We start from the raw sequence: 256,121 nt of genomic DNA on the forward strand, positions 1-256,121 counted from the left end.
GCTGACATGATGATTCGAGCAGTGTTAGTACATAATACATGTGTGTATGACAGATTATCAACAATCAAGCAGTTTAAGTATGTAATACGTGTTTGAATGACAGACAACATCTATAAAGTACGGACTCGAGAGAGAAATTAACACTCACACGACACTCATACTTGAGGAAGACACCAAGAGGTGGCAAGAGGATGGCGAGAATGATCTCGAGGAAGGTTGCTCTACCCATACTTACCAAGTCTGATAAGAGAAAGAAAACTACAAGGGGCAGAGAGAGAGCTTATACAACAAAAACTAAGAAGTATCCGATTGCTTTGACAGAAACTGCAAAGGGTATATATAGAGTAGCAACTTCTACTGCTGAAGGAACCACGTGGAGGCTAACCATTGGGTCGACTACAATATAATTATTTTTGTTTCCGAATAAAGGAAAATGGATTATACAGCTACGTTTTAAAAATGGGTAAGATGACACGTGTTGGTCTCATATGCACGTTTGGTGCGTTGTATGTGCCGACATGTTTTTAAACTTTTTTCTTAACAAGGATCCTCCACGATGCATAATAAAATATCTAAGAACATCTCCAACCAAAAGGTTCAAAAGATCAGAGGGCTGAAAATAACTTGAAAATCGTCTCCAATCAAGGGTTAGGCCAAAAGGTTCGTGAGCCCCACTAGACAAAAAAAGGCCAACTAGTTGGCCATTTTCAGCCAGCCAGCCCGTCAGTTAGCTCTTTTTTTTTTCTTTTTTTTTTGGGAAACTAACGAAAAGCTTCTGGTACTATTCATTTTAACGAAAAATCATATTTTTACACTAAAAAGTCAATCATGATACTATTTACTTTTACCTTTATTTTGTCCTTATCATTAAAACTCAAAGTTTTCAAACCTTTTTCATTAGTTTTTTTTTTTTTTTTTGTTGGGACTTTTTTTTTTTTTTTTTTTTAAATTGCTAATTTTTTTCTTACACAATTTCTCACAAATTTTTCATCATTCCATACTATCTTACCTTATTTTATTTCAATTCTTTACATTCCATACTATAGCCCCTTGGTTATCAGTTGGAGATGGTTTTTTGTGACAAGACTAAAACGAGTCATTTGGCCCTCGATTGGAGATGGTAAGAAATATGATCATGCACTGTTCATTAAAATATTAATTTCTTTGAGGCCCAGAGGGCTAAGACGAGCCATAGCCAGCCTTTGGTTGAAGATAGCCTTAGTATTGAGTCCTCCAAAATGAAGATAAATATTTCAACCAGACTGTCGATCTCTATGTATTTATATCGCGAAAAAATTGAAGTTTAAATTTGCAACATAAAACATAATTTAAATGTTTATAAGTTATTGCAAAGCTTTTTAATTTTTCAACTTGAAAATTCTTTGAATTGTAATCTTATGTTTGTTTCGTTTTTTAATTTTCACATTTGAATTACGGATGCATTTTTAGTTTGAAAAATTAAGTACTTTATAAAAGTATAAAACAGGAAACTTATGACTAGCTCTGCTATGGAATTGCGACTATTGGTTGATATTTTGCACGATTCTCAAACTAACGTCATAGCTGTTATAATGTTACGTGATCAAATTTTGGTTTCTCTAGCATTATTTCAAAACTTATATTAGTGGTCTAAAAAGCCATATTGAGTAAGTGACAGCAAACTCGTTGCACCTAACCTTACTTATAATGGTATGACACATATATGATGGTGTATCCACACATTCTTTTTTACCTTTCCTACACCTTTTCTAATTTTCGGCTATTAAATCAAATGAATCGAGAGTATCAAAGAACAACAATTAACAAATGATGTATGAGAAATAAAAATGAGAGATTTTTTAATGTGCCGTGGAGCACGTCCCAATATATCAAGTGTCACAATACAAGACTAAAAGTGATTAGATACTTGAAAAAAATAAAATGCAACCATTTATATTATGACGCTTGATATATCAAACTGTAATCTTGATGTATTAAAATTTTCTCGTAAATAGGGATGTGTTGATAACATCATCCTATATTATAATATAGGAAGCTTGTCACGGCCTGGGACGGATCACTTCGCGGACCCTCTCCACCACCGTAGCACGATATTGTCCGCTTTGGGCTTACCATTCCCACACGGTTTTGTTTTTGGGAACTAACGAGCAACTTCCCAGTGGGTCACCCATCATGGGATTGCTCTAGCCCATTCTCGCTTAACTTCGGAGTTCCTACGGAACCCGAAGCCAGTGAGCTCCCAAAAGGCCTCGTGCTAGGTAGGGATGGAAATATACATTTAAAGATCACTCCCCTGGGTGATGTGGGATGTTACAAAGCTCACATCATCACATGTGTTGCAATAAGAGCTTCCCCAACGGGGGCTTTATCCTCCATGAAGCTATCACATTTCTAGCCTTAGCGAGAAATTTCATCCCAAATGAGCTAGAAAATAGGGTTAGATCCACCACTAGAGCTAGCAACTTCCTTTCTTGGGTAGCATAAAATTAGGTTACATCTAGCCCCAAAAAATAGTGGGTCCCACAAAAAAGTAGCAACTCATGTGAGCAAAATTTCATCACTTTCCTTCCACTTGCGAATACACTTATACTCTCATTTTATTATTTTTTAAATTCTTTTTTCTTACTTATTTTTCTTGCAATTTGGCTAATTAATGATTGCTTGAAATTCCATAAGAATTAAAATTTCAAATTGATTTAAAGTTCATGGGCATTGATGGGTGAAATTTTCAAATATTTTTTTTTTCAAAAATGGTATGAAACTAATTTACCAATTGGTGCTAAGTAAATTGTTGTGTTATACGAGAAAATCAAATTATTTCAAAGGACGAAGTGGAGATTTGCTTTTTTTCAACGGATGAGATTAAGATAAGGGAATCTAATCCAACGAACAATTCATAAGTGATGAAATCTAACTTTGTCACAATAGCTTGAAGGGTTCACAAAAAAAATTTAAGATAGCACGTCCAAAAATCAACTTAAGAAAAGCTAACAAAAAAAAAAAAAAAATCATCGCTTAATCAAATTAAAACATAAATAAATATATAAAGCCCCATATGGAGCCCGAAAGATATAGCGCCTCATTGTGAGAGATTCTTTTATAAAGGCCCAAAGATTCCTTGAAACTCTAAAATGGGCTATATCCGCCACATTTTTAGCCCCATATAGAGTCTTTCACTAGGGATGCTCTAATAACATGCATCCACTTGATTGGGTGGGGGGCCTTGTTTCCCATAAGCACGAAATGGCGGGTAAAGGTTAATTAAGAGCAACAGGCTGTCAGGAAAATCTAACCGTTCGTAAGTTGCCATTGCACTACATGTGCTGAAGCAATGGCGGCAATGGTGGCTTAAAGTATATAGCCCACAAATTACAAGGAGTTATCCAAATGCACGTGCTAGGCACGTGAGACAGCCGTCCTTAATTTTGAAGTCGAAACTCCGAACCATACATGTGGAAGACTTGACCGTCTTCCCATATGCGACAAATAATGATGGCTTATGGGTTTGAGTAAAAGGCAATCCCAATCCCAAGACAATCGATTGGTATTAGATTATGGTTTTAGACTTTTGATTCACATTTTACCCAATGAGGTAATCCCATTTGTTCGTTTGATTAGATGGTCAAATTAGGGGTGGGCAAACTGGTCCTAAACCCTCAGGTTTGAGCAGGTTTATGCAGTTCGGACCGAGTGCGGGACGGGTCCAAAATATCAAAACTTAAAATGGACTAGGGCGGGGCGGGTCCATATAATTACCGAGGCAAGGCAGGTAATAGATTTTGAGGAACCCAGACTGTTTCCTAAGTCCCAACTTGTTTCTTCTAATTCCATCCTGAACAAGGAGGCAGATTGTCTGCCCCTCCTATTTGGGTGTTCTTCCCATCCTCTTCTATTTGTGCGGTCACGATTAAGTCACGTCAACATTTTATATTCCTATTGCTTTTTGTCTTATTATCTCTATAAAAAAAAATTAACATAAAATGTTTGACGTGGCTTAACTGTGACCGCACAAAATAGAAAGGGATAGGAATGGCACAACAGGAGGGCAGACAATCTGCCTCCCTTGAACAATGCACAACTCTTGCACATCGAAAAGTGTAGATAAGATTGTAAAGTTATAATATTAATATAATATAAAATCATCAAGATAGATGCTTGGTGTATAAAAGTAGGGAGATTATATTTACACCCCAAATTACTTTCCCCATATCCTGTTAATTTTTTTAATATTTTTCTATCAAGTGTTAGTGGTATGTAGAAAAAATTAAAAAAAAATTAAAAGGTGTGAGAGAAGTAAATTGGGGTGTGTGAATATAATCTCTTTAAAAGTATCTCCAGAGGATATGTCAAATATAATATGTCAAAATTTTATTTGATAGTTGATGTGGCAAATTGAATACAAGTGCTAAATCTTCTTCTCTTCTAATGGATGTGTCAAATATTTATTTTATTATTTTATTGGGTTTAGAGTTACATTAACTATTAAAACATAATCAAAATTAATTTTAGTTTGTATTCTATTGGTTGTTAATGAGACTCACACATTAAAAAATTAAATAAAATGTATTTGACTTATTTTTTGTTTGCTATCAAAAAACGCAGATAGAAAGTAAGAATTCAAATGACTCACATGCCACATCATATATGATATATTTATTGAAGAACACTTGAATGACTTTTAATCCTATTTAACATCTCCTTTGAAAATGATCGAAAAAGCCACATCTGCTATTTTTGGTTGGAAAGTGAGAGAGTTGATGTCCTTTCACATCTGCTAGCTTGAGTTGGGAGAAGAGAAAGTTAATCTCTCCACAAGAGCCATTGGTTGAAGAGAAGTGCTTGATAACTTGATAATATCTTCAACCCGAAGAAGAGACATGGTTATTGGCACCTGTGGCAGAGGCTCCGAAATTAGCGAACCACCAGAAATTGGCGCTGTGGACCTTGGTGTCGCAGTTCCAGCATGACATCGCTCGGTCCGATTCGCAGAATATCCTAGTGGAAAGTTGGCAGAGCTCGCATATCTTTCTCACTCTTGATTGCAAATGGCGGAGAGTTGGCCTTCAGATGCTGTGGAAGACGACCTCAACAAGGTCATCCCATGGCTCCCATATGTGCTTGCTGACCCAAAAAAAAATAAATTGTACTTGGACATGTGGAACCGGCTTGAATCGAACCGTTTGAAACAGGCGAGGCTATGTCCGGTTCTAAATTTAGAAATCTCAAAATCCGGCTCGGCCCGCCCTGTTTCATTTTTAACCGGTTTCAGTCTGGTTCCTTCAAATTTAGGCCCGGGCTGAGAGGCCAAATGTGTTTTTGGTTTAAGGGATGGACCCATATAAAAACGTAGAAGCAAAAGGGTTGCCCCTTTTTAGGACATGGAATTGGAGAAGTTAAAATTTTAATAAAGTTGTTTGCATATGGTAGTATCATATTCAAGATTCTAAAAGAAGCTAAGCGCTAGTCGGGCGGTGAGTTAGGGCCTAGTGCCTAGGCGGTTAGGCGGGGTCTAGGCAAGCGTCTAGACGGACTAGGCGGGTTTAACTAAATCCATTATATTTCATGTAAATAAGTGTATGTTTATACTTAAAATACATATAATTTCATCATAAACTACAAAATAGAATGACACATATATTATAAAGTATTGAAACATAATGAAAACATGAGGAACAAACATATAATGTGTGCTCATTTAAGTATTCGACAAGTCTCTTACAATTTATTGAAAAAAAAATAAAATGCAAAATGAAAGTTATCTATTTTCTGCCTAAGTGAGTCGATGCCTAGGCGGGTCTGGGCAGGTGCCTAGGCAGTCTAGACGGGCACCTTAGTAGGTCTACGGGTCTTTTCTTAATTTTCAAACGTCTAGGAATTAATCGGGATGGTGACAACCGCCTAGACGGGGCCTAGACGGGGATTTTTAGAACAGTGATCATGTTAAGTGTATTGTAATGTGGAGGTGAGTAGGACAAAATTTTAGTCGCGGTTGTAGAATTGTGACCTAAAGACAACGTGATCGTCCCCTTTTAAGTGTTACTCCAAATTAGAAAATATAGCATAACATTGATTGTAAATAACTTTAGAGCCTTGCAAATGCAATAAGCACGAGTTCTATGCACAATCAATATCACGTAATTTTTACTCCACTAGTTTATAATTTATTCATTAAGTTAATTGTTTGAAAGATGTCACATGTAATAGTACGTAGCGGAGCTACACTGAGGGCAATGTATACGCACCACCCCAATAACCCAGTGCTGCCAGTGCTCCTCGTTGTATTTTGCTGGCAATAGTCAAATATGAGGCATTTATTCAAATCAAAATGAAAGGGAAAAAAAAAGAAAAAAAAAAGGAAAAAAACAATCAACAATGACAGTAGATACACACTACATAAATGAAGTGTCAACCATCCATTTGGCTACACCAGATAAGTACAATCCATCAAACGGTTGAAAACAAACCCTTGATACCTAAACAAAGAGACATAGCTGCCCTTCGAACACATCCTTTATCACCTGCTCAATAAGAAAGATAAAAAGGATCAGAAAGTAAAATGAGTCATTAATCACCAATCAGGCAGTTTTATTCCTTTAAAAAGATTAGAATATTTTATTTTATGAAATATCTATGTTCAAAACAAATCTGGTTGAAATCTTTAACAATATTATTCTCGATGCTCTATTTTAAAGCATTTTATCCTCTTTCTACGTATTCTTTCATTTTCATATTCAAATTCAAAACAGAGCCGGTTGAAATTTCTAACGAGGTTATTATTGAGGCTCCAATTCAAGGCACTCTATCCTATTTCTACTATATCACCCTTTTACAACAAAAAAATAAACAAGAAATATTTGAGCGATAGAGAAGTTGGAGCTTACCTAAATTGAAAGGATCACTTGGTGAGGATATAGATGGCATATATAATACCAGGGAGGTAACCAAACAGTGTCAGCACCAAACAGATCCAAAATTCCGCCTGAAAATCGCAACGATGTTATACAAATTCGGTTCCAAAACACACATAAACACAGATCATATACAAATTAGGGCAACGATGTTATACGAGTACTGTATGACTGTTACATCTATAGAATTTCGCTGACATGATGATTCAAGCAGTGTTAGTACGTAATATGTGTTTATATGACAGATTATCAACAATCAAGCAGTTTTAGTATGTAATACGTGTTTGTATGACAGACAACATCTATAAAGTACGGACTCGAAAGAGAAATTAACACTTACACGACACTCATACTTGAGGAAGACACCAAGAGGTGGCAAGAGGATGGCGATGATGATGTCGATGAAGGTTGCGGTACCCATACTTATCAAGTTTGATAAGAGACAGAAAACTACAAGGGGTAGAGAGAGGTTATACAACAAGAACTAGGAAGTATCCGACTGCTTTTACAGGAAACTGCGAAGGGTACATATATATAGAGTTGCAACTTCTGCTGCTGAAGGAACCACGTGGAGGTTAACCATTGGGTGCACATACAACATAATTATTTTTGCTTCCGAATAAAGGAAAAAGGATTATACAGCTGCGTTTTAAAAATGGGCAAGATGACACGTGTTGGTTTCGTATGTGCGTCTGGTGCGTTGTATGTGCCGACGTGTTTTTAAACTTTGTTCTTAACTAGGACCCTCCACGATGCATAATAAAATATCCAAGTTTTGAGTCCTTCAAAATGAAGATAGATATTTCAGCCAGATTTTCAATTTCTACGTATTTATGCTGTGAAAAAAATTGAGGTTTAAGTTTGCAACAGAAAGAGTGATCTAAATGTTTACAATTTATTGCAAAGTTTCTTAAGTTTTCAACTTGGAAATTCTTTGAATTGTCAAAATTTTATGGTTGTTTCCGTTTTTAATTTTCACATTTGAATTACAGATGCGTTTTTAGTTTGAAAAAGTATAGTAAATTCTAAAATGATAAAACGGGAAACTTATACTAGCTCTGCTGTGGTATTGTGACCATGGTTTGATTTTTGCATGACTCTCGAACTCATGTCATGGCTGTTATTATGTTAGGTATACCAAATTTTGAAATTAAAGTTACAATTTAAATTATGTATCACAAATAATCAATAAGCACGTTAATCAACACGTAAATAATAATCTAATCATCAACAACCAGATCATTTAGTTTATAAATTTGGTTTAAAATTTTAGTCTCCCTATCATTATTTTAAAACTTATATTAGTGGTCTAGAACGCCATAGTGAGTAAGTGACAACAAACCCGTTGCACCTAACTTTAACTATAATGGTATAATGCATATATGCTGGTGTATCCACACACTTTTTTTTACCTTTCTGACAACCTTCTCAGTTTTCAGCCCTTGGAACGAATAAATTGGAGAGTATCAAAAAACAACAATTAACAAAAGATGCGTAGAAGGTAAAGAGGGAGAGATTAGATACTTGGAAAAAAAAAATCAAATGTTTATATTATGACACTTGCTATACCAAAGTATAATCCCGATACATTAAATTTTTTTACGTAAATAAGAATGTGTAGATAGCATCACCCTTAGGGGAAGCTAACATCATCACATGTGTTGCAATAATAACATTCATCAACTTGATTGAGTGGGGGGTCTTGTTTCCCACGAGCATGCATGAAATGGCGGGTAAAAGTTAAGAGCAACATGCTGTCAGGAAAATCTAACCGCTCGTAAGTTGCCACTGCACTACATAAAGCTGAAGCAACGGCAGCGATGGGGCCTTGAAGTATACAGCCCACAAATTATAAGGATTTATCCAAATGCACGTACTAGGCACGTGAGGCAACCGTCCCTCTCAATTTTGAAGTCGGAACACCAAACCATACATGCGGAATATGCGACAGATAATGTGGGTGGGTTTGAGTAAAAGCCAATCCCAAGACAATAAATTAGTATTAGATTATGGTTTTGGACTTTTGATTCACATTTTACCCATTGAGATAATGCCATTTGTTCATTTGATTAGCGGCCAAATGTGTTTTGGTTTAAGGGATGGACTCGAAAGAAGAATATATAAAAACATAGAAACAAAGGGGTTGCCCCCTTTTAGGACATGGAATTGGAGAAGTTAAATTTTAGTAACGTCGTCTGACTATGGTAGTATCAGATTAAGTGTGTTACAGTGTAGAGGTGAGTAGGACAAAATTTTAGAGTCATGGTTATTGAATTGGTCCAAGTACAACGTGATCGTCCCCCCTCTTTTTTAAGTTTTCCTTCAAATTAGAAAATATAGCATAACATTGCTTGTAAGTAACTTTATAGCCCTGCAAATGCTACAAAGCACGAGTTTTATGTGCAATAAAAGGCATGCAAGTTCTACTCCACTATAGTTGATAATTTATTCATTAAGTAAATTGTTTGAAAGATGTCACATGTTATGCATGTGTAAAAGTTAAATTATATCAGGATGAATGAATTGATTTGAAACAAAAAATACAAATGGACCAATTAGAAAGATAAATTTTATAAAATCACCGTGCTACATATCTAGGTTGATAGTAAGAGTTCTCCTAATAATAGTACAAGTTATTAGCATAAAAAACAAGTACAAGTTACAATTAAATTAATTGGGAAATAAACAATGTTTGAATTGCAATTGTTACAATTTGATTGGCCTCAATCCAATGGTGCACCAAATATGGGCCCGTTGGTAAAATGGGTTCCAAAAAACGTAGTTTTTGTGGGCCGTGTATTGGTTGATTTGGAAAACATATCTTCTATTGCTGGAAAATATAGTTTTTGTGGGCCTCCTATTTGGAAAACATAGTTTTTTTGGGCCGTGTATGGGTTCCTAAAATATATCTTCTTGCTTAGAATTATACACTGGTAGCTAGGGTTTTGCAAAACATTTTCCATTTATCATTATGTGTTAAGAAGAACGTGAAGAATTCATAAGCAGGTGATTAAAAGGTATATATGATACACCTTATTACTCTTGTTTTCTTGATACATGTTCATGCTAGTCTTGCAGAATCAGCTCCGATTATTCCATGATTAGGTAATTAGAGACGTATATGTGGAGATATTTAGAGTCGGTTTGATAATCATTTTGTTTTTGTTTTTTGGTTTGAGATACGAGAAAATATATACGGGAGGGATGAAGAAGTGGGTGAGAGAGATGTAGAAAAAAATAGGGAAAATAAAAAATTTGAAAACGAAATAGTTATAAAATGGGCACTTAATGTGTCGTAAGTTCATTGTTTATAATGGATCTAAATGTGGAGCATGATTGATATTAGCAGGTTGCTTTATTTTTAATCTCAACTTAGAATTGGGTTTAGTGCCTGGAACATTCCAACCTATATGTCTAACTTTTGTTTTCCGAATGTTTCCAAGCTAAACACACACACACACACACACACACACACACGCATATTCCAAGCTACACACACGCAGACACACACACGCATATATTTTAGAGCTTAGTAGATGTTGGAAGACTATAAATAAATTCGAAAGGACGTGTGTACCTTTTATGCAGAAACTTGAATCTCAACACGCTCCTACAAACATGAACAACTACTTTGACCCTCCGTGCACGTCTAGAACCTCGTAGGTTGTTGGGTTGGCTATGATATGTCAAGTTGCCCCTTGGTTTTTGCCTCCCAAGACCTAGAGCCGAAAGTGATAGCTCTAAATACCTAACTAGAATATTTGAACTATGGAAAAGCTTGTGTTTCTTATGTTTCCTCTCTTCCCCAAAGCCTCCTTATATAGTGGTTGGGAAGAGTGTACAAAGACTGAAAAGCCCATGAAAATCCCAAGTATATTCTAACATGAATATCTCTTGATTTTCATCTAATTATCACATAGATAATTAGGAGGTTAATATCCTCATGTGAGTGGAATATTCTTTGATATTTATTTATCCCATAAGATAAATCCTACAGTAAACTTTTCTCCTGTTTTTGCATCATGTTCTTCTTCTCTGGTGGACGATTTAGTTTCCAGCTAACTTCTGCAAAACTATTATATATGATGGTGGAATATTCGGATATATTTCAGATCAGAAATACTAATCTGAGTGATGTTGAGCCAGCTTTCAGAATACAGACAAATACAATGCAGCCTGGGTTTCAACACTATTATGTAATAAGCTTTCATTGGAATTTGATGATTTCTTGGTAAAGGCATATCTTTTTACAGAAAGTCAAGAACTACTGCTGAAATTTTTTATTACTAGAAAAAAGAACTGATAATCTGCAATACCTAATTCCTTATTAATATTAAGGTAGCCAATTGTTTATCGTTTATTCACATTCTAAAAAATGCAATGATATGTCCATAAAACTCTCCTAGTCTCCTTGTACTTTTTACAGTAATATTACTATGGTGATATCTTAAGGCAATATGCATGCGATACAAATGTGTAATTTAACTTTCTCACACGCAATGCACAATTAGTTTGAAATACTACAGCGTGGTATATTCCATAGGGTTTATGTAATGATGGGACAGGCTTAAGTTTGGAGTCTTGGACCTAGGTACTTGGGGCTATATGCACGGATGAAATCTTCCATGCCAGTACCAAATTTGCAATGTCCTATGCTGAATTGCTGATTGTTGTGGAATCTTCACCAAGCTGTCTCACTGAATTCCATTTTGTCCTATCATTTCCTCATGGGCCAATTGTGCCAGAATGCTAAAGAATCGAGGAAACCGTCTCTCCAGTCAAAGACAAGATGCACAAATTAGGAGGTAAATTTCGTTGACAATCACCTACTGTAAATTTTATTTTATTTTACAGTATTTTAGAACTTATTTTATCTTTACTATTTAGCGTACATTTATATGCATTCTGCGTGCCATACAGTGAGAAGCCACATAAAGGCCAACATAGGTCCGGGTCCAACCCGCATTTCCACCGTTTAATTATGTATTACCCAATACACCTGTAATCTCATAAAACCAACCTATATTAGCTAGTCAATTAACCATGTGACCCTTAGCACGCCATGGTGTTTGAGACTTAATGGTATGGCCTTATCATTCAGTTTTTTTCAAACAAAAAAAAATTATCTGTTTCAAGGGGTTTATTTTTTGGTAGTTCATATAAAACAAGGCCTATACAATTTAGAGGAAAATTCAATTAGTTGTAGAATAATCTCATAGTAACAATTTTGAGCCATGATTCTAAATTTTTGTTCGAATATAATGTTTTAATTCTTTTTCCATTAAAGATTTGATACTCTAATATCTTTTATCTGTATAGGATCTTGCATTAGATCATTTGATGGTCAAGTTGCATTTGCATACCAACTATTCTAGCATATATCTAAGATTGAAACCCTATTTACTCTATCATATAAAAGCAGCAAACAGCCTACCAACAAATGTCAATATTTATGTTGATCGTTAGATCTCTATCACCGACTAAAGTTTTATCGTTTGCTTTTGGATGAGAATTTTATATATCATCCGTTGTATCTATTTGTATGAAATATTTCTATCATCACGTGTAGTTACATTGATATATACACTCAGTCGATCGGTGAAGGGGAAGAATGTCTCATGCATTAGCCGACTGTACGGTAATAAGCAATTCCTCCCCACACGCTCATGGGCGGAAGAGCAGTTTGGGCTCAGCTAGATATATTATAATAAAAGAGGTAGCTAGGCCCTAGGCAAACCTGAAAAATGATTGCTCTCATCACACTAAAAGGAAAGAAAAAGAAAGGCTGCCCTCCACGACTCTCTTTATTTATGCTTGTTTCCCACTAAAGTGTTTTGAACATATATGTGCCTTGTGTGTGCAACTAAAAAGTTAAATAAGAGGATATATATAATTAGATATGGTTTTGTTCCCACATTTGCTAAACATTATTAATTTTGTCAGGCTACTCCTTATTGATTAATTTGATTAAACTATATTACTAAGTAATTACTAACAATAATCTTATCCACTTGCATAGTTGGAACAATGCATGAATGCTATTTTAGTATTTCTTTGGTTGTGCGCTCTATGAAGGCTTATTTAAGAAGAAATACTTACCTATGATGATAATATATCTATTTTCTCTTTTTTTTCGAATAACGAGTCAAAAATAAAGAAATGATATGTCTTCGTTACATGAGATTATCAAGTAAGTGAGAAGGAGAGAGGCAATATATTTTTGTTGCATGCGTGTTTTTCTTATTTTCTAGGAGTAGCATAAGCAATTTGCATAAATTTTAGGGCATGTTTGATAACTATTTTATTGTTTGTTTTTAGTGTTTACCTTTTGTGTTAGGTGTAAAGAGGAAGTCAATAGACAAAATGAGGAATATGAAAAATTGAAAATGACTGGATGAAGTTTGATGGGAGAGATGTAAACTAAAGTTCTATCAGCACCAAGGAGAGATAAATATAAGCAAAAATGCACAAAAAATGAAGAAAAAAAAATCGAAAACTAAAAGCTATATATGTACTAGCTATTCTGACTTTTGAGATTTTGTTGAGATTTTGTTGAGGTTTTATCATGAAAAAAATTGAGGTTATACTATAAAGTCGATAATTTGAGGAGTAACCAACTTACTCATCATACAAGGTCCCCTCCTCTCGTATCAATGTGGGATTCATTCTCAACACTCGTTATTCCATATTTCTTTCAAATCTCTTACCCAACCTTCTTTATCCTTCATTTTCTTCATACACTTTCTTTATCTCAAGTATAAAAAGTAAAAATAAAAAACAAAATACGAAATCACGGACCTTAAATAAAACTAAAATCCTAAAACACAGGAGAAAAAAAATAAAATAAAAGCATGCAGGTGGTGATTGTTGTTTACAACGTTACAGTACCCTGCAGAATCACAGTGCCTCTGCAATTCTTTCAGTCATAAATATTTATAGAAATCAAATATTTTTCAGTCATATAATATATAATAAAAACATAAATGATATATCTGCAGAAATGGTTATCAGATCGGTCTGGCGGTCATGTGCAGATTGCAGAGAGAAGGCAGAGAGACAATGGCCAGCAGAAACTGCTAGTGTTGATAAACCACGATCCATGTTTTGGGTCCATTTTAATTAAACAAAAATGGCTACGCAGCCAAGAACGCATGCATTAAAGGGTCATTGACTCAGTACTCCAATCTCTTCCTCTATCATCCCAGTCCCATGAAGGGTCATTATTTTCAATTATTATATTATCCTTCTGTTCTTCCCAGATCTTTGCACTCTTGTATCACGCTGTATTTTCCTTACAATCTTAGTATCTGCGTCTTTTTTTCTTAAATTTACTTGGGATCTTCATGCCATTTCCAACATGTTTAGGCAACACAAATTTGTCATTTTCTCTCCCACAAATCATTGTCTGCATGAGTCTAATTACGGTATTAGTTTGTTTAATCCCTGCTTTAAATTAATAGTAATAGCTCCATTCAGTGTTTGAAGGTTGTTCACTGTGATGCAAAATAGTTTCTGGATATGCATGTCACTTTGCTAACACTAGGGCTTGAATAATACATCCTTGTATGTGGGACACGTAGAGGAAATTAGAGAGCAAGACACGCACCTAGTCGGCTTATGCAATGCAAACGCACACACTAGATGTTGTCGGATGCCAAATTCCATGGACAGTAGTCACGTGAAGTTCATACGTGCACGTGAATTCCCACACCCTCCAAATCTTTTTGTGGATATAAATCCCGCAACTTAAATCTCTTTGCTGATCCGTCATTTTGGAGGGCCTAAAAATCTTTCGTGTCTGGAAAGTAAAAAACGCTAGCTTGCTATCACAGGAGCTCTGTTTCTGTCTGATAATAATGGCTTGTACCAACCAGAAGATGAGAAAAGATGCTCCATCAAATTTGGGTCCACCCACTATGGCGCTAAATCCAATTGTTGGTTCAGGAAGGGTCCACGTGGCCTTAACCTATTACGTACCCATGCTTGAGGCCACTGTGGTGGTCCCCGACACCACATGCAATCCAAACCCTAATTTTGTGAATTTGATTTGGCATTTGGCTTCTCACATTTCAATTCAGATAGTCATATGTAATTGGTAGCACATGTTTGATGAACGATTTCATGTCATCTACGGAAAAAAGAAGCATAAATTAAAGGACAAATCGTCCTCTTCATTGAAGACATACAAACACATCCAATCAATTGGCCCCTACTGATTATCTCATTGACCGTGAGTTCACTAAGTTATTCATTTGCTTTACCTTGCATGTTACATCATATCTTATCACTATTGAATTTCTCATTGAACAATAAAATACTAGCAACTTTCTTATTCAACAATCTTTTACAAAGTATACAAGCATTTCATTTCAAAATGTGAGCAAGTGAGTTCTTTTTTATAAGAAACGGTAGAATGTTATTATATTAATCATTATAACCAAATATAAGGATCTTCAATGTTCAATAAATTCCGGTGAATGAATTTGCACAATTAAACAAACAAGAGTAAGCCCCTAAAATCTTCCACAAGCACAAACACACAATCGCCAAGTGCAGAATTACCACCAGTACTAATCTATAACAATAAATGACAGACGCAACAAAGTTATACTGACAACCACATTGGTCATCATTGAATAACAAGATCGTGTAAATTCATCGTAGCGGAGTAAGACCACATCAAGTCATCATTGACATACGTGACCACATAACTCATCACTAAAAAGTGAAGACCAATCTAGCCATCACAAGAGCACAACCACTACACTCACAAGGCAAGGCAAATACATAACTACATTACTATGAAAAGGGAACCTGCAACTTCACCATTCTAACGAGATTCTGGCTTCCACACATTAAGGTCATCTCCAACCGATTTGGCTAGAGGCCTATAGGGTTAAAAATAGCCTGAAATGATACGAAAATCGTCACCAATTGAGGGCTAAGCCAAAGGGCTCGTGGGCCCCATCGGGCCAAAAATACCAAATTAGGCCAACCGGCTAGCCTAATCCAGCCAGCCAGCCCGGGCCGTCCTAAACAATTCAAATCCAACAGCTACCTGGTGTTAGCTAGCACGCCAGGTAGCCGCTGGATTTTATTTTTATTTTTATTTTTTGGGACAAATTAAAAAAAAAAAATTCTAATTTTTTTTCCTATAACTACCTAAACCATTAAACAACATTAAAGAACACAATCTCCACCATAGTACTACTTGGGGAAGTTATTCAAACTTAAACAACATTAAAAAAAAAACATTTAATAATATAAAACTTAAACGCCTACTTCATGCTTCTTTTGGCCTAAAGATATGCAACAAGATCCTGTTGTAAGTACTTGTTTGTGGCATGCGAATGTATCATCCTATGACACCTCATGTACTCATTTAAAGAGATATTACCAGTTCTTAGATCCAAAGGCAAATTAGGCCCATCATATATTTTTGCACGAGCCCTCCTTGACCTATTTGGATCATTTTGATTGTCATCAAACTCTCCATCAATATAGTCATCTCGCTCACCCTCCACAATCATGTTGTGTAATATGATGCACGACATCATGATTGAGTTTAATTTATCTCGACTCCACCCTCTTGTTGGTTCCTTAATGACCTTCCACTATGCCTGAAGAATACCGAAAGCTTTCTCAACGTCTTTCCGGTATGCCTTTTGGTGTAAGGTAAACCACATTTGGGCGTCATCCACAGGGTTTGCAATTACTTGGACAAGTGTCGCCCACTTTGGGTAGATGCCATCTGCCAAGTAATACCCCATATTGTACTGATGCATGTTGATGTAGTAATCAAGTTGGCGTGATTTACCCTCCGTCAGGTTATTGTAAAGAGGTAAACGCCCAAGAACTGTAATGTCATTTTGGGATCCTGAGATTCCAATGAAAGCATGCCAAATCCATGTGTCAAACGAGTCAACCGCCTCTAACACAATACTTAACTTTCTTGATCTTCTGCTAAAGCCTCATTGCCATCAAGTGAGACAATTCTTCCACTGTCAATGCATGCAATCTAGTGATTCTCTCATGCCCGAAAAGCCACAATCTTCAGCTTTGCGAAGGAGCTGATCCATATCTGCTTGATTTGGTTCACGAAGGTACTCCTCTTTGTAAAGCTGAACAACTGTGTAATAGAATTCAACAAGATTATCAAGGCATGTAGACTCAGACATACCATATGTATCATCCATCACATCAGTTGGGGAGGCATAAACAAGCATTCAGAATGCAATATTAACCTTTTAATGAGGTGACAATCCAGGGCAGCCTCTCTGTCCAGTTTCTGTTAAAAGTATGGATTGACATGTTGGACATCATGAAGTAAACGCTTAAAGACATGATGCCTAATCCGGAAGCGACTTCTGAAATCTTCTTCGATGTACACCGAGTTGGGGTTGAAGTAGTTGTTCATCAGAGTGTCATGCACTATCTCTCTATTTCATGGCTTGTAACCGCGACCAACAACAGAGCCACCCCATTGAGGTTGTTCTTCAGTTGCCTCACATGCCATGACCCTAGCCATGGCTGCCATATATGATGTGTTGTGCCATGCTTCATCTTCTTCATCGTACTCCTTAACTTCTTGTCTCATCTGCACCTATTTATCTTCCAATTTGGAATTGGATGAAGACCCCCAGTTGGAATCCGAAAAGGATCCAAAGTTGGAATTCATTGTAAACTTGAATTGAAAGAGATATTGGAGAGGGTAAAGCTGAAGGTGTGTGAATTATAGCCCAATATCCACCCTATTTGTGGACATTGGAAGCTGAAGATAAGGAGTGCCACGCAGATAAAAACCCTATCTAAAATTCCCACAATCAATTACATATCGACACGTTGCACTCGAAATCCTATTTGAAAAATTATTGAGATTACATATCAACATGAAATATGGAAAGTTACTCATAAATTGACACGTGGCACTCGAAATTCGAGACGTAAAATTATTGAGATTCCATATCGACAAGAAATCTGCAAAGTTACTCACATATTGACACGTGACACTCGAAATCCGAGACGTAAAATTATTGAGATTCCATATCAACAAGAAATATGCAAAGTTACTCATATATCGACATGTGACACTCGAAATCTGAGATGAAAAATTATTGAGATTCTATCTCGAAAAATTGTTAACATTCCATCTCGAAAAATTATTGAGGTAGTTTAATTTAAGTAACCATATTAATTCAATTAAAATAATAAATTATGTTTGGTCTATGGCCCTTTGGCCCCCTCAGTTGGACATGGTTTTTTGTCCTAGGGCTATGTTTGGCTTATGGCCATTTGGCCCCTTAGTTGGATATGATAATAAATATGGGATGACACTATTCATTAAAATATTAATTTCTTGGAAGGCATAGGGCTAAAATGAGCCATCTGACCCTCATTCGGTTAGGGATGGCCTAAGTACCCTAAGATCTGGTTGCATAAAGCAGCAGAGCTACCAAATCCGATAGCATCAAGCGGCAGAGCTGACTAGATTTGAAATGCACAAGGCGGCGGAGGCACCAAAATATAACGCACAACGTAGTGAAGCCGCATGGATCTGCACACTAGTCGGCACAACAACAAATTAGTCGAGGAAAATGTCATCACCATGGAACAACGACCTGATGATAGTGGATCCGACCCACTTGCAACCACAAATCCAACCCCACACTATGAAATTGAGTGCCAACTCAAAGAAGAAACTATTTGGGTATGAGACCTAAATCCATGGAAAAATAGCTCACAATTTGGTGGGAGAGAAATACGGAAGGGAAAATAAGGTACGTGAAGGTTGAGAAAGGGTGGGCGAAATGGGTTCAAGGTGCAAAGTCACACATGGGAAGGGAGGGGAGAGAAGGCTGGGATGAGGGAGAGAGGGAAGAGAGGAAGGGAAGAAGGGCTAGAAAGACAAAAGGAGAAGCTACCACAAGCCCCCATCCATAGCTAAAGACCGACAACAATGGCGGTAGCAAGCTAGGGTTTTCTTGGAAAGGGAGAGAAAGATGGCTCGAGGGAGGGAAAATTGTTCTTCTTCGTTGTTTTCTAAACTTTTAATTTTCAAGTTTTCCTTTTTGTTGAGGAAGTGAGTTGATTATTACTTTCATGTTGCTTGTGAAATCCATAAAGTGAACAATATACGTGATTGTTTCTAACACTCTTCTTTTAAAATGGCGTAGACTCACTAATTTCATAGATTTTAGTAACTTTACTTCTAGATTGTCCATCATTTTGTTAAACTTCTATTATATGTTTTTAACTTTGCAATTTGGCCAGGTCCTACCAATATCCAAAAGAGTATAAAGTTTGAGATTTGGATGTCCCCTAATTGCTGGCTATCATACACCATGCATCAGCATAAAATGGCTATCATGTCCTTGGTATAAATCCTCATGCTTCAATAGATTACAGGGCAGCTTCGTCATTTTGTTTGCCTTAATCAAGGGAAGCACAATAAAATTGTATCTTTCGATTGTGATGGATCTACTCGATGGGACTGCAAGGTGATTTTTTGAATTCGACTCTTTGCTTTGGATAATGCGCTCTAAAGCTCAACCCTGTTTGTTTTTTCTCTTTCCCTAGTTAACTTTTTTATATCATAGATCGATGTATTGGCTTTTTTTTTTTTTTAGCCTGCACAGTACAAATTTTTCAATATTCTCAAAACACAAAATTGTATATTACATGTTATTATATAATTAGAAGAAGTTTGATATAGATAAAAAATTACATATCATTATACAATTAAAGAGAAAAAACTTTCATCTAATTATATAATAAAATATAATTTACAACTCTGTATTTCAAATATACTAAAAAATCTCTCCCTAAACATAATGACTCAAACGATGATGAATGTAAACTGTAAATTACTTTTTGCGTGGTTCCCAAGCCCCATTCTCCTCTTTCATAATATCATCAAATCTTACACAATAGTATGAGGATTGAAACAAACAAAAAGTCTAAAATATCTTATTCAAGTAAACTTTAATTAATCATCGAAAAGGCTGCTTATTTATGTAATTAATAAAGCTTGTAAATTAAAGGAATAAAAGTCTCTCCAAAAATGAAGGGGTAGAAGATTTTTATAAGCTCGTTAATCGCAGGCAAGTCAATGGATTATTTGTGCCTTAATCTATAACTTTCAAATCTAATGTGATTATTTAAGTTGAAATTTGAAAAAGGGACACCAGCCAACAAAATCTAATGATGAAATACCAAGGAGTTGGTTAAGTGGTTAGAAATGAATTTCAGATTCGTATTCTACACGACATGTCCTAAGTTCAATTGTTAGTATTAGTGAATTACATGATAGTTGTCAGGAAAATGCTGATACACCTATGTGAGTTTTCACGATCCTTAAAAACATGTAGTGACGAAATCACCCGCTAATCTCATTTTGCCAAAAAGAAAAGAAAAACAAAATATAATGATCGATGTATATTAGTGTATATATACACGATAATGATGTTGTCGTTTTGCATTATAAAATCCAAACATAAAGTCCACAACTACAACCCAAATCCAAATCCACATCCAAATTTATAAGATAAGGTATACAAATACCAAAGGATAATATGCTCTATTCGAATACAGAGCATAATGACATCAAATGCATCTATCTTATTAGAGAAAACAACCTACCAACTGTGGCCCTAGTTTTATGATCAAGGCACATCAACAAATGGATTCAATGCATAGGGAAAGGGCTTACCAAGTAGATACAAATCATATACTAAGTGGGTGGGGCGTTTTTAGTATGCTTTTAAAATGATTAAAAAATGACTAAAAGAGCTTTTAGAAAAATTTTGGGTTTCAAAAGCACTTGAAGTGCTTTATGCAAGAAACAAATAACTTGAAAGTACTTCAGTGTTTTTTTTTAGATTCACTTGCATTCTTACTAAAGATTGGTTTTAAAACTATTTCCATCAAAAGCATTTTGAATTATTTTAAAAACTACTTTCAAACAGGTACTTCTAATTCAAGTGATGGAATACTAAAAGTGAGTCAAAGAGCTTGATTTAACTAAAGTATGGGCACAATAAGATCGTTTGATGTACGACTCTCTAGTTTACCTCTTTGTCCTCCCATCTCTAAAACCTTATGTCTCCTTAAAACAAAAAAATCAATAAATGCATACCAAGTACAAACAACACTTGAGTCACTAACCATAGAGTTATCATGATGTTTCATCTTTTTATTAACACCTTGTTTTACCTCACCTTGTCGAGAATATTTTTTTTTCTTTACCTGCAACATTAGACAAGTGTATCACATTCATAATCATGTATTGCTTACCTGCCATAGCAAATGCGAGACACATAATTTATATAACGGGTGAGTGAAAATTTTTCTTTGCCAAATCACCCGCACCTTCTATAATTCTATTAATAATATAGTTTATAGTGACAAATTTTAAGCATCCCCTCTAATTAATTACATTGTGTCATGGACCATAAAATAAAATGTTTAGGTTCATGCGTTTTCGTAGTAAATGTGTCTATGTTTATGTAAACAAGACATTATAAAAACTAAATACTTGGTTTTGATCATCTAAGTTAAAGCAGCACCATGTTTTGGTTGCAACTATTGAGATCATGATCAGATTTGGTAAAAGCAAGTTGAAAACAAGAGTATGGCTTAGTGGTGGCAGCTATCATCATCATCAACTGTGACTAAAAAAATAAAGATATTTAAGGCTAGGATGAGAGTTTGGTGAATTGATTAATAAGGAAATTACAGACTACTTCATGCACAAGTCTCTTCTGTTAAACATCACATTGAATAAGTTTAACGGAAACAATGAACATGCTTAAATAAGGATGTGTGTGAAAATCACTTTTTATGTCTGAATCTGTAATTTACAAGTAAAGATGAATAACGTAGACTAAAAAGAGCCAAACAATGTTCATTTTTTCATTATAAATGTGGCAAAATTGCTTTAACTAGTCTCTTTAACTTTTCATGTCAACACCTAATTCAGCAAACTTCGAGCATTTCATTGTCAATCATTATAAAAAGAAAAACTCACCCATTCATTTCCAAAAATGGAAAATAATCCTCTCCCGATCCTCTTTATGGATATTTGGAAAATCAATCAATCATGTTCGTGTATCGTACATCGTGCGATCAGAAATCATTTAAAATTTAAAATTTAAATTGAATATAAATAGTACTTAACGAAAACTAACCGCATGATATACGATAAACGAACATGATTGATTGATCATTCGGATCCCCATAAAAGGATCCGGAGAGGATCCTTTTCTTCCAAAAACCACCTTCTCGTCCTTTTTTCCGTGGCTTACAGGTCCAACTTGAGTTTTTTTAATTTTTTAATGTTTAACTTCTGAGCAGTTGATCTATAAATTTAAAAATTTATTTTGTTATAATAGAGACTTTTATAGAGTTTGTTGGAGATATTCTAAGTATTATGTTCTGACTCTTCTCAGTGAGATCCTTACCGGATCCTCTGTGAAATTTCCTGAAATTTTCAAATTATATTCGTTTATCGTACATTGTATGTTAAAAAATTATTGTAAATTTTTTTATTTAAAATTGAATTTAAACAGTACTGACGAAAACTGACTGCACAATATACGATGAAACATATATGATTAGAGGATACCCAATATCCTCATAAAGATGATCCGACGATGACACTTCTTTTTTATTCTAAATAGTATCATCGTGATATATTAAAAATACAAAAAAAACATTCACACCTCTTTTTATATTTGACTTTTATTTGAATTAATAAGAAAAAAAAATTAAGAAACAGAACTGACGCGTGTAAGAAAATCTGAATATGAGTGTACGGTAGTCGTTTTATAAAATTCAAAGGTAAATAGTTTAAGCTTTTTAAGGCATGAAAAGAAGATTTTATTTTTTTTTTGTTAAAAAACATGATAAGAAGATTGACCATGTGCATTTTAAGGGTAATAAATTCAAAGGGGACATGGCTTCAAGCTTTAACATTTGGTAGTTGAAAGCTGGAACTTTTACCCCTCTCTCTCTCTGTCTCACTCGCTCTGCATTGGTCCCCCTGTAACTCTGCTGGCCTTTCGCCGTCTTCTACGTCCACTTGGATTCTCTCTCCCTCTCTGTGAAATCATGGGTTCTCTTCGTTCGAGCTCAGTTACTAATTCTTGAGGCTCTATCTGATTTACCATCTGGATTGGTGTAATTTGACTAATCCAAGAAACTTTGGTTTCCCCAAAACCACGTTTCTTGCTTTCCTTTTGGGAATGCTCTGTCCATGATTGTTTCTATCTGGGTTTTGGGTAGGTGAGGATTTTGCAAAGATTGCTGATTTGTTTAAGGGAATTTAAACTGTTTTCTGGGTTCTTCGTTGAATGATAAAAAATTGAAAAGAATCAATCTTTTAACCCAAAGCAGCTTAATTTAGAGAGTTTTTAGGGATCTTTGGAACCCATTAAAGAATTACTTTGACTGCTCACTTTTTATGTTATTTTTTAAATCTAAAGTTCGCATATTTTATTTTACTTGCCGATTGAGACTTCAGTAATTAAAGTAAGATTTTATTCTGTAAAATATCTAACTCTGAGGAATGTATAAATTTATTTATTTTTCACTATAAGTTGAACTGGGCTTGTTTTATAGTGGGGTTTTTGGTTGGGAGTTGACGTCTTCAATCACTCCTGTCTCTGGCATTCTATATATACACCTATGTATCCATTTCTGGTGCTTTGAACTCAGCACTAATGGCTCGTTTACTAATCCGTTGTCGAAATGTTTAAGATCAATATGTTTGTGTTCATGAAGCTTTGTGCCATTTCAGAATAACAGTGATTTTCCGGCTCTTCACAATGCCTTTGTCCGAGCTTTATCGGATGGCCGGAAGGGTTGATTCAAGTCAAGATTTTGAGTAAGTTTCTGTTCCTAAATTTTACATCTTTGCAGTTTTGCTCCTTTTGATTCATGCCATTGACTTGTGTTGTGTTTGGAGTGTTTTCCCATTTAACATTTGAACATTTTGTGGATTTGTTGTGGGATTTTAATGCAGAAATGATTTTCTTGAGTTGGTATGGGAAAATGGTCAGGTTATGATGCAGGGTCAGTCCAGTAGAACTAGGAAGAATCCGTCTTTTAATAGCTTACCGTCTTTTAGCAACCCGAAAAATCGAGATAGAGATGTAGGAAATGGCAACATTGGGAAGACAGGAAAATTTGGGTCTGTGGTGGATTCTGGATTGGATGAAATTCCGTTGTCAGTGCCATCTTCTGAGATGGGTTTGAGTGAGGATGATGACATGTTGCCTTGGTTGAATTATTCCATTGATGAGCCTTTACATCATGAGTACTGCCATGATTTTTTGCCTGAATTTTCTAGTGCAACCGCAAATGAGGCTTCCACCAATCACAATCTTGCCTCGATCGATAAGAGGAGTAGTTCTAGTCAGGTGTTTAGGGATTCCAATTCCAATTCTGCACATGAAGGTGCTTGTTTGCAACAAAGGAATGTGGGAAAGGTTCCTTTGAACGGTGGTGCTGATGTTAGCAGACCTAGATCTGGTGCTACTCAGTTGTATTCGTTATCATCGCAGCGATCCCAAGCGTCGTTTCCATCTCTTAGATCAAGGGTTTCGGATACTGCTGGTGATAATACGAGTAGTGCCACTCATCGCGGTGTTGGCAAGAATTCAACTCAGATTTCATCTGCAGGCGGGTCTCCTGGAATAAAGATACCGAGGCCAGATCCAGTAAAGCCTAGCAATAATAATCCATCCATAGTGAACTTTTCCCATTTTTCACGACCAGCTGCTCTTGCGAAAGCTAATGTTCAGACCAACGGTGTGATGGCTGGTTCAGGTTCATCAAGCATGATAAGGATTGCAAATAAGGACAAGTTTTCAGCTGCAACTAGTAACAATCGGCCCGAGTCAATGCTAATTGATTCAAGCATTAGTGCACCAAAGGAGTCAAATTCACAATGCCAACAGATTCTAGTGAGATCCAGTGTTGAATTGAAACCAACAGAAGCTAAGCCTCTTGAGGAACCATGTACTGCTAAGCGGTCTGAGGGAACATGCCAAGAGGAAACCTCTAAGAATGACATAAATTCCAATCATATTCCTTGTGAAAGTGCAGTTAGGGTATCTCCAAATGGTGAAAAAACTTTGGAGCCAGTTGTTGCTTCTTCTGTTTGCTCAGGCAATAGTGTGGAGAGAGGTTCAGATGACCCAACACAAGCTTTGAAGAGAAAATTTCGTGAGACTGATGAGTCTGAATGCCATAGTGATGTAAGTTGAAACCTTGGTATTCAATATTTCTTAGAGTTCCCTTTCCTGCATAAATTAAGGATTCCTCCTCCTGTGCAGGATGTAGAGGAAGAATACATGGGTGTGAAGAAAGGAGCTCATGCTCGAGGCATGGGTTCCAAGAGAAGCAGAGCAGCAGAAGTGCATAATTTATCAGAAAGGGTGAGCAAAACCAATCATTGATAGTATTTATAACAAGGAATGTGTTAGTTCCTTTGCAATATGCTGTTTGTAAACTCTTAAGATCATTAAACTGTGCTCATTCTGGATTTCTCTGAACAGAAGCGAAGGGACAGAATCAATGAGAAGATGCGTGCGCTACAGGAACTCATACCCAATTGCAATAAGGTTGGTTTTTATTCTTTTAAATGTTAACTTTTTTCGTCTTTCTGGACAGTTGCTTGTGATGTTTGGTGGACTTCAGAAGTTTTACAATTTAGTGTTAAATCAAAGATCTAAAGTAAATACTTCTGGAGTGAAAGCAATTTCGTAAAACAGTATTCATGTCTAGGGAAGTCTATTGATTAAATCTGAAATGTATCTCCACAATCTTTCGAACTTAACTTCTGTTTGAAACTTGGTTGCTTATTATAATAGATGTATCTGATAATTATGGAAGTTTAAACATGACCTACCATTGGTTGATATCTTCTGTAATTTGGCTATCCTGACATTTTCGTTATGACATATAAGGTGGACAAAGCTTCAATGCTGGATGAGGCTATTGAGTATTTGAAGACGCTTCAACTCCAATTACAGGTAAACATAATCTTTATCACTCCTTAACTCAGTCAACTTTCGATTTAATGTCCAACAAACTGAATGTTCTAGTATAACACAGTATTATTTCAATACCTATGCAGATGATGTCAATGGGAGCTGGTATGTATATGCCACCAATGATGTTACCACCAGGAATGCAACACATGCATGGACCCTGTATGGCTCATTTCTCGCCCATGGGTGTTGGAATGGGAATGGGATTAGGCATGGGTTTTGGGATGGGTATGCCCGACATGATTGGTGCATCTTCTAGTTACCCTATGCTTCAGGTGCCCCCCATGCAAGGAGCACATTTCCCTGGTTCACATATGGCAGGGCACACCACCTTCAATGGGATGATGGGATCTAACCTTCAGATGTTTGGGCTTCCTAGTCAAGGAGTTCCAGTGCCGATGCAACGTGCCCCTTTAGCTCCCTCATCGGCAGGTCCCTTTGTGAAGTCATCTGCAGGACCAAATGCAGGCAGTTCAGGCGGACCTGTGGAAAATGTGGAATCAGCTCCAGTTTCTGGTTCAAAGGATTCGGTTCAGAACATGAACTCACAAGCGATGCAAAACAGCAATGCCAATAGCTCTATGAATCAAACATCTAGTCAGGTTTGTGTATTTACTTTGAAGTTGATTTTTGTTGAAAGAATATATGAATATTAGTTGTGGAGTTTGGTTGTTTAATTGATGCTTTATATCCTGGGGTTCTTTGTTAGTGTTTACATTAGAGCATCCAACCCAAACCGATTAACAGTGGGTGAAAAACCCCAGGATGTTGTGTAAGTGTGTGCATCTCAACAGCTAAACAATTATGATATTGCAAGATGATATGATAATTCTCTAGAACCTTGGATTGTTGCGTTATCTTTGTGCCTAAATCAAGTGTTGTTCTTTCACCAGGGCCAAGCAACTAATGAGGGATTTGCACAGTCTGCATTGGTGCGAAATAATGTTCAAGCGACTGATGTTAACAACAACAGAGCTGACGGATAACAGAAACGATGTTGTGTTTAGCCGAGCAGCTAGTGAGTGTATAAAGGCATTCTCCACAAATTTATATATTCACATACACAACAAAGTAATATTTCAATTTTGAAAGAAATTTGAACTTTATCTCCGCTTGTATGTTCAGGTTTCGATTAACAAGCAGTTCTATCCGTCGTTGGAGGAGAGAAATCCATGTTGCAGCATCCTGAGATTGGACCTTTTTTGCTTGCTTCTGATCTGGGTAGATGCATTTTACAAGTACACAAAAAAGTATGACCGAGTCGAAGAGTTTGATTGAACCATGGTAATAACCATCTGAATTCAAATTTCAGGAGAGTGCAATTACATGTTGCACAGAATTAGGTACCTTGAGAAGACTTTGAAGTCCCTTCTAGCATTTGTACATTCACTTTGTAGCCGGTGAGGTAGCGCGATGCAAACGAGTTGAGAATATACCGGGCTATGTATTAAATGTGTGTTTTTGGACATATTATAACAATTCTTTGAATTAATGAAATGATAGTAATGTCTGAATACATCTGTTGTACTCTCCATCTTTCTCTGAAGCAATGCGTTAAAAGCGTGGGGCGTGGGCGAGGCGTCTGATGGATAGCCCAGACTAGACGTGAGGTGAAGCCTCAAAGGACCTAAATTTTTTAATGTATACATTGAGCGTACACATATATTATATTAAAAAGAAAAGATTATTAATCAATAATTATCCTGAGCGTACACATGTTATAAATATATATACATATATTATATTATATATATATATATATATATAATAGAGGATGAAAAGCAGAATGAGCACACATATAATAATGCAAGCACACAACACACACATCCATTATATAAAAAAAAAAAATCAGAAAAAAAAAGGCAGAGAGACGATAGTTAAAACCTACCCAAAATTTGGGTTTGGGAGTATTATAAAAAAAAAAAAAAAAAAAAAAAAAATCCCCTGAGGCGTGCCTAGGCGGCTCTGACAACGCCTTCCACCCACTCCCTCAAAACAAAGACGGCAACCCTCATGCCCAGCCTCAGGGGATGCCTAGGCGAGCCTTTTAAAACATTGCTATGAAGCCATTTTGATGAAATATGGTACGATCGGTTTCTTTTATGTCCTGAATTTCCTTATTAATGAGAAATGTAAATACTTCGAAAGATAACATGAAGAATGTTTATCGAAAATCTCGGGTTTCAAGTTTCCATGTTCAGTTATCTTGTTCCCAGTGGTTATTTGCAAACCTGCTGTTTTGCTGTTTTCAGCTCTCAAGCAATTCTTCATAAAACTTGATCTCTTGGTATGCAATCCTACTTTCCTTTCAACCGAAATGCACAACGATCGAAAAAATTAAGTGGTCTGATGAAAAAACTGATGCTTGCAACCTTAACATAAATCTGCATTTCATATTCACACTAAAATAACGTCTTTTCCGACGAAAACTGACAACAATCAAGCCCCAAAACACAAACAGTAACTACTAATTACAAATGAAATCACCAGCATCAGAAGGGCAATAAAACTAACAATATACACACCACATCACGCTATTGAGTATGACAGAGCTTATAAATCTTCTATATGCACACATCCTTTTAACATCAAACACAAGCCAAGATTGCAAACTAATAATCCATCTCGTTATTTAACTTTGATATCCTCCTTAGTTCCGATAGCAGGATTTTTCGAGCTTGGAGATTTCCCACCAATGATAGCCTTCTTCGCCTTCACCAGCGAATGTTTTACCTTTGACAGAAGGTTATTCGACTGTTTCTGAGAGGACTTAGCTGGAACTTCCTTTGGCAGGTCCTCGGGGGGTTTTGCTTGATCACCATCCTTGGTGGGAGGAGGCTCTACGTTCTGGTCAGGTTTCGCATCTTCGTCCATAATTTTCTCCAATCTATCAGCATCTGTTTTAACAGTTTCCTCTCCTTTCACTTCTGATTCATCAACTTCAACAGCTGTACTGACTTCGTCCGGCTTCTCCTCCGCACTCTTATCTGTCTTGGTTTCAACATCAGATGGAGTCGCATTTTGTATCTTTTCTGCTGCTTCAGTTTCCACAGCAGGTTCAGCATCCTTTGCAGCTCCCTCAAATGATTTTTCTATAAATTCAGTGGGAAAAGTAATAGAGTTTTTGACATCCTCTTCAAGTACAGTTTTGTTTTTGTCATCTTCAAATTTCACATTCTTTGTTTCATTCTCTTCTGCAGGCTTTTCTGTTTCCACCACTGCCTCTTCTGTTACCTTCTCAACCACATCGATCGGTTGAGTTGAATCCTCAACTTTTTCATTTATCTTTTCATTCTCTTCAATTCCGCCATTCTTTGCCACCATCTCTTCTCCTCCACTTTCCACCTTCACTACCGCCTCCTCTGCTAGCTTCTCAGCCACATCAGAGCCGCCTAATTCTTTCTTTTTACTCTCCTCAATTGGCAGAGCTGGATCCTCAGATATCACATTCCTCTCTTCATTATCTTCAGTTATGACATCCTTTGCCACATTCTCTTCTCCAAAATTTTCCAACTTCACTACATCCTCGTCTACTAGCTTCTCAATCAAATCACCTCCATTTAATTCTTTCCTTTGTTCCTCTATGAATGGTTGAATTGAATCCTTAGTTACCAAATCTCTCTTTCCATCCGCTGCAGTCTCCACCTTCTTTTCTCCAACCTTTTCCAGTTCCACAGCTTCCTCGTCCCCTAGCTTCTCAACCACATCAACCCCACTTGATTCCTTATTTTCGTCTTCCTTAATTATTTGAGTTGAATCCAAAGGAATCACATTGCTCTTCTCATTCTCTTTGGTTTCCACACTTTCTTCCCTGACCTTTTCAGTCTCCACAGCTGGCTCTTCTGCTAGCTTTTCAACCACATCGACTGCACTTATTTCTTTCTTTTCGTCCTCAGTGGCTAACTTTTCTGTGACATCAGGTAGAGAAGCATCCCCTTCCTCTTGTACTTCAATTTGAGCTTCTCGACTAAGCGAAGCCTCCTCAAGATTGTCAATTAGACTAGGCTTGTTATCTTCATCATTTTTCGCTTCTTCAACGACCGTTGAATCTTCGACCTTATCAACAGAAGATCCTTCCTCTTTCACTTTTTCAACCTCCACACTTTCCTCAGGCCCAACTTCATCATGTTTCTTTTCTTGTTCCACAAGTATGGGCTGTTCTGTTTTTTCCTCCACAGCTAGACTAGGTGCGTCCTTTGTTTCAGTTTTCCCTTCCTCCAAGACTCTGGTAGGCTCAGCCTTTACAGCTATCGAGCCTTCATCTTTCACCGTCTCATCCTGCACAATCTCTTCAGGCTCTACTTGCTCAGGTTCTTCTAGTTTGTCCTTCACTTCAAAAAACTCCGGTTCTGAGTCTTTAATCTTTTCTAGGACTGGTGCTATGGATCCTTCGTCCGAAGTGACCTCCAATGGCTCCTCTGGTTTCTCAATGGCTTCAACTGATGATGGAGGAGCATCAACTATCGTCTGTTCTTCTAGTTTGTCCTTCACGTCAAAAAACTTCGGTTTTGAGTCTTTAATCTTTTCTAGGACTGGTGCTATGGATCCTTCGTCTGAAGTGACCTCCAATGGCTCCTCTGGTTTCTCAATGGCTTCAACTGATGATAGAGGAGCATCAACTATATTTGGTTCCTCTAGTTTGTCCTTCACTTCAAAAAACTCTAGTTTTGAGTCTTTAATCTTTTCTAGGACTGGTGCTATGGATCCTTCGTCCGAAGTGACCTCCAATGGCTCCTCTGGTTTCTCAATGGCTTCAACTGATGATAGAGGAGCATCAACTATCTTCGGTTCCTCCACTTGCCCTACTTCAATGCTATCTATGGATGGTTCTTTCGGTGCTTCTCTCACTGCAGACTCAACTACACTTTGAACCTCTGCCGGGATCTCAACAGCATCAGCCACTTGCTTTGGAATATTGAGTGTTTCTGAATCAGGAATGGATTCATTTTCCGCCTTTGTTTCTTCTACGAGTGGAACATCTGGCACAGGAGCACCAACAATCTTTGGTTGCTCCACCTGACCTACTTCAATGCTATCTGTGGCCACTTCTTTGGGCAGTTCTCTTTCTACAGAATCAATTGCAGTCTGAACCTCTATCGGGCTCTCAACAGCATCAACCACATGCTTTGGGATATCGAGTGTTTGTGAATCAGGAACGGCTTCATTTTCCAATTTTGTTTCTTCTACAAGCGGAACATCTTGCGCGGGAGCATCAGCAGCCTTCTCAGCCTCAACTGCCGGAGGCTTGGATGGTGTTGCTAGACTCTCTAAATCCTCAGTTTTGTGCACTTCTCCTCCATTTTCCTTGGTTAAAGAAACACCATCTTGTTCGATAGCCTTTTCTCCTTCAATGGTCTTCTTCTCAACTTGCTGCAATGGTTAAGAATGATCAGAGGGAAAATAAATACACAGAGAAATAAACTAGCTTTCAATCTAGCTTTCAATCTCTTTTATTTTAAAAATTATGTAACTGACATGTAAATTCATTATTGCATTAATGTTAGGGACCTTGATCAAAATCTGAATACTAATAAGATTTCAATCAAAGAACATTAGTAACTAAGGACTGGATACTAATTTTTCCTTTAAAATATCTTAGATCCCTTGATGTCCAATTCAAATCAGAAAACACCAGATATGTGTACAACTTCAAAACAACCAATATGTAACATATATATATATGTGTGTGTGTGTGTGTCTATATCACGTGTTGAAGATCGTACACAGACACCACCCTTCATCTGCATCATCAGATTATTCATGATACGGATATATTTTCAAAACCCTATATCGAAAGTTACATACAGTACATCCCTATATATTCTAACTATATTATCTGATAATTAAGTTTTTGATAAATTAAACAGAAAAAAGAATTACAATCAATTTAAGCATAATATCACAAGTTAAAACAACACGTAAACTTTGGACCATCTGAATAAACTAAACTAATTAATTAATTATCACAGTAAAAAACTGAAGAAACTAACCTCATCAGTGGTAGGAATTTGAAGTGAGGCAACAGTTTCAGCAGCCATGAGAGTGATCAGATTCAGCAGCAAAAGCTAACACTTGTTCTTAGCAGTAGTAAGCGAAGATTTCGTCAAGTTCAAGTAAAAAAAGCAGAAGCAGAAGAAAAAGAAGAAAAGGAAGAAGGGGTTGGAAAGAACCCCAAAAAGAAAGCAGAAACACGCTTTAGGGAAGCAGAAGAAGATGATGAACAGCTACCACAAACTGATGAAAAACAGGTTGTCAAATGGCAGGCCACACCACATGGTCTCCCACAGCAGCAATGATTAGGTTAGAAAACCACTTTGGTAATTTTTTGTTTATCCACACAAATATTGTTAGATAAATGGTGAGTGTGACAACAACTATAGGTTTTTTTCTTCTTTTATATAATGATATTGGAGAAAGTAAATCAGATTGAAAATCTCGACTTCAAAATAAATATTTTAAACGAAATAGAGCTGTAAATTCTTTGCGTGTGATAGGGGTCATGAGATGTGAAAGGCACCAAAACCTTTTGATATTTAACGGTCTAAAAATTATTGAGTTAATGTCGTTGGGGTCATGCCGACCATGCACAATACAAATTAAAAAAAGATCCAAAGATCCACTTGGTGTACTTGTTTATATATATTTTCTGTGAAAAATATTATATATTTTTATTATTAATATTTTAGTAATTAAGACGTAATTTATGTTTAAACGTTTTTTTAATCATGGAAAAGGACCTAGAGAGATGTTCGACTATGTACGAAGTTCTACATGTTTTATACAAAATCTAACCGTTGTAAAAATCATGAGATTTTTATATGCAAGGTTTAATCGTTGATTTTTGGATCACTTAGTACTTAGTAGTACATTCTTGAAAAAAAAAAAAAAAATTATTTAGATAGACAAGGATTGAAAAGTCATAGAATTTTGAACGAAAGTGATTGCAAAGTCATGAAATTTGTACCCTTAGTCACATATGAATGGTCTGAAGATTAAGGTCTCTTGGTTTGCTCCTGAATGTTGAGTTTTTAGGTTGAGAATCAAGTGTCGAGATTTTAGATTTAGACACCATTTTAGAGTCCAAGTTGCGAAAATCAAATTGCCAAGCGTTACTTCGATTCTATGACACATCTAAGTCCCATGTAAACCCCAAATCTCATCTCGAATTCCCTCACCCGAAGTTCCGAACACACCTTTAGAAATGTGTGATTACTATGTGGATGGATGTGGTGGAAATTAACTGAACATGTTATCATTACTTGTTGGTAAAGTTTCATACCCTAAAGAAAAGGGTAAGTGTAGCATGTGATGTGACTGACAATTTGAGCCCACCAAATTGACCAAAGGCAAAAAGAAAAAGCCCAAAAGCTACTTGAGGGCATCAAATCATATGGCTAAGCTTCATGTAGGTGAGTCATTTTATTCTTTTCAAAAAACTATGGGCCTTGTTGAATAAAAGCCCATGATGGTTACAGTTGGCTTTGGGCCTTCTTGTTTTCATCTTGGCTTCTGGGTTTGAGAAGCTTTATATCCAGTATTACCAAGTACCCGCAAAGCCTAACCGGCCAAGAAAACAAAATTGCAGACCCAGGCATTCTAGTCGCTAAAATAACGTGTATTTATATTAAGGTTTTAAAAAGTGCTATACGCTAATTGATTCTTATCAAAGGCGAATTTGAACCATATTATTATTAGTTCATTATAAGATTAAGTTCACCCCCTCCCGTTAGTATAGATAATACCGTTTGTTAAAAAAAAAAAAAAAACGCTAAACACTAGTCGGGTAGTGGCCTAAATAGAAGCATAGGCGATTTTTTTTTTTTAAAATTTTGATTAACTTTATTATATAACAATAAAAACATATAAATACATGACTGTATAAGTAGTTATATTTATAAAAAAAAAAATTATATGTTTACACTTGTATTTGGACACATAAATGCAAAATGAAGGATAATTAAATTATTAAGCACTACAATTGATTGAATACATAAAATGAAATGTGCATTCAGAGTTATTTTACAAGAAAGAAAGTTTAGAGTTCTTTTACATGAAAATTATCTTCAAACTATTAACTAAAAAAAATAAAAAAATTGAACCGCCTGCCCAGATCGCTTAAGCGGCCACCTAATTGCCACCTGGAGGCTTCATTGTTTTTCTAAACGCCTAGTCCCTAATCAGAATGCCTGCTTTCCGCTTCGACCGCTTTTTCGAATAGTGATTTATATTACCAATAACTGAGATCTTATCTGTAATGTATATGATAAGAATTGTTGTGTGTTACTTAAATACCATCAGGTTGTAATGTTTCAATGTTCAAACAGTCAATTAATTATAGGATCGCTAGTTTGAAAGTGTCATCTTGTAAACCATTGAATCTTGACTGAATGTGTATGTTGGATAACTAGATTCAATCTCTAGGCTCAAACTAGGAAGATTTAGGTACAACGGTCACACTTTATGTAATTTTATTGATCTACGTCTAAGTGTTATGATTTGAGTGACCGACATAACTAATATTTTTTATGAATTATGTATAATATAAATGAATTAGTAACACCACGTGACAGTTCGATAGTTGCATTAAAAAGTTTCTCATTAATATACTTTACAATGGTTTCCACCTATACGAAGTTTCCAGTAAAGTTGCATTTACAAAAATGCTGATGCTGTTCAAAATTCTAAGTTTAAACCACCCAGAAAAGCATGATGTGATGTACAAACTCTAATCAAGTGTCAAGTTCTAAGTAGTCTTTGCTGAGAAAGGATCCTCGTCAGATTTTTTTTGGAAGGATTATGAAGATTTTTCAATCATATTCGTTCATCGTACATTATGCGGTCAATTTTTATCAAGTACTATTTATATTCAATTTTAAATACAAATTTATAATGATTTATGATCACATGTTATACGATGAATGGATGTAATTGAATGATCCTAAAGATCCTCACAAAGAGAATCCGGAAAGGATCCTCCTGGGTCTTTGCTTATATCGGTATCTGACAATTGTAGTTCACAATTATTGATATACGAACGTGTCCATTTCACAATAAAATTTGCACATTAACGGCTAGAAGTTCAAATACGTGTGGTGGTGGTCGCAATCGAGATTTGAGGAAGGGATGGATTTAAATTCGGCCTAATTATACTGGGATGGATTAGAGATTGAAGTGTCTGCCATGTACCTCCTATTTCTTTTTTATAAATTTGATTAGACACCTCTGAAAGAGAGTCTTGGCTAGGGATAAGCAACGGTTATGGTAGACGAGTAATCGTGATTATTTACCTATAACCGTTTATGTTCATACTCGCATAACTCATTAGGTAATTGCATAAACGATTATATATATATATCCATAATCGTTTAAAAATGGTTAATCATATCCATAACCGTGTACCCTTTTAACAATAATTGTTTACCCATTTAACCACAACCATTATCCGTTTACCCGTTTATTCTTTTTTTTTACCCATTTTTTCTAGACTTGGCAATTTCTTACACGACCTGTTAACACGACACGTAACCAACACGAAAATAACGGGTTTCGGGTTAACACGATAACTAATCGAATCATTATCAGGTCACACGATAATAACCCGTTAATAACAGGTCCTTAATAGGTTTACACAAGAATGACACGCAGGTAACTTGTTTCGACGCGATAAGAAAAAAAGTTATTTTGATGATTTTAATTTTTTAAACCACTAAAAAAAACTTACTATAAAATACAATATATATAATGAATATGTATATATTGTTTATTAATTATTATTCTATTATTATTTTAAAATTTAAGTTTTATTTATTTATTTATTTTTATAGTATATTATAGGCAAAGATTGAGATTAAAAATCATAAAACACATTAAAAATAAAAATATCAAGTAATTTAAAAATACCAAACACATAAAAAAAATTAGAATAATTAATTTATATGTGCTAAAAATATGAAAAAATATACAAACGCTCATAGTCGCATCCTCTATGCTTTGAGAATGGGTATACGATCATTTGAATTTTTTAAACCATACAAACTCTCATGAATAGTATTTTAAGGGAGTTCAAAATAAACAACATTCATAATCATTAATGTATAAGTCTGAAAGATGTGAAAGTATAATAAACGTTCATAATTGCATCCTCAAACACTTAGACGATGGTTACACGGTCGTTTAGATTTTTATAACCCTCCAAATCTCATGAACGATGTTATTTATTTGAGTGCAAAATTAATAATAATAATTATTGTAGAAGTGTGAAAAATATAATCACTCGTAATGAATTTTCATGAAGGGGTCAACTCCAAAATTTAGTATGTATATACTAATTTAGTATTATGTTTTACATTTTTTTTGGGTCAAATTATGTTTTTCATTTTCATTTTTATTGATTTACAAATATATTTTTCTTAACGGTTAACGGGTCGGGTCATATTATCTGATAATATTAACAGGTTAATTTCGGGTTGGGTCATACTACCCGTTTACTTTAATAGGTATTACACGACACGACCCGTTAAACTATCGGATATGATACAAAAACGACACGAACACGAGAAACACGACACGAATGCCAAGTCTAATTTTTTCACCCGTCTACATGTTTTTATTTTTTAACAACTTGAAAATTACAAAAGAAAAATTTGTCATAATTTTCGTTTTCTGACAATTAAACATGTACATTTTAGCAATAAGATCACACACACACACACACACACCTCTCTAATGGATTCATTTGCATAGAGGCAAAAACGAAGGAAACTATCTTATAACCATTCATAAACAAATAAATCAATAATTAATCAGATAAGTATGAAATCGGAAAAGTAAAACGCACCTTGAGGGGCGAGGAGAGAGAGATGAGCGGCGGATATGAGAGAGATGATCAGCGAGGAGAGAGAGATGAGCAGCGTAGATGAGAGAGAGGGTGGCGAGGAGAGATAGATAAGCGGCGAAGATGAGAGAGGCGGCAGCGTTGAGGGAGAGATGAGTGGGGGACAGGGCGTTTGAAACTCTGAATTTAGAGGGGAGATTGAAAATTTAGGGTTTTTAATTTTAATTTTATTTTTAATTTTACACATTAAATTAAATGGGTAAATGGATACCCGTTATAACCGCAGGTAATACTCATAACCGATGGATACCCGTTATAACCACGTGTAATATCCATAACCGTCCATTTAAATTTCTCGGATAAACGGTTATACCCATAACCGTTTGTTTGTCTAAACGGTTGCCCATAACAGTAACTGTGAATTTTAAATGGGCAGCTAACCGCGGTTACCCAAATCCATGGGTATTTTGCCCATCCCTAGTCTTGGCGCATTGAAAATGTTGTTTTTTTTTCCTTGTGATCAAAAGGTCACAGATTCAAGTTGTGAAAACAACCTCTTTACAAAGTAAGAGTAAGGCTACGTATGGTAGACATTTCCCTCCAAACCCTCGTAAAGCAGAAAACCTTGTTGGCTTGGGGTCGCCATTTTTTGTTAGACACCTCTAATCAAAATCTATTAAGGAAAAGCCCCAATGAGAATTTGACACCACAAATGAGAATCTTCTCCGGATCCTCTTAAAGAGGATCCTAGAGATCCTCAAATCGTATCCGTTCATCGTACATCGTACGACAAAAAGTCATTTTAAATACTTTTATTTAAAATTAAATATGAATAGTATCTGATAAAAACTGACTGCATGATGTACAATAAATGGACGCGATTTGAAAATCTCCAAGATCCTCACAAAGAGAATCCGAAGAAAATCCTTATTCTAACACCAGTTCTTAAAAGCACACTGATTGAGAAGGCAATTTCTGAGATTATTCCCATTAGAATCTCAAATTAGGGGCAGAGGCATTCCCCCAAAATTATAAGTAATCATGTAAATGAGGCAAGAAAGTTGACTATCATTTCCCACCATAAAACAAAAGCAATTATGTAATTATTCACAGATGGGGTACAGAGGGAGCATTTCAACCAGACAAAGCTTTCTATAATTGATGGGATTAATTAATTTAAATAACAACCCTCAAACCCTTCTTATTATTAGTCTTTGCCTTCTTACTAAAGTCATCTATTTCCAGGATAATTTTTACATGATCAGTTGGTCTAGCAGTATTCGGTCTTTATTTAATTGGAGGAGGTGTTGGTTCTAGCATAAATAAATGTGAAAACATTTTATATAAAAAAAAAATCGATAATAAGTTATGATAAATCGTTATTCGTTGTAGGAGAGTTAACTGTGGAATGAATAGTGGCATGTTTCACTTGCCACTGTAATTTGCACCTCCCCTCTCTCTTTTCAACTTGATTACATGTTGCTAAACCTTATTAAAATAACTAGTACATGCGGATCACTGTGGAATGGATAGTGGCATATAATACCTAATGATGGTTAATGAGATCTTAAGCTTCCACATATGGTACTTAGCGAACGTCACGATTCATGATGCTGATGTTCTCGTGTTTTTCCTGTCATCATCACTCTCTTTCGGACAAGATAATTAAGTTTTAGTTGTGGTTTAACTTAAATCTCATGAGAAAGCCATGTGCTTGTGTTTCCAACTGGCGCTAATGGGCCAATTGAGTAGATCACATTAAGGTCATCTCAAATGTAACCTTTCTGTCTCCATTCGATCCATCTCTCCAGCAACACAATGTGGAGTGTTTCCCGCAAATTTCCTTTTTCTTTCCCTACATTCCACACCTGTATTTTGCAGCACTTTCTAGCCATAAAATTTGGGTAGTTTGTGAAAAGGTTATCTATCTCATTCACAATCTTAATGCACAAACATGCATAATCACATAAAACCCAACCAAAATCCAAAAAAATCAGGGATATTATTGTTTGACTGCTATGATGGTTTGCAAACTTGGGGGTTTAATTAGATTATGGGCAACTCAAGAGTAGCTCTACTCTTGGAAAGAAAATGCAGGCAGAAGATCGAGGGAGAGACTACATGCATGCGTGCTCATATTGAGAAAGACTTTGCTAGCTGTCACAATGTTCATGTAACCCTGATCATATAAGTTATCAGGTCACCCGATGAGTGCTACAGGTCACATGATGCGTGCTATAGGAACACAAGGACATATTTCGATTGTTTGTGAATCTTCCCTCTCATATTTGAGGGATTTTAATATATAACCGGTTGTATCGCGTGATGAGATGAATTTTTCCTGCTTTTTGTCTTAATTTCAGTGGATTGAAATAACTGTTTGCAATTTAAAGGAATTTTAGTTAGCAAAAGAAGTGTCATTTCTTTGATTTTGGAGTAATAGTTGTTTTTTCTGTCAACTAGTTGTCTCTTTTTTTTGAATTAGCTCATGAAAATATGGCTTTAAGGATAATGCAAATGAGGCATCTTTCAAGGGGCATATGGAGTGTGTCTCCCTCTATTTCAATGACTTTTTTTAATTACTATGACCTTCTACAACTCTCCTTTCGCTTCATGAATTTCATTTTACAAATTTCTCATCAACTAAGGCCTTTAGCATCGTGCCTTTTCTTTAGTAATTAGATGTTGTAATTTTACACTTGCTTAAATGATGAGTTTTTTTAAAGTAGTACTAATAGTTATCTGAACCTGCCGCTTGATGACTCACACTTTGCCTAAAATCTGATAAGACTGCCTTGTTTCCACAGAATACGTAAACCTGAGTGGAAGATTTCTGTAAAGTGAACTCACACATTTATCTTTTGTAGACGAAGGAATGAACGGAAGAAGATAACCAAGTTCTGCATGCAATACATGCATGATTTGTTCATGTGATTGGTCATGGGTAGTTTGGCTAGATCACAATACTCGATCCATCGGAGTGCTACCAGATTAGGGTTGATCCTCCTCTTACACCTTATGTCACAACCCGGACGCTTGCTGATACTTATCTCCGACGCAGCTGTAACCCTAGCTAAGATCAGACCCATTAATTCTTATCTGCTGCAAAACATGCTGTTTGACACGATATGCTGATGTATAATAAGCTCTTCATAGATCTTTTTACTTGGTCAACATTTTGACTGGAATGCTAATGACTTCAAATCCATAGCGAAACCATGACACAGTTAAAGAGGTAGTTTAATTATATAGAAGCAGAAACATGCAAAAAGAAGAAGAAGGAAAAGGAAAAATGCACGGCCTTGATTTTAAGGGAAAGCCCCCAGCACAATGATGGTGTTGTGATGACTGTTTGAATTGAAAATTTCAGCCTCCCCTTAAAGAAAAATTTACACTATTTTACATGGGAAGTAATTTTCACACAGCTTTTTTTAGTTTCTCACATATTTTCTTTATTTCTAATTGTTGGATTGAATAAATCAAACGTTATTAGGGGTTCAGATTAAACATAGTTGTGTAAGAAGCTAAAAAAGTGCTTATCATTTCCCTTTTACATAGCTGAGACTCGACTACAAAAGAAACAAGTCATTCAAAGTAGTAGAAAGGTATTTATCTGGCATGGGTTCAAATTATCGTGATGTCTCGTAGACTCTCTCTCTCTCTATGACCTTTTATTGGTGACCAAGGGCACTATGGTGACAGTAAACTCTTTCAATAAAAGTTTCTCTCCCATATATTTTTTTTTTTTTAACAAACGATATTACTTACATTAAAGGAGAGTGGGTGGACTTAGCCTCACAATGGGCTAGCAATCATGTAGTTCAAATTCGCATTTGGCGAAAATTGAATCTAAGACCTTTCACTTACAAGTGAAGAAAAATACCACTAGACCGTAATATTAAATGGTAGTTTCTCTCTCATATTTGGTCTTTTTCATTCCAAAATTAGTTATGTTATCATAGAATAGATATATGATTGTATACAACTAGTAGCGCAAATATTAAATGTTATCCTACTCCTATTCAAACGGTTATAATCTCTCCATTATGTCAACGAACATTATGGACCATTATAATTAGCTAAGTTAATAATTAAGGCAATATATGGGCCTAAATATTTTGCTAATTGGTGATTAACAAAACCCCACAAACCCTTTTTTTATGCAATTTCAATTCGAAGCGTTCTTCCTTGAAGCTGTTAAACTTGGGGGACCAATATTTTTGCCTTCTTAAAGTGTATGTTCTCGAGTATGGAATTGGATCCTCTCCGAGGCAAAGCCTCGAGATCCTTCTGACCCACTAACACGAGCCGTTGGATTTTGATCCAACGACTACAATTATTATAACTTTAGAGGGACCCCCTGTTTGTAGCCGTTGAATTTTAATCCAACGGTCCGTGTTATTAGGTCAGGAGGATCCCGAGGATTTGCCTCGGAGAGGATCCAATTCCCTCGAGTATATAGTCATTCATTCAATTCTACCTTTTTCTGTAGCTAAAGTCCAGCTCAGCAATTCGTACTATACAAATACACATTAATTTCAAGAAGTGATTATGGATTAGATCTGTCCCAAGCTTTGTCTGGCCATGATTACTCAAGTGTTTAAGAACTACGACCTTATGCTTTTGTCCTTGTGACGGTTGTACAGTAATATGAACATTATCCTCACTAATATCAGCTTGGCCTGTTTATGTGTTTCTTGAAGCATAATTTAGACTAAATGCATGCACCAAGAATCTGCAGGTAATTGCAGTTACTAATTTACCATGCCTAAGGTAAATGAACATTGAGTGAAGAATAATAGCTACCTTCTCTTATATCGTTTTCATCTGCCAATAGTTTAATGATCAAAATGGTCTACCTTCAAGGCCATCCTTCAAAGATCTTCCAAGCAAAATCCAACCAGAATGTAAAACTAAATAGAAGAACCCCATGTCTTGATTAAGCACTGAATATCACACTAGTATTAATCAAGCATTTAATAGATTTATAATGGATTTTCCATTGTTGATTAAGCAATGAATATCAAACTATTAATCAAACAACTAACAAATTTCAATTTAATTAATTTGATTCATTTTTTTCATGAATTATCTGGATGTAATAGTCTTGAGAATGAACAATTTCAATCGTCATGAAACATTAGACAGCATACATATGAATGGAGAAGATAAAAGAGAAGATAGATAATATTTCGTCGAAATAAGAGTAATGCTAGTTAGATTAAATTTTCATATCAAATTTTTACAAATTATGTGGTGTGTCAAAAAATTGGAATAAACATGTTAATCAACACTTCAGTAATAATCCAATCATCAACCACCACATCACATAGTTTACAAAATTTGGTCTAAATAGTTGATTTCCTTAACAATATCCGAAAATAATTGAAATTACATGTGATGAACTATGATTTTTTTTTAAACCCTTCAATCATTTGATGGCAGAAGACAGAGATTCATTCCCTCGAATGGCGGGTCAAAAAGATAAAACAAACCGACCACAATATTATATTATATAAACATAGAAGTAAACATAGTTAACAACGGATTTGAATTCTATCCCGATTCAAATTGTGGAAATTTTAAGAATTCTCACATCTTAGTCATTCATCATGCATCATACGGTTAAAAATTATTTGATTTTTTTTAGTTAAAATTAAATAAAAATAATATTTGATGAAAACTGACCGTACGATGTACGATAAACAGTTAGAATGTTGAAATTCTTAAGATCCCTACAAAGTAGATTAAGAGAGAATCCTCTTCCGTTAAAAACCAGTTTCAATACGCAGAAATATTGATTAAACAAAAGTAAAAATACAAAAATGACAGCAAAGCCAACAGATTATTATTATTAAAACATATGATTTTATCAAGCTAAAAAGAACAAGAGAATAAGCATGCAGCAATGGTTGACTTCATAAGAACAGCTCATCTGGTTCATATATATGATTGAGGCATGGAGATTTCAAGCATCTTCTCCAAGGGTTTTAATATTCAATTTCCCAGCAGGATGTTCTGAATTCAGACATTGGTAAGGTCAAGGGAAGCTTCATAATACAAGAACAAGTTGACAGGATCACACAAAAAAAAAAAAAAAAATCATTATTATAATTTTTAAAATGTGATTAATTAAGGAAATTATTTATTTATTTTTTTGGTAAACCATAAACATTCACCAGTTTTGGATGTTTGTATGCCAATCATGGACTCTGTAATGTAGAATAACAGTGTGTTCTCCCATCCATAACTATAGGAGATGATACATTGTGTTTAAACTGTTTTTCAAATGACTGCAAGCCCTTTTAGGAAAATGATTTTGGAACCAATTCATAGTAAAAATACAAGTAAATCTTAGAAAAATACTCCAAATGCTTTATGCAAGAAGCACATAATTAGTGTTTATTTCAAAAAAACACTTCAAGTGCTTTTGAAACCTAAAACCATTTTCACCAAAAACGTTTTCAGTCATTTTAAAATCACTTTCCTAATTTTTACATTATTTAGCTTATCTACTTACTAGTATAAATAAGAACATTAATTTATTCATACCATATATTAAGGCCTTTGCTTATAACATTTGCCACTGCATATTTTGATAAACAGCCATTAGGATTCCATTAACGATAAAATAACGAGTTAGAAAAGTTTGAGTATAATTGGCCTCTTTAAAATCTTGCTCAGAAGAAAAAAAAAAGTACCACCCGAACATTACATATTACCAAAAAGAGTACCATGATTAAATCCGATCGTTCCTAAAGCATGTAACCGGCCCCTAATACCAATATCCAATAAAAATTGCGCAAAGTGTTGATCAGCACAGTTAGCTTGACAACAAAGATGGGTTCGCAACCACTAATTACCTCTTCGCGTCCTCAATCACTAATAACCCTTTGAGAGAGGTGTATCCAAGACTTGGACGAAGAATAACTGAAACGATCTGGAGGGATTCACTCTCAAACCTCCATAACCTCAACCTGTAGAGCTGTGATGGCCCCCTTTAAAACCGTTAACCATGGCAGCCAAATGCCCTTGTATATGGACTCGTTTGGAAATGCTTTTAAAATGACTAAAAGTAACAGATATGTGCTTCTCGCAATAAGCACTTCAAGTACTTTTCCAAGATCGACTAGGATTTTTACTAAGGATCATTTCCAAACTAGCCATATTTTGCTTCAATTCAATAATTATACTTTATCATGATATCAATACTGTCCAATTAGTAGACGCTTCTGCCAACAAAAGTTTAGGGTCTTTTCCTTAATTATGTTTTTTCCATATAGACAAACTAATACAGAATGGTGAAAACACATTGTCTTTATTGAACTCATCTTGCAATTAATTTCAATAATTCATTCCATTTGTCCTCATTAAGCTTTCAAAATACATAATCAACCAAGAAAAGGATAGCTATGCTAATTGTCAAATTTATATTAAAGAAATTTTCCTTTAATTACTGATTACTTCTTTCATTTTTCATACCTTTAATTAGCATCTCATACAGTAATACAACTTGCTGCATGCAGCAAGAAGATCAAATGAAATGGGAAAAATATTAAGGCAGACCTTAGCCATGAGCAGCGTGATATGCCATATGCATTCGAGTTCGAATCTTCCTCCACATAGTTTAGATAAATTTTTAGTGTGGAATATCGCTTATATTGAAGACAAAATGGGGAAAAAGGAGGCATGACAGAGGAGTTGGCAGAATTTGAGTTATTTTTCTTTGAAATTTCTCAGCTATCTTGGAAATATTTCATTCTTTTGCAATCAATTATGAAACTTTTCAAAGTAATCATGATTTGGGAAAAGAGAAATGTTAAGGAGATTTTTTTAAAGTGAGATTCTTTATGAACTCTCTGTCACCTCACATTTTAACGCTAATTCTCGTGCCAACATTATAAAATATTATGTAAAAAATATGAAATGACAGAGAATTCTACTTTTGAAAGAATCTCCTTGACATTTCTTAGAAAAAAAGATTACCCAAAAAGCAAATGGAAAATAAAGGGGGTTCCAATATAATACCAGAAGTATGTGACAGGAAAGTTAGTCAATAAAGGAGTGTATCAAAGGAGTATTCAGTATTTAAACATTTATATAATTAGAAAAAATTTAATCGACATAATTATTTCTATAAATATTAATTTAGTAGTTTGCTCGCAATTTAGACAATATATTTTATTGAGAACTTGATTAATTTTTTTGATAAACGGTGTGATTACATAACATATCAAACTGTAAAAACTGTAACAATTTGAACTAACGAATACGTAAAGCTTATTTATCAATAATTTATTACAAAATCCTATATGAGCAAACATTACTAGTCCTAGGGATTTCTTTTCATCAGAAAATTTCTCCCTTCCAATACACGTGGCTGCCTCAGAGTTTAGAATCTTAGGATAAGAGTTTGATGAAATAGGGTATTACTTAAAATTCAATACAAACTTCAAAGTTGTCATTTTTCATTTTCACAAATGTGTTTATGGGCTGATATTCATTTACATCACCTAAATCCTTAATTAGCACGCGTTTCTTTTTTTTATTGAAAACGATAGCGGTCAAATATATCTGAACTTGGATGTAGAGTACATTTTTTTTACATTCAAATTTTACAAGTAACATGCGCTTTCTGAAACTGAATTTTCTCCGGAAAATGGTTATATATTTCTTGAGAAATGCTGAAGAAGTAGTGCTGCCAAATTGTGATATACTCTCAACATTGATGAGACATATCAAAGTCAAGTAATTGGAGCTCCATCTCCCCGAGCTAGTAGTACTCCTCCTATGATCCTATCCATTGACCAGGGTTTATCCGAACGTATCTGGACCGTCGGATAGCGTCGGACCCCCGTATGAAGGGTCAAGAGGCTGAGTTGAACCCTGCAGTGGAAAGTAGAGGAACCAAACTCAGGAAAATTAAATACTAATTCAAAAGAACAATCTCCAATCACCCTCAAGAATGTGACTTTTCTCTTTAAACCTCCTATTAATTTGATTCCCTACCAGACTGCCATTTCATTTTCTTAACCCCCTTATCTCTCTCTCTCTCTCTCTCCCGTCAAATTCCACCACTTCCTCACTTCCTAGAAAGAATACATATGAGAGGCTTCCTCTCTTCCTGTTGCTGACAATTCACATCAAAACAGCCACTTTTTTTTTTTTTTTTTTTTTTTTTTTGTGTTGTAAAGTTTTGTGTCAGCATTGCAGGTGTAGTGTTGAACTCAACATGGGGAGGCACTCTTGTTGCTACAAGCAGAAGCTAAGGAAAGGCCTCTGGTCACCTGAAGAGGATGAGAAGCTTCTCAATTACATCACCAAGCATGGCCATGGCTGCTGGAGCTCAGTCCCTAAATTAGCAGGTATTTCCCTAATTCTCCAATCAAATTGTTCATCACTTTCCAAAAGAGGGAGAGAAAACCACAGGACTAAAGTATTGTCGGTCAGCCATCTCAGAGAGTAGTTAGAATATTGTCCTGTTCAGAAAGAGTTGTGTCTTTCTTCATGTGACATATAGTGTGATGTATTGGCAGGTCTGCAGAGGTGTGGGAAGAGCTGCAGGTTAAGGTGGATAAATTACCTGAGGCCTGATTTGAAGAGAGGACCATTCTCACCGCAAGAAGAGAATTTGATAGTAGAACTCCATGCAGTTCTTGGCAACAGGTAATATATATTTATAGTTTTTATAACTTGGGCTTTTATTTCCTTAAAAATTAAGATTATAATTTCCTATGGGCATGAATTAATAAAAATCATATCTTTTTGCTGCTGCAATATCAGATGGTCTCAGATTGCAGCCCAGTTACCAGGAAGAACAGACAACGAGATTAAAAATCTATGGAATTCCTGCATTAAGAAGAAGCTGAGGCAAAGAGGCATTGACCCCAACACTCACAAACTACTCTCAGAAGTGCTTGATCAAAATATTGACACAGAAACTAACAACAATAATAACATTAAGCTCTCCCCAACTTACAAGAGTAATGAGAAGGCCTCTGAGGGATCCAATGAGCTGAGCTTGGTTGAGGCAGTGAGTTCAAAGCACCCACCTTCAGCGTCCGAAAACCGGTTCAACCCTGTTGAAGTTTCCTCCACCTCCAAACTCATCAGCAGCAAAAGTTTGACACATGAAGGCTCCATCAGTAGTTGCAGGCCTTGTGATTTTGTGGGGTACTTTTCTTTTCCTCACCAAAATAACCAGAACAATTATGGGTCGTCGTCAGATATGGGGCTGCAGGCAGTAAATCAAAACACCACTTTCAGCTTCCTCAATCAAAATCCAGAGTTCCTGCAACCGTCCATGTCATCAAGCTCCGCCATTTTCACCGCCTCTCCTCCTCCTCCTCCCACACGTGTGAAGCCTTCGATCAGCCTCCCATCTGATAACTCCTCCACCTGGGACTCCAATGCCAACAACAGCAACAGCAGCGGCGGCGGCTATTTCGACAACTCTGCAGCCTTTTCTTGGTGGCCTCCGGAGGCGGTAAAATCCAACGACCTGGAAGAGATCAAATGGTCTGAATATCTCCACAACACCTCATGTCTGATGGGAACCCACCAAGCCTCTCAGCCTGCTAGTTACTCAGAAATGAAACCAGAATCCCAGTCACACATTTTATCAAACAGTTGGAGTGCAACATCTTGGCACCCCCAAAACCAACAGCACCAGCACCAGCACCAGCACCAGCAAGCTTTACAAGCTTCAGAGATGTACACAAAGGATCTTCAGAGACTTGCCGTAGCTTTTGGACAAACCCTTTAGAACCAAAAACAAAAATACAAAAAAATCAGGTGCAGGACAACCCGCTCTAAGCTAACTTTTCAGAAAAGCATTTCAAACTTTTATCAGAAGAGTTGTTAGTTTGTGACAGAGAAGGGTTTGCAAGTTGAAAGAGTTCTTCTGCGTTTTACAATTTACTGGTGTGTGTTATAGGGTTTTTTTCTTCTTCTGATTTTTCATTTTTATTTTTATTTTTTGTAAATTTCCAACACCAAATTTTAATTTTTCAGCCTTTTTTTTTTCTTCTAATTATTGTTGTTAGTAATATATTTGTGCATGAATTAATACGGTTTAAGAATTACAGAAATAAGGGCCTTTGTTACATTTTAATTCTGTAGCTTATGTATCATGTTGTTGTTCTTGATTCAATTATTGTAGATTTAATTGAAAAATATCAAAATACATTATTGATTCACCCGTGTGCACGAGTTGTGTGGCCGGTTCGTGTGGTTGTATTTGCTTCCTTCCCCTCTAGTGTATATTATTCTCGGAATTTCTCGAGAGAGAGCAGAGTAATAGAGATGATTTATTCTCGATATTAAAATAACACAAAATTATGGTGTTTTTATAAATTTTTAGAAAAATATTCTAATGACGTGGAATCACATGTGACTCTTGCCGCACCAAGACACGTCATATGGTAAAAAAACTATACACATATACATGTATATATATATATATATATATATTTGTGTGTGTTTAAATATGATCAAGTTCCCATACATATGGACTATTTAGAATTGATTTTAAAATGACTGTAAACGTTTTCGGAGAAAATGTTTCGAGTCCAAAAGCACTTAAATTTTCATTTTTTACTAAGAATTGATTTTAAAAATATTTTTACTAAAAACATTTTTAACTATTTTAAAAATTCCAAACGAGCAACAAGATCATCACTTTGTTTAGCCTTCACCTTTTTCAAATCTGGAGTCGAGAGTGATTGTGTGACTCCATCTGCAAGATATCCAAAAATATATTTGATTTCATGGGATCCATTTTTATTTTTAAATTTGATATACATCACTTTCTGTCTTGATCCTTTTCACGTTGAAAAAAAAAAAAACAGAAAATTATATTTTTTCTAAAGTTCAAAAATTCAAGAGGCCATTTTTCCCAAATGAGTGTCTGTCACTGTCTCCTATAGATAGAGATGTTTTCACCCTTAAGTTTTTAACAGTCTCTATGTCCCTTCCTCTGCTTTCCAAACTCATAACAAAACTTAGGTAAGGATGGATGTCCAACAATTCGTCTCTTTGACACTTCTCACAAAAGATTATAATTTTTGTATTGCAAATTTCAATGCGTTTTTATGTGGGTCATATTCAATGTAAGAGTTGACCTAATCAGACAGCCTTATCAAAATTTTCCCATCAAGGGTCTTTTTTTTGTTTTTCTTTTGTCAAAAGACTAAATGGTTGAAGACATTAAATGAAATTACAGTCTTTCTTTTATGCTGGTCATACTCATAGCGAAAGTTGCTCTAATCAAATAGTCCTAATGAAGTTTACCTCCTCTTCTAAGAGTCGATGTTTGAAAACATGAATTTCCGGCCTTTCTTTTACTACATCAATATCATATAGAAAACAACAAAAAGATAAGAAATAATTAGACGAATTAAAATGAAAAATAGATAAGAAGGGAGGCAGGATTCCAACACTATATTGATGAGAATCCAGCTACTAGCTAGAACAAGTCAGAAAATAGGAAATGACTTGTAATACAATTAAAGCTATAAGTTCTTGTTTTCTTGGTGGCAATAGGCAAAAGACTACGTAGCGTAGAGACGAAGGTGACATTATGAGAAATCTATCTAATTTCGTATTATATATATATATTAAGCTTTTTAGTCACAATAATATGTAAGATTGACATATTTTATTATTTTGGTCATTGAAGATGAAAATCGATAGAAGTAGTTTATGAGTTTGTCCACCGTAAATTATTTTGGTTATTATAAAAAAAATCTGTTAATATTCTTGTTAAGTGGAGGGGTTAAATTGACAAAAAGACCCTTAAAAATGTGATCATGTGGTTGTTCACGTAACAATTTAACGAAGATATTGACATATTTTCACGAAAAAACCAAAATGATTTAAGAGAACAAACTCAATAGTCACTTCTATTGATTTTTCTTATCAAAATCAAAAGAAAGGGTTATATCAATTTCAAAAATTATTTTAAATAAAAACCTGATATTATCTTCCAAAAACTAGCACACCGTGTCCCAAGGGTGGGGCCTAAACCTTTTCCTACTTCTGTGAGGAATCGAGAATTGGGTCCCTGCAAGATGCTGAAACTTCATGAAAAAGGGAAAGACTTTACATGGCACACTATAACGTGATATCTTGTGTTAATAAAATAAAAATATATGAACAAAATTTTGGCATTTTATTTTATTGACATGTGTAGAAGAGTAGAATTGACCTTGCAGAGTCATAGAGAAAAATTCTGTGGGAGTATAATTTTCTTCCCTTCAAATCTTCTGCCGTCCTATCCCTACCTTCATTTTAGGCCGTTGAAAGCATTTTGCATGTCAAGATTATGCCACGGAAGCATGAGATGAATTGCTTGCAAGCATCTTTACCTTACGCAGCAAGACATAGGGTAAATCTTTGCTATAGGAAATGAAAAGCAATAAAGTAAATATAGTACAATTATATGTGCATAAATATAACCTTTTTACATGGCTAAAACTAGGAGTAGGATTCTATGTGGGTTAACCTCATTTCTGTTATTGCTAATGTGGCATAATTGTGAGCGTGCAAAATGTTTTCAACGATTTAAAATAAAGTAGGGTATAGGAGGGTAGAGAGATTTAGAAGGAAGAAAATCATACTTCCTAAATCCAACATGAAACCGAGATATATTTAATCTGTGATTTGTCTCTCTCCTCACGTGATGTGTTTGGTAAGGAGAGAGATAGATACATAAGGTTATAGACAACTAAAACGCAAAAAAAAAAAAGAAGATGTCAATTGTCATTGATATATTATTACGACTCTTTATCACACATTACGTGACATTTAATTATGTACAATCCATGACATAAAAAAATCTCTCATGTAGAAAATAAAAGAACTGACTCTGCCAGTCTGCCCTATGCAAACTCATAAAACGAAAATTCACAAGAGGCGTGGGTATATTTCAAGTGCAAAAGGCCACGTCTTTCCTCCTCTCAAATACACGAAAGACTCCATTTTGTTTGTCCATGCACACAGACATCGTTGTATGGTTTCCCTCGTCGAATCTGCCAGAGTTTTCTTTATATCGTTTGCACATTAATATATATATATATGCGCTTAAAGGTTTGATAATTTTTTGAACGATTTGTTAACTCGATACGAAACAACATGAAAATAAATAACAGGTTTCGGATTAATATGTTAACAAGTTGTGTTGTATCGGGTCACTCATTAATGAGTCAGGTCATTATCAGGTCACCAGTTAAAAATCCGATAAGATATGTCAGATCTAGACATTAGGCATGACAATTTGTTGCATGACCTGTTAACCCGACACGAAATGACACGACCCGTTAATGAATCAGGTCGTTATTGAGTCACTTATCCATTAAGATAACAGGTTTCACACGATACGACCCATTAAAATAAAGAGTATGACACGAAAACAACACGAGCACACCAAACACAACCCGTTTGCCAGACTTATTTGTTTATATAATATATGGAGATGCATGTGAACCAAATTATTGGGTCTTCCCTGTTAGGGACCTACAATTTAAAGGGTGCTGGTGAAGAACAAAAAGCATTGCAATATTGGCCGGACTGAGAGAGGAGAAGATGGGATTACAGTAATGCAGTTGCCAATTTTGATTTCTTTGGTATTTTATAATCTTGTGCTTTAGAGAAACTCAAATGGTGTAATTTAATTAGTTGGAATCTTTACTTCTTTTTTTATTCTAATACATTATATTAATATTTCTATCAACCGCTGAGATGAATGGAATCTGATTAAATGATTAACCTAATCATGATCGTCTATGTAAAATATTATAATCGAAGATTTTTTGTGGTGCAAATATACAGGAAATATCAAGATGATCAAGAATTTAGATAGAATGAGAAGTTTTTAGTGTGTTTGAAAAATATTACATTAATTGTACGTGACTGTATCTCCAACACACTAAAAAATTCGTGAGATAAAAGGAAATTAATTGTTCAATTTCCAGGTTGACAAAAACAGTTACCTTTCTAGATAGCCGCGTTTAGACAGAGTATAATTAAAATAATGTTAATGTTTCTTGTATTAGAATCAATATTCGTAGAATGTTCTTTTTCACCTAAACACTTTGAGGTTCAGAGGAGATTTTAAAAAAATTGAGACTTTGGATGCGGTTTCTAACTATTCATGTTTTATGATTGAAATCTAGTTAGTTTTCAGTTTTTTTATCGAAGTCTCTAACATTAATATAATAATGTATTTTTATGTAGGTTTTCATATTTTTTTTAAATTAAAAAAAAAGAAATTTGTAGTTGTTTAGATTAATGAGATTTAAAATAAAACCCATAATTGTTGGAATAAAAAATATTAAATGATAAATTATATTCTCCAATATATTGTATGAATAAATAAACTTGCATTCATCAAAATTAACCAAAAAAATTATTGTACATTTTCCAAAACCACAAAAAAAAAAAAAAAAAAAAATTTAAGCTTGATAACATTATTAAATTTCTTCAATTAAACTTGACATGATACATTCTCAAATCAACAAAATAGAATGTACCTATATAAATTTAAAAAATAGATTAAAAAAATTGAATGGATTTATATAAAAAAGGGGTACATTTTTATTAAAATGATACATATTACATATAACAATTTTATATATATTTAAGAATGGGTACATTTAAAATTTTAAAAAATTATATGAATGGTTACATTTTTTTTAATCAAAATATGAACATTTAAGATTTAAAAATTAAAGTCCTTTTATTAAAAAAAAAATTTAATGGGTGCAAACTTATTATATTTATTTTTTTATTATAGAAATATTTTGAATTGAAAATTAATTAGGAGTTTAATAAGGATGTGAGTATTAAAATGCTAAATCAATTACTAATTTTTATTTTGAAATTATGTAACTGACATATAAATTCATTAACACATTAATACTAGGAACTTTGATCAAAATATAAAAACTAATAAAGTCTCAATCAATGAATATTAATAACTAGATACCAGATACTAATTTTTCCTTAAAAAAAATGATCGGAGTATTAGTTGTTCTTTGTTGGCAGAGATTCCATCAATGAATCTGCAGCACAGAAAAACCAGCAATCTCTCATTTGTGATAATATAAGTGCATGGCCGTCATGCACAATTAGAATTACCCGATGACGTCATTTATAGGGCATCACTTATGAAAATATTTAATCTCTCTTTCATTTTGTCATACCATCCTTACACGATACCATCAAAATGTGAGAAACTATCACAATCAAGTAACAGAAGTCTTTCCAAATAATTCGAGAGCAAGTCTCATATCTTGCCACAATCATTGAAAGATTGGTAATTTCAACTCTCCAAAATGTGAACTGAGAGGGGGAGAAAGAGACTGGAAAGTTGATTCCTGCACACAAACACAAGACCTTTCTGTAGCAAATATTAAAATATGTTGCAAATTATGAAGAGTAACATGGGGGTAGGATCATTAATGGCACATAATACACAAATTAAACTCAACTCTCTTTGTCTGGTTTCGAACTTTGGATCTTATTTTAATCGGAACAGAGACGCAAGTAAAGCAACTAGCAATTAATTAATTAATTAACAAAGCAGAAAAGGGTTTATATATAAAAAAAGATTTAGAGATAGAGGAGAATAAAAAGATACAAACAAAGGATACATACAAAGAGAAGTCTCGAAGAACTTGGTTGTTCAGGGAAGACGCCAATCTATACCTACTTTGTCAACGTATGGAATTAAGATTAAAACTATCATATCGTGATAGTTTACTTCATAGGAATGGACAGGTTTTGCAGGGTTCTACGTGCGATGCTAATGGCAGTAAATTTTGTGTGTGCTTCATTTCTGATGGCGAAAGGGGAAGAATGTTTTAATCTGTGATTGATTATCCCCAAAAAAAAAAAAAAAAAAAAAAAAGAGATCTGATTGGTGAAGTGATGGTATTTTTATTTTAAGGAAAAACAATTGAGATTGAGTTTGAGTTCTACAGGTATAGGTAGGGATGGTCATTTTGAACTTGTTTAATTTTGTGTTGTTTTCGTTGATTTATTCAATCTAACGGTAAAAAATAAAAACAAATATGGAAGAAACTAAAAAAGATGGGTTGAAATCGTTTTCGTTTCGCATAATATCAAGCTTTAGCATTTTGACAAATGTCTTGTAAATGGCCACACTGATTTTCCCAATTCCGTTTTCGGTATTGTAAGCATCTCCAACAAATTTCACAAAACTTAATTTCATTTGGTTTAATTTTAATTCAAATGACACAAAAGGTTACTTGTAAGTTGTAACTAGCTATTTTAATTATGATACTCCAGCATTGTTCTCTAGCTTTGATTAAGATTGAATATTTATTTATCTTTTAATGAGATTAAATCATTTAAGGGAAAAAAAGGAACTAGATTTGACTCATGGCTTGTACTCCTTGGAGAATTTTAGTCAAAGACTTCAGGCTATGTTTGGGTAAGGGATTTGCAATAATGCTCACGCTGTCTTAACACAGCCACCCTTCTCAATAGCCATATATTTTACTGTCTTCTTACAATTCTTTCTTTTGTATTTTGGTATTTGATAGTATAATTCTATTGATTTCAACTGCATTACGAAGTTATTTCATTAAGCTCGAGGGATATTAGTCGTAGTATTATGGTGCAGAACCAATTGATCAAACAGTAATGCTCATTTGAGAGCCAGACGGTGGCAAGATTCATTGACAACCTTAACTTCCGCCCGATCGAAATACCAATCTCCAACCGCTTCTGCGATTGTCTGCGATAGTCCACACGAGATAACATTAAACATGATCTTGAAACTCTTTCTCTATATGTATAAATTTTTGTGTGTTAATAGAGATTTTATCACACACGCAAACGGGTTAAAAACTCCTATATTACTTGCAAAAATGACAAAGTTGTTGTAGTATAAACGGTTTTAGGAAGGTCGTTCTCCACAGGGATTATTAAATAATTCAAAACAAACCAAATTTCAATTAATTATTGTAAAGCAGAAAGTTGAGATGATTGGTTTTATACCCTACTTAAATTAAAACGAATTTAATTAATAAAAATAAACTAATCTGCAATATTAAAGATGAAGGGGAAACAAAACTGTTTTGGAAAAATCAAATTAAGAAAGCCCTAGGGTTCCACCATCACCTAGCAATCTTATGTATTTTTACCAATTACTTATGATCTACACATGCCACTTTGAAGGTTAGGTTTTCCTAATTTATATTCTACTTGGAACCTCCAACATAGAACGTATATCTAACATGCAACCCGTTCGGACTTTCGGATCAAATCTGAACATGAAAGACTCATTATGCTTCATGAAAACCTTTTGAAAAACCATGCAACCCTTAAGACGTGGTGTTCATCTTAAGTGAAATTACAATTATTAATCACAAGAAGCCATCGTCAATTTCAGGAAACCTTCCGACCAAAACTGCATTAAATTACTTTTCTAAAGATCCTAATGGTGATCATGCATTAAGACAATTAGATAGTTTTAATTACGGTGATCAATAATTCAAAGTATGCATGCAATCAATCACAAGCAATTAAATAAAAATTACATATTCATGCTAAGGTTTAAGGCTTCGCCCTAGTAAAAGGAATTAGTTACGCATATTCATAATTAAAATCATTGAAAATATTATTAAAAATAAAAGGAATGAAAACACCTTAAAAGTAGAAAATTTCCAAGAACCCTAGCAAAGTTCTCTATCTCCAAAGTTTCATAAAAGAAAAACATCCCCCAAAACTAGAACCCGCCAAAGCCTTTTAATATCTTCCTAAAGCCAGTGCACAAACCCTAACAATCAAGTATTTTATTCCCACTAAGAAACTAAATAATAATAAAATAAAATAGAAAATAAAGTTCTAATTAAACTAGGAAAAGCTGCACAGAAACTGTTCAGCCACGTTTTAGCCTCAAATCTCCTCCAAATCCGGCCCAAGATAGCTCGTTTTAAAGATAAGAACGTTTTGAACACATCTTCAGAAGGCCACGAACCCATCCGAGGTCATCTTGAGCTCCAAAAACTCAAGTTAAGCCCAAAACGTCACTATTCCTGCACTGCGCATTGCTCCTTTATTTATTGCCAGAAAATCATTGCTTAGTAGAAAAATCTGATATTTTGATATGATCAAGCCAAGTGACTCACGAACGTTCTTTAATTGGAATTACTCCAAAATTCATCAATTTGACCATGTTTTGCTCTAGAAGAAGTCGAAAGTCCTATATTAAAAATACAATACAATTCAAAGTATCAAAATTCTTCTAAAATATTAACCAAAGTATACTAAGAATAGGGTAAAATATATAATATGAAATTGACTCATCATGTGTTTCTGTGTTGGAACATGCTCTCACCTTGTTTCCAACAGTTGGAGAATTACGAGCAAACCATGTGCCTTGCAACGTTAGCAAGTGCGTGAAACACGAATTTATGAACATCCCCTTTTTTTAGACACCGAGATTTGTTTTACTGCATTCAGAAATTGATTCCTAAACCCTGTTCCAAAAAAGTTAAGATAATGTCATAATATTTTCATGTTAATTTAGTTGCTTTGTTTCTGAAGCAGCTACAAGATTTAACAATTCATCTGATATGTGGGATTTCACCTTGCAGAATTTCCATCTGTGATGCAGAACAACCTGAAAGGTTTAATCTGCAAGTCTTCCATTCGCCACGGGGATCTGCTGATGGTGGAGCTAAACTGTATGGGATCTGATTTTAAGTGGGAAAATACAGCTTAATGCATTCTTTCATTTAACTCCATTTAGTAATTGTGAAATTAGACATTAAAAATAATGAACAATTACCTGCCATGAATCATATGCTGAATTGAGTATAAATAGCGGGGTTGTAACGTTCGCAATGAAGTTTTCAGGGAAGAAGCACTGTAAAGCAAGAAGTAGTGCACAACTTAGTTTATGCTATCACTATTTTTAGATCAATTACTGCAAGAGAAAAAAAAAAATTGATTACCGAAGTAGGATCAAGGTGACTAGTACAGAATCGCGGCAGATTTACTTGCAAACCCTGCAAGCCTACAACACCACTATAGTGATCCTTGAGTGCGCGTGCACCGGAAACATCAACCCTAAAATTTCAAACAGGATATCTTCAATAAATTTTGAAGTATTAATGATTATCTAGGAACATGCCTGCATATTAATAATGCTGCTAAGAGAAAGGGCATAACGGAGAGTAGTACTCACGCGTCGAGAAAAAAATCCACCATCACTCAGGCACTTCACTCTTGTAGCTGTGGGAAATAAGCTCCGAAACTCATCACAGTGCAAGATGGATCACAGACCGCCGGCAGAGACACCAGAAAGAAGAGCCTAATGTATGATGAAGGAAGATGTTGCAAGAAGTATCATAACATGGGAACAAGAAATGATCTACGATCAAGAAGAAATTTTATACCTCATTTGCATCGCGCATGCCCTTGGACATCAAATCTTCCATTGCAGACAACAATATTCGCTGTCCTCTAAATTGCAGTTTTCTTTCCTACAAGCAGAATCGTTATATTTTAGCTTCACATTTACGTATATAAACAGATACGTAACGTACCTTCCTATACAAGTAAGTCAATTTTGATTCCGGTAGCCGGATGTGAGATCCTAAGTTTTTATCTTTATTGCTCACCTTTGGTCTTGCAACAGAACTATAATCACTACCACTATATTCTGAAGAAATGTAAATGGCAAGAATCGAATACCCACCTGATTTTTGCTGTCCCCAAGAAAAGAAGCGCCATCACAATAGCGAAGCAATACTCTATTCCAGTTGAAAAAATCTGCAATCCCATTCCTAAGCATGATAAGGATCAAGACAGAAAAAAGGAGATGCAAGCATCGATTAAACAACTGAGTATTATGTTTGAGGAGAAAACCTGGATTCATTTCTTCTGCGTTGCTTAGTATTCCCGTAAATGCTATCTCTGTTTCCATGCGTGTTGATGATCCATACGCTGAATACTTACGGTTAGTGCAACTTCTGATGTCGTTACACCACGCTCCTCCCTGCCACAAAAAAAACTTGAGATGCTTGCTTGGTGATCAATCAACTAAAAGGACTATGCAGTAGAGAGAGAGAGAGAGAGAGAGAGAGAGAGAGAATATAACTAAAGGGAAAGATGAACTTGTTATCTGATCATTTCAGTCACAACATGCTCTGAAGTGTAAGTTTCTTCTCACAAACCTGAAGGTGAATGAGCCAACTATTCGCCCCCAATCCATATCCACGATGCAAATGATAAGCAGGTACTGTTCCATCCAAGCAGCTCCTTCGATGAGGGTTAGCCCTACCATCAGTATGCCATTTGCAGCCTTGGAGGTTCCTCCATAGGTCTTCAACAAAGGTGGTACCGCCTCATTGAGACTTTTCTCCGCACACCCATTGGCCCAAATTATGAAAACGAGTACTGTCACAATGCCTACACACAAGAACTTCACCATGGCTCTCCTCTGCCTCAATCTCTCCGCCACTCAAACCTTCGTAATCATAGCTATAAAAACGAAGCTCAAATCCTAAACCGGAAAGGATTAGAATGTACGTTAATCCTTGATTGAATCTTACACATCTTTTAATAGGAATCAGTTTTTTTCACTCAGCACCAGACGACCCAACAACAAAATTATACCAAATCAGAGTTTTTTCAAATTGTTACTCCATTCTACTTATCATAACATGGAAACAAACTTCAAAACAGGAAATGAATTGTTGTGGGAGTAAATCAACTAAAGCTACCCATAAATGGGAAAAGTAAGATGCAATGGCAGAATGGATTGATTTCTTAAATCTAACAAAAGCTTGGAGTTTTCGGAACGAACAATTCAAGGCCTTTCCAATCCACACAACTACGGGTTTTAGTAGTTTATAAGGGACACAGTGTTTGCCAAGTCATGTATGTAACAATCACACTGATTTTGATAAACAAGACAATCAAATTCCTATCAATCTTCAGATGTTTTTCAGGGTTAATTTTCTCTATGGCGGGATCCCGCTGAATTGTAGCTGGATTGGTATCAACGTGGACAACATATCGTCAACGATAAGCATAGTAATACAGTAGTTGCACAGATGTTATCGACATGGATCCCGTTTAATTAGGAAGAGACACTTAACTGGGATAATGGAGATTTGATTGTGCCTACTTTACTGGGGTACGTCTCTAGATGTTGCGAGAGCGGATCCTGCTAGAGCTACAGATGAACGGATTCTGCTCAAGAATTGGCCCAATTTTCTCTATACATTTGGTATATAAAATACATACATACATACATACATACATACATACATACATACATACATACATACATACATATATATATATTATGATTATGTCAAAATACAAATTACTCCCGAAACATGTTCATGAATTAGATGACAAAGGCCATGTATACGCATCCAACAATAAATATCATCATACTTCCAAGTACACTGCTTGAATTTGTGTCTGGAGGGTAGAGGGAAATCAGGTCCAGAGTCCAGACCATGACCAGAGGTTGACTGTGTTGGAGACAAGGACCCAGTTCATCGTCCAGACAAGGAATCCGGCTTCACCAAACTACTCACCATTGTCACCATGGAAGAAAGAGAATATTCTTCAGTCATCTGCAGGCATATTCTTCAATCGTCTGCAGGCACTCGTTGTACAATGCGTTGGCATTCTCATTAGCCATATGTTTTACCGTTTTCTCCAATTCTTTCATTTGTTTTTTTGTTCTTTGTAGAATTCTATTGACTCCAATTATTACAAAGTTATTTCATTAACCAGAAGGGCTAGCATTATAGTACCTACAACTCAATACAATGACCATGTAAATAATCGATCAAACAATGCTCACTCGATAGCCAGATGGCGGCAGGTTTCATCAACAACCTTAACCTCTGCTCTATCAAAATACCAATCTCCGACAGCTTCTGCAATTGTCTGCAATAATCCGTCACATTATTAACTTTAGATATCTTCAAACTCTTATCCCTTCATATAATGCATGTGTTTCTGATTCTATTTTTGTGTGTTGGTAGTTAAAACAGGCTCACCTTGTTTCCAACAGCTGGAGAATCATGAGCAGACCATGCACTTTGCCCCGTTTGACAGTGCGCGAAACACGAATTTATGAACATCCCAGTTTGATTAGACACCGAGAATTGTTTTACTGCATTCAGCATTTGATTCCTGAATCCTGTTCCATTCCAGAAAAATAATGTCACAATAGTTACACAGTTTGTTTCTGAAATTCTGATGCTTCTGCAAGATTTAGGAGTCGAAAAAATTCCTCGTTAGTGGGATTTCACCTTGCAGAATTTGCATCTGTGATGCCGAACAACTTGGAAGGTTTAATCTGCAACTGTTCCACTCACCGCCGGGATCTGCTGATGGTGGAGCTAAACTGTTATAGATCTGATTTCAAGTGGGAAAATACAATGCAATGAATTTTTTTTCAGTAAAAGTCCTTTCAGTAACTCTCAATTAAGACATTAAAATGAATAATGAACAATTACCTGCCATGAGTCATATGCTGCATTGAGTATAAAAAGCGGGGTTGTAATGTTCGCGATTAAGTTCTCAGGAAAGAAGCACTGCAAAGCAAGAAGTAGTGTACAACCTATTATGCTATCACCTATTTTCAAATTGAAAAGTGCAAAGGAAAAAAAATTGATTACCGAAGTAGGGTCGAGGTGACTAGTACAGAATCGCGGCAGATTTTCTTGCGCCCCCTGCAAGCTTACAACACCACTATAATAATCCCTGAGTGTGCGTCCACCAGATATATCAACCCTACAATTCCATACAGGATCACCAATAAAATTTCAAGTGTTGATAATTAGATAGGAATATTGACAAAGGGAAAGGACGTTGCGGATATAGTACTCACGCGTCGAGAAAAAATCCAGCATCACTCAGGCACTTCACTTTTGTAGTTGTGGGAAACAAGCTCCGAAACTCATCACAGTGCAAAATGGATGACAGACCGCCGGCAGAGCAACCAGAAAGAAGAGCCTAATGTACGATGGATTAATATTCTTTGAGAAGTGGCTTAACACGGGAACAGGATTATATCTTTAGCATGAATAAATGTTGCACCTGATTCGCGTTGCGCATTCCCTTTGACATCAAATCGTCCATTGCAGATAACCATATACGCTGTCCTCGAAATTGCAGTTGTGCTTCCTAACAGAAGAATCACTATATTTTAGCTTCTGATTTGCACTTACGGATAGAAATACATGAGGTACCTTCTGATACAAGGAAGTCAATTTTTTATTCCAAAAGCTGCAGCACTACTACTAATCACTATCATAATTTTGTGGAAAAAAGGTAAATGGCAAGAACATTCCACCAACCTGATTTTCACTGTCCCCAGAAAATGAAGCGCCATCACAATAGCGAAGTTCTACTCTATTCCAGTTGAAAAACTCTGCAGTCCCTTACATGATAATGGTTAAGACGGCTGAACCAAAAAACAGAAAAAGAAAAAAGCAGATGTAGGTATCTGCCTTAAACAATGGAGCATTAAGTATGAGGAGAAAACCGGGATTTTCTTCAGATTTATTGCTTAGTATTCCAGAAAATGCTCTCTCCTTTTCCATGTGTGCTGATGAACCATATGCTGAAAATTTGCGGTTAGAACAACTTTTGGTGTCATTACACCATGCTCCTCCCTGCATCAAAAAGGACTTGAGAGGGTAGCTTGGCAATCAATCAAGTAAAAGGAATCAAGCAGTCCATAAGACAATAACTAAATGAAAACATGAACTTTTTGATTTTCCTCAAACTATCTCACCAACCTGAAGGTGAATGAGCCAACTGTTCACCCCCGATCCATATCCACGATGCAAATGATAAGCAGGTACTGTTCCATCCAGGCAGACTGCAAAGTAGGTGAATTAAAACAAATAAAGGAATAATTAAGAACTGTAAATTTTGGAGTACGTCAATGTATGTCATACCTGCTCCTTTGGCAGCAGCTCCTTCGACGAGTGTTATCTCTACCATGAGTATGTCATTTGCAGACTTGGAGTTCCCATAGGTCTCCAACAAAGAAGGCACCGTCGCATCAAGGCTCTTCTCTTCCACAAACCCATCAACCCAAGTTCTGAAAACAAGTGCTGTTCCAATGCCAACCCAAAAGAAGTTCACCATGGCTCTGCTCTCCTTCAATCTATCCGCCACCCAAGTCCTCGAAAACTTAGCTATACCAAAATGAAACTCGAATCCTAATGAAACGGATAGGATTCAAATGTATGTACGTTACTCCTTAGTTAAATCTGATACATATTTTCCCAGGAATCATTTTTTCATAGCTCCAGACGTGCATGAACATTAGTTTACCAAAATGAGATTTTTTAAATTCTTACTCCATTCTACCCAACTTATCATATCATAAAAAGGAAATAGATTGAAAAAAGAGGAAGTAAATTCTTGTGGGAATAACTCAACTAAATATATGACTTCATATTTTCCTAAATTTAACAGAAGTATGGAGTGTTTGATTTCGAAAGGAAAAATCTAATTCCATTCTCCAGCACCATGGTAAACCATCAGACTCCTGGACTGGAGACTTCGATCTTCTTCTTTTTATTGCTGCAAAATACAACACTGTTAGGGGATGTGAATAATGCTTTAAAGCAAAGATTACTTCCAAAAAACGTCCCCTCTTTCTTTGGCCTCAAAGTTTACGCAACTTACTCCGCAAGTCCAATATATAGATCAGTGCTTCCCAAGTCAGTAGGCAGTCTTTTTGGTGAACACAAAAACCATCTGAACAATCAAATTATTTTGAAAAGTATCAATCAAAAGTTCAACAATGAAGATTGTTTGTAATTTGATTGTGGATGGAAATCCGACATCGGGAATTTGACAAAACAATTTACAATTTAATATTACATACATGGTTCTATTCCTAATTACACTGATACGTACCTTTTAGAATAAAATCTTATTCCTACTGGGCTAGCAGTTAAGTTGGGGACAACATATATCAGTGTTGGACGATTGACCTTATCTGTGAAACTTTGACAATTAGTAAACTCTGATGCCAAATCACTACAAGAAAAAGCGGCAACTACCACGGTTTGCTTGGTCAGTAAAGTCTCTGAATTGTATATCATCGGTCTTCATCCTTAGTGGTAATCTAAGAGCGCTCTGAGCCATCTTTATGAAATGCTTTTCTTCCATGGGAATTTGACATTTCAATTTTAGCTTTCTGAAACTGGCAAGAAAATCCTCTGCAGCTTTGCACCCTTGTACTTTAAGGCGTCTCACAATTTGATTTAAAAATTTGCAAGAACTGTTGCACCATTTTTTCTCCCCGGCGGTCAAACTATCAAGTTTATTAATTCATGTTTTTTTTAATAGGGCACTAATTGGGCCTATGTTTTTTGTTTTCATGGGTGCCAAATCGATACCACCTAGTCCATTTTTTATATATAAACACGAGAGTTTCATTCTTTACACGAACACGAGAGTTGTGTTCTCAATATAAGTACGAGAGTTTTATTTCTAACATGAGCATAAGAGTTGCGTTCCTAACATAAACACGAGAATTTCATTCCTAACATAAGTAGGAGAGTCTCGTTCTTCGAACCAAACAAAACCTATCATTTACTTGTCCTATAAGTAAATACAATTTATTCTACATGATGTTATATTAAATATATTGTGGAAAAAGTTGGGGGATGGGGTGGGGAGTGCGTTTGTAACATAAACACGAGAATTTCATTCCTAACATAAGTAGGAGAGTCTCGTTCTTCGAACCAAACAAAACCTATCATTTACTTGTCCTATAAATACAGTTTATTCTACATGATGTTATTTTAAATATGTTGTGGAAAAAGTGTTTTTGTGGTGGGGGGGGGGGGGGGGGGACTCTTAGTTAACCTACGCAATGAAGCTAATTTTAACTTGTTCAATTGTAGAGAGGTCACATTAATACTGGTGGCTAGCTAGTAGCAGTCATCACAAAAATAGTAACAAATTATGTGCAATAATTAGTAACAATTGAATCATATAATTAAGTAGAAAGATGACTCCAATTATTGCCACCCTTTGTTGTTCTGTTTTGTTTTTCTCTCTGTCATTTGCAGGTCTTTATTTAACCTTAAAACAAAGTATAAATCCCAAGCTAAGTTCGGCCCAATTAATGAAAAAAAAAAAAGAATAGTAGTGACTTGAAGTAGGGAAAGTGACAAGAAGTAAGGTGAAGGAACAAGACAATTTGAAAACCCACTCGCTCAATTGCAAAGAATAAGAATCTAGACGGTGGGAAGGTAGAGTTGAATTAATTAAAAAGAAATATAATATAATTAAATAAATAACCCAATGTAACTGTGTGACAGTTATAAAAAAAAGTTGCAGGTACGTTGAAAAGTTTGAACAATAAAAATGTTATACATTGAATATTGCCATTTGTGGCATATTTATTGACGATCTCTCTAGACCATACCCATATAAGTGAGACTTACATGAATTGTGGATCATTATTAATACATGTATCTAATATAATTATCACCTCGATGGTTGGATGATGATTTAAGGCATGTTTGAATTTGATTTAAAATTTTGCAAAAATTGTTACACTATGTAAGCAAAAAAAGAGCCAATTGAGTGCTAGGTTTGAAAAATATATGTATACCCAGCAACAGACTAGCCGGACGGACCAACGGTTAAAAAATATGTAATAAGATTTCTTTTTGGCAATTTTTAAACGACATGGATTAATATATTTTTTTCTTTTATACAAGCGATATGTGTGAAGAAGACTCAAACATGGAACCTCATGCAAAAGTGAATGTTCTTAACCATCTGAGTTAAAAACTTTTTAAGCATAGATAAACATTTTAGGTGCCCTAAACTACACATCGTGTAATTAACCATTTTTCAACGAATAAAATTTATTGTTAATTAAGCAAATATTTTTCTTGCATATTGTGTTAGATGGATATAACATAACACCAAATATTCCCTTCTCATTAGCCATATGTTTTACTGTCTTCTGTCCAATTTTGTTCTTTGCAGTTCTATTGAGATATCAATTGCACTACAAATTATTTCATAAAGCAGTAGTAGGGTTAGCAGTGGCGGAGCCAATGCGGGGGCATTGGGCTCCCTTGACCCCAATAGATTTATAAGTTATCCCTTTAAAAAAATATTTGACCATTTTAATAAACTTTCAATTTTCCAGTCCTACCCTCTTATGTCAGCAAAGTGACTTTTCCCATTCTATCAGAAAAGTGACTTTTCCCAGAACCCAGTCCACACCAGAACCAAGTGCACACCAGAACCCAGTGATCTCTCTTGTTCTCCAGGTTGCATTCTTCCGGCTCGACGTCCTTCCTCTAGTAAGTTTCTCTAATATGAAATTTCATTATTTATTTGTTTGAGTTTTTAAATTTGGAGAGGGGAGAATCTGAGTGAAAGAGGGGTGGGAAATTTAAAACCATCATAAGAAAAATTGAATCAATTCACTCATGTTAATTAATTCCTGTATTGTAATTCTAAACCAAAATGAATGATAACAATATAAGATTTTAACATACGATGATGAAGTTGTAGCAGGAAAAAAAATAAGGCAATCAAATGGAAAATAAAGGAATAAGACAAATTCAATCACATGTAAAATGAAATCTGAATTGCATAATAGAATGGATTGGGGAAGGAGGAGGTCTGGGTATTAGACTTAATATATTTCATAAACAACTAAAAACACTAACCTGAAAGAATCCATAAATTATGCTCAATTGATATAATACTTGAAGTCAACATGGCATGTAGGAAACTGATTATGCAGAGTGATGTTGCAAACTGATTCTGCATAGTGATGCGGCAAACTGATTCTACAGAGTGATGCTGCAAACTAATGCTGCAGATTGATATTGCAAACTGATTCTGCAGATTAATTGTTGGGTTTATCTTAAGGTTTGTGGGGTTTGTATTGGTCTGTGATTATGTGAACTCTGCTTCTATTAATTTGATCAAATTTATATTATTTTGTTGACTCTTTTTGGTATTATTTAAAACAGTTATGGAGAGGTATTTTAAGAGAAAATCAACCGAAGATAACCTCTCACCCTCTACAACGGATATTCATGAAAGTTCAAATGAAAATAACATAGAAAGTATAGTGGCAAATCTTCCAGGAGATCCTGGGCTTCGACTCCGGATATTAGAAAATGATCCAAATATTAAAGATCAAGTCCGAAGAGCTTATTTACAAAGGGAATTGGTTCAACCTCGAAGCCATCAATTTCCATATACGTCATTTGCAGGAGTACAACGCCGTTTTAATCCGAAATGGTTCGATGACTTTCCTACTTGGTTGGAGTATAACATATCCAAAAATGCTGTTTTTTGTCGAAACTGTTATCTCTTCAAGCTAGAGATTCTGGAGTAAGCAGGCAATGACAATTTTACTAGCAAGGGGTTTCATAATTGGAAGAAAAAATGTCAACTTCGAGTTCATGTTGGAGGTCCTAATAATACTCACAACCAAGCTTTACTTCATTGTGAAGCTTTAATGAATTAGAATCAACATATTAAAACAATTGTCCACAAGCAGTCAGATCAAGCACGTGTTGATTATCGCACTTGTTTGAATGCATCACTTGATTCCATTCGCTTTTTATTGCGATAAGGTCTTGCTTTTCGCGGTCATGATGAAAGTGCAGATTCAACTTGCTCTTATAGCCGTGGCAAAAAATCATATTCAAATCTTTTTTCTGCTTGGTTAATAATGTTGTTACTATTGTTAGAGCATCATGTAAATGTCAAGACATGGTTAGAGAAAGACAACAAGCCAAATTTATGGAAGCTATTCAAAATTATGAGCTTCCAAGTGGGCAAGGCTTGAACCAAGAAACTAGTCTTAAACGTGCAAGTGATGCACATTAGGGCTCACACTATGGTACCTTGGTAAGCTTGATTAATATGTTCTCTTCTGTAATTAAGGTGCTTGAGATAATTGTAGATGATGGTGTAAGTCTTGATCAAAGAGGTGAAGCGGATATTTTATTAAATGTTTTGCAATCCTTTGATTTTGTCTCTAGTCTTTTTCTGATGAAAGAAATATTGGGAATCACAAATGTGTTGTCACATGCATTGCAAAAGAAAGATCTCGATATATTGAGTGTTATGGCTTTAGTCAAATCATGTAAGCAACAACTACAAGCAATGGGGGATAATGGATGAGATGCTTGGCTTGATAAAGTTTCTTCTTTTTGTGGCAAGCATGATATTCATATTCCTAATATGAATGATATCTTTGTAGTTCGAGGGAGATCACGGCGTAGGACAAACCTTCATCACTAACATGTTGATCTCTTTATTGATGTTATTGATAAGCAACTTTAAGAGTTGAACAATCGTTTTAATGAGACAAGTACAAAGTTGTTTCTTTGTGTAGCATGCTTAAGCCCAGATGACTTATTCTTAGCTTTTGACATTGAAAAGTTAGTTCAACTTGCTTAATTTTATCCAAAAGATTTTTCTGATATAGAGCTCACACTTCTTGAAGATGAACTGAAGAATTATATTTTTGATATGCGTTTGCATTATGAATTTTTTTGCGTTGAAGGGAATTAATAGCCTTGCACAAAAGTTGGTGGAGACAAGGAGGGATAGACAGTATCCCTTGATGTACTTGTTAGTGAAATTAGCATTGATTTTACCTGTTGCGACTGCTTCAATTGAAAGAGCTTTTTCGGTGATGAAAACTATGAAGAATCCACATCGTAATAGGATGGGTGATCAATGGTTGAATTATAGTTTGGTTGTGTACATTGAGAAAGAGGTATATGATTCTATTAATAATGATGTTGTAATACGACGTTTCCAAAATATGAGAACACGTCGTGGACAATTGTAAATGAAAGTATATCGATTTTTGAAAGCTATTTTTTGACCTCATTGTCTTAAATTCCTGGATCCGTCGCTGAGGGTTAGTACTATAGTATATATTATGCTCATTCGAGGGCCAGATGGCGGCAAGTTTTATCGACAAGCCTAACCTCTGCTCGGTTGAAAAACTAATCTCCAACAGCTTCTGCTATTGTCTGCAATAATCCAGCACACAAAATAACATTGGATTCAAACTATATGTGTGTCTTTCTTCTGTGCTGGAACATGCTCACCTTGTTTCCAACAGCTGGAGAGTCACGAGATTTAAGAGTTCATCTGATATGTGGGATTTCACCTTTCAGAATTTCCATTTGCGATGCAGAACAACTTGAAAGGTTTAATCTACAACTCTTCCATTCGCAACGGGGATCTGCTGATGGTGGAGCTAAACTGTATGTGATCTGGTTTTAAGTGGGAAAATACAGCTCAATGAATTATTTCATTAAACTTCATTTAGTAATTGTGAAGTTAGACCTTATTAAAAACAATGAACAATTACGTGCCATGAATCATATGCTGAATTGAGTATAAATAGCAGGGTTGTAATGTTCGCGATAAAATTTTCAGGGAAGAAGCACTATCAAGCAAGAAGTAGTGCACAACTTATTTTATGCTACCACTATTTTCAAATCAATTACTGCAAGAGGAAAAAAATCTTGATTACCGAAGTAGGATCAAGGTGACTAGCTACAGAATTATGGAGCCAAAAATAATTAAGAAGAATACATAGGTGACATGTGGATTCTAGAGTAAAAAGACAAAATTACCCTCTAAGAACACCGGAATTCCTACGCGCTCAGTGGACAATCATCCTACAATCAAGTCAAGAGTGCCTAAAATAGATATTTATTCAAAACCTATTTCATCCATCCTCATCAAATCTTCTCCACAAGGTAACCCCCAAAACATTCATTTCAAATTATATTAATTAGCTAATTAATTGATTTATTACCTAATTAATCTATTAAGTGGCTAATTAACTACCAATTACACCCAAAAATGCCACAAAGGGCCGGTTACCATCTCTCCAAAGGGGGTTGGCCATGCCCTATATATATTACCTCATTTTCTCTAAAAACCTAAGTTTTACACTCTTATTAAATTCTCCAAACACTTTTCCCTCAAAATTTTAACTTTGGTATCGAAGGTTCTTCGGCCAAAGCCCTCCCATTCATCATGGGCGTGTGAGGCTCTTAGCCTTGACCAAAGATGTTATTTGTTTTGTAGGTGCAATTTTGTCCAAAAACAAGGAAGAAGAAATTTGCATCCACAAATTGGTGCTTTCATTGAGAGTTGAGTTACATGCTTGTAGAAGACTCTTGCATCTAAGGTTTTTTGTTTCTTTGCTTATTTGTAGATTTTTCGTATGTTCTTATTCTTGGAATCTTTATTTCTAAAAATTCTTTGATAAAACGTAAAAGAAAAGTACAATGGCAAAAGATTCGGAAACCTCGACAAATGGAAATTCCAACGTTCAAGGATTAAGACTGTGGTGATCTATAAGGCTTAACGTAACGGTAAGCGGAATGACACCCCCACGAGGCATCACCGTGGTAGCCACCTTTCGCAAAACCCATGGCTCCAAGGTCACGACCCAAGCCGTGTTACTTCAACCTTCAAGGGCCTAAGCTATAGCCGAGCATGCCTGTGCCGTCCAAACCCAACGCGTTGTCAAGTCGAGCCCAAGCCTCGCACCCGTGTGCGCTACACGTCGAGCGGCCCACTTTCGTGGCCCAACCTGATCTCGCGGCCCAGCCTGCTCCCGCTGAGCAACCCACTTCCGTGGCCTAGCCTACTCATGTGGCTTAGCCTGCTCCCGCGGCCCAGCTTTCTCCTATGGTTTTCCAGGCATCCAAATTGGTCCAAGATTGGTTCAACCGTCCTGGCTTCAAATTTCTAAGCCCACGATCAAACTGGGGGCATTTTTACCACATTTCTCCGCGGATTTGACATTTTCCAACTCAAATTTCGCACTCCGGAGTCTGCCACACTTCCATTGCTCAAGGAGACACATTCCTTCCAAGCTCTTCCAACCCAAATGGAGAACAACACTTGTCTCAACAAGTCATAGAGTTGACGAGTGCCCTTGCACAACATACAACCTTGGTGAACCAGCTCTTGCAGTGCACTAAGATGCAACGTGTTCCAAACGAGGTGTTCCGAAGTAGGACAAGTGCAGACGAAGAACCTCTTCAGCAACGTCCCGGCAAATAACCACTTGACCAGCCACGAACCAAGTGTTCAGGCAATGTACACTCCTGACTGGGCCATCGAGATAGCGTGTACTCCCGTCTTAGCATGCGAAGGAGTGTGCACTTTCAACTAAGCCTACGAATGAGCATACATTCACTGCTGGGGCCACACTCTGAAAGTCAACATGAGCAACCTTCCAGGCGAAGTGTTCATTCGCGGCTAAGCTCACAAAGAGCATCTTCCACCTTACATCGGAGTAGGCAGCACGACGAACGGAGAAAATCAGTCACTTAATTCCGGCTCAAGTTCAATCGGCAGCCTGCGAAGAATTCGCTTGCCTGCTAGGAACGCATCACATGCACCATATCTATGGCATAGGCGAGTCAAACACATGGAAGAGTAGCCTAGACCAGCAAGTCACAACTGAGGGTAGTCCAGAGCTCCGCTACCCCAATAAAGACAAATTCAAGAAGAAGTAAAAAGATTCTTGACCAAGTGATTGCGCGATTTCGAACGTAACGAGGTTACCGACGAGGCACTACGACGGGACATAACGAACATAAGCAGGTCACCTTTCATGGAGGAGATCGAGCAGGCAAAGCCTCCATGTGAGTTCAGCATGCCATATTTCACATTTTTCAAAGGGGATAAAAACCTGGAGAAACATCTAAAGCACTACCCAAGCATAATGATCCGCTATTGAAACAACGATGATTTTATGTGCAAGATATTCGCCATCACTCTACAAAGAAAGGCATAAGATTGGTTCTACACCCTACCACCACAATCCATCCGGAGTTTCGACGAACTTTCTTTGGTTTTCACCAAAGAATATTCATCCTATTGCTCGATTAAGAAGAAGTCCGACCACTTGTTCAACGTCAAGAAGAATCCAAATGAGTCGCTTCGCGACTATGTGAAGATGTTCAAAGCAGAGAAAGCAAGGATATTTGGATGCAGTGACTCGATAGCTAGAACAACTTTCCAAAAAGGACTTTCAGCAAACCACCCGCTGTTTGGAAACTTGATCATGAAAGAAAGTCTAACTCTGGCAGACTTTTTCGCTCTAGCAAAGAAGCATGCACTTTGGGATGAGGCTTGCCGATGCACATTCAAGGACTTGAAGAAGTACCCGACATCACCTCCGTCTATCCAAACCGGAAGCAGCGGATGACTTATTCGCATGTTTGATGGTATCTAAAGCAGCAATAAGCGTTACCATCATACGAAAACAGTTGAGGGCTCGATTACCTGTATTCCACAGTTCAAAAGCTCTCCTCGATGCTGCCAGAAATTCAAAAGTTAACTTTGACGACAGTTGTTGCAACTTAGAAGCTCAAATTTTACCTTCAGATGCACATAGTCATCCTCATGACGCATTATTCCGCCTAATCCAGATGCACGATGATAAAAGCGTAGACACTGACAGATGCAAAATTTTCTGACGAACGCAACAACTTGGCCCAAAATGAGCTCTAAGGGTAGACACACATTAGAAGAACACACTCAGAAGCAAGTTTTGTCCTCGTCGCCCCAAAAGATCCTACATAGAAGCAACATTTATCGATAGTTGAGCATCTCATGTTGTGTGTAAAAGGACAACCCAACGATGGCTCCATAGCTCCCTACTGCGCCTTCACGCCTAGCCTAGAAGACGTAACAGAATGACCCAATAACACCTCGGGGGTAGCCTAGCATGCCCTAGCCACGCCTGCTTCAACTGATAGAGACTTCTGACATTTGTATGTCGATGACGCATCTAACTACAAAGGTTCGGGAGCAGGCATAGTCCTTGTCACCCTAGACGGCTTGATGCCCGAGAAGTCGATCACTCTAGGCTTCAAAGCATCCAACAAGATGATCCTCGACTACCTCAAGAAATCCCTCACCGATAAAAAGGGAAAATAGCCAGACGAACTCCTCGATCTATGGGCATATCGCACCACCAAAAGACGAGCAATCGATGTGACTTTTTTTTCTTTAGCATTTGGCTCAGAAGAAATCATTCATCCCAATGTCATCAAACCGAGTATCAGCACTCTACTGCCAAGCATTGAGCAGAACAGTAAGGAGATGGCCATAAGCTTATATCTGGCAGAGGAAAAACGCGAACATATCATTACCTGCATCGTAGTCTACCAGCAACAGCTCCTCTCCAGCCATAACAAAAGGGCCAAGATCTGACAGTTCCAGCCCGGAGATCTAGTCTTAAAAGCCTTCATCACTATTCGCATAGAAGGCTCCAAAAAGATAGATCCTATCTGAGAAGGTCCGTACAAGATCAGTAAAGTAGACAGTAATAGTAGCTACATCCTTGCCACCATGAATGACAAAGAAATCGAAACGTAGTGGAATGCCTACAATTTGAGGAAGTCCCATACGTGACCTCCTACTACATCAAAGCCTGAAGACTTAAGCAGCTCAATGGGCACTACTTCATAAATCGATAACTATCCAGTTGTTATGCAGTTCTTACCTTACAACTAAGTTCTTGTTCGTTTCACTCATTTTTTCAATGAGGAATTCAGAAGTAGTTTACAACTTGGTTTGGCTACATGCTTACAACAACGGATCACTTCTGCACTTCAAAAGAAGATCGTGCCCTTCTTAGGGACTTATCGCAGAAATTGCGCCCCCTGAGGGACCAACCATGCTCTCGAGTGCGATAGGGTAAACCAATTCCCTGACACCCATTTGGGTCTGCTCTCTAGTGCGAGAGGATAAACTAATTGCTCTCCAGTGCGAGATGGTAAATCAATTCCCCGACACTCACATGGGTCTGCTCTCCAAGGTGAGAGGATAAACTTACACTCTGAATATCTAGACGTGGATAAGTCGGGCTGCCCTGGTATAAGTAAGTGCATGATGGCTTGTGCCTGGATTCCTAGAAGTAGCCACAATGGCCTTTTTCAAGGCTTAGCTAGCTAAAGGATTTTGGGTCTTTTGGCCTAATTCGTAGGCAATCGGGCCCCAGAGATGAAGGGGGCACATTACGTAGTATGCCCTACAGACGACTGCCCTAGAACCCTAAAGCTGTTACTGAGTGCACTAAGGTAGCCTACGGTTTCCAGAAAATTGCCTACGGCTTGCCCTTCGAGTAGTAAAGCCATGCTGGGCTTATACAACAATACATTTTTGTGAAAGGTTAACAAGCTAGCGTGTATATACGAAGCTTTATTTATTGCCGACATGCTACGTAGTCGATAAGTTTCACCTTTGCCAAGCTACACAACCTATGGAATTGGAGAAAGCCAAGGTTAACAGCCTAGTGGTCACGCATACTTGTCTACTTCTGTAAGTAAGGTGTTCGGCTGCTGACCCTATGGCTAACAACTTTGTAAAGTTCTACACCAACACCTACGACTGCATAGGCTACGCGGCATGTCTGCTTATAGTTCTCTCTCTCTTGTAGGGTAGAATAAATCGTTTTCCAAAGTTGATTTAATAATCCACTTAAGGTGGACTTAAATATTCTTTGAGAGAAATTTATTTCCCTTTCCTAAAAGGATCTAATTTCTAATTAAAGAGGGAATCTACATCAAAATAGGAAATAATCTTATGTTTCCTAAAGCAAGAAGATCTCTATACCTACTGCCTTTTCCTACGAGCAGCCCAACATGTGTAGGGGCATTTGTGGTGCCAAAAATAATCAAGAAGAATATGGAGCCTCATTTGCATTGCGCATGCCATTGGACATCAAATCTTCCATTATAGACAACCCTATTCGCTGTCCTCTAAATGGCAGTTTTCTTTCCTACAAGCAACAACAACAACAAAGCCTTTTCCCACTAAGTGACAGTTTTCTTTCCTACAAGCAGAATCGTTATATTTTAGCTTCACATTTACATATATAAACAGATACGTAAGTTACCTTCCTATACAAGTAAGTCAATTTTGATTCCGGTAGCTGGATGTGAGATCCTAAGCTTGTATCTTTATTGCTCACCCTTTTGTCTTTCAGCACAACTGTAATCACTACCACTATATTCTGGAGGAGTGTAAATGGCAAGAATGGAATACCCACCTGATTTTCGCTGTCCCTAAGAAAAGAAGTGCCGTCACAATAGTGAAGCAATACTCTATTCCAGTTGAAAAAAAAATGCAATCCCATTCCTAAACATGATAAGGATCAAGACAGAAAAAAAGGAGACGCAGGTATCGGTTTAACAATTGAGTATTATGTTTGAGGAGAAAACCTGGATTTTTTTTCAGCTGCGTTGCTTAGTATTCCCGTAAATGCTATCTCTGTTTCCATGCGTGCTGATGATCCATACGCTGAATACTTTCGGTTAGAACAACTTCTGATGTCGTTTCACCAACCTCCTCCCTGCCACAAAAAGAACGAGAGAGAGAGAGAGTATAACTAAAAGGAAAGATGAACTTGTTGTTGTGCGGAAGCTTCAAATATGAAACCAAAGCTAACACGGCAAAATATGACAAGACAAATAATCCAAAATAACACAAGGATTTATACTGGTTCGACGTAAGCCTACATCCAGTTCCGAGACGGCGAGGAAATTCCACTAATGTCAAAAGGAGATTACAAATAGAGTTTTAACTCTCAAACCCAATAGCCCACATATACCCAATAGCTCTCACTCTCTCAAAGAACAATTGGAGAAGATGGAAACATATACCAAATTCCTTCTCTCGCAAAAGCCACAAAATGTAGCACAAATATCTTTGATTGAGTGATCACTAACAAAAGGGAATTACAAACAAATGGGAAGGAGCAGCACTATTTCAAATGGGAGAGCCGAATGCTCTCTCCTCTGCTCTCTGAAGAAAAGCTCTTTCTTCTCTCTTCTTTCTTCTCAACCGAAAACAAAATGAGCTCTATCTTTCTCTCTACTTCTTCAAAACCAACTTATCCTTTTTTATTGAAACAACACTCACGGGTGTTGAAGAAGAGAACAAAACTTTTTCAAAAGCAAAGGTCTTTTCCCTTTTTTCCTCCCCAAAACAAGGAAGGTGTTTCCCACCTTCTTTTGTTTATAATTTTTATAGCCAAAGTTATATTGTCTTGTTGTCCACTTGGTCACAAATCCAACAATCTCCACCTTGACCAAGTTCCGAAAGCATCACAGAGAATCGAATCAACAATCACCATAAGCACCCAAAGTACACACTAAAGACAACGGGAACTAAATCAAATTCCCCAAACTTACCAGTGCTCATAACAATTTCCACCTCGACTCAAACTGTACCAAAGCCAACAAAAGTAGACCATTTCTCTACCGTCTTCTCCAAATTTGCAAACCATAAGTGCCTTGATCAAAACAAAAGGTGATTCAAACGAAGAACTGAAATTCTTCAATATCACCAACAAAAGATCAAGTACACCATACCAAAGTTGGACACACAATGAACTCCACCTGCTCACAAACACCATGGTCTTAAACTGCACCAATAGACTCATTCACATAGCATGGCACATTCTCCAAGTCAAAACTGATTACAAATTTGGCAACAAAGTCTCACATACCACATACGAAAATATGCCTTTCACTCAAGTTTAGCATCATCACATGAGCACCAACAGGACAACCAAAATTTCAAATTCAAATAATCAGTAGGAGATCCAAAACCATACCTCAACTGGAGTCTTCAAGAAAACTAATTGCAGATGATGGAGACCAACAGACCAAATAGCAGTGGCAAACAAATCCAACCAAATGTCCATAGCCCAAACAAAGTTAGAAAGCATATAACTTGCCTTCTACACAAGGGTTCCCCACAAATGTTCTGCAGTGCATGTGGTGTATCCAAAATAGTGTGGTGCCTCACTATCCAAACTTGCAGAACTCAACAAATTGGCCCTCACTGAATTCAACTTTACCAAAAAAGCAAAACCATACCAATATCCAAAACAATAAAAAAACACCGATGAAGAGCAATTGACATAACACAAACATACATAGAGGCTACTAAGCAACTTTCTCAAATCATAACAAGGAATCCTTACAAACTCTTAAATCTCCATATGTAGTGGAGAGATTTAAGAGTACCCACAACACCAGATTCTTTTTTTTTTTTTTTTTTTTTTTTTTTTTTTTTTTTTTTTTTTTTTTTTTTTTACAAATTTCAAATCTGGTGTAGCCAACTGTCATCATAGAACAAAGTCGAAGTCGTCATCGACGACATTCGCACTCGCACCAGCATTATCTTTCAGTTTTGGGCAATCAACTTTCCAATGCCCTTCCTTGCGACAATAGTTGCATGTGTTGTTTCTGGTCTTAGACTTCGATCTCAAATTTCCTTTATTACTACCTGAACCATATTCCCTATCTCTGCCTCTTGCTATCAAAGCCTCAGAATGAGAATCATTCAAATTTCCAAATACTTTGTTCTTTAACTCTCTTGAATTCAAAGCGGCTTTTACATTCTCCATACAAATAGAATCTCTCCCATATAACAAAGTTTCGACAAAATTTGCATACGAAGGAGGTAAAGAACACAACAAAATCAAAGATTGATCCTCATTATCAATTTTATTATCCATACTTTTCAAATCCATAATAACCTTATTAAACTCATCAAGATGATTTTGAATAGGCGTACCTTCAGTCATACGGAGAGTGTACAAACGTTGCTTCAAATATAAACGATTGGTGAGGGATTTGGTCATATATCTACCCTCCAACTTAAGCCACAAACCAGCTGCAGTAGTTTCATTATCCACCTCACGAAGAACTTCATCAGATAGTGATAACATAATTGCACTATGTGCTCGATTCAAAGCGTCTTCTTTTTCTTCAGCAGACCAATCTTGTGGCAAGGCTTCCACACCCTGTAGCGCCTTAAGCAACCCTTGTTGAACTAGCACAGCTCGCATCTTAACCCGCCAAAGGCTAAAATCATTCCTCCCATTGAATTTTTCAATATCATATTTCACCGACATATTCGATGGTTTCATAGACATACTTGTACAAAGCCCCAAGTCGAAACCCAGAGCTCTGATACCACTTGTTGTGCGGAAGCTTTAAATATGAAACCAAAGCTAACACGGCAAAATATGACAAGACAAATAATCCAAAATAACACAAGGATTTATACTGGTTCGGCGTAAGCCTACATCCAGTTCCGAGACGGCGAGGAAATTCCACTAATGTCAAAAGGAGATTACAAATAGAGTTTTAACTCTCAAACCCAATAGCCCACATACACCCAATAGCTCTCACTCTCTCAAAGAACAATTGGAGAAGATGGAAACATATACCAAATTCCTTCTCTCGCAAAAGCCACAAAATGTAGCACAAATATCTTTGATTGAGTGATCACTAACAAAAGGGAATTACAAACAAATGGGAAAGAGCAGCACTATTTCAAATGGGAGAGCCGAATGCTCTCTCCTCTGCTCTTTGAAGAAAAGCTCTTTCTTCTCTCTTCTTTCTTCTCAACCGAAAACAAAATGAGCTCTATCTTTCTCTCTACTTCTTCAAAACCAACTTATCCTTTTTTATTGAAACAACACTCACCGGTGTTGAAGAAGAGAACAAAACTTTTTCAAAAGCAAAGGTCTTTTCCCTTTTTTCCTCCCCAAAACAAGGAAGGTGTTTCCCACCTTCTTTTGTTTATAATTTTTATAGCCAAAGTTATATTGTCTTGTTGTCCACTTGGTCACAAATCCAACACTTGTAATCTGATAACTAAAACAAAAAGAACGAGAGAGAGAGAGAGAGAGAGAGAGAGAGAGAGAGAGAGAGAGAGAGAGAGAGAGAGAGAGAGAGAGTACAACATGCTCTGAAGTGTGAGTTTCTTCTCACAAACCTGAAGGTGAATGAGCCAACTATTCGCCCCCAATCCATATCCACGATGCAAATGATAAGCAGGTACTGTTCCATCCAAGCAGACTGCAAGAGCGAAATTTACCATAATAAAATTGGGACATTACTCAAACTAACAAGAATTAACTATCATTAAGGACAAGGACTAAGAACTGTGAAAATTCTTTATATATCGTTGTATAACAAAACTTCAAAAAAAATAAAAAAAAGAACTGCGAATTTTCTTGAATGCATCAGTGCATGCATACCTGCTCCTTTGGCAGCAGCTCCTTCGATGAGGGTTAGCCCTACCATCAGTATGCCATTTGCAGCCTTGGAGGTTCCTCCATAGGTCTTCAACAAAGGCGGTGCTGCCTCATGAAAACAAGTGCTGTCACAATGCCTACACACAAGAACTTCTCCATGGATCTCCTCTGCCTCAATTTCTACCCCACTCAAACCTTTGAAATCATGGCTATGAAAACGAAGCTCAAAACCTAAATCGGAAAGGTTGGGAATGTACGTTAATCCTTGATTAAATCTTACACATCTTTTAATAGGATTCAGCTTTTTCACACAACTAAAGGTGTAAGTAGTTCGTAAAGGACAGAGTGTTTGCCAAGTCATGTATGTAACAATCACACTGATTTTGATAAACAAGACAATCAAATTCCTAGCAATCTTCAGATATTTTTCAGGGTCAATTTTCTCTATGGCGGGATCCCGCTGAATTGTAGCTGGATTGGCTACAACATGGACTACATATCGTCAACGATATGCATACTAATATTGTGGAGATTTATCGCCATGTTTCCACTTAATTAGGAAGAGACACTTAACTGGGATAATGGAGATTTGATTGTGCCTACTTTACTGAGATACGTCTCTTCTTAATTTTGCAAGAGCAGATCCTACTCCAGCTACTGATGAACGGATTCTGCTTAAAAATTGGCTCCATTTTCTCTATACATTGGTATACAAAATACATATATAGATTATGGTTATGTAAAAATACAAATCATCCCTGAAACATGTACATGAACTACATGACAATGGCCAAGTATACGCATCCAACGCTAAATATCATCATACTTCCAGGTACACTGCTTGAATTTTGTGCCCGGTAGAGTAGGGGGAAATTGTGTCCAGACCATGAACGGAGATTGACTGTATTGGAGACAAGGAATCAGGTATCACCACACTAATCATTATTCTCACCATGGAAGAATGAGAATATTCTTCAATCATCTGCAGGCGCTCGTTGAACAATGCGTTGGCATTCTCCTTAGTCATATGTTTTACTGTTTTTTATCCAATTCATTCATTTGTTTTTTGGTCTTTGAACTTTGATAACAGAATTCTATTGATTTCAGTTTAGTTATTTCATTAAGCAGAAGGGATAGTATTATAGTGCAGACAACACAATACAATTACCATGCAAATAATCGATCAAACAATGCTCATTTGAGAGCCAAATGGCGGCAAGTTTCATCAACAACCTTAACCTCCGCTCGATCAAAATACCAATCTCCAACAGCTTCTGCAATTGTCTGCAATAATCCGTCACATTTGTAACTTTAGATATCTCTGAGCCCTACATATAATGCGTGTGTTTCTGTTTCTGTTTGTGTGTGTTGGTAGTTAATACAGGCTCACCTTGTTTCCAACAGCTGGAGAATCATGTGAAAACCATTCACTTTGCCCCGTTTGACAGTGCGCGAAACATGAATTTATGAAAATCCCAGTTTGATTAGACACCGAGAATTGTTTTACTGCATTCAGCATTTGATTCCTGAATCCTGTTCCATTCCAGCAATATAATGTCACAATAGTTACACGGTTTGTTTCTGAAATTCTGAAGCTTCTGCAAGATTTAAGAGTTGAAAAAAATTCCTTGTTTGTGGGATTTCACCTTGCAGAATTTGCATCTGTGATGCCGAACAACTTGCAAGGTTTAATCTGCAACTGTTCCACTCACCGCGGGGATCTGCTGATGGTGGAGCTAAACTGTTATAGATCTGATTTCAAGTGGGAAAATACAATGAAATGAATTTTTTTTCATTAAAAGTCCTTTAAGTAACTCTCAATCAAGACATTAAAATAAATAATGAACAATTACCTGCCATGAATCATATGCTGAATTGAGTATAAAGAGTGGAGTTGTAATGTTCGCGATTAAGTTCTCAGGAAAGAAGCACTGCAAAGAAAGAAGTAGTGCACAACTTATTATGCTACCACCTATCTTCAAATTGAAAACTGAAAGTGGAAAAAAATTGATTACCGAAGTAGGGTCAAGGTGACTAGTACAGAATTGCGGTAGATTTTCTCGCACCCCCTGTAATAATCAAAGGAATTTACATAAGCGCAAATTAGAATTCCTTAAAATGTTGCCAGGATTTCAGGACAACAAATTTCAAGTTAATAAGATATTTACCTGCAAGCTTACAACACCAGTATAAATATCCCTTAGTGTGCGTCCACCGGAGATGTCAACTCTACAATTCCATACAGGGTCACCGAACAAAATCAAAGTGTTTATAACTAGCTAGTAAGTACATGTCTGCGACTCTGCATGTAAATAATGCAGCAAAAGAGTAAAGGCATTATAGATAGTACTACTCACGCGTCAATAAAAAATCCGCCATCACTCAAGCACTTCACTTTTGTGGTTGTGGGAAATAAGCCCCGAAATTCATCACAGTGCAGAATAGATGACAGGCCGCCGGAAGAGCAACCAAAAAGAAGAGCCTAATGTATGATTGATTAATATGTTGCAAGAAGAGCCATAACATGGGAACAGGAATAGATCTTGAGGATGATAAAGTATGTTGTACCTGATTGGCGTCGCACATGCCCTTTGACATCAAATCGTCCATTGCAGACAACCATATCCGCTGTCCTCTATATTGCAGATGTTCTTTCTAAAATGCAGAATCACTATATGTTAGCATCTGATGTACACGAAATGTATAGAAATATTTAGGGTCCCTTCCATATTATGGTCACGATCACTATTTTGTGCAAAAAATGCAAATGGCAAGAACTTCCACCAGACCTTATTTTCGCTATCCCCAGAAAATGAAGCGCCATCACAATAGCGAAGCAGTACTCTATTCCAGTTGAAAAACTCTACAATCCCAGATATGACAAGATAAGGATCAAAACAGCTAAACTAGAAAGAAAAAAAAAAAAAAATCAGATCCATTAAGTTTGTGATCGAAAACCAGGATTTTGTTCAGCTTGATTGCTTAGTATTCCAGAAAATGGCATCTCCGTTTCCATGCGCGTTGATGATCCAAATGGTGTAAACTTGCGGTCAGAACAGCTTCTGGTATCGTTACACCATGCTCCTCCCTGCATCAACAAGGAATCAAGCAGGCTACTTGGCTACCAATCAACTAAAAGAAAACGTGTCATCTGAAAACTTCAGCCTCACAACATGCTCTGAAGTGTGAGTTTCCTGGAACCATCTATATGATGTAATTATCCCTATAGCGATAATTTTCTGATTAGTCTCACAAACCTGAAACTTAATGAGCCAACTATTCACCACCGATCCATATCCGCGGTGCAAATGATACGCTGGAACTGTTCCATCCAAGCATACTGCAAGAGCCAATTTCACAAGGATGTAATGTAGCCCAAAAAAAGGAGACAGAACTTAGATAACAAGCATTAGAACGAATAAGAATTTATGAACTGTGAAAGTTTTAGAGTACATCAATGTATGACATACCTGCTCCTTTAGCAGCAGCTCCTTCGACGAGGGTTAGCCCTACCATCAATATCTCACTTGCAGCCTTAGAGCTTCCATAGGTCTCCTCCCACAAAGGCGGCACCGCCTCATTGATACTGTTCTCCACAAACCCATCAGCCCAAACTCTGGAAACAAGTGCTGCCACAATGCCAACCCACAAGAACTTCACCATGGCTCTCCCCTGCCTCAATCCCTCTGCCACCCAAACCTTCGAAATACGGCTATAAAAACGGAACTCAAATTCTAACCTGATAAAAGATTCGAATGCACGTTGGCCCTTGCTTAAATCAGAAAACTTATTGAATTATTACTTCACTGTGGCCAGCTTATCACAACACAAAAGGAAATAAAATTTAAAAGAGAAAATGAATTCTTTGGGAGTTATTCAACTAAAGTTGCCCAGAAATGGGAAAAACAAAGAGATCTAACTAAAAATCGGACTTTTCGAAACGAACACTTTAAGTCCTCTTCCAATCCACCATGGTAAAAACTAGTAGAGGATGAGATTGTTGGCTGTCCCACATCGCTGAGGGGAAGTAAAAAGAAAGAGTTAGCAGAAGACAGATTCATTCCCTCGAATGGCAACCAAAATATTATATTATATAAACACAGAAGTAAACATAGTTAAAAACCAGTTTCAATATGCAGAAACATTGATTAAACAAAAGTGAAAATACAAAAATGACAGCATAGCCGACAGGGAGAATAAGCATGCAACAATAGTTGAATTCATAACAACAGCTCATATGGTTTATACGTTGGATTTATTCTAATATAAATCAACCTTAAATGGCCTACAACATATAATAAGAATTTAATATTGGATATTAATGTAGATATTGTGATTTGATCTCTTAATAAGATATCAATATTATATTAGGTGTCTTGTAGTACAAATAAGATTGATAGAGTCCTTGATTATACCTGCAAACCCTAGACACACAACAAACGCTTCTCATAAAGTAGTTGTATCCAACCAGGTGCTTTGTAGAAGATTTTGGTGTTGCCGCAACCTACATACTCTTCGCTTGGTCTCCAATGGCTATCGCTTCATGATCAGGTTAGCTAACTCCTTGTTTTGTGTTTTAATTATATAACCATACAAGATTTATATATAGTATCAGAGCCATTTATCATATGATTAAAACCTATTAAGAAGTATCAGAGCCATTTGTCATATGATTAAAACCTATTAAGAAAAGTTAATTTTAGAGACTGAAAACAGACAGCTTAATCAGTAATTGATATTTCGATTATAAACGTTGAAAGTCTACTAATCACACATGTCCCGCTGATGTTCTTAAATTTTTGTGAGCATGTTATATTTTTTCTTACCTTACATTGGAAAACCAAAGAGAGGTCCCTGTCATCTACCAAAGCAATATGGTTTGTCCCATTGAATTCGATCTTCGTGACGGTCTATGATATTGTACTTTGATTGGTATATATATTTAGTTGAATCCCTTGAAGCTTAAATTAATTATATAATATACATGCATAGTGATGTATACTGCAGGGCATATCCATACATTGCATATCATGCTTTAGTCAAGTATGTCATGAATATGAATCCTAATTTTATATGTTTTGGCAACATGCATCAAAACGGGCAATGATTTATGTGTTCGACTAAGAAGTGAGATTATCACTGTTTAATGTTGTATACGTTAATATACTTCAATTCGATCAGGATGAGCAATGATAAATTTAGGGTTTTGCAATTCATCTGAATTATTGACTCTAGTCAAGGTACCGTTTGGAGACACAAAAAGATTTTCACAGCTGCTCGTGTTAGCACATATGTTTGTGATATTACCATTGATGATCTAAGCAAGCAGATTTCTTCATCGTCCATGAATATGGTAACCATGGTATATGATTGAACATTTTGAAGCATCGAATCTATATATAATTTTTATAGAATTGAAGCATGAATTTTAAAAAATCATATAGGAATTGGGATCCTATAATCACATAGGAATGCTGAGAAGCGTATATATAAAACATGGTATCATATAAGTGTTTTACAGATTCTTTTAACTAGCAGCAAATTGTTAAGTATTTTTGGCCCAAACGTTAAAGTTTTAGATAGGAGGGGTTCTTCAACTCCAGCCACAGCTTCAGGAGGGTTCTTTACTGCCACGGGCGAGAACACCTGTGTGAGGTACGTTCATGGTGGACATGCGACAAGGGGACACTAATCACCTCTCAAATGCCCACGGATTGCCGCAGGTTTTCTGATTCCATTTGAATGGGTAAAATAATGTATAGGAAATTATATATAACCATGTCATGCTGTGGGAAATAATTTTGCAAATATGTAGCAAAATTGACAAATGGCGTGTCGTTCTTCTAAAGGGTTGGATTGTCCTATGTTGCGTGAAATGATTTCTATGCAAAGACACAAATATATGTATAAAGCTGGTGGATGAGCATTAATAATGCCGTAGGATTATTGGTTATGTTTGAATTATTATGCCCTGGATATATGCATTATATATGTACCAGTACTCAAGTATGACTTGGGAATATTAACTCAAGTAATGTTTATAATGATTTTAACTCCATAAGGAATCTGCGTGACTAATCAATTAGTTTTGTCTACAATTTTGCTTTCTTATCTCTGTAGTCATTTAATTATACAAGACTAGTCAATTGTGAAAATTGATTCATGACTTATGGATTGAATGAGAATGATAGAAAGCATCCTATGGCAAGAACAAGGACATCATACAAGTGAACGAGGTTTGTAGTAAGTAAGCGACAATTTTCATTTGTATTTTATCTATTCTATGTAGAATTAAGATTGGTCATGTGATTACATATATGTTTATAAAGAAGTGGTGACCATATGAAGGCATGAGGTATGTATTTCATTCAAAGCATGTGACTTAGTTGATAAGCACAAGTTTTCAAACTTGTACATAGTTTGTTAGTTTTTCCTATGCCTAAAGAATTTTAAAAATGTTTTGATCAGTTAATTTTTATGTGCCATAAGAGGAGAAGAAAAGAAATTATTCAAGGCTAATGTATGACATGCACTAGAGATGTTTATTTTGGAAGAAAAGAATTTTGTTTGTACCTTTGTTTAATTTGGTAATTACAAGGCTAATTCATGATTTTGATGCTAATTTTTTAGTAGTCTTGTACTACGGAAAGAAAGGTACAAAAGACAAGGAACCAGTTTGACTTAAGGAAGCATTTCGGTGATATCATAATTTGACTTTTAAATTAAAGCGGCTGTATTGTTGATATAAAGTGTTTCTATTTTGAATCAATTAGTTCCATCATGTTCTCTCATACATATTGACATCCTTGTGGTGGAAGTTTGATATTACAACTTATACAACTTGTTCTATATGTGATTAATCTCTTTCAAGTATGATGTCAGGTTTCTTGAGATTAATTGAATATCGAAAGGGAGTCATGAAGGAGATTATTAAATTAATGTGAAATTAGTACTAGGTGGAATGAACTGTTTATAAAAATCTTAATCTGCTGGCCTAACTAGTTAAATCCGCTAGTCAACTAAGATAGGTTTGTTAGTCAATAAATCTAAAATTCAAATACCAATTTCAGTTTCCAAAAACTATCCTAGCCTGCAAGGCTGTGGTTCGTTACATGTTATCACTGTGTCAAGTGAGTATAACAGTAAACACATACCATTTAGATGTTCAACATATATATGTACCATGTATGTATGTGAGATGTGTGACACAATAAGCATAACTTGAACTCAATAAATGTAACTTGAACACAAGATATTTTTGGCCGAAAAAATCCACCACTGGGTTAAAAAACCGGGGACTCTCCACTAAGTCCAATCCACTAGTGTAAACAAAGGTTCATACAAAGATCACACAAGCTCAATTTCTAGATCCCTATCTAAGGAGTAGTTTTACCTTTGTGCAACCTTACCTTACACGAGATGAGCTCATTCGGTCTTCATAAAGTGGCAACTCCTCCTGACCTTGTGGCACCGAGATTAACACGATCAATGATGAGATATGATTTTATGATATGCACAACATATTTGGATTCAACTGACCAATTAGGTTCTTCAATCAAACTGTTGAAGGAAGAATCTAACTTAAATCCAAAAGCTTAGTCTAAAAATGAATTTAAAGCTTAAAATCAAACTAAGACATAAATGCAAAACCTTAAAACAATGCAACCCTAACAAACAATATTTGAGTGTTTAATGCATGAGGAAGATTTGGCAGTTAGGGTTCATAAATGGAGAAGATGCAAGCTTCAAGCCTTTAAAGCAACTCTCACTCTAAAACTGAGTTCTAAACCCCCCGGAACAAATTTGAAACCCTAGGGAACAAATATACCCAATGAGATCAGAATTTTCGTCAGCTAACTTGTCCCAATGACAGTCATATATTTTAACGCATTAACCCGGCAATCTCTGCCACTCTAAGCTTGTTGGCTGCAAAAGAGATCTAGCCAAATCAATAGCCATAAATTGACCACCATTAGAAAGGTGTCAGAAAGCCCATGTGAGCTGTCTTAATTTGTGTGCCTAGATAACTGATTGGAGCATATTTAGGCGACTTACTTAGCTTGTTTTCGTGCATCTATGTTGTTAATTCATAATTGTTTTAGTAGTTTAAGCCATTTTCGTGTGTTTTTAGGTTCATATGGCTAAAGAAGCAAAAAGATGCATTTTGGAGCATTTTGGAGCAAAATTGGGCTTGGAATGGATAGCATATGCTTGGAGCCAAAGTGTTGGACGAATTTGAAAGCCTTGTATGCACTTTGGACATAAAACAAAGGGCCTAGCCCAATCAAACAATCCTTTGAGCCATGCAAAACCTCTAGCCCAATCAACAACCCTTAGCCACATGCATTCACATGCATCACAACCCCAAAACCATCAAGAAACACCATTCACACACACATGCACTTAATCCTTCATCATTACACCACCTTCTCCATCTTTATTCCACATGCATTCATCATAATTCACCCTAGCTACCACCATTCACACACACATGCACTTACTCTTTCATCATTGCACCACCATTCACACACACATGCACTTACTCTTTCATCATTGCACCACCAATTCAACACATGCATTTCCACCTTCCTACTTCATCATTTCATCCACATGTACTCTCAATCATAACAACCACATTCACTCTTAAACAATCACCCACATATTCTCCCATTCCCCCTATAAAAACCCATGCATTCATACACAAAAATCACATCTCATTTTCATACACAACACATCACAAACACATCCAATCTTCCCTCATTGCCGTGAGCTACCATTCCCTTATAATCCAAACACCACTCCTCGTCCATTTCCATAATTCCCCAATCCATTCAACACACCAACAACATCCCTTAGACCTTGTGCTACGACGAAGAGGAAGATAAGAGGGCCTAAACGTTCATACAATTCAAGTTTGAGTTGTTGGAATGTTTAGGTGTTTCTTTGATTCTCTTTGTTTTGTACCATGAGGAACTTCCTCTCGGCTTCATTCCATTAGATACACTCTCCCATTTCTTAAAGGATTTCGACATCAGTTTTGCTTCAAGGGTTCTTTCTTCTTAATCCTATGTTCACTCATGTTATATATTTTTATGTCAAACCTTTTGTAAACATGAAGTGTAACTAATCTCTCTCTAGGGATTCGATGTAGCCTTGCAAGATTGTCATGTAGTTAATTCGGAATTCTCATTTAATCTATCTATTTCTTGTTTCATTCTCCGATTTAATTGTGACTTAGTGTGTTGATTTTAATGCTTGATCATCATTTGAATTAACCACAGGTTGTTTAGCCAAGATTAAAGCACACATCATGCATAATCTTGGTAGATATGTGAATGAATGAAGGGAATGTTTTGCAAACATCCTGCCGAGTGTTCCCTTTGGTTTTGCAAAAGTTTCTTGTGCACTACATAGTCTTGATTAGGAACCAAAGTTGCACATCACAATTAGGCTCATGATTAGAGACATTTGATCAAATCCACACATCATATGGCTGATCATATCTAAGTGAAACAAACCCAAGAAATAAGTAGAGGGATGAGTATAATCTGACTTAACAAGCATGGACTTAACTTAGCAATGGTGAAATCGAATCTCTAGCTTCATCTCCATTTGTGCTATCTTTTTTTATTAGCTGTTGATTCATTCATTTTGTGTTTACTTCATTTCCTTATGCTTTAATTTACAATCTGTCATTTAGTTTAATCAAAACCTAAATCCCCCTTTACCTTATTGTTCAATTTAGTTAGAAATCAATTTAGTTTATGCTTTAAAGCATTTTGAGTCTTTGGTTTGTCTTAGTGTTTTAAAGTTTAGTTTTGCATTCTTTGAGTCTAGTATAGTGTTTTAGATTGTGTTTTTAGCGTTTTTGAGTCAAATCCAAGTGATTAACAATCCCTCCTAATCTCCGGTCCAGAACGATCCCTACTTACATACTTACTACAATTGTCAAAAAGAGGGTTTAATTTGTGTGCGTATAATTCTCGCATCAAATTTTGGCGCCGTTGCCGGGGATTAGAAAATTTGCTAATCCCTTGGATTGTTTTATTTTCGTTTGATCTTTTTATTTTATTCCAGATTCTTAATCTTGTTTTGTTTCTTGTTTTAGGTACTAGTTTATGACTCGGAGTTTTCATCCGATTCGTGAACATATCCTGGAGTGATTGGGTTCTTCGTCCGGCTGCAAGACGTAAAAGAAAGCGCTACTTGGGAGGCAACCCAATGCACTGAATAAAGCAAAGCATGTTCATAATAAAAAAAAAATAAAAAATAAAAAAATATATATAGAATAAAAATAAACATGGCAAAAAGATAGGAGCATTCACAAAGGATGTTTACGTGAAGCCCCACTACGAGGCGTCGGAGCGGAAGGCATAGAAGCGGGAGGCATAGAAGCGGGAGGCATCGGAGCGGAAGCCATCGGAGCAGAAGGCATCGGAGCTAGAGCATTCCAGGCCTCAATACTTGGCCAAGGGCTGGATGACCCAGGAAAAAGGTGCCTCTGGAGATAAGCCGCAAGCCTTTGACGGTCACTGTGAATTCGACCCTCAGATTCTTGCAGCTCATCAAGCTTCCTCTTCATGCCCGACGAATAGTTATTTGCAAGCACATGCAAACTTCTATTCTCGTACTTAAGCTGCTGGATCTCTTGTTTAAGACTTTCCACCTCTGCCATCAATGATTCCACCTGACGGGAGCGGGCAATCAGGCGTTGGCCCATGTTGGACACAGAACTCGCACACTGAACACTAAGTGCGAGGGACTCTTGAACGGCCAACTCATCGGACCGTCCTGACAGCAGCCTACTATCTTTTGGAGTGAGGAGGTTCCTAGCTACTATTGTAGCTGTTGTGGCGTCCTGCATCACAGAGTCTTCACCTGTAAGAAGACCGTTAGAAGATAAGAAAGAAGGGCGCCATACGTTACCTTGACGCGGCGCGCCCGTATCACTGCTAAGGCTCAATTCCAAGCTAAGGTTCGATGGGTTTGCCATTTTTCAAAAGTGTTCAAAGAGAAATGATGGAGTTAAATTTCAAAGGGCCGGAGTCGATTTTCAAGAATGGGAAATCTTCAGTGTGTGTTTGTTGGCGGTGATCGATACCTCTATAAAAAGCCAAGGCGACGCGTCCACCGATTCAAAAAACCGGAATTTCCGGCGTAATTTTGGCGACGTTTTCTCGGCTTTTCAGAAGACGTGTTCAACTTTGTCAAAAGATTTCTTCTTTTCAGAAAACACGTGGAGGCCATCATCACAACTACACATCTTTAGCCGACAGGCGCAAAGTCCGGCGACGCTTTCTCTGCTTTTCAGAAGACGCGTGCAGCTTTTTCAAAAGGAGCCGCATCTGCACTACCACGTGTCTTTCAGAAAGCGAAGGGGCGTCGTTCAGAAATCGAAGGGGCGCCTGCTCAGAAATCGAAGAGGCGCCAATATTTCAAAAAGCCGGATTTGCGGGATCAAAATGTCTGTCGACAAAGGTAAAAGAATGGTACCACCACTTGTTATTATCTCTATATATGTCGACCTTCATCTTTTATGGCAAGGAAAACCTGAAGAAAATGCCCAACTCTCCCTCACCTCTGAGGGCGCACTCCCAGCAAAGCCTTTCGAAATACTCAATTCTTTCTTCTTCCCCAAAGATGATACCAGATGCCTGGAGTACAGATGACCCAGGAGGAAACGGCGGATTGAAGTGTGCTGATTCATTCACCGCTTCTTCAAAAGCAAAGGTATCTCATATCATCAAGGTCAAAAGCAAAAGTATCTCATATCATGCTCTTTCCCTGTCTTTTTCTTTGTCCTTGTTCTTACTTGCATGGCAAAGTGAAAGAAGCAATCAGCCGGCACTTGGAGTCAGCCTTCTGTTTTGGAGCCAACTGCCTGGAATCTATTCCTGATTGCTTACCTAGCATTGCTCTCGAGTAGTCATCTTCAACGGTTGATACACTTCCAGAGGAGGGACCACTCCTACAAAGATTGAACAAAGAAACAGATAAAAGGGGTAAGCTCAGACCTTCGGGGAAGACCAAAAGAATCCTGCTGCCCAGTTCAAGATTATGTAGCACAAAGGAAAATCAACGATGGGCGGAAACCAGTTCAAGAGAAAGCCTGTGGAATCACCAAGATCAATGCCTCAATGCAATCACCAAGGAGAAGAGGGAATTTACACTCCATAACCAGATTTGCGTCCCTAAACTCTTCTCTTTGTTAATTACATTTTGCCATGTTTAGTATGTTTAAGTGCTTTTTGTGTGTTTACTTATGTTTTGTGTGAATCTATGCTTAAAACATTGAGGACAATGTTTGATTTAAGTGTGGGGGGGGGTAACTAATGTTGTTAATGCAAATTCGTGGGATTTTATCACCCATAACTTCAAATGTTGTTCCTCGCTGTTTTAAGGTGTTTTTAAATTGTTTTAGAGTGTTTTAGTGTGTTTTGTTTTATAACTCCGAAAATCACATAAAAATTTGAAAAAAATGTTTTGAAAAGCCTAAAAAGAGTGTTTTGAGTCGTTTTTGTGTGTTTGTGTCTTAGGGTACCTTCCAACACAATGATAAGGATTTGGTTTGTAATTGCATGACGGTTAAAAAGAGTTATAAACATGGATGAAAGTTTGATTTACTCTTGGTATATGCTTGGTTATGGTTATAATGTATGACTTCACATGCAATCATAAAAGAAAAATTCGTTTTTGTAACATGCTTGAAGGAAGGAACTCAAACAAACGCTACAACGTTGTGAGACTTGAGCCTAAACATTCTTTGGAGAGTTATTTTCTGTGATTCTTTGTTTTCTAAAGTTGTTGCATGATCTCATTATTCCTTGCTTGGTTGCTACTTAGAATGCAATTGTATCATGCTAGAACTAAATGCTAGAACTTATATCCATTTCATTCAAAGCATTGAATTGCATAACATATATCAAGATAAAGTTGTGTAGTTGCCACCATAGCCAAATAGCCTTACTTCCCATATTTCATATTTGTTGTAAGTTTTAACCCCTTTGAGCCTTGTTTAGCCTATGTTCTTTGTTAACCCATGTTATCCTTACCTAGCCTAGAATAGGACCATCCATGCCTTTGTTCTTAAAGCATAGTAAGCATGACGGAAAATGAATTCCTTTTTGATTAATATGTTGCAGAAAATAAGTGTGGGGGAAGGATTATTGATGAGAGTTGTTGTGCCATAGGCACGGCTAAAAAAAAAAAAAAAAAAAAGAAGAAAAAAAAAAATTTGAAAAAAGGAAAAAGAAAAATAAGAGTTGTTTGAATTTCCCCTATTAGTCTAAAAGTTGTTTTCCGCGCTCTAAAGGGAATTCTAAGTGCCTAATTCAATACTTTGCTCACTATTGCTTTAAGAATGTTTGTTTATCCTTCACCTTTCATTGTTAACCAGTACCCTAGCCCCGTTACACCCCTTTGACTTCTATCTTGATCGTTATGTGTTCAATAATGTGGAGTTTGGATTTGATATGAGCTTATGGAATCACTGGTTCTCATTCTAAGTAGTAGCATTCCATTCATGAGATCATATTCATGTCATTATCGTAAATCCAGAAAATGCTTTCTTTGTTATAACATATGTGAGATACTAGTCTTTCATGTTTACATCAATCTCTCACATATAACTAGTGTAGGGTGTGTAGTCAGAAAATCTGTGTGAAAATAGAGTGCATTCTAGTAAGGAATTGAGTAAATTCTCTAAAGCATGTTACTACATTTGAAATGTGTTTTAATTGCTTAATTGTGAACTAGTATGTGGTGACTATGATTAAGAATGTACTTAAGTGTAAAGATGGCTAAAATCTGTGAGAATAATGATTTTTAACTTGTCATGTGCATTGGAAATCCCTAAGACGGTTGTTGGAAGGTTTAGGTTGTGTTTTACTTGTTTAGTGTCGTTTTGTTTATTTGTTATTATTTTGTTTTGCTCGAGGACTAGCAAAAGCTAAGTGTGGGGGAATTTGATAGGAGCATATTTAGGCGACTTACTTAGCTTGTTTTCGTGCATCTATGTTGTTAATTCATAATTGTTTTAGTAGTTTAAGCCATTTTCGTGTGTTTTTAGGTTCATATGGCTAAGGAAGCAAAAAGATGCATTTTGGAGCATTTTGGAGCAAAATTGGGCTTGGAATGGATAGCATATGCTTGGAGCCAAAGTGTTGGACGAATTTGAAAGCCTTGTATGCACTTTGGACATAAAACAAAGGGCCTAGCCCAATCAAACAATCCTTTGAGCCATGCAAAACCTCGAGCCCAATCAACAACCCTTAGCCACATGCATTCACATGCATCACAACCCCAAAACCATCAAGAAACACCATTCACACACACATGCACTTAATCCTTCATCATTACACCACCTTCTCCATCTTTATTCCACATGCATTCATCATAATTCACCCTAGCTACCACCATTCACACACACATGCACTTACTCTTTCATCATTGCACCACCATTCACACACACATGCACTTACTCTTTCATCATTGCACCACCAATTCAACACATGCATTTCCACCTTCCTACTTCATCATTTCATCCACATGTACTCTCAATCATAACAACCACATTCACTCTTAAACAATCACCCACATATTCTCCCATTCCCCCTATAAAAACCCATGCATTCATACACAAAAATCACATCTCATTTTCATACACAACACATCACAAACACATCCAATCTTCCCTCATTGCCGTGAGCTACCATTCCCTTATAATCCAAACACCACTCCTCGTCCATTTCCATAATTCCCCAATCCATTCAACACACCAACAACATCCCTTAGACCTTGTGCTACGACGAAGAGGAAGATAAGAGGGCCTAAACGTTCATACAATTCAAGTTTGAGTTGTTGGAATGTTTAGGTGTTTCTTTGATTCTCTTTGTTTTGTACCATGAGGAACTTCCTCTCGGCTTCATTCCATTAGATACACTCTCCCATTTCTTAAAGGATTTCGACATCAGTTTTGCTTCAAGGGTTCTTTCTTCTTAATCCTATGTTCACTCATGTTATATATTTTTATGTCAAACCTTTTGTAAACATGAAGTGTAACTAATCTCTCTCTAGGGATTCGATGTAGCCTTGCAAGATTGCCATGTAGTTAATTCGGAATTCTCATTTAATCTATCTATTTCTTGTTTCATTCTCCGATTTAATTGTGACTTAGTGTGTTGATTTTAATGCTTCATCATCATTTGAATTAACCACAGGTTGTTTAGCCAAGATTAAAGCACACATCATGCATAATCTTGGTAGATATGTGAATGAATGAAGGGAATGTTTTGCAAACATCCTACCGAGTGTTCCCTTTGGTTTTGCGGAAGTTTCTTGTGCACTACATAGTCTTGATTAGGAACCAAAGTTGCACATCACAATTAGGCTCATGATTAGAGACATTTGATCAAATCCACACATCATATGGCTGATCATATCTAAGTGAAACAAACCCAAGAAATAAGTAGAGGGATGAGTATAATCTGACTTAACAAGCATGGACTTAACTTAGCAATGGTGAAATCGAATCTCTAGCTTCATCTCCATTTGTGCTATCTTTTTTTATTAGCTGTTGATTCATTCATTTTGTGTTTACTTCATTTCCTTATGCTTTAATTTACAATCTGTCATTTAGTTTAATCAAAACCTAAATCCCCCTTTACCTTATTGTTCAATTTAGTTAGAAATCAATTTAGTTTATGCTTTAAAGCATTTTGAGTCTTTGGTTTGTCTTAGTGTTTTAAAGTTTAGTTTTGCATTCTTTGAGTCTAGTATAGTGTTTTAGATTGTGTTTTTAGCGTTTTTGAGTCAAATCCAAGTGATTAACAATCCCTCCTAATCCCCGGTCCAGAACGATCCCTACTTACATACTTACTACAATTGTCAAAAAGAGGGTTTAATTTGTGTGCGTATAATTCTCGCATCAATAACTCAAAGTCAGCGCTCTAAACTGGCTAGACAATCAAACTAGTCATAATGCAACACAAATAAAGATATGAAATGCACATGCATGAACAAACCTTTGAGTTGAAATGTGCCACTTCTCGAACATTTACTCCAGCAGCAACATCCCATAATCTGAGCATATTCTAAAGCTAGATTGAGTATGTGTGATGGTTCAATAATAGTATTTGACAAGGAAAGCCAAACACTTAAAGCTAGACTTTGCATAATGCCATTTGTTCGCAAGACTCGAAGCTTGAATCATGTTGTCATAATTTTGTCACTTACAGCTAACTAATCCATGTGACATTTGTATTGTTTCAGGCTGTAATTGATCAATGTCTTGTCAACTCAGCAAGCTGTAGCGGCTTAGTTGATGTTGGGACAATGATTTTAAGTTAATTTGATCAACATTGCATCTTAATTAGAATACAAGGGATAATCTTATTGCCCATAGATGTGGATTGTTTCTTTTGTTTTAATTAAGATGACATAGTATGAATTTTATTTCATAGGAGTTTGTGGAAGCTTCATCTTGCCCGTAGGTGTTGAAGTTTTTTTCATGAAGTTAACTCTTGTGACATATAATCCAGCACTAGAATAATTTGCTTGCTTGTACGTGTAAATTAACCTAGTTTCATGAAGTTTTATTGGTGATTAAGTTTCATGTCTTCAGTTACAAATATTTCCACTATGAGCCCCATTATAGGTTGTGGTTTAAGGCATGAAATTAGTTGCATCATGATGTATTTTTGTCTCTTCATGAGACTTGTTGATGCAAAGTATTGGGCCCATGAAGGTTAATCAAGAATTGCTAAGGTACGCATTGTTTAAGTATTATGCTGTAAATCTTTTCAATTTGAACTATGATATCAGTTTAGAGGATCAAATTTGACTACTACAGCTTCCTTTGAACATCAAAATTGAAATGATATGAAATTGAATTTGTTATGGATGCATAGATTCATGATAGATGCACATAACTATTTCTGGCAGATTGTATGTCTTGACTAAAATTGGATGAATGACAAGTCTAATGGTCACCAAATGACCTGAATTTTTTATATGTTCTACATATGCATGTCTACTAAGTTTCTGAAAATTTTCGTAATTTTTTGCCATGTATTGTTATTATGGTGAATTTACTAGTAACCCATGCTCGTATTGACAGTTTTGCTGACAGATTGTGTTGGTCTTTTGAGAAGTCACTTTAGACTACTATTTTGATCTAAAACGACTTTATATTTTTAGTTTATGAAGATTAGTATGTCTAGTTTGATCTATATAAATTTGGTAGTGACTAAGCTTATGAATTAATTATAGTAAATTCTAAAGTAAGTGTAACTTATTGCTGAAATTCTGTTTGACAACTTTGTGTTTGTTTTGGTATCTATTCTATTATGTCTAAAATATGAAGTAATTTTATTTTGGTATATCTTTGAAAGAATGAATTAACGAGTGTTTGCTCAAGTGGGAAAATTAGTGAAAGAAAATTGGGCTTCACTCATTAACTTATTTGTAATAAATGTATAAACTCTAAAAGCATAGTGGGAGTTGTTCTAAAGTTTTGAGCATTAAGTGGACTTGCATAAATTTATTAAAGTGTTATTCTATCTTCCATGAACATTTGGTTGCATGAATGAGTACTTGGTGTATGTGTATATTTTTCATGTTACTTGCAATCATTTGGATGCCTTGATTGATTATTTGTTAATCTTTATAAAGAATTTTGAGGCTCATGGGGACTTAGCATAAATATAATTATTAATACAAACAAGATGGTTGTTGGATGCCTGATTTTGCATAAACAACGGTGAATGTCTTAGATTTTACTTTTCATTGAGATTATGTTATTTAATGTGTTAAAGAAAGGTTAAAGAAAGATAATTTTGTAGTGAAATGCATTAATCGCCTCAGTAAGGGTGTTCCCACAAGCATATTTTAAAAGTATGATTTAAGTATTAATTTGCAAATTAAGTAACGATGTTGCAGATCAGTGGGACCTTGAGTTTCATTTTAGCCTTACATTTGCAGATGACCTATAAGGTATGTATGATTTTTGAATCCATGTATTCAATCTAATCTTCGGTTGGATTCATTGAGTCACATTTTTATATGTTGGTCAATTATCAAATGACTATATATCTAATATCAAGTTAATCAAAAGGAATTGTTATTAGCACTCCAAATTTCTCATTCTACACTCCAAACTTTCTATATTTAGAAAGAAAAATACACTTGTAAGGACTGTAGAATGAGATTTTTGGAGTGCAAATAACACTTCCCTAATCAAATTGTATTTTAAATCATAATGGAAGGGTTAATCGTCTTGCTTGTAGGTGTGGACTGATTCTTTTGGTTCGGCTTAAAATTGCATGACATGATTTATATGTTGTATTAGTTGTGAGGGTTTTTTCGTCTTGCTCATATGTGTTGGATTTTTTCTCACACAAGTAACTAATATGGTATATGAACCAGTATCAAAAACATGTTAATTCATCTTGCTCGTAGGTGTGGAATATTTATGTTTTATGAAGTTTTGTTTGCAACTGCAATAAAAGTTTACATTAAGGATGACCTGAGATGATAAAAGTTGAGACACATTCAAGTAATTAAAGTTTATCTACGTAATCATAATTTGACGGTGTTTCATGTGATGAGGATTTTACGCTACAAGAAAAGTGATTATTAGGGGGCGGAAAAAAATAATTGCCCCAATTAATTGACATTTGAGGCGGATTTAGTGAAAATGCAGATATGCATTAGGGGCGGATTACATGCAAACTAGGGGCGAATTAAATTGCCTGCATTAATTTAGGGACATTAGGGGCGAAAATATTGGCCACAACTATTTATTTTTGTGTTTTTATTGAAAAAAAAAAAACTTTATTTTCTGTTGTAATTCAAAATTTTATATTATTAAATGTAGAGTTAGCACGTAATCCAGCTTCTAACTTTTAAAAACCCTAAATCGCCGTTTACATTCCCATTTCTTCACTTTCTCAACCACGTTCCTTCACTTTCTCCACCACTTTCTTTCTTCTCACCAGCTTTCCTTTCGTTCTTCCTTCTTTCTTCCGTAATTCTTTTTTTCCTGGTCTAAGCTACTTGATTGAATCGAAGACTAGGAGATGATTCAGGGTTTCTAAAAATTTGAGATTTTATTTTCTGAGTTCCCTGTTTCTTTCCTCGTGTTCATGAAGGTAACAATTCCCCCTATTTTCCTTTATTTATTTGTTATTATTTTATAAAACTTATATTTGTATATATTTTGTTTGTTACCAATGAAAACGATCAAACCCAGGTCTCTCAGTTTGGGCTTGGACATTTCCATCTTCGTTTTTGTTTGTAGGTTTTGATTGGTATTTCATTTGGGAAGGGTGACTGAGAGTGGTTGCTCATTTCATATTGGTGAGTAATTATTTACATATTGTTATTTAATATTGCATCTTTTAGTTGGGTTTAGTGTGTATAAATTTATTGAAAATTTTGTAACTTTTTGTGCTTTGACTCTGCAGGGATGATGAAAGACAGACATGTAATCTACATCAGTTGTGTGTTCGGATTAGAGAATGGGTCTTCATTAGATTTAGTTTTAAATTTTGTTCAAAGCCTTATGTACACTACTGGATTTGTAGTTCAAATATCAATCTATCATGTTCATGTATGTTTTGTATCTAATGAAATGAAATCTGAATTTTTTTTCCCCATATTTGCTGGTAATAGCTTCTTCTGGTTTTTGTTTATCAAGTTCTTGTAGGTTATTAATTGTGGAAAGAAAACCTTTTCCGGTTGAAACGAATTTCTCAAAATGCAATAATGGCTAATAAATAGTAATCTTATATTATAATTATAAAATACTAAGTAGGGGTGGAGCATTCTGCCTTTAATGTGCTAATTTCCAGCGTGTCATGCAAAACATGAGGTGCGGATGTAAAAACAATAGGGACGGATTTAAGAAAATATTTGCCTCTACTTCTTTTAGCAACGTCTTTTTTAGGGGCGAATCATTTATTTGCCTTTTTTTGTTTTTAGAGGCAGAAATTGATAATAAATGCCCCTAACAATAGCAAATAGAGGCAAATAAAATTGCCTCTAATAATTCATTCTCTTGTAGTGTTAGCATGTATGATTATGAAGGTTCTAGGTTGTGTCAACCTTACAACCATATTAGTTCCATGTTGAAAGACTTATTTGACAAAAACTTGTATCAAAGATAGGATATTATCACAACTACATGGCCATTAAAGCGATATCAAGTATAAACATAAATATTATATTTGTAGACTAGTGGGAGAATGTTGGATTTATTCCAATATCAACCTTAAATGGTCTACGAGATACATTAGGAATGTAATATTGGATATTAATGTAGATATTGTGATTTGATCTCCTAAGACATCAATCTTATATTAGGTTAATACAAGTAAGATTGATGGAGTCTTTGATTAATTATATGTGATTATGATACCTAACTGATAGGTTGAAAATGAGATTTGGGATTCCTTTATGAACAGAACCTTAATGCCTTAGTCAGTATAAATACTAAGGTCCCTGTAAGCCCTAGACACACAACAAACGCTTCCCTTAAAGTAATTGTATCCGGCTAGGTGCTTTGTAAAAGATTTTGGTGTTGCCGCAACCTACATCCTCTTCACTTGGCCTCCAATGGCTACCGCTTCATGATTAGGTCAACCAACTTCTTATTTTGAGTTTTAATTATATAACCATATAAGTTTACATCATATATATGATTGAGGCATTGAGATTACAAGCCTCTTCTCGTAGGGTTTTGATATTCAAATTCCCAGCAGGATATTCTGAATTCAGACATTGCTAAGGTCAAGGGAAGCTTAATAATACAAGAACAAGTTGAAAGGGTATCACAGAAAGGGAAAAGAAAAATCATTATCATATTTTTAAAATGTGATTAATTTAGGAGATTATTTATTTATTTGTTTGGGAAACTATAAACATTTACCAGTTTTGGATGTTTGTATGTCGTATTGCCATGCATAGACGCAGCAATATAGATAATAGAATATTCTCCAGTCCAGAACTATAAGGCAGATGATACATTAATTTGGCTTGTTGTGGCCAATTTATCTGACAAAGAGAGAAGGGGTGCGGCAATAGTAGAGTGAAGTGTGTAATTTTGAGGTTGTGTTATTCCTTTTACGCAATGCTTTTATTGGCTTTTTAGCTATATAATGGTCCCTGAGATTTGCATAACTCCTCATTTTGGTCTATGAGATTTGAAATCAAAGTGGTCCATGAGTTTGTCCACCAACAATCATTTTGGTCCTTCTATGGAAAATCACCATTAAATAAGGCTAACATGATAAAAATACTTTCAATTTTTGTCAATTCATTTGGCCCATCATCTATTAAATTGAGGATATTTTTATCATTTTGATCCTTATTTAATATAATTTTCTATGGAATGGCCAAAATGATTGATGGTGGACAAACATAGGGACCATTTCTATTTATTTCAAATCTCATGAACCAAAGTGATGAATTATACAAATCTTAAGGACTATTTTGGCTAAAAAAAACCGTTTTTATTTATAGTAATAAGGAGGAAAAGAAACCTAATTCTCCAAGGAAATATAGTCCTAATACAATGGTGTTGATAAACACAAATCATCAAGACGATCAAATTATTTACAATCTTCTATTTTTTACAATGCGATATTCTAAACTACTTTTTGGAGGGTGATTGAGTGCAAGAGAGGAGGCTAACCTAAAATGATCTAGTAACATCTAAAAATCACTAACTCTTCTCTTTTTTAAGATGGTATTGTAAACTATTCTAATTTACAAGGATGGTGATTGAGCGCAAGAGGGCATGTTGATCTAACCCACGTCTGCCAAGTACTAACAATCTTTAGTTTTGATTGATTTTTTTACTAGGGTATAGTTTCTTTATACCCATCATGTGAAAGATTTGGTTGACCTAGTAGGTGAAAGCAGTCTACTCGAAGATTTGACTTTAACTAGCTTTTAGTCTAGTGGTATTTTCATAATCTTTCTATTTTGTGTTTCTGTTGAATTTCATGAATCATAACAGAAATCGAATGCCTGCAATAAAGAATTGCTAACCCGTTGCATAAAATCCAGAATCAAAATTTACACAAAATCTATTACAAACTCCTTACAGAAGTGGCTTCTCCCTACCTTCTTCAACTACGAATTTGCTAATGAACCGAGTTTATTCGAGACACAATCAAAGATACGAAGAACTTACACGAAAAACATTACATCAACTGCGAAATGCTTGCCGATAGCATTTGCACTTCTCAGCAGATTTCTGTTTTATGGTCGTCTATACCAATTTTCAATCGAACTATCGAACTATAAAACTATTTCGTTTATGGAAAGGGAAAACTAAGCTTTTTCGAAATTCAGATTGTGGCAAGAATTGTCACATGGGTAGGGACAATCTATGATCTTCACGCTTGTTCGGTCGAAATACCAATCTCCAACTGCTATAGCAATTGCCTGCATATCATCGGTCACACATAAACATTAGAGTTTGAAATTTAAGATCTCTTGATTTTTATGATTGGGGGAGAAGTTGATATACTGTGTTGCATCAGAAACTCACCTTCTTTCCAATAACTGGAGAATCATCAGCAAACCATGTATCCTGCCTCTCGGATTGGCAGTGCGCAAAACACGAATTTATAAACAACCCGTTTTGTTCAGACATAGAGAACTGTTTTACTGCATTCAGCATTTGATTCCTGAATCCTGTTTAAAAGAAAAATAAAAATCATTACAAGCAGTACGAATTTAGTCATGTGTTTCTGAAATGCTATGAAATCTTAAGACTCGAAAGTAATTCCTCAAATGTGGGATCACCTTGAAGAAAATTGATCTGTGATGGAGTACATTTTTCATGGTTTAATCTGCAATCGCGCCAGTAGCCGGCACGATCTGCTGCCGGTGGAGCTAAACTGGTCTGGATCTGTTTTCAAGCAGAATCATTCAATCACTTATCAAACACTGTGCGGCATGGAACATCAGGTAAAACCAAATTTTAGAACCCTATAAAAGCGAAACTTTACCTGCCACGAATCATATGCTGCATTGAGTATAAACAGTGGGGTTTTGATGCTGGAGATCAAGTTCTGAGGGAAGAAGCACTGCAAGGAAGGATGGTAATTTAAGAGTAAATAGCGGCGCACGTAACTTTTCGATTTTTCCACCTATCTTCAAGTTAAGGACTGCAAAAGAAGAAATATATAGAAGGGGAAAAGGAAATGATTACCGAAGTCGGGTCAAGGTGATTAGTGCAATATTGTGGCAGATTTGGTTTCACCCCCTGTGATAATCATAAGAAAACCATAAGCGTGCATCGAAAACATGGAATAAATTAAAAGAAAAAATGAAGAAGATAAAACATGAATTGGGGGTGGGTTACAAATCTTTGAGATCGAGTCAATACCTGCAAGCCGACAATGCCACTATATAAATTCCTGAGTGTGCGTCCACCAGAAACGTCATTCCTACAAGTTGATACAGAATCACCATTAATATCTGTGTTAAATTAATAAGCTAGAGCAGGTATTCACATTGGACAGAGAGCGAGAGCGAGCATTCCGGATAGTACTTACGCATCAAGAAACAATCCAGCATCACTCAGGCACTTCACTTTCGTAGTTCCTGGCATTAAACCCCGGAACTTATCACAGTGCAAAATAGCTGCAACACCACCGGCAGAGCAACCCGAAAGAAGAGCCTGAAATACAATCTGTCAATATACTGAAAGATGTGGCATAGCATGAGAATAGACCTTAAACAAGAAGAACCTGCTTGGCGTAGCTCATGCCCTTTGACTTCAAGTCTTCCATTGCAGCCAACCATATACGCTCTCCTCTAAATTGCAGTTCCTTGGCCTAAAAGCAGAATCACAATATTTTAGCATCTGGTGAGCAAATATGAGTGAAAACAGTTGAGGTTTATGTTGATTTATCAGTTTTAAGCCAATTTTTTAGCCGCCAAATGATATCAAGGCCGCCATTTGGTAGAAAAATGTAAACAGTGAGAACATTACACTAACCTTATCTTCACTATCCCCAGAAAAAGAAGCACCATCGCAATAACGAACCTTGACTCTATTCCAGTTGAAAAAATCTGCAGTCCCATAAATGATAAAGATGAGGATCAAGACAGTTAAACAAGGAAAAGGCAGATGCGCAAGCATAGCATTAAGTTTGAGGAGAAAACCAGGATTTTCTTCAGCTTTATTGCTCAGTATTCCACTGAATACCAACTGTTTTTCCATGTATTTTGATGATCCCCGCCTTGTTGTTTTTCGATAAACACAAGTTCTAATGTTGTTACACCATCCTCCCCCCTGCCGCAAGATGTTTATTCAAGTCAAGTCCTAAACTACGCCAATTGTCAGCAAATCAAAGGACTTGAGAGGCTTGTTTGGATTGGAAAAAAAAAAAAGAGAGGCTTATTTGGAAATAAATCAACCAAAGGTAACATGATAAAAACATGGTTTTCGTATTTAAAAAAGCATTGCACTACTGCAGATGATTGTAAAACTTGTCATCTGATTACTTTCATTCAAAACACGCTCGTAAGTCCGCAGTTTCAGAAACAATCTTCAAGATTTTGATACACAAAGGTATGAAAGTTAAGGGTACGCGATAAGACGATACTGCACAACCACACGAATCACAAACCTCCAATTGAATGAGCCAACTATTTGCTCCTGACCCGAATCCGCGATGCAAATGATACCCCGGTAAGGTTCCATCCAAGCAGACTGCAAAATTCGAAAGCACGTTTTGGTAAATTAAGCCAAAATAAAAATAAGACAGATCCCAAATAAATAATGAAATTCAAATCACTATCATTCAGGAATAATGAATAAGAAATTATTCACAAAATGAATTGGAAAACAAAAGAAAAGTAACAAATTTAGCATCAATCACATCAGCTTCATGATAAACAGTATGCTAACAATTCAAGCAGGAATTTGACTCAGAATCTTTGACCACTGAAGGGAAAAAAGAACTTAGAAAACACAATTTCAAGTAGTAAATAAGATGTTTCCAGGAGAATTGCAATGCAAGCTAAAAGAAATACATAAATGGAGGGACAAAACAAAGCAATCAACATATAGCATACAATCTGTTATCTCACCCCTCCAAAAAAGTACAGAGAAAAACAGAGAAAGGTACTAAATTTATCAAAATCAAGCAATATGCAAAATATTTCGAATTGAAAAAAGAAAAATAAAGATGTGGGTTAGGCCAGTTCGGTACAACCTGTCCCCTTGCTCAGAGTTCGATTTCAATCCTCGTAAACCAGAGTAGTTTAGAATATTGTCTTGTAAACAAAAAAATAACAATATGCAAAATGTATATCATAAGAGCGGAGATTTCACCTGCTCCTTTGGCCCCAGCTCCTCCAATGAGGTTCAGTCCTACCATCAGCAAGTTAGCTCCAACCTTTGATTCTCCATAGCCCTCCAACAAAGCCATCTCTGTTTCATTGAAGCCGTACTCCATAAACCCAGCAGCCCATTTGCTGAAAGCAAGTGAAATCACAATGCTAACCCAGAAAAGCTTCATCTTTGCTCTCCCTTCCGCCCTCTCTCTCCTCTCTGCTTCTTCAGTGGTTCAAATCTCTCTGCCACCACCCAAGTGCTGTAAAAATATAAACTTTTATTTATGAATAATAAAAAATAAACTGAAAAGAATTGAAGAAATCAGGAAAACTTTGATTTGCCTTGGTATTTGGCGAAATGGGTAGTGACTGGTTGCTATAACATTTCTTGGAAGGAAAAGTTACTCAGCTAGGGAGTTTATATGGAAGGAAATCAAGCTCGGTAAATCTAGAGAGAGAGAGAGAGAGAGAGAACAGTGTGTGCAGGCCTTTTAAGGTTTACTGCACCAGAAGCACGCACCCTTCGAATGTTAATTACGTAATTTAGGAGGGTATTGGTAAAGCTACAGGGACAACGGGACAAGCTAGGTCACAGGACAATTACTGCCATTGATTTGAGCGAGAACAATCATCGCCCCTTGATTAGATGGTCGATAGGAGTGGACCTACCATGGACATTGTTGTAGGTGACCTTTGGTCGTAAATATCGTGGTAATTGGAGTTCAGATCTTGTGCAGTGTTTTTTGACTTGTGTCCACTGATTAAATGGAAAGCAGAACTAAACAGTACATATAATTAATCAATAATTTTGGCGGCAAATTCTTTTCCTTGTAAGCATAACCAAATGAATATTTTTTTTTATTAATATTTAGAGTGCATCTTTACGGAAAGAGATCCTCTTTGGATTATTTCTATCAAATCCATCAAATCTACTAATCGGGACTCTTGAACTTGATCCAACGGCTAAAAATTAGGGTTTTCTTTAAAAATTATAGTAATTTTAGCCGTTAGATCAAATTTTAAAAGCTCGGATTTGTAGATTTAATGAAAATGATTCGAAAATGATCATTTTTCCATCTTTACGCACTTCATCAGATTAATATAATTTAAATAATTTAAGATGCAAATCTCGAAATTAAACTAATTTAACGACAAGCAACAATGCACTAACCTGCAGTTTTTATTACGCTACTATACGATAGAAATAAATAAAACCTTTACATGCAAATTTGGGAAGACAGAAGGGTGCCTCTACCATCATCTTTTCTTCTGGCCAAAACCTTTACACTGCGAACTTCAAATGGTGAAGGAACTCATCGATCCTGAAAACTAAACAATGGAAGATATGTATTATATATACAATATACTATACAGTCTATACGTCATACCAACATTTGTTGCTGTTAGATCATGAATTGCACATTTAACGTTTTATTCATTCAATGCATATCATATATCAGAGTATAATATAACTTTTTAAAAATTAATATGCCACGGGGTCTAATAGTATATAATTATCTTATGGTTAGTATAATAAATACAAAACAAATATATCCCCAGTTGTATGGTAAATTATCTGAAACAAGTGGGAAGGAACCCTAAACTCTTTTTAGGAAGTTAACTCAAGGTAAGGCTGCCGACAACTTTGGGGAAAATAGGAGGGAAAGATTGATATAGTGTGAATGGGGATTGTAATATAAAGCCAGCTAAATCCAATCTAAATCTAATCTAACAGAAAGCTTGGAATGTTCGAAATGAACAAATTGATTAAAGCCATTTGAGCTTAAGCCTTATTCCCATGCATTAATATACTATTATTTTGTATAGAGACTGCTCAATTATTAGGTGGACGGGACGTCAACATTCTTCTCAAAGCTTCCAAGCGAAGAAAAGAAATAAATAATGCACAATTCAATGACTTTTTAGTTAAAATGGATTTTAAGATTGATATAATTCATCACTTTTATCTTGAGATTTAAAATCACTCGCATTAGTCTCTGAGTTTGTCCACCATCAATCACTTTGGTCATTCAAAAAATCTCCGTTAAATAAGGTAAAAAAATGGCAAACACACTCTTTTTTTGTCAAATCATTTTGATCCATTGTTTATTAGATTGAAAGTATTTTTGTTATTTAGTCCTTATTTAAATGACATTTTTCATGAAATGACCAAAATGAGTGATAGTGGACAAACTTAGGAACCATTTGTATCGATTTCAAATCTTATGAACGAAAGTGAGAAGTTATGTCAATCTCAGAAACTATTTTAATTAAAAAAGCCCAATTTAATTAGTGCATAGTGGATGAAAAGAAATTGGCGTTTTCTTGTACGTAATTCCCTATCTAATAAGATTAGGTCAACAAACCATCTTATTCCTTGGTGTTCACGCAATTAATTGGCCATCAACAAACCATCTTATTCCTTGGTGTTCACGCAATTAATTGGCCATTAGTGTACACCGCGTACAAGTACATACATCCACACACTGCGTAAACTAGGTTTTTTATTTTATTTTTATTTAGAAAAAGGGGACAACTGACGACAAGTCACGGTTATCCACCTTTTCCGGAGGTCGAAAAAACTCACAGAGACATTTCAGCATCCCCTAGCTACAAGTCTGACTTCCACACCAAACTAGGTTTTGTGGACTCGTGTTTTCTTCTAAGGATGTTTTAGTTCCTTTGCTTAATTAGGATGAATTTTCATGGGAGGGAGGACATCGTCTTTATGTGGTATGAGCTCTTCATAAAGGTAAGATTTTTTTAGTCTGATTGTCATATAGTTATGTATATTATATATACAGTCAGAAAATTAGTTTCTTCATTTTTATTGGTTTTTTTGGCCCAATGTTATGATTCATTGCCCGTTAAGTTTAAGATGTTTTGCTCATTAAGTTTAGAATTTGCTTTCGTTTTCTCTATTTATAAGAGTGTTCGTATTTGTTATTTTAACAAGTACGTGAAGGTATAACCTCTTCGACTACATGCTCTTAAATGACTCCTTGGAAAATACTTCCTCTTAAAAAAACGACTTCTCTAAAAAAATCTCGTCCATGAGGCAAACACTTATATGTTTTCTAGCAGAAAACAACCCCAGATATACCTTAAATTTTGCATGTTACATGTCTTGATATGGTCAGTGAATTCAAGATTGTATTCAAAAGAATTGTTGGATCTCAATGCATTGTGTTGGGCTCTAGAAATAATGATATGCACTAACATAGTAGTACTTTTCTATAAACCCGACACACCCATGATCCTTTATTCCTTTTGTTTAGCAAGTTTTCTTAATGCAAGAGGTTTCTTAAGGATTTAACTTGGCTCCTCAATGATTAAGGAGGAGATTCTCCTCAATTCATTGTGTGTGAATCTACGGAAATTTATATATTTTTTTTAATCAGAATTGTTCCTATTTTAAATTACTCTGTAAAGATTATTTGTAAAATAATTAAATATGAGATCATTTAGTCATCAAACTGTATAAAAATAAATGGATAGATTCGCTAAAAAAATTATTAACCATCTATTTATTTACTACAATTGACTGACCAAACAATCTTAGCTTTAAATAATTTGTTGTACATGTGATCTTTACAGAGCAATTTATATGAACGATTCTGATTATAAGCATGTAGTTCTGTAAATCGGAAACTAAGTGAATTTAAGAGGAACTTTGCCTCAATCTTGAAGAGCCAAGTCATTCTTCCATTTTTTTTTTTTTGGTTAATCAAGTGTATTTATATGAATTTCCCACCTCTAATACCGTTTGTATGTATCTATATACATCAAAATTAGAAACGATCTAAAGGAGGAACATTTTTGGGCAAAATTTAAACCATATAAGTGCAACTATTACGTAGTGGCTTAATAGTTGGGGATAAATTCTAGGCCTGTATTTTATATGGCACATTTTATGTTTGATTCCTAGTGCTGGTATATGACATGGTGGTAAACAAAAAAAAAAAAAAAAAAAAACACCGTATAAGTGTATTGCAGTCACGTGTAAGAGACACAATAATTAAACGAAGAATTCAGTTTATTTGGAAAACCATCATATTAATGAAAAGAGGTGGTGGCCTGTGAGCTAGCTGAGCTCTTTGTCTCGGTCCCATAATCACATGCATCTTTTGAAGCTTGAATGGCACAACCCACCAAGTTCTGTCACGCACTATTCTTATCCACATATTGTATTCCACCAACAAATCTGGGTTTGGTCGGCACACTTGGTTTTACAACTCCAAATCCCTCATTAATTCGCCTACTTTTGCTAATTAACCACAGAATTAGCATGATAATATCATTGTGGAGGTCACCACTCAAGTTGTCAACGAAGGTTGTTTGAGTTGGTAAGGATCGTTCCTTTTGCTAAACCAAATCTTAGGTTCGAGTTCTGTTATCGGCAATCTCTCTTGGTGGGAGATTTTTAAACACCAAAAAATGGGCTAAGACCCCTCTATAAGTCTTCAAAGAGGTTTGTGGTATGCCCTGTCCTTGGCAGTGGCAAAGCCAGAATCTTGCTTTACAGGAGGCCTTTCACAAATATGAAACTTTTATTTTTAACGCCTAAGATATTGTGTAGGTTGATTGTATTTTATTTATCTATCTCTAATCGCATCGACCATATAGTCACTTAATCCGAATAATACTTAAGAGCATAGCTTAAGAAAAGAGACAAACGATGGACTAGAAGTTCAAGCCAACGGTCCTTAGCTTAAAAACAGTCAGTGATAAATCTTGACTATTAGATTCAAAAACTGTGCTTGAAAACTCCGACCTAGATTAATCTCCTCCACCCAAAGGGGAACTTGATGTAATTAACAAGTAGAAGAAGGTACATCATTATATGTAGAATAAGAGAATCTCATATCCAGGGACTCCAAGATTGCAACTAAACTTACTAGAAATAAAAGGAGTTTATGCTATATCTTATACATAGAAAATAAAATAAAAAATTGCAGGATAGGCCTAGGACTTCCCTAGTTCTATAGTGGCTCCGCCATTGGTCCTTGGAATGGGGTAGTCTCCCCTCTCCTAAACTCTTTGTAATCGAAAAGAAGTCATCATCCAAGTCCTAAACAAACAAGAAAAAAAAAAAAAATGTTAGAAGGAACTGGTTCATTTATTGCATAGTTCAGAATTCTTAGTCGTTGGATCTTAAGTTATTTTGTCATTGATTAAGGACTCTTTGGCATCCTGAGCGGGAGAAAGGGGTAGGTTGATTTGGCAGCCACAGTCTAGATCTTGATGTGTAGTCTGACTTGCCTAATCTTCTATACATTGACTAGTTTTCTCCCACTTGGATGTAATTCTTCTTATTCATTATTTATATTATCAGTTATCATTTAAAATTGATTAAAGATTCAACAACTAAAGACCTGAACCGAAATATATATATATATATATATATATATATATATATATATATCTATAAATAAAAAGCAAACAAAAACTAAGAAAATCGAACCGAACCAAAACTTATTGGTTCAGTCTCAGTTTTGGTGGTTTGGAAACCTAACCGAACTGAATCAAATAAAATATAAATTAACATTTTATTTATTTATTTATGTTGGGTATTTATTTTTCAAGCTTAATTCCAAGTCCATCATTAGCCTAATTTCAATTTAAGGTCAGGTAAACCCAATTAAAGGCCCAAATATGTTAGAAGTCTTATTCATTATATTTTTTTTCTTCACTTTCTCTACAATTCCTCGATTAAAGGAAGCCAAAACAAAAACCAAAGCAGACTAAACCAAAAAAACCAAACCAAATTAGTTTCTTTACAAATTGCAAAAATCGAACCATATCAAACCAAACAGTTATTTCAGTTTGATTTCAAACCGATCGAAACAAAGATTGAAATGCTTGCAGATTATATCTTTTGGCATGCAATTTTGTAGTACACACATAATGGACATATCCTACAGTCCTAGTCCTAGTATTCCAAGTTTCCCTAAGAGCAAGTCCACCCCTAAAAAAATGCGCCAGTACCCAGCTCATTTAATCCACTAAGTGAACAGTGATAAACCCTAATGAACAGTAATAGGTCAAATGCATCTCCATCCCTAAAAAATGCGCTGGTATAAATGATCTCCACCCCTACAAAATGCGCTGGCACCCAACCCATAAAATATTATTAAATTTTTATAAAATAATAAATAAAGAAATGGTTTTAATTTCGGATTGGATTAAATAAAGACGAAATTACATAAAGTAATAAAAATTAAGACAAAATTAAATAAAGTACTAAAAATAAATACGAAATTATACAAAGCCTGTGGAGCTAAGATATGTGGTGCTAGGATCTTCATTGCTATGATCTGTGTAGCTAGAACCCCCTCGACTTGTTTCTGTTTCTCTTGCACGCCTCCTTCACACTACGTCTCTTTTTTCATATGTCCAAAAAAATTTTGAATTTGGAGACAGTCCTACTAGAGGCTTGTTCATCGTGTCACGATCTGCTTGAGCTGTCCTCTCTTCTCTAAGCATCTCGTTTTATTGATTAAGTGCTTCTCTAATCATCTCATTTTCTCGATTAACTATTTCTCTTTGTCTCTCAACCGCTGCATCACGTCTCTTAGTAGCTGCTAATATTGCTGCCATAGCAACAACTTTTTCCTCATCTTTAGCCGCTTCCCGCACCATGTTTAGTTCACCTTGGCGCGCAAGTTCGTCCATATATTTTGTGTAGTCATTTTTGGAAGAACTCCCTTTTTTCTTTGCCGCCTTCTTACCTTAAGGCCTTAGGGACCGACGATTCATCTAGGTCTCCGACACTTCTTCAAGCGTCCCTTCTGGCACTTTTTCAAATGTGTCTTCTTCCTGTGTGGCTGTGTCTTCTTCCTGTTCGGCCATGTCTACTTCTGATGAACTGTGTAGACCCATGTCGTGCATGACAACTTCTGGTCCGGTTGCCACAATTCTGTATCTGGGGCAATCTTTGACAATTTGCCAACATTCCCATTTGCTAAATGATTTGTTGTGGTTCTTCGCATTATAGAATGCTTGTGCCTGTAGTGTCTATAAATGTGGAATAAGACAGTATTGTAAAATGCAAGTGTAACACAAATAAAGAAATTAAAATATTCATGCGGGTGGAATACATATAAATAAATAAAAATATTGTTACCTGATCCGCTAAATTTGTCTCACTACACAGATTACCAGAACCATGAGAGATAGCGTTTTTCAAACAAGTAAAGGATGCATTGAGTTTTTTCCAACGACCTTGAAGACCTTGACTACTTCTGGCATCTTTTCCATGTACATCGCAAAGCGCTTTCGTAATTTTACTCCACATTTCTCTCTTATCCATCCCATTACCTGTAATCGGGTCATGAGTAGTGTGAACCCAGCATTCACACAACGTAACATCTTCGATGAGCTTCCACATAGTCATTTTTTTCTCTCAAAAATTATATGAAAGCTTTGGTAGAAAGTGTTGAAAATATTGAAATATGGTGTAAGGTGGAAGACGAGGGTTAGGTATTTATAGAAAAAAATAAATAAAATTTTGATGTATTTTTTAACAATTTTTAATTAATTTTTTATAAATTTTAATTTAGTTAATTAATCTGGACCGTTGGATTTGAAAAAGATTCAAATCCAACAGCCTATACGTTGACACGTAGCCAACGGTCATAATTTTGACCGTTGTGCTTTTTTTTTTTTAATTTTTTGGGGGAAAAACGTGGATTGTTGATCTCTAGATTGGATGGTCCAGATCAAGCCACGTCACTAGCCATTGGATGTCAAATTCAAAATTTTTTTGACCTTTGGAAATCCAACGGCCCAAAAAACTAGCCGTTGGAAATCCAACAGCCCAAAAACAAACATGTGGCCTCCCCCATCAAATCCTTAAGTGTGCCTGCGCTAGCGGGGCACCCCCACGTTTTCTTGTTGGGACGTGCGGCCACGCAAGCGTGTTTTGCAAGCGCCTGGTGCAAAAAAAATTTAAACTGCCCTGCAACATCACTCTGGCGTTAGCATGACATCAAGCAGGCCGTCCCATAGCTCAGTCCATTTTGGGCTGCCTGGAGACTAGCTTGGGTTGGGTGGCATCTTATCCACATAGACTAGAGGGGATTGGCTGGGTGCCGAGCCAAAAATGGTGCTGGTTGCTGGCCTAAAAGTCCCTAGTGGACTTGCTCTAATGGCGAAGGCCCTACGAAGCTTGAAATCTCCACGGCACTGTACTTGTGAATTTTGGACCTGATATGTTATTGCTTAATTACTTCATTTGTCTTTTCATGCTAATGTAGGTTTGACCTAATAACTTAATAACGCAAAGAGATGGAATGGTGAATTTTAAGTTTTAATTCAAAGTCATAGACGTGAGTAAGGTTAGTTAGTTAAGACAATTTGTATGTCGGTTTCATAGGAGTTCTAATCTCTCTCCTTTATAGGTTAGAATATAGAATTCGTCAAATGGGAAAGCGAAAAACAAAATGTCTGGTTGAGGCCATCATGTTTGGGCTTCTTCGTAAGCTAATTTTATTATATTTATTTGCAAAAAAATACCACCTCAAAGAGGAGGGTTCGGCCCATACTAATTATATTGTTGATATAATCACTAGCTCACTAGAAACCGATCCATGAAACGTGTACAGAGCAATTACATCATCCAATACCAGTGCCACAAGAGAACCCAGCTAATGACAAGTCTGCTCCGACTTTGTAACAGTACAACAACAATTGAAGAAAGAGTCAATATAATCACTAACTGGTTTCATTTAGGTAAAAATTTAGAAGGTGAGACTGCTTAATACTACATTCTAGTGATAGCTCTTTTCACTTGTAAAAGTATCTTCAATGAGGGCCTCTATTAGAGCATCCTCATTGGAGACTTTATCCTCCTTAATGCTACCACATATGTATCTATAATGAAAAAATTCATCCCCGATTGGCCGAAAAATAGGACTACATCCACCACCTGGGCTATCAACTTCAATTATTGAGTAGTAAAAAGTTAGGCTACATCTAGCTGCAAAAAGTAGGGGACCCACACCAAATTGAGGGCCCAATCTTGGTTTTTTGATTTGTTTTTTAGTTTAGAAATGGATGAGCCCCATTTTTAATTCCAAAACATGATTTTCAGGGTTTATTTTTCAATCGTTTAAGATTTTAAGGGTTTATTTTCAACCGTTTGTTTGATTAAGAAAACATATACAAACAACGACTATTTTTTGTGTGATTGATTAGAAAAAAAAAATGCAATGCTTTGTGTTTAATTTTCTAGATTGAAAATTTCATAAAAAGGTGATGAAATTTAATATTGGTAGTTTAGAGACCTAAACCGAAAATATAAATAAATAACTTAACTAAATTGTGATAAGACAATCCAATCCAATGGTTGTTATGAAGTGAAAATCTTGTTTGATTTCGGAGAATGTGTCAATCAGAGAAAAAAACCAAAGGATGAAATTGAGATAAGATAATCAAATTCAATGGTTGTTATGAAGTGAAATCTTATTTTGTCTAATTTCATAGAAACAAACCAACTTATGAGATTGAGATAAGAGAGCCTACAACAGTGCATAAGTGATAAAATCTAACTTTGTTAGAATTTGAATTTTTTAGGTTAAAAAGTTCGTAAATAAATATAGCTCCAAGGAAGATATATAGCCTCTTATTGGGAGAGATGCTTTTTAGAGCCCCAAAGCGAGCTCTAAATTGGCTTATATCTACCACTTTTCTAGCTCCATTGTAAAGCCCCTCATTGAGGATGCTCATAGAAAAGTGATGGATATAACTCCGAGGAATCTTTGGGGCTTAAAAAAAAAAAAAAAAAAAAAAAAAATCTCCCAATAAGGGGCTATATATTTTATTTATGTAGCCATTTGATTACGCCGTAAATTTATTTTTGTCCTAACTTTTCTTAACTTGATTTTTGGACGTGTTATCTTAAATTTTAATTTAACCTGAAAAATTCAAATTCTGACAAGGTTAGATTTTATCACTTATGCATTGTTATAGAATATCTTATCTCAATCTCATCCGTTGGTTTGTTTCTATGAAATCAGAAAAGATAAGATTTCATTTCATAATAACCATTGGATTCTTATCTTATCTCAATCTCAACCGTTGGTTTATTTTTCTGACTGGCATTCTTCGAAATCAAACAAGATTTTCATTTCATAACAACCATAAATTTGTTTATATTTTTGGTTTAGTCTCTAAACTACCAATGTTAAATTTCATCACTTTTTTATGAATTTTTCAATCTAGAAAATTAAACACAAAGCACTACATTTTTTTTCTAATCATTGACACAAAACATAGTTGTTTGTATATGTTTTCTTAACCAAACAGACGGTTGAAAAACCCTTAAAATTCTATAACGGTTGAAAAATAAACCCTTAAAATTGGGCTCACTCATTTCTAAAGTAAAAATAAAAAATAAAAAACCAAGATTGGGCTCTCAATTTGGTGTGGGTCCTTTACTTTTAGAGGCTAAATGTAACCTAACTTTTTGCTACAATGATTGAAGTTGTTAGTCCATGTGGTGGATGTAGCCCATTTTTTGGTCCATTGGGGATGACATTTTTCATTAGAGCTACAAATCTGGTAGCCTCAAGAAGGATAAAGCCTCCATTAAGGATGCTCTAAATGAGAGTTAGGTTCAAATATCGTGAATGACAAATTCAATACAAGTTATTCTCCTCACCCCTTAGAATAAATATATCGTTATATAAAAAAAATAAGACATGAAAAATAAAAAATTTAGAAGGTGAGGACATCATATTTGGGTCTTATGAAGTTTGCAAGTTAAGCTGAGCTAAGTTGATTATGCTTATGAAGACATAGTAACCCGGTAAAATATTTTACCAAAGGCACGTGGACGACATGGATAAGGGATGAGAGATTTTGCATGAGACGTATGGACATAGGAAAACTTAGAAGTGAAATGAATGAGCAACAAAATATTAGACGAAGGAATTTCAAATTATTAGATACAATACGTTGTAGAATTTTCAAATCCCTTTATCTCTCTTGTACTACATTTATAATTGATTTAGCCTAAATTCTAAACATAACCTATAACAAATCCAAATACGAATATGCAACTCGTACTAAACTCAGAAATTATATCTCGAAAACGCCTTTTCTAACGTGGAAGTACTTTTAACCTTTTCAATTAAAGGCTAGTTTGTTATTGTTGTGTTTTTTAACAGAACTGCTTTTATTGTGTTGTAAGAATAAATAGCTATAAAATAAAGTTGTTGAGTGTTTGGTAAACTTTTTTTTTTTGTAAAAGTGCTTTTAACAAAAAAAAAAAAAAAAACCTGAGTATTTGATAAACTTTTACATAAATTGTTGTGAATATGTTAAATGACTAAAAATGATATGGTACTTAATGTGATATAATAATTGTCAAATAAAAAATAATGTATGGGCAATGATTGTATTTTTATAAAATATGTGGGGTTATACTTTGCTATTTAAAAATGTCATTAAATGAGAATTGATTACTATGCTTAAATAAAAAATAAAATAAAAAACACTTTTTTTAGAAGCACGGTAGACTCTAATTTTGCTTTTCTATTGTTCTAGATTTTTTAATAAGTTTTTTTTTTAAAGCATCACAATCTCGAACCAGCCCTAAACATTGTCATTTAAAGTGTTTTTAACTATTTTACAAGCGTTTTACAGCAATGACAGAAAGAAATGAAACCTCTGCATTCTGGTGCAAGTTCAATTCCCACCGATTCTCCTCCCTCCTAACAACTAACAATTTAACTTACTAACAATATTATTTGTTACAAAATTTATTTTAAAAACACTTTCAAACAATTCTTAAATGCTTTTATTGTTTAGACCAGTATAATAACATAAAATGAAAGCAAAATGCCAACGTTGTTTTGCAAGGAAAAATTTATTAAATGGAGAAAATCAATACGTTTGTTTTATCATATGCAGAGGAGGGGTAAATTGGACATATTGTCATTCCAAACCTAAATTGGACAATCCCAAACACACAACAAGAAGACAAAAAATAGAGACTGAAAATAAAATCCATTAATTATCATCGATGATTCCTGCCCTTGGTTAATTAGCTATGCTTTCTCTCTCTTTTTTCCTTTTCTTTTGTGTTTCACAAAGTTGCCACCTTTTCTTCTTTCTTTTTCCTCAGTGGATCGAGGCAGCAGCTTCATTAGCCCTGCTTCTACTTTCTTGTAAAACACTTGAGTCATTGTGACTGAGGTGTTTGATTCAAAGCCCTAAGCTGCAGCTTAGAATCTGCCTCATCTGCTTTGTACTTGTACCATGAAGCCCAATAGACATAGTTCACAAAATTGAAGCAGCTAAGGATTGCCAAAAAATAGTAAAAAAGATGCAAATTGTTTTTGTTTAGGTCTTTTCCATGCAGCCATCCTAGTTTGCTCGGTGCAATTCTTCGCGTCACACCATTGATCACTGCGACGAAAATCGAGCTCAAAAAGTACCCGAAAGAAAACGAAATCCACGTGAATGAAGTGGAGAGCGACTTCATGCCCGTGGGAGCTTCCCTGTAGAAGAATTCAAGTAACCCTACTACGGTAAACATGTCAGCAATGCCGAAAATACCATATTGGAACGAAAGCCAGAAGAGGGATATCGGCTTTGTGACGTCCTTGTTGGCTTGGTTCTTTCTCTTCACTTCTACTATGCCGGCTATTGTCATTGAGATTGCGCAGAGGACTAGTCCAACGCCGACACGCTGAAGCTGCGTGATACCTGATGGGTGCTTTGTGATTTTTCGCGCGAAGGGGACGAAGAAGAACTCGTAGAGCGGGATGAGGATGGACATGAACAGGAGAGGGATGATGGGGATTGATGGCGCTGGAACCTCAATGCGGCCTAAGTGGCGGTCCATGGTGTTTCCTTGTTGGACTGAAAATGTTTGGAGCTGAGCCAAACAAGTGTTCATGATGATGGTGCTGAAGAGAATTGGCAACATTCTTGTTAGGACCTTCACTTCTTCCACTTGTGTTACTGTGCAAACTTTCCATGGTTGGGGCTTGGAGTCTTTGCCAAGTATGGCAGCTTTGTCTAGATAACTGATTCAATATCATCAGGCAGTAATTAGTACACTACTGTGTCATAACCAAAGAGTCAAGCTTTTTCCAGAAGGGAAAAAAAAAAAAAAAAAAAAAAACTGCTCTACATAATTGTAAATTGCTATCTAATGAAATCAACAAAAAATGATTAAAAGCTTCCAAAAGCTTCACATTCTTTTCACCCTCAAATCACCAAACAGATAGCATATGGTCCAACAAGTTCACTACAAAAAGCAAACCACTACCACATGCACAGAAACTTTGGTGTAAACTATTCGTTATATTATCAGTTTCCTTCTTAATCATATGTTTCTCTTATGTTTTCTTCTAAATTTTGAAGAATTTTGGCATGCCAAGACGGGGACAAACGATTTGGTGAGCCTTGTTTGAACTATTGCAAATTATTAATGAACTTTTAAGCAAAACAGTAATGTCACCTGAATTGATCTGTATGTGCAATTTTTTCTTCATTATAATTTGATTCCTTTTCACTGATCTCATACAGCTGATGAGAGCTCCCAGGCTGCGGTAAATGTCTGTTTTTTATCGCTACAACGATAACCTATCACATAATTTCGACACATACATTATACACCTGTTAACTAGTAATTAAACGAGTTTGTGTGCTAATTGAGTTTGATTAGAGAGAAGGGCAGACCTGAATGACTCTAATGATGGGGCTGTCGCCGGGGATTTGGAGGCGGTAGAAAGGCTTGCCCATAGCAAGAACAGCAAACCCGATAATGGGTGCAACCGTGCATATTAAAAATCCCCAGTACCAAGCTACTTCGGTGCTAACAGTCACAATGGCTGTGACACCAATAGTTGATCCAACTATAGTACTAAGCATAAACCAGTTGAAATATGTAGCGAGTGACTTTGCTTCCTCTTTCCTGTTAAACTGATCAGCACCAAGTGCGGGAAGCGCTCCCCTCACGCCGCCTGTTCCCAGTGCTAACAAGCACAGAGAAGCATAGAGCATGGCAGCGATACGGCCTTCGACACACTTTGTCAGGCAAGTTTCTTTTGGGTGCAAATGCTTTGAGTAAGCTTGAACGGTCGTCATCGCCAAAGCCTAAAGGTGTGTAACAAAAGCATATTCAATCTTGTGGCATAAGTAGAACTAGAACAAGAACAACAAAATATATGTGAATTTTTTTTTTTTTTTTTTTTGTTACCAGTATTTCAACTGCGCCAAAAATCAGGCAGGTTGTGAATCTGCTCAAGTATGTGTCCGAAATGAAGCCTCCAACAAGGGAGAGGAGGTAAGTTGATCCCATGAAGTTTGTGAGAAGGTTGGCGGAGTGCGCCAGATCCAAATGCATCATGTAGAGAAAGTACAGCACCAAGCTGCACATGTTTGCGACGAATGCCATGGTGTCCAATGCCAGCAACACTACAAAAACATGGATAAAATTCAATGTAAACCATAATATACAAAAGCAAGGATATTAGTAGCGTACTAGGAAGTGGTTTCTGCAGACTCCTTTTCTGATACTGGGAATGGCTGCTTACCGAAAATGAAGCTGGCGGCGGTGAATCCTCCTTTTCTCTTGTCCGTCGGCTCGAGGGAGCTGTAGGTTGGCTCGGCATTCTCTTCTGCCTGTGTGCAGAACATTGTGAAACATATTAACCGAAGTAACACAAAAACAACAGACATAAACAGAGAGAAGATTTAGGTTTCTTCTTTTTACTTACCATATTTGAAAATGGAGAATAAACTAGGTTGAGAATATATGTTTTCGCACAAGAGGCCTTGAACATATAGCATACAAAGATGCCAAGAATTTAACCCTTAAGGTATCAGATTGATTGCCGTACACTGTTGTCAACTCTCTCTCTCTCTCTCTCTCTCTCTCTCTCTCTCTCTCTCTAAGTTAATGGGAACTTAACCCTTTCTAATCTCTCTATGCGCAAAAAGGAAGTAGTTTACTTTGTAGTTAATGGTTAAATCTTGAGGTCATGGTTTTTCAGACCGTTTTGTGCGGGTTTAAAAAGTAAAATTATGTACAATGACCAAATTTTATGTAAATGAAAAAAACTATGTACAATCCAGTAAGTGTGAAGTTGTATTTTTGTTTGTCAAGAATCCGATGTGAGTCTTAATGATTCACCCAAATACAGATCTTATTGAGGCCAATGCCTAAGTAGTAAATGAGAACTTAAAAAATAAGGTAATGCTACGGAGATTAAATTTTGGAAACTAAAAAACATGAAAGTTGATGATTGATTTATTACTTAAATGCTGATAAACGTGCTCATTCCTATTGATACCACAGCATTTAGTTTGCAAATTTAGTTTCCCTAACATTAAAATATATCTAGTAGAAAATCCTAATAAAGCAAATGCATCGTACATTTCATTATAATACGTTGGTGGTGGTTTGGCATGATCATAATTGGTAATTGGCCAATTTGATTGTTATTGAATTTGTCACTCCTCGGTGCATGCACCACTGTATTAAAATATATTTTCGATCTACCACATTATCAAACTTAATAACTTATATTATTCTTTGCCTTTTCTGGTATTTGAAATTGTCCACATCATCTTTTTCCCATCCTCATTATGAAAGGAGAAATGCTAACGGGATTCTCTCAAAGTTCGATGTATATACTTTTCGTTACCTTATATTTTTAGTATAATTTTTGTACCAATATTATAAAATATTGTGTCAAAAATATGAGATGGCATAGAGTCTACGAAGAGTTCTACTTTTGAAAATTTCTTTACCATTTCTAGAATGAAAGAAAGTTTTGAATGTGACCGTTCACATCAACAAATGATTTATCGCACATATTTGAAAATTAATAAGTATATTAAAAATATTATTTGCTTGTTATTTATACTACATATTAATATAACACTCTTTGTCAACAAAAAAACCAAGAAAAATACTATGATACCCTTCCATGTTAATTTGAATAAAATATCACAAGTAATTTCGTCCAAAATTTTTTCTTCTTCCCTCACTCACATGTCATCAACGCATGCCTATTTCTTTTAAAAAAATATTATCCCACTCCCACGCTCCCTCTCTCTTTCACATTTTTCTGCAACTTCTTTTTGTTCCATATATTTTTAATTTTTATATTTACACACATATAGTGTGTAGGCATCATCTAGTACCCAAAAAATAATTGTTAACACTTTGGACTCGTTTAGATAGTGCTTTTAAATGACGGAAAGCACATTTAGATAAAAAGAAATACTAGTTGCTTCTTGCAAGATGCACCTTAAATGTTTTTCCATGATTAACTTGCATTTTAACTAAGGATTGGTTTCAAAATATTTTCTCTAAAAATATTTTTAATCAGTTAAAAATATTTTCCAAACGAGCCATATACATCGATACAACAATCAGACCGTATAAAACGATTCTTCTCTTTGGTCAACCCTATAAGGAAACCCTGGGACCAAAGAAAGAAAGCATCTACCCCGTTGCAAATTTGAAGGGGAAGCACATGAAGTCAACCGTCGTCCCATTGATCCAAATACTTTTTTAGTAGTAGTAGTTGACCATACAGCTGAAAAGGAATTTGATTTCATCATGTTTTCTGGGACCAAGGCTTCAACAGATTTCATTTCTCAAGTATTTGTAATTTCAAATAGGCCTAGCAATTTCTAACACAACTCGATAATCCAACGCGACACAATATGAAATTAACAGGTGTTTGGATCGATACGATAACGAATCGAATCATTATCGGGTAACCCAATAAGCATCTGTTAAAATAACGGGTTAGTTCAGGTATACAAGTGGGTAACACGAATTTTATAATTTTATAACCCTAAAAAAATACTATAATAATTATATATATATATATATATATTAATTTAACAATTTTATACCCCTAAAAACTATAATAATTATATATATTAAATTAAATTTAAGAAATTGGTGACCATTGGATCGGCTGAGATTCCATTGTGCATTAGGTTGGAGGCTAATATATTTTTATATGGTACAGTACTATTGTTTTATTTCTTTTCATAATTATTTTGGTAAACTTCTCATAATTTGAATGGTTTTTAATGTTTGGTTTTTCTATACTTAGTTTATGGGAAAAAGAGTTCTGGGGTGGAAAACCTTACTGAAAACATCATCAACATAACTCTTGAAGGCAATAGATCAAGCCAAAGTTTCAATACAATTTCCTCATGATGATCGATGAAAATTGAGGATTTTGTAAAAGGAATAACATGCAAGGTTTGAGTTCCATAGGCAAGGTTTAAACTTTTGAGAAAGGCTTCACAACCTTGAAAACAAAAACTGTTTCATTTTGCATATCCTTGCAGATTTAATATTTTGTAATAGACTAGTAGTGTATGGATGTTTTTTTATTAGACTCTTATTTTCAAGTGTAGGTTTAGTACCTAAACGACCAATGTGTTTTAATGTTTTGAAATAATATTTATGTGACAATGTATGGTATGTGCAAATTTAAGAAAAAAAAATTTTTTTTCTTAACGGGTCGGGTCATTTTACCCATTGGGTAAAGTGACCCAACCTATTAAGGACCCGTTATGCTAACGGGTGTGACACAACACGACCCGTTAAGATAACATATGTTACAAGAAAACGACACGAACACGGCACACACGACTCGTTTGTCAGACCCAGTCTCAAATCAGCCTAATAATAACTTATTATATATGAAGCCAAAAGCATAAATCATTTTCCGAAAAATTGTGTGAACTCTGGCTACATATATACTTTGATAGTTACACTTCTTGCTAGTTAATGCATGAGCTGTTTCCTTAATTACAAGGTTAAGAAAGAAATCCAAAACTCTCAAGAAATATTCCTTAAATTTCGCAAGTCGATGTTATAAAATACTCTAACATACGGGAGATTCAATTTAAAATACTCTTACTTCTGGAATTTTTTCGGTTTGGGTTCGGTCGGTTGCGTTATTTTTGGTATTTTTTTTCCATCCATATACTTAACACACATGTAGAACTCAACTTGATCAAGAGCTCCTTCAGATCATGGGCACATTCATATTATACTAATAATCCAAATATTTTTCTTTTCACCTTCTTCATCCAATAATATACTTCAGAAGTTGCTTGCATTAGGTGGCCATAGAAGGATATAATATTCCCCTTTATATATTTGTCTTTATCTTTCTTATATTGTGACTTAATATAATTAGTGATCTAACATAATTTCTTTAGATAAATATATATACAACCAGTTACAGTATTTTTTGTCAATCAATCTTCATTATAAGAAGAAAAAAAAATTATAAAAAGGGGAGTGAAAGAATTTGCAACTGTTACATTAATTCAAAGGAAAAAATATCTTGAACCAATGACGTATTCAACAGCCTATCAATTGTGATATTAGACCACATGCTATCTTATAAAATGGCATGATAAACTTGGATTGATTGGAACTGGAGACGATACCTTTTTGACAACCAGTGATATAAGAATACGCCTAAGAGTCTAAGACAACCAATTATAGTTGGGAATTCTCCATCAACAGGCAGCACGGGTGAGGTGAAGTTCAATCAAATAATTTGATATCACTTTCAACTTTAATGGGTGCACCTCGATCATAAAGAGTTGGACCTTACCTCAAAAATGGTTTGTTTGATGTAACATAAGTTGGTCACAGAGATTGCTGCCCCACCTCCCATTTATATTTTCATCATTTAATTTCTACAGGCTTTTTGCAAAGTTGTTGCATACGTGCATGCTCCACCTTCTTCGCCCTCTCTGACTTGTCTTCCTTTTACCTCAAGATTTTACCTTCCCCTTTCAGTTAGCCTTTTTCCTGCAGCTGTGTATCAGCGCAAATTCTTCATGTCAAGTACATGTTTTCAGGCAGTGACATAAAAAGGATTCATCTGTTCACTTTCAAGGAGTAGGATTCTTTCCCCTCCTAATCTCTCTCCCTTTCCATCTCTCATATTTAAACGGTTACAATTACGTGTTTTCAGGCATTGATCACTGCGACAAAAACCGAGCTCAAGAAGGACCCAAGAGAAAGCGAAATAAAAGTGAATGAAGTAGAGAGCGATTTCATCCCCGCGGGAGCTTCCTTGTAGAAGAACTCAAGCAAACCTACTAATGTCAGCTATGCCAAAAATAGCATATTGGAACGAAAGCCAGAAGAGAGATATGGGCTTTGTTATGTCCTTGCTGGCTTGGCTCTTTCTTTTGTGTTCCACCATGCCTGCTACTGCCATTGAGATTGCGGAGAGGAATAGTCCAACGCCAACACGGGGAAGCTGCGTTATGCCTGATGGGTGCTTTGTGATCTTTCACGCGAAAGGCACGAAGAAGAACTCGTACAGCGGGATGAGGATGGACATGAAGAGGAGAGGGATGACGGGAATAGATGGAGCCGGAACCTCAAAGGAGCCTAAGTGGAGGTCCATGATGCTTCCTTGTTGGACTGAGAATGTTTGGAGTTGTGCCAAACAACTGTTCATTATGATGGTGCTGAAGAGAAATGGCAACATTCTTGTTAGGACCTTCACTTCTTCTACTTGTGTTACTGTGAAAACTTTCCATGGTTGGGGCTTGGAGTCTTTGCCAAGTATGGCCGCTTTGTCTAGACAACTGATTCAATACCATTAGGCAGTAATTAGTACATTATTGTATCATAGCACATAAAAGGCACTAATTTCTTTTAGCAAATCGTCACGTGTGCAGCACATAAAAGGTAAGGGTAGTTGACAGATGTCCTTAGAGATAAAATTCGATGAAATTGAAAATACAGTAACTAAAGTTTGAATTTTGCGAACTACTTCGTCGAAACTTTGTGAACTGTGTCGAAACCTAAGGCACTTTTGAGCCGTTTTCCAGTCAAAAAATGGCGAATTAGCTATCAAACAAGATATTATTCTCTTCATATTATCGAGGAGTATAATTTTCGTTTTCGAATCACTCAATTTCGTTGAGTATTGAAGAAGTTATGAACGTTTAAAGTTTACCCAGTTTCTGGCCAGTTTTTCAGTTTTTCCTCGGATCAGTCACCATTCAGACTATTTTCCGGCCATCTCTGGCAATCATTGGGCTTCCAAATAGATATAATCTTATTCTACACTTTACTATCTTTATTTTGATATATTATGAGTCGAATTTGGTTAAGAAACGATTGAGTTATAAAGCTTTGAAAATTGCCCAAACTTTTGGCCAAGAACTCCGGTACATTTAATAGAGTTTTTAACGGAATAACCAAAATAATGGATGGTAGACAATCTCAATGACCATTTCTATTGATTTTCAATCTCAAAGACCAAAGTGATGTATTATGCAAATATCAATGACCATTTTGGCTAAAAAGCCTTTTAAAAACTTCACACATCCTTGTCACCCCTCCAGTCAACAAACAGGTATCCTGGTCCAACAAATTGTCCACTTTCAAAGGCAAAGCCCTACTACATGCACAGAAACTTTGAGGTAAACTTTTGATTGTATGATCAATTTTCTCCTTAATTGTGTGTTTTCTCTCTTTGTCAAATATGAAGAATGTTTACATTACAAGATGGGATATTCCATTTGGTGACCCTTGTTAGATTATGTTTGACATGCATGAAAGAGCTCATTTATTGGTGAACTTTAATCATGAATTAATGTAATATCACCTGAATTGAATTGTATGGATAATTTTTTCTTCAGCATACTTTGATTCCTTTTCGCTGATTTCGTACAGTTCATCAGAGCTCCCTAGCTGCGTTTAATGTCTGTTTTTTTATCGCAACAACAATAACCTATCACAACATTTAGACACATTAGTTATAGGCGTGTGAAAATGTAATTAACATAGTTTTTGTGCTAGTGAGTTTGATTAGATAGCAAGACAGAACTTTGACGAGAGAGAGAGAGAGAGAGAGAGAGAGAGAGGCAGACCTGAACGATCCTTATAATGGGGCTGTCGCCGGGGACTTGGAGACGATAGAAAGGCTTACCCATCGCGAGAACAGTGAACCCGACAAAGGATGCAACAGTTGCAATCAAGAAACCCCAGTAATCAAGAAACCCCAGTACCAAGCTACATTCATGCTAACATACACAATCGCTGTCACACCAATAGTTGCTCCAACTGTAGTACTGAGCATAAGCCAATTGAAAAATGTCGCGAGCAACTTCGCTTCCTCTTTCCGGTTAAACTGGTCAGCACCAAGTGCGGGCAGTGCTCCCCTCACACCGCCTGATCCCAGTGCCAACAAGCACAGGGATCCATAGAGCATGGCAGTGATACGGCCTTCGACACAATTTGCTGTGCAAGTTTCTTTTGGTTGCAAATACTTTGAATAAGCTTGCGTTGTCATCATCACCAAAGCCTAAAATTGTAACAAATTTTATAAAATTTTGTGAGATAAGTAAAACTGGAGAACTTGAAGAAAATAACCAAATGATGTGAATTTTTTACGTTACCAGTATATCAATTGCGCCAAAAATCAGGCATGTTGTGAATCTGCTCAAGTATGTGTCCAATATGAAGCCTCCAACTAGGGCGAGGAGGTAAGTTGATCCCATGAAGTTTGTGAGAAGGTTGGCAGAGTGCGCCAGATCTAAGTGCATCACGTATACAGCACCATGCTGACCATGATTACGATGAATCCCATGTTGTCCAACGCCAGCAACACTACACAGGCAAGAAGAAAATGCAGTGTAAACCAAAACATGCAAAAGCAAGCATATAACTAGATAGAATTCTAGACAGAAGTGATTTCGAACACCCTTTTACTGAGAATGGCTGCTTACCGAAAATAAAGCTGGAGGCAGTGCATCCTCCCTTCTTCTTGTCCATCGGCTCGAGGGAGCTGTAGGTTGGGAGAGGAATTTAAACTTGAATATAAAAAGCGTAGTGCTAACCATGCACCTCTGTTAGTTTTTATAATTTAAACTTGAATTATAACTTCAAATGAGATGGAGTTGAGCAGACTCCTACGGTTGGCGCACTTTCGTTTTATGTTAGGTTTGCAAGATTTAGGTTGTTTTCGGAGGATGTTTGATGTAAAGTTTTGGACTTCTGCAACCATGTAGACTACTTTCTGCCAAATTTTCAATTTGAATGTAAAGGATAATATAATATATGCCTCAGCCCATCTCTATCAAATTTGAAGATATTATGCAGTGTTTTAACACCATCTTAATTGGAGGTTAAGGAGATCAGACCTGGTGTGCAAGTCTCCCTTGTGGCAATCTCTCAAAACCATAATTGTCCAACCACTGAAATGTCGAATTCCAGGCTCATCAGAACCGTCTCGTGCTGTGGTTGCTGCTCGTTCCCGGTCCAGTAACGGCTGCAAAGCTACTAATGTAGGCTTCATTTCTTCATGTTTTCAGTTAAATCGCTTACCTGAATAAGTAGGTCTTATATTAAAAACGGTTATCTCGTATTTGAACAACTAGGTATCAAATCACTTTCTCAAACCGACTTTCTCACATTGTAAACGACTATTATGTTCAATTCTCCCGTCCCAATACCGCTTGTATAAAATTTTAAAAATGTTTACCTAACAAAACGGCCGTACGTACGTTCTACTAAAACATTAAACAATTTCATCCCAAACCCAAAATTACTCAAATGTGCCAAACTTCAAAAACCAAAGCCATCCTATCCTTGTTGCAAGGATGCAACAGCCTCCAACGGCTCAAAAAAATCCACGCCCACGTCATCACCAACGGTCTCCAACCCCACCCCGCCATTTCAAACAAGCTGCTCAACTTCTGCGCCGTCTCCGTCTCCGGCAGCTTGCCCTACGCTCAGCTGCTCTTCCACCACCACCTCCAAAACCCACAAACCCAAGACTGGAATTCCCTCATCAGAGGCTTTTCCAACAGCCCTTCTCCTCTCCAAGCCATTTTTTACTACAATCGCATGCTTTCATCTGGTTCCGATTCTTCTCCTGATACATACACTTTCTCCTTCGTGCTCAAGGCATGCGAGAAACTGAAGGTCCGGAAGAAGTGTGAAGAGATTCATGGAGCTGTGGTAAGATTTGGGTACGAGAGTGACGTCGTTGTTTGCACCAATCTTATGAGGTCGTATGCGGGAGATGGGTTGATTGAGAGTGCAGAGAAGGTGTTTGATAATATGCCTGAGAGAGACTTGGTGTCTTGGAATTCTATGATTTCGTGTTACTCTCAAAAGGGCCTTCACCATGAGGCGTTGAAGATGTATAATGTGATGAAGAATGAGAATGTGGGTCTTGATGGGTTTACGTTTGTTGGGTTGCTTTCGTCTTGTGCTCACTTGGGAGCATTGAATACTGGAGTTCGGATGCATAGAATCGCTATTGAAAAGGGGCTTCTGGGGAATGTTTATGTTGGGAATGCGCTTATTGATATGTATGCTAAATGCGGTAATTTGGATAGTGCTCGTAGTGTGTTTGAGAGGATGCGGAAGCGGGATGTTTTTACTTGGAACTCCATGATTGTTGGGTATGGAGTCCACGGTTGTGGGGATGAAGCAATCTCATTTTTTGGGCGTATGCTGGTGGAAGGAGTCCAGCCGAACTCCATCACATTTCTTGGTTTGTTATGTGGATGCAGTCACCAAGGCTTGGTAGAGAAGGGTGTTGAGTACTTGAATGTGATGATCTCTAAGTTCAATGTTAAGCCTGGAATTAAGCATTACGGGTGCCTGGTGGATCTGTTTGGCAGAGCTGGGATGCTCAAAAAGGCACTTCAAGTTATTAGGACTTCGCACGCCCAGGACGATCCAGTCCTTTGGCGGACCCTGCTTGGCTCTTGCAAGATTCATAAGAATGTAGAAATAGGGGAAATTGCCATGAGGAATCTAATCCAGCTAGGGTCATCGAATGCAGGGGACTATGTACTTCTTGCTACAATCTATTCAAAAGAGAAAAATGCAGATGGTGTTGCAAAGATGAGAAAGTTGATTAAAACCGAGGGAGTAAAGACAACTCCTGGTTGGAGCTGGATTGAAATTGGTGATCAGGTTCACAAATTTGTTGTGGACGACAAGTCACATCCTGACACTAATGAAATTTATTGGAAACTGAGAGCAGTTGTTCATCGAGCTGCTCTGCACGGTTATGTGCAGGAGAAACCTCTTATCACAACTTCTGAGTTTCCCTTCATAGACACAGATTGTTTAGGAACTTCTGCTTCATGTCACAGTGAGAAGCTGGCAATCGCTTTTGGCCTGGCACGAACTCCAGAAGGAACGCCTTTACGAATAGTTAAGAACCTGAGAGTTTGTAGAGATTGCCATTCGTTTACAAAGTTTGTTTCACAAGCTTTCGATCGAGAAATAATTGTTAGGGATCGTGTTCGGTTTCATCACTTCAAGGGTGGATTATGTTCATGTAAAGATTATTGGTAACTTATCCTAGTGATTTGAATAAAATGAGATTTTTTTTTCCATCCAATAAATTTCCCTCGTGCCATCGAGATTTCTCGAAAAAAAAACGAATAAAATGAACACAGTGAGGCAGAACACTGGAAGTTCATAATCTAATCTGCAAGTTGTAGGTTTGAAGCACGTAGTATTATAAATAAATACTTGGAAAATTTGCTTTTGTTCCCTTGAAGAAGGATTCCAAATTATCTTCATCCTTATCCGTTCAAAGTGAACTCTTTCAGATTTATAGACGAACTGGGAAAACAAGTATATTTTTTCAGAGCACGAATGGCAATTAACCATAGATTTGCATATTAAACTCATTTTTTAAGGTTCTTTTAGCTAAAATGGTCCAGGATATTGACATAATTCCTCATTTTGATCATTGAGATTGAAAATTAATAGAAATGGTCTATGGTTTGTCCACCGTCAATTATTTTGGTCATTCCGTGCAAAATCTCCGTTGATTTGTGAGTATTTTTGTCCAACCAATCCCTTCACTTGCTTTTTCATGTAACAGAACATTTTCACAGAATGACCAAAATGATTGACAGTGGACAAACTCAACAACCGCTTCTATCGATTTTCAATGCATGAACTAAAATGAGGCGTTACGCCAATTGCTTCATTACTTCATTACTTCCAATTGATAAGCTGCACTCAGAAGCAAGTCTGTCCCATCGCTGCATCAAAAGCCATTTAGAAAAACAATAATGCATGCTCGGATCAACAAATTTATGCACCAAATTTACTCACCAAACGACGTGTCAATATAAGCGTCAGTATTTTATTTACCACAAATAAATCTGGTTTACATCTATCTAATTTTAGTATATATTCTCCAAAACAAGCATATGCTCTTGGAAGTTTCTTTCTAATTTTCTAAATGTTACCTGGAAGGAGCTTAATGATGCCGACGTGGTCTTCTCAAAGCTGCTCGAAGGACAATTAGTACTTTATAAAGTGTGTTAAGTGATGCGATTAAGAAAATGATTGATGAAGTTGGAGATGAAGACCCTCCAACCAAACATGCAAAAAAAAAAAAAGGATGAATGTAACAGATAACAGAAAAACCATTTGCCGGAAGCAACCTCCAAAACATGACAATTCTGAGAAGTAAATGTCTAAAACAATGGAGTCTAAACAAAGGAGTTTGTTAGACCCCACTGGAGGGTAGAGGCAGTCTTAACTTTGCATACATTCTAACAACTCAACCAAAGGAAACAACAATTGCATTGGCAACCTTCCACATGCAAACAATATTTTTATTCATTTATTTGAGTTAATATTGTCTAAGTTACGGAGAGAGATTCGAATTTAAATTCTAAAAGATGACACGTTGCATTAACCAACTTAGTTACACTAGTCGGTGGGTGTAGCCCAAGTAGCTCTTGTGGTGCCCCATATAATACTTTCAAGTAACCGATTACTTTAAGGCTCCTAATGTTGTCTTGTGATTTCTTATGATGGATTGGAAGAACTGTTTCTAGCGACTTCGCCAAATGCGATTTAGGTGTGCACATATTCATAGAGAAGAAAATCAAGTTGCAAAAGCTTTAACTTCTTTTGGAGCAGAAACTTATGCTTATTATTGGTGGTCTACAGTTCCAGATTTTGTAGCCTTTGCTTATGCTCGTGAAATTTCGTTTTGTTCTTATTATTGTTTTCGTTGATTGTTTTTGCCTTTGCGGGTCTTGTCATAGTCCCTGCGCTTGGATCATTTTCGTTTACTTTCATTTATTATTAATATACTTGGTGGATGAGGGACATATAGGGTTGTAATGGCCCTCTCCTCTTCTAGAGAGAGTAGGTGTCGCAGTAGGTGTCGCACACGTGACCATTGTTGAATAGCTAATCTCGCATATTCTTTGCCTAAATGTTTAGATTTCATTTAGCATATTGCAATCGCATTACATTGATAATAATATTAAAATCTGATTCGTTATATACATAATTAAGATTAATGGATTGTCCTATTTGCTTGGTGAAATATATATCCATATTCTCGATTCCCCTATCCATTTTTTTTCTTTCTATTTTTAATTGTACCAACTTTTGTTGGTAATAAGAAAACAAATGGACAACTTATTTGTATCAACATTAAGAACAACTAATGACAAAATTAATGATTTTTCAACTTCATCTAATTTTTGTTTCACAATTTGTTGTTTGAAAAAATGAAAGTATATGAAATTTATCGAACTTCGTTAGTGATTAATCTAACAAAATCTTTATTTGACAAAAAAAAAAAAAAAGGAATGTATCGACTCATCACATTGAGGTTAAAAGGTTGATTTAATGAAGAATAATGTTAGTGGACTAAATTTGAAAAATAAATGACATGTCACAAATAAGAAATAAACACTTAAGTGATAATCCAATTATTTCTTGTGATTTAGTTTACAAAAATTAGTCTACACATTTAGTCTCTGTAACATTACCCTTTGGTGAATAGAATGAGGTGACTCGTAGCCTTTCACTTGGTATTGATTAAAATGATCAAATGCATGTGGTCCAATATTTTAGTGAATAAAATGTCGAGTTTTCATTCATTCATCCTGAATTAGAAACTCTCTCGTTTTCTAAATTATTTTAATAATTTCGAATCATTCCTTCTTTTAATAATAATAAAATTCAAAAATAAAAAAGCTCAAATGATCAAATCCCTCCCCTTCCATGAGTTGAATTATTGAAACAAAAGTACAATCCAGCTAATCACACAAAAAAGTACAAACTATAAAAGTACAAAGGCTTACGGTTGAAATATTGCTTCTCAATTGTTGGTTGAAATTTAAAAAATGAAAAAAAAAATGTATTACAAAAAACTAAAATGTCAAATTAAAAGCAATAAAATCATAAGACATGTAGCACTATACATGCTATTATTTTTATATCAGAAACAAATATGATTTAGAATTAGCTCATATTATTATTTAACAAATAAAAAGCTTCGAGATGACAAATACAGTGCGAGCTTTAATACTCCAAAAACACTCTCATAAGTGATTTCTCTCATTTTTTACAATTAGGTTGCAAACATTGTAACAGAATATCTACCGCATAACAGTTAATTATCATTGCAAAATTTGGCACACCTGTTCAATTATATATAAAAATAAAAATAAATAAAAATACGCACACGCATTAAAATGTGTAATAAATCTCACAGGGTCAAATTACAAGTAGAAAAAAAAAATGCATAAAAAGCCATAGAATTGGGCAATCGTGTTGAGAAGAATCGTTCATATGATTTATCATTAATTATAATTAAGCACAAAAAAAATAAATAAATAAACAAAAATCTTCAAAAACGAAAAATAAACAAAAACATAAATCTTATGTGGGTCAGATCCGCTGTAGGCGCAAAGGGCCGCAAATGGGGTCAACGCTTTGCTCATAAAACAGAGGGATGGTCAAGGACTCAAATGTGACTCATGACTTAGCTTTGGGTCCAAATCTCCAATAAGGCAAAGGCATGCCCCATGCTTTGCCTTTACCTTCACTCACAACATCGACAACAAATAATCAAATATTAACAGCTTTGCTAGATCAAGCAAAAACCAGACAGTCTCAATTACGGGAAGTGAATTCTGCACACGTCTTTTTCTTCTTCTTCTACACGTTCTTATTCACTTTTAGTGTTTGGATTTTGAAAAAATGATTTATGCACACTTTGTTTTACTTTATGCAAACTTCTATTTAGTTCTGATATATGTATTGGATAAATCAAAACAAGAATCAAGAAACAAAAATAAACAACCATGTGCATAAAAATACTTACATTCCCCCCTTGGGGTTCCTTGAGATGTGCTTATCTCTCCACTTGCAGTTAACGTATTTTCACTGTACGAATTTCATAATTAGAACCGTTTAATTTCTTAATCTTCATTTGAAGATAATCGGTGCAAAAAGTTATTTGAATAGAAAATCGTTTAGTCATTCAAATGTGTAGACAAATGGACGGTTTATCATTAATATATTACTTTGTATTTGATTTATTTGAAACATTTGGATGACTAAACAATGTCTGATTCAAATGATTTTTTTTGTATGGATAATCTTCAAATGACATTAAGAAATTAAACAGTCCCGATTATGAAATTTTTACTGTAAATATACATTATTTATAAGTGAGAATGCAATAATAATTCAACAATAATTATTTACCAATACGTACCAAAAGCTTCAACATTCAACTACTTGCTATAAGCCTATAAGTACTCGGCCCACCCATCATTTCCTGTTCATTCACACATCCACTTTTCTCTTCCCTTTTGGTCTTCTTGCAATAGTCTGCATTTTCTTTCCAATTACAACCACCAACAATGGCGGCTATCTTTGCTCTCCTTCTTGTGGCTCTTGCCACCGTCTTCGGCAGCTCTGCCGCTGATCCTGACTTGCTTCAGGACATTTGCGTTGCCGACTACGCCGCCGGTAACTCCCTCTTCTTCTTCTTCATCAGTTCTTTATCTATATTTCCAGTGTTTCAGTATTCTAGTGCTAAAAGTGATCACAGAAGTTCATGTTAAAACAAAAAGACTAGAAAGTTGCCACGTTTCCTTGTCCCCTCCATTATAAAGTTGACTCTGTTCATCAGTTGCTTTTCATGTTGTAAATGATTTCTGGAAAGTTTTGTGTCAAATATTCCATCTTTTCTTTAATTTATAATTTTTTTTTTTTGGTTATTTTATTGTGTTTAAGCCCAGTAATCATGGATCAATCACATTGAGCAGTTCATGATTTCTGGAAAAAATAAGAACAAAAACCATGATTAATTACCCTCTCTTCGATTACTTTTTGTTGGTTAGCTTTACTTTCTCTCGCTTTTTTGCTATTAAGCCAAATAATCATCACCTTAAATTTAATTAGTCCCAAGAATTAAGCACATGAACCAACTAACACACAAGAACCTGATTAAGAAAACCCAATTCATGGTTTACGAAAATTAAGTACAAGTTTTGCTTAATCCAACTCAACTGCGGTAACAGGCGTGAAAGTCAATGGGTTCGTCTGCAAGGACGCAGCAAATGCAACCGCAGAGGACTTTTTCAGCGCCGGACTAGCCAAACCAGGCCTCACCAACAACACATTCGGCTCCCTGGTGACAGCAGCCAATGTCCAAAAAATCCCCGGCCTCAACACCCTCGGCGTCTCGCTCGCCAGAATCGACTACGCGCCCGGTGGAATTAACCCGCCTCACACCCACCCCAGAGCCACAGAAATTGTTTACGTTCTTGAAGGAGTATTGGACGTCGGATTCATCACCACGGCAAACAAGCTGATCAGCAAAACCATCAAGAAAGGTGAAGTCTTTGTGTTCCCCAAAGGGTTGGTTCACTTCCAGAACAACAACGGGAAGGATCCGGCTTCCGTGATCGCCGGGTTCAACTCTCAGCTGCAGGGCACGGTGAACATTGCACTCACATTGTTCGCCGCCACGCCGGAGGTGCCGGATCATGTGCTGACGAAGACATTCCAGGTGGGAACCAAGATGGTCGACAAAATAAAGTCTAGGCTTGCACCCAAGGTCTAGGGAAGGGTAAAGAGGCTTTGAATTTGTATGTGTTTGTGTGTGTGTTTGTTTTACAGTTTGGTGGGATGGCAGTATGTCGTCGTGATCATTGTATGCATCCTCTCTCTTTGATTAATCAAAAGTTGTTTGCATTTTTGCTTCTGTGGTTGTTCCTTCAAGATTTTTTACATGTAATTTTTCACTTGAGTTAAATTTGTTAGCTTCTATTCATAACAATGGGCTTCCGAACGAGAAGTACTTATAAGCAACGGGGACGCCATTATGGCTATATCATTATTGAGTGTGAAAGCTAAAACGCATGACAGATATTAATGACTTGAGATACTAAGGGAGGGGGAAGGGGGAGGTGAGGAATGACCCCACGCCGGAGTGCATAGGGATTATTCTTTTCCGCCACTGCGGTAAAGCGTCATCTTCAAAAATAATGTTACTTTTTTTATTTTTTTTACAAATAATATTTACTACACTAAGGGGTGGATGAGTTAGCTAAGCCTCAAGGGTGGATGAGTGAGCTAAACCTCACAATGGATTAGCAATAATATGGTTCAAATTCACCTCTTGCGAGAATCGAACCTAAAACCTCTCACTTACATGTGAAGAGGAATACCACCACTACTAGACCGTAGTACTAAGTGGCAATTGTTAGATTTATTTGTTCCAAACTATATAAGAATTAAAAGGAAATATTTTTGTTCACCACCCTATTTATCGCCGTCAGATGCGTTTAAATTTCAAGATCTATGTAGAGGATAGACACAAATCTCGAAATTTAAACTTATTCAACGATAATAGATAAAGTGATGAGTATTACCACCACTTAAGGGTGATGAGCAAAAATGCACCTGAATTAAAAAGCACGTCCAGCTCACATGTTTTATATGGTAATGGCATAGAAGCAATAATGTAGAATAAACAATTAGCATGAGTTGGGAGGGATTAGGTGAATTATATGATTAAACATGTTAAAAGCTTAATTTGGATATGATAAATAAACCCTATTAGGTTAAAACCGTGATTAGCTGTTGCTAATGACACTATTGTTTAACCATCATCGCAACGTTTCAGCCAAATGAAAGTCGAAAGAAACGAAAACGCTTCTGCTCTCTTTGTATTTACTCGACTTTTCTCTTCCAATTCAATCAACCACAAAGCTTGCAGTGAATTATGGACCTATTTGTTTTGGATTAACGTTCAAACTAGGCGATGTATTAACATTCAAACTACGGTTACGTATACAATATTCGGATGGAAAATAATTTCCGCACACTTTTTTTCTCCCTATGTACTCCTGCCCTTGTGTTTGCCTGTCGTTTCGCCTTTGATTTATTCAACACAAAAGCTAGAAAGGAGCACGCAAGCACACGTGGAGTGCAGAAATCAGTTCCCTGTTCGAATTCATTTTTTATTTGGAGAAATAGATAAAATTAATAGATAGAGTGACTCAAATCGGTGCAACGTAATTGCCAATTCAAGCAGAACAAGAACGGCAATTCATCTACCCATATAACTTCAAGTTTTAGATAAAACATTTCAATCTGTTCCGACCAAAAAACTGTTAAATCAAAACGAAATCAACAATACTTAATGCAGTTGGACATAAAGCACCTGAAAATTGTAAAGGTTTTACTTCGATCCAGTCTGCTGCCTGCCGTCGGGGATTGCAAATAGAACAATGGGTTTTGAAGGCCTGAGGTAGGGAACGTCGCATCGGAAATATCCTTTCCTCTCCAGTTGCAGTATATCCCCACGCTTAAGGTTTCGCATGTTGGAATCCCCAAGCGCTGCGGTCTCCTTTTCGGTACATGGGTTAACAACATCGACGAAGTCCTCGTCTTCCTCGAGCTGAGGTCACAAGTTACAAAAAACAAAAAAGGTAACTCAGCCTGTGTACACCACTTTAAAGAAAAGAATCAGCTGACTACAGATAAGCCATAGACCCCCAAGTTACGTTTTTGTCCTTAAGGAAAGAAAATCCAAGGTGTTTGCAATCCACAGATTAATTCATAAGTAATATGCTAAGACGTATAACTTAATACTCGTTGATTGGGACATACCTTCTTCTTTGTTATCAGATGATCAAACTCCATCAATGAGAGCTTAACTAGCTCATCTGATTCAGGGAGCCAGGTGAGCTTCAATTTTGTGGTCTTGACAGAACCCTCAGGATGCAAGACCCCTGTGAGTTTGAGATTTCCGTCCGTGTCTTTCTCAATTCCCTTAACAATGGCGTTCCCCCAATCCATTAGGGTTACTTCCTCGTCTACTTTGATGGACTCCGCATCAGCATAATCTAGCCATATCCTCCTTGTGTATGTTGTTGCCTTCTCCCCAGCACCTTCGTACTTCTTATGCCTAGGAATGATGCGGACAAATGGTTTCTCAGGACCATTAGTCAGGGTCAACAACACGCGCCGCTCTTCGATGACAGCAGTATGTCTTGGGCATACAGGATCAATTATCTTCTTATTAATAGTCCAGAGTTTGTCCCATTCCATGAGATTCAGATTTTTTGAAGCCCCCTAAAACATAATAGTATAAAATCAGTTACAAAATTAATCATTCAGAAGAATATAAATTGAATTCTCGACTTATGTATACAAAATAGTACCAAGTAAGGAAAAACAACTCTGAAATTAAGGACACAAAAGAAGCATTGGTCAGGCATTATATGTTTATATGTTATAGGCATAGCTCATAACTTCTTTGATGCATAATACTAGGACAGAGTAGTGTCCTACCTGCTCAAGAATGAATTGTATTAATGCTTCAACTTTGAGACCTCTGCGCACAATTCCTTGGACAGTTGGAAAACGAGGATCGTCCCATCCACTAACCTTCTCATTTTGAACGAACCACAAAAGCTTGCGCTTACTGAGAAGAGTATAAACCATGTTCAACCTACTGAATTCATAGATATGCACTTTTTGCAGTCCCATATCCTGTTGAACTCGATAGTACTGAGCATTGCGGTCGTGATACTCACTAGATCGAAGTGCATGTGTAATACCTTCTATAGAATCAACAAATGGACAAGCAAAATCATAAGTTGGGTATAAGTTGTACTTGGACCCAATCCGATGATGTGGTGTTGGATTGCAGCGATAATAAACAGGATCTCGAAGAGATTTGTTTGGATCCTGCATATCCAGCTTCCCACGGACACAGCACTCCTTACCCCTCTTAGACCCATCAATCATTTCATTCCATAATTTTAGATTCTCCTCTACACTGTTGTTTCTACATTTTGATTCAATGCCATCCATCCTTTCTTTCTTCATCTCCTCACGTGGCGTATCATCAACATATGCTTTACCCTGGCTAATCAGATTCTCAGCCATTTCCATCAACTGCGGGAAGTAATCTGAAGTATAGGTAACCGTTTCATACTTGATACCCAAAGTCTCAATATCCTTGAGAAGATTGTCCACAAACTCATTGCTTTCTTTATCAGGATTTGTATCGTCAAACCGCACAATAAGCTGACCCTGATACCGCTGAGCAAAATACTGATTCAATAATGCTGCTTTTGAGTGCCCAATGTGAAGATAACCACTGGGCTCTGGTGCAAATCTCAGTCGAACCTTTCCAACCTCCGCTTCTGGAAGATCTACTTCAAATGTTGGTTTGCTTCCTGCCTTACCTTTCTCAGATACATCTCCATTTACACTCTTCAACTGCTGATCGGCCTGAGTGCCTTTTGTTTTAGTTGCGGTTGGCTTTCCTGGGCCCTTCTTGCCAATGAAGGTAGCTGTGACTTCATTCAGGGCATCACCATATTCGGCTAATAGTGAATTGAACCACCGAGAAAGGTTTGGATACTTCTTTGAATTCCTCAAACTCTCCCATCTTTTCCCAGTTCCTGCTAAGAAAAACGTATTAGGGCCGGTTCGGGATTTGCCTTTTTGACAGCCAAAAGCGCTTCTAACTAGTTTGGTATATTAAGTTAAAAAGCATTTCCCGGTCACAGAGGCGCTTTCTGGAAAAACAGCTGCTAGGTGCTCCTTCAGAAAGCAACTGTTTTAATAAAAATTGACAATGGTTACAATACAAGCACGTCTAGCAGAATTGCTCTCGAGCTGAAGTGCTTCTTACAGAAGCAGTCCCAAACCTCCAAAAAGCACTACTTTTAATGTTACTTGTCATTAAATTTCTACTTATTCGCAACCATGCCATATAAAGATCAAAATTAACGACTAACAAACCGTGAGAGAAGCAAAGCTATACCTGCAAGGCCTGACCAGATTGCGATATCGGCGATGGACAAAGATTGATTAGCAAAAAAGGTACTGCTTCCCAGATAGTCATCCAAATGCTTACAAGCACTCTCAAACGCAGAACCGTGTGAAAGCACAGGCGCGTACTCAAGCCACTCATCAATCTTCCCGGCTTCGAATGGATTGTCACCATACAATTTCGCAATTCGGCCGATGTATCGGAGAAGTACATTTTTTCCATGCAATTTCAACCTAAATCCAAAGATTTTTGAGATGCATTGAGCATGTAGTTTAACCTTTTGCCAAAAAAAAAAAAAAAAAAATGGTACAAACAAATTTCATGGGGCAACTAGTAAAAGGGTTTAGGGTTTACCCATTGGAGAATTGCAAAGAATAAGGGGAATCGGGAGGGAGAGAGGCGTCGGTGGGGAGAGAGATTCCGGCGAGCTTGGCGGCGAGGAGCTCCGCGAGGGGAGGGTTCTCGGCGGCGAACGAAACAGCCTTAATCTCCATCATCAGAATCCAAGGTGTAGATTTTGCTCCTGGACTTGTTGCTTGATTGGCTGCTGTAAATGTATTGATTGAACGAAGAAGATGAGATGAAGAGAGAAACGCAAACGACGGCGACGATGTGCGAAACCAGACAATTGATTCAGTGGGCGTACTAAAAGCAACTCAAAACTAACGGACCGGACCGATGGGCCGTTTTCTTTCCTCAATCAGGGCTAGTGTTTAAAAAACTTGTTTTGATCTTTAGGAATATCAGATATAAAATAATGCAGCTGAACGTTTGATAATTGTATTTTTAAAAGTGATGGGTATAAAAAGTAGCGTAAATGCATTTGGAATTTTTTTTATGTGAAAGTGATATAATTGTATATAATAACAACGGTGGTGAAGGCACAGGTTGTGATGGTGGTGGTGGTACCAATAAAGGGGTGTGGTGGTTGGCTGCTAAGGTAATAATGGTGGTAAGGGCAGGGATAACAGTGATAGTGGCGGTTGTGGGTTATGTTGGAAATGGTGGCGGTTGTGTGGGTGGTGGTTGCGGCGACAACGATGGTAGTGGCAGCTGTGGTTGTGGTGGTAGATGTGGTGAGTATGGTTGTGGTGGTGGTTTTAGTGGTTTATGTGGTAGTGGCGTGATTGTGGTGTGGTGGTGATGGCAACAATAGTGGCGATAATGGGACTGGTGGTGCAAGAGGTTAGGGTATGTAATGAAAGGTGGTGGTCACTTTGCTTTCCAATGATAAAATAAGTCCAGAAGGATAAATAATGTTATTTTTTTGCAATTAATGAACGTATTATAGGAATTGAAAATATTCATTGAAAATAACAACGGTGGTGAAGGCAATGGCTGTGATGGTGGTGGTGGTGGTACCAATAAAGAGGTGTGATGGTTGGGCTGCTGAGGTAGTAATGGTGGTAAGGGTAGGGACAACAGCCATAGTGGCGGTTGTAGTTGTGTTGGCAATGGTGGCGGTTGTGTTTATGGTGAGGGTGGTGGTGGCGGCGACAGCAACGATGGTAGTGGAAGTTGTGGTTGTGGTGGTATAGGTGACGAGTATGGCTGTGGTGGTGGTTTTCGTGGTAGGGGCGTGATTGTGGTGGTGGTGGTGGTGGTAACAATGGTGGTGATAATGGCACTGGTGGTGTAAAAGGTTAGGTTCTATAATGAAAGGTGGTGGTCACTTTGCTTTCCAATGATAAAATAAGTCTAGAATGATAAATAATGTTTTTTTTTCTTTTTTTTGTGCAATTAATGAGCGTATTACAAGAATTGAAAATATTCATTGAATGCTCAACTTCACTTTTTATTAACGCAACTTTCAAAAGCAACTTACAGGCCTGAAAGCTATTTCTTTTAAACTAAGCGGAATATTTTATTTTTACCAAATATTTTTTTACTGCTTAACATTAGAGTGAAGTAGTTTTTAGTGAAAAATAACAATAAACCTCTACTCCTATCTTTATAAGAAAAACTAATGAAAAAAAACTTGAAAACTTTGAGTTTTAACGATAAAGACAAAATAAAGAATAAAGTGAATAGTACCAAGATTGCATTTTTAGTGTACAAATATGATTCTTTCGTTAAAGTGAACAGTACCGAGAACTTTTCGTTAAAGTTCCCATCTTAATATGGATGAATCTTTTAGTTTCCTACCACTTTCGGATGAGAAAACAGACCAAGATAGAGTGAAGCTATAGATAACGCTGAAATAAAATTTAATTAGGTCGACGAATTACAACAAGACATAATTAAGCCAAAAACGTGAAATGGTGGACAATTACAAACTTCATCCTCAGCAGGAAGTGCAACATCTCTTACCGTTTCTCTTTCTATTGTTCTTCACACATTGCTCTGAAGTTCTGCAAATCCACCACAAACCAACACCATTTAAAGAACGCGAGACAGACGTGCGGATTTGGGGGTTAAAACCAACACGAATGATCCAACGGAAAAAGTTGTATGTACACTTGACGATCTGTGTCATCTGCCGTTGAAAATTGTCTTAGGACTTACATCTTGTTTGCCACGGCGAGTTCTACGGATATCATGAAGGTTGACTTGCCTTCTTCCCTAAGATACCGTACTTCACCATTCATGAGCTTCACAAGTTTACTGCTGATGAGCAGGCTAATGCCCTCCTCAGATATGTCTCCGTTGTTTCCAAACATCTGGTTCAGCAGTCCTTCTGGAATCCCACCACCGGCGTGTGTGATCCTGTTTCAATACATCAAATCAGCATCTCGTGATAATTGCTTAACTTGTAATACAAGCAACCACATTATACATGAAATCAGTAGCAGGTTATGAATTCAATTGTGAAGCTGTACCTGAGCTCCAAATGCACGAGCTGAACGGATTGTCCTAACTGATCTTTGGTCAACTTAGCTTCGATAGTAAGCTGGCCTCCAGTTGGCATAAAACTTACTGATACCGCTAAGAAATCAGCTACGACTTGTTGAAGCCTAAGACTATCCCCATATAACGTCTCAGTCATGATATCTTCCGCTGCATTGTGGACAATGCGGATGCTCTTGGCATTGCTCTTAATCATGACTTGACTGACAGCGGCATTCAGTACTTCATGCAATGTAAACTCGACCATCTCCAGGTCCAGGTAGCTGTCGAGGGATCAGAAAAACAAAGAAACATTGTCCCGTCAGAATAAACAAAGTCAATAGCTTCTCCAGAAAAGAACATGTTTCGGATTAATCTGCCATTTTATGAACCGAAAGTGGGTTGTTGTAAGGATATCAAGGTGCCAGCATGTAAGTTGTTTCAGACAAACAGATCTACTATAAACTAATTATCCAATCTGTGTAGCTTAATGTGAATTAAAAAAAATGTTAAAAAAAAAAATCCAAGGTAAAATAAATCAGTCTTCAACGACTAAATCATACCCGTCAATGATGGTATCAAGATCTGAATCATCCAGTATTTTGTTGAGCTGGTGCTGGCACTGGGCGCTCGTATGCAGAAGCTGTTGATGTTCTGCTCCCAACTCAGTATCCTCCATCATTTTCCGAGAAAATATTATACCGGCTAAAGGATTCCGGATCTGCCTTCTAATATAAGACAATTCCTTCAATCTCTTCACAGCAGTTTGTTCTGATAAGCGCTGGACATGAAGTGCTTGTTGCAGCTCTGGGCTAGCAAGCTGCAAGAAGCAAAAGACCCCAGTGACTGAGCCCTCACTGTTCAATTTCTTACTCACGCACAGCAGGCATTCTATGTGTTTTCCACTACGAGCACAGAAACCAAAGGGAACCTTTTCAGATACCTGACCTATCATGGCATGGTTAAGTACAATACCAAGATTTACGAAAGATTCTTGGCTCTTGAGAGGACAACATGCCATGTTGATCCCAAAAACCTCTCCCAGAAGCATTTTATCCATTACCTCCTCTCGTTTCCACCCTGTTAACTTTGTCATTGCTGAATTCCACTCAGAACACCAGCCAAATTCATCTGTACCAAATATTGGGGGAATCAAGGGGCTAGGGTTTTGTACAATTGCTTTGTAATCACCCTCGATCCGGGTGAATTTGTCCATCACATTCTTCTGACCAGTGATATCCTGTGCCACAAAACACACCCCCACAAAATTTTCCCGAATGTCTCTACTTGCACAAGCATTCACAACTAAACTGATGGGACCAAGATCAGCCCTAGAACCATGTGTTTTTATCTCGAATTGGATGTTTTGTTCCTCTTTGCCTGACCAGGAAAAAAAAGGATGAGTTTAATACAAACAGAGGACTATAATTGAAAACCTAATACATATCCATACAAGCATATAGCTATTTCCAGTAATAATTGAAAATCTAAAATGCCTAAACTGTTGAATAGGGTAAATGAGCGACATACCATGCAATGCTGAGTCCAACATTTTCTTCACCACGCTAGTCGAAGAATCCTCCACGAGTGTGAGCAAATGCTTTCCGATTGCTTCATCAACAGGAAGACCAGTTAACTCATCGATTTTTGTATTCCACCCATTAACCAGCCCATCAACATCAACAGCCAAAATTGGAACCGTGGCTGTTTCAATTAAACGGACCATCTCACTTGTCACAGCTTCCAGTTCTTGCATCCCTTCAAGTTTGAGGTCACTAAGCCTTACATTGATTGCTTTGGTGTTTGCTTCCAAGGTGGTTTCAACATCTTTGAAAGCATTCCTCAGAATAAGCTGCAAAGAATGAATTGCATCCATTTCATAGTCCTTCCAAGGCAAGCTCCTCGTCTTGACAACTTCAAGGAAAGCCTTGAATGATGATCGAGGGTGCATTTTAGAACCATCATCTTTCTCACCGGTTTCATGTTTTGCACCACCCCATCGAATTTCCGCAGCAGTGTGGGATCGAAACCAAAAGAGCACGTCCTTGGAAGTTATCCACACAGCTGCCATTCCACATACTACATCACCAAGAGCAAGAGCCCCAGGGAATCCTGCATCATACAAGCTATCTGTACTCAAACCCGTAGAATCCATATGGTACTCGGAGAGCCATGAAGCTATGTCATGAAGCTGAAAGTCACTCAGAGTCATTCCAAGTCTCCATACCTTGTTCTTGTACAATAGGGCAGCTCCATCACATTTCACTAGATCCATAACATTAGGGCTCTGTGACATAATACCTAAGGGTGCATCTCGTAACAGCATATCACACAACAGCGTTTGGGTGCGCAGGATGTTCTTCTCAACCATCTGATCTTCCATCTCTATCTCCTTATTGACATGGATGGCAAACACTTGAGTTAAAAACTCACAGGCATACCTGAGAGGGAAAGGAACAAATCTTGGACTTGTATTATGGCATACTACCAAACCCCAAAGTCTCTTTCCTTTTTGAGGCGGAACAGAATCAGGATCTCTCACCTCGTCATCCCCCTCATTAACAACTACTGCCATAACAAGAGATGCGATGGAATTCATATTCTTCATATATTCTAAATGGCAACTATGTGGGGCTCTCAGGGTTGAACCGCACAATGTGAGATCCAGCGGAAGCTTCTCATCTTGAAACACCTTCACATGTTTCGCACCACAATCAACAATCATGCGGACCTTATTCTTCATAAATAGGAACCGTGCAGCCTGAGGTATGTCAGTGGATGGATAATGCAACCCTAGATATGGCTCCAGGCCAGGCTTCGTAAGCTCAGAGACCACTTCTCCATGATCATCATCATGAAATTTATAAGTCATCACCCTGTCATAACCGGTGAGTTCAAAAACCTCTTGGACCATTGTATCACAAAGCCTCTCCATGCTGCCGCTAGGCAAAGACTGCAATCTGGCAATTGCTTTGGCAGCAAGCTTGTATGATTGCAGTGCCCCAGCAGCAGCCATAGGCACTTCATAAGGCTTCACCGGCTCAAAGTCAATGATCAAACTGCCCGTTACTCGATGAGTTATTGCATAGAAAGGCTTGCCAGAGGTCTTGCAATGAACTAAGATGGGATTTAAGAGAGAAACCTCTCCAAATCCGAGGGCCTTATGCAGTGCGGAGGCACTAGGGGCAGTGAAAATTGTTCTTATATCTGTTCCCATGCCAAGGACAGGGGAGTCCCCAACGCTTGGGACTGCATGACTGACCGTGGTCAGCATTTCAGGAGCATTCGCACTGTATGCAATGACCCTGAAAGTCTTCTCATCCAAGGCTAGCAAGCATCCAAACGGTTGGATCGTCTTGCCTTTCTGTATGTTATGGAGATAAGCAGTGGTCACTTTGTCGGACCTAGGGTGTTGATCTCCACCAACTGAACTGCCGACACGCACTGAGTTCGAGTAGTCAAAGGAACTACCCGATTCCTCAAAATCGGCATGAATCTTTGCATCAACAGTTGTCTGAGCAATGATTCTAGCGCTGTGTCTAGACCGCCCTGGATTGCTTGATGAGTTACCAGGTCTAGAAGAAGACATTCTCGCACAAACTGCGAACAGAAAACAAACTAATCAGAAAGATATAAGAAGCATGCTAACATGAAAAGTTGGAAACCCTTCTGAAGATATTGCTAGTATTGATCCATAAAACAGAAGGCTGATTCTAGTAATCATTGAGTTTATTTTCATCATATCAATCGCCGTTCAGATCATTGGAATACTAGGCGTAAAAAATCACTAGCAGAGCTCAAGATTTTTTAAGATACCAAAACTTTTACACGACTGCATCAACATTTTAAGATACGAAAACTTATCGCAGAGAACAGAACTCTTTCTTCTCAAAACAGTAAAAACACAAAGATCTTTAGCATTTCTAAAAACTGACAGAAACAAGTGAAACTAATTACAACAGAAACTTTAGTGAATGTAGAGCAATTACTGAACTTCAAGTTTATCTGATATCTTGAACAATTTTCCACCAATTACTTCATTAAAGCAAACACAGGTAAGAAAAACGTAGAAACAACTAGTAATTCAAGAAGCCAAAGTAACTAAATCAAGACTATGAGTTTAAATCCCCTATGAGCCCGAGTTCAAATTCCCTTCAAGTTGGATTAGTTTAAAGTAGAATATCGCTTATTCGCTTATATCAGAAAAATCAAAAACTAGGAGTCAACAACAATTCTAGCATCAAAAAGAAAAACAGCCATCTTCCTAAAAGTGATCAGAACCAGAACAAAAAAAAAAAAATTTAAATTAGGCAAGAAAAGAATCGCATACAACCTAACCTTTCTTCAGCTGCAGTACAAGCAAGCAGAGCTCAACTAAGTCTCTCAGGTGCAAACCCAACTTATAGAAAAACCAAACTGGCAAACAAAAACATGGGATTACTACAAAATTGTTATTAAATTAAAAAATTGTCCACTGAAGTCTCGAACTTTCAATCCCATCCCCATCTGTCCCTGTAATGGACACTAATCCCAGCGGCAGGACTGGACTGTTAGTAAACAAAGGAACCGCCTTTAATAAAATAACAATAAAATAAAAAAAGACAGTACAAATTTAAGAAAAGCAAAAACTATGAGATGGGTCCACTCCGAAAACACAAAACAATGAAGAAGGGTTTCTGCAGCTGGAAAAAGCTACCAAATTTGGTGGGGAGGGATTGGATGAGGGTTTTAGGTACCCTTTCAAAATGGGTAAATGGAGTTAGTTGATGACAGCCATAATTAGCAAAGACCATCATCTCTCACTTCCCCTTCCAATTAATCCATGGAAATCTGGCGGTTCCCAGCTGAAAATTGGAAAGAGAAAGCAACCCATTGGGCAGAATATACAGGTTAAACTATTGTCATCAATGGCGCAGTTAAGCTGCTTCATGATTACTTCATAAACTAATGGGAAAGTTAGGTTTCCAGAGAGTGGGGAAGTAAGAGGCGGAGAGTTGGGATTTTCTAGGATCTGGGATAAAGGAAGAATAATAGTACAGGCGTGGGATGAAATCAAAAGAATGAGCGGGGGGGCTTATGAGGATCACGTGCGGTAACCCAATCCGATTGGCTGTTTAACATCGGATTTTGGATGGTATTATAATATTATTGGTGACGGAGGATACGCATGCCACGTTGCTCTCACCCTCAACGTTGTATTATTGAGTCGGGGGACTCAGAATCTTACGATAACGATTAAGAAGCGGGAAGAGAATGCTCAGGATAGGATCTTCCTGATTATGAAATTCGGACCGTTTAAATTTAATTTAATATTTGTAATTATTATAATTTTTAGAGAATTTTTCTATTTGGAGTCGTTAGATTAAATTTGAACAGCCCGAATTTCGTGATCAGGAGGATCCTCATCCTGAGCTCAGAAGATGATTCTTTTCCTAAGAAGCGTAAGTAAGTTTTGGGGGTTTTTGAATTTTAATTCTCGGAGAAAATTAAAATTTAATAAAAATTTGAAGTTAGATTAAATATTAATTATAGTCTTCTAATGTGTACTTAATTTAAATTTATACTAGTATATGGGCACATACAAAGTGTGTGAACAATTTCTCTTAATAAGTGCATTTTTTTTTAATATTATATAATTACTGTTTTGTCATCCTTATATAAATATTATGTATCAAAAGTGATGGTAAAATTGGAAAAATAAGTATATGATTGTCATTTTCTCCAAAAAAAAAAGATAAAAGAGAAAAAAATTGGGATATGATTGTCATTTTGTCAAAAGATACAAAATTACTATGTTGCCCTCCTTTTGTCTGTAGTGTGCATAAAAAATGAGGACAAAATAGGAAAAAAAGTTGACAATGAGGGTTCTCTTAATAGTATAGATATCTTATTTAATGTCATTACATTAAAATTAAAATTATTTATTATTATACACATTTTAATTCATTATATTTATTTTACTTCCTCTAATTAGTGTACCTAAACGTCTGTATCATTATATATTTTACTAAATTAGTGTACCGAAATGTCTGTACCTAAATACATTGTAGTGAATTAGTGGCACATAAGAAAATATGCAAAAATATAAGTGTACCAAAAAATTCCGTATCTAAATATATGATACTAAACTAGTATCGAGATGTCGGTACCTAAATATATTATAATAAACTAGTGTACCGAAATGTCAGTAACTAAACATATTATACTAACTTAGTGTACCGAAATGTTCGTACCTAAATATATTGTAATGAATTAGTGACACATAAGAAAATATGCAAAAACATGTGTACCAAAAAATCTTTACAAAAATATTTTCTTATGTAAGATACTTACAATGATGAGAATTAAAATTTATAATATTTTCATAAAATTTAATTTAAGAACAACATAAAATTATAAATAAAAAAGAGAGACATTTAATATGCTGGCATTAAATAGAGTCTATGGATTAAAATCAATTTTTAATCTTGTATAAGACATTTTTCTAAACTTCATCTTAATCAAGGTTTAAAATCTAGTTTTTTAAAAGTTTTTTTACTTAAATTTGTAACTTTGCTCATATGACATTGCACATATTGATCCACTGTAGGTATGTGCGGTTATGTAAGATTTTTCTCTCACAAACGTAAGACCACAAATAAGGCTTGTCGATTTGCCGAACACAAGAGCCGAGTGATTGTGTGTTGCAACATAGGCCATAGCCATTGATCTGCTCGTCAAACATTAGATTTTGCAGTAATTCTAAATTGTGTATCGAAGGACTTTAGAGCATGTCTAAGGGAGGAAGTAAAGTTTTTCTTTGTTGGCATGATGGCATCTCATACCAAGAACATAATAAAATGTCTATATCAGGTCAGCTGTTACTTTTTCTATTTGCTAACTGGGTTGCTACATTAGGTGAAGGTGCATGGCATAACAAATCTAACTTTACTACCTTTTTATTTTATTTTAAAAAGAGATCAGCTAGTCGCTTTGCCAACGCAGTTTACCTTTTAGGGACCGAAAAGACTTACAAAGATATTTCAGCCTCCTCCTGACCACCATTGTGCGGTTCACTACTTAATTGCTACCTCTCTTAAGGATACTCTTGTATATACTTTTTATAATTGTAATAGCGTTTCGAGTCAATGATATAATCTTAACTTTTTTACAGTATAAGTATGACCGACAAGCATGTTAGTCTCTTTGGGTGTTGGCCCGTCCCTCCGCTCGGGGCTGAATCTCCTAGTAACTGGCACTAGAGGGGAAACCACTAGATTTGGCCCATCCTTGTGTGTGTGGTCCAGACTCCATCACCTTGGCCGTCTTCCTTTTCCTTCGGCATCATCTGCCAAATGCAGTAAATAAAGTTTAGGGCTGCTTTGCAGATTCTGTGAAATGGTAATGGGTTGGATTTTGATCACATTTCATCTCTGTTCAAGTCTCCAACATATTGTTGACTGCAAACCTTTTCACCTGAATTGAGATCCGCTCCAGATCTCTGTATTTAAACTGACAGACCAAGAAATCCTGACTACTCAATTTAAATATTGCGGACTCTATTAGCCTATCACACTAGCCCTCATCACACAAAACCAAGCCTTTAAAGTTTAAACAGCTTGAATCTGTCTCATAAACTGACCGAATTTTCTGGTCCGCCGGCTACGGACATAAATCCCGTGAAGATCTCAACTGCCTTTTCACTGACCTAAAAACGGAAAAACAGTGTGAAACTTTTTTCTCTTTTTCTACTTTTTAGCGCTTACATGTAAATGCTATCAACCACGGGGTTCCTTGCGACGTAAATAGGTTATTGCTGTTGAGATGGGATTGCAAGTCTCTAAAAACCCGTCTGAAAGTTTCACAAAAGTAATAACTTTCAAACTGAAATGTATTAATTTCCTTGTTCGGATTTATAAACATAAAATTTAAAATCCAATGTGAGTAAAAAATCCATGCAATCTGGAGGGCATGAATCCTGAATTTTAAGCTTCATCTAAGTAGTGTCATTTCTAAAAATCCCAAGACAGTAGGAGGCTTAGGAAAAAAATCACAACAATATATATTCTCACAACCACCCTCACCACCTTGCCACGGTCACCAATTCACCATGCCCCCACCGTCACCGCCATTGCCGCTGGCATCACCCCCGCCCGTAACTTACAGGTTGATTGCACCTCCATCATGCCTTAGAAGAGAGCAATTTATCTATCATCAGTCCATTTTGTACCGTTTACGGCAGCATGAGCACCTAATTCTTATACGTCGTATTGGGACCGGGGGTTGAAGGGCTGCCAAGGCTTCCACCGCCTCCGATTGAAAGAGTATTGGAATTTATCACCTAGGTAGTTTCTTGATGCTGGCCAACAAAAGCAATTGATATCGTTCATCCATCATAACCAACACCAGAAAACACAACTTAATCCTGCTCTCTTGAGCTTAAGGACTGAAAATCTAGTGATGCATCAAACAAATTGTATCCATAAGATCCTCCTGCCAGAGACACACGCAAAGATTATAGGAATCAAATTTCTTTAAGGTGAGTCTTTGTTGGAGAAAATTTCCGATTCTGTCCATTAACAAGGAGATGGGTAGGAGTAGGCTACGTCCAGAATTTCGAACCCTGATAGTGCCCAAAATTCAGGGCTCGTTTGGTGCCTAGGATTGAACCAGATAACTCACTATACTGAAGTTGAAGGAAGAAATAATGAAATTTTGTCCGACTTCGAAGGAAGAAAATGTATTAGTCCTGAAGGGAAATTATCCCTTCTAATCTAATCCCCTCAAAAAGAAAAATCGTCTACATCCACCTTCATATATACATTTAATCATAATGATTTATCGAAAACGAATCCAATCTTAGACACCAAACGAGCCATTAGTTAACTGTGTATCTATTTTGATGATTTTCAACATAAAATGCATGATCCATAAGATAATTAAGAGGCAAAAGCAGAGATTATACTGGTTTCTTTTCCAGACAATTATCTACTTCATATTGGCAGCTGCTAGCCTAATTTGTATGTAAAAACATCTAGGCATTCTGAAAAGATTATAACAAAATAATGCATGAACTTCTAAAACATCTGGCTCAACACCTCATCATTACACCGGAAAAAGGAAAAAAAAAAAAAAGAGATTCTCAAAACAGAATACAAGAAGTCCACTCAGATGACCAAAGTCCAGTGAAAACGGAATAAAGGTAGAAAAGGGCATACCGTAGATGCTCAACAGCATGACCGCAATATCTCATCCAAGACGCCGGTAAATGAGGCACCCCCGGACTCAGTCATTGGATTGACAAAGTTTTAAACTTTACATTCTACAATCTACACAATATCAGAAAGAAAAGAAAAAAAGTACTATATAAAAACACAATGTATGAACGAAAAATTACAAATTCAAAGAATTTGACCTCTTCCACTCCTACAGTTGATCAAAATACACTCCTCGTCTTTCAAATGTACACCCCATTTCTTCAGGAAGCAATGCAAGACGACTGAGGTTTCCATTTGTACTATAGGCTTAGATTTGTAATCACGCGATAAAAAGAGAAGAATATGTTCTTGAAATCAAATCAAAGCTTGGTTTCTCCATCTGCTGCCTAGATGCTGTCCTAAAAGCATATATTCTTAAAACCAATGTGCACCATCAAAACCGCCAAAAAGCACGGAAACTATCATGACACCGAGATCAAAAGGCTTTTAATTTCAAAAAAATCCAAACACCCTTGCCATCGGTATCAAAATTCGACATCTTCCCCGATTCATTTCTGGAAAATTCTTAACGATCATCACTTCCACACAACAAAAACACCAAAAAAGTGCAGAAATTGATAATAATATCCTTCAAATTCAATCCATTTTATATGAGGAAACATCAATATCTAAGTGGGGATTGCAATCTTTGGAATAAAATTCATTGCTCTCAACAAAAGCTCTCAACATCCCAAAAGTAAAATTTGGGTGCTCAGGGTCACTGGTCTGAGACCCCATTGGGGAATCCAGAGTTGGGGATTGCGTGAAACAAAAGTAACAACCCTTATTACCACCACCATTACCGCCATCTCCTCCAAACCTCTTACCTGAAGAAAAAGCACAAGATGACGCAAAACAGGAAGATCCAGAAGCAGAAGCCCTTGGCTTGGCTTTTCTGGGAAGCTGCTTTTTGGATCTTCCAAACGGATGCAGGACCACCTGCTTGGCCTTTCGGAAATTTCTCGACAACCCACCACCACTAAACCCTCTCTGCTTCTTTGCCTTCTCCTCACTGCATCCGCATCTTCCGTGCGACCCACCACTACCACTACCACTGCCGCCGCATTCCTCGTCATCGTCGTCGCCATCATCGCCCACCACACAGCCACCACCACCACCACTGCCGCCAACAACGCTTGATATCTCCTTTTCAACCAAAGACATCAAATTTATGTATCAATTTCGATGCTTTTCACCAAAAGAAAACTCCAAAAAGACCAATAATTTCATCAAAGCTTTGAAATCGATCAAAAGGGTTGAACCAAAGGAGGAAATGGCGACGAGAATTGAATTTCCAGATCTTCTTGAAGAACGGACAGAAACTAGAGATTTCTCCGCCAATGTTGCAGTAAAAATCTAAACTTCGTGTTGGGTTATAAATTTTCGGTCCTCAAGTCCCCAGTCCCAACCCACAAGAACTGTAAAAAGCGGGAAGAGGACGTGTGGTGGTTTTCTGGTGGGTTTAATGGCATTTGGTGGCGGTATGACATTTGATTAGTTTAGTTTTTAAAGCCCAAAAGCCTTATCCTTTCTTAAGTCTTCTCTAAAGCTTCATTTACACTCGCTTTGGACCTATGTGTATAGGAATGTGTTATCTACACACTATTTTTTATTTTTCACACATCTCTTGTTAATTTATGTTTGTTGATTTTTTTTCAATTTATCCGATCTAAAGGCCAAAAACTAAAAAGATAACAGAGAAGTAAAAAACGATGTGTAGATATCACAGCCTTTTTATATTCCTTAATACTCTTTTTCTATTTTCCTTTCACATGTTTACTTCACGGAATACGTATTAAGGTTGAGTATCGTGTTCATTTCGAATTCGTCTTGCATTTATTAGTATAAGAAATTAAAAAATGGGTGGATTCACAAAAATAAGCATTTGATCAATCAAGTATCATTTTTTTGACAAGAGGTTTATCAATGTGTTTGGAATATGAGACGAAACATTACATGTCATTAAACAATTAAATAGAAATTTTTTTTTTTCAAGTACACCTCTAATTGTCTAATAACATATAGTATTCAGTCTTGTGCTTTGAGAAAAATCTCTTCCTTTTTCAAGGTTTGCCTCATTTTGATATAAATAAGAATGTCATAAAAGTTATTGTAGTGAACAACGAATTTATATCTTAAGATAAAATACTAATATAAAATTGGATGATGCTTGCATTGTCCTTTTGGGAGATAAACTCATTCATCTATGTGCAAATAATGTATCTTCATTGTAAACGTTTCATAATTAGAACCGTTCAAAAAAATAATTTGAATCAGGTTCGTTTAGTCATCCAAGTTTATCAAATAAATCAATGGTGTAGGCACTGTGGGATTGTGATTTTTTTTTTTTTTTTTTTTTTTTTTTTTTTTTTTTGTGATTCCAACAGGTATCAAGTATCATATTCATGATGAATCATCTATTTATTTGATACATTGAGATGACCAAACAAACTTCGAGTCGAATGATTTTTTTGGGAATGATCTTCGAATAAAAACTAAGACATTGAACGGTTTTTATTATGAAATTTTTTACAATGAAGATACGTCATGCGCAATTGAAAAACACAAATATTATCCTTTAAAATTCACATGTTATAACATAGGTAAATCTTATCGTCCTAATCATTGGAACTGTTTAGAGATGTGAATTGTGATTTTAATGTGTGACCATTTCTCCTGCTATGGTTTAATTTATCAATTGGATTACCAAAAATTTTGTACTACCTTAGATGACATCTGATGTGGATAGCCACTTCATTTGAAAAATTTGCAAAACCAAAGCAAAGGAAGGAGAAAGACTCCTCGTATACCATAATCATTATTTAATTAACTAGTTTTTCTTAATTATTAGTTTATTAAATAATGAACTAAATTTAAAAATCTGATTAATTCAAATAATGTGGCTGTCCACGTCAAATGCTACCTAAAATGATATAAAAATATGGTACAAAAATATGGTATGAATAGCATTACTTTTTAAATAATGCAAAGTGGCGGTGGACCTTCGTGTGTGATACTATCGGTGGTGATACAGGTAGAGTCATGGTGGCAGAGGTATGGTGGTGAAGGTGGTGGTGGCGGCGGCAACATGGTAGATGGTGGAAAGGTTTGGTGAAGGCATGACGGTTGGACAGAATCAGATGAGTGCGTGCATGATTTTGTATGTCCTCAATAACATGGTGTATTTTACAGGCTGGAAGATTGGTATGAAAGTTCTGTGAGTCCACTTTTTGGTTCCAACTTCTAATTAATAATAATAACTATGGAAATTATGCAATCAAAGGATGAACCGTGGTTTCAATCCTCAAGTTTCTAACTTTCTATCACACACACACATATATATCAAACGTGTATGTTAAACTACTCTAATTTGTAAGGAAGAAAAGCCGATATCTGATATAAAATAATGAGCATACTATCATCATCAACTCATATACAATTCAATCTCTTAATACAAAAGAACGAGCATACTATCGTGATCAACTGACCTAATCGAGATATACTAGTCTACTTTCTCTCATTATTATTTGCAAGGGGACACATCAGTTTCATAATTCCAGGAAACCATGAAAGTTGTAGCAGACACGTAGAGACCCCCATGCATCCTTTTTTCAAGATATGTATATACTTCAAAACTAGAAAACATATATACTTCATGATGTTTCAAATAGAATAAAAGTTTGGTAGGTTTGAAAAGATTATCAAACAAAAGCTGATCATTATGATTGAACCATCGCTGTAAAGAGAGCAAAGGTTATGCCTTTTGCTCCCTCCTCTTTCCATTTCCTAGCTTTCCAACTAAAACTACAACCCTAACCTACATTCTCAAAACCCACCCTCCCTCCCTCTTCTCACGCCCTACATATCTCTCTCTTTATGTACAGACGAAGAGAAGAGCATTGATTGGTCCAAGTTTATTTTTCTCGTCCAAATGGAGAGTTACAGGTGATGAACTCCGACTTGAAATGAGAAGGGGATATCGGAAATTGTGGCGGGTGGTGCCGTGCATGAGCCGGAAATATTTTCGGACAGACTCCTGGAATGACATAGAGGAAATACTCAAGAGCAAGCTAGCAACCATTAAGGAGGAGCCAGAGACATGTGAGGAAAGTGTTACGCCGCCGCGACTATGGCGGCTGGTGAAGAAGGGGCAGAATAAGATGGGATCAAAGGTGGATGTGGCAAGGCACTTTCTCATCCCAAATTTCAACCTCAAAGAGACTTATTTTCTGTTCATCACTGGTTTTGCATCTAAAAGCAGGTAGCTTTGGTGGACTCGCTCCAAATTCCAGTGCTGATTGTCTTGTGCATTAGAAGTAGAAGAGAAACTTATGTTGGGATGCCACACATGTCGTATCTTAAGTTAATCACATATTATCCTGCTTTTTAACTTTTATATATGACAATATGTATTATATAGTTTGCAAAACCGCGGTTGTGTGTGTGTGTGTGTGTATTAGTCCTTTGCCTTCACATGTGATTGGCATATTGAACTTTTTATCTATATTGATCAGTTGTGTATTATGTATTAATTGAAGTGGATTATATTTTATCATCATCATCATCATCATCATCATCATCATCATCATCATATTCCCATCCACATGAATTCACTTCTTTCATTATCTCTGCCACAAAATCATTCTCTCAAATGTCATGGATTTTAACTAGGGTAGTTTTGTTTAAAATCAACAAAATGTTACAATATGATCGCAATATATTGTATATTATGTTAAGTATAAATAGGTAAATCTAAAGATTTTATGGTACACTAATGCACCAGTTTCTCTTAGACCATCAATGTTTTCTAAAAAAAATATAAAGTTACACTAATGCACCTAAAACAAACAGAAAATACATTGATGCGATTACGTAACAACTCTCAGCCCCTTTTTTTAAATTTTTTGATATTTATGAATAGTTAACTCGATTTTAGACTATGCATTGCATCATCTGTTCTGTGAATTCAATTTATTGTAGTTGAATTAATAATATCAAATGTTCGGCTAAAATTCAATGGTAGAGTCGGAATGCAAGGGGAGAGTTTGAATGAGGGGACTTAAGACTTTCTCTTATTAATTTTTGACCACCCTTTAATATAAATAATATTGTTTATTCTAAAAAATATTCTTAAGGTCCTTCCCTTAAATTATGTCAAATTTGACCCAAGAAATTGATGGCTCAACCAAAATTTGGGCTGATCAGTCCAGACACAAAATGGAATAGATTCTAGATTTTCAAGTCAGCCCAAAATAAAATGCAGACAAATACAGCATAAGAACATTTTTAAAGAAGTTGTTAAAATTGTCACGTAGACATACAACAGTAAAAAATAGCAGTAAACTCTATTCAACCGAGCCTTCAATTTCTTATGTGGCGCTGAGTCATTTGAAAGCAAGACCTTTTGCTGTCAAATTTGACAGTAGATGTCATGTTTATTAAATGACTTTTTAATAGATTAATATAATATATAATAATTTTTTTTATGTTTTTTTTAAATATTTGATTGGTTGCCTTAATCATTGGATTTCACAAAAAAATAATTTTTTTTATTAAATGACGTTTATTATTTAACATATCGGGTGAAACAAAATATTGTACAAAATGTCAAATTGTCACATAAGCTATCAAACATCATTTTGATGTTTAAAATTTAACATCTCCTTTGGAAATGCTCTAACCTTCTTAATTAAACAAAAGCTGCCAATTCCCAACCACTTGTTTAATTCAATCTTGGACTAATTAGACCAACAGATCATAGCCTTGACTAGATTATGGACTCATTAGTGTCATATAATTAAACAAAAACAACTAAACCAGCTTTTACTTAAACATCACAACTGCAAACTTCACTTTCTTTAGCAAATATTGGATTTGATTTGCAACCCTAACATGGACATCAATCATTTGCACATGCCACTAATGTTCCCAAATCTTCTGTTGCATTAATAAACTCAAGGGAACAAGGGAGAGCAGCAGTACTGAGCCTGATCTAGTACTGATATTGTCCATAACTTTACTGCTCAAATTCAATATTACTGTGAAACTACGCACAATGAATCGATCCAAATGTAAATCCAGGGTTTGTATCGAGCCACAACCCCAACAACCACTATCTATTTGGAAGAACATTAAAACCAGATTCTGTACTCATAACCTCCGTTTAGCACCCACTAGCTCTTTCCCTTTATATAAGGCACAACAGTATTAGAAGTCTTATAATCTCACCCTTTTATACAAATCACTTTATCTTCTTTGTCCTCTCAGTGTTGATGGGTTTCCAAGACATTGTTGGGGGAAGGCTGGGATGCAACTATGAGAAGCTATAGCCAAGAGCAATGAGAAGGTGGGAAGGCCAGAAAGGCAACAATGGGTGAAGAAAATGAATGGAAGGCCAAGGGGTTTTCGGTTATCGCACTCTCGGAAGCTTACTCTGAAGATTTTTTCTGTGGTTGTATGGACAAGCAGGATTTCAAGGATATGTAGTACATTGTGAACAGAATGAAGGTTGATGGAGCATATCCAACTATTATCTTCTCCACTCAATGGGGGCTTCCAGTTCTATCTCGTCCTTCTGTAAGGAGATGCAGCATCAAATACTGCAGTCCTAATATTGTACCAATTAGGAACTGTATCAAATAGCATGATGCCTTCGTTATTCATGTTATTGTATATCCGTGTCTCAGTTTATGACTTTTTTTCTTTTCTTATTTGGTCCAAAATCGAGGCACTGGAGTCCTAAAATTCATATAACCGTCTCCACTTAGTGAGATACAACTTTGTTATTAATGTTTATTTGTTTCTCACATAATTAAACTTTTACCCTCCAATTAAGTAGACAAAATTTTCAGTAGGTGAATTGAATATTGTGCACAATTGTCTTACAAATGCTCCATTTAATGTGAGGAATAATTTTGTATACTCGTTTGGTGCCTAGAATTGAGGTGAATTGGATAACTCATTATGTTAAGATATGTTGAAAGAAGAAATGAAGAAATTTTGTCTAACTTGAAGGTAGAAGATGAATTGCTCATGAAGAAAATTAATCTTTTTAAATCCTCGCAAATGGATAAGATTAGAAGAATATGTGTTTTTCATGTCTAATCACTCACCTCTACCTTCACATGTACCATAAACTATATAAGTTATTCAATCCAATCTAAACCTAAATACCAACTGAACTCATAGATTATTTTTTCCACTTCCAACGTTATCTTGCATGTGAAGAATAGGGTATCACGGGAATTTCCATAAGGATAATTATGTTTAAAATGTTATAATATTTTAAAAAAAGAGGTATTCATCAATTTATTCTCTGAACTTGTAAGGATTGGCCAATTTTCCCCCTCAACTCTCATAATTAGTCAATTTCCCCCCTCAACTCTCATAATTAGTCAATTTGCTCCCTACTGTTAATTTTTTTTAATTTTTCATCTATTCTTCCGTTAAGTAGGTATCCGCATGATTACCTTTGAAGGCAAAAAAAAAGTCAATTTGTGCCCTACTGTCATTTTCCGTTAAGTAGGTTTCCCTACACCTTACCAGAGGTAGACGAGGCCGAGGGAGGAGGCGACGGGGCGTGGACAGCTGCAAACTGCACAAGCAGCATATCAAATGGACTGGGTTGCAAACAACAGAGGAGGGAGGCGTTGGCAGTAGTCATGGGCTCAGCATGGAGACAACGAAGAAGAAGAGAAAGTTCGAAGAAAAGGAAGAAGATAGAATGTGTAGGGAAAATGACTTTTTTGCCCTTTAAAGGCAGTCATGCGGATATGTACTTAACGGAAGAATAGATGAAAATTTTTTAAAAAAATAGTAAGGTGCAAATTGACTAATTATGAGAGTTAAAAGGGGAAATTGGCCAAAATTAAAGTTGAGGGGGAAATTTGACTAATTATGAGAGTTGAGGGGGAGGGAGGAAATTAGCCAAAATTAAAGTTGAGCGGGAAAATTAGTCAATGGTCACAAGTTTAGATGATAAATTGATGAATACCTCTTGAAAAAATATCGACAAAATTTATGTTAATTATAAACAGATCGATTATATTTTATAGTACACTAGTGCACCCAAAACAAAAATAAATTACATTGATTTCATTGCATAACAACTGACTGGCAGCCCTTGTTTTAATTTTTGATATTTAGGAATAGGGTCAACTCGATTTCAAACTATGCATTGCAATTTCCAATTAATTGTAGATGAATTAGTCATATCAAATGTTCGACTTTGGTATGAGAGGTTTCAGACTCGTGCACAATAAAATACCAAAACCAATATTTTTTTTGTAGATTTCATTAAAAGAGGCGAGGCAAAATAGCCCCAACCCCATCCTGAAGGATTCATTACAAACGGTCCTCAAGGACAAGATCAGTGATAAAACTAGGAGGGCAGACCAGCCAATCCTGACAGCTACCGATACTTAAGCTAAATCGGGCAAGACGATGAGCTACATCGTTGACTTACCAAAGCCAATATTGAACGTGACTAATTTGACTATTAGAGCAACTTCATCCTTTAAAAATGAGATGACCCAAAGTTCATTTAATCCATCCAAATGAATAGTAATTGACTTCAATGAACATTAATTGGTTAAGTGCATCTTTATCCCTTAAAAATGTGATGGACAAGAGTCTAGTCAATTCATATTAAATATTATTAATTTTTTTTTGTAAAATAATAAAAAAAATAATTTCACTTTTAATTTTGGATATAATTTTTAACCAATCTTTTCACGCCACGTGTCATTTTCCGAAAATACAATTTTTGTGAAAGATGGTTAGGTGTGTGTGTGTATATATATACATATAATCTTTTATTTTATTTTCTGTATTTTTAAACAAATTTTTATTAAGTTAATTAATTTGGACCGTTGGATTTCAAAAAAATGAAATCCAACTATTGGACACGCGCGTGTGTATCCCACCCGCCAACGGCTAAAAAAAAAAACAAATTCACATGGCTGACGTCAGCCTGGATTCATGTAGACCGGTCTCTTGCTCACTCTATTATGTGTTAGGCTCAAAGCTGGCCTCCACTTTGGGGTGAGGTTTTTTTTTTTTTGTTTTGTGGGGGCCGGGTGGGCGGGCCTTAAAAAATAAACTTTTGGCTAGCACATTTGTTAGGGGTGGATGTGCTCTTAAAGTAGAACAAAAACTGCAACATCACAGTCTAAACTCAATTCATAGTTGCTTCATAACATAAACTAAATGCAATGTCTGCCTTGAGCTTGAATTAAAACAGGCAAAATCCGATTTCTCTTTCAGCCACCATCCCAAACACCTGAACTCTTTCTTCTCCCAACCCAAAAAAATGCCCAAAAGATTCACTTTTAACGTTCCAATAACAATACCCTTTTGAGCTCCTACTCATCAAAATCTGTAAAGAAACGAGCCTTGAGGCAATGCAAAGCTAGACTTGATTCCTTCTCCTTCATATGTGCTAATTTATTGCTGATCGAGTTGCAGATTTGCATACTCATTAGTCATGACTCATAACCAACACTGATCGAGTTCCAGACCTAATTAAAATATCTCTTTTGATTATGTCTAAAACAAAAAAGATGGTGTTATATACACACTCATTTTTACCTCTCACACACCATTTTTTAATTTTTATCTTTTGATCTTCTTCGATTCATTTAATCCGACAACTAAAAACTAGGAGAGGTGTGTCAAAAATCTCATTGGAAATCTAAGGTGATAATGACACGTGGAGGATAAGATCAACAAAGTATGTGTGTGTGTGTGTGTGTGTGTATTTTCAATGTGAATAGTATTTGTGATTGACCTGCCCTTGCATGAACAATGGCAAAACAGGTGAAAGCGCTAAGAGATCGCACATAAGAAAAGTGATAAGTTCTGCCTCAGCATCTAATCACATGATGCTTGAAACCAATCAAACACTCTTTTACTCAAATTTTAGTTGTGCAAATTTTAGATGAGCAATCAATTAGGCACTTTGTCTCTCTCATAATATGATTATAATTGCTGAGTGGCTTCATGGTCTCTCTGATATCGTATAACTGCCAAACCAAAAATTAGTCACCCACAAGTGAAAGCTTTCTATCATGTTCTAGTTTTTAGGCTGATAGCCTAAGTTTAATCTCTTCAATTATCTCAAGGCCGGAACCAACCTTAAAACTATGGTGAGCGTTGTAACCCCGCGGCGTCAGGTTTTTGAAAAATCAAAAGCTTAGTGCCAATTTTCAAGTACACTGCCACTCTATGCTCATCCCATCCTAGTTAAAATTAGCCTAGACTACCCTAACAACTCACAACACCAGTCTGTCACCAAAATTTTTAGGTGGTTTAGAGTATTTGGAGGATACTCCGGATGTTTTAACAGTTAAATCTTGATTTTTGTATTTTTAAATAAAGATCTAACGGTAAAAACATTCATAATATCGAATACTCTAAAATACTCAAGAAAGTATCTTCAGTCATTTAGAATATCAAATATTCTAGAGTACTCAAGAAAGTTTCGTCAGTCATTTGCACATATGTAACACATTGAACAGAAAATTATAGCCCACCCCTATCGAAACTACAAAATCTGCCGCATGGCCAATGTTATAAACAAAGATTTCCTCTTACCATTGCAGTTTGGTTAGATCATATATAAATTATAAACAAAGTTTTCAACACGATCTGATTTTATTTTATTTTTGCTTAGCAAGTGTGTATGTATGTTACCGTTGCCAAGCCAAGCAGTCAGTTCTTAAATCTGGTTGACTTTTGAACCCAAAACCAATAGTATAATATCGGACATGTTTCTTCAAAGAACCTTTTTTCTTGATCCGAAAACACATGCAATAAGAAGTTATTCACTTTCTATTTATTGTAATTCTTAGACATATGTGTCAAACAATTAATCAAATATATTATTAATTTAAACTAAATTAAACATCACTGCTGCCGGCCCCGTTTGTACAGCCACATATCATTTTCTTCCGCAATCTATTTTTCCAGTGTGAATTGTCAACCGAGCACATTCAGCTTCCTGATGAGTTGTCCATGAAAGCAATGTCATTCAAGAGAAAAATTTGAGTATGACAACCTGATCACGCAACCAGTTTGATTATTCTCGTAAAATCATTAGATCATTAATTCAATATTTTTGTTGAATTCAACTCCAATGCTTAATTACAGGTTAATTTTATTTAATGTAAAAGATGTTATAATCAGACAACTTTATCTAAATTTTTCTACTCACACGCTTAAATTTGTATCCCAAGAAATTGGATCCGTCTTTGTCAGCATGTGAAATGAAAGATTCTTCTTAGTTCTTCCTTCCAAGCCAAGCCATAAAAAAAGATGATGAGCAATTTGGTAAAGAAAACCCTTTTATACATGTGTCCCGATACTGCAGAATGTACCTAAATATTGATTAATCTTGCCCCTTCATTTTTATATTCTTAGATTTCCACTTATCTCTGACGTTGATTCCCAATAAAGCCATTAGGCATGCCATGTGTGATTATATTTATATTCTCTTTATATAAATAGAGCTTTGCTCCACCATGTAGCCACTTTCTTCTGTTCGTAATTTATAATGCACTAAAAGATTAGATTTTAAGTAAACGGTGTTTTCGAAATACAAAATTAATATTCTAAACTATTCTGATTCACGAAACATAATTGGAATGTAGATGTAAGGGAAAGACGCATCATCCTAACTTACATCTGCATATTAATAAAATTAAAAAAGATAGGCAGCTAGCTTATAGAACACTTAAATCAGTGGCATGTAGTTTGATTTACTCTTTTATTTGGTCTCATTATCCTGCCTACAACTTTTAGTGAAGGACGGAAATACCAATGCCCCGTGAATCAAAACTATATTGTAAATTTGTAATGCCACTTAATAGAAGTTTTCCAACGAGAAATATGAAGAATCAATCGACCAGCTACTCACATTTCGTAACTATAGCGCAAGATTTACTGCCCACTAGAAAAAACCCTGCCAGCGAACCGCTAAGAGAACAGAGAAAAAAAGAAAGAAAGAAAAAGTGTAAACAGAATACAAAGAGTCCAAGCAATATGAATTTGTGATCAACTTCAACAAATGTCACAGTTCCCCAATGTTGACTTTTTTGCTTCATATCTTTCATTCAAACTTGGATCTTTGAATTGCTTGACTTTTTTTGGGTTTGCAAATCCATCGAGACTCAAAGTTCTCAAATTTTGAACTTGGATTTGCACAATGTTTCTGTTTCCATTTGCCTCTTCCAAAAATGGACGTCAAAATTTGAGTAACCTAGAAACCAAACCCTAGCTGGATGGTGGCCTCCATTCCTTTCTCCTTTGAGATTCTCAATCTCATCAGACATACACTAAAGTTTTACTATTTTGGGATTTTCACACCAATTAGATATATAGTTATTTTCCGGTGTGGTTAACTGCATCTTTAAATGTGCAGTCAAGGTTATCAATGATATATCTACAAGATCATATTGAAAGAAAAAAGCATCAACAATATTACTGCTATATCTACATTTTAAAATTACAGTTAACCGCACTATAGACAAATTTTTAGACCTAAATAAATAAATCACTCAAAAACTACTAAAACTCACCCTTTTCCTAGATCTCCCCTACCCCCACCCTTAAACTAGAGAGCAAAAAACCATGTCAATAATTAACAACTACTATATATCACCAAATAATTAGAAAGAAACTTCATCATGTATATAACTGGTTCTTTAACTCCTGGAAACAACATCAAATTGTGGTGTGAATCTACTGGCATAATTCTAATACTTTTCAAGTTCAAGCACCACTTTTTTCTTAGAAATTGCATAAATACAAAAAAAAAAATAACCATCGTAATTTTAACATTCTTGTTTTAACCTCCTGCGCTCATTCTGCACCCGTTGGTGTAGAAAAGATATGTAAAATATTCAATATGGAGCGCAAATGGTTAAAAAAAAGAGTGCGAGAAAACCGCTCCCCAAAAACAAAGGGAGATAAAAGAAGAGTTAGAAATTGACATGAGTGAGTACTGGTACTCCCTACCAGAAGCAGTAGGAGTTATCGCATTTGCGGGCATGATGGTAATTATTCAGCAGACGGAAGAGTCTTCTTCTCCGGTAGGAAACGCCATATCTGAGCCTGAAACAAACCAACTTCCGGAGCTTCCTCGCCGACCTCAGCCGCAGCCATATGACCCTCTTGACTTTGTAAAAAGACCCTTTTATCCTCTCCGTCAGGCTCTTCTTCCTGCTGAACTGGTAGCTTCTGAGAAAAAGCTGCCTCTTCTCCATCAACGTGTAGTTGCTGCTTCCCTGCTCCATGAAGCTGTTGTTGTAGGATCCATTGCTAGTACTGCTAGCCAATGAGGTGCTTCTGCTGATTGATGGGTAGGTTCCGACGCGTTGAAAGCTCTGTCCCCACAGGTCGGCCATGGAGGAGAACTCAGCCGGAGAGAAACAACAACTGAGAGTTTAGAGAGAGAGAGAGAGAGAGGAGAGGGCTTTGTTGTCTTTTTATTTGGGGTATGAAATATGGAGGTTGAAAAGTAAAGGCGTGGTTTAAAGAGAAATAAAAAGGTGGGTGGGAGACTCTTGAGATTGTATAAATTCGACGTACCTTGGGTTGGTTAAGTCATAAGTTGGGTTTGCTTGGGAAGGCCATAGGCCAGCGAAGACTACGCCAAAGGACTTGTCGAATCAGGAGAGAAACTTACCTACGGCTAAAAACACTGACTCATTGCTTCTTCTCTCTCTAAACTTAGAGTCCCCTCCTCTCTCTCTTGTGCTATATATTAGTCTTGATTTAACACGTGGTTAGGAGATAAGCTCGTGGTCTTTTTAGATGGACGGTCACGTGCCCTTCATGTCTTGCTTTTCCCTTTGCTTTCCTTGTTGGACTTTGTTTCTTCCACTCTATTTACTATTGCATGAGAGGCATGGGGAGATATGGTTAGGTTCTGTGATGATATGTTATGACATCATCCCTAACTTTTGTTTTTGTTTCTACCCAACATCAACACCGTTTTAACTTTTTAGGTTAATCAATATATTAAAATAATTTAAAATATTACAGAAAAATAATAAGAAAGGGAAGTTAAGTGAAAAATGAACAGAGAAAACTTGGCTATTGAAAAAATCAGCAGCAACTCCTACTGCTAATGAATCACGGGTGAACACATGTTCAAGTTGTGATTAAAAAAATCAATTATTTGAACACATGTTCATTTGTGATTCGCTAACCATAGGAGTTGCTGCTGAATTTTCAGCAGCCAAACTCCGTTCAAAATGAGCAGCCGTCTACAAAACCCCACACTTACCAAAGCACATCACAAGATACTTGTAGTTTAATTAATCAATATGAAAGTCAACACAACTTGGATCATTAGATTAAATGCCCAAATACCGATTAGAGAAGAGATTAACTGCCTAAATACCAATTAGTGAAGAGATTAACTGCCCAAACACCCGATTAGGGAAGAGATTATACCTGCCCAAATACCAATTAGAGAAGAGATTAACTGCCCAAATACCAATTAGAGAAGAGATGAAAGGCTTGTTTGTAACTGGTCTTAAAATAACTGAAAAGATTTTTATTGAAAGTATTTTTGGAATCAATATTTATTAAAAAAATGCAAGTAAATCCTGAAAATGTACTTGAAGCGCTTCTTGCAAGAAACACCAGTTATGTGCTTGTAAGAAGCACTTCAAATGCTTTTGGAACCAAAAAACATTTACTCCAAAAGCGCTTTTAGTCATATTAAAAACGCTTCCAGCCAACCCGTAACTTCCGAAATACCAATTAGAGAAGGGATAGGCATCTAAATTCTTACCAACTCATACATTTTGCAATTTCTGCCTTCACAAGTTTACCACTTACAGGTAGATGATGCAATTTGTATAGTCATGTATTGCAACTCCCTTGTTATACACAACACCTCAAAGTTCAAATCAGATGCACCAAGAGTCATTGGGAGGACTTAACGTCTAAAAGTCATCAAAATATTTTCTGTTCCACCTCATCAAACTAGAACAAAATTCTAAACTAATCCAGCTAGCATAAGATATTAACAGCAATGTATAAAGAATTATATCCAGAAGCACATCGCTTTCGTTCGCAGTCAAGAAACCTGATAGTCATGGAGTTGTTGACAGACTAACATTAGTATGCATCATTATCTTATAAAGAACATCACCATTGTCTCATAACAGTTTTTCAACCCTTTCGTCGAATAGAAATACTTCATCCAAGACATCAAGAGAGGTGGATTATAAAGTCCGATTGCTCGGTATGAAAGTAAAGAAAGAACAAAACATGAACCATGTACCAAGTTCCAGTTCAGGAAATATTTCAATATCAAGTCCAAGACATCCAATAGGCAACAGAACTCTTCATTGTGCAACAAAAAAATGCGAAAAAAAAACAGATCGATTTGTGTTTCCTATTGTGACCTAGCAAGTATGACAATTAAATTTTCCATATCTACAATGCACACTGAACTAACAAGACATTGAAAACAATCTCAGTGGGAAGCCTGATATTTGTGACGAAAGTGCATCAAACCAAGGAGAGAAAAAGGGAGTATACCCGACATCATTTTCACCACACTATTAAGCAACCGAGGCTTTCCCGAAGGCCTCAGGGCCCTTTTAAAGCTGTTTTCCTAGTAAGAATATTCTTCATACATGTCTACCACAGACTATTGTTGTCGCCTAGTGCCACCTTCATTTGCTGAAGGAACCTTTGAGGGGTAACCGTTCAGGTCTAAGTCGATGAGTGACATGTCATACGGCACTGATGCAGAATTCAAGTTGTCAACAAGAAGGGAAGACTTCATTGCATCTGAATTCTTAGACTCAGGTATTGGGCCAGTATTATTCGGAGTGCTTGCACTAGAAGATGATAGACTGGAAAGCTGTATGTCATCTATCTTGTTCCCAAACATGTTCTTGTTTCTTCTGACAGCATCCATCTCTGGGCCAGTCGGCACAAAGGTGCGTGACCGATATTTCCTCTTTCCCTCGTCACCCTCACTAGGGTTGTACAGTACATAATCATGATAAGTAGGGGCAAACTGCACACAGTTCAATATTCTCATCAGAAGGGTTGAGCAAAGCTTAAAGAGAACAATTATGCAAGGGGATAGCAAACATAATAATTTGAAAGGCTCACCTGGTGGACTGTATCATGGTAAAAGTCATTCAACTTTACGGCATGCGATAGGCTTCCAGTCAGATCTCGAGGCCCGCCAATATTTGCACCAGCATACTCCTTGTAAGGAAATGCATATAAATGACCAATAGCAGCGATAAGCATCTCAACACAAATTATGAAATTTTGATACTGAGCTGCATCCTCTGCATTCTTTATCAAGCCAGATTTCGCAGCAAGGAAGACCAACACACCCTAAATGGAAACACGTTGAATAAGTTTCAAACTTTACTTCACTATCAACAAAAAAGCAAAGGGTAACAGACCTTAAATAATTTTTTTTTTTTCTTTTCTATAAAATAATAGGAATAAACGACAAAGTTATCTATTTGGTACATGTTTATACAGAGTTACGAGTTAGTATCATATGTACGATCCAACGTTATATGCACCAACTTTTATCCACATTCTGCTACTCATGCATCTATTTCACGGTAAATATTACACAGTTCCGCATTTTCAAGCAGCATTTGGCGAGCCTAAAGGAAAATTTTGGCCCCGAATAGTTTGTTTAAAATAATGTGGCAATAGATGTCATCCATACTCAAAAATTGCTTCTAGAAGAAATCATCTTCTGCTCTTCATGCCTAAGAATGTGATCATACACAAGCCACTGAACCATAAGTAGACTAATGTCGCTAATACAGTGAGAAAAACGTTTACCTGCCAATAAGTGAGGAAAACAACAGATTTGATTATAATAAACTTTGGAACTGGATTGAAAGGCTGGAGTAGATCTCTGCAAGCAAAGTAAAACAACGCCAAAGCATAGAGAGCTGTTGTGTATGAGATTGTGTAGATAATAGTGAGATACAGGTATGACTGTCTTGGACTGAAATTTCCATCTGCATATTTCCCCTTTGCATAAAGTATGAGTGTAACAACAGCTAATACAGGCTTCAGGATCACAAACTGCAAACATCCTTGTTTGCACCTACGTATAAAGCGCCTGCATTAACAGTTTCATATGTGTGAGTTTATCAAATAATCATCTCATACACACAATATGATGACATATCGTTATATACCAAAATCTCAATATTGTCCAGAAATCTCCTTAGTTATGCAGGGAATCTGCCTATTATGTGGAGAAGCCTAATTTTATGCATCCAAAAATTTAACAAGGTATTCACAAGTTAAAATGAAAAGCCAAGACCACCAGCATTTTGAAAATAGTAAACAGTTAACTTAACTAGAGAAAGCGATTCCCGAGTAATACAGAATTCTGTAATTCTTACACCACAAATTCCTGGCTTGCAGATGATCATATTGGTAAATTAAGCAGAGATTGTGAACTCACCCATCCAGGGGTATGGGAGGGAGGCAACATGTCATCAGAACCACGGAAGGCTTTAGAACCCTACCGCTTAAACTTAGAACCACAGATCCTGGACCACCAACCCATGCCAAGCACAACGATAAAAAATTATAAATGACCCAAGCTTCATAGCTGAAACACAACAAAAAAAAAAAAAAAAAATAGCATGAGAATAAAATAATATTCAGACAAAATGATAATTAAGTACCAGAGTGTAATAAACAGGAGAGAATGAGTGAGTGAGAGAGTGGCAGAGAACAAGGAAAATGGCAGATGAATAAACAGAATATTCCTAACAATCATTTGTGCAGTGAAACATTTGAATAAATGAAGACATACTTACGCTTCTCTAATGGAATTAAAGTAGATTGAACCAGCAGGAATGACAAGGGATAAGAACGACATCAACGCATATATCTGTCACAGAAAACAAAGTTCATATTGGTTACATAACCAAACTCAACAGAAACTATCATTGGCATAGTGGGATCTTTAGAAAATCCTAAAACCAAGACCAATAAAAGAAACAAAAAATAGCTTGATGATCAACCAATACCCAAACAAGCGAAATTTCCAACAACACAGATTACAGTAACAAAGAATGCACAAGTTCAACCGATGCTATCACAATCTTCAAATTTCAAAACTTTTTTTTTCTTCTGGCCTAAGTTTGTCCATTCTGTAATGCATTGACCATAACAGGATCATTAAGGAAAGAAATCATGCAATCAAACTATCATATTGGAAAATTAAATGGCCAGCTCATATGAAGCATGTAAACTGCATTCTAAGAATCCCCTTCATTGTATTCTCATATAATTTCTTTAAATTCAAATACATTGAAAAAATCCAAAAAGGCGAAAACAACAACCTAAACTGAATTCTTCATGTGACAATGCAGCATAAGTTAACATATTTCATATCATTTCAAAGTGGGATTTTTCTTCAAGTCAAGTACTCACCGGAACCATGAAGATGATGCGGACAATGTATCTCTGATAAGTGGGTTCAGTGTAATTGATTAGGTGCCTGTAGATGTGCATGATGGCCAAAGCCATGGCTCCAACAGTACAGAAAAAAGCTATACTGCTCAAGTATATTGGGGACGATTCCACCATTCTGAAAACTTCTAGTCCAATCAAACCCCTTTGCACATTAATTGCAACAACAATTCAAAAGTATTAGCAAAAATCATAGAAACCCAGGGAAACAAAAACAAAGAACTTTTGAATAATCAAAATTCAAAACCTGAGGAGCAACAGCAGTGTATATTATTCTCTGCAGAAGAATTTTTCTTGCTAAAAGTGGGTGAATTCCATCGAAAGTGAGGGAAGGGAAGGGGAATTCGTAAACCCTAACCCTCACACTATTTGAAATTGCTTGAAACGCCTGCAACTGTCGAAAAAAAAATTCCCAAAATTTAAAAAATTACTAAAAAAATGAGAATTGTAAACAGCTAAATTTAATTGGGTGGAAAATAAGGTTTTGACTGAAATTAATTGGGGGAAGAAAAAATTGAAAGCGAAAGCTTGAAGAAAAACCTTACCTTTCAAGAATTCCAAAAAATTAGGAATTGGATGGTGATTGCGTGAAGCCGTGAAGGTCAAATTTTTGGGGGAGATCTGCGAACCAGATGCGGAAGCCTGGTCCTATAAGATCAAAGGAAGAAGAAGAAGCAGCAGCAACCCACAGGAAATGCTTTACTGGCTGTAACCTAATAATGGCGGCTTCCAGTCCCGCTGTACTTACAACTAATAAAAAAACCCCCACCAAGAGAATTTTATGAAAATGTAGTCCTAACCCTTTTTTTTCAACTTTTAGGGATATGATATCTACACATTATATTTTACTTCTCACATATTTTTAATTTTCGGTCGTCGGATAGGATAAATTAAATAAGATAAATGGACATAATTATCAAGAGGTATGTGAGAAAATTGCACTATTTTGATGCTTCTTAATAATGCCACTTATTTAATTTGATTTTTATTTTTATTTTTTGGTTATGTTTGAAAATTGCACTATTATTATCGAAGAATTTTGTACAATTATTGCTTAAATTAAACATTTTTTTTTAATTAACTTATGTCCCGTGATGATTTAACCATTTTTTAAAATTATTTAATTCTTAAATTAAAATTTTTCCAAATGCCTATTAATATTTTTATTTTCTTTTTGCAATGTTTTAATCAAGTGCCATAAATTTAGACTTCAAGTCAGCAAAATATGAGCTTTGCGTTAGCCACATCATCACTCAATGATCAATCTAACAAATTGACTAAAGGTTGTACGATAAAAAAATCATAAGACATTGTATTAAATTGAAAAAACATTGTATGTATTTAAAATAGGACGAAAACCTAAAAAGATAAAATATTATTTACGGTTTCAATGTACATACTTATACTAGGTCATATAAAAATTAAAATAGTAATTTTCAAGGATATTCTTGTCATTTCCAAAGTCCAACCATTTTCATTTTGTATTTTTATAGTTCAATTTCATTTTGTATGAAGTTTTTTTTTAGTACAACGATATATATTTACACTAAGGGGAGGGGGAGTTTGTGTAACAACTCGTTCGTAATTTTACGATTTTACTAATTTTAAAGGAGTGAATTGACGAAAATGTCCCTAGAAGTGAGATCGTTAACTTTTGTTGACCGTCATTTTGTGAGGCGTATGGGCTATTATTTTATTGTATTCTCAAAATACACAATGGTACGAATGCATAGGCGCAAGTGGAATGGAATTCGGACTTACAACGAAAATTTTATGGACTTACGAACGTGAAGGGCGATTTGGTAATTTCATATTTAGAAATATTTTGTGTCTTGTTTTGTGAGCCACATGGGGCCCACACCCCACTCTTCCCTTGCTCCCATGTCCCCCCTTCAAATCTCTAGGACCTATTCCTTACTGCCACCTCACCTTGTCTCACTTGGCCCTCTTTTCCCTCAAGCTTTCTCATTCTCTCATCTCTTTCGGTTCTCTCTCTCAAACTTTCTCAGCTATTTATCTCTCATTCTCTGCAACACAAACCACACCACCACCACCACCACTCACCGTTTTGCCAAGCACCACCACGGAACTTCCCCATCACGAACCTACCACGCCGAGACCCCTTCGTTTTCTCTATCTTCCTCGTTGCACAGTACCATCACTATGCAGAAACCGGATCCAACAAGTTTTCACCATCTCCGGCGAAGGTAAAGCCTGAAATCTTCCTAATAATTCATATATTGTGCCTAGAAGTACACTTGGGTTGTTTTTGAGACATTTTGGTGTTGTTTGGACGTAAAAACCTTTCGGGGAAATCTCCCCAGTTTTTCCGACAAAGGACCCACAAGCTGCAGGCCATTCCCCGACCGTTTCCAGCCACTACATACTTGACCCAATATTGGTGCGATTACTATCGAAGACTCCGGCTTCCTAGCTTGAACTGCTGCGACTTGACAAGTATTTGTGAGTGGGTCTTTTCTTTTATACAGTATACATATTATTTGAGTTTCCATACATAGATTAAAAATGCATTTTCTAAGTGACGCCATAATTAAATTAAAGTTATAAGAATTGTTGCGATGAAGAAAATTATGAGATTATTACGAATCCCATTGGATGCACAAATAACGTATTGCATTCTTAAGATATTGCAGGTTACGGTAAGTATTTTCATACTATACGTAATATGTATATTTTGGAAACTATACTTGTTTTACGATAAGGGGTTATAATGTTTTCAAAAAGGTTTTTATAAAACTTTATTTTTAGGCTCACTCACCCTTGTTTTTCGCCGTTCCAAGTTTTAGTGCTGAGCTTTCTTGTTGACGAAGATTCTTGGCAAATCTTGATATAGGTGGTTACCTTCGATGGTATAATTCTCATCATACTTTACTGTACTTTACATTTTAGTGCTGAGCTTTCGTATCGACGAGGATTCTTGGCAAATCTTGGTATAGGTGGTTACCTTCGATGGTATAATTCTCATCCTACTTTACTGTACTTTACTTATGCTCTAACATCACGTGTGAAATAGGTTCATTACCACTCACAAGTGCATTCTTACATTTAGTTACTTTTAGGTTTAAATTTACTCACATTTTTCAGATCACTACACTTTATGGTTTCGTCACCCTCTTGTGTCGCCTAGCACAACTCAATTTGGAGCCTAATGGGGCATTCCGGGTCGGGGTGTGTCAGTTCAACTAAGCCACCCAATGTGCAACCTAATTTGGTATCGAATTCGTCATCCATGAGATTCGAATATAAAACCTCTCACTTACAAGTGAAGATGAATACCACCAGACTGTAGTATTGAGTGACATTTTTGTATGAAGTTTTAGTTATTTTTTATAAACTTTTATTTTATTTTTAGCTTCTTTTATTGTTTTTTAAAGTTTGAAGTTGAAGTTTTATAAAAACAAAAGTAGAAGAAAGAACCGGGTATTCGGGTCAAGTCTTCATTTGAAATGCTGACCCGACAGGAAATATCCGCTTTAGTGCCAGAAAATATTAACCTCGGTGGAAGTTTGGGAGGCCATACATTTTCTAACGGGCTGGACTGGGGTGTGGCCTTATCTCCCTCCTCTGTCCCTCTCGCTATATAAACCCACAGCGGCCGTTATCCTCTCCGCTCTCAATCCTCCACAGACCTAAAGATTGAGCCTCCCTCTCTCGTTATCCTCTGTCTTCCTCCTCTTCGAGGAGTTTCAGCAAACACCTTGCGTGCAAGGAGAAGGAACAAGGAAGAAGCAGAGCGAATAGAGTTCAGGGTTCTGCAGAAATTGCAGAGATGACTTCTATTGTTGGAGTTTCGTCTGTATATGCCCAGACTCCGTGCAGCGAGCTGTACAGAAGAGCGGCGGCGCCGGCTGCGGCAACGACGAGCAGTGCTACTCTTTCGTTGGCGTTTCCCGAGAGGCCTCACTTCAACAGTGTTTTGAGAGGCAAGAGTGGGTTGGTCAGGCAGGGCTCCGGTGTCGTTTGTTCGGCCATTGCCACTCCGAACTCGGTGCTCAGTGAAGAGGCGTTTAAGGGACTCGGTGGCTTTTCGAAGGACTCGCTTGACTCCGACTCGGAGTACGAGTCGGAAACTGAGCCGGGTTCCGCTGGTAGTGACGACGATGAGCTCGCTCTTTCCAAGCTGGGGTTGCCTCAGCGGCTTGTTGATAGCCTTGAGAGACGTGGCATTTCGAGCCTTTTTCCAATTCAGGTTCTTCATTTCTCTCTGTGATTTTGCTTATCTTATCTATTTCCTTTGAATTTTAGTGTTATTTTTATCATGAAATTACTGTAATTTAGTTTTTGTTGGAACCCTTTTGAAATCGTGTGTGGTGTGATAAAAATGTAAGCTTCTTCTAACAGTCTGAAAGGTGCCCTTATAGCATAAACCCTGAACCCTATATGCATGGATATGTAGGTGTATGAAGTGGTTTACTGATAGCTTTCTTTGTTGAAAATGTTTAGAGAGCTGTGCTAGTACCTGCACTGGAAGGTCGAGATATCATTGCTCGTGCGAAGACAGGGACTGGAAAGACATTAGCCTTCGGAATCCCAATACTCAAGCGTCTCACAGAGGAGGATGAACAGAGAGGCTCTCATAGGTACCATTTGTGATGAAGTTTATTATTCACAGTACAACTAAAGACATATCCTTTTGAAAATCATGTGGTGAATTTCCGTTTTTGTAGGCGGACTGGTTATCTTCCGAGAGTTTTGGTGCTTGCCCCTACTCGGGAGTTGGCAAAGCAAGTTGAAAAGGAGATGAAAGAATCTGCCCCTTACCTAAACACTGTTTGTGTCTATGGGGGAGTTTCCTACATAACACAACAAAGTGCTCTCTCCCGTGGAGTTGATGTAGTTGTTGGAACTCCTGGTCGGATTATTGACCTGATAAACGGGAACAGTCTCAAATTGGGCGAAGTTCAATATTTGGTACTTGATGAAGCTGATTCGATGCTTGCTGTTGGATTTGAGGAGGATGTGGAAGTGATTCTACAAAAGCTTCCAGCTCAGAGGCAGAGCATGCTTTTTTCTGCAACCATGCCTGGTTGGGTGAAAAAACTATCACGGAAATATTTGGACAATCCATTGACAATTGATTTGGTAAATGCCATTTTTCTTTTCTTTCTCTCCTTTGTTAAGTTTAAAACTTTCATTATTCGTGTAATCTGTGTCATTAGAACATTGCATGGAGTGATGCCTAAAATATGTTTACTGGATATTAAACGCTTAAAGCTAATGGAAGTTGTAGTTGTTTAAAGCTATGTGGTAGACACCAAAGTTGTAATATAGGAAAAAAAACTAATTAATAGATTTTGCATCTCTTATGTTTGTAGAGTGGAAAGTGAGCCTTAAATAATTCCTTTTCCACATTCTTTTTTCCCAAAGGTTGGCGACCAAGACGAGAAGCTTGCAGAAGGGATCAAACTTTATGCTTTATCAACCACTTCAGCTTCAAAGAAGACCATTCTTAGTGATCTTATAACGGTAAGAGTTGGAACTCATTACTGACTCTTTTTTTGGCTCAAACGTATAATATGTAGGTATGCTGCACAGCTGCCTCACTTTTTAATATGATCTTTAATGTTGTTGTGGTGTTTTCCTTCGAAAGTCGTTTAGTTTATGATGAAGATGGTGACGTTGATTATAATATGAATCTGCATAGCTCTAAATTACTTCAAAAAGGAAACATTTTCCACATAGCACTGAAGAATGTCATATCTTCAGGTGTATGCAAAGGGTGGGAAGACCATTGTATTTACACAAACGAAACGAGAGGCTGATGCAGTCTCAATGTCATTAACAAGTAGCATAGCTTCTGAGGCATTGCATGGAGATATATCACAGAATCAAAGAGAGAGAACATTAAATGGTTTTCGGCAAGGGAAATTCACTGTGCTTGTTGCCACTGATGTTGCATCCCGTGGACTTGATATTCCCAATGTCGATTTGGTAAGCTTAGGAGTTTCTTATGATTTCTAATCAAACTTTTAGTATTGTTGTATGGATGCTTGTACATGTGTGTATGTAACTATTACCACTTTGTTTGCCTGTAATAGCTGTTCTCTAAACATATCATTTGCCAACACCTTGCTAAACCTGTGGCTGCAATATTAATTTTTTCTTCTTCTTCCAGGTTATCCACTACGAGCTTCCCAATGATTCAGAGACATTTGTGCATCGCTCTGGGCGTACTGGACGTGCAGGGAAACAAGGTACTGCCGTTCTGATGTTTACGAACAACCAGAGGAGAACAATTAAAACTCTTGAGCGTGATGTGGGGTGCAAGTTTGAGTTTGCTAGTCCACCAACTATGGAGGAGGTTTTGGAGTCATCGGCTCAGCACGTGGTTGCTACTCTTAGTGGAGTGCACCCTGAATCCGTACAGTTTTTCACACCAACGGCACAGAGATTGATTGATGAACAGGGAACAAGTGCTCTTGCTGCTGCACTTGCACAGCTCAGTGGATTTTCTCGTCCTCCATCATCCAAGTCCCTTATCACTCATGAGGCGGTAATAATTGAAGTCATTAAACGCTTAATTTCCGTCTAGTAGTTTATTTTCTTGAAGTTTGGTGGAGCAGGACGATGTTTTCAAATATTCACGTATTCTGCAGCCCATTTGTGGTGTTGCTATATTAATTGCACTGTTAAATTATATGCAGGGATGGACGACATTGCAACTTATCCGAGATCCATCTTTTGCCAGAGGGTTCCTGTCTGCTAGATCTGTCACTGGGTTTCTTTCAGATGTTTATTCTACAGCTGCTGATGAAGTTGGAAAAATACATATAATTGCAGATGAACGGGTTCGTATCTACAACATCTCAGGCGTATTTGATTATTGCTTCAATTCATTTCGCTTAAAACAAATTTTGATGGTGATAATATCAGATTCAAGGAGCAGTTTTTGATCTTCCAGAGGAGATTGCCAAAGAGTTGCTGGCCAGGCAAATACCTCCCGGAAATACTATTTCCAAGATATCCAAGGTTTACTTTTGTTTTTGGTCACTTCGTCATAAGAGAAGCTTTTGCATGGAAAGCTGCTGACATTTGTATTGTATGCATGTACTATTTTGTGTTGGCAGTTGCCAGCCCTGCAAGATGATGGGCCGGTGAGTGACAACTATGGCAGGTTTTCAGGCAGAGATCGCCGGGGAGGAGGCCGCGGAGGAGGCCGGGGTGGAGGTTTTAGGGATCGTCAAGGATCATCAGGTGGTTTTAGAAGCTCCAGGGGTTGGGGTAGTGATGGTGGTGCCGACGATTCATTTAGGAGTAGTGGCCGAAGTTATGGATCTAGCAACAGCAGACCTCGGAGTCCAAGAAGCATCGATGACGATTGGCTTATTGGAGGCCAACGATCAAGCAGGTCACCATCCCGAGACAGGTATATCATCTTTTTAGTTTCTCATCTTTTCTCGTGTCAGAAATAGCACAATAATAATTCGCAACACATCAGTTTAACATTGAAATGATATCTGAATTTGCAGTTCCAGAAGCTTTGGAGGTTCCTGCTTCAATTGTGGGCGCTCCGGCCACAGGGCATCAGATTGCCCTACCAAACAAGGATTCTAGATGTGCATCCTTAAACATCAGTTTTCCGGCACCATTGGTGGGTTCCGTGCATGTTTAACCGTCAGTTTTCAGCACCATTGGTGGGTTAGAGGCTGCTGCCACCGCGGGCAGGCATTGCTGTCTACTGTTTTGTGTTTGTGGGCAAGGTCAATGAGATTGGGAGATGTTTCTTCTGAGTGTTACAAGAACCAAATTGAACCACATACTTAAGAGTTATAGGAATTTTGTTTGGACTGCTTTCTCCCACTATCCCGCTCTCACATACATATTTTGTTTTGACATTATAATCATTAAATGTAATTGTGCTCTCAAACCCTCTTGTGTTACTGATTAAAGTAGAATATCGCTCGAATTAAACTAGGATTTCATTTCAAATGCTAAACATTTCAATTTTCAACGAAGATGAAACGGAGAACAAATGAAATGAGTAAAATCTATCTACTTACCAAATAGAATGTTGATGACGGTTCTAACTACAGGTCCTCTCTTGCTCTTAAGAACCTCCCTCACCGCCTTCTCGTCCGGCATGAACCCCTTCCCTTTCATCTCCTCCAGTAACTCCCTCCCCTCCTCCGCCTTCTCCTGCCTCGCAAACCCCTCAAACACCGCTGTGTAAGTACTGGCATTAGGCCGCATTCCCTTGCCCACCATATCCAGCAAGTACTTCTTGGCATCCCCAAGAAAATTGCCACTGAGGTCGGCCGCCAGCGCCTTGATCATCACACTGTAAGTGTAAGCATTCGGGGCCAACCCAGAGGCCAACATCCGCATATATACCTTGAGAGCCTCCTTCGTCTTTCCGGCATTGGCGTAGGCTTCAATGACGGCGGTGTGCGAAACTACGTCGGGCATTTGACCCTTGTCCTTGATCTGAGCAAAGAGCTCCAACGCTTCGTGGGTCAATCCGTCTTTGGACAATGCGTCGAACATCTTGACTGCATTGTTGGTGAGGCCATCGCTCCGCATTTTGTGGAAGACTTCTTGCAAGTCCTTCGGGTCTTCCGGGTCCTCGACGGCGGGCTTCTTGCTGAAAGGGTCGTAAGGCGGAGGGAGCTTCGACTTGTCAACCTCCTTGGCGGCGGCGGGCAGCGTCGTTTTGTCATCGTCTTCGTCGTCTGAAGGGAGGGAGAAGTTAACCTTGGTGTTGATTTTGGTGCTGGGTTCACCGCCGCGGCTATGGCGACGGTGGCTTTCTGTGGTGGAATCGCAGCAGGAGCAGCTGCGGCTTCGTCCTCTAAGGGTATTATGGGAACGAAAAGGAGTCGGTGGAAATGGAAGAAGCGAACTCCTGTGATGGTTTTCTGAGATGGTTCTGGTGGAGTGGTTGGCGACGGCTATGGCAATGAGGCGGGAGGAGACGGCGGAGGAGAAAGGATTAGACTTGGTGGTGGTAGAGGCAAGAAGCTGAAGGGCGCGATATAGCAATGTACCCGCCATTGTTTTTCTCTGTTCGTTTGTATCGGTATGCGTCTTTGAGCCGTCGGATTTTGAGTTTGTGATTTCTGCTTCCAACTTGTTCGAGAACGTTCCAATTTAGTACTAACTATTCTAAGTGATCCTAGCATTTGAGAAGAGATCATTTCCGGATCTCTTCCACCAAGGTCATTAGATCAAGTGATTTGGACCTTTGAAATTTTATCCAACGGTAAAAAATTATTATAGCTTTTAAGGGGTCAAAACAGGTGGGTCGTTAGATGAAATTTCAAAGGTTTGGATCACTTGATCGGATGACCTTCTAGCATTTATCATGTGATCAAAACACGTGTCGTTGCATGACTGCCGTTTGTGCTGGACGGAGTCACCTGCAACAATTCAAGGGTGTCTGCGCTGTGAGTACCGTTGATCTGTCGTTGACATTTGATAGATCCTCGTTCTTAAGGGAAATTTCTTGGAACATATTGACGCTTATATGTGCACTGTGCAGGGCGTTATCTAGCATTGGCATGAAGGGGTAACTTATTGGTGACATTGGGTGACTCACTGAATCAAGATCCTTGGAATTTGGACATGATGCAACAAACCGTCCATTTTTCTGATATCGTTTTATCTTTGATTATCATGGCATTACGAAAGAATGATTTATGCACACCTTTATTCATTTAAGATCTTTGGATCGAATATATTCAACAATAATCAAGTGACAAACATAAATAAGATTGGCTGTGCGAAAATTTATTGAACTCTCTCTACTTTGTCATGGCAACAGGATAATAGAATTTGGATCACTACAAGGGCCTCTGCCAAAGAAGCTTTTCGGCCATCCAGAATTACAGCGAAAGTTTTAGGGAGAACACTCGAAGAAAAACATGCGTCAAAGTTTAACCGTGGTTAAAGGGCCGTTTGAAAACCATTTCTTACGAAACTAATCATTCATATTCTCATACCTCTTGACAGCAAACTGAAAAACAACTCGTTTAACGAGACGTTGAACATGGGAGATAGCATTAGCAAACAACTGCAGCTTCTTGATCTGCAGAACACTCAGATTTCCAAACTAATTCTGGGTTATGAATACAAAAATGAACAAGAGTGAGAGTTCATGGTTCTTGATCCGTTTTGATTTCTATGATATTGTGCATGTATTTTCCGTCACAATCCCTCTTGGTTGGCACTTTTACACGTAGAAGACTTTTCGGCAATCCGGTATGCAGTGGTTCGGGTGCCTGTTACTTTCTGTTAGTCTCCCCATCAAGCTACGAAATCTTAAATGGTCAAAACAAGATCTTTCAGCCAAGTTTGACTAGAACAATGCACCACTATTTACATTCAATTAACTTATATATATATATATATATATATATATATATATTTTGTAGTTTAAATTAGATAAAACATTGCTTGAATAAAAATATTAGAGTTTTTGACCAATTTTTGGAGGATGGTACGAAATTGAGGATCCTCTCCAGATTTTACTGTGCAGAGCTCATGATCAAGAAATCTGGACTACTCAACTTGAATCTGACGGTTCCTATTGTCTCATTTTACTGATCCACCTCACATAAACTAAGGGCCCGAATCTCTCTTTTTGTCTCTTGAACAATCCGAATTTCTTGATTCTTAAGCTCCGGACAGTAAAGTCCAGAGAAGATTTAAATTCGAAACTAAGGAGGATGAAATGGTAACTTCCAAATCTTCTCATGATTGGATTTTATTTGAGTTCCAAGTCAACATTGTGAAATGGGGAATCATATACTCAAGTCTTTTCTCTCCTTATCTTCTATGTGTTATTTGATGAATCTTCCGTGGAACCAGATGGAATTTATGGACTCGTGCTTTAAAAAGTTCCATTCCACATGAAATCCCTCTGCCCAACTAGTGCTAGCTTTTGAACCAGTCAAAGGGTTCTTTTTGGGTTTTGTCCCTTCTCCTCATAGTCAACTGTAATAGAGCCTTGACAATGGTTAGACTTAGACCTGAGATATTTGGACTTCGGGAATGATTTTTCCACTTTTGTTTTTTTAAATGATAAACACACATCATTTTTAAGGTTTTACATATTTTTATTGAATTATATCTGTTAATTTTATTTGATTTATCTAATCTGATGATTAGAAATTAAAAATAGTGTGTGAAGTCACTTAGTACTACGGTTTAGTTGTATTTATTTTTACTTATAAGTGAGAAGTCTTAGGTTCGTTCAATTCTCGTTAAAAGTAAATTTGAATCACATTATATGGCAAAATGTCCTAGGCTCGTTCGATTCTCGTCAAAGACGAATTTGAACCATATTATATGGCTAAAGGTCTTAAGTTCGATTCTCGTAAAAGGCGAATTTGAATCACATTATATGGCTAGCCCATTGTGAGGCTTGGTCCACTCCCCCACCCCTTTAGTATAAATATCATTTGTTAAAAAAAAATGATGTGTGAGATACCAAAAAGTGTATGAAAATCACCTCTTTGTTTCCTCTACACACTCATGTGTATTTCTGATTTTTCAATAAAATAAATTTAAAAAAAATCACGGAATTGAAATTAATTAAGAGTTTATAAAAGAAGAAAAACCGTGTGTGGAAAATATTTTTGTAGTGGTTTTGATCATTTGACGAACCCCTAACAAACACCAGTGTGGTACCGCTTATTCCATGCGCAAATGGACTAATCAATGTCATCATGCGCATGCCGATGTGATAAACTTAAAAAGTCCAACACTAAAGGGCATATAGATGAACATACTCATGAAACGGATGCGGAAATTTTTTTCTCCTTTTTTTTTGGGGGTCAAGATAAAGCTAACCAACCTCCTAGCTCCGAACCGGAAGCCTCTCGGGATAAACATGTTGTCTCCCGTATTGCATCGATATTGTCTTCCGCTTAACTGCACAAGCTGCATTAAAGTGACTCAAGTTGTCTCAGTAAAACTTAGAAAACATCGCACTTAATATTGTACAAAAAAACTGTTGCACATGTGTTAAAATTAGATCAAACTCAATTTTTTTTGGACAAGTGTCGAACTCAAAAGTGCTGGCAATAGCAAGGCTACTGGTTTAGGTGTTCACAGCACAGATGTAGGCCAGCAACGTTTGGTTTGGGATGAAAGGGTTCTTAGCCATTCAAATGAAAGTAGATATATTTTGTGTCAACTGCATGTCTTGTCCAGACATCAGTTTAGTCACAAGACAACTATCACTCCTCACTTGGATAAGAACAATAGTTATTGCGACATGCTTATAATTAGAAGAGCAATTTACATGGAACGGGTTTATAGCCAGCTATCGTGACGTTCCAGTCTAAATAATGCATTCTCATTCCTGGATGCCATATAACAGTGCACTCATTCCATGTAAATTCTCTTTCATAATCAACCATATGTACAGAGGGAAAGGAATATGCTTTTACGTAAGTGGTTTTTAGGATGGTGAGTCGAACTCAAAATCTCAGTTATGTGAGTGAATATTGCCCATCTGGTGGCTCGGTTTAGAAGTAATATCTTGCTGCTATTTTGTGAGCTTATAAATACTGAGACTCAACTTATTAATTTAAAGAAAACCTAATCATTTGATAAAACAAAGCGAAATGCGGCAAAAGGAAGAAAAACTCATGGATAGAACCCATCGTCTCCATCCTTTAGGAACTACGAGATCACCCCAAGGACACCTCTGGTGTGATCTCAAGTAAGATCGGTTTAGAATCATGGGATCTATCAAGCTGTTCGCAAGGGCTAACTTGATCATCTTCCTCAGGGATCCTAGATGAAGGAACTTCAGAAGAGCCGCTGACTCCAACTACCGTCCATGTACGATCCATACTATCACCTATAAAACCTATCACTAAAACACCCCTAAAGAGAAATAGGGTTAAGCGGAGTGAAAAGGGTTTGGCAGAACGAATCTTTGTCCAAACGATGCCTAAAAGTCAACAATGATAGATCCTCGGCAACGGCGTGCTGAGATATTTGTGGTTTAATTTGATCATTTGACATAAAATAAAACCTTTAGCAAATAGTACAATGATAACTGCACCACTTATTGATCTATGCCTCGGTGCAGTGTCTGTCTTTGGCTTCCATGTGCAAGTTATGCCACCCAAAAGTCTAGAACTATAAGCCATACGGATGAATATGAGACTCATTTGCGGGGCACATTCTATTAGTATTAGCTTGGAATTGCCCTCTCTAAGATAATGAGGTCAAACTCAATGTTAGATACGTTAAATAAGTACTATTCGAACTAAGTAGGCGTTGAAAAGGAAAGAATCAAACTCTAAGTTGTCTACAAATTTAAATACCCTTAACTATTTGAACTATAAATCTCTTACACAATGTTGTGCCTTTGGTTCCCTTAGCTTGCATTTTCTTTGTGAACGAAAAAAAAAACTTTAGTTGGAGTTGTTATTGGTGTTTTTTCCCCCCAAAGTCTGAGGTATCTCACACCCCGAAGATTAGGACTAATCCCTACTAAGGCGGAAGCATTGTTCTTCTTCGTTGATGATTGCTTATGGTGGCGATCATCGTGAATCCCAAAAAGGCTAAAAGTATTTCAACCGTACCTGACCACAATCAAATGACACACGTCATCTCAAAACTTTAGTTGGATTTGTTAGACAATTTGTACTCTATTAGTTTGTGAAGTTGGATGTTTTCTAGACACAATTGCACTCTAGAAATGATGTGGATCTCATCTGTAATTATATATGCTTGAATGCTAAGAAAAGAAAGGAGGAAGAAGACCCTACCATGATAAAAATGGCCTCAACCGTCACCACCTAGTGGAGGCAATGACATCAATTACACACTCCCCCATAGGCATAGGTCGTCTTACTTCCTACTCCTCTTATCCATTTCTTACGAAAACTGGTTCCTAATAAATTAGGGTTTAACTTATATGTTGTTTAGATTCTCATGCAACGACGCTAAATTGGCAATATCCATCATCTTTAATTGCGTGTAAATTTTTCTCGTATTAATTATACAATAATTTACAAGTAAGAAATAATGACTTCAAAGACGGCTTACCATATAAAAAAGAACATTATTTTGATCTCTTTACATGTAAGGAGTCTTCTTTCTTCAATTACGACGAACATCATTTTACTTACAAATTAGCATTTGACAGTTATAAAATAATACATTTGATTAAAATTATCATTTATTATATCTCAATTAGTAAGATGATTAGTGTTTATGTTCTTAACATCTGATCGCTATATCATCATATTTAGTTGTTACGTCATCGATATTAATTTCAAGAATTAATTGGACTTAATTTTCAGATTACTTAAAAGAATTTTCCAAATAAAACGACCGAACATTGTTCATATTCCATTCAACAAGAAAAGAAAATGGATCAAACCAGGAAGGGTCCCAGGACCCAGCCGAAGGAGCCCCATCGCCTTGATTCTCATGTCAGTCAGCGTTTGGGACCCACTTCCACCTAAAGCCAACTGTACCTTGAATCTCTTGTTTAATTTGCAAGCTATAGTCTACATTAATTTTCATAATTTAATCATCGTGAGACCCTTTGGGTTGTATATTCAAAAGATGCTTGCTTTGTCGGTTGCTTCCTTCACTGTATTTGTCTTATGGTAATTGTCCGTCAGAAATTGCGCGGGCGGGCGGAGGAAACGGTAAAACCTCCCACCGTATTTAATTAACGTAATCACTTTGTTTAACTAAGTTTAGCCTTAATCCAATATTTATGAATTAATGATCCCGACAGGTAGTGATGAGGTGAGGGTGGTTTTTGTTTTGGACTAACCTGAAAGCTATGATGATTTCGGTTGTTGGGTTTAATCAATTGCTTTGGCTTCTAAGACAAGGCTTAATCATTTAAAAGAAGCTGTAGAAAGCCAGCCCTAACCTTTTTCCTCGTCTCTCTCTGTCTCTCTCTAGATTCTCTCTCTAGATATTGGAGCCTGCAGGGCCTTTTTTGGAGACAGTTGAAAAAACCCAACTCAGAAAATCCAGCTTCATTGCTCAGAATTAAGCAGAGCTTCCAAGAAAAGCACTTTTTGGTTGCTTGGTGGGAACATGGAGATTTAGCATGTACTTGCATGGGTGGGACTCCAGATTTTCCTCATTAAATCAAAGTCCAAGTGGTGTAGTAGTTGGTTTGTATAGTGGAAGAAGAAATATTTGAAAAGTGCTTTCTTTTTTTGACATCTAAAGGAAGTAGAATTTTGCACAAATGAGCTTTTGGCTTCTGCTTGTTAGCTGATCGGCCTCACAGTTTGATCCACCATTTCTGCTGATTTGCTATGGCAACCATGCGGTTGCTGCTGCTCTTTCTGGCTTTGTGCTTTTCTAGGCTTCATGTGATCTCCTCTGTTACAAACCCGGATGATGGTATGTATAGTCTTAACTATCAATGATTATTTCTCATATAATTAATATATATATATATATATATCCTAATTCATGGGAAAATTGGGTTTTGTGTAGTTTCTACTTTTGGTCTATAATTTTGAAAGCATACCTTCATATCCGTTGACTTGGGATATTATCTCTCTCCTAATTCATGGGAAAATTGGGTTTTGTGTAGTTTCTACTTTTGGTCTATAATTTTGAAACCATACCTTCATATCCGTTGACTTGGGATATTATCTCTCTCCTAATTCATGGGAAAATTGGGTTTTGTGTAGTTTCTACTTTTGGTCTATAATTTTGAAAGCATACCTTCATATCCGTTGACTTGGGAGATTATCTCTCTCCTAATTCATGGGAAAATTGGGTTTGTAGTTTCTACTTTTGGTCTATAATTTGAAAGCATACCTTCATATCCGTTGACTTGGGAGATTTTTTGTGATATCATGTTCATCCTCCTATTCGTTGTGTCAGTATTCCAAACTAACCATACCTTGTTATGTTGGAAAGTAAAAATTGATGGCAGTGTGTGATTGGTTTGGGATACAAGTACAATGACATCGGTCCTTGGTGTAGGTTCTCTCTCGGGCGTGTATGGATACTTAGCGATTAGTCCATTTAATTTAGGTTTAATGTGAATTATTTTGAAGTTTTGGTTAAACTTCGGTCTAAACCCTCATTGTTTCAATTAAGGGTAGTTGATTGACGTATAACTGTGTTGGTTCAGCTAGTGCACTCCAATCCTTGAAGCAGACATGGAGCAATGTTCCACCCAGCTGGGACAAGTCAAGCGATCCGTGTGGGGCGCAATGGGAAGGCGTCACTTGCAACGACTCGAGGGTGACTGCATTGTGAGTGTTGTTCGTCCTTGAATTCTGATGTGATCCTTGTAATTACGAGCATTCTCGCTTACTTTCTTAATCAAGTTTTGAACCAGAACCTCTTCTGATTTTTACCGTGCAGGGGATTATCAGCAATAAACGTGAAAGGGAAAATTGAAGGCGACATCGGGGGCCTCTCTGAATTAAGATCCTTGTGAGTATGATTGTTCCTCATTTCGTACCAGCTTTATGTTTGCAGCATATTATGAACTGAACAACACACAACAAATTTGATGTCTAATTGTAAACGTATGCATAAAACATATTTATTTTGCAGTGTCAGTTGTTGTGTTTAGCTAAATCTTGATTAGGGATGGAATTCTTTTTGTAACGAATCTGAAACGTTAACATTGCAGGGATCTTTCATTCAACAAAGGTCTCACCGGTTCTCTCTCTCCGCGATTAGGGGATCTGAGCAAGCTAAACATCCTGTAAGAACAATTTCACATCTGCAACTTTTGAACTTCATATATGCAACATGAGTTTTTATATCAGATAAGTATACGAGACTGTTTTCATCGTTTAGGATCCTAGCTGGTTGCAGCTTCAGTGGAAGTATTCCGAGTGAATTGGGGAATCTAAAAGAGCTAACCTTCTTGTAAGAATCGGACTGATAGTTCGTACTGTTATTGCAAACCAATATGATGTTTTACTTTTCAGAAGTTTATATAACTTTTGTTTCTTTCAGGGCTTTGAATACGAATAACTTCACCGGTAGCATACCTGCTTCTCTTGGTAAACTCTCCAACCTCTACTGGCTGGACCTGGCAGACAATCAGTTGACTGGACGTATCCCAGTTTCAACCGCCGTTGCTCCCGGCTTAGACCAACTGGTGAAAGCTAAACATTTGTGAGTGTTTTACGTTTTGAAACTCTCCATTCTGTGAAAAAAAAAAAAATAAATAAATAAATTAAAAAAAAGTTTCTAGTAAGGATTATGCCACTGCTTATTGCGTAAACATTAAACTGTTATATGCACTTGCAGCCATTTCAACCAGAACCAGCTTTCAGGTATCATTTCACCCAGACTTTTCAGCTCCAAGATGGTACTGATCCATGTGTAAGTCGCTCCGAACAATCAGTTTCTAGTTTTTTCGGGTCCTATCTATCAGTTTATGTTCTATACTTGTACTCATCAACTGCGTGTCATTGTTTATTTGCAGATTGTTTGATGGAAATAGATTCAGTGGGACTATTCCATCAACAATATTTTCTGTTCAGACTCTTGAGGTTCTGTGAGTAAAAAACCAGCTTGATTTTGCTTTTTCTTCTACATTCTAAGTGTTACCGCTTCTTGACACTTGTTGGACTAAAACCGTTCTTGTTTGCAACAGTCGGCTTGATAGAAATGCTCTGACGGGACCAGTCTCCTCAAATATCACAAACCTTATAAATCTCGGTGAACTGTGAGTACAAATTCTCCAAGAAAATACTTTGATGTGCTTTTACCATGATCTCAGTGATGGTTAATCAGCTTTTACACGGTTTTTATATTCTCATCCAGAAATTTGGCCTACAACGATTTGAATGGCTCTTTACCCGACTTAACTGGATTGAATTCCCTCAATTATGTGTGAGTACATGGCATAGAGCTGTCATTTGCAATTTCAGATTTCTGTGGGTTGATCACTTGTCCTTGTGTTGTACTGATATATCCTAACGGTTTTTCTTCAGAGACCTTAGTAACAACTCCTTTGATCCATCAGAAGCTCCGCGTTGGTTCTCAACCTTACCCTCGCTCACCACTATGTAAGTCTGTAGGAGTTACACGAAAATGTCGTAGGAGGTTCTGAAAACTTTATTGTAATATTTATGTTTAAATTCTCTACTGTTATGACGCCAGCGTTTTAGAATATGGAGCACTCCAAGGGACCGTGCCAGAGAAGATGTTCAGCATCCCGTCATTGGAGCAAGTGTAAGTGTGAGGAGAATATGGAATACTACGTTGAGGTTTTACCGTAATTTAGTAAACTGACCATACATTCTTTTTCCAACTCTTGACAGGAAACTGAAAAACAATGCGTTCAACGATACATTAAACATGGGTGATAGTATCAGTCAGCAACTGACGCTTGTTGATTTGCAGAACAATGATATTCCCAGAATAACTCTGGGTTATGCATACCAAAATACATTAATGTAAGACGGTTTATGCGCCTTGATCTTCATTTTCTACGATATTGTGCATCTTCCCGGGACAATCAGTCTTAGTTGTCACTTTTGCATATTGCAGACTTGTGGGGAACCCGGTGTGCACCAATGGGTCAAGCTCAAATGCTTTCTGTCAGCTTCCACAACCAAATACGAGACCATATACTACCAGCACGAATTGTCCATCTGCTACATGCCCTGGGGGTCAGCAGCAAAGCCCTCAGAGTTGTCAATGTGGATATCCTTTCGAAGGAACATTGTATTTCCGAGCGCCCTCTTTCAGGGATTTGACAAATGTGAATCTGTTTCACTCACTAGAAATGAGCATATGGGTGAAACTTGGCCTCACTCCCGGTTCAGTGTCACTTGAAAACCCTTTCTTCGACATCAATGACTATCTTCAAATACATCTGGCACTCTTTCCATCTTCAGGAACACATTTTAATAGGTCAGAGGTTATCAGGATTGGTTTTGATTTGAGCAATCAGACTTACAAGCCGCCGAAGGAGTTTGGACCCTACATTTTTATTCCAGCTCAATATAATTTCCCAGGTAATTTTTAATCGCAGTGTTACTTCATATACATTCTCCCTGCATTAGAAGATCAGTTAAACTGACAGTAAAAACCCCGAATTGTTTCAGACGCGCATAAAAGCTCTATGAGCACTGGTGTTATTATTGGGATATCAGCTGGTTGTCTCGTTCTTGTTCTGGGCCTCGTGGTAGTAGGCATTTACGCCATTCGGCAAAAGAAACGTGCGGAAAGAGCCATTGGATTAAGCAGACCTTTCGGTTAGTAATCATTCCTGTTGTGGATAATTGGTAGACTGAAATTCTGTCATTAATACTATACACTGATCAGCTTACATTCACTACTCTTCTCTATCGTCCAGCTTCTTGGGGGCCAAGTGGAAAAGATAGTGGCGGTGCACCACAGTTAAAGGGAGCAAGATGGTTTTCGTATGACGAGCTTAAGAAGTGCACCAATAATTTCTCCGACAGTAATGAGATAGGATCAGGTGGCTACGGGAAGGTAAATATTAAACTCGTTCAGTAACATCTATGAAGTTCTACTTGAAGTTAAAAGATTATTTTCATATACCTTTTGGTTGGTTATCCCTAGGTTTACAGGGGCATCCTTTCTGATGGACAAGTAATAGCAATCAAAAGAGCTCAGCAAGGATCAATGCAGGGCGGCCTCGAGTTCAAGACTGAGATTGAGTTGCTCTCGCGCGTTCATCACAAAAATGTGGTTGGTCTTTTGGGATTCTGTTTCGAACAAGGAGAGCAGGTGCTGGTTTATGAGTTTATGCCTAATGGAACGCTTAGGGAAAGCTTGTTGGGTTAGTTCTGCATTTTTCTTTTGTTTCATACTTTTTAGTTTTCAATCTGTGCGTCATTTGGCACTAACTGTAATGACGAGCTTTGCTTGAATATGAGTTGCAGGGAGATCTGGTATTTATCTCGATTGGAAGAGGAGACTCCGAATCACTCTTGGCTCGGCAAGAGGACTGGCTTACTTACACGAGCTTGCGAATCCTCCTATAATCCACAGAGATGTTAAGCCCTCCAATATTTTATTAGATGAACATTTAACTGCAAAGGTTGCAGATTTTGGCTTGTCCAAGCTGATCTCTGACAGCGGAAAAGGACATGTCTCGACACAGGTCAAAGGCACACTGGTAAGCTTTACAATTTGCATTTCGAAAATTATGATTTGTAACTGCCTGAAATGTGATCTGCTAGGGTAAGCGCAAAGCAGGAAAATCGTGTTTTCCAGTTCCAACATTTCTTGTATTGTAAGCTACCGTCTCAACTTTCAGGGATATCTGGATCCTGAGTACTACATGACTCAACAATTGACCGAGAAGAGCGATGTATACAGCTTTGGAGTCGTTATGCTTGAACTGATAACTGCTAGGCAACCGATTGAGAAGGGAAAATACATTGTCCGTGAGGTACGATTAGTGATGGACAAGAATGACGAAGAGCATTGCGGTTTGGGGGACTTAATAGACCGAAGCATTCGAAACTCAGGGACTCTCATCGGGTTTGGGAGGTTCTTGGAGCTAGCCATGCAATGCGTCGAAGATTCAGCTGCAGATCGTCCCACAATGAGTGAACTTGTGAAGGCTATCGAAACCATTCTGCAGAATGATGGGATGAACACAAACTCGACATCAGCATCTTCATCAGCCACAGAGTTTGCAGCATCAAAAGGTGCTCCAAAACATCCCTACAACGATGGCTTGCCGAAAAAGGATGTCAATGACAGCTCCGGCACCTTTGATTACAGCGGTGGATACGCAGTTTCAGCGAAAATCGAACCCAAGTAGTAATTATAAGGAGTTCTGCAGAGTTTGGTGTTTATTAATTTCTTCTTTTGTAATTGTAATTTTTCCTATATCCAGATATACATAAATATAGCTAAAGAATATGTAATGTTCTTCGTGTCAACGGTCACATAGAAATGTAATCTTTGGTTGGTCTGTTTGAACTTGTTTTTTGAAACAGTTGAAAGTGTTTTTTGACAACTAAAAACGCTTTTGGCTATGTTTGACATAAAACTTAAAGTTAAGCATGAATTGCATACACACTTTCTCGAGAAGTACCTAGATGTTATTTCAGAAAGCACTTCTAAGTATTTATCCAAATAATATCGTTTATATAACAAATATTTTGAAAAGTTTATAGTAAAACCGGGTGACATAAGCGTTTGTTAGCAGGAATGCTTTCTACAAAAACAGTTTCAAACGTATCTTATGTTTCGCAGAGAAGCACTTCCAACTTCAAGCACCTGAATTTCTAACAAAAATTTAGACACTCTTCTAATAAAAGCACTTCTAGCACAAGCGAGCATACAAAATTACACAGAACCCCAGCGGCTTACAATTCAATCCTCAGCTTCTTTAGAGAAAGAAAATATGAGAAACAAGCAAAACGGAACAACAAGAAATGCAGAAATCTTCAGCAACTCCTCACTCTCTTTTGAAATCGCTCCAATCCTCGACCAGTCTCCACTGTATCCTGCATCGATGAATCCCAACCCGAACACCGCAACCGCAGCCCTCGCAAGAACCGTGTTCGAAACCCGAATCCTCAACGGAAAGACCGACTGTTGATCCGGCGATCTCCTCGAATCTTCAGGCATATCTTCCCTTTTGGCTAATAAGAATGTGCTTCCAAATTCCCTGCCATTTTTTCTCTTCAGCAACAGATAAGGTGAGAGGTTGCGGCTACTGCTAAAGATAAGGCTCTTTTCTGCGACCAACATTTTTTCGCTTTTGCTCAACTTCTCAATTGGGTAGGCTTATGACTCAGCTGCTTTTCCGGAAGTTTACCAAAAGGGTTGTACCCATTTTTTTTTAATTTTTTTTACCAAAACGGTTAAATTAGTTTTGGTGCTAGGCGCGAGATTTTTCAATGTGACAAAATTACAGTTTAATATATTAGGGAAATTTTATTAAAACCTATTCAATTTTTTTTACATCCAATTTTTAAAATGTTTTATTCAAATTCCTAGTTCACCACTTTTAAAATTGAAAAACAAAAAACAAAAAACAAAATCAAAATATCATTTTACACCCGCGGTCACTTCCACCTCAAACCCCACCAGAGATTTGCAGGTGATTTTTCATGGCTACTTATGCCTTCCATAGCAGCCCATTTACCTTCCACAAGTTTTGACATCTAACGTTTTCCATACAACACAGAGGCATCCTTGGTCGAGATTCTCCACATCACCGACTCTGTAACATTCGAAAACTGTGTAGGCCTCAATTTGCTTTCGGCATTTGTCGGTTGAAGGAAGTGAGCAATAAAGAGGAGGAGGAGGAGGAGGAGGAGGAAGAGGAGAAGAATATAGGATGGGAACAAAGAGAACGGAAAAAGAGCCTGAAAAGATAAGACGCTGACACAAAAGATTCACCCGCCTCATTGAAGAAGACGCCGGAAAGCAGGGCTTTGGTGGGGCTGATAATGATATGAGTTCATCTCCTTTCAATGTATTTTCCTTATCTCACATTAATTTAGGGGTAAAGTGGAGACTTTAATAGCAAAAATATTTAAGTTGGGTGTGGATAAAAGTTCTTAGGGTTCAAATAAAATTTCTCGATATATTAAGTGTTTTAATATAAATAGTTGGATAAAAAAAATTTACAAGTATTTGAATTATAATATTTGATATACCTAAAAATTTCATCTGGACGTTGAGCCCATGCATGTTATTGCGACAGAAATATTTTGCACGGCCACAAGTACTTTTCGTAATCTTCGTAAGTAAGAATGTAAGATTGTTTGAAAACTCAACAGTCATTTTAAATGAAAATTCGACTAACACTCAAAATTTATAGTCGGGTTGTAAATTTATACAAATACAATTATGAAATTGATTTTGTGTCATATTTTCGCTGCAATGTAAGTCCGCTATGGTTAGTTTATGAACCTCATTAAAAGTTTGTTTGGATATACTTTTAAAATGACTAAAAGTATTTTAATGAAAATATTTTTTGAACTAAATCTTAATAAAAATGTAAGTAAATTCTGGAAAAATACTTAAAGTGCTTCATGGAAGAATCACATAACTAGTACTTCTTACTGAAAGTATTTCAAGTGCTTTTGAAATCTAAAAATATTTTCTCTAAAAACACTTTTAGTCATTTTAAAAATATATCCAAACGAGTTCTAATATTTTTTTTTATTTTTATGTTGAAAAGACTAAATACATATTACCCGTATAAAATACAGAACAATTTGCCGAGCTTAGTAGTGGAAACTTGTAAGAGTATGACATTAAAGTGAATTGTTGCTTAGCATTAATTAACAATTCTTATATTGAATATATTCATCGTCATTTGCATCTCAATCCAATAATGTAGAATTATGTAAAAGAAATTTAAATATGAAAGTATTACTGAATTAGAACATTACGATGAACTTATTTTATGTAAATTAAAAAAAAACACAAATTATATAACATATTATTTCACGTCTTAATAAAAATTGAGCAAAGTAATTAGAATATCACACTTGTATAATGCAAAATAATAACACTACCTGATCGTGTACGGAACAAAAAAAAAAAAAAAACAAAATAAATAAATATCAACCGAATGGGTAAAGAATTTAATCCCACCAAAAAGCTCGAGACTACGGTAAGGTCTTCTCTTTTCTGTTCTCTTTTTTTTCCCTCAGAAAATAAGAACAGAATCGCAGTTTGTAAGTAGCAAAATCCAATCGGTGCCGGACTGTCCAATCCAGTCCAATCCCGTCCCGTCCTTGATTCGGAATCGCAGTGGGAGAGACTCAGCTCAGAAGCAAGCAATCAAATCATTGGAAGGAATGATTCATGCCACAGAGGAAGCACCGCGTTTCGCTTGTTGATGCGACGCCGACCGCGACGGCGATTGGGAGTGCGAGTGCGGGTGGGACTTCGCATTTGATATCGGCACTGCTACAACAACCGGAGGAGGAGGAAGAAGAAGGAGGAGGAGGATTGGTGTTGATTATCGTTAATTGTCGTGGATTTGGTGCTTAATTGCTGCAATGAGATCGGATTAGGAGGGGTTGGCGGAGCAATGAAGGGCGGGGTTGCGGGCGGTGGTCATTCCGGGAAGCGGCGATGGAAGGGGCTGGTGATTGGAGTGTTGGGTCTGGTTTTTCTTTCCATGCTTGTTCCTCTTCTCTTCCTTCTCGGCCTTCACAATGGCTTTCACCCTCCCGGTAACTTCCTCTCTCTCTAGATCTGTTTCTGTCCGATCCGATTTTGCTTTTGCAATGGTAGTTTTGGATCTCTCTCAAATCTCGATTTGTTCTTTTTGTTCACAAATGCAGGTTATGTACCAGAACAACGAAGTTCGCCTTCAGTAAGAACTAGAACTTTTGTTTTGTTAATTTGGAATTGTTTTCTGTTTCCTACATTCTTGGTGTTGATCTGTCTTTAATCCGTTTTTCGGTTTTTCAATTCGGTGTCAGATTGGAGTATATGGTACAAGAATCATCATAAACGCTTCTAATATGTCAGGGGTATACCATACTAGCCACCTTTGTAAATCGAATTCACGAACAGAAACACATTGGTGGAGATAAATTAATGATTTTTTGGTTTCTTGCAGGGGGTTGGTTCGAAGCGTGTAGATGATCTCGTGAAAAAGTTCGCACCAATCCTTTCAAAGGTTTGATTCGTTGCACACTCCACTGATGTTTGTTTCTTTATGGTACCCCTGCTTTCCATTTGATTACTTTGTGTTTGGGCGATTACAATGCGTGATTAGTCAAATGAAAATAGGCTTCTAGATGAATCATCACTACGCTTTCAGACGACTTTTACTGAAATGTGTGATATTTGTTGATAAAGGGAATAGTTTCGTGTTGATATTCTCTTGATAGTAGACCTTGGGCCTCATTTTAGATGAATTATGCTAGGAATTTGTTCATCTAATTAAGGGTCGTTATCACGAAAAGTCTAAGTTTTATTAATGTGTAAAAACCTAAGGGGTGACAAAGAATTTACTGGCATATATTCTTCTGGCCGTGTGCCTATGCCTACGGTATTCATCAACTTCCTCATCCATCCTGGTCATCTAAGGACTTTTAAGTGTTGGCTTGGTCCTCCAAAAAGTGCTAAGAGCAGTTCCATCGTGGGAAACAACCCCCCCCCCCCCCCCCCCCCAAACAAAAAAAAGGCTATTATGCTATCCACTTGGTGAACAGTAACTGCCCTTAATGAACAGTAACCACCTTTTGCATCTCCACCATTGCACTTCAATAGCCCTGGCAATAGGCAATAAAATATTAGTATTTTTTTTATTTATAAAATAATACAAAATATTTTACTTTCTTCAATTTCCCGGAAAGTATTTTACTTTCTTTCAATCCTTGCATCCCCACAAAAATCCCACTTCTGGGTTTTCTTTTCCATTCACTTAATTCCCCCGCCGAGCTCTCAGTCCTCAGTTTCCCGTAAAAAAACCCGTATCTTTTAACCCAAGCTTCATCTCCAGTCAAAGCCTCTCCTTCTCGCTGTCAAGATCCCTCTCCAAGCTCTATTCCCCCACCTCCTCGCCCTCCAAGCCCCTCTCCTCCCCTCCTTCTTCCCAACCGCCACTGCCGCAACTCGCCGGGTCAAATCAGTCTCTGACTCGACCGACCAAGTCCCAAACCCTCAACGAGATGATGTCCAACGACCAGAAACGATACTCCAGGCTCACTCCCTCTCTTTCCACTCATCTTTCTCACTTCTCTCCATTTTTCTAAAGTTCCTCTCTCTCTCTCTCTCTCTCTCTACACTCTCACTCTCTCTAGAGCTCCGAGAGCTCTCACCCACTTTCCTCTTCGAAAATCAAACAAATCAAACTCCAAAACCATGAAACCTTAATCTCTGGGACTAAAGGATCCTAGCTGTACCGTTGCATGTGTCATCGGACCATCAAGGTGTAAACCACCATTGAAGCCGAGAGCTTCAAGATCTGAAACTCGAACTCAGGTGAGGTTCTCTATGCAAATCTTGTTCCATTATGTCTTAATGTTGCTTGGGACAAGATTTGTGATGTTTTTCCAGTTCGAAACCAGAGGTTTAATGTCACATCCCGGCCCGGGCGGGACCACTTCCCGGGCCCGCTCCACCACCGTAGCACGATATTGTCTTCTTTGGGCTTACCATTCCCTCACGGTTTTGTTTTTGGGAACTCACGAGCAACTTCCCAGTGGATCACCCATCATGGGATTGCTCTAGCCCCCTTCTCGCTTAACTTCGGAGTTCCTACGGAACCCGAAGTCAGTGAGCTCCCAAAAGGCCTCGTGCTAGGTAGGGATGGGAATATACATATAAGGATCACTCCCCTGGGACCACCCCCCTTAGGGGCCCGACGTCCTCGTCGGCACACACGCGACCAGGGTTAGGCTCTGATACCAAATTGTCACATCCCGGCCCGGGCGGGACCACTTCCCGGGCCCGCTTCACCACCGTAGCACGATATTGTTCGCTTTGGGCTTATCATTCCCTCACGGTTTTGTTTTTGGGAACTCACGAGCAACTTCCCAGTGGGTTACCCATCATGGGATTGCTTTAGCCCCCTTCTCGCTTAACTTCGGAGTTCCTACGGAACCCGAAGTCAGTGAGCTCTCAAAAGGCCTCGTGCTAGGTAGGGATGGGAATATACATATAAGGATCACTCCCCTGGGCGATGTGGGATGTCACATTTAACCCCCTGCAATTTCTCTGAAACCTTGCCTAGTTTTTGGTCACCTCCTCGGAGCAAACTCTGGCAAGTTTGTGGGTTGAGATCCAACGGACGCCGAGGCAAAACAGAAGAAAAAACGTGGCTGACGTCAGGGCGACGTCAGCCTTACATCAAACCCACTCCGGGCTCTCGGGCTGGCAACTCTCCACGGGCCTCTCGCTCGGGCCTGCTCGGGCTCCCTTGCCAGCACACGCTGGGCTTGATTGCTCGGGCTCTCTGGCCCTGTTCACTTGCCTGTCCCTCGGGCTCCAGCACATGCTTGAGTTGCTCTAAACTATGGAAAAATATAACAAAATACAAAATAAGCTCTGAAATATCCGAGTACGGCACCTTGTAATTTATCACAACAAATTAATTAGTCACATGCAATTAGCAGGTTTTGATTTTTGTTTCTTTATGTTTAGGCATTGGCTAGATCCTTTAACTGGATTAACGTGCCAATGGGCTTTGGATTATTCTACACATCTAAGAGTTCTTCAGGATGTGCTTTAGACCTTTTAGTTCAGGAGCTTGAGGAATAAACACTATAGTAATCAATAGACACTTCCTTTTGAATTACGACAAGTACAACCGTATTGTTCAGTAACCGAAGATCATAAGCTTTTATGGATGAATTGTTTTCAATAAAAAAAAATATGGAAAGAAAAAAAATGAATAAATCATTTTAAACAGCATTTGGTTGGTTCTTGTAGAATTGTGTACCTTAGGAGAAGCTAAAAACTAATTATGGTCACATACAAATTTGCTTTTTTCTATAAGTCTTGGCATTTAATCCATCTTTGAAACGAGGAAATTAAAGATCCACAGTGAAGAAATATCTTTATGATTTACCATACTAGTTTCTCCATCTGTGGTTCTATATGTTTCACGGGTCTTCCCTCCTTTCATAGTTGCTGCCTAATTAACAGAATTCGTATCTTGGGACACCCACGTATCCAGGTTCATGTGGGTTGGCTTAAGGCAGCCATTCACTAATCCATGATGTGAGAATTAATTTTTTGACTCAGAAACGTTTGGCATCTAAGACCTATAGGAACCATTGCAGCAATATTTTATTCATTTGGTCTACAAACATGGTCAATAATTGTAGGATGTGATGCAGGCATCTAAAGTCATCAGTGACCTGATTTTTTTTCTCTAACGTTATTTATTTTGTGCCAGGATATACTAAAGAATATTTCGCATAAAGCTATTTCACATCAAGCCAAAAATGAAACCAAAAATGTCAGTGCCATCCATAACAATGAACAAGCCAGTGCCGTCCACAACAATGAACAAGCAAAAGGTCTGTTAATGTTGAATGCCTTCTAAGGTTTGTCTATCCTTTTTACTCGCCATGTAATAGATATTAAATTGAATTTTATTTTTAATAACTGCAGGATATTCAGTGCCACTTCATGATGATCCGCAATCACAACCCATTGAAAATGTATGTACGAGTCAGTCATATTCTATTCTGAATTCCTTGTATAGTTTTCGTCTTCTGCTCTGTTTAATTTGAATCTTTTTGGCAGAACTCTAAAGCTGGTGACACAGCTCAAATCATTGATTATGCCAAAGGTGGTGTGGATCAAAGTGGAAAATCATGTGAGTTGAAGTTTGGGAGCTACTGCCTTTGGCGTGAACAACATAGAGAAGACATGAAGGATGCTATGGTGAAGAGATTGAAGGATCAACTATTTGTGGCTCGAGCATATTTTCCTAGTATAGCGAAACTTGCATCACAGGACAAGTTGTCTCGTGAGATGAGACAAAATATTCAGGAGGTAGAGCGTGTACTTAGTGAAAGCACTACAGATGCTGATCTTCCCCCACAGTAAGTTATGGAAACTATTTGTGATTTCCCTATTTTCCACTCGATGACAACATAAAAGGGTTTTGTACTTGCAATTGACGTTTTAAGATCTACTGGTTGAATTTCGTTCTCGCATCGCCTTGAAAATGCGGAAGTTCTTATAATTCATTTTTTATTTCTGGCAAAATTGTGCTGCTGTTTTATTTTTTGAACCTTGTTCTAGGGACAGTCCTATACTGGTTTTCTTAGATTTCTTTTTTCATGCGCATTGACAATGTTTCCGGCTTCCCCACTGAACTAAGCACAAAGCCAATTGTTTCACCAGGATTGAGAAGAAGCTACAAAGGTTGCAAGCTTCAACAGCCAAAGCCAAAACATTCCATGTGGATTGTAATAACGTTGACAAGAAACTGAGACAAATATATGACATGACTGAGGATGAAGCTAACTTCCACATGAGACAAAGTGTCTTTCTCTACCAACTTGCTGTCCAGACGATGCCAAAGAGCCACCACTGCCTGTCAATGAGGCTGACTGTGGAATATTTCAGATCTCCTTTTAATGATACCGACTCCTCTCTGGCTGACAAATACATTGATCGTACATTGCAGCACTATGTCATATTCTCCACTAATGTACTTGCATCGTCAGTTGTAATCAACTCAACTGTAATGCATGCAAAAGTATGTATTAGTTATTCTCTCATACGTATTTCGCTGCTAATTAGCTTCACTTCTAGTGATGATTCCGATTAAAAAAATTTCCATGTTTCAGGATAGCAGGAAACTTGTTTTTCATGTGCTGACAGATCAAGAGAATTACTTTGCTATGAAACTATGGTTTTTCAGAAATACTTACAAGGAAGCCACAGTGGAGGTGTTAAACATGGAGCAGCTTAATCTGGACAACCGCAAACTATATCTTTCACTGCCGTTGGAGTTCTTTGTCTCCTATAGCATTGATGCCCAATCTAGGACCGAATACTTATCTACTTTTTCTCATTCGCACTATCTTCTCCCTGAGATATTCCAGAATTTGGAGAAAGTTGTGGTTCTGGATGATGATGTTGTTGTCCAGCAGGACTTGTCTGCACTATGGAGCCTCAACATGGAAGGGAAAGTTAATGCTGCTGTGCAGTTGTGCTCAGTGAAGTTGAGTCTGCTGAAGAGCGTTCTTGGCAAGAACAGTTTCGATAAAAATTCATGTGCTTGGATGTCTGGATTGAATGTGATTGATCTGGTTAAGTGGAGAGAGCTCGATCTCACTGAAACTTACAAAAAGTTTGTAGCGGAGGTGAGTGACATTTTAAGTTCACCTAATACCATAATCATTGCAATTCCTTTAACAATCTTTGGAACACACCCCAAAATGTTATTGTTATTCAAAACCTTTTCAGCAATTTTTATGTTTACCTTTCGGTTTGCTAAAACTATTGCCCGTGAGTTATTTGCATTTTCTGATTTATATGCAGGTGATGATGCAAGAGGGTGTAAATGAAGCCGCTGCACTGCATGCGAGTTTGCTTACCTTTCGGGACTTGATTTATCCTCTTGATGGTTCTTGGGCTCTCTCTGGTCTAGGTCATGACTATAACATAGATGTTTATCCGATAAAGAAAGCTGCAGTGTTGCACTATAACGGGAAGATGAAACCTTGGCTTGAGTTAGGGATCCCAAAATATAAACGATACTGGAAGATTTTTCTGAGCCGAGAAGATCAGTTCTTGAGCGACTGCAATGTGAATTCATGATGAGCTGTGTCCATGTTCACTACCAGATTTTATATGAAGCATGGGGCTCCAGAAGCACTTACCGATGGATGCCTTATTTTACGGGTGCTGAGAATTTTTCATCAAAGCTTCGAAGGCAGAGGAAGTGATAGCCGCGCCGAGTTTCACAAACACACAAGTGTAATTTTTTTGGTAAATAAAAGACTCAAAACATTTATTTTTCTTTCTGGAAAGAGCAGAAGGACGAAGCTCCCGGGATGGCAGCTTAAGCTTCCGAGGTTACCGGATTAGGAGAAAGAAAGGTGATTTCGACGGGCAAATCCGGTGGACGTGATGATTTGAAAGGGAAATTTTCTGCTTAGGGGAAAGCTGTGCAAATAATTGTGTGCACACAGGAAGGGGTGGCTAGCTATTATTTCTTCTGAGATTGTATTTTTATTTATTTATTTTTTTTCAATTTTTGTTTTTCTTAGGTGATATCAGTGGACTAACTACTTTATAAATTGTATCAGTTTTGTTGTTCTCTGAACAAATCAATTCAATTATCATTAGTAAAATTGTGTGTTGTCATCTTCCTCTTTAGATCTTACTTTTTTTCGTTCTTTGTGTGTTTGTGCTTGTTAAATGAAAGATACGTCAGAAATGAGAATGATACTCATAATGCGGCCTCACAACAGGGTTTGGGTTGTGTGTTAATGCAACATGGTAAGATAGTAGCTTATGCTTTTCGACAATTAAGAAGCACGAGTTGAACACGACCTGACTCAGAAGCGGCAAAGTTTTCGACTAGCAACCTTTGCACTTACCTTTACATTCAGACCGTTTTACTTCATTAAACGTCGTGTTATTTTTTACACAAAAACCAGACATTTAACCTCTTTGAAATTATATTTTATGCTTTGCATCTTTAATCCCTAGCTGAAATCATTAAAATGTCTTGTTTTTATGTACGAAGTGATACATAATATTTGATAAAAGTGAAAATGTCTAAATGCAAACTAGCGCTCCCATAAAAGACTAGTGTTCCAAATTGCCCCGGACGGTGTTGAATCAAACATAACACGTTTGTTTTGTAAATAGGGTATTGAACGTTGAATTATTAGTTTAGTAGTATTTCTTCATTAAAAATGATCAGTAGTTGGTCGCAGAGGATCTTCAAACCACACTAGGACTGAGATACATACGAGACTCCAACGCGATGCAACAGGGTAGATTTTTTGGCAACGGTCCAAAGCCTGACGGAGCAAGAGCAAGGCTCACCTGAGCATTATTTTAGAAAAAAAAGGAAAGGTTGAGATTTAACTATAGCTTATTTAGTTAAATCTCAACCGCTCACTGATAAAAAAAATGTGCGATAAATAATTTTCGAATATATATGTAGAAGTCCTAGCCTCTCCCTCCTCAAGGCCCATAGACCCCAAACCCAAGTTTTCTTCCAAAACTCAACATCAATTTCAACTAAAAAAAGATTAAAGTAGGGCAAGCACAACAAGATAATACATTCAAACTCATCAACCGCCGACGCCAAGCATCATATTCATGCATACATGGACAAAAGCATCTCAATAGTGTAGGTTTGGATTAGCGGCGGCATGAAACGGCGGCCGCCATGCAGAAGCGGTGAGCAAGCAGAGATCCTTCCACCCCAGTTTAAGAGTCCCATTGTCCTCCACCAGAGTGTACCCATCGGAAGGGAACATCCCGAGCAGCAAGGAGGCCTGATTTGCAGCATTTCCCGCCAGGGAAATCCCCCTGAACCCGGTCTGCTGAAACTTCTCCCTCCAGTTGTGGAACTTCACCTCTCCGCTCCTCGACGGCCCACCCACTGCCAAAACGTTACGAATCTCTCTGGAGAGCAGCTGCTGCTCCACCACGTGCCTCTCCTCGCTCTCCTCGCCGTAGCTCGCTCCCAAGGAATCAAACAGGGCAGAGTAGTAGTGTATGGCCTCCACAAACCGGCCCAAGAATGACCCCGCATGGCTGAGGTCTTGCTCCACCACCGTTACCACTTTTGGCGCCAATCTGAATCAATATATAGTAACAGAAAAATAAAAATAAAACAATTTATATATAAAACATGTGCATTGTAATATCTACTAAACATGCGGACATGAGACATAGTCCGACCCTTGTACCCAAATTTGAATCTTGCACGCGGAATAAAATGCAGAAATTATTTCCAAAAACTCATTTTCTTTTGATGCACACTCCTATTTAATTCTACTCATAAAACCTCCTTTGATTTATTCAATCTAGGAACAAAAATGTATCCAAGTTTGAATATTGCCGTTGATTAAAACACGGAAAATTAATTTCGAACACTCATTTCTCCTAAGCACACTTATGTTTAATTCTATTTCTGTCTTCTTCAACTTTTTCAATTTAAAGATCAGAAATAAACGGAATAAAAAGAAAAGTATGAAATCTTTAATTTTTGCTTCTTCCCCACTACGAAGGTGCAGCTTTTTGCAGTTACTAGATTTGGAAAGTGCATGAAAGTTGCAGTTGATCTAAACCCAACGTAACACTATTTGTTAAATAATTAGTCAGCGCTGCAATAGTGCTATAGTGCTTAATAAAGTTTGATACTTTGATCACCAACATCGATCAAGGACACCAAAAAAGCAACCCAAAAGAAACCCAGTTCGAATTTTTCATGATATATAATTATATTAACCAGAAAAAGTGGTAAAGGCCAGAGCGTGTTGGAATCGGATTGCAGTGGAATGAACTGGGTAGAATTGAAGAGACGTTACCTCTGCAAAAGCCAGAGCGTGCTGGAATCGGAACCCGTGACGTCGTAAAGCGAATGCTGAAGCCAATGCACCGCCACAGCCTCTCTCTTGCTGATATTCAGCCTCTCCGGGTCCAAGTTCGCAACTTTCTCCGCCACGGGGAAGAACTCAAATGGAAGCCCTAGCTTGTCCGCGAAGTCGGACAACCGCTTCCCTGTGGCCTCCAAGGCCTCCATTGAGGTTCCGAGGCCGGTGAGTCTCACGTACGGAGGCCCACCAGGCCTGGAGGCCAGGATGTGAAACAGCCCGGGCCATTGGAGACCCTGCATTATGTCGAGATCGACGATGTGAACCCTGTCCTCCCGCTCGAACGCCTCCTGGATCGCCTGATTGGCTGTGAAGTGGGAGAACTTGATGAAGGGGCTGATGCCGTTGAAGACTTGGAAGGCGGAGACCATTTTTTGTGTGTGGGTGGTGGGGACGGAGGAGCGAGGGAGGGAGGCGTAGATGCCTAGGCAGGAGCTGACGAGGCGGGCCGACATGGCTTCAGAGAAGTAGGCCGCGACGCGCTGGGCGGAGGTGCCGAACGGGGTGGAGAGCTCCGAGATTTCGAGGAGGATTTTTGTGGCTTCGTCGAAGTTGTCGGCGGAGACGGCCTCCGCGCATTTGAGGAGGAGGGTGAGGAGGTGGAGGCCTTCCTCGTCTCGCTTTTGCTGCCGTATCTCTTCTTTTTTCTCTCTGAGTAGGGATACTGCTGAGGTTGTTGGTTCTGGCGGGGCAGTGGCGGCAGTGGTTGTGGGTGCGGGTGCAGCTGTTGGGGTGGTGGACTCCGCCGCAGGGGTGGATGATGAAGAGTTTTCCAACTGCTTGTCTTGTGTTTGATGAATTACCTGATTGAAGGAAGGGCTTTGGTGATGTGGGTTGGTTTGGTTGCAGGTGATAGGGGCAGCAGTAGGGTTGGGTTGGGGTAGGGACAGCCCAACTCCTCCTCCGCCAGCTCCTCCAGACCACGACTGCAAGTACAAGTCATTGTTTTCCACCGTTGATGGGTTGAAGATTGCAACGTCATGTATTGCACCAGAGTCCAGATTGAGCTTAAGAGCCCCAGGGCCAGGACCACCTTGTTGTCTCCTCCTCATGTCGGGGATTGGGGTTGGATTAAAGCTTGGAACTGGAAGAGGCAGAGGAGGCGGCGGCAGCGGCTCGGATATTGACCGGAGTCTATACTCCAGAAGAGCGGCGAGGCTGGGGTTGCAAGGGAAGATAATCTCCCTAACATTATGAATGAGCTGGGGGATGGAGACGTTGGTGGAGCTGTGGACGAGGTCCTTTATAATCCCGTCTATCCACGCCGTGGCGGCGGAGGACCCGTCTTCCATGGACACGGACGACGGAGTAGTAGCAGTAATACTAGTATTCAAAGGAGTAGTCTTTTCCGGCGGAAACAACGGCAGGCCTGAAAACCCACAAACGGCAGGAGTAGTAGTGGTCTGGGTGGTCGTCGTCGGCTGAACCGGAGGAGGACGATGAAAAGACAATGGATCGATAGGACTCCAGGTGCCGGCTGCTGCAGCGGAAGAAGGAGAAGGAGAAGGAGAAGTAGGTGACAATAAAGCCCCACCAGGTGACGTCAAAGCGGCCAAATTTGTGGAAGATGGTACTGGTAACAGCATAGTGGAGTGGTTGGGATAAAACATACTACTATTCACTTTACTGGCGTTTGGATTTTGACTAACCGGCTGGACTGGCGGACTATTATTAATAATCCCGCGGCGGGAAAACCTGAAATAGTCCGAACCGGCGGTTCTGCTTGTCAGGGTGGTTTGGACTTCGATCTCAGACGCCATTCGCTTTCTCACCACCTTGGGTGGCTGCTGCTCGACGCTGCTGCTGTTGGAATTGGTAGTGCTGTTGTTCATGGGGTAAGAAGGGTTTCCTCCACCGCCGCCGAGGCTATCGCTATTGTTGTTGTTACTACTGCCATTGCCGCTGATGCGATCGCCACCATTGTCACCGAGGAGAGCACAAGCAGCCATTGGGAAGATTATTGGAGATCCTGGAGGACCTAACGGGACTAAATAGTACTGGGACAAAGAGAGAGGAAGGTGTTTGATGTTCGGGTTTCTTCATGGATTGGACCGATATAATAAAAATGGGATCTCGGCAATGGGAGGAACAAGGGGGATTGCAATGTCCCAAGCAGATAACGGTGTAAAGATTGAGACAGCGGCTTTGGGATTCCTTCTTCTCTCTCTTAATCTCTCAGACTCAGTGTGTCTTTCTCTCTCTAGCTCGAAGTACTTCAAAGCAAAACACGAGGTCCCAAGTGGTAGGCTAGTTTAAATAATATAAGTACCCCGAAGCTATGCCGTTTGGAAGCATCTGGTTTTTTCCAGAACCGAGAAGGAAAATGTGGGAGGGAGGGAGGGTGGCGAGAGGGTTGCTCGTGGTGGGAGAGTGGGATTAATGGCGATTAGCTAAACGTCTGTTTGTGGATGGATGAATTTAATCTCTTTGTAACGTTTGTTTTTAACTTTTAATTTGTTTCTGATGGATTAAATAACTAGGGTTGGTTTACAACAGCTTGTGCCGGAAATACTTTATGCTTGTAAATACTTTTATTCGAACCAGGTTAAATAGTTTGGGACTGCTGTCGTAGGAAGCATTTTTGCTCATATGCATATTTTGAAATTCATAGTTGGTACTCTTCATAGGACATGGGCTTTCTCTGCTCGTTGTTGCTTCTATAAGAAGTATTTATTGTTCATAAGCACTTATGCTACAAGTGTTATAAGAAACCATGATCGCATATACAGACTAATAAGGCTCGTTTGGATTTGATTCTTTAGAAAACACTTACGAGAAGTATTTTATTAGACACATGTTGAATTTTTATTGAAATTCCAAATGCTTTCTAAAAAAAGAGTTGGAAGCGCTTCTTCATATGCTTTTTGAGAAAACGTTCTACAATTCATAATGAAGAAAATTGAGGTTTTACCATAAAACCAATTGACAATATGGGTAGTAGCCTAACCTCCTATAAGCCTATGCAAGATCTATTCTCCCATCAATGTGAGACTTCATTCTCAACACGCAACATGCCCCCTCACGTATGACAAAATTTCAAGCCTAACATGTGGATAACACAACGGGGTGACGTGGAGTACGTGTGGCCGTTTGGCTTCACATGTGGGACAACTTGCTTTGATACCATGAAGAAAGTTGAGATTCCATCATAAAACCAATTGGCAATATGAGGAGTAGCCAAATCTCTTATAAGCCATGCAAGGTCTATTCTCCCATCAATGTGGGACTCATTCTCAACTTAGACCTTGCATGGGCTTATAAGAGGTTATGCTACTCCCCATATTGCCAATTAGTTTTATGGTGGAACCTCAACTTTCTTCATAGTATCAGAGCATGTTGTCCCATGTGTGAAGCTAACGGTCACACGCGCTCAACGTCACCCCTTTGTGTTGTCCACATATTAGGCTTGAAAATTAGCCACATGTGAGGGGGCGTGTTTAGAATGAGTCACACATTGATGGAAGGATAGACCTTGCATGGGCTTATAAGAGGTTGGTCTACTTCCCATATTGTCAATCAGTTTTATGGTGAAACTTCAACTTTCTTCAATAAGCACATTTAAGTTTTTTTGTCAAACGTAGTCATAATAAATAACTTTTATCCCTTCGTGAAGCAGTCTCAAACATGGCTCAACTTTTTTTGTCAAATGTAATAAAAAGCGTTTTTGTTGTCAAAAAGCATTTTTAACCATTCTAGCTCAAAACAGTCAGAACGCAAGCCCCAAGTGCTTATGAAAAAGGCACTTCTATACCCAATACCCACTTATAAATTTACAGAAGCAGTCTTAAACACACACATAAGGATTAAGGGAAGCCATGCAGGCTAGCTAGCGATAGAAACAAACATATGGAAGAACTGGAAAAGAACGGAAGGGGGTGGGCTGTGGCTCTTTGCATGGCTTGTCGTAAAGCGTTTGACGTTTTCATTGGCGTTCAGAAATTGGAACGACCATTCCTATGATGTCTGGCGATGCACATTGATGTCTTTGGTAGACCAGTCCATCGTTATTGTTACTCTCCACAGTGAGAAGACAAAACCCTATTACCAAACCTAATTTCTTCCATTTAATTTATTACCTGCCACAAATTAAACGTGCTAACCTCTTTCTTTCATCAGATTGTAATTGGATGGGAGCAATTATTTTCGATGAAATTGTTGCATATTTTGGGGGACTGCTAGTACTCATGGATGCAGCAACCATTCTTAAATGAGAAAGGCTAAGGAAATTCTCTTAAAGTGGAACTTTCTATGGACTCTCTGTCATCTAATTCTTTTGGTACAAAGTTTTATAATGTTGGCACATGAATTAATGGTTTTATGGTGGAACCCCAACTTTGTTCGTATGAGAGCAGGTTGACCCACGTGTAAAAGCTAACGGCCACACGTGTGAAGGCTAACTGCTAGACGTGCTACACGTCACCCCGTTTGTGTTGTTTATGTATAGGCTTGAAAATTCGCCACATGTGAGGGGATGTGTGAGAATGTGAGAACAAAGTCCTAAATTGTAGGGACCAAACCATGCAAGGATATAAGGAGTTTGACTCTACTCTCAATATTGCCAATTAATTTTAATTATGGTAGAATCTCAACTTTCTTCGTATTGTTTCACTTAAGTACCATGGTCTCGAATAACAAACATTTTCATTCAACGCCTATTGAGACACATGATCAGTTCTCTTGCAGCACCAAGTACTCGATTGAGGAGATCTCATGTTTGGTCTAACATACGATCACAACATATTCATAAGGAGTACTAAACTTTAATATTGTAGCTTATTATGGATAAGTTATTGGCAATGTAAAATATCTTTCTACATATATCCTATCAATTTTCCGAAAGAAAAAAAACATATTGAGAAACCTTAAGAACCCAAGCCATTGTAGACAAATTCCTTAAGGCATGTTTGGGTAAGGAACTTTCCAAATTTCAAGGAATTTATGCACAATGAAGAAGAGATGGATCACAAAAAAATTAAATAGGAGGAATTAAAAATGCACCATATAAGCATCACAAAGTGTACAAATTTCTCATGTTATGTTATATTCATGAAGATGCATTTATAATCCCTCCTATCTAACTTTTTGTGATCCATGTCTTCATCACTTTGTCTAAGTTCCTTGGAATTGCAAGGCTCCTCACCCAAACATACCCTAAAGAATCGATTTTTATATATTGCACACTACTTAATTAAAGGGTTGCTTGATAACTAATTCCTTTTCAAAATTTTATCTTTATTTTCATTTTTTTAACCAAAACTGAAATCTTATTTGATAACTGCTTTTAGTTTTCAAAAACATGAAAACTGAAAACAACTTTATTGATTTTTGAAAATGAGAATTGTTATTAGCACTCCAAAAATTTTAATGTGCGCACCTCAAGTGTATTTTTCTTTCTAAATATAGAAAGTTTAGAGTGCATAATGAGATTTTTAAAGTCCCAATAACAATTCCCTTCAAAATAGGGCTTGTGTTTTCACATTTTAGTTATGAGTTTTCATTTTTTTTTTCAATTGAACACTGAAAGTAGTTACCAAATAAATTTTCAGTTTTCAAAAAAAGTAAAAACTAAAATCAAAATGGTTATCAATCGGCTCCTAAGCTTTGATCATTGAACTTGACAAAAAAGAAACAAGACAATAAGCTGAAAATGGACACTTATTTGCAATAAATATTTTGCCACATCACTATATGACATGAACGTCATGCATGAGTCATGACAAACCATCCAATTTCCATGTTGCCAAATTTCATTGTGACAAAAATTACAAGGTTTTACTCTAAGAATGGCTATACATATGACAACACGAAAGATTGTGATGTATCTTGTATTTTAATCCATGCAGATGCATGCTACGCATGAAATGTTTGTTGTTTCTTCCGCCAAACGAAGTGTCTGAATTCGTCCTTGTTTAGTCAATTCATATTTGTTTTGGAATTTAGTTTTTGGTCCAAGAAAAGGACCCGTAATTCCAGTAATTGTATGCTAATTAACTACTAATTAACATTTAATAAGTATTTGACCTCACAAGGAAAACTTTTCATTGTTTTCAAAGTCTTCGATTCCAATATTCACATGGGGGAAAACGTTGATAAGGCTAAGCTAATTAGCTACTGATTACTTAATTAGTGATTACATTACCAAGCAAAACATATATATCATGCTCGTTCCAAGGCCAAACCCTAAAGTAAAGTAATATTTTTGTATTGCAGCTTCGTTAACAGCGAGGAAAATAGCTGCGTTGATATCGTAAACTAGCTTGTATGAATTACATTTAGGTCCTTCCCTAATTAATTTATTAAGTGAAAATGATAAACACGCGCTCTTTTTAATTTTTCACACTCTTGTTCAATCTTGGCTATTATTTTCATTTGATTTTTTCATTCAGTGGCCGAAACCAAAGAAGAGTGTAAGATCATCTATCATATGAAAAGGTAGAGAGGAGAAGGGTTTCAATTTAGGAATACTCCGGCGTGATGTTACTATGTTTTTCAAATTATAACATATTTATTTATTTTTTATTAATATAAACGAAAATTTAGATATACATCTATGATATCATTTACTTATATTCTAACCTATGAAATAATAATATAAGAAGTGTCAAAAGTTTCCGATATAAGTAAGAAAATGAATATAATACAAGGAAGAGGGTAAAAAGCTGTCGACATGCACTAATAATGTTGAACCCTCGTGAGTCGTGACCGACCCAGTGAGAGAAGTATCTCTCAGTTCCTGAAAATTGAAGCCTAGTGGTTGACATTTTGCTTTCATCTGCATTACCACCATCAACCTTTTCCTGTTGCTCTTTTTTTATTTGTATAGTATCTCTTCTGTATATTTACTACTTAACTTTTTACTTACTTTTACAGCCAACAAATGCCTAGCAGTAAAAAACTATGTGGCCTTGTTTGACCCTCTCCCACCGGCTATATGTTGCCCTAGATTAGGAGATTAGTATTTGCTAATTAAATTTTCTAGCTAGGCTTATGCATGACCATCATTAAGCAAGGGGTTTAGGCAAAATTGAACATAGAGAATTCAAGAAATTTATTATTTGGTGTAACGGTAATATGTTGACATGACGTAATTATGAATTCACTTAAATTATTATACTTCATATTATAACGTCAAGCATTAATAATTGAAAAGCATGTTATTATTCACAATTATATTAAGCATATAACTTATTAAACCAAGTTTTAGTCGATATGCCGAAATTTGTTATTTCCTTATTATTAACTACGAGGTACAAGAAAACTTGGTACAAGTACAAAAGCATCTTTAGCATTGTTACTCAGTAACAAGTTAGGAATACGCTAAAAGATTGTTTAAGACTACTTTTCAAATCGCTTTCTGACAATCAAAATTTTATCTAAGTTTCTAACTACGTTCGGCAGAAAATTCATAAGTTATTTTGGATCTACTATTTCTTATGAAAGCACTTGCGCTTTGTCAAAAAACGCTTTCAATTGTTTGAAATTTTTATAAGAGTACTTATAAATAGAAGTGTTTTTGACAAAAACAATTCCGTACAAATCTGAAACTAAAAAGAATATAAGAGCACTTAGTATGACATTTGTAAAAGAAAAATGCTATAGAGAGTCATATTTTTAAACTATATTTTATAAAAACATATTATGTGTTTTATAAAAATAGTTCAAATTTGATAATCTCTCTAATGTCAACTTATTTTTGTAAAATATGTTATAAGACTTTTACAGTGAAATTTTTTTTTTTGTAAATATCTAACACTTTTGCAGCTAGAGAACCAAAAACAGATACGAACAAAAAGCAGCACGTTCTGCCACAAAAAGTAAGCCGACTTATTTGAATCCCTAATACATAATTAGAGAAAGTAATCAAAAGATTAATAATTTACTGTAAATAATCAAAAGATTAATAGATGAAGCAGTTCGATCAGAAGTACATAGATACATAATATGGTGTGGGCATTGCATGTAAAAGTTATTCGTCTTTTGGACCGTCGTCCTCTCGAACTCTTTCTCTTCTCCTTTTCTTCTCTTTCTGCATTTCTGACAGTCACAAGCTAAGAACACGTGAAAGAGAGACAAATTAATCACCATTCACCGGAACCCACCCCTTCCTTCATTTTTGAGATGTGAAGATTTCGACCACACTAGTCCTTTTCACACATTTCTGGATGAATTTCAATTCATTCGCTTTTTGTTTTCCTCTTTTACCACTTTTTCTTGTGTCTTTTTACTCCATCACCATTCACCATGCAGGCATGTCTCATTATCTAAGTTTCTGGGTTCTTGTTCTTTTATGCAACTTCTTTTTCGTTTTCCTTTTTCTTACCTACAGTACATGGCACTACAAATTGAATGTTATGTAGCAGGGGTGCCCATTTGGCTTATACGTACGTAACGTCGTGGAGCAACTTGATTCGGGTACTATAAAAAAAGTTGAGATTCTTACATAAAATTCATCGACAATATGAGAAGTATCCAACTCTTCATAAGCAACAATATTTGATAAACTTTTAATGTGAGATATTTCTTTATAGTACGACGCTATGAGACTCTTGTCCCTCTGAAAATTGGATTTGGATCCTCTCTGGATCCCCTCTCTGGGAATCCCGAGGATCAAGACACAAGGACCATTCATCAAAGATCGTGCGGCCATAATTAAATGTTTTTTTACACAAAACGAGATTGCTTTACTTTTAAAAATATAAGAAGAATTTAATTGTAGTCACACGATCTTTAATGAACGATATTTGTGCCTTGATCATCGGGATCCCCAGGGAGGGGATCCGGACAGGATCCAAATCACTGAAAATTATTCACAATTGCCTTTTTTTCTATGAATAGCGCTTATGATTGTCCATATTTATTTAAAACTGGAAAGATCAAAACCAGCAACTTGACAAACAAAATCTGGAAAACGACAATCATGATGATGACATGGCCTACTATGCTATTGCGCTAGCTCCTTTCTCTGCATTTGAAGGACAGCTAGATAGAGATAGGGCATGCATAATTCCATTTGGTTGGGGTCCGTTTGGATATATATGGAGATGGACGTGGACTCTTCTTGTGAAAAGTGTTGGTGTTTTTTGGTCTTACTTAGACCATCTCCAACTGAACGAAGGATAAAGGGCTCGTTTTAACCCTCTGATCCTTCAAGAAATTAATATTTTAATAAACAGTGCATAATTATATTTCTTATCATCTTAAACCGAGAGCCAAAGGGTCATAGAGCTCGTTTTAGTCACAAAAAATCGTCTCCAACAGAGGGTCATAGGGCCAAACTTAATTTATTATTTAAATTTAAAAACTACAACAACTTAAATTTATAGGAAAAAATGAGAATTTTTTAATTTTTTTTTTTACAAATTTTGGCCGAAAAATATTCAAATTCAAATTCAATGGCTAGTTGATGTCAGCATGACGTTAGCTAGCCGTTGGATTTGAATTTTTTTTTGCTATTCACACACCTTTGAATTCAATCTATTTCATTTCAACCTCTTTCAATTCAATTTCTTTCAATTCAAGTTTACAATGAATTCCAACTTTGGATGTCACATCCCTGCCCGGGCCCTCACTACATTTCGGGCTCGACTCCACCGTAGTAGGATATTGTCCGCTTTGGGCCCCGACCACACCCTCACGGTTTTGTTTCTAGGAACTCACACGAGAACTTCCCAGTGGGTCACCCATCATGGGAGTGCTCTCGTGCGCTATTCGCTTAACTTCGGAGTTCCGATGAACTCCGAAGCCAGTGAGCTCCCAAAAGGCCTCGTGCTAGGTAGAGATGAAGGGTATTGATTTTTGTTGATCGCTAGTTCATGATGCGTATAAACTATTACCTTACTGTATTATACCTATGCTCTGTATCACGCATGAAATGGGTCCAGACCCGCTCACCCCGCACTCGTGTACTTAAGGCACTTTTAGATTTTAATTTATTCACATTTTATACATTATCACACTTTATGGTTTCGTCACCTTCCAGGTGTCGGCCAACACGGCTCGATTCGGGGTCCTAGTGGACATTCCGGGTCGAGGTGTATCATTGGATCCTCTTCGAATTCCAACTAGGGATCCTTATCCAATTCCGAATTGGAAGAAAAATGGGCGCTGATGAGATGAGAAGATGAGGAGTCTAATGAAGAAGATGAAGCATGGTGTAACACACAATATGTGGTAGCCATGGATGCGGCCATGATGTATCAGCCAATTGAGGAACAACGTCAATGGGGTGGCTCTATTGTTGGTCGCTTTTACAAACCACGAAACAGAGCGATGACGCATGCCAATCTGATGAACAACTACTTCAACCCCAACTCCGTGTACACATAAGATGATTTCAGACGTCGTTTTCGGATGAGGCTTCATGTCTTCAAGCGTTTACTTCATGATGTCCATCAGGTAAAGCCATGCTTTCAACAAAAGCTGGACAGAGCAGGTCGCTTTAGTTTCTCACCTTATCAGAAGATTACTGTTGCACTACGAATGATGGCCTATGTCTCCCCAGCTGATTCGATGGATGAAACCTGTGGTATGTCTGAGTCTACATGCCCTGATACTCTTGCTGAATTATGTAACACAATTGTTCAGCTTTAAAAAGAGGAGTATCTCCGCGAGCCAAATCAAAAAGATATGGATCGGCTCATTCGCAAAGCTTAAGACCATAGGTTTCTGGGCATGATAGGGTCATTAGACTGCATGCATTAGAATTGGAGCATGATAGGGTCATTAGATTGCATGTATTGGAATTGGAGAACTATCCCACCGGATGGCAATGAGGCTTTAGCGGAAGGTCGAGAAAGCCAACTATTGTGTTAGAGGTGGTTGCCTCGTATGACACATGGATCTGGCAAGTTTTCTTTGGAGTCCCTGGATCCCAAAATGACATTACAGTTCTTGGGCATTCACCCCTATTCAATAACATGATGGAAGGTAAATCACCTCAACTTGACTACTACATCAACGACTTTCAGTACAATATGGGATATTACTTGGCAGATGTCATCTACCCAAAGTAGTCGACACTTGTCCAAGCAATTCCAATCTCTAAAAATGATGCCGAAAAGTGTTTTACCTTATACCAAGAGGTATATCGAAAAGATGTTGAGAGAGCTTTTGGTGTTCTACAAGTACGGTGGAAGATCATTAAGAAACTGGCAAGAGGATGGAGTCGATAAAATTTGGACTTTATCATGATGTCTTGCATTATATTACACAGCATGATTGTGGATGATGAGCGAGATGGGTATATTGATGGAGAGTCCAATGACGACCAAGAGGATCCAAATAGGTCAAGAAGGGCTCGTGTAAAAATATATGATGGGCCTAATTTGCCTTTCAATCCAAGAAATGGTAGTATTTCTATAAATAAGTACATGAGGCACTATAGGATGATACGTTTCTGTACCACAAACAAGTATCTAAAACAGGATCTTGTTGTACATCTTTGGGCCAAAAGAAGCATGTAGTAGGCATTTAAGTTCATAACTTCTTCAATACTCAACGAAATCGAGTGATTCAAATATAAAAATCATACTTTTCAACGAGACGAAGAGAATGATACTTTTCTCGAAAGCTAACTCACCGTGGTTTAGCTAGAAAACGGCTCAAAAATGATTGTCTTGGTTATCGAGTTAGCCACTTTTGAGCCGTTTTTCGGCCAAACCAAGGTAGTTAGCCGTCGAAAAGGTAACAAGTATGATTTTTGTTTTTGAATCACTCGATTTTGTTGAGTATTAAAGAAGTTACGAACGTTTAAAGTTCACCCAGTTTCCGGGTAGTTTTTCAATTTTCTCCCGGACCAGTCACCTTTCAAGCTATTTTCCCACCATCTCTAGCAATCATGGAGCTTCCAAATAGGTATAATCTTGTTGTACACTTTTCTACCTTCATTTTGATATATCATGGGTCGAATTTGGTTAAGAAATGATTAAGTTACGAAGCTTTGAAAATTGCCCAAACTTCCGGCCAAGAGCTTTTGGACCCGTAACGGAGTTTTTAATGAAATGACCAAAATAATGGATGGTGGACAATCTCAGGGATCATTTATGTTGATTTTCAATCTCAATGACCAAAGTGATGTGTTATGCAAATCTTAGGGACCATTTTGGCTAAAAAGCCTTTTTATAAATGAGTATATGAGGCGTTATAGGATGATACCTTCCCGTGCCACAAACAAGTACCTACAATAGGATCTTGTTGCACATCTTTGGGCCAAAAGAAGCATGGAGTAGGCGTTTAAGTTTTATGTTGTTAAATGTTTTTAAAAATGTTGTTTAAGTTTCATGTTGTTAAATTTATTTTTATGTTGTATAATTTTTATGTTGGTTAATGTTATTTAATGTTGTTTCATATTGTTTAATTTAATTTAATGTTGTATAATGGAAGTTATAAGAAAAAAAATAGAATTTAAAAAAAAATTTAAATTTGTAAAGAAATAACAAAAATAAAAAAATAACAGCTAGTTGTTGGTTTTTTTAATCGTGGCCCAGCCCGAGCCCGGTTGGCTGGCTCATTTGGACTGGCCAGTTGGCCCTTTGACCCTTTTTTGTTCAGTGAGGTCCAAGAGCCATTTGGCCTGACCCTTGGTTAGACAGTTTTTGGACCATTTTCGACCCTCAGGTCCTCTGGACCATTCGGTTGGAGATGATCTTAGCATCTTCACCTCTCAAATAGTTCGAACCCCCCGGTCACAAACTCAATCCCCAGACCTCAACCAGTGCAGGGATCATGATTGGGTAGAGTTGAGCTTGGATAAATATCACTAAACTCAGAACTAATTTATTATAGCACGAATTTGATTCACAATCTTTTTAGAAAAGACTACAGTACAGGTTACTGTGTGCAACAAGTATCCTATTTCTTTAGTGCGGTGCTAGTACGATAATATGCCATGAAACTAGCTAACTTACACATTACATATTAAAAAATGTTATTATTTGGCCGTACAAAAGTAACACATTCTCTGTGTGTTAATTTTGTGTGTTTAATTTATCTTGTCGTTATGAAAATTGATTACATTAAGAAGTGAAAGGTATAGTGATTTATTTTGATATAATTTCTACATATAATTGCAAAGGTGACAACAAAAACCTTTTTTTGGAGGTAACATGAGATAACTTGTGGGGTAAAGGTTAGGGCCCAAGACTTCCATGCATTCAGCATTTGAATAAATTTTTAGTTATAACGGAAACACGGATAGTATACTTTGTGTTTTTATATAAGTGGTGGAAAATTTTAATTTTTAAGTTATTAATCTTTTAACACACATAACTCATTATTTATATAGGAACATGTGATGTACTACCTCGTGTGACGGTCATACTGAAAAATCTCTCTAGCTTTTGATACCAATAATTACCCAATTATAACTCTTGGCCTTTGAAAAGACGCGTTTGGCTACAAATACCCTCCCCTAAAAGTAACATGTTGACCAATGAAGACTTCCATTCAAACCCTAGAAACATGTGGAGGGCTGGAATATTTGATGTTTCAGCTACCAATCTCGCTTCCATTAGTTCTTGTTCCGGATGCGTTGTTATACTGACTAGAGCGTGAGTTTGAATTCCATTCCTTACAATTTAGATTAGTTTAAGTTAACTTTCCATGATGTAGTAGATCGACTACTCGTGTTATAATATTGTTTGGTATGTGAAGAGAAAATAATTCTTTCATTATACACGATTTTGTATATATCTCTTTCATCACGTGAAGAAAGATGGATCAAAATTTGTGAAAGGGACCGGTGTGGCATGGGCAGCGCAGGCAATGTCACATTATCATGTTAATTAATATTGTTAAAGTGATTGATCAAAAACTGAGGTAGGTCACATGGATGATATTGATGTATAGAGCATTGCACGCATTATATAGGTTAAAAATATTGATGCAGAAGGCGATAATCTGCAGTTGATAGAAAAAAGACACACAAAGGTTGTACCAAAACATTCGAACATTTACAACACAACAAAGGCATCCATTTCAATTTAACATCAAATTTAGAGTGTGGCTCAAAGCATAGGCCAAAACTTGCCGCTGGCTGTTCTTCTTAGCAAAGATATTCATAATTCATCTACAAAAAGCTAGCAAGCACACAGAGTCATGCATGCCATGATATGCCGTGCCCTTTCAATAACTCCAGTCCCATCTCTCTCTCTCTCTCTCTCTCCCTCTCTCTCTCTCTCTCTAGGTCTCCCTCTCTCTCATATAAGTTTTGATAAGATCACTTTCGTGTTCGATTTGATTGATCTGTGATGTGGCCATACACTGATCCACGCAAATTATATAATGTATTTTGGCAATATTATTGAAAGAGAGATGTGTTGGAAGGAAAATTACATTTGAGTGATTCCACAATAATATCTCCATGATTTCCTCAAGGGGGGATTCTCACTGTCCACCCATGTACATACACAGAGTTTTGTTTCACTGCTTATTTTTTGTTTGGTTTTTCTTGTTCCACAGTTGTCTTTGTTTTTTTTTTTTTTAATTCTTTATTATTGGGGAATTTAAAAAAAAAGTATTTCTTGCTACAGATACACGGACATATATTTGATCTTCTAATTCAAATATTTAATTCTTCTTAATTAATTTGCATGCCTGGGTAGGGTAGTTTACTACTTCAACTACAAGTATGAATATTCACTTTGAAGACTAATGGTGGGTGAATAATTTTCAGTATTTAGTTAATGCATCTCCAAACTTAAGAATACAGCAGCAATACGGCAGCAGCAGCTCCTGAGCTCTCTCTCTGACTCGAGTGCGGCAGCTTTAGAGATTGCTGTTGAAGCTTTTCTCCATCTTTGGCATTTGATAACTGTATTGGAAGCTCCTATATGTACGAACCAGGTTATCATGGTCCATTTCTGTTGAATTCAACTTGGCTTGATGGATTTTCTAGATGACTTTCTCTTATAAAAACAACTTTCAATTGCTTTGATTAGCTTGATGTTAGTTCCCTGCCGTTTGTTGATGATATTCTAAATATATTACTAATGAAAAACAGGTGTGAGTGACAAATTTGTATGTTAGTTATTAGCTTTCTTGTGACTAATAGAGCTTTTGTTATATAGGGTTGTTGTTACTAAGATTTTTAGTCATGAAGATTACTTGTGACTAAATACTTATTAGTTATTTTAAGGGCGTTGTTACTAAATCTTTTAGCCATGAAGAGTGGTTGTAACTAAAAAGATGTTGTGACTAAAAGTTAGACTTTGGTTTAATTTTCTAGTAATAAGGTGTGTTGTGACTAATACCTTTTTAGTTGGTCAATGTGTTGTTTTGGTGACTAATAAATCAATTAGTCACACAGGTTTCGGTCTCATTTATAGATCTTTTTCGTGGCTAAACGTTTTAATCACAATATTTTGTACTTTTAGTCATGACAATCGTTGTCACTGAAAGCCAAATTTTTATCGGGCCTTTACAGAAATCAATTGGGCCTCCCTCTGCCCTCTTGCAGATAAGGAAATGCTCCCCTCTCTGTAAATGGTGATGCGCAAAGAAAGGAACGGATTCTTTCGGCACTTTAAAACTTTTCGGTTACAAATTTCGACAAATAAATGGTCATGGAATTTTGCTGATGGACTTGAATTTTCGATAACTGGTTGTCGGGCAGATAGGTAATATACGAAGGATTTATAATACAACATTCTGTGCGCCATCCAACCATCGCATGCCCCGATGATGCAACGTAAAAAAACGAAATGAATAACGTGATACAATTCAATGCTGACGGAAAAGTGAGAGCATCCATGCGGCATGAAGTTAAAACATCCACTCTTCAATCTGCGCAGATGCGAAAACACTCATTCTTCAACCTCGTTCGCAGGTTGCACCGACTCTGCAACTGGCGGTATGCAATCTACCTTGAAGCGCAGAACCTATATTCCAGAAAATGAAAAGATAAAACTGTAAGAAAATTCCCATATTGGACGTACCAAACAAGAAACATCGGCTCAAAACTGGTACCAAAAGATAACAATGATGCATGTAGAGTTCAAATGCGATCAGTCATAGCAACGATTGAAAAATGGTCGGATTTCACTTTCGATCTCTCAAGTTCATAATAAAGTCATCTGACTACTTTAGCTACTTTTGTAGAGATGGAGACTTGGCAGCCACTATATGCGGCAACAAACGATGATTGAAAATAAACATAACAGAATATATGGAAAAGACGCCAATTCTGTTGATAATGAGTTATGATCAAACAAAACTTAATGGTTCAAACTTCAAAGTAAAGCTTTCAAGTAGCATCTAAGGCCCAGTCGTTTTCAAGCAAGAACACATAAAGTGGCGTAGTAAAACAAAATAAGAATATATAGAAGATACCGAAACATGTCTGCGCACCTTCTTAAAAAAATTCGAATAGGAATTGTCCCAAATCAGTTTGTAGTTTCCAGCCTCGCATGTGCAGAAGTTTCCCTGTAAACAAACATGCATATTGAGGCCAGAACATTTAATATCACAAATGATGATCTAACACCACAAAAAGCCCGAAATAACAAAACTTACTTGGTCAGAATCGTAGCGTCGGTAAGGTAAAATGAGCTGTGGTAAAACCAGCAATGCCCCAAAGTAATTACAAGAAAAGAATTAAGTTAGAAACAGAAACGAGAAAGTGAAAAAGGAAGCAACAAAACAAAGGTTGAAGAGGAGGAGACCAAAGTGAACATAGTAATTAACAACGGAGACATCATAGTTAAACTTACAGATTTTTCCCCAGAAGAATTTGTATACTCGACACTAAATCCAATATCCTGACCAAAAAACATAAATCTCAATATGGAATTTACACTGTAAAAACTTTTAAGTAAACAACATATGACCAACAACGTTTAGGAACAATACCAAGTTTATCTTCCCCTGTACAAGCGAGAAATCCCAAGCAATATATGAATTTATCGCATCCACAGCCAATAAAACCTATAAGAGTAATGAAGCCACATTAATTACTGGCTGGGGTAATAGTTAAACGGCCAGCGTTGTTAAGAAATAAATCAATAGATTTACACACACATGCATGTGAACACAAAGCATCTTCAGTCATGAGGAAAAAGAAAAAGTATCACAAGAAGATATATAAACAAACCTCATGAGTTTTCCCAGCTGGAACACTCGTTTCTTGGTAATCATCATTATTCCTATATAGAAGAAATTAGCAAAAGTTCTTATTTCAAAATTACAAAAGATAGTTTAGAGCTTCAGTGCCTCACCTTCCTTCTAAATCGCCCGCAACCTCTGCTGGAATAAAAAAGGGGGAATTTGCAAAGACCTCACTGAAAAAAAAATGTATACGTAAATTGATATAGCAATAAGCACAACCTAGCAGCAGAACAAAGGAAAAACAGGCTTGCAGCCCAATAAGACAACACAGCTTTATTTTGGGTTTTCAAGCGTGCAAGTTCTATTATGCATGTAATACACAAGCAACCATGATTAGCAATTTTTTTCCTCGACACTTTTTTATGGATCAAAAGGATGGTCAAATCAAAACCTTAGCGAAAGGAAGGGGTATATAAATTGATAGGAGTAATACCTGATGAACGTAATAAACCTTTCAAATTCAGTGGTGTAGACATCAACAGCTTCTTCCAAGACAGCTAACTCTTGCTTCTTTCTGCCCAAGTCATAAAATAAAAGAAAGTGTCACCATAAAGATAAATAGAACTACATCTTGAACATAAGCCAAAGATAAAAAGATTCTCACAATTTTCTATTCTCAAAGCGCCCCCAAGACAGCGAAATAAGAAGTCGTATAAGAAGCACCATAGTTGTAAGGCTGTATAAAGGGGGTCCATAACGCTGCCGTTGCTCTTCCATGGGCCTATTAATGAAGGATACAATAAGTGTATGAGAAATTAATTTACTATAGGAAATGCAATTAAAATACTACCACGAAAATCTTACCCATCATCATCATTTATTTGGCGAATAAAATCAAGTAGAACCTGCACCCAAAAGGAAGTGCAGGAACAGTTACCAACACATGAAGTCCATAAAACATACTTTTGAAGTTCATCTACAAATACTATAAATAGAAGCTCCATCGAATAACCACCCTCTCACTGATACATACAACTGCAGAAAGAGTAATCTAAGCAGATAGGCAAGTCAAATTGTTAAGTATTTATCACGCCATTAAGAAAATTAACCATGCCAAAGAACAAACTAGCAGTGGACATTCGGGTCGAAACCCAGCAGTGGATATGGAGTAGTAGGCAAACCCAGCGAATAATGTGGCAAGCAACTGCGTAGAGGAGCATACCTGTGGAACCCCAACCAAGTACTTGACAAGCGTCTTGTAGACACCAGTTGCAGAACCAAGCTGCGCCAACAGTCTCCTCCTGAAAAAATTTTCGGCCAAGTAGAATGTAAGGTGGAGCACATGTTGCTTTTAACCCAACTGGCAAACGAAGGGAGTCTCACCTCTCCATTTGCTGATTCCACAAGAGAGCATAACGTTCACGTATAGTTGCTCCAGAACTAACCAAAGCTTCAACCTCTGCTTGCTTATTCCTCTCTGAACGCTCCCGCTGTTGTCTGATGAGCCTTCCCCGAAAATCCTGAGGAATGTAAGTCATAACTGCAGGCAGATTCAGCAATTCCATTATGATCAAAGCAGATTCACGAATACCTCATCTAAACACAACACGGGCAAGCAATAGGTAACTAACCCGTGTTGAACACACGTTCGGAATTTTTCGCTTGGAAAGACTCCAGTGTCTTCAAACTGGTTTGAAATTTCTGGCGGAGGCGATCAATCACAGTCGCAAGTTCAGCATCATCAAGACTCGACTGCTCTCGAAGCTGCCCAACAAAACACGAATAAAAAAACAACGAAAAGGCAGCATCTTTCGCAGCAAAAACCGCTTACATTAACTTAGCTTAGACTTACAGTTCGAGGCCAATGGGGTTTTTCAAGCAAAAATAGTATTTCCTCCATATGTTCTCGATTCTTCCACATGTTTTCGTCCACTTTGTGCGGCGGTTCACCCTCCAATTCACACACTAACAATCTCTCCTCGCCTAAAAACCACACCCTTTTTATTCATTCATTATCCAAAATACTGAAATTTTAAAAATTGCAAGCAAAAAATTGAAAAAGATGATCACTTTAGCAAAAATATGTAAAATTTTCAAGAGGGTTTGAAACTACGATGACCTTGAGCCGCCGGAGAGTGGTGGAGCAAATCGGCAGTGAAGGAGCGAATCTCGGAGGAGAGGCGAGCGACGCCATTTGAGAGAGGGGGAAATTCGTATGTGTCGTAGTAGGAAGCGAGAAAAGCTCTGGTTATTGGTACTATACCCTCCGTGGAAGCCATGGTTACTTGTGAGCAAGACCAGTCCAAGGCGATCTCTCTCTATCTCTCTCTCTCTCTCTAGCTTTCTGAGTTCGTCGGCAGGAAGAGGAGGAAGGGAAGTTGTGGTGGAATAACGGAATTTGAAAGGGAATAAACGAAACAGAGAGTAGTAAAGTCCACGCCACCGGCCCACCGCCCACCACCCTCCACTCACCGATGCAGTTATTTTTAATTGTATTTCAACTCATCTGGTTTAGTGCAAGTTTACAAATTGTAGGCTTCTACCTCTTTCAAATCTCCCCTCCTTATCTCCTTTTTAAAACATCGTTATGAATTTGATGAAGAGATGAAAAGATGATCTGTGATAACATTTATCGCAATTTAATAAGAATAAATTGATGTTGATAATTGGTGAATGGATCAATCAACAAAGTAGAGCTCGTTTGTATGTACTTCTAAAATGATTGAAACCATTTTTTGGTGAAAATGTTTTTAAAATCAATCTTTAGTAAAAATACAAGTAAATTCTCGAAAAGCACTTAAAGTGTTTCCTGGAAGAAGCATATAACTGGTGCTTCTTTCAGAAAACACTTTAAGTGCTTTTGGAATCAAAAAACATTTTCTCTAAAAATGCTTTCAATCATTTTAAAATTACATCCAAGCTAGCCCGTAGACTACATTCAAGGTTTTTTTTTATAGCCAAAATGACTTTTAAAATGGACATAATTTCTCACTTTGGTTATCGATACTTAAAATCGATATGAATAGTCCTTGAGTTTGTCCAACGTCAGTCATTTTGGTCATTCCGTAAGAAGTCCCCTTTAAATAAGACCAAAATAATAAAAAATACTCTTAAATTTTGTTAAATCATTTTGCCATATTGTTTACTAATTTGAGGATATTCTTATTATTTTGGTCCTTATAGAAACATAGATGTTTAACGAATGGCCAAAATGATTAATAGTGGACAAACTCAGACCACTACTACCAAAGTAAAGAGTTATATCAATATTCGAACTATTTTGAATAAAATGCCTAAAATCAATAATAACTTACAAAATTTAAGGAAAAATAATGAAAAAACAATGCTTGAAAACTTTTAGTTTTAACGATAAGGACAAAATAAAAGGTAAAGTGAATAGTACTAGGATTGACTTTTTTAATGTAAAAATGTGATTTTTCGTTAAAATGAACGATACTGGAAACTTTTTGTTAAAGTTTCTCAAAATTTACTCAATTTATTTTTTTTGGCACAACTAACTTCATTTTGAAGAAAGAAAAATGGGCTTAACAAAGTCCAACTCAGAATCTCTTTGACCCAATAAAAATCAAAACTTTGAGTTGGACTGCAGCCCAAGACCAAGAATCACCCGCCGCACATGAAAAGTAAAAAGTGAGAAAATTGAGCGAGGGAGAGAAAAATGAGGAGAACCCCGAACCGAACCCAACAATTTGCAAATCAGAAAGTGCCCGACTTTATTCGATTTCCCGATTCGATACCCGAAAAGAAATGTTGGGTTGTATCAAATGACTGAAGCTATCACTTTCATTTGATTTTATTTGTGAAATTTCGGAAGCTGCGAGATGGGTTTGGAAGATGGGAACTCAGAGAACGCGCGAAGCTGGGCGAGGTTTCTGGCCACGTGTCTCGTCGGTGGGGTGGTGGTGGCGGTGGGGGTCGGCGTCGGGGTGTCGCTTCTGGGTTCACAAGAACGCGGCGGACCTCATCTTCCTCTGGGACTTCGATGGCGGAGGAAGAAGAACAGACCCGTGCGGGTTTATATGGACGGCTGCTTCGACATGATGCACTACGGCCACTGCAATGCCCTCCGTCAGGCGCGCGCTCTGGGCGACCAATTGGTCGTTGGTGTCGTCAGCGACGCCGAAATCATCGTCAATAAAGGCCCCCCTGTGACTCCTCTCAACGAAAGGTACCGACTTTTTGTGTTAATGGAGCTGATTAGATTCGAAATTTTGGGTTATGGCATTATGTGAACGTGTGGTTAATCCTAATTAGTTGTCTGAATTAGGATGATTATGGTTAATGCTGTGAAGTGGGTTGATGAGGTGATTCCAGATGCACCTTATGCCATAACCGAAGAGTTCATGAAGAAGCTGTTTGATGAATACAATATTGACTATATCATTCATGGAGATGACCCATGTGTGCTTCCTGATGGGACTGATGCTTATGCTCTTGCGAAGAAGGCCGGCCGCTACAAGCAGATCAAGCGGACAGAAGGCGTTTCCAGCACTGACATTGTTGGTTAGTTCTATTTCTAGCATTGGAGCTGATTAAATAATATATACTTATGTTCTGCATGGAATTACAGTTGTTTTTGTTAGTCTAACTTTGCTATTTGCTAATGCCGTGTATAGGTCGTATGCTTCTCTGTGTAAGAGAGAGATCTGTTAGTGAAATCCAACAGCATTCTTCCTTGCAAAGACAATTCAGCCACGGTCACAGCCAGAAGTTTGAAGATGGTGGGTCTGGAAGTGGAACACGTGTGTCTCATTTCCTACCGACATCTCGAAGAATTGTTCAGTTTTCAAATGGAAAGGTAATGTTGTCTCCGTAACTATTTCTCTTCTGGTTGTTTGAAGTGGAGCAACTTTTAGTATTCAATCCCTCACTTAGATTCCGAAGTTTGTCTCTTTATAAACAAGGGAGATGAAAAGGGAAAGACAAAACTTGATTTCTACATCACATTATCACATACGCTTATTTTAAGTGCCACACTCTGGCATTGCATTACTACTTTGTCACTTTTTAGTGAATGGTTTATGCCTGACTGCAGGGGCCTGAATCGGATGCGCGCATAATTTATATAGATGGTGCATTTGATCTTTTCCATGCTGGACATGTGGAGGTAATGTGGATGAGTTTGCTCACATGATATTTATCCTTAAATGATTCCTGAAATTTGCCACCTCTCTCTCTGTCTCTTTCTCTCTCACACACACACACAAACCTAAACACCCAACACAGACACATTACACTTTATATCTGCACTGTTGTTGTTAGACGTGGGATTGTTTTTTTTGTTCATTCTACTATATTCATGCTATTACGGTCTTCTTGTCTGTTTTTCTTTTGTTTTCCAAATTTTTCTGTAGATTTGATAAGCTATTAAGGGATAAAAAAAACTTACCTTTTGGTTACATGGCCATCTTTTTCATATAGATCTTAAGGAAAGCACGAGAGCTTGGGGATTTTCTTCTTGTTGGAATACACACTGATCAGACTGTCAGGTATCATCTCCATCTTACTCTCACTCTCACATGTCAATTTCTATGACCGATAACCCTTTAATCATTTGGGTCTACTTTAGAACCATATATAGTGTGACCATAATAGAAAAATCAAATCCAATAGTAGTGACTTCCACACACGTGTGTGTATATTATCTCTTCACATGAAAAACAAATTTATCCGTAAGTCAATTTTGTACCTATTGTTCTAGGTTTTCTCATTGAATGGGTTTTCAGTAGCATACTAGTTGCAATAGAACCTTGTCAATGGTCACCACTTTGAAAAATTTGGCTGAGTATCAGTTTATCTTTCATGAAAGTTGATTTACTTAATCTACCCTTACGGTTGGTGCCCTTTTCCCTACCCTCTGTGCATTTTGGTGTTACATAAAAGCGCAACTTTGCTCTCACCATATATGTGGATTATTTCTAATTCCTGGGAAGCAACTTATCTTTATATAAATCTCACTGATAATTCAATTCATGAACTTCCATCTCTTACAGATGTTCATTTATTCTTGCAACCTCTGATTAGGGTATTTTGTTTTACTTCCAAGTACACATCCTTTTTTGACTTCCGTCTCTTATACTGTATTTCAAAACCCACTAGGTAATAGCTGTTTCTAATAATTGCATTACAGTGCTAATAGAGGAGCACATCGCCCAATAATGAACCTTCACGAAAGAAGCCTAAGTGTTTTAGCTTGCCGCTATGTGGATGAGGTTATAATCGGTGCTCCGTGGGTAATCTCAAAAGACATGGTGAGCTTGTCCTCTATTTTGTACTGAATTTGCTTCATTATGTATTTAGTCAGCCTTCATGCTTTTCCTGTAATCTTCTGGTTATTTTTCTCATCGCAAAATTTTCCTATTCTTGAAATTGGGTATAGTCTCTTTTTTTTCTCCCTCAGCATTAGTGTTAATTGAACTAGAATTTGGGTCTACCCGTAATCTCGTTTTAGTACTTTCCATATTTTTGTGAACTTGACTTGTTTAAAACAGTGCTCACACTTGTATTATATAATTCCTCGTGGAATATCTTATTGCTGCAGCTCACAACCTTTAACATCTCCTTGGTGGTCCATGGAACGGTAGCAGAGAATAGCAACTTTGAAAAGGTAAATTGCAAAACAAGTTCCTAATGCTGATGTCTTTACTTCATTAGCTTAATTCTGGAGCCGCCAAGATGCATTGGTTAGTAAAACTTTTTTTTTTTTTTTTTTTTTTTGCAGGAAGAAGGCAACCCATATGAAGTCCCAATCAATTTAGGCATCTTCAAAGTTTTGGAAAGCCCGCTCGATGTCACCACTTCCACAATAATTAGAAGGATTGTATCCAATCATGAAGCATACCAGGTTTTCCCCTATACCTGAGCTTCCTTGCAATACTATTGTTCGAATTTGGACCCGTCATTTATAATAAAAATTTCAAACACTATAAATATAAAGAGAAAAAGCATTTTTATGTTTGACTATTGTTTTACTTGATATCGTTTGGATTTCTACTTAGCATGCTTCAAAAGTATGGCTTATCACTATTTCTTTTCCTGCAGAAACGTAACGAGAAAAAGGCAGCAAGTGAGAAAAGGTATTACGAAAGCAAGGGTTATGTTTCCGGTGACTGATAGAAGTAGATCTCCGAGGCCGATACATGGTGAGGCATTGAGTGCACCTGTTGTTTTGGCACTTCTACGAAATAGTACTAACTTCACAGATGACACAGCTGGGTTTTGGTACATTCACATGATGTTATTCACAGATCCTATTTTACGAGTGATTCCCGAGTCTTGTTGTCTTGCAGCTATCTATTTGTTGTTTACATCGCTATTTTCGGATTCAATCCAGAACCTCTAGAGCTTGAGAAAAACTAGTTTGATGGGTTGATCTTGGCAAGCTTTTCGGAGTTTGCAAGTTCACGCCCATATTTTTTCAAATTAATACAAATTTAGCATGCAATATAATTATCCTGCTGTTTTATGTCATACTGCTCTCGCATGACGCGTGAGAGGATGATGTAAACGTTATGATCTGAAGAGAATTTTACTTTCTTTTTGTTTGTTTGTTTGTTTTTGTTTTTGTATGGAAAATTGATTGAATTTATCATTTTACTATTTTAGTTGTTGAACCGATCAAAATCAAATAGTAGTGATATACGGATCAAGATTTAACTTAATATCAACCAATCATTAAAAAGAGAGCATCTCAACGAGAATTGTAAATGGATCATTTTGGCCAATTTCCATGTTTCTTTGAAAGCAATATTCAAATTTTCCGACTTTCGGGAAAAGAAATATGAACTGGAGTGCAAAAAGGCACCGTCATGGCCAGTTGACTTAATCCAAATACGCAAACTTTTGTTTTCATTTAGATACAAGTTTTTATGTAGATACAAGAAAATTGGAGTGATGGCTCGTATTACTGGCTCTCTCCCCTCACATAATATGAGATTCGGTAGGGTAAAAAATAAGAAACTTTAACGAAAAACTTCTGGTACTGTTTATTTTAACAAAAAATCACATTTTTACACTAAAAAATCAATCCTGATACTATTCATTTTACCTTTTATTTTATCCTTATCGTTAAAACTCAAAACTTTTAAGCTCTTTTCATTAGTTTTCCTTAGAAAATATCCTATTTACATGGGTTTATTTCTGTACATCAGAAGGTAAAATCAAGAACACAAAATTGGTGTAAATGTCTTCCCACAAATCCGATCCAAAACCATTACAAAACCCATAATTAATTCAAGATCAAATCCAGGTTGCACCACCAAGCTGAACACATCGTTTTCAAGCAAGACTGAATTATTTACTCTTTTTCTAGACACAGTGGCAACAAGTTCTCCACTGCGATCTCTGATTTTGCAGTTTCTTCTCCCAAAACAACCTTCAATTCTGAAATCTGGTGTATTATTTGAACTTGGCCCTCCCATGAACACCTGAGCCGCTTCACTTTTGTTTCTGCTGCCAAAAAGATTTGATCCACTTTTCATGGTGAAGACTCTGCTGGATTTAGGGTTCTTTCCATATCCATCTTCTCCTCTATATGCATTCCATTGATCTTGCAAGCTCAACATCTGTTCATTACAAAAATGGATTTGAATAAGCTTTCATGTACCAGATAATATATAGAGAGACGAGCATGTTGCTCTGGTCAACTGATCTAATTCACGCTTGCTTTAACTCATATAAGTTCGACTTATTATTATTTGTATTGGCTACTAAACATGCATAGTACACTAAAAGGAGGATTTGATAACAAATAATTACCTGGGGTTTGAGGGTTAGCAAGGCTCTTCCAGCTCCATCCATGAGGACAAGCCCTCCTCTAACACAACAGCTCTTCCTCGAATAATTGTCTACTCGAAAACTTAGTATTCCGCGATCGTCAAAAACTGTAAATCCATCAGTTCCCTGGAAACTCATGCTAGATCTCTTCCACACGGTGAGCACAGACGGAGGCGCATGAACATCTTCCACCTGATGATGAACCCTTTCTTTCAACGCCGATGCTGGATGTATCCTCGACATGGCTAGCTAGCTAGAGAGATGGTAGAGAGGAATATGAGTAGTGACAAATGGCTTAGCTTTGGTTTTGCTGTCTGAAACTTGAGAATAAAACTATGTGCTAGCCAGAGAGATGGTAGGGAGGAATATGAGTAGTGACAAATGGCTTAGCTTTGGTTTTGCTGTCTGAAACTTGAGAATAAAACTATGTCCAAAGATGTGTGTGTGTGTATAGAGGCAGGAGCCTATATATATAGAATTTGGTATAGACTCTGAGGACGTATGTACGTCGAAACAAAGAGAGAGAGCTTTGTGTTCTCTCTGTTGTCTAGCATAGTGGTTAGCAAAGAATTCTTACGTAGGTCCCCAACTTTTTTAACGCTGCAATATTATATGGAGCCTGCCTGTTTTCCTTCTTATTTCTTTTGAAAAAATTAGTATCCAGTTCTTGGTTACTAAGGTTTATTAACTGAGATCTTATTAGTTTTCAAATTTTGATTGAAGTCCCTAGCATTAATGTGATAATGAATTTACATGTTTATTACATATTTTTTAAAATAAAAATTATTAATTGATTTAGGGTTTAATACTCACACCTCTATTAAACTCCTAATTAATTTTGAATTCAAACATTTATAAAATAAAAATAAATAAATTAGAATAAGTTTGTACCATTAATTTTTTATAAAAAGATTCTCAATTTTTTAATCTTAAATGTACCCATTCATATAATTTTCAATTTTTTTAATCTTAAATGTACTCATTTTTAAATATATCAATTTCTTATATGTAAAATGTATCCCTTTTTTAATATAAATGTACATTTTTTTTTAATATAAAATGTACCCAATTTTTTAATATAAAATCCATTAATCTTTTTTAATCTATTTTTAAACTTATATGGGTACATTCTTTTTTCGTTAATTTGAGAATGTATCTATGTCAAGTTTAATCGAAGAAATTTACTAACGTTATTAAGCCTAATATCTTCTTTTTTCTATGTTTTGAAGAATGTATCCATGTTTTGGTACAATAAATTTTTTTTTTTTGGTTAATTTTGAATGTACACCCCCCCCCCCCCCGGCACACACACACTATAATAAAGAGTATTAATTTGTATTTTATTATTTTTAATCCCACAAATTATGAGTTATATTTAAAATCTCATTAATATAAACAAATAAAATTTTCAATTTTTAATTTTTAATTAAAAAAATATGGTAACTTACACTATTATATTAATTCAGGAACTTCAATCAAAAACTAAAAATAAACAAGATTTTAATCAAAGAATATTGATAACTAAGGAACGTGTCCAAATTTTTTTTTTTCCATCATTTTTTATTTGCAACTTACAATTATTTATATACAATTGACAAGACTCTCTGACCTCACCAAATCACCAGTGACCAGCCCAGCTACTTTACATATATTTACAGGTTGTTTGAAATAGTAAATTTATTTTTGTTGTCACATAATCTGGTACTTTAATACATGGGGCTTAATTTGAATTTTTCGCATGTTATTATGGGCTTTTTTAAGGAAGTAGCTAGTGGCTTCTTCATGACAATTGATTGTTTTTGGGTCCAAGAAGATCCGTAGAGGTATTTTAGCCCTCCCTGGCCACATTGTGTGATTTACGAGTACCAGCTGGAATCGAATCTAGAATGTGTCATATGAAATACAGGCATAAAATTCATCCCCAACCATTGAGCCACCCCATGATGGTTATGTTAGTATGTGTTAGTAACTATTGCCTTACCATTTATTAATATAACAAAAATTAAATATTAATAAAAATGAATAATCGACACTAGTAGTGTAATAAACAATACCATTTTATAAACCTCACCATTATTATGTAATGTTAGACGGTAACTTTTGACATTTATAATGTAATTTATTAAAACAAATGATATCAATAACTTTTTCTAAAGGGTACCGTAGAATTATATTTTGGCTTTGTGAATGTTTTTAAGTTGTAATGTTCAATCTTTTGGGGGGCACATTAAGTGCATGGTCGAGGGGTTAGGCCAGAGCAATCATTTTAATTATTTGGCTTTGTGAATAAATTAGCAAACATCATCAATTTTCATGTTTCTCATGAACCTAAAGAATGCATCAATGGCACTAAAGCCATACAAAGTGGGACGAACTGTCTTGTTTGCTTTACAAATAATGATTAGTATAAACCTCGATCGATCTGGCTTAAGATCAATGGACTCCATGATGAAAGTGATATAATTCAAACAATTACGCCCCAAGTAAAAATATTTGTTGCTCATTAGTCCAAACTTCATGCATACATTTGACTCCATTTGTCGGCATACTGAAACTTTGGACCAATCATTCCCATTTGTATATTTCAATTTGGGATATTATATAAGCTAAACAGCCTATATGCTACTCTATATGACCAATATTATTCGAAACCAAGAATATATTTTGGTGGGATTTAGTTGGAAAACAAGAGATTTCTTGTTCTGATGTTGTGTGTCGTGATTCATAATATGTAGTTAGCCGATTAATTGTTCATAAAAAAAAACTCTTAAAAAAGGACTAAATACCATGGGAAATAATACACAAGAAATGTTTTGATTAAGGGAATGTATTATTTAATATAATATCGTTTGTTTTAGAGATTTAAGCAAGTTGCTTAGTGTTAGTGCCCATTGTTTTGAGTCACTGAATCACTAACAAATCACTATAATGTGTTGATAATATTTATGTCTCTATTGAAAAAATTACCACTTTATTAAAATCATTAGTCAATTTTGGTTTTCATGATGAATTTTTGACACATCATAAGTTATAGATTAAGGCGGGATATGAAATTATTACACTAGAAAATGAAAGAAACTCTATTTTTTAACAATCGATATTATCTACAATAAGGTGATGGGGGAGTGGGTTAAGCCTCACAATGGGCTAGCTGTGGCAACTCGTCCCTAATTTTACAATTTTATTAATTTTTAAAAGAGTGAATTGACGAAAATGCCCCTTGAGGCAATGACTTTGACTTTCGATGACTGTCATTGCGTAACATGTATGAACCATTCTCCTAGCATATTATCGTAGTACTCGTCGCTACGAACGTGTGAGCGCAAGTGGAATCGAAATCGGAGTTATGGTTAAAATTTTACGAAACTACGAACGAAAATGGCGTTTTAGTAATTTCATGTTTACGGAGGATTTTTTTTGTTCTATCTTTTGTGGTCTTGTTTGGTGAGGCAGTACGGCCCACACCCCATTCTCCTCCCTTACCCCGGTGTCTCCCTCTCTTTTTCATCTTATTATTTTAAAAAAACACACACACACACACTCTCATCTATCTCTAATTCTCCCGAAGTACCCTATTTCCCTCCCGGACTCCTCCCCTCTTCTATGAGACGTAGTTCCATCGCTATCTTCACCCATTCTGGCAAGCACCACTGTCGACTGCCATAATTTCCCTTCCCTCATTTCACTCTCTCACTCTAACTCTCCCCTTTTGTGCTTCACCACGCCGGAGCTTCTCTACCACCCTTTTTGCCATTTTTCACGATGAACAACCTAGACCACGGAACCACCATGACTTTACAAGCCACTAAACCCTTACTCGAGATCTGTACTCTAGGTGTTCACGGACCGAGGAGAGGTCATTCTCGAGTTAAATTTCTCCAATGTGACTCTGCCATTTACCGCCTAGGTAAACCTTGAGGTCCGCCTTTTCTCTTCCTCTTGATGAGATGGCTTGATTTCTAAATTACCATGTGAAAAATGAACATGTTTTGGTGCAGAAATACCTCGGGGAAATATTCCCCAGCTTTCCGGCGAACCATCCAAGTTTTGCAGGCCATTTCCGACCAACTCCAGCCACGGCCCCCCTCCCATTGGTATATTTAGAACCCTTACTTCACGAGCTTCATTTTGATTTTCATTTCGTTGAAAATGGTTGAGTTTTGAGCTCGAATAGAGCTCTGGTTCGCTGCCCAGTTTTTGGCCAAATCCGACAACCTGCAACCGGGTTGACCTGACTCGATTTAAAAAAAAAAAAAAATAATAATAATAAATAAAACTAGCCCAAAACTTGATCCATGGGCCATCCTATGTTAATTTAGACGCCCTGAGTCCGTTTTTGACATCCATTTAATGAAATTCCAAAGTTTTAACGTAGTTAACTGCTAGGGCGACTCAATTGACTTTTTAGGGTTGACCGTTAACTTGTCGTTTACTTTTTACAAAATTTGCTCGGGACCCTTCTTAGTGTATTTCGACTCGTTGATTTCGAATTTGCTGTCTATTTCTCCAAATTCAAACGTATTGATTAAGTTTTACTAATGAGTCTCTATTATACTTAGGTCCGAACGGCTACGATTTCGCCAGTATCTGTGAGTGGATCTTTTCTTTTATACAGTATAATAGAGACTCATTAGTAAAACTTAATCAATACGTTTGGCAAAATTAAATTAGTAAAACTTAATCACGTGTATGTTCATATCGCACCGCACACTCACTTTGGATCCATTGTAGGTGACAGTCCTGTCCTAGATTGTTATGGACAATTAGGACTCGTATGTGATGCGCATAACGCCAGTTTTCACATGATTGTAGTACTAAAGCATAAATCATTATTACACCCAATCCTATTCATATCAGAATATCTCTGCATGAACTCAAGTGTCAGCATATGTTGATGAGCACTTGATATAATATGTTTGTTTATGTGAGATTACACGATACTGAACGTTAGGCGTTTATTTACGAAATATTATGACTTATTGAATTCTTGAGATATTGCAGGCTACGGTAAGTATTTTCACACTATACATAGTATGTATATTTTGGAAAATATACTTTTTTTACGGCGAGGGGTTATTATGTTTTTGAAAAGGTTTTTACAAAACTTTATTTTTAGGCCCCTTCACCCTTGTTTTTTGCCCTTCCAGGTTTTAGTAGCAAAGCTTTTGTATCGACAAGGATTCTTGGCAAACATTGGTATAGAAGGTTACGTTCGATGGTATAATTCTCAGTCTGCTATACTGTACTTTACTTATGCTTTGACATCACGTGTGGAATGGGTTCATTCCCGCTCACTAGTGCACTCTTACATTTAGGCACTTTTAGGTTTAAATTTACTCACATTTTTCACATCACTACAATTTATGGCTTCGTCACCTTCTTGGTATTGGCCATCACAACTCAATTCAGAGTCCAGGTGAACATTCCGGATCCGGGTGTGTCACTAGCAATAATGTGATTCAAGTTTGTCTTTGGCGAGAATCGAAATCTAAGACGTTTCACTTACAAGTGAAGACGAATACCACTATATCGTAGTAATAAGTGGTAAACTCTCATTTTGATAGTTAATAAAATAAAATGAAAAGTGAAATTAAATAAAACGGAAGATTACGAAGATACGCAAAATAAATATATAAAAAAATTGTTTTTGACCCACTAAACGTTATTAAACGCCTGAAATTCATTGTATGTCGTGGAAAAGAGATTAGTTTTATTAGTCTCGTCGTTCTCTTTTTAGAAAAGTATTTTAAACCGGAAGCGAACCTTGTAAACTCCAAACACACTCTTCAATGCAAAAAACCTAACAATATGGAAATCACTATTCACGCCGAAACTCTCCAAATCTAAGTTATTCTTCTAGTTCTATGTCAATTATAATTATTATAAATAATGAATTTTAGTTAGAAACACAAAATTAATCACATTGGTAACTTTTTTTTTTTTTTTTTAAAAGACAAGGCCCGATCATATATATGTGGTATTCATATGTATTAGAATATTAATTAATAACTAATGTGGTTAATTTTATGCCTAAAGAACATTTCTTTTTATTTTATCATGTACGTATAGAACAATAACAAAAAGGGAGCCTCTCAAATGGATGCCGACATCCATTAATTCAAAAGGTTAGAAGTTAGGTGACAAGCAGCCATCGATCTATATACCCCATTCCCATATACACGCATAAATTCGGCTTCTCTCCAATGAGTTCCCCGTCCACTAATATTTACTTTAATTCGGACATCCATGTTATATTGGTATACAATACTTGATAAGAAGATGATGATGATGTCGTCTTTTTACTTGAGTATATAGCATGTGTCTAAATAGGGCCAGTTACTTCTGGGGTTTTTCAAAAGGGTCAATTATTTCACCAACTTTTAAACGGAGAAACGTTTTACATAATTCTAAAAAGGTAAATTGTTATCCTATTCTTATGTTATGCTAAGTACAAAGCTAAAAGGTGGTATTGGAATACAATGCTAGAATTCACAATCTCCTACCAACTTTGAAATTGCATTTGCATAATATTTAAGAGTTGCTAAAGTCTACCCATTTTCTTTTGTCTATTTATAGTTCAATTTCATTTTGTATTATAGTTTTATTATTTAATAAGCTTTTATTTAATCTTAGCTTCTTCTATTGTTTTTTTTTTCTTTCTAAGTTTTAAGTTGAAGTTCTTAATATATACTTAAATTAAGAAAAAAATAGACGGAGTTAGTGAAAATGACCAAGGGTGCAACATGTTATTAAATTCGAGGACTAAAGAAACTAATATGAGAGTTTATGGTCTAAAATTAAACTAAGGGTTAGCTCCAACTAAGCCTAACATATAAATAGGAGTCTGCATAAAGAGAAAAAAAAAATGTCCAATATCATTTTCTTGTGTGTGTGTGTGTGTGTGTGTACACACACCATCATGTAACTTACCTATGGATCATGTATTCTTTATTAAAACTCTCACAAAGATTATGAATTTGGTATCATGAATAAGGTCGCTACATATATCAATCACAATACAATATCACATCTATTAAATCTATAAGATAAGTGTATTATATCATATGAAGATGGATTCGGAAAAATATGTATCATTCGAAAAGTTCAAGCCAAATGACACTTTCCTCTTCCTTTACGTGCATGCATGGCATATTAACTAAACTGTCCCTTCATGACCAGAAATCCCGAAGTCACGCGGGTTCATGGTAATGGAATAGTGGAGAATGGAGATATGACTACGCAGACACAGAAATTGAAAAGGGTTGGATCAATTTCTCCTCTAAGATTAAAATAAGATATGGTATACGTGTAAACACGATATATATGAATGTTTATGTAATATATTGGCGTGAGTGGCCTAAATAGTAATTAAACATAACATTAACATAATCCAATATAATTCAAAAGCTTCAGTACTTGAGGCTGAGTTGTTAGACCTAAATGGTTTAAACAAATAAAACGCTACTAACCTGGAGCAGCCATGCATGGATGAAAGCTTTTGGTTGCTTGAACCTCAAGGAAACTTCTACACGCTACTAACCTTTATGCTATCGACTCAATTAATGGGGATCAAGTTTGTGACTTTCATGCGTATGTTAGACGTGCAGGGACCCCTTGTATGTATAGTGATTAGTGACATAAGCTATAGAGGTCCGTACGTAAAAGAGCTCCACAACTCAATTCAAAAGCCTCTAACCTAATCCTCATGCCAATACAGAGTTCTATACACTTTAGTCTTTGATAATTATAATCCAACACGACTTAGGAGACCTCTACCATAAGTCTAATCCAATCCCTATCCTAGTTAAGTTTTAAAGGAAAAATTTGATATAAGTTCAATTTTTTGAGTCAAGGATAGTTCAATTTTTTAAAATAAGTCAAATCCCCTAAGTTTAGAAGTATTTAATTATCAATAATTATCTTTTTGGTGATAAGAAATATTATAAAAAATAAATTTCTTCCTAATTATGTCTTTAATTTTTTCGTTTTTTGTTGTTATTTCTTGTTCTTCTTCTTGCTCTAAACACAATTTATAGATTTATTTTTTTAATTTTTATAATCAACCTATATCACAGGTAAATTTTATTTATCTACCTATATGACAAATAATTTTTTTATAATCAATCAGCATCATAGATTAATGTGTCTGACTTGTAGGTATATTATGCTTTTGTACCTTTTAGTTAAGTTTCATATCTCGCTTACAAATATAATATATATATTTGTTAAGTTAGGGTCATACTTCATGTAGATAGATTTGTGTGTTAGTATATTAGTTTTTTGTTAGAAGATATTAAGTAGATTTATTGGAACTAGAAGATGCATGAAATTACAAGATTTTAATTTATTTTTACTATTTCTAAAAATAATAAAAATTTCAACAATTTAAAAAAATATAAAATAAGTATAAAAGAAATAAAAGTGGAGAAAATATAACACTAAACCTAATAATCAAACCCTAAAGCGAACACATGTGTGGTGAGACTTCAACATGAGTTAGATCATCGGATTCTTCAAATACGGCAACAGATTAAGGCAAGAGTGGCATCCGTACGGATAGCGATTAACAACGTTTAACAATTTTATAGTGGATAATACGTATTATTATTAAACTAATAACTGTTCTTTGGTCGGAATAAAATAAAACATTTGGAGAAAGCGCAGCCTTTTTACTATTTGACGGAGGTGACTGGTGAGAGTAATCGGAGTAATGCCCCATTAAGTAAATTACACCATTATCCAGCCACCTGGATAAAGTTAGAAGAGCTGCAGCTTTCGGGATTATAAAAATAGCCGCACCTGATCAATTTAAAAGGAAAATTATAAGAATTAATTACTGACGGAGACAGCACCACATCGTGTTTAATTGTATGAATCTATAACTCTAATCCGGTATTAAATTTGTGTTATTTTATCGTTTTCGTTCATCAACTTTTAGTTCATCATTCCCACTTTGAAATAAAACAAATGAAAACTGACACATGAAAGCAAAAGCAAGGAAAAAATAGATTAGCAAAAGCCCAAAGAACCAAAAAGGGAGCCAAATAAAAAATAGGAACACAACGAAAACTCACAAATTCCCAAGATCTAAACTAGAGAAAACAAACCGAAGGGAAAGCAAAAGCAAAAGAAAGAACGAGACACCAAAGGCGAATTACCTCTAGAGGGATCACACCGCTCTAATATCATTTAACAAATTAAAGGACAGAAAGAAGAAAAACTAATTACAAACTCTGATTTTTGTTACATATATAAGACATGAAATAAAGAAGAACGTTATAAATATACTAAGATAATTACGTACATAATAGAAGGACAACATCTTGTTAGAATTTTACAAAGGTGTATTTATAAAGATCTAAATATGAAACAAATGGAAAAACAGTTAAAAAAATAGGAAAATAATCCTAAACCCGAGTATATTATAGAAAAGCGGTCTTTATCTTGCTAAAAAACCATAATAGATAAAATACCAAAAATACCTTAACATAAAAATAAATTCAATTGCTAACTTGGTACTTTTTTAAACGGTTAGCTTTAACCAGCCACCTGATGTAATTATAAGAATAACTGCTGCTTTCAGGTTTCACAACTGATCGAGACATGCATCACACCGTGTTAATTTGTGCACCCAAATTAGGATAAGTATATAGTCTAATCCCGAATTAATTTGTGTTGTTTTACTATCGTTTTAATTCTTCAATTTTAGTTAACTTTACCCACATGTTGATGGGAGTGTTCGGGCAAAGATTTATCTAGAGAAGGTCCTTGGACCTTAACACAGCTCCCCAAGGAATTGGCACTTTGGACGTGTATATTTGGTAGTCAGGCTCCTGCTTGCCTTGTGTGCTGCAATAGGAGCTTGAAGTTAGTTTTGAAGGGTGCCTTTGTGGGGCCTTAGGTGCAGGTCTTGAGGTTTGCAATCAAAACTAACTAAATTCTTAGGCGTGCCCCTGCTATCTCAGTAAAGCAGATGTAGAATAAGTGTGTTTCAAGTCGATTACTTGCGCCCCAAGTTACTCAAACTTCTTGTTATCAAAGGATTGTCACAGATGGGTTAAGTCTGTATTAAGTTCTTTTTCTTGCGTTGTAAAAAAGGACTTTTAGTTCATGATCTTGTATGTTTGAATGGAGGGAGTCCAGAGCCCCTTAAGTCATTTGTTTGTTTCCAAATTGCTCTTAATGAAAACATATCCATTAAGTTAATCAGATCCATATGCAAATGGAACTGTTAAAATAGGAAAACAGGTGGAAATAACTTGAATATATGCTAGAGAATGCATTAAGTAATAGATCTACTAATTCAAAGAACAAACAAAGAGATTTGGGCAAGATTTCACCTTATCTGGCAATGTTGAACTTTTTGCAGCCACTTCTCTTTAAGTTTACAGGGTTTGTATGCTAAAAGGGATGGATGGTAAACAGGTTTATAGGAGGGAATCGATACTACAATACTAAGGGAGGTAGCAGAGCTTTTATACTAGACAAAAGATAGCTTTTATGAGGAAACTATTGCTAAAGAGACTAAATTTAAGTTGATTGCAAGCTTGAAGAGTATGAACTGGCTTGAGAGCAAAGTTTGTATGCTTGTTTGTTTGATTGGTTGAGTATCCTTGACTCTGTTGTCTCCTCTTGCTTTTATAGGCGATTTGGCCCGAGGGTCAGGGCATTGCTCTTGCCCGAAAGCTCTTGGAAAGTAGTGAGTCATCAGCTTTTTTACTTATAATGCCACTGGAAAGTGTTTTTTGGTTGATAATAGGTTAGTCTCAATCACTTGTCACCTCAGTTATAGACACGTGGCTTGTGTCTTGGCTAAGAAGGTTTCAGTTTGTTCTTGGGCTTGATGTTGGTGCTTCGGGCAAGTCTTCCTTTAATTTGACATCCTTGGGCTTTCCTTCATTCAAACTCAATATTCAAATATTAACCCAAACAAGGAGAGCGGGAAGAGTAAACTAGTGACAACATTAGTGAGAAGCGTGCAACTGCTAATTTGACTTGCTTCTCCATAACCATGCTGACATTCAGATTATTCCAGTAATTAGTCAAGCATATTACCCTTCTTCATTAATTTGGATTAACAAATCCTTTTACTGGAAATCAAACGAGAGAATGTCGTAATGTTGTTAAATCAGATGTACACACACTTTCAATAATTAATTGATAACACACCTAATATAATTAAATTTTATTATCCCTAATGAGAATATGTACTGGTACTTAAAGATGAAATGAGTGGTGACAATTAAACTGGTGGCAGCAATCTGCTTTTGTTGTCCCATCTCTATATGCTAATTGCTTTTGAAAGGAACCTTACTATAGTAGTAGAGTGTGATTAGGGATCGGATAGACAAAAGGAATCTATATTACAGATAGCGGTTTGTCAATATATTTTACGTTCTTCACTTTAAATTGAGCATTTTACAATCCTTTTGCTTTTACTGAAGTAATTTAAAACACTAAACAATGAGTGCTAAAATCACTAGCTTAAATATATAATTGAGGTCATTCACTTGATCGATCTGATTCGAACATGCAAGGCACGATGAGATCGGTACCCTAATTAATTAGGGAGATGACCGAACAAAATAGTCAGCTAATTAAAATTTGCAAAAGCACTCCTCGTTTACTTTATATTATCAATATGGTCTTTGTCGTCCCATTATAATTCATTAATCATCTTAAGATGTAAGCATCAATAACGTCCATTAGCACCAAAGATAAGTATTGCGGTTTGTTTTTTTGAGGAAATAAAAGGCACAATATGTTGTTTTTTTCTGTGTTCAGACTATAAACTAATGGGGCAATACCACCTACTCTAACTATATAAGAGGACTTTTAACTTTGGAAGAGAATGTGCATATGTCATTCAATTTTCTAATTTATGTATTCTAATATAATTATATATATATTTAAGTATTAATAGAGATTTATTTATATATTATATAATAAATTTAATTAAAATTAGAAGTCGCCTAGACGTCGCCCACACGCCTAAACGTTAGGTTTCTACTTGCTGCCCGTCGATCATCTTTTAGAACCTTGAATGAGACTACAATAGCATTTATGATAGTAATTTGGTAAATTTTTTCATTAGTATTATCATGTCAAATTGTGCGAAAAACCCCATTTTAAGTTTCACACACTGCTCTTAAAATCTCAAAATGGGTCTGCATGCATGGCTTTATTTTCTTTTTCGTTATTGTTTTGTTCTTTGAAGTTTGACATGATGAGTTATGGTCCCAAAACAGGCACTAGAGTCCAAACATACAAAACATTCATTCCTGATATCAGATTTGCGCCTTTATTTTTTCAATCTATTCCACTCATTATTCTACATCAAAGTGCTAGGTGCTTCCATGAGCCATACATACTTTTAAGTTTATTTACCAAACTTAATCACAAAAGTGTTTTTTAATTGTTATAAAACTATTTTATCTCTCCTATAAACAATCTCAAATATTACATAAGAGCGTTTTCAAGAAATTAAAAGGGTTTGTAACATTCTGGAGAAGCCTGAAATGTGCTACTCTACTTTGTCAGTAATTTCATGATGGGTAGCACTTTCTTTTAAGAATAGATCTGGTTCCATCTTTCTTTCATTAGTTAACCCACTTTTTTCTAATGGGAGTTGTAGAATTTTAGTATTACATTATTTGGAATGGATCTCTCATATTGAGAGATTCTTTGCAATGACATTCAATCATAGAATCTATACATAGCTGCATGAATGACGAGAATTTGTCTTTCAATCGGAAGTGGTGCATATATACGTTGTTTTTTTAAGCCTTACGCCTCTATTGCATATATGCCTGAGTCTCTTCAAAACACTGTTGAGTGCAACTCATTTCTATTAAAATATAAATGTACCTCTAGCAAAACGAGCTTCAAACAAAATTAGAACGATTATGAGCAGAATTAATTCCTACCAACACACTCAACAAACAATAAAACTGCTGTTCATAAAACTTAATTATATATAAGGCCATTCATCTCCATTCAACCATGTACTAAAATAATATACAAGAACAAGTATATATCATATATGTGTGATGGGTGTGGAACTGTGTGGATCGATGCATGTACAAATATTCAAGCATTATATAACAAGTTGCCCACGTGGGTGCGTGACAACATGATGTTTTTATACAAGAACTTGTTGGTTTTAAGATTTCTAAACATCGAATAATAATCTGTACCCTCTGAAGCCTCAAATAGTGCAAGGTTGTCATTTGTATTTTAGCCATCGGCTCAAAACCCTAATTTCAAATCTGTGTAGTGATGTTTCCTTTCCTCCTGTCAAGCGCCGTACCAGCGGAACTCAAGCAACTGGCTGGCCGGCGAAAAGATCTAATAGGCTAGACGTAAAAGATATAGGAAAAAATAGAGTGCACTTCTCAAATTTCAAATTTGTTATATGTTATTACCTTCACTCACTTTAATCTGAAAATTTACCTATAATGTGTTATTGTAGCACAATAAGTCAATCACGCATGGTTACACATCCTAACTTTCTCAAATTACAATACCTGATTGGCTTGTGAGAGGCAACTGGTGTGACTCAAATATGGGCTTGCTAAGATCTAGTACACAAGTATATACGAGAAGATGTATATATTTTCAAAGAGAAAGATGAGACCTGAATATATAGCTAGCTTAGCTAGAATTTATAAATATATATATATAGCATCAAGCAGGAGTTGTGCAATTGGTGCAGTTGCAAGCCTTGGGGACAAAACCGCAAACTCCAAAGGGTTTGTTGGGGAGTTGGCAGTTGATGCCGAAGCAGCAAGGCATGAAGATGCAGGTGGTGGCTGAGCAGCACTTGCACTGCAAGCATAGCTGATACGGCGCTAGCTGCCGCCTTTGTGTATCGTGATGAGTTTTAGTCACGCCATCGATCAATAGCTTATACTCCGTCGAACAGGCGGGATGAAATGTTTCCGTTGTTGTTGATTGGTTTAGGTTTAGCTCATACGTCTCTACTGCATGATAAAAAGAGTAAATATACATGCGATTGTATATAAATTAAGCTTAAGTATTTGTTGCAGAAATTCAAATATATAATTAGTTAACTTACCAGTTGCTGATGCAGGGTTAACGGTTAATAGCAGCCCCATGATGAAGATTAAGAAAACCACCAACTTTATGGTGTTACTGTTCGTGGCGTCGTCCATGTCTGGTAGCTAGCCAAGCAAACACACCAGAGAGAGAGAGAGAGAGAGAGAGAGAGAGAGATGATTGGAGAATGAAACTTTGTGTGTGGTGGGAAGGAGTGGAGGTAGAGATTTGTTGGAGGGAAATGGGACAATGAGAGTGGATATATTTTTTTAATTTTCTTTGGTTCTTAGACTTTTCCTATGTATATATAGTGGAAGTTTTATGAAATTTAAGGTTACTGTTATTTAACTTTTAAAGAACACATATGAAACAAGTAAACATAAAGATAGGAAGATATAAAATAAGGAAACTATAGGTCCAGCGTCCTTCTTGTTAAGCAATGTTCTTGCTTCTCTTGTATACAAATTTGAATTCTTTTTTTTGTTCGAGAAATTTTATGTGTAGTTAAAATACAACTATGTGACTTACTATTCTACTTAATTTATAACACATGAATTTGTTTTATTTGTTAATATACGTACACTAGAAGTAAGACATATCAACCTTGTCATTCATTCTAATTATAATACGTGAAATAATACATTACACAATGACAGAGCTATTATAGGCCCCCACTCAAATTTTTTTGTAGGAAAAAAAAATCTAATGTAGTACTACATGGCTAAGTAATACAACTCACTTAAATGAAATAACATAATCTTGTTAATATTGACAACACCCTACTCTGGATTAATGATTACCCATACACAGACCCGAAATAAATTATAGAGTTGTGAAATCAGATGGGAGATCAAAATGAATGATAAAATGGTTATAAACAGAGGTGGTATTTGATGATACTGATGGGTTGTCTTCGTTAGTCTCGACTAACGAGTAGTACAAATATTTAACCATATTTGTTAATGTTAATGTTACTTTATGGTTTGGAGTTGCCCTATTGAACATAATTTTAATTTTAATGGTAGTTTATGGTTTGGAGATGCCATATTCAACATAATTTCTGGCTTCCTCCCTGACTTGTATTCCTCATACTTACAAAAAATTCCCTTCTCATTAATTATATATAATAGTTTAGACTAGCTCTTGATTTACTGTCATTGTTTGTGTGAAAACACGTTCCAAGGTCCCTCCTCCCTTCGATGTGAGATTCATGCTCAATAACGATACTATATATAACGAGCAAATTCTGTCATTGCAAAAAAGGTTGGGGGATAATTCATACAAAGCACATACAAGTATACAATACAGATGACATTCTCATCTAACTCTGCACGCTGCAGGACCTCCTGGCGATAAATTTGGGTTGGGAGATCGACAAACAACACCCGGACGTACGTTGTTAGAAAACCTGTGATGCGTTCGGTACTCGGGGATTCTGGTCATGGCAAATGGACCGCCAGTTGAGTCGCTAGCTCCGTTGCAACTTTGTAGAGGTTCCAAAGTTTCAACTACATCACTCATTAAGGGCCTTGCTTTGGGGTTTTGACTGAGACAGTAGTATGCCAAGCTGCAGGCCTTCTGTGCTGCTCTGACCGAGTACTGATTCTCCAACCTAGGGTCGATTATTTGTAGCAACTTTCTCTTGTCGTTCAGTTTTGGCCGCGCCCAATCTACCAGGTTCTGCTCCTTGCTTGGTCTCGTCTTGTCAACAGATCTTCTTCCTGTCAAAAGCTCAAGGAGAACAACTCCAAAGCTGTATACGTCACTCCGGGCAGTTAGGTGGCCTGCTCATTTCATATGGATTTCAGAAAAGCAGCACATAAGCATGTACAAAACATGCAAATTAATACCCTTACATTATGTGAACAAGAAAACTAAACACATGGACAACTAATGTCGGCATTTCTTTATCTGCTCATATATATAATTTTGAAGTGAAAAAGGGACCACAGAAATACTTTTAATCAGCAAGTTACAGAGAAGAAATAACAGGGTAAGTGGACACAACAAAACTCTCGAGTCAGATCAACAGGTTCCTCATCACTTCAATAGTAAACTGCATATGAATTGGTTAATCACAGTGAGAGCTCTAATCTTAGATCAACCAGGTCAGAATTGATTACTGATGAGTATTTACCTTAAGGTTTGGGATTCCTACCTAAACAAAAAATGACGATATTTCTGCAGCTCATACATTGTTATCTTTTTAATGAAATTTTAGCAGTTTATAAAAAGATTTGAACAGAAAGCGGATTGAAGCTGACAAGAATCCACGAATTTAAGTACATCTCTAAGCATTTATGAAAAGTTCTGGCCAGAAATTGCAATAGAGCTGCCAAGAATTACGAAATCAATTTCGGTTGCTAGAGAAGCCAAGTTTTTATGAAAAATCTCAACAGAAAGTGCAGTGAAGCCAAGCATTCAGTACTACGTAAAATCAGGGTTTATCACAACCTCTTATGTTTATCACAAGAAGAGAGAATCTCTATATCTCCCCTTCCAAGAACATGCTTTGGAAGTGCCTAACCAGGTGCGGCCTGCCCCTTTAAAAACCTATGAATCTAAATTCTGACTCTTTCTTTCACCAGTGAAAGGACAAAAGTCGAAAGAAAAAGCTTCCATAGCAAGCACAGTGTTTCTAACATGGTATTACCACTGGTGATACCAATCATCCCAAGTTGGCAGTTTTTTCTGAAGCAATCAGAATTTAGAGTTACTAGAACTAAATGTTGTTCATCTTTACCTGAGAAGAATCAAGACCCTTTCCCGCTCAACTAATTCAATCAAAACCATCCATATTCATCATGTTCCAACTACTACATTAACTAATTCAAGAATTTCGAACATGTAAGAACGCGACATACCAGTCATTACATACTCCGGGGCTGCATATCCATAGGTACCCATAACGCGAGTAGATACATGAGTCTCATCCCCTTGAGGTCCAGCTTTAGCAAGCCCGAAATCCGAAAGCTTGGTAGCATAATCCTGCAACATGCAATCAGTGAGACTAATCATTAACACTTAATCTTCTTGTGCAGAAAGAATCTTAAAACTCAAGAAACACAACTTACAGAATCCAGCAAGATATTCGAAGTCTTGAAATCTCGATAAATCACAGGCCTTTCGGCATTGTGAAGAAAAGCAAGCCCCTTGGCAGCTCCCAGAGCAATCATCATCCGCGTCCCCCACAACAATGGGACAGTTGCCTCTAAAAATGTTCACAAAACCCCTAATTAGCAACACCAAATCACCAAAACCCAACACACAAAACATGAAAAATCGAAAGACGAAGAGCTCAATTACTCCGGAAAAGATGATTCTCGAGGCTCCCTCGGAACATGAACTCGTAAACCAGCAATCTGTGATCGTCTTCGCAGCAGTATCCAATCAATTTCACGAGATTGGGGTGACGGAGCTGGCCGAGGAAGTTGACCTCCGTCAGCCACTCGCGGTGGCCCTGGAAGCCCTCCTTGTTGAGGACCTTGACGGCGACAGGCAGAGATTTCAACCCGACCCGAACGTTCTCGTCAATGTAGCCCTTGTACACCGTCCCGAAGCCGCCTTCCCCCAAAATGTAGTCGGAGCGGAAGCTCTTAGTAATGGTCTCGAGCTCGAAGAGCGTGAAGGCGATGACGTGCGTGTACAGTACCGCATTCTTCCGCGCGTCCTCGAAGTTGCGTGGCGTCGAAGGATCGATCAGATCTGAAATCGAACGGCTGTGATTCTGCTTCCTCTCGCCGCCGCCGTTCTTCACCAGAGTGCTCAGCTGCTGAACTGCTCAGTCAAAAAAAGCCATAAGTCAAACCCCATAGGCCAAAAGCTGAAAAATCATAAAATCCCAAGATTTAAGCAGAAAGATCTGGACTTTTGAAGTTATCTGGAGCTAGCAAAGCACCAACCTTGAGCATTGGTCACCACAGCTGATTCTTCCCTCGTGCCGCAGTTCCCCATCTTGACTTAATTTGACCGTTACAAGTAGCAGAAAAAGCACTTCCAGCAGAAGCAGTAAGTAAAAGCAGAAGTTGCTGAGGATGATGAAGTTGTTGTGCTGCTCCGACTCTGCTGGTGGTGCAGAGTCTCATTCTTCAACGGCTTTCGCTTTTCTCCTCCTCCCCTCACCTGCTAATTACTTACTAATACTAATTAACTACTGTAATTAGTAAGTAATCACTATTTTTTAACCGACAAGCAAATTATGGGGTTTTAATCAGAAAATTACAGGGCCAAAAGGGTAAAGAAAATACGGGTTCCTTCTGCAAGTCCCAGTGGCGGTTGAAGGTGCAAGCTTTAAAATCTGGGTTCTCCTTACGCTCTGTGACGGGAGAAGCTTTGATGGTGATTGACCTATGGCTCTGGATCTCCTCTCTCTCTCTCTCTCTCCCCCTCTCCCTGTTTCTCTCTCTCTCTCTCTCTCTCTCTCTCTCTCTTCGCTGTTACAGTTTGTAGGGACCCCTTTTGGTTTTAATTGCTTTCTTTCCAATTATGTCTAACAGACAGATTCCGTTTTGTTGCCAATTGGGGCAAAAGCTCGAAAGGCCCAAGTTGAAGAACTGAAGGGCTACAAGAGAAGCCTTGTCCAATAATTCTTTGTCCCCCAAGTTGTGAGGAATTAATTCTCGTTATATCTTCTTCGTTATAATCAATATCATTCTTTTTTTTTTTTTTTTCAAATCGTGTTTTTTCATCATAGTTTATATATTATTTTTACAAAAATTTAATAAAAATAGATATGTTTAATTATTTATATGTATTGAATAAGTGAACGGTCTATCAAGAAGATCTTAATTATTACCAAATTGTTGCTTGTTCGATACAGATTGATAACTTCAAGGTCTCTAATTTAAGTAATTTCTTTTTCTAAAGAGGATATGTGCTACCACATTATCACTAGCCTAAAGCCCATTCTCCCATCCCTTAAAATAGATAATATTGTTTGTTAAAAATAAAAAAAAAATGATATATGCTGCTTTTATTGGAAAAAAAAATATATTCATAAGCTCTATTTTTAGAATTTCTTTTATCGTAAACACGTTAAACTTTTTCTTTTATAAAATCAAGTGTTACACATTGAAAAAATATTTAGAAGTATTTCTATTTGGAAAGTGCTTTTCCAAAATGCGATTCTATGAACTATAAACGCTTCCAAACTTTTACGTTCCACATAGTAATAAGGTTTTAATTATCAGATAACGCTTTTAGTACTTCCCGAAGCAATTTTAAAGACACACACACTTCCTTAAATCACTAATTGGGGCAAAAGTTGAAAAAGGCCCAATTTGAAGGACTGAATCTTGGGCCCTCAGGCCTGCCCACTAACCCAGAAGGCGTTATCCAGATAAGGAGTGACAAAACAGGAAGAACAGAACCAGAGATATTGTTGTATGGTTTTGCAATGGCGACGACAATGGCATTGGCAACGGCTACCGGAGTAGCAGAAACCTGCAGATGGAGCATGGCGTCTCTGAAGGCGGCGCTGCCACCCCCGCCCGAGAGGTTCACCGTTCCTACCGCTTCTTCTTCTTCTTCGGCAACGTGCGGCCATCGGAGCCTGCGCCTCAGCGTCGGACTCCGCAAACCTGAGCTCCAATTCGGGTCTTTCTCGGGTCTCTCTCCCCTGAACCCGCTCCTCTCCCTCGGCCTCTCCGGTACCACTCTCTTCCCCGTCACTTCTGTTTCCTTTTGTTGCTGAATTTTCTGTTTTTATCAATGGTGGCAACTGGGTTCGTATTCTCGAGTGCAATTATGTATCTTTTTGCATTATTTCAGCACAATATGGTATATTTCTGCGTTATCCTCTTCAGTTTTGGTATATTTGTGGATTATTTTAGTTCGATTTCGTACATTTGTGCATTATTTTAGTTCAATCGAGTATTTTTGTGCATTATTTAGCTCAATTGTTTAACTTTGAATGTTTTCAGTTTTCATTTCCTTCAGCAAACAGTTTAATTGCATCCGCGGCAACGTTGTTTATACTTCCTCCAAAGTAACTCTAGTTTTCAAAATTCATTTGTGTTGAGTTCCGATTTCGGAATGTAGTTCAAATTGTTTGGGGACTTTTACATTGGGAATTTATGTATCTTTGTTCATTGTTTCAGCTCACACTGTGGTATCTTTGTGCATTATTTCAGCTCAATTTCATATCTTTGTTCAGTTCAGTCTTGTATCTTTGTATGTTTTCCTTCTCTTCACAGTACTTCAATTGCGCTGTAGCAACACATTTTTTATTTCTAAGGCCTCATTGATAGCCATTTACGTTTCTTGTGCTAGATATAGAGAGAAAGTGTGTGAAAATGACGAATTGAGAAGTATGAAGGGAGGCGGTAGGAGTGAGGAGGGAAAACAGCTTAAAATTTTGGTATTCAGTCTTCAATTTTTGTTTCATTCCATACACATTGTTCCTTTACCCTTCTTCACTCCTCCTTTCTTCCACATATTGTTCCTCTATCTGTAGCACAACAAATGAAAAGTAGAAACAAAAATGAAATGGTTTTCAAACGGGCCCTAAATGACTTCTGGTGTTCATTTTCAACTTGGTGTTCAGCTTCTATGTCAACGATGTAGTTCGGGTGGTTTTGGGACTTCCAAAACGGGAAATCCATACTGCATTGCATTGTAGATTTTGTTTATCTTACTTTCATCCAGAAGTTATTTACTGTCACGTTTATGTTTAGATGGTTTTGGGACTTCCAAAACGAGAAATCCGTACTGCATTACATTGTGGATTTTGTATCTTACTTTCATCCAGAGGTTATTTACTGTCACGTTTCTGTTTAGATATGTTTATATGGTTTTGGGACTTCCGAAACAGGAAATCCATACTGTATTAGATTTTGTTTATCTTACTTTCATCCAGAGGTCATTTACTGTCACGTTTCTGTTTAGATATATTGAGATGGTTTTGGGACTTCCGAAACGGGAAATCCATACTGCATTACATTGTGGATTTTGTATCTTACTTTCAACCGGAGGTTATTTAATGTCACGTTTCTGTTTAGATATGTTTAGATGGTTTCGGGACTTCTGAAGTGGGAAATCCATACTGCATTGCATTGTGGATTTTGTTTATCTTACTGTCACTCCAGAGATTATTTACTGTCAAGTTTCTGTTTGGATGGTTTTGGGACTTCTGAAACGTGAAATCCACTCTGCATTGCGTTGTGGATTTTGTCTGTTTACTGTCACGTTTCTGAATAGATATGTTTTCTGTCAGTTGGTGTCTATTGGCAGGACCCACAAATGCTTTTTTCTGTCTTGCAGAGTCCACGAGTTTTGAACACAACTTCACCATCATTGATAATGGTGGTCGTATTTCTGCCATGAGACATGGCAGGAAAGTTCCTAAGCTCAACAGGCCTCCTGACCAGAGGAAAGCACTTCTTCGAGGCCTCACAACTCAGCTCCTTAAACACGGACGCATCAAAACTACCCGAGCAAGGGCAAGTGCTATGAGGAAGTACGTGGACAAGATGATCACACTGGCCAAGGATGGATCTCTCCATAAGAGGAGACAAGCGCTGGGATACATCTACGAGAAACAGATTGTCCATGCTTTGTTTGCAGAGGTACCTGACAGATATGGGGAGCGGAATGGTGGCTATACAAGAATCATCAGAACTCTGCCAAGGCGAGGGGACAATGCACCCATGGCATACATTGAACTCGTGTAGGTCTGTAATTCATTTCAATTTTGAATTTGTGTAGGTCCGAGCGTTTTTTCACATCTTCCTGGAATTTTATGAAATATCTAACGGCATTAGTTCTTATGGAAGCATGCATTTCCAGCCTATGTTTAAGCTCATTCTCGCGTTTTGCCCCTTAAATCTTTACATCTGTAGACTGCGGTTCATCGATAGGTCAGTTAATTCATATTTATAGGTCATTGGCGCAATCTGATATCTTTTTTGTGTGTTTATTTTTCCTCATGCTTACTTCCTTTGATCTTACCTCTGCTGTGTTAGTGCTCTTATGTAAAACTTACCCCGTTATATGGATCCTTGGGGTTGATTTTGTATGTGTATTAGCATTGCAATGTTTGTAAATTATCCCATCAATGTCCTATAAAGTTATCAATTATCCATCTCGAGATGGTTTTTCCCTTCATGTATCACTCGGCACTTTGCAGTGTAGAGTACGCCAAAAGTTATAACTTTGGGTGCGTAAAATTCAAAGGGAACGTGAATATAACATGTAATAAAAAGGTGAATTGTTATTGACACTCTTAAGTTTATAAAAAGCTAAACAGAAAATTTATTTAAGGAGGAGTTCCGATGACATTTTCGGAGCCTTAGCCTCGTGCTACCTTCTCAAGAAAAAAGAAATTCTTCGGACTTCCTTCTTCTTCAAGAGTGTTTCCACAATCCGTTTGAAAGTTTTACATTTCCAGTAATGTTCTTCTGGTTGGATAACATTTTTCTTGAAGGTCCATTCAAACTTGCCAGATTCCGAATACCGGACACGATGTGTTCTTGGTCAATCACATTGCCATAGTGTTCGAGGGCAATCAAGCTCCGAGTACAACTGTGAATACTAGGGTTACTCGCCACCACCGGGTCTCTCGGAAATAACATTGGATATGTCGCATGTTTTATGGAATGATATCTTACGTCGAAAAACAATGCACTGCCGTCAGAATCCAAGAAAAAAATGCCGTGCTCCCACTGACCACAACCAGCAATCCACGAATAATCCCTGAGCGTATGACCATGAACCCGAAGATCTATGGCGTATTCAAGCGTCCACTCGTTTTTTTCATAATTTTTTAGCGCCCATATCTCAGCATGCGTACCTGTGACGGCCAAAAACGCCATATAGCCTCTCAGAATAAATAGATGCATATTCCACCTTGTTTGAATAGGATGGGGAGTGCAATAGAACTCCTCTTTCTTGAAGTCGAAAGAAGTTATACGGCTCTCTTTTAGTTAAAGTAATTGTCGATCCGTTGAAGCAACCAATGCATATCTCCGTTTGCAAATAAATTTGTTGAGCTTAAATCATAAGGAGGAACTGAGCGTATCTTCCGCCACGAGCTTGTGCCCAAGACAAGAACTTGGGCCACGATATTGTTCTGCATCTCTGCAGAAACACGAATAATTTTATGAGTGCTGGTTAAATCATCAAATCCCATACCGTACACATCATAACGGTGTTCTACGGGAACTTGGACGTCACTCATCGGGAGTGGTAAAACTTGTCCCTTAAAAGGATCAAATAAGATGCAGAAGTTCCCAACTGTAAAGCAAAACAAGTTGCAGAAAACAAATTGTTGAACGATCCGAGCGTTGAAACTGTCGAATCCAATCTCTGAGACAATTGCATGTTTTCTCTCTTTCAAGGAGGAGTTGCCATCGTATTCGAATAATTGTACTGCCGCTAAAGAAGCCATGCCGATGTTATCAATAAGTATAAGTTGAGGTACTTCAGCAACAGCATTGGTAGCAGTAAGTAACCGCGTGTGAAGTGTAACGAAAGACTGGCCGTCAACTATGTTCTTCATGATCTTGGACAAACGTCGAATGTGATAAAGTGACTTTAAAGGCAGTCTCGAAAGGATGTTGACGAGGATTTCGTAAGGTAAGTCAGTTAACTTGGTGTGCTTCCGGCGTCGTCTCAGTCTAAGCTTCTTCAACCAAGCAATATTGGCTCTCATGATTTCCAACTTCTCCAATCCTACTGAGTCGAATATATTTGTGTTCTTCGTTTACACACATACACACACACGCATATATATAGGGATATTTTGGATTAGCTTTCTCCTTTTGCATGCTCATTGGCAAGGGAATTCGGAAATAGGAAAGGTAAGAAAATCGGGATGGAATAGGGAAGTTATAATTTCTGTCGCAGTTGAAAGAAGAGGAACAAAATCTGTTTTCTAAAAGGAAAGAACAAAAAATCAAAACAGAATAAAGAAACCTTCCTTACATTATTTTCTTTATTTTCTTTGTGTTGAGCCGTTTTGGTTGATCTTTTGTACCCGAGACACATATGGATTTCAAACTCGATATGCATAAAAAGTTTCGAATTCGAGACGTATAGGAGTTTTGAACCTAAAACGTACAGAGAAGTTTCGATTACAAAGAAAGAAAAACAGTTGTATTACGAAATGCGTGTTCACCTTGAAAATTTCTTTTAACCTTGTAGGAAAAAGTGGCTAGCTACTTATCCGCACGTGGAAGGGATAATAAAATTAGCATGTCCTCACAACAATATTAAGAAATTAAATTTCTAAACCAAATTTTGTAAACAAAATGATGTGAATGTTGATTATTGAATTATTAATTAAGTGTTGATTAACATGCTTATTTTCTATTGTGACACATCACTTTATTTGTAAATTTTGTTTTAAATTTCGGTTTCCCTGGCATTAACCTTCCTCACAGGCAAACAGGAACGTGCTTGGATGGGGTATCCAGTACGATAATGTGTGTCGATACAGTAAAATTTTAAAAATTAGGTAAGGATACGTCAAATAAAATACTATATGTTATTTAAAATATATTTTATATGTTCATATTTCATCATATACGTTAAATCACAAAAGAGTAAAACATTAATGTTTATTTTTAACATCAATAAAATACAATTGTGTCTAGTCTTTTTTATTCTTGAGATTGGTCCTCGCCTCTTTCAGAGCCGGAATGATTATCCTTGCCCTATGGGGCTACATCCATTTGTAAATGTCCCGATCAGTCTACCAACCTCAGAAGAACAACAGAATTTAAAAACGACAACAACCCAAATTCTTCGATCAAATTTAAGAAGTATCTTGGTTTTATAAGTATCCGATTGTCAACAACACAAAAAAGTCGACGATACTCCAAATAGAGTATCTGATACGTATCGGAAGGTATTGCACAGTGTAAGTACGTATCCGACATATACTCACCCCTGTCCAAATTTGAAGTCTCGATGCAACATAATCTATATCTTTCTATTATTTGAAGCAAATTTTAAAAATAAAAAAAAAATAAAAAAAAACAGTAAAAATATATAGCAACATAACATCTAACAAAATTGGGAGCTTAATTATTGGAGCTCCAAATTTATTAAAAAAATTCTTCCTACTCTTTCTTCTACTTCAAGAATGTTCTTGTTGATCAATTTACGCTTCCGGTAATGTGCTTCTGATTGAATAGCATTTTTTTTCAAAGTCCATTTGAACTCGCCGGATTCCAAATATTATTAACACGGAACAACATTTGTTCTTGGTCAATCACATTGCCATAGTGTTTGAGGGAAATCAGGCCCGGAGTACAACTGTGAATACTAGGCACAATATTCACCACTGGGCTTCTAGGACGAGGACATAACACTGGATAGGTCACATCTTTGATGGAATCACATCTTACATCGAAAAACAATGCATTTCGGCGAGAATCTAAGAAAAAAATGCCATGCTCCCACTGACCACAACCAGCAATCCTCGAATAATCCTCAAGTGTACGACCATGAACCAGAAGATCTATGGCGTGTTCACGCGTCCACTCTTTTCTTTCATAGTTTTTCAGCATCCATATCTCAACCTGCGTACCTGTGATGGCCATAAATGCCATAAATCTGCTCAGAATAAATAGGTGCATATTCCGCGTTGATTGAATAGGATGTGGAGTGCAATAGAACTCCTCTTTCTTGAAGTCGAAAGAAATTATACAACTTTCTGTTTTACTTGAGAATTCGTCGACCAGATGAATCAACCAATGCATGTCTCCATTTGCAGATAATAAGCTTATTGATGTATTTAAAAGATAAGGAGGAACTGAGGGTATCTTCCGCCACGAGCTTGTGCCCAAGACAAGAACTTGGGCCTCCATATTGTTTTGGGTATTTACAGCAACACGAATAATTTTATGGGTGCTGGTTAAATGATCAAATCCCATACCATACACACCATAGCGTTCTTTGGGATCTTGGACGTCAATCATTGGTAGTGGCAGAACTTCTCCCTTAAAAGGATCAAATAAGACAGCGTACGGGCTTCCATACTTCGATAAGTTCTCAACGGTGAAGAAAAACAAGTTGCAGAAAACAAATTGTCGATTGCTCCAAGGATTGACCGTGAGTCCAATCTCTGAGACAACTGCACGTTTGCTCTTTTCCAAAGAGGAGTTGCCATCGTATTCAAATAATTGTACAGCCGCAAAAGAAGTCACGCCGATGTTATTAATAAGTATAAGTTGAGGTACTTCAGCAACAGCATTGGTAGCAGTAAGTAACTGCGTGTGAAGTGTAACGAAAGACTGGTCGTCAACTATGTTCTTCAAGATCTTGGATAAACGTCGAATGCGATAAAGTGACTTTACAGGTAATCTCGTAAGGATATTGACGAGGATGTCTAAAGGTAAGTCAGTTAAGTTGGTGTGTTTCCGGCATCGTCTCAGTCTAAACTTCTTCAACCAAGCAATATTGGCTCTCATGATTTGCAACATCTCCAGTCTTACAGAGTCGAATATCTTTGTGTTTCTCCTCACTTACACACACACACACACGTATATGTATAGGGATATTTTGGATTAGCCTTCTCCTTTTGCATGCTAATTGGCACTGGAATTGAGTAACAGGAAAGATATAGTTGAACGAAGAGAAACAAAATCTGTTTTCTAAAAGGAAGGAAAAGATTTGACCAACAAAAAGGAAAGAAAAGAAACTAAATAAAATAGTTAAGTTCTTTATTTTCTTTGTGTTGGTCTCTTTTGTTCCTTCTTTCTTTTTCCCTTTTTTTTTTTTTTTTTTTTTTTGGGGCTTCGGCCTGGTCAGAAACATAAGGGAAGTGATTCCGCATAATCATTTTTTCTCCTTACACATTCCGTGCATTTCTGAACTTCAAATTGAAAAATCAAAGAATAATCAATGTATATAAATAAATAGAAATGTATAATCAAGTGCAACGAAGTTTACCAACTATCCATAGTTTAGAAAAACAAAATAATGTCTTTTAAATTCGAGAGTTGTTATTAGTATTCTGTCATCCACTTTGACTTTCGTTCTTTACTTTTTACGTTAGAGAAGAGCGTAAGATGACAAATGGTTCATTAACCAAGTCAAATCCTTTTCATGATTCATGCAATGATCTTAAATCTGGATGTCTGGCTCAATATATGTCTTAATGTCATTGGCATGCATTTGATCATTGTTTTCTAAATTTGTTTGTTTGGAACTTGGAAATAGTTAGCCACTGTTGGTGACACAGTTCCCTCTGCGAGTGTGGTGAACATTTGTCAGTTTCAAAGTGTCTTTCGATACCTTAAGGAAGGCATCAGGCTCTTTAAATAGATGATTGTGATTTTAGGAGTGCCACTGTTGACTTATACCAATAAAAATGTTGAGTTACATTGTTATTTGAATGAAAAGTTGCACCACAAGTAAAACTAAGCTTCTAATCAATGGAATGTGTCATGGATGGGTTATAATCCATGTTAGATCCTTTTCTATGGATTGTTTGTAAAAGCAACTTAAATATTTTTTTTATGTATGCCAAATAATAACCACAAACTGACCAACTCTTGGATTGAACCAGTTTGTAGTTTTTATACTAGTTTGATCACAAAAATGCATTAAAAGTTGTATGAAAGTGAAACAACATAATGGAAATGATGTTAAATACTTAGTAAATATCCAACTACAGAATAAGAACTTGAAAGAAATACAAATTACAAGGGATCGGGCAAACTTCTTTTGCAGTTGAGCAAGTTATTGATAGCTAAATATAAACTAAAAAAGCGCTTTAAATGAACTTTTCTTAAAGAAAATATATACTACAGAGAATGTAGCAGAACTAAAACATAAATACAAGTACAAAGATGCTTTATTAAAAGGGGTTTGGAAAGAAAAATTCATCTAAAGCCTCTTTAAGATGTAATACATTTTTTAGTCTCTTAAGATGTAAGAGTTGGAAAGAAACTTTTTTAAGATGTAAGAAACTTTTTAGTTGTAAGAGTTGAGTGTAACTTCTCTTTTGTCTTACTGTTGCCTTATATAGAACTAGCATTCCTTCTAGTTTAAGTCTCCATCTCAAATAATTCTCTCTTCTTCCAATTGTTAATGTGATATTAGACAAGGGATAAGAATTTACATCTCAACTTGAGCTTGTTACTTCGATAAAACTACCAAAATGCCATGACAAAGTACTTTTTCTCTGTAAAAACTAACCCGGTTTTTTTTCTTTTTTTTCGGAGAACAACTAGGTTAACTAAACTATAGGGACAAGGATTGTCTGCCCTTTCACTTTCGATGCCTTTTTTTGTGTGATCACGGTTAAGCCACGTCAACATTTTATATTACTATTTATTTTTGTCTTATTATATCTATAAAAAAAATAATTAAAATATTGACGTGACTTAACCATGATCACATAAAACAAGAAGGTACGGAACGACATCGAAAATGGAAGCGCAGACAATCCTTGTCCAAACTATAGAGCGTGATTACCGCTCGCAATGCAACGTGGAAAGCACTTTTGAAATCTCCTAGACCTGTTCACCGTGCATTTCTAATAAAAATAAATACTCACATAGAATTTGATCGAAATAAAGGCAGTTGGGCCTTGGACATGCCTAACTTTATTTTAAGTCCAATTAGCCATAACAAATATTAAGAGCGTTGATTTTCACACTTTTATTTTTTTCTTTATGAACTTCTTTTTAAGTTTTCGTTCTTTAATTCTCTTTTGATTTATTTAATTTTGTCCAAGAGATAGAAATGCATGTGGAAAAAAAAGGAGTTCAAAAATCGCTTCTTAAAAGCATTTTCCCAATGCCAAGATTTGGATTGTAGGAAGGGAGTTTTCACACAGCTGATTTTTGAAGGTAGTAGCGATCAATAAAAATTAAAGCTCAAAATGTTACAGTTGGTTTTCTATGCTTTGTGTTCATACTTCCACCTAATAAGTACATAATACTTGTCTGTGTGCTTGTGGCCGCGCGTATATATATATTTCTATGTGTCTAAGGGCACCTTTGTGCTCGAAGCCTTGCTGCAGATGTCGACAGGGGGTGTTTAAGAGCTTATTAGTTGTTTTGCAGATGGCAGTATTGCTTGGGATTGGAATAATTAGGAAAAGTCGACGTCATATCATTTCTCATCCAGGACAAACCGACAAAGGACTGAAGTGACTGAATCTAAACTGGCTCTCTCATCCCCTACGCGTAACGGACTAATTAGTCCAGCAGTCCTTCTCAGCGCATGCAGATCTGATGCTGTCTTGCTTAAAAATTTGACTCAAACCCTTAGACCCGTCTCCACCGGATCATTGT

At 36.9% G+C, this 256,121-nt stretch overlaps 29 protein-coding genes, 2 long non-coding RNA genes and 4 pseudogenes across 47 annotated transcripts in view; 11 read left to right on the forward strand and 24 right to left on the reverse strand.

Annotated features, from left to right (window-relative positions):
* Window positions 1–318, reverse strand: part of LOC137745221 (hydrophobic protein RCI2B) — a 1,303-nt gene extending 985 nt beyond the window's left edge. Inside the window, exon 1 of the mRNA XM_068485139.2 lies at window positions 149–318. Within this exon, the coding sequence (XP_068341240.1) occupies window positions 149–229 (81 nt within the window). The 5' untranslated portion in view covers window positions 230–318. The remainder of the gene's footprint in view (window positions 1–148) is intronic.
* Window positions 319–6,046: 5,728 nt separating this feature from the next.
* On the reverse strand, window positions 6,047–7,426 carry LOC137745222 (hydrophobic protein RCI2B). 2 transcript variants are annotated; one of them, XR_015954252.1, is made up of 4 exons: window positions 7,249–7,426; window positions 6,882–6,979; window positions 6,474–6,518; window positions 6,047–6,286 (listed from the first exon to the last, which is right to left on the reverse strand). XR_015954252.1 is itself a non-coding variant. In XM_068485140.2 (3 exons), the coding sequence occupies exons 1-2, from the start codon at window positions 7,327–7,329 to the stop codon at window positions 6,896–6,898; spliced, it is 165 nt and encodes a 54-aa protein (XP_068341241.1). In that variant the 5' UTR covers window positions 7,330–7,425; the 3' UTR covers window positions 6,294–6,518; window positions 6,882–6,895. The 2 variants fall into 2 exon arrangements, 1 of the variants encoding a protein (XP_068341241.1); XM_068485140.2 differs by lacking the exon at window positions 6,047–6,286 and having other exon boundaries at window positions 6,294–6,518; window positions 7,249–7,425.
* A 15,339-nt stretch (window positions 7,427–22,765) lies between these two features.
* Window positions 22,766–27,476, forward strand: LOC137744857 (transcription factor PIF3). Of its 2 annotated transcripts, XR_011069635.2 has the most exons (9): window positions 22,839–23,790; window positions 23,929–25,165; window positions 25,244–25,345; window positions 25,466–25,531; window positions 25,877–25,942; window positions 26,047–26,562; window positions 26,854–26,978; window positions 27,086–27,181; window positions 27,273–27,476. XR_011069635.2 is itself a non-coding variant. In XM_068484663.2 (8 exons), the coding sequence occupies exons 1-7, from the start codon at window positions 23,732–23,734 to the stop codon at window positions 26,944–26,946; spliced, it is 2,139 nt and encodes a 712-aa protein (XP_068340764.2). In that variant the 5' UTR covers window positions 22,766–23,731; the 3' UTR covers window positions 26,947–26,978; window positions 27,086–27,476. The 2 variants fall into 2 exon arrangements, 1 of the variants encoding a protein (XP_068340764.2); XM_068484663.2 differs by having other exon boundaries at window positions 22,766–23,790; window positions 27,086–27,476.
* An 857-nt stretch (window positions 27,477–28,333) lies between these two features.
* Window positions 28,334–32,459, reverse strand: LOC137744949 (uncharacterized). The gene is made up of 2 exons (XM_068484772.2): window positions 31,951–32,459; window positions 28,334–31,330 (listed from the first exon to the last, which is right to left on the reverse strand). The coding sequence occupies exons 1-2, from the start codon at window positions 31,996–31,998 to the stop codon at window positions 28,589–28,591; spliced, it is 2,790 nt and encodes a 929-aa protein (XP_068340873.2). The 5' UTR covers window positions 31,999–32,459; the 3' UTR covers window positions 28,334–28,588.
* Window positions 32,460–45,064: 12,605 nt separating this feature from the next.
* LOC148692201 (uncharacterized) lies at window positions 45,065–46,912 on the reverse strand. The gene is made up of 2 exons (XR_015954502.1): window positions 46,774–46,912; window positions 45,065–45,680 (listed from the first exon to the last, which is right to left on the reverse strand). It is a non-coding gene; the product is annotated as an uncharacterized LOC148692201 (long non-coding RNA).
* Window positions 45,763–47,884, forward strand: LOC137745872 (transcription factor MYB61-like). Its single transcript, XM_068485905.2, has 3 exons — window positions 45,763–46,159; window positions 46,331–46,460; window positions 46,578–47,884. Exons 1-3 carry the CDS (start codon window positions 46,027–46,029, stop codon window positions 47,557–47,559), a joined length of 1,245 nt encoding a protein of 414 aa, XP_068342006.2. The 5' UTR covers window positions 45,763–46,026; the 3' UTR covers window positions 47,560–47,884.
* Window positions 47,885–55,520: 7,636 nt separating this feature from the next.
* Window positions 55,521–58,308, reverse strand: LOC137746227 (pectin acetylesterase 12-like; annotated as a pseudogene). Its single transcript, XR_015954275.1, has 9 exons — window positions 58,004–58,308; window positions 57,696–57,825; window positions 57,526–57,599; window positions 57,224–57,310; window positions 57,013–57,138; window positions 56,780–56,894; window positions 56,614–56,691; window positions 56,413–56,518; window positions 55,521–56,302 (listed from the first exon to the last, which is right to left on the reverse strand). The product of XR_015954275.1 is annotated as a pectin acetylesterase 12-like (transcript).
* Window positions 58,309–59,264: 956 nt separating this feature from the next.
* On the reverse strand, window positions 59,265–63,107 carry LOC137746092 (pectin acetylesterase 12-like). 3 transcript variants are annotated; one of them, XM_088680793.1, is made up of 13 exons: window positions 62,736–63,107; window positions 62,502–62,573; window positions 61,763–62,396; window positions 61,601–61,683; window positions 61,345–61,474; window positions 61,157–61,230; window positions 60,897–60,983; window positions 60,688–60,812; window positions 60,476–60,590; window positions 60,314–60,391; window positions 60,107–60,212; window positions 59,852–59,994; window positions 59,517–59,738 (listed from the first exon to the last, which is right to left on the reverse strand). In XM_088680793.1, exons 3-13 carry the CDS (start codon window positions 61,953–61,955, stop codon window positions 59,649–59,651), a joined length of 1,224 nt encoding a protein of 407 aa, XP_088536919.1. In that variant the 5' UTR covers window positions 61,956–62,396; window positions 62,502–62,573; window positions 62,736–63,107; the 3' UTR covers window positions 59,517–59,648. The 3 variants fall into 3 exon arrangements, with proteins under 3 accessions (XP_088536918.1, XP_088536920.1, XP_088536919.1); XM_088680792.1 differs by lacking the exons at window positions 62,502–62,573; window positions 62,736–63,107 and adding an exon at window positions 59,265–59,442 and having other exon boundaries at window positions 59,653–59,738; window positions 61,763–62,096; XM_088680794.1 differs by lacking the exons at window positions 62,502–62,573; window positions 62,736–63,107 and adding an exon at window positions 59,327–59,442 and having other exon boundaries at window positions 59,603–59,738; window positions 61,763–62,096.
* Window positions 63,108–66,584: 3,477 nt separating this feature from the next.
* On the forward strand, window positions 66,585–67,674 carry LOC148692202 (uncharacterized; annotated as a pseudogene).
* Window positions 67,675–67,771: 97 nt separating this feature from the next.
* On the reverse strand, window positions 67,772–78,138 carry LOC148692203 (pectin acetylesterase 10-like; annotated as a pseudogene).
* Window positions 78,139–78,589: 451 nt separating this feature from the next.
* Window positions 78,590–82,011, reverse strand: LOC137746172 (pectin acetylesterase 12). Of its 3 annotated transcripts, XM_088680847.1 has the most exons (14): window positions 81,878–82,011; window positions 81,402–81,670; window positions 81,189–81,271; window positions 80,890–81,019; window positions 80,721–80,794; window positions 80,500–80,586; window positions 80,289–80,413; window positions 80,100–80,160; window positions 79,947–80,000; window positions 79,785–79,862; window positions 79,578–79,683; window positions 79,322–79,464; window positions 79,100–79,215; window positions 78,590–78,832 (listed from the first exon to the last, which is right to left on the reverse strand). In XM_088680847.1, the coding sequence occupies exons 2-13, from the start codon at window positions 81,592–81,594 to the stop codon at window positions 79,126–79,128; spliced, it is 1,224 nt and encodes a 407-aa protein (XP_088536973.1). In that variant the 5' UTR covers window positions 81,595–81,670; window positions 81,878–82,011; the 3' UTR covers window positions 78,590–78,832; window positions 79,100–79,125. The 3 variants fall into 3 exon arrangements, with proteins under 3 accessions (XP_088536973.1, XP_088536972.1, XP_068342353.2); XM_088680846.1 differs by having other exon boundaries at window positions 78,590–79,215; XM_068486252.2 differs by having other exon boundaries at window positions 78,590–79,215; window positions 81,402–81,997.
* Window positions 82,012–94,597: 12,586 nt separating this feature from the next.
* LOC148692204 (uncharacterized) lies at window positions 94,598–97,586 on the forward strand. The gene is made up of 2 exons (XR_015954483.1): window positions 94,598–97,287; window positions 97,395–97,586. It is a non-coding gene; the product is annotated as an uncharacterized LOC148692204 (long non-coding RNA).
* A 2,380-nt stretch (window positions 97,587–99,966) lies between these two features.
* Window positions 99,967–105,066, reverse strand: LOC137744847 (pectin acetylesterase 12). Of its 6 annotated transcripts, none has more exons than XM_088680711.1 (13): window positions 104,543–105,066; window positions 103,286–103,530; window positions 102,579–102,661; window positions 102,112–102,241; window positions 101,945–102,018; window positions 101,694–101,780; window positions 101,499–101,623; window positions 101,330–101,390; window positions 101,153–101,206; window positions 100,950–101,027; window positions 100,744–100,849; window positions 100,487–100,632; window positions 99,967–100,380 (listed from the first exon to the last, which is right to left on the reverse strand). In XM_088680711.1, the coding sequence occupies exons 2-13, from the start codon at window positions 103,470–103,472 to the stop codon at window positions 100,267–100,269; spliced, it is 1,245 nt and encodes a 414-aa protein (XP_088536837.1). In that variant the 5' UTR covers window positions 103,473–103,530; window positions 104,543–105,066; the 3' UTR covers window positions 99,967–100,266. The 6 variants fall into 6 exon arrangements, with proteins under 6 accessions (XP_088536837.1, XP_088536834.1, XP_088536838.1 ...); XM_088680708.1 differs by having other exon boundaries at window positions 103,286–103,547; XM_088680712.1 differs by having other exon boundaries at window positions 104,509–105,066.
* A 10,110-nt stretch (window positions 105,067–115,176) lies between these two features.
* Window positions 115,177–117,720, reverse strand: LOC137744667 (protein NRT1/ PTR FAMILY 4.5-like). The gene is made up of 4 exons (XM_068484433.2): window positions 117,503–117,720; window positions 116,983–117,399; window positions 116,762–116,886; window positions 115,177–116,324 (listed from the first exon to the last, which is right to left on the reverse strand). Exons 1-4 carry the CDS (start codon window positions 117,698–117,700, stop codon window positions 115,475–115,477), a joined length of 1,590 nt encoding a protein of 529 aa, XP_068340534.2. The 5' UTR covers window positions 117,701–117,720; the 3' UTR covers window positions 115,177–115,474.
* A 4,552-nt stretch (window positions 117,721–122,272) lies between these two features.
* On the reverse strand, window positions 122,273–125,621 carry LOC137745536 (protein NRT1/ PTR FAMILY 4.5-like; annotated as a pseudogene).
* Window positions 125,622–125,729: 108 nt separating this feature from the next.
* Window positions 125,730–127,692, forward strand: LOC137744044 (pentatricopeptide repeat-containing protein At3g56550). Its single transcript, XM_068483907.2, has one exon. The coding sequence runs from the start codon at window positions 125,879–125,881 to the stop codon at window positions 127,640–127,642; it is 1,764 nt and encodes a 587-aa protein (XP_068340008.2). The 5' UTR covers window positions 125,730–125,878; the 3' UTR covers window positions 127,643–127,692.
* Window positions 127,693–131,898: 4,206 nt separating this feature from the next.
* LOC137745911 (rhicadhesin receptor) lies at window positions 131,899–133,334 on the forward strand. Its single transcript, XM_068485944.2, has 2 exons — window positions 131,899–132,094; window positions 132,649–133,334. The coding sequence occupies exons 1-2, from the start codon at window positions 131,986–131,988 to the stop codon at window positions 133,191–133,193; spliced, it is 654 nt and encodes a 217-aa protein (XP_068342045.2). The 5' UTR covers window positions 131,899–131,985; the 3' UTR covers window positions 133,194–133,334.
* Window positions 133,335–134,252: 918 nt separating this feature from the next.
* LOC137744966 (glutamate--tRNA ligase, cytoplasmic) lies at window positions 134,253–138,318 on the reverse strand. The gene is made up of 5 exons (XM_068484795.2): window positions 137,781–138,318; window positions 137,418–137,659; window positions 135,932–137,052; window positions 135,248–135,712; window positions 134,253–135,035 (listed from the first exon to the last, which is right to left on the reverse strand). Exons 1-5 carry the CDS (start codon window positions 137,921–137,923, stop codon window positions 134,817–134,819), a joined length of 2,190 nt encoding a protein of 729 aa, XP_068340896.2. The 5' UTR covers window positions 137,924–138,318; the 3' UTR covers window positions 134,253–134,816.
* A 1,281-nt stretch (window positions 138,319–139,599) lies between these two features.
* LOC137745863 (phytochrome A-2) lies at window positions 139,600–145,361 on the reverse strand. 2 transcript variants are annotated; one of them, XM_068485897.2, is made up of 5 exons: window positions 144,586–145,361; window positions 141,783–143,852; window positions 140,816–141,632; window positions 140,246–140,536; window positions 139,600–140,132 (listed from the first exon to the last, which is right to left on the reverse strand). In XM_068485897.2, the coding sequence occupies exons 2-5, from the start codon at window positions 143,839–143,841 to the stop codon at window positions 139,928–139,930; spliced, it is 3,372 nt and encodes a 1,123-aa protein (XP_068341998.2). In that variant the 5' UTR covers window positions 143,842–143,852; window positions 144,586–145,361; the 3' UTR covers window positions 139,600–139,927. The 2 variants fall into 2 exon arrangements, with proteins under 2 accessions (XP_068341998.2, XP_068341996.2); XM_068485895.2 differs by having other exon boundaries at window positions 144,591–145,300.
* Window positions 145,362–149,384: 4,023 nt separating this feature from the next.
* LOC148692205 (uncharacterized) lies at window positions 149,385–151,035 on the reverse strand. The gene has a single exon (XM_088682146.1). It carries the CDS (start codon window positions 150,650–150,652, stop codon window positions 150,086–150,088), a length of 567 nt encoding a protein of 188 aa, XP_088538272.1. The 5' UTR covers window positions 150,653–151,035; the 3' UTR covers window positions 149,385–150,085.
* Window positions 151,036–162,153: 11,118 nt separating this feature from the next.
* LOC137746219 (uncharacterized) lies at window positions 162,154–163,210 on the reverse strand. The gene has a single exon (XM_068486294.2). It carries the CDS (start codon window positions 162,889–162,891, stop codon window positions 162,499–162,501), a length of 393 nt encoding a protein of 130 aa, XP_068342395.1. The 5' UTR covers window positions 162,892–163,210; the 3' UTR covers window positions 162,154–162,498.
* A 1,568-nt stretch (window positions 163,211–164,778) lies between these two features.
* On the reverse strand, window positions 164,779–168,783 carry LOC137745184 (uncharacterized). The gene is made up of 8 exons (XM_068485090.2): window positions 168,532–168,783; window positions 168,234–168,374; window positions 167,948–168,131; window positions 167,329–167,402; window positions 166,968–167,117; window positions 166,331–166,616; window positions 165,629–165,862; window positions 164,779–165,530 (listed from the first exon to the last, which is right to left on the reverse strand). The coding sequence occupies exons 3-8, from the start codon at window positions 168,101–168,103 to the stop codon at window positions 165,156–165,158; spliced, it is 1,275 nt and encodes a 424-aa protein (XP_068341191.2). The 5' UTR covers window positions 168,104–168,131; window positions 168,234–168,374; window positions 168,532–168,783; the 3' UTR covers window positions 164,779–165,155.
* Window positions 168,784–171,433: 2,650 nt separating this feature from the next.
* On the forward strand, window positions 171,434–175,874 carry LOC137744777 (DEAD-box ATP-dependent RNA helicase 3, chloroplastic). Its single transcript, XM_068484575.2, has 10 exons — window positions 171,434–172,196; window positions 172,451–172,587; window positions 172,675–173,089; window positions 173,375–173,473; window positions 173,714–173,938; window positions 174,123–174,500; window positions 174,652–174,795; window positions 174,881–174,976; window positions 175,075–175,373; window positions 175,477–175,874. Exons 1-10 carry the CDS (start codon window positions 171,777–171,779, stop codon window positions 175,559–175,561), a joined length of 2,298 nt encoding a protein of 765 aa, XP_068340676.2. The 5' UTR covers window positions 171,434–171,776; the 3' UTR covers window positions 175,562–175,874.
* A 30-nt stretch (window positions 175,875–175,904) lies between these two features.
* On the reverse strand, window positions 175,905–177,088 carry LOC137744778 (uncharacterized). The gene has a single exon (XM_068484576.2). It carries the CDS (start codon window positions 176,996–176,998, stop codon window positions 176,000–176,002), a length of 999 nt encoding a protein of 332 aa, XP_068340677.2. The 5' UTR covers window positions 176,999–177,088; the 3' UTR covers window positions 175,905–175,999.
* A 5,216-nt stretch (window positions 177,089–182,304) lies between these two features.
* On the forward strand, window positions 182,305–188,934 carry LOC137745416 (leucine-rich repeat receptor protein kinase HPCA1). Of its 2 annotated transcripts, none has more exons than XM_068485372.2 (20): window positions 182,305–182,625; window positions 182,891–183,343; window positions 184,089–184,212; window positions 184,325–184,396; window positions 184,599–184,673; window positions 184,769–184,840; window positions 184,931–185,092; window positions 185,228–185,302; window positions 185,406–185,477; window positions 185,577–185,648; window positions 185,747–185,815; window positions 185,917–185,991; window positions 186,086–186,157; window positions 186,247–186,381; window positions 186,476–186,945; window positions 187,036–187,185; window positions 187,287–187,426; window positions 187,517–187,736; window positions 187,840–188,075; window positions 188,217–188,934. In XM_068485372.2, exons 2-20 carry the CDS (start codon window positions 183,256–183,258, stop codon window positions 188,727–188,729), a joined length of 2,892 nt encoding a protein of 963 aa, XP_068341473.2. In that variant the 5' UTR covers window positions 182,305–182,625; window positions 182,891–183,255; the 3' UTR covers window positions 188,730–188,934. The 2 variants fall into 2 exon arrangements, with proteins under 2 accessions (XP_068341473.2, XP_068341474.2); XM_068485373.2 differs by lacking the exon at window positions 182,305–182,625 and having other exon boundaries at window positions 182,869–183,055; window positions 183,167–183,343.
* Window positions 188,935–189,037: 103 nt separating this feature from the next.
* On the reverse strand, window positions 189,038–189,712 carry LOC148692206 (uncharacterized). Its single transcript, XM_088680695.1, has one exon. It carries the CDS (start codon window positions 189,665–189,667, stop codon window positions 189,287–189,289), a length of 381 nt encoding a protein of 126 aa, XP_088536821.1. The 5' UTR covers window positions 189,668–189,712; the 3' UTR covers window positions 189,038–189,286.
* Window positions 189,713–191,499: 1,787 nt separating this feature from the next.
* On the forward strand, window positions 191,500–198,727 carry LOC137745167 (putative galacturonosyltransferase 7). The gene is made up of 10 exons (XM_068485068.2): window positions 191,500–192,114; window positions 192,226–192,257; window positions 192,367–192,417; window positions 192,507–192,566; window positions 195,795–195,918; window positions 196,013–196,062; window positions 196,148–196,449; window positions 196,754–197,111; window positions 197,203–197,721; window positions 197,900–198,727. Exons 1-10 carry the CDS (start codon window positions 191,970–191,972, stop codon window positions 198,176–198,178), a joined length of 1,920 nt encoding a protein of 639 aa, XP_068341169.2. The 5' UTR covers window positions 191,500–191,969; the 3' UTR covers window positions 198,179–198,727.
* A 780-nt stretch (window positions 198,728–199,507) lies between these two features.
* On the reverse strand, window positions 199,508–203,621 carry LOC137745036 (protein SCARECROW). The gene is made up of 2 exons (XM_068484888.2): window positions 200,914–203,621; window positions 199,508–200,179 (listed from the first exon to the last, which is right to left on the reverse strand). The coding sequence occupies exons 1-2, from the start codon at window positions 202,926–202,928 to the stop codon at window positions 199,720–199,722; spliced, it is 2,475 nt and encodes an 824-aa protein (XP_068340989.2). The 5' UTR covers window positions 202,929–203,621; the 3' UTR covers window positions 199,508–199,719.
* A 12,913-nt stretch (window positions 203,622–216,534) lies between these two features.
* On the reverse strand, window positions 216,535–220,703 carry LOC137745072 (uncharacterized). The gene is made up of 15 exons (XM_068484944.2): window positions 220,139–220,703; window positions 219,872–220,002; window positions 219,651–219,783; window positions 219,403–219,559; window positions 219,242–219,320; window positions 218,884–218,924; window positions 218,684–218,800; window positions 218,513–218,593; window positions 218,190–218,252; window positions 218,066–218,117; window positions 217,825–217,899; window positions 217,686–217,733; window positions 217,489–217,524; window positions 217,324–217,398; window positions 216,535–216,854 (listed from the first exon to the last, which is right to left on the reverse strand). Exons 1-15 carry the CDS (start codon window positions 220,296–220,298, stop codon window positions 216,780–216,782), a joined length of 1,323 nt encoding a protein of 440 aa, XP_068341045.2. The 5' UTR covers window positions 220,299–220,703; the 3' UTR covers window positions 216,535–216,779.
* A 717-nt stretch (window positions 220,704–221,420) lies between these two features.
* On the forward strand, window positions 221,421–225,489 carry LOC137745081 (ethanolamine-phosphate cytidylyltransferase). Its single transcript, XM_068484955.2, has 9 exons — window positions 221,421–222,208; window positions 222,308–222,543; window positions 222,657–222,838; window positions 223,076–223,147; window positions 223,462–223,529; window positions 224,171–224,291; window positions 224,582–224,647; window positions 224,762–224,884; window positions 225,082–225,489. Exons 1-9 carry the CDS (start codon window positions 221,862–221,864, stop codon window positions 225,151–225,153), a joined length of 1,287 nt encoding a protein of 428 aa, XP_068341056.2. The 5' UTR covers window positions 221,421–221,861; the 3' UTR covers window positions 225,154–225,489.
* A 705-nt stretch (window positions 225,490–226,194) lies between these two features.
* LOC137744703 (protein LURP-one-related 5-like) lies at window positions 226,195–227,194 on the reverse strand. The gene is made up of 2 exons (XM_068484487.2): window positions 226,798–227,194; window positions 226,195–226,604 (listed from the first exon to the last, which is right to left on the reverse strand). The coding sequence occupies exons 1-2, from the start codon at window positions 227,056–227,058 to the stop codon at window positions 226,200–226,202; spliced, it is 666 nt and encodes a 221-aa protein (XP_068340588.2). The 5' UTR covers window positions 227,059–227,194; the 3' UTR covers window positions 226,195–226,199.
* A 14,886-nt stretch (window positions 227,195–242,080) lies between these two features.
* Window positions 242,081–245,349, reverse strand: LOC137744906 (putative serine/threonine-protein kinase PBL8). 3 transcript variants are annotated; one of them, XM_088681423.1, is made up of 6 exons: window positions 245,096–245,327; window positions 244,776–244,995; window positions 244,180–244,650; window positions 243,948–244,084; window positions 243,738–243,861; window positions 242,081–242,657 (listed from the first exon to the last, which is right to left on the reverse strand). In XM_088681423.1, the coding sequence occupies exons 2-6, from the start codon at window positions 244,825–244,827 to the stop codon at window positions 242,191–242,193; spliced, it is 1,251 nt and encodes a 416-aa protein (XP_088537549.1). In that variant the 5' UTR covers window positions 244,828–244,995; window positions 245,096–245,327; the 3' UTR covers window positions 242,081–242,190. The 3 variants fall into 3 exon arrangements, with proteins under 3 accessions (XP_088537549.1, XP_068340822.2, XP_068340821.2); XM_068484721.2 differs by having other exon boundaries at window positions 244,776–244,998; XM_068484720.2 differs by having other exon boundaries at window positions 244,776–245,349.
* Window positions 245,350–246,223: 874 nt separating this feature from the next.
* Window positions 246,224–248,674, forward strand: LOC137744908 (large ribosomal subunit protein bL17c). The gene is made up of 2 exons (XM_068484722.2): window positions 246,224–246,521; window positions 248,134–248,674. The coding sequence occupies exons 1-2, from the start codon at window positions 246,269–246,271 to the stop codon at window positions 248,541–248,543; spliced, it is 663 nt and encodes a 220-aa protein (XP_068340823.2). The 5' UTR covers window positions 246,224–246,268; the 3' UTR covers window positions 248,544–248,674.
* Window positions 248,675–249,790: 1,116 nt separating this feature from the next.
* LOC148692207 (F-box/kelch-repeat protein At3g06240-like) lies at window positions 249,791–250,522 on the reverse strand. The gene has a single exon (XM_088681644.1). It carries the CDS (start codon window positions 250,520–250,522, stop codon window positions 249,791–249,793), a length of 732 nt encoding a protein of 243 aa, XP_088537770.1.
* Window positions 250,523–252,017: 1,495 nt separating this feature from the next.
* Window positions 252,018–253,298, reverse strand: LOC137745539 (putative F-box protein At1g46984). Its single transcript, XM_068485499.2, has one exon. It carries the CDS (start codon window positions 253,296–253,298, stop codon window positions 252,018–252,020), a length of 1,281 nt encoding a protein of 426 aa, XP_068341600.2.
* Window positions 253,299–256,121: the final 2,823 nt, after the last annotated feature.

Source organism: Pyrus communis, chromosome 12 (genome assembly GCF_041283825.1).
Source record: "Pyrus communis isolate YQ-2024b chromosome 12, ASM4128382v1, whole genome shotgun sequence".
NCBI classification, from domain to species: Eukaryota; Viridiplantae; Streptophyta; class Magnoliopsida; order Rosales; family Rosaceae; genus Pyrus; species Pyrus communis.

Excerpts from the sequence above, each read along its gene's own strand:
- LOC137745539 (XM_068485499.2), bottom strand. The coding sequence starts at position 253,298 with ATGTTGCAAATCATGAGAGCCAATATTGCTTGGTTGAAGAAGTTTAGA.
- LOC137745222 (XM_068485140.2), bottom strand. The coding sequence starts at position 7,329 with ATGGGTACCGCAACCTTCATCGACATCATCATCGCCATCCTCTTGCCA. Across the intron at positions 6,980-7,248 it reads TCCTCAAGTATGAGTGTCGT|GCGGAATTTTGGATCTGTTT; the intron begins GTAAGTGTTAAT and ends TGCGATTTTCAG.
- LOC137744847 (XM_088680711.1), bottom strand. The coding sequence starts at position 103,472 with ATGAAGCTTTTCTGGGTTAGCATTGTGATTTCACTTGCTTTCAGCAAA. Across the intron at positions 101,391-101,498 it reads GCTGGATTGTTTCTTGATGC|GAATGACGTTTCTGGTGGAC; the intron begins GTAAGTACTATC and ends ATCAACTTGTAG. Across the intron at positions 101,028-101,152 it reads ATCACCTTGACCCGACTTCG|TGCTTCTTCCCTCAGAACTT; the intron begins GTAATCATTTCC and ends CCTTCCTTGCAG.
- LOC148692207 (XM_088681644.1), bottom strand. The coding sequence starts at position 250,522 with ATGAGAGCCAATATTGCTTGGTTGAAGAAGCTTAGACTGAGACGACGC.
- LOC137744857 (XM_068484663.2), top strand. The coding sequence starts at position 23,732 with ATGCCTTTGTCCGAGCTTTATCGGATGGCCGGAAGGGTTGATTCAAGT. Across the intron at positions 25,346-25,465 it reads TGCATAATTTATCAGAAAGG|AAGCGAAGGGACAGAATCAA; the intron begins GTGAGCAAAACC and ends TTCTCTGAACAG. Across the intron at positions 25,943-26,046 it reads CGCTTCAACTCCAATTACAG|ATGATGTCAATGGGAGCTGG; the intron begins GTAAACATAATC and ends ATACCTATGCAG.
- LOC148692206 (XM_088680695.1), bottom strand. The coding sequence starts at position 189,667 with ATGTTGGTCGCAGAAAAGAGCCTTATCTTTAGCAGTAGCCGCAACCTC.
- LOC137744906 (XM_068484720.2), bottom strand. The coding sequence starts at position 244,827 with ATGGGGAACTGCGGCACGAGGGAAGAATCAGCTGTGGTGACCAATGCT. Across the intron at positions 244,651-244,775 it reads TGTGGTGACCAATGCTCAAG|TTCAGCAGCTGAGCACTCTG; the intron begins GTTGGTGCTTTG and ends TTGACTGAGCAG. Across the intron at positions 243,862-243,947 it reads CGAATATCTTGCTGGATTCT|GATTATGCTACCAAGCTTTC; the intron begins GTAAGTTGTGTT and ends TGCATGTTGCAG.
- LOC148692205 (XM_088682146.1), bottom strand. The coding sequence starts at position 150,652 with ATGTCTTTGGTTGAAAAGGAGATATCAAGCGTTGTTGGCGGCAGTGGT.
- LOC137745036 (XM_068484888.2), bottom strand. The coding sequence starts at position 202,928 with ATGGCTGCTTGTGCTCTCCTCGGTGACAATGGTGGCGATCGCATCAGC. Across the intron at positions 200,180-200,913 it reads ACGCTCTGGCTTTTGCAGAG|ATTGGCGCCAAAAGTGGTAA; the intron begins GTAACGTCTCTT and ends ATATTGATTCAG.
- LOC137744044 (XM_068483907.2), top strand. The coding sequence starts at position 125,879 with ATGTGCCAAACTTCAAAAACCAAAGCCATCCTATCCTTGTTGCAAGGA.
- LOC137745911 (XM_068485944.2), top strand. The coding sequence starts at position 131,986 with ATGGCGGCTATCTTTGCTCTCCTTCTTGTGGCTCTTGCCACCGTCTTC. Across the intron at positions 132,095-132,648 it reads CGTTGCCGACTACGCCGCCG|GCGTGAAAGTCAATGGGTTC; the intron begins GTAACTCCCTCT and ends CTGCGGTAACAG.
- LOC137745081 (XM_068484955.2), top strand. The coding sequence starts at position 221,862 with ATGGGTTTGGAAGATGGGAACTCAGAGAACGCGCGAAGCTGGGCGAGG. Across the intron at positions 223,148-223,461 it reads TCCATGCTGGACATGTGGAG|ATCTTAAGGAAAGCACGAGA; the intron begins GTAATGTGGATG and ends TTTTTCATATAG. Across the intron at positions 224,292-224,581 it reads GGGTAATCTCAAAAGACATG|CTCACAACCTTTAACATCTC; the intron begins GTGAGCTTGTCC and ends TTATTGCTGCAG.
- LOC137745416 (XM_068485372.2), top strand. The coding sequence starts at position 183,256 with ATGGCAACCATGCGGTTGCTGCTGCTCTTTCTGGCTTTGTGCTTTTCT. Across the intron at positions 184,841-184,930 it reads CTAAAAGAGCTAACCTTCTT|GGCTTTGAATACGAATAACT; the intron begins GTAAGAATCGGA and ends TGTTTCTTTCAG. Across the intron at positions 186,158-186,246 it reads ATCCCGTCATTGGAGCAAGT|GAAACTGAAAAACAATGCGT; the intron begins GTAAGTGTGAGG and ends AACTCTTGACAG.
- LOC137746219 (XM_068486294.2), bottom strand. The coding sequence starts at position 162,891 with ATGGCCGACCTGTGGGGACAGAGCTTTCAACGCGTCGGAACCTACCCA.
- LOC137746172 (XM_088680847.1), bottom strand. The coding sequence starts at position 81,594 with ATGGTGAAGTTCTTGTGGGTTGGCATTGTGGCAGCACTTGTTTCCAGA. Across the intron at positions 80,001-80,099 it reads CTGGTGTTGTAAGCTTGCAG|GGGGTGCGAGAAAATCTACC; the intron begins GTAAATATCTTA and ends TGATTATTACAG. Across the intron at positions 79,863-79,946 it reads GTCACCTTGACCCTACTTCG|TGCTTCTTTCCTGAGAACTT; the intron begins GTAATCAATTTT and ends CTTTCTTTGCAG.
- LOC137744777 (XM_068484575.2), top strand. The coding sequence starts at position 171,777 with ATGACTTCTATTGTTGGAGTTTCGTCTGTATATGCCCAGACTCCGTGC. Across the intron at positions 173,090-173,374 it reads ATCCATTGACAATTGATTTG|GTTGGCGACCAAGACGAGAA; the intron begins GTAAATGCCATT and ends TTTTTCCCAAAG. Across the intron at positions 174,501-174,651 it reads CCCTTATCACTCATGAGGCG|GGATGGACGACATTGCAACT; the intron begins GTAATAATTGAA and ends AATTATATGCAG.
- LOC137744778 (XM_068484576.2), bottom strand. The coding sequence starts at position 176,998 with ATGGCGGGTACATTGCTATATCGCGCCCTTCAGCTTCTTGCCTCTACC.
- LOC137745167 (XM_068485068.2), top strand. The coding sequence starts at position 191,970 with ATGAAGGGCGGGGTTGCGGGCGGTGGTCATTCCGGGAAGCGGCGATGG. Across the intron at positions 196,450-196,753 it reads GATGCTGATCTTCCCCCACA|GATTGAGAAGAAGCTACAAA; the intron begins GTAAGTTATGGA and ends TTGTTTCACCAG. Across the intron at positions 197,722-197,899 it reads ACAAAAAGTTTGTAGCGGAG|GTGATGATGCAAGAGGGTGT; the intron begins GTGAGTGACATT and ends ATTTATATGCAG.
- LOC137744949 (XM_068484772.2), bottom strand. The coding sequence starts at position 31,998 with ATGGCTGCTGAAACTGTTGCCTCACTTCAAATTCCTACCACTGATGAG. Across the intron at positions 31,331-31,950 it reads AAATTCCTACCACTGATGAG|CAAGTTGAGAAGAAGACCAT; the intron begins GTTAGTTTCTTC and ends TAACCATTGCAG.
- LOC137744667 (XM_068484433.2), bottom strand. The coding sequence starts at position 117,700 with ATGGCATTCGTCGCAAACATGTGCAGCTTGGTGCTGTACTTTCTCTAC. Across the intron at positions 116,887-116,982 it reads CCATCATTAGAGTCATTCAG|GTTATCGTTGTAGCGATAAA; the intron begins GTCTGCCCTTCT and ends ATTATGTGATAG. Across the intron at positions 116,325-116,761 it reads GCACATACAGATCAATTCAG|TTATCTAGACAAAGCTGCCA; the intron begins GTGACATTACTG and ends ATATTGAATCAG.
- LOC137745872 (XM_068485905.2), top strand. The coding sequence starts at position 46,027 with ATGGGGAGGCACTCTTGTTGCTACAAGCAGAAGCTAAGGAAAGGCCTC. Across the intron at positions 46,160-46,330 it reads CTCAGTCCCTAAATTAGCAG|GTCTGCAGAGGTGTGGGAAG; the intron begins GTATTTCCCTAA and ends ATGTATTGGCAG. Across the intron at positions 46,461-46,577 it reads CATGCAGTTCTTGGCAACAG|ATGGTCTCAGATTGCAGCCC; the intron begins GTAATATATATT and ends CTGCAATATCAG.
- LOC137745184 (XM_068485090.2), bottom strand. The coding sequence starts at position 168,103 with ATGGTGGAATCGTCCCCAATATACTTGAGCAGTATAGCTTTTTTCTGT. Across the intron at positions 167,403-167,947 it reads GCATCATCTTCATGGTTCCG|ATATATGCGTTGATGTCGTT; the intron begins GTGAGTACTTGA and ends TTTCTGTGACAG. Across the intron at positions 167,118-167,328 it reads TTTAATTCCATTAGAGAAGC|CTATGAAGCTTGGGTCATTT; the intron begins GTAAGTATGTCT and ends GTTGTGTTTCAG.
- LOC137744966 (XM_068484795.2), bottom strand. The coding sequence starts at position 137,923 with ATGATGGAGATTAAGGCTGTTTCGTTCGCCGCCGAGAACCCTCCCCTC. Across the intron at positions 137,053-137,417 it reads AATCTGGTCAGGCCTTGCAG|GAACTGGGAAAAGATGGGAG; the intron begins GTATAGCTTTGC and ends TTTTCTTAGCAG. Across the intron at positions 135,713-135,931 it reads TACAATTCATTCTTGAGCAG|GGGGCTTCAAAAAATCTGAA; the intron begins GTAGGACACTAC and ends ATTATGTTTTAG.
- LOC137744703 (XM_068484487.2), bottom strand. The coding sequence starts at position 227,058 with ATGTCGAGGATACATCCAGCATCGGCGTTGAAAGAAAGGGTTCATCAT. Across the intron at positions 226,605-226,797 it reads TGCTAACCCTCAAACCCCAG|ATGTTGAGCTTGCAAGATCA; the intron begins GTAATTATTTGT and ends TGTAATGAACAG.
- LOC137744908 (XM_068484722.2), top strand. The coding sequence starts at position 246,269 with ATGGCGACGACAATGGCATTGGCAACGGCTACCGGAGTAGCAGAAACC. Across the intron at positions 246,522-248,133 it reads CCTCTCCCTCGGCCTCTCCG|AGTCCACGAGTTTTGAACAC; the intron begins GTACCACTCTCT and ends TCTGTCTTGCAG.
- LOC137745863 (XM_068485897.2), bottom strand. The coding sequence starts at position 143,841 with ATGTCTTCTTCTAGACCTGGTAACTCATCAAGCAATCCAGGGCGGTCT. Across the intron at positions 141,633-141,782 it reads GTTGGACTCAGCATTGCATG|GCAAAGAGGAACAAAACATC; the intron begins GTATGTCGCTCA and ends TTTCCTGGTCAG. Across the intron at positions 140,537-140,815 it reads CTTGATACCATCATTGACGG|CTACCTGGACCTGGAGATGG; the intron begins GTATGATTTAGT and ends ATCCCTCGACAG.
- LOC137746092 (XM_088680792.1), bottom strand. The coding sequence starts at position 61,955 with ATGGTGAACTTCTTTTGGGTTGGCATTGGAACAGCACTTGTTTTCAGA. Across the intron at positions 60,813-60,896 it reads GAATGCGCAACGCGAATCAG|GCTCTTCTTTCTGGTTGCTC; the intron begins GTGCAACATTTA and ends ATCGTACATTAG. Across the intron at positions 59,443-59,652 it reads TGCCGCCATCTGGCTATCGA|ACGATTGAAGAATATGCCTG; the intron begins GTGAGCATTGTT and ends GAGTGCCTGCAG.
- LOC137745072 (XM_068484944.2), bottom strand. The coding sequence starts at position 220,298 with ATGGCTTCCACGGAGGGTATAGTACCAATAACCAGAGCTTTTCTCGCT. Across the intron at positions 219,560-219,650 it reads CGAACGTGTGTTCAACACGG|TTATGACTTACATTCCTCAG; the intron begins GTTAGTTACCTA and ends ATCTGCCTGCAG. Across the intron at positions 218,118-218,189 it reads GCGGGCGATTTAGAAGGAAG|GAATAATGATGATTACCAAG; the intron begins GTGAGGCACTGA and ends TCTTCTATATAG.